The sequence below is a fragment of the Tursiops truncatus genome, chromosome 21 (genome assembly GCF_011762595.2).
Source record: "Tursiops truncatus isolate mTurTru1 chromosome 21, mTurTru1.mat.Y, whole genome shotgun sequence".
In the NCBI taxonomy this organism is placed as follows: Eukaryota; Metazoa; Chordata; class Mammalia; order Artiodactyla; family Delphinidae; genus Tursiops; species Tursiops truncatus.
Window position 1 is genome coordinate 23,710,732 of NC_047054.1, and position 288,358 is coordinate 23,999,089.

General features: G+C 38.8%; 3 protein-coding genes across 11 annotated transcripts; 2 read left to right on the forward strand and 1 right to left on the reverse strand.

The window, feature by feature from the left end:
• Nucleotides 1-17,126: 17,126 nt before the first annotated feature.
• Nucleotides 17,127-51,833, reverse strand: PURG (purine rich element binding protein G). Of its 2 annotated transcripts, XM_019921630.3 has the most exons (3): nt 51,360-51,805; nt 50,142-51,020; nt 17,127-18,030 (listed from the first exon to the last, which is right to left on the reverse strand). In XM_019921630.3, the coding sequence occupies exons 2-3, from the start codon at nt 51,012-51,014 to the stop codon at nt 17,926-17,928; spliced, it is 978 nt and encodes a 325-aa protein (XP_019777189.1). In that variant the 5' UTR covers nt 51,015-51,020; nt 51,360-51,805; the 3' UTR covers nt 17,127-17,925. The 2 variants fall into 2 exon arrangements, with proteins under 2 accessions (XP_019777189.1, XP_033704732.1); XM_033848841.2 differs by lacking the exon at nt 17,127-18,030 and having other exon boundaries at nt 38,525-51,020; nt 51,360-51,833.
• Nucleotides 51,834-52,076: 243 nt separating this feature from the next.
• WRN (WRN RecQ like helicase) lies at nt 52,077-200,456 on the forward strand. Of its 8 annotated transcripts, none has more exons than XM_019921475.3 (35): nt 52,077-52,232; nt 94,454-94,555; nt 95,212-95,324; nt 98,903-99,048; nt 99,514-99,662; nt 100,520-100,669; nt 101,878-101,947; nt 106,840-106,954; nt 108,887-109,310; nt 111,381-111,446; nt 113,379-113,520; nt 114,758-114,833; nt 116,295-116,362; nt 116,650-116,758; nt 117,333-117,401; nt 121,976-122,058; nt 126,440-126,546; nt 133,682-133,869; nt 145,687-145,861; nt 149,655-149,836; nt 153,631-153,732; nt 154,018-154,110; nt 158,970-159,111; nt 166,923-167,093; nt 167,170-167,267; nt 168,277-168,346; nt 169,173-169,249; nt 175,039-175,114; nt 175,343-175,455; nt 177,158-177,272; nt 178,210-178,341; nt 180,757-180,919; nt 184,187-184,401; nt 187,680-187,811; nt 190,414-200,456. In XM_019921475.3, exons 2-35 carry the CDS (start codon nt 94,466-94,468, stop codon nt 190,528-190,530), a joined length of 4,338 nt encoding a protein of 1,445 aa, XP_019777034.1. In that variant the 5' UTR covers nt 52,077-52,232; nt 94,454-94,465; the 3' UTR covers nt 190,531-200,456. The 8 variants fall into 8 exon arrangements, with proteins under 8 accessions (XP_019777034.1, XP_033704607.1, XP_073654682.1 ...); XM_033848716.2 differs by lacking the exon at nt 52,077-52,232 and adding an exon at nt 91,066-91,201; XM_073798581.1 differs by lacking the exon at nt 52,077-52,232 and adding an exon at nt 91,240-91,258.
• Nucleotides 85,816-89,093, forward strand: LOC117310062 (uncharacterized). Its single transcript, XM_033848943.2, is given in 2 exon segments — nt 85,816-85,819; nt 86,562-89,093. Coding segments are annotated over 2 exon segments (2,247 nt in total). The 3' UTR covers nt 88,805-89,093.
• Nucleotides 200,457-288,358: the final 87,902 nt, after the last annotated feature.

Below are 288,358 nucleotides of genomic sequence, written 5' to 3' on the forward strand. Positions count from 1 at the left end.
ACAGAATCCTGTAGCATATATCCTTAGGAATGTAACTGTAGGCTAAGAGGATTCTTGTCTATTGTTCTGCCGTGTCTGTCTAGAGTGGTAAGAGAATCTGGAAAAAAAGAAAAAGGAAGGAAGGAAGGAAGGGAGAGAGGGAAGAAGGAACGAAGGAAAGAGGGAAGGAAGGAAGGGAGAGAGGGAGGGAAGAAGGAAGGAAGGAAAGAGGGAAGGAAGGAAGGAAGGAAGGAATTTCTTTTGAGCTCAGAATGGGTTGTGTGAACAGCTTAATGCTTGCCTGTTTAGTGAATGGTTCAATAGTAAATATGTGTGTGTTGGCAGAATGTGGTCTGAGGGCTCCTTTCTTCATACCCAGGCACCAACGTTGTGGTAGATCACTAATCTTCATTCAAGGCAAAATTTTGGGCAGCTACTGTCATCTTTCCAAAAGAACCCCAGTGTTCCAAAGTGGCTTGGATCAGTTTGCAACACCTCACCACCATATGGTATAAAATAAAGCAATCCTAACATAAAATAAGTGTAAGTCAGTCCAATTATTTTAAAATTTATACCAGGATAACTATGAGATGATTTTTGAAAACATTAAGCATATGATTATTTGTATTTCTTCTTGTCTGGCATCCCTGATGTGCTGAAGCCTTAATCAAGACTGTTTGCTAAGTGTACAGCCCAGCAAAAGCTGCAGTGATGAGGCTGCCACTTTGAGCTTCAGGAGAAGAAAAAGTCACTTGGGCAGTTTGTGCCCGGTCACTTGCGTTATCTTTCTCTGTGCAAGGTGCACCTGTTGACACCGGAGCAAATCAAGGCCAGGGAGAGAAGGCAACTGAAAGTCAAAGGAAGGTTAGAGCAAAGAACCATGAAGGGACCTATGAAACCCTGAGAAGAATTAGGGTGAATTGCTGAACGATATCATTGCTGTCTGGTGCCTCAAGGGCAGCTGACAATTAGCATGATATTTTTCCTGTTTCTTTTACACAGCAGAAAACCCATGATCTTGCTTTATTTATGAGGCAACTGAATATTCTTACTCTGAAATGAGATTTCAGACCTCTGGTATTTGATTAAAGGAAAGCAAACTCTTCATCTGTTTTCAAGCACCTATTTTCTCTGACCCTTCAGCTTTTGTGTGTGTGTGTGAATGGATTAAAACTATTTACTTTCCATAATATCTATGAATTTTGAGAAATATCGAATCACCAAATTTAGGGTATAAAACATGTCTTGCTTACTTTAGTCTATTCTTTAAAAAATTTATTTATTTTGGCTGCGTTGGGTTTTCATTGCTGGGCATGGGCTTTGTCTGGTTACAGCGAGCTGGGGCCACTCCTCACCGCAGCTCGCGGGCCTCGCACCGCGGTGGCCTCCCGCCGTGGAGCACGGGCCGTAGGCACATGAGCCCCAGCAGTTGCGGCCCGCAGGCTCAGCAGTTGTGGCTCGCGGGCTCCAGAGCGCAGGTTCAACAGCCGTGGCGCACGGGCTTAGCTGCTCCGCGGCATGTGGGATCCTCCCACACCAGGGCTCGAACCCGTGTCCCCCACATTGGCAGGCGGACTTCCAACCACTGCGCCACTAGGGAAGTCCTAGTCTTCTTTTATTTTTTTTATTTTTTTTTATTTTGCGGTACGTGGGCCTCTCACTGTTTTGGCCTCTCCCGTTGCGGAGCACAGGCTCCGGACGCGCAGGCTCAGCGGCCATGGTTCATGGGCCCAGCCGCTCCGCGGCACGTGGGATCTTCCCGGACCGGGGCACGAACCCGTGTCCCCTGCATCGGCAGGCGGACTCCCAACGGCTGCGCCACTATGGAAGCCCTAGTCTTTCTTTTTAATTATCACTTTCTGAACTTAAATTATACAGCTGTCTATAAAAATGTGCAAATAAAAAAATCCACACCTTGACACAATCAAAACAAGATATTTTGGTACCTAACTAAATTACATGTTTATCTTCAATATACCTTATTCATTACCTCACAAAGAATGTTTTTAATTTTGGTATTAAAAAAGCCTTCTTTGTAAATGAAGTACTGATTCATGCTGCAACATGGATGAGCCTTGTTTCCATTTATATGAAATGTTCAGAACTGGCAAATCTATAGAGACAGAAAGGAAATTAGTAGTTGCTGGGAAGTGGGGCAGAAGGGAGGGGAGTGGGTTGTTGGGGATAGGGATTAACAGCTAATGGTATGGGGTTTCTTTCATAAGGGATGAAAATGACCTGAAATTAGATTATAGTGATTTTGTGAGCCATCTTTTATTTTCCTTTAAACCGCAACAAATTTGCACGTAGGAGCATATATCATGGTTAAGTACTGACATAGCAAAATCACATAGTTACATTTAGAGTTACTCAGTGGTGAGACACAGTTTATACCTCACCTTTCACAGAGTTGGAATATGGCCAGTGATTTCAAATCCATACACAGGGTGCAACAGTTTTCCTGTGTAATTAACAAGGGAGAGTTTCAATGAAGGATGCTATGTATCTCGTTTTGCTCATCTACAAACCATCTTTTAGAACCAGGAACTACAACATAAAGAAAGAAATTATATTTAAATAACAATGCTCCATCTGTAGGAAATCAAAGCCAATTACACTTACCCTTCATTTGCTCAGTCCTCAACGTTGAGGATAAAGGCAAGTCAAGAGGGATAAATCCCTGTTAGAATCTTTTTCTCCTGCTACCAGTTGTGCAATGAATGAATAAATACACACACAAAAAAGAGATACAGTAAAGGAAATCACTTATGTGAAAGAAAATAACATTGTGTCTAGCATATGGTGCATATGTGATAAATGATATGGTAGTTTCTTAATAAGTAGGAGGGGGTGTTTTCTGCTAAATAGAAAACAAGCTTCAGCTTGAAGCTCTTCACTAATACGTAATTGCTATCTTGCTATATGAGGGATTCAGAATTTAATTAGTGATTTTTCAGTATTTAGACCTTTGCTTATTGGGCAAGAGTGAGAGTACAGAATGTAGAAAGGAGATGATTTTGTTAGTATCTACACTTTGCAAGCATGGAGGAAAGAACATTTAATCTGTTTGGTAGGTGTGGATGTGTTTAACCTTTCACTCTCTGGTCTCCTTGGAGAACTGTCAGGAAGTTTTAAAATTCTCACACTCTGCTTTGAGACCTACAGATCAGGAAGTTATAGAAGTCCTGTTCTGAGACACGAGGACATTTTCCAACGTGGCAGACCAGCCTTCAACCTGATTTGAGAGAGGTGTTGAGGGCACAGTCATCAGGCCAAATTGCTTTGAACTGTAACAGTAATGGGTAACAGAGAGATTAGAGAATTCAGAGAAAACAGGAAGCACAGCAAGCTGTCTCTGCAACATCATAAAATATCCCTGTGTTGTCCGTCTTTGTCTGTCCCATTCCTGGCACAGAGCTCCTAAAACCCTCAAAACTTCCTAAGTGCTAAGAGAAGTGATAAAGGTGTCTTTTGTTATTCATTACAAGCCTGTTTTAACCACACCTGGGTTTATGTTAATGACCTGACTTCTGGAAAGCCCAAGTGGAAGGGGGTTGGTTGCCAGGGGAACCAACCCGGCTGAAAGGGGCTGCAGATTGAGCTCAATCACCAATGGCCAATGATTTAATCCGTCATGCCTGTGCAAGGAAGTGTCCCTAAAAATCCAAAACGACAGGGTTCAGCGAGCTTCCAGGTCGGTGGACACATGGAGGTCTGGGAGAGTGGTGGGTCCAGAGAGGGCATGGACTCTCTACACACCTTGTCGCCATACCTTGCCCTTGAGTTTGGTCCAATTTCACTAGGAGTCAGATTGGAGAATTATTTAATATTTAAAGATGTATAGGGACTTCCCTGGAGGTCCAGTGGTTGAGGCTCAGCGCTTCCACTGCAGGGGGCGTGGGTTCGATTCCTGGTCAGGGAACTAAGATCCCACATGCCCCATGGTGCAGGCAAAAAAAAAAAAGAAAAAGAAAAAAGATGTACAATGTGGATCACTAACCCCTACAACCTTTAAGTCTTTAGGGGTAGAATCAGTCTCTGCCATTCCTCCCTGGGATACGGTATTGTTTCTGATTTATTATAGTATCTTTGCTGGGGGAGGGGAGTAGTTTCAGAGACTTCCACCTGCCTTTTTCCATTAAAAAATTTTTTACCCCACAAACCAAGGAGCCAGTGTAGGATATTCTGCTAGCTACTTATCTAGTCCAATAATACATATGCATATAGATAGACAGATATAGACATTGGCAGGATACAAATTATAAAATTTCAATCATATACAATATATACAAATAACAGTTGTATTATAAACTAGGAATGGACAATAAACAAATTACAGAAACATGATTTATAATATCAAAATTATGAAATACTTAATAAATTTGAAAAAAAGATGTGCAAGACCTGTACATTTGAAACTGTAGTTCATGAAAGAAATTAAAGAAGAACTAGATAAATGGAGAGATACAAAGTATTCATGGGTTGGGACACTCAATATTGCTAAAATGTCATTTCTCCTCAAATTGATGTATAGATTGAATTCAATCCCATCAAAATCCCAGCAGGCTTTATTGAAGAAATTGAGAAACTGATTCTCAAATTCATTTAGAAATGCAAAGAACCTAGAATAGCCAAAACCACTTTATAAAGAATAAGAGAGTTGGTATACTAACACTTCCTGATTTTAAGACTTATTAATCAAGACATTATGGTAGTGGCACCTAGATAGACAAATATATCAATAGAACAGAATAGAGTCCAACAATAGAGCCACATGCATATGGACAACTGATTTTTCAACAAAGATGCAAGGGTAAGTCAATGGAAAAGAATAGCTTTTGCAACAAATGATGCTGGAACAATTGAATATTCTATTGCAACAAAAGGAAATTTGATTCATATCTTATACCATGTACAAAAATTAACTCAAAATGGATCATAGACCTAAATGTAATACATAATACTATAAAACTTGTGAAATAAAATATTGGAGAAAATCTCTGAGATCTTGGGTTCTATAATATGGCACCAAAAGTATGATTCAAAAGAAAAAATTGATATATTGGACTTCATCAAAATTAAAAGCTTCTGTTCTTTCAAAGACATTGCTAAGAAAATGAAAAGGCTAGCCCCAGAATGGGAAAATGTCTGCACTCATACAGCTGATACGGGACTTGTATAAAGACCTCTTAAAATTCAAATAAGGCAATCAAAAAATTTGCAAATCAAAAATGGGAAAAGATTTGACACTTTACTGAAGATTCTATAGATAGTAAATAAGTATATGAAAAGATACACAGAGTCACTAGTCATTAGGGAAATGCAGATTAAAACCACGTGAGATACCCCTGCACACCTATTCAAATGACAAAAATTAGAAACACTGATCATAGTAAGTATTGGTGCGGATGTGGAGGCATTGCTGGTGGGAATGTAAAATGGAACAACCACTTTGGAGAACAGTTTGACAGTTGCTTCAAAAGTTAAACATACACTTACCATATGATCCAGTCATTCCATTCCTGGATATTTAGTAAAGAGAAATGGAAACAAGTGTACATAAAATACTTGAACACAACTTTTCACAGCAGCTTTATTTTTTAATAGCTAAAGGCTGCAAACAACTCAAATGTCCATCAATAGATTAATAAATTTAAAAGTTTAGTGTATCCACACATTAAAATACTATTTAGTAATGAAAGGAATGAACTATTGATAGACACAACAATTTGGTGAATCTCAAAATAATTATGCTGTGTAAAAGAAGCCAGACAAAAAAAGTATATATTGTATGAGTCAATTTATATAAAATTCTAGAAAATGCAAACACCTATATTGATGGAAAATAGGTTGTAGTTGCTGGGGGACAGAGGAATGGATGAGGATGAGTGGGAGAGAGGAAAGGAAATTTTTGCAGATATGCTTATTATTTTGATGGTAGCGATGGTTCCATGGTTGTATACAAAATCAAAACTTATTGAATTGTACACTTGCAATATATACAGTGTGTTGTTGGTCATTTATGCTTCGATAGAATAATTAAAACACTCATCTCTTTCAAACAAGTAACTTTACTTCTTTTACATATTTATTCATAAAATATGTTTAATGCTTCATTAGTTGAAATTGTAAGAAACTGAGAACAATGCAATGTCCATTATTAGTGGATTAGTTAAATAAATTTTGATGCCTTCGTACAATGGAATATTAAACAGTTTTTAAAAATAATTTTGTTAATCTTTAGACACAGAAAGATGCCTAGGATATTTTAAATATAAAAAGTAATTTGCTTGCTGGTGTTGATGTAAAATGGTGCCACTGTGGACAACAGTTCCTCAAAAACTTAAATACAAAATTACCATACGACCCAGAAATTCCACTCCTAGACGTATATGCAAGAGAACTGACAACATATGTCTATGTAAAAATTTGTACACATATGTTCATAGCAGCATTATTCATAATAGCCAAAAAGTGGAAACAACCCAAATGTCCATCAACTGATAAATGGATAAACAAAGTATGATATATCCATACGATGGAATATTCTTCAGACATAGAAACGAATAAAGTACTGGTGCACGCTGTAACATGGACTAACCTTGATAATATTTTGCTAAGTGAAAGAGGACAGACACAAAAGGCCACATGTTGTATGATTCCATTTTTCTGAAATGTCTACAATAGGCAAATCCGTAGAGATGATAAGTAGATTAGTGGCTAACAGCCCTGGTCTGGGAAGATCCCACATGCTGCGGAGCCACTAAGCCCGTGCGCCACAACTACTGAGCCTGCATTCTAGAGCTCGCGAGCCACAACTGCTGAGCCCGCAAGCCACAACCACTGAGCCTGCGCACCTAGAGCCCGTGCTGTGCAACAAGAGAAGCCACTGCAATGAGAAGCCTGTGCACCGCAACGAAGAGTAGCCGCCGCTCGCCGCAACTAGAGAAAGCCCGCGCGGAGCAATGTAGACCCAACGCAGCCAAAAATAAACAAATAAATAAATTTTTAAAAATATCTTTTTTAAAGTCTTAAAGTAGTTGCTTTTTTGCAGTAGAAATTTGACTATTGAGCTTAAGAGTACTCATGAATATTTTAACATTATTTTTATTACTTATGGTCAGTTCAGACTCCAATTAGGCTAATCCTTCTCCCCCAAATTTGAGTATAAGGATCAAAATCACCCCTCTCTCAAAATGAGCCAAATAAGCATCAACATTTCATCAATGGCTGAGATGAGCTCTTTGTGATCCAAATCCTCTCTGCAGTGGGGTGGCAGCCAGGAGGATATGCCTCCCAGATCTCCTACAGCAGGGAGGATAACGAACAAAAAGCGCCAGCTGCTGTGCTCTGACTTCCATCACTGTGTTCACGCCAGGACCCCGTTCCCTTGGACTGTTCCCGGTGACTGCTTACGGCAGGGACACGAAGGCAGGCCCATTTCTGAAATACACAGGATTCCTCTGAAGGGCACCTTTGGCTTGAGGTCTCCCTGTTGGTCTTGCCAAACTTCCTTGGAACAGTGTTGAGTTCTAAGATGTTCCCCCTCTCATTCACAGGGGCTGTATCAGCATTGGTCTGAGGGTTCTGCCCGCCTCCTTCAGATCCCCATTTTCCTTCTCCAGCATTTGCCCCAATAAATCTCTTACGTCTTTAATCCTGTCTTAGCTTTTGCTTCTCAGATGACCTGGACTAACACAAGCAAGTACCAAGAATGATCCAATACAAGACTGACATCTGAGACTGGCCCACTAACCATGCAGCGGGCAAAGAGGATGATGACCTGGTTGATAGGTGGGGCACGGATAGCCCCTGGTGTAAGACGGTGGCTCAAAGGCTAAAGATTTCATTGATGGTGACCTGGGGAAAGGTCCTGGAGGAGGAAAATGCTGTTGCAGATGTGATGATTCAAGTATTGGAAAACTCAGGAGAGAACAGTATCCTCAAAGACAGCAGAGTTGGCTGATTAATGCTAAGCTGTATTGATGCCAGCAGAGGGATAATGCGGGACTCAGAGCCATTAACAAGCAAGTAATGGCTAAGTGTGAGAGCCAGAGGGTCTCTTTGGTAGCTTCCAAAGAGGCCCTTACCTCCTGTAGAGTGGGAGAGCAGACACAGTTGAACAGGTCAAAGATCAAATAGAATTGTAGAGATTCCTAGATATTCAACTACTCAGCTGAGAGAGATCTGTTATACCAAGGTCAGGGTGCTGGTCAGGGAAAACCTGGAACCCTGAAAACTGGGATGAGGACATGTAGATGGATGTCCCTGATTATATTTTCTCTGCGGGACTACCCCTACCCCCATCCTTTAGGCTTGCACAGGTGTCCCATCCTTCCCTGGTAAGAGCTAGCACTTCTATCACGCCAGAAGATGCTCCAGGATCCTCACCCTTAGGGAGGAACATGAGATTCCCTCAGTAGCCGCCCTCACCTCTTCCCTGTCTGATTACCAAGGTTCAGTCTCAGCATAACCTGGGTGGGTACATATTGGAAATGATTAAGAAGGAAGGACACTATACACCAGGAGAGCCGCAAGAATTAGCTAGTGTGTACCAGCAGGAGAAGAGGCGTACACCTGGGGCTCTATTTTGAGAGTGATTGGAAAGGGGCCTGAAATGTAACCTTCTTAGGACCTGAGATGCAACACCTTGGTAAGGACCCCAGGGAATGGGGCAAATTCACTGCTAGGGTGGTTCTTAGAAGTTTGGATAAAGCAATGACAACACTCAGTGAAGTGGGAATTTCTGAGTTGCCCTCAGCAGGAAAGGATTCTGCAAGAGGTCTAGGCTGCAGTGCCAGCAATACTGCTCGTTGGTCCAGGGGATCAGAGGCAGGGATAAAGAGGCTGAGGGAAGTGGGAACTCCAGAACGCACCCTGTGAACATTCAGACTCCTGCCACTTCAGTGAAGTTTTTAGGGGGTCCAATGGTCAGGAGTATGCGAGGACATCTTCTCAAAGTAAAAGACATCTTGTCGCATTTTGCATTCCTACTACATAAGGAAGGCCAGCACGCTCACGTGGCTTTTTTGGGCTCAGGAGACAACACATTCCACAGATGAAAATATTGCTCCAGCTCATATCTACTACATAGATAAATGCCAGCTTTGAGTAGAGATCAGAGCAGGAAACACTCTACAGTAGGTACAGCAGCGCTGCTGCTTGGTCCATATGATTGGGCAAACCCTATGGCTTTGGAAGGTGTCAGCGTTGGGAAAAGATGCAGTGGGAAAAGATGAGTCAACTGCCATTGGCTGCCTCAGAACTGACATGAGGGAACGGGGTGGCCATGGTAGCAGAGACAGAGGCATCCAATCAGAGGACCCACTTCACCCTGAAGGAGGTGGATGGAGTAGGCCTATGACATGAGTATCACACTACCTAGAAGAAGCCAGCTTCACAGAATGCAGAAAGTCTTCTAAGGGCACGGGTGAAGTGCTAACTTGAGGCAATACTCTGGAAGCATAGCGTACAATCCTTCAAGATGCAGTACGTGCATGAAATCAGAGGCCCCCAATCTGGGAATCAAGAGGTGGAAGCAGGTGGCCCCACTTACTGAGCTCTCTGGGAGGCATCAGTGAGTGGTGACCTGAAGGGAGTCTTAATTCCCTGCCCAGGAACTGAACCTGGGTAGCCTGGATGAAAATCAGGAATCCTGATTTTTACTGGGGGCAGTGCATTTCTCACAGAGGCAAAAACTGTAAAAACAGGTACACTGTTTATTGTTAGAGACATAGCACAGCAACAAGTGGGAGAGCACGCAGAGAAACAGTTTGTTTAGTTAAGTCTAGGGTAATTACTATTTTAAAATGTCCATCTTTTTCTTATGTGCAGGACAACTGTACTTCCAATGTCCTGATTTTTTTTTACAATATCTGCTGATGTCTGAAGGCAAAAAAGGGGGTGAGTGGACTTTGACTTGTTCTCACAGTTGGGCTTTTGTTTCTCTAAAGGTTCAAATTGCAAATCAAGGATTTTTGATTGTCTTTTTTCTCTTGCATTCCTGCAAGCTATCTTCAAAGAATTGGGTAGCTGCTTCTGTGATAATGATAGCAGTTTGACTAGCCCACCCAACCACAGTATTTTGAATTTGCTTTTTTATTATCAGGGAGAAAATTCCCTACTAAAGCAGAAATTAAAAGATTTCTATGCTCTGGAACTTCACGGTTTAGTGCAGTATGGCTTTGAAAAGTCTGTACAAAGCATTCAACAAAGGCCTTTGGATATTCCTTCTGAGCACACAATTCAAACTTCGACCAACTCACCCTAGGGGAGAAAGCTTCATTATGGCTTCCATTAGCCCCTGAACCTCGGCCTCCAGCTGATCCATTTCCTGATAATTTGTAGGAAGGAAGACCTTGGGAGAAATTCTGGTCATCTGTTTCCTCTGTGAAAGGGCTTTTGAATGGCCACTCATCTTTCTACTTCCTCTCTCTAAATTTGGTAGGATCTTCTGGAAGTGGAGGTAAAAGGGCTTTACAATTTAAAAGGTCTGTCACTGTCCAGGGTACATAAATTCTTGGTCAAAGATACATCTGTGAAGGATATTGCATAGGAAGGCCTTGCAGAGCCTCATTCAGAGCCTAGGAAAATAGGAGGAGTTGTAAAAGACAGTCAAGTGAGCCTTACTGACCTTCCCAGGTGCTTTTGCTAAATTCACTTTCTGGCTCTGAGCATTTACATGAGTAACCTGTATACCCTGGGCGTAGAGACCAGGCTGTCCGTAACTGGGTGTTTAAGGGATTTTCTGTGAAAGGTGGGGGAGTTTTGGGAATTTGCTAAGGAGACGGTACTGGATTTTAAGGAGGGGAATTTACTTTGGATGACAACTTTAATTTTTGTTCTAAGTCTATTTTCTGTTCTTTCAGCTTGTTAAGGGATTCCCTCAAGCTAGCCTTTATAGTCTTTTTTTGAAATCTTTTTCATTTGGTCTTTCCACAGATAACAATAAGACAATTGTCTGGGATGAGAGCTCGCTAAAAAAATTTTTTTCTTTCAGATGTGGCCAATTCACAGGATCCATCACCTGGCCATTGATAAATAAGATCTTACAGTAATCTCAACAGTGACTCAAACCAATAAGCCTTTTTATGGCTTAACCATGAACACAAGAGGTATCTCAAAGGACAGTGCAAAATATGCAGCCCTCACAAGATCCAGAAAGTTCATTCCCAGAGTTAGCCTAAGAAAGCAAAGACCTTCGTTGTCACAGGCAGTAAGACACCTGTAGTGCAAACAGTGTCTTGGGTCTCCCGTGAGAATGTGAGATGCCTCCAGTCACAAAGCTGCTAATCTGTGACACTGGGCTGGTGCTACTGGAATGGGATATTTCCAGCAACGAGACAATGAATGTTGAAATGACAAAGGTCCTTTATGGACTGGGACACCTTATGACAAATTCCCCTGAGACCTGGCACAGTCAGACAAAAAGAATGCTGAGACTTTGTGTCTCAGAATCCCTGTCGATTTGACTGGCCATCAAATGCAAGCCAGTACTTGCATCTTCCAGCTGGCAGAGACCAGAGAGAATATTCTCACTGGTCAAAAAGCCAAGCTCTCGGGACAAAGAACAAGATGAAAGGAAACTCTCCTCTGGTTTTTATGTACGTAGGAGAACCAGAGCAAAGTTTGCCCCAATAGATGCTGGTCTGGTGAGAACTGTGAACTCATCGCCTTGAACAACAGACTTATGGGACCTACACCTATGTTCTGCCCTATGGTTTTCTTCCTTATGACAAATGACACAAAAGACAGAGACAAAAGAAAACAATGACCATCTCTGGGAGCAAAGGGATCAATCGAAAACAAGCGTACTCGTACCAAATCTCTACCAGAGTTGCTATACCCAAGTAACCAGTTCACACAAATATTTTCTCCTGCTAATCTAAATTTAAGAAAAATTAAAGGACTCTCACACGCTCACTTCCAACAGACCCTGCAGGCAGAGATCAGGGAGACTGACATGGTAAGAATTCTTACCTTCTGCCGGCACTTGTCAGAGGCCATGGGATCTCTCAGCTGCTGCAGCCCCAGAGCAAACAACGACCAGCCTGTAGAGAGTCCCACGCCGGGCGCCAAAGCTGTAGGGGAGGAAAGCTTTTCCCTTCTTCCCTTCCAGGTTCTTTGGCTGGTCTGATAATTAAAGTGACACAAGATAGATTAACAGGAGAAAAACAAATTTAATTTCATACGTTTGGGAGTCCATAAAAATATGAGATGCCGAGAAGTGACCCAAACAGGCAATTTTTATACCTTTTTAGACAAGGGAACAATCAATTTGCGATGAATTGACAGAACAAAGGGATCTGGATTTGGGGTAGCACATTACTGAAGAAGTATCAAGATTTGTTTACATAGCCCTCTGAGCCTTGAATTCCCTACTCTGTTGATAAGGATGCCTTCTACGCTCCTCCTACAGGGAGGGTATCTTCACGTGGGAGATTTATGTCCTGCTTTCAGGAAACAAAGGAGGATCAGAATGTCCTTCTTGTGCTGGCTGTTTCTTAAGTAACTTTAATTCAAAATGATCAATATGCCAAAGTGGTGCATTTTGGGGTGACATATTCAGCTCTCCTTCATCATCACTACCAATGACCCACTGGGGGAGTTTGTCTCCCTGTTCCCACAACTCTGGTCTCCAAATGGGGCACGCTCTTGTCAAGGAACCTAGCCAGGATCCATTGAATTACAATGTAACTAACAAGTTACAGCTGCTCTCCTGGCACTGTGGATTCCTTATGCCAAGGAACCAGCAGGTTAGAAGAGGAGTCACCATGTGGGCAGGGATAATTGATGCTGATCAGAAGAAGGAGATAGTGCTGCTTTAAACAAGGGGCCACGGCGGGGGGGAATGTGTATGGAACCCACACGATCCACTCAGGCCCCCCCGTTTCTGCTCACGAACCTGGGCAGCAACCACAGCCTGAGAAAGGTATGCTGCTGCGTTTGATCTCAGGCTCACAGCTGGAACTCATCCCCTTCGTCTTCCATCATCCATTCTAAATTACCGCTCACCCCAGCCCTCACCTTGGCAGGAATCAGTGGCTTACCTGGTAGTAAGACTCATTCCCAAGGTCCCAAGACCTTCATTCCCAAGGGGTCTGATCTCTTGATAGCCATACCTTTCTGGGGTGACTGCTCTGATGACCTGGTGTGATTACTTCCGTTTCCTCGGCAGGTTTGTATCATGGAGCCCATCATAGCATGATGCTATTCATTAATATTACTCATTTCCTTCCTATCTTATTTTATACTTGTCAAGGAACATACTAGGTTTTATAAGTAGATTTTCCTACTAGAAAGAGAATTGCCAACTGGTCGACACAGGTATTCTAATCTATCTAGCATTTTTTTCCTTCCTTTAAAAAAATCATTTTTAAAATTATAAAAATAATATATGATTATCATGAAATAATTTAAAAAGTATAGAAGCAAAAATTGAAGTCCAGTTTGTTTGTTTCTTTAAATCTATTTATTTATTTATTTTTGGTTGCATTGGGTCTTCGTTGCTGTGCGTGGGCTTTCTCTAGTTGCGGCGAGCGGGGGCTACTCTGCTGTGGTGCGCGGGCTTCTCATTGCGGTGGCTTCTCTTGTTGCGGAGCACAGGCTCTAGGCACGTGGGCTCCAGTAGTTGTGGCACGCAGGCTCAGTAGATGTGGTCACAGGCTCTAGAGCGCAGGCTCAGTAGTTGTGGCACATGGGCTTAGTTGCTCTGCAGCATGTGGGATCTTCCCAGACCAGGGCTTGAACCCGTGTCCCCTGCATTGGCAGGCGGGTTCTTAATCACTGTGCCACCAGGGGAGACCCTGAAGTCCACTTCTTATGCAGTTTCCTTTTAATCCTACTCTATAGGAGCAAAATTATTTTTTGTTGTAAATTAATTGTTTTCTCCATTGGATATCTGATGCTCAAGGTGTTATTTTAATGACCTTGTTTAAAAGGAATCTCTTGTGTATTTACCCAGAATGAACTAACAAAACTGAGTTTTTATACACACAAAACTGAGGGTCAACTCTTTCATTCAGAGTCCTTTTTAATCTTCACAAGTCAATCTTTTAGTTAACTCTTTTAGGATGGCAAACATTATGCTTTGCAAAAAGGGTAAGCTTCAGTTACCACTCATAGAATGAGAGATCATTTGGGGAGAATACGTAAAGTGCTGTTCTTACTGCATTTCAAAGTTTATTCAGTCTTAGGAACTATGACTCATTTGTTTTTGTGTTAAATTACTTTTTGCTTATTTTCTAGAAGTCTTTTCACTTCCCCAAGGATAAAGTGGGGGGGTAAGAAAAGTGATTTTCTTTTTCAGTGTGAACTCAGCATGCACCTACTTCAATGGTTTTAAAAAGAATGTGTGAAGACAGGTCTGAAATAATTTAGGTTATAGATTGGCTTTTTAAAAAAAAGAAGGTCGGGCTTCCCTGGTGGCGTAGTGGTTGAGAGTCCGCCTGCCGATGCAGGGGATACAGGTTCGTGCCCCGGTCTGGGAGGTTCCCACATGCCGTGGAGCGGCTAGGCCCGTGAGCCATGGCCGCTGAGGCTGCGCGTCCGGAGCCTGTGCTCCGCAACGGGAGAGGCCACAACAGTGAGAGGCCCGCGTACGGCAAAAAAAAAAAAAAAAAGGTCAAGGGAATTCCCTGGTGGTCCAGTGATTTGGACTCGCACTCTCACTGCCGAGGGCCAGAGTTCGATCCCTGGTTGGGGAGCTAAAAATCCCACAAACCTCGTGGTGTGGCCAAAAAGAAATAAAAAGAAAAGAAAAAAGAAGGTTAATATTACTATCATTGGCCATTTTCAAACTCAAAGCAATTCCTGATGAGAAAAACTAGTTCCCTAAGATGAGTAAGGTTAGGCTGTTGGCGTACATGAAATTTAGCTCAAAAGATGTTCTTCAACGGAAAACATCTGGATCTTTATTAAAGTGTTTTCATTCAAGAAGTTACAAATGACACTTGAGCTTAAGATCTCCAAGGGAAATTATTGTTTAAGGAACAGAAAAAGCAACTTACCAAAATAAGGTTGATAAAACTGTAAAGGCAAATATAATTTTGTACCTTTAAAAAAAACCTCAATGATGGTTTCACTCAATGAGGGAGGGCCTACATTATTCTCACAAACAACCAAACTTACGAAGTGTAGTCATTGTATTACTTTTCAGTTATAAAGGGCAAATGAGTTTTTGAAAATAATTTCGTACTAAAAAGGCTGATAAAAAATTTGTGAGAACAATTTTTTAGGTGGAACAAACTGTGATGAACTGTGTGATTTATTACTATGGTTGACCATGGGGATAAAAATTAGAGATCTTTCCATGTAGATTAAAAAGTAGACATTTTTCCAAAAGAAATTTATTTATTCTCTTATCCTTTCATAAAATTAGAATTAATTTTCTTTTGATTACCAGGCAAAATATTACCACAGAAATAAAGATACCCTAAGACTTTCTTTGACCTTTCTCTCTCTTTTTGATTGAAGAAAACCTGGAATTATTTTGTAGCACATTTACTAGTTGCCAGGTTTCACGAGATGGAATCCTGTAAAGGGAGTTACAAAAATATACAGTAGAAATGTCTTTGGGGGGACTTCCCTGGTGGTTCAGTGGTAAAGAAGCCACCTTCCGATGCAGGGGACACAGGTTGATCCCTGGTCGGGGAACTAAGATCCCACATGTGTGCGGCAACTAAGCCCACACACCACAAGTACTGAGCTCGCACACCTCAACAAGAGAGCCCGCAGTGCTGCAAACTACAAAACCCATGCGCCCTGGAGCCTGCGCGTCACAACTAGAGAGAGAAAACCCGCACGACACAACTAGAGAGAAGCCCGCGTGTCACAACGAAAAATCCCGCATGCCTCAACGGAGATCCTCCGTGTGCAACTAAGATCCGACGCAGCCAAAAGAATTAAAAGTAAATAAATAAAATAAATATTAAAAAAAAAAAAAAGAAAGAATCCGCCTTCAAATGCAGTGGACGCAGGTTTGATCCCTGGCTGGGGAACTAAGATGCCACATGCTGCGGGGCAACTAAGCCTGCACGCTCTAGAGCTCGCGCGACACAACGAAAGATCCCGCATGCCTCAACTCAGACCCAAGGCAGCCAAATAAATTAATATTAAAAAAAAAAAGAAGAAAGAAATGTCCTTGGGGAGAGGTTGTGATTTAGTAAATACTGCATTTGTTCAAGATAGTCATGGAGATGCAAACCCAGTGTTCACATGGGCTCTGTTCTCTAAACTTCATTTTCTGATATTAGAAGTTAGACATGATTTAATAACTATTTGAGGCAAAATTACTGTAGCTTACGTTTTTTATGTAATAAAGAACCATAGTAGTATTGGAATATCACTTCACTCATGGACCCACTCGATTAGGTGGATAGGTTTGATCATTTTCTATTTGAGACCCATGATTGTTGCTTGAGGTGCTTTATAGATTTATCTTGATCTTTTCTTTTAAAATTTAAGGTTACCCATGGGTTAGGAAAAATACCAAGGTCAGCATGCAAATTCACACACTGCCTTAATATTGAGTTTATCTCTGGTTTAGAAGAAATAGTCCTCTGTCCTCATGAAGATACAGGATCAACTTCATTTGTTCTAATGCTGTGCTTCTTAGTACAAATGCTAAAATTAAAAATCAGTGAACCCCCTGCATGGGCTTATCTAGTATGCCATTCTGGCATGTGATATCAGCTTGTCCTGCAAAGTTCCAATTTGATTTTTTTGTCCTTATTTTCATACACCTGGAGAGGAACTTTAAATATAAGCATTTAGGAGTGGCTTTTTCAATGTCTTTGTGTTGCAGTAAAGGTTTTGAAGGCCTACTTGCTTCCATGTAAACGTTATTTCATGGACCAGATGATATCAACCTGATGATAAAACTTTATTAATGAAGTATTAAAATAGACACTCAGAACATTTGTGCTCTTCTCAATTTATTTATTTCCAGGTTTGATAGGTCTAGTTTTTATAGATCTGATCTGAACTTGATTTTAGAAGCCAGGCCAACTGGATTTAAATTCCTAAAGATACCATAAATTTTGGGCACAAATCACAAAATAAACACTACAAAAGATCTACTTTTTGTTGATATGAGGGCCCAGCAGAACTAACCTACTTTCTGAAAAATAATTGAGAATACAAACTAATCACATGTATAAACCAGTTTATTAGATTGTCAGTGATACTTTGAGACAAATTCAAGTTATTTTACTGTGTACTTTATATAAACAGAGGAAGGGAGGAAAGTTTTAAACGTCAAGCTTTGTTCAGCATGTGTGCAGTTAGCATCCACGAAAGCACCATTGGATATGGAAGAATTAGCACCACAGAATTTTAGGACCTAACTGTTAACATGCATCACTGAAAAATTTGGAACATGAAAACTGAAGTGGTACGTGGTATGGTCTATTATAAACAATACAAGGCAATTTATGAGTTGTTTTCATACAGTACAATACAATCACCAATCAATGAGAGCCTTTTAAGTACAATACAGGACAAAAAACACTTTGTACCCTGTTAACACTAAAGCAGTTACAGATTTAAAAACATGTTTCTTGTAAGAGGCGGTGGGTTGAAATGATCCCTCCTCCTCAGTTTTTAAATTCAGAGTAATATAGTTACATGATCTCTTAAGAAAGTATTTTCAAATCTATGTCCTTCTACCTCAATGCTGACAAATGGTTTTTTGAAAACGGAAAGGCTTGATGAGTTAAAACAGGACAAAACAAAACAAAAAAAACCTGATAGAGTCAAGAAGTACTCCAGTGTGGTGGAAGATATTCCACATAAGATCGGTTTGAAAATGATGCCAGTGGTGTTGACACTTGTCTTCCCTTCCGCGGAGGAATGTCAAGAACAGAAGCCTTGCATTCACGATGAACTTCGGTTCATTTCTTTCACCGAATGCCTTTATTCTGAAGTGTGACATAAGAGACTTATTCCTTATTCCTCAACTGTTTTTGTAGTGTCATAGGTCTGTTCCTTATGCTGGATTTGACAACAGTGAAAAGGGTGGATATTCCCTCTGGATTTAGGGTAATTTGTGAGCTAAAGAAAAAATATTAATTTAAATTTAGCATATATGAAATTTTAAAGGGAGTTTAACTATTTTCACAGTACAAACCTATAATGAATACCTTTCTGTTTCATTGAAAACCTTTCTGTTAGAAAACATGTAACAAACCCTCAATTTTAAGTCACGTCTAGGCCAATTTTGGCGTATTTGAAGATACTGTATAAGAAATGTGCAATAAGAATAGATATAGGTATATTCAGATCTCAGTGCATTGATGCCAAGGAAAATATATTTTTACTCCCCAAGAGAAGAATATACCTTGAAGCATCTATGCAGACACATGAATCAATCATATATCTGCCCAACTTCTAATTCTGGAATAGTGATAACAGGGTCATTTAGGAAAAAGTACTTAATTACAGTATGGCAGCAATTTTATGTTGTATATATTTAACAGCAAAAACATTTTTGAAAATAGAATCAGTACTATATGGTAAGTTTACAATTCACTATTTCTATACTTGTAACACATGCATTTATTTGTTTTCCCAGTTTTTAAAAATCCCACTAGGACCAACATCTTTCAGAACAACAATCTAACATTAAACAAAAACCTTCTAAGGAAAATAGCTAGCATCACAGAGATTTGAGAAAAGTCTGTTACTCAGCATCACAAAATACTCAATAGATCTACATTTAAGATTGTTCATGCCATGACATTAACACACCTTTGGGTTAATATATCTTATTTAAAAAAGAAAACAAAGAAACAAACCAAAGAACTGACATGGAATTTATCTTTAGTCTCTCCTTGGTAAGAGTAGACTTCTAATAAACTTGACTCCTTTCTGTACCATGTAATGATGACTACATCTATGAAGCAGCATTTACATTTAGCAAAACATTTACGAGTAATGATAGGAAAATGGCCACTAGAGAGAAAGAATTAAAAATAAGTAAAATTATAGAAAAGTGTTTTTTTCTTAAGTGAACTGCCCCCAAACAAACAAACAAAAAAAGCACAAAGTTTGTTTGCTTTGAAATATTCTTCTGTAGAAAAACATTTTTGGATACAAGTTAGCCTATCCTTATAAATGTCAGAGAGATGTAAGGTGTAATTTGAGAAAAAATTTAACTTTTGAAAAGAAATCCTATTTTTTTTTTCTGTTGAACCAAATCTATTGTTTAAATCAAGTACTAATTTTCTGAAGAGGAAACGGGCATACACAGCAGCACATCCACATTACTGATTTAAATTCGATAATTCTCCAGGCATGGCTGACTTGAGCATAGAGGAAGCAACACTAATTTCTTAATGTTTTAGGGTTACATTAAAAAAAAACCTCAACTAAAACAAAATTGAGTAACGACAGGCTGGCTTAATAGTTTTGATTGCCCTTATCTTTGATCAACGTTTCAAAACAAGGTAGTACCAATTAAAGATAAGATTTAAAAAATAAAAGCTATCTAAAAATTGTTCAATGAAAAAGCCTTCAATTTTACAACATTTTAACCTCAAATGATTGTAGACTAACTTAGACTAACAGTTTTGCCATTATCACAAACACTTTTGTTACGCTTGAGTTTTTTTTCTGTATTGTTCATTGGTTGTATTATGTAATACAATTTTCTGTTAAGTTAAAATAGTTTGAATTATTACATTTAATTATAAGAACCTTTAGAAAAACACATAAGTTGGATAAATTTATAAAAGGATAAAGAATATTTTATGGGATTTTAGACAAGTTCTATACAGACAAATAGCTTAGTTCAAGGTAATAAAGTGCCTTCATTTCTAAGTAATTAACTTTTCACTAAAATATTTTAAGGCTTTATAAGAAACTTAAAGTTATCAGAAGTTTGATATGGGGTTATGCTATTAATTAGCATTCTTTCATAGTCCTTATTTCATTTACTCTTGATCCACATTAGGTAATTTTTAATAACTAGCAGCTTAAACCGATAAAATTTGAATTACAAATTCTGAATTCATTTTGTGAGGAAAAGGAAGATGTATAATTTCTAAATGCTGTGATTTGTACATAAGACACACATATTGCTTGTGAACAATCTAAGTTTATGTCATAATATACAACAGCCAATGCCCCCCAAAATTCAACAGAATATTTAATCCCATGGCAAACAGGGCCATCATTTCATTCAAACATATATTCTGTTGTGTTTACATTTAAAATGATTGTGCAGCCTTGAATGAAAAAGGCCACAGAAAATCTAACATAAATTCTTCAAATACAGGCACAATCAATATTTTTATTGCAATACCTTATGCATAATCTACATTGATGCCAATATCTAATATTAAAGCATTTATATTTATTTTCATTTTGCTTCTAGTACCCATGGATGTATCACAGTAAAATACTGGTAACCTAATCGAAGTATATGTAATAGCCATATCATACAGAATTCTATTTCTTCTTGTGATTTCTCTTTGGAGGATACGGCGGTATTTTAAGCACAGCTGTGTCCTTAGTTCTCTTGGCAGCTCCAGATTTTAAGATAAATTATGACTGTATGGACATCAACTACGCAATTGGTTACAACCAGTGAAAACAAATTAAAATGTTTGAATATTCTTTTTTAGGAATTTAGTTAATTTTATCAGAAAATTACTAAAGTCAGGCAACAGATTAAATGCCCATGACATCTAAAATGCTTTTCTAATTACCACTGGATTAATTTAAAATGTTCCTTAAATTTAATGATTTTTGAGATTAGAATGGAGGAAAGATAAAACTCATTGCAAAAAATAGTTTATGTTCCATATAATTGGAAAAACAGGAACTACCAGTAGGAAAAAAGTGCTGATCTTAAAATTGGGTTTGGTTTTGAATCTAAAGCCTAGTAAGAGTAATTCCTGGGAATTAAAAAAAATTAAAATGGCATAAACTTTTATAATTGCACATTCCTTTACCAAAGTGCCACAAGTTACCAAAAATTTAAAAAAATGTACATGAGTCTACTTTTCAAAATCTAAGTATATATAAATTTACCTTTCTTTTTAATAGTATAGTACAAACTTAGCACAAATATAAGCAGGAAGATGAATTATAACTTTCTAAAAACAGTATAGTGTGTTTTAAAAAAATAACTATTAAGAACCTTTGTCATCACGAAGATTCAAATCCAAGTATAGCCAAAGCATTCCCATAAAATCTGAAAATATCATGAGAGATTATCTAGGCAAATTTCAGTAACACCCTGCCATGCAATGCACAGACATCATATGCTTTTTTTTAAACATAGTTATCCTGTTTTTATCTGATTACATATTATACTCAGTTTCTTCCATTGCTGAAGTGACAATATATGCAATAGCTGAGTTTTGAAGACAGTATTAAACATTAAGGTTTCTAGTCTTAAGTGTTCGTTCCTATTAAGCACAGCAAAAATGTTTGATGCATGGGTAATTAATTTTCATGCTTCTATCTCTTTATTCTAAATTGAAATGTGAAATGGAAAAGTATAGACGTAATATAATAAGGACAAAAGGACATTAGAGACAAAAGCATCAACATATGGAACAAATAATAAGCAGCTGTGGTGGAAGCTCTCCATATTATTAAATTTGGTGAATCGGGCTTCCCTGGTGGCGCAGTGGTTGAGAGTCCGCCTGCCGATGCAGGGGATGCGGGTTCGTGCCCTGGTCCGGGGGGATCCCGCATGCTGCGGAGCAGCTGGGCCCGTGGGCCGTGGCCGCTGAGCCTGCGCGTCCGGAGCCTGTGCTCCGCAACGGGAGAGGCCACAGCAGTGAGAGGCCCGCGTACCGCAAAAAAAAAAAAAAAAAAAAAAAAAAAAAAAAAAAAATTTGGTGAATCAGGGAAAGACAAACAACAAACAGAAGATCCCTTTACCATGTACTAATTATATTAATATATATTTTAAAATAGATGGTACCCACGTTAGGTTAGAATTTTAATAGTTTTGTTGCTTGAATGTGATAAAGTTAAACTAGGGAGGTGTCGCATTATAAACTGAGACCAGAAAAAATTTTATTATTCAGAGGAGAGAGAGAACATAAGATCATGATTCTCAATGACATCTCACCTGTCTTTTTTGTTATGCCACAGGCTAAACAGTGTGGTGTAGTGTCTCATTTAATTAGGGTGAAAAATGCTGGTAAAAACATACAATAGCTTATGTTAACATTACGATTAGTTCATAGTCATGGAATATTAAATGACTAGCAAAAAAGGACCCCTTCTTTTTTCTACAGTTTGAGACTCTCCCTTGGGTGTAAAAATGACCACATAAAAGCATATGAAAGAAATGCCCAATTCTATAAATTCTTCACCTTCTGAGGATATAGAATGGGATATAAAAATTGGTATCCTAGTCCTCTGAGAGAAGTAACAAACTTTAAAAACAAGTAAAATCAGAAAGGATCAGGCATGATAAATTGCTGATGACAACTCCCCCAAACCCAACATATAATAGGTTAGTCACAGAAAGGACAGTTATCCTTCCTATATAATTTAAAGAGCCTTCTTGTAGTTTTCGAATATGAGAATATATAATCTCTTATTGGTAAGCAATAGTCTTGGACAGTGGTAGCATTTAACAATAACTAGAGAAATACTTCAAATAACACTGAAATGTATAATATTCTTAATAGAAACTACAGACGTGTGGCAACTCCACACTATATATGATATTCCAACTATATATTAGCTCATGTAATACCCAAAATAATATGATTCCACAATCTTTCTTGCTAAAACACACAGATTTTTTTTTCTTGATTTTGCAAAAGCTAGGCAGTTGTATTTACCTCATTTAGCTTTTCCCTGGTAGCACTGCTATAGTGATGACATAAGTATTGAATATATCGATGAGGACCATTCCTATCATATAATTCATCTTGCTTTCTATTATTCAGCTCTTTTATAGCACTTTTCATTTCCAAATGCCTCACAATCGGTTATAACAGTCACTTCTCATTGTATCCCTATGAGGAAGGCAAAGTTAATAAATTGCTTGAGCAGTGGTAGAACTACACAGATGTATATTCTCCAATCCAAAGGCAGTTGTCCTATTCTATGTATCTATACCATACACTCTCTGAGGCCAAAGACTGGATCTTGTCTGCTGTACATCTAGACCTAGCTGACTATCTAGCTCATGCTGTATGCAAAATAAATATTTGTTGACTTAATGAACGAGAAATGAGATTGAGAAAACAGAACAAAGAACTTCAACTCCACCGCCCAATTGAAAAGCTGTGCTTGTCCACTCTTGCATCTTCTCTATTACAGGAGAGTAGGTAGTATTACTCGTCTTAAATGATAGGGTAGTATTACTCACGATGGCAAAGCCCATATTGTACATGCCCTCCAGAGTATCAATGACGAGACTGTTACTACAAATACTCCTAACACTTTGAATGATTCACCTTGCCTTTTGTCAAATATTTAAATGAGAAGTTGTACTTTTATGTACAATAGACTATTCTTAAGCTAATTCAGGCACAAAGAACCAAGGAAATAATCCTCCCAGCTGCAGTCATTATCATGACTATGGAGAATATCAGAAGGGAGTGGAAAGACAGTTACACAGATAGGGCGAAAGGAACTGGGGACGAGTGTTGTTCAATGTTTTGGAAATAAGTGCAGGAAAGTTAAGATCCTTGAGAAGATAGAGACTTTAGTGAAATAGGTGAATGGTGAGATTAAACTAGATGATATCAAAGTCTTTTCCAGCTCTAAAATTCTATGTTCTGCTAACTGGTTCCTCCTCTGATATGACGGGAATCTGTATGGTATTCAAAATATATTTTATTTTTAAGAAAAAAGAATAACCTTGTAAAGTTTAATATTCTGGAACTCTTGAACAACTGTGAGTATTAAAAGTTTTCTTTAAACCATCATTAGGCCTCCTTTTGCAGCAACACCATGTAAAGCCTTTTAAATCCTAAACACATCTACTTAACTTATGTCAATATAGTGTGGATATTACAATATGTTATGTCGTCACACAATTAGCAGCTAAGAGCTTGATCCCACTCCCACTACTTGACCTGAACATGTCCTCTAAAGAATAGGTCTTACCAGTTAAGTATAACGCATGCCCTCATTCCCAGTTTCAAAGAGAGAAAGGTGAAAGAAATGATTTCTTGTAAAAATTAGAGTTATGGTTTTAAATCACATCAGTAAAAATACTCAATGGTAACGATATTAAGTTTGAATCTCTAAACTGCTGTACATGTTAATAAAAACAGCACTATTAATTAGAACATTTTGACTGAGAAGCAAAAACATTATTCATTCCAAAATTAGGAAGCAAAAATCTAATTTTTATTAGCCAGAAGCATAAATACACAGGTGGAGGAAAGATGATTTACTATCAGCTTTAATTTCTGCTAAGTTAGGACTTTTCAAAACTCTTCAGGCTGCATGTACTCACTGGGAACTCAGGCTTATAATTCTTTATTTCACAACCTAAGACCTTTTGAACATTAAACTCACGTCATTACGCATACTCAAATGCGAACCAGGGCCATATCCTCACTTTTCCACATGGCAACAAACATTATTGGCAGTTAATTAATTACTACAACCAAAAGGATGATGAACTGCTTAGAGAATTCATGCATACTGCTTGAAAGTAGTTAATTGTCTTCATAGTTTAGAACATATATCCTTGAAGCTGAGTATGATAGCACTTCAAATCCTCCTTATGGGTTAAATTACACTGACGAGATTCTCTTGGTAATTTAAATGTAACTGCCTTTTCATGAGAAGTAAGACTTAGGCCAAATTCTACATTAAAGTAGGTCATATTAAAGGGGAGTTTCATTTCAGTATTTTTGGAATAATCAGAATGAAATATGAATGTGGTACAATAACTTAGGAACCATAAGGAGAAAAATAGCTATCAGAGAGGAGAAGGAAAGTATGTATATTCAGTGGCAGGCAGAAAGGTAAAAGAAATGAGAAAATAAGTAGATGAGAGGGATTCAGAGAATGGCAATAATCTGAAATGTTATTAACATTCTCTCAATAATCTGGCAAAACATTTCCTTTGAGTGTCTTTTTCCATAGAACTGATACAGCATTGTAGTACCATATGATTACTCTTTCTCTTGCTGAATAGTTGCATAAACATTGAAAATGACTTACCACCTTCCCATAAAGTTAAGAAAAGTCCTGTTGGGTATGCTTTTGGTATGTGACTTAGTGTTCTGGGATCTCTCGGTGGTTCTGCAGCTCCTCCTTTTAGAATCTTAAAGGTGGACATGGCATGGATTGGGATAGACTAGCCAAAGGCCAGCTCAAGCCTCTCCTTTATTTAGTTATGTCAAAACTCAGACCCCTCTTTGGTAAGAATAGGATTCTCTTGAAAAAGACAACAGCAGATAGTAAAAATTCCTCCTTTAGATCTATTGGTACACAATTTACTAAGGCTCACTAGAACAACAGTATTATCTTCCCTTAAATACATTGCCACTCCTCAGAATCTCAATGACTCTTTGCTTAAAAAGGCAAAATTTAGGTAAATTCAGTTAGAACTTTCAGAAAAACAAAAATGCAATCTGGATGTTGCTTTCATTGTATCCACTCTCTTTCCATGTATAAAACTATGGACCAACGTGAGTTTCCAATAATAACTGATTCATAAGGTCTACGTTATATAATTTTAAGAGTGCATAAAAGCTACTGAGGCATCACCATATCAATAAACAATGAAAGCATTCCTTCCGGCATGCTTTGATAATAGAGATATCACAAGAAGTATCTCCTCCCTTGGAATTATTTTTCACATTACTTTCTGAGGTCGAAGCAGAACTGTGAAGTAAAATAAATAATAACCATTCTTTGGCCATTGCAATTGCTGAACTGCACTAGCCCATTATCTCTGTTTTTTTTTTTTTTTTTTTTTTTTTTTTTTTGCGGTACGCGGGCCTCTCACCATTGTGGCCTCTCCCGTTGTGGAGCACAGGCTCCGGACGCGCAGGCCCAGCAGCCATGGCTCATGGGCCCAGCCGCTCCGTGGCATGTGGGATCTTCCCGGACCGGGGCACGAACCCGTGTCTCCTGCATCGGCAGGCAGACTCCCAACCACTGCGCCACCAGGGAAGCCCTATCTCTGTTTTTAATAGAATAATTTAGAGTCTCTCAAAAGAGTATGCACATAACTAAGGTGGGAGAGTTGTTTGAACGTTAGGAGCAGTTATTTAATATTAATATTTAAGGGTATTTTGTCCCCTCCATTCTTACTACAGGTTTGCTGCCATGATTCAACTAAGATACTCAGTGAAGATCTGCTTATTTTTTGCCTGTTTAAAAAAAACATCATTAGCAATAAAAAGTCACTATCTACTGATGAACTCAACAGCTGATCTCAAAACTACTAGGCTGAGTGAAGGAAGTCAAATACAAAAAATACATGTTAATTTGTATGAAATTCCAGAATAGACAAAAGTAGCCTATGCTAATAGAAATCAGATCAGTGACTGCTTCTGAAAGTCAGGAGGAGGGGGAGAGAGTGGGTGGTGACTGCGAAGGGGTACATGGGAATTTTCTGGGGTGAGAAAAACGTTCTATGTCTTGATATTTGCCAAAAATGACTGAATGGTATAATAAGAGCTGTATGTAAATTATACTTTTTTTTTTTTTTTTTTTTTTTGTTGTTGTACGCGGGCCTCTCGCTGTTGTGGCCTCTCCCGTTGCGGAGCACAGGCTCCAGACGCGCAGGCTTAGCGGCCATGGCTCACGGGCCTAGCCGCTCCGCGGCATGTGGGGTCTTCCCGGACCGGGGCACAAACCCGTGTCCCCTGCATCGGCAGGCGGACTCTCAACCACTGCGCCACCAGGGAAGCCCGTAAGCTATACTTTAATACAAAATGTTCAACAACATTACAACTAAGCAAAATACTCCTGCTGAAGAAGCATCATGAAGGCTGGTGTCATTCTTCTTTTTTCATTTCAAAACTTCTACCCTCACCATGTCCCATAGAGAGCAACGTATCCTAGAATGGGGTCCATGACTAATACTCTGCATAGGACAAGGATTCTATATCAGGGCACCAAACCAAAACAGGCTCTTTATAACTGGAGAAAAATTAAGACACATTCTTTTATGGACCATAGTAAATGTGTCAGCTCTAAGAAAAGATATAAAACATTTCATGTTCAAAAAATACCCTAGAGGGGGCTTCCCTGGTGGCGCAGTGGTTGAGAGTCCGCCTGCCGATGCAGGGGACACGGGTTCGTGCCCCGGTCCGGGAAGATCCCACATGCCGTGGAGCAGCTGGGCCCGTGAGCCATGGCCACTGAGCCTGCGCGTCCGGAGCCTGTGCTCCGCAACGGGAGAGGCCACAACAGTGAGAGGCCCGCGTACCGCAAAAAAAAAAAAAAAAAAAAAAAAATTCAGTATGACTGAAAAGGAAAAGTACAGGCACATACTTAGTAAAAAAAAGTAATGCTCTGAAACCCCTAAGTCCCATGTCATTATTGCTGCTACTGCTATTGTTGACAAAAAGATCGCATAAATATAAATTGACACAGTTGGAAAACAGCAATAAATTGATACATGATAATCTAATTTTTAACTACAAAAAATGTCGTTTTAAAAGCTCAAGTGACACTAAAGGACACTGTTTGCTTCTCTAGAGGCAACAATAAAAACTTACATAATTAATAGAATGGGTAGTTGTGTGATGTTGCATGTAAATAGTTTCTGAGATAGTGAGAGGTTTAAACGTTCATAAGTACCAAAGAAAAACAGAATGCCAAGTGCTAGAAGATAGAAAAAGTATAGTTTAAGGTTATACGAGGGACCTCCCTGGTGGCGCAGTGGTTACGAATCTGCCTGCCAATGCAGGGACATGGGTTCGAGCCCTGGTCCAGGAAGATACCACATACCGTGGAGCAACTAAGCCCGCGAGCCACAACTACTGAGCCTGCGTGCCACAACTACTGAAGCCCGCGTGCCTAGAGCCCATGCTCCACAACAAGAGAAGCCACTGCAATGAGAAGCCCGTGCACCGCAACAAAGAGTAGCCCCCACTAGCCGCAACTAGAGAAGCGCGCAGCAACGAAGACCCAACGCAGCCAAAATAAATAAATAAATAAAGCTCAGTATTGAGACGATGTTCTGTAGGGGCCTCTTCTTGATGGTAACTGGGGCCTCAATTATAATGGCTCCTTTACCATCCTGAAACTAAGGGTTAAAGTGTGTATCATAGTTTTCACCTTTAAAATAGGTGAGAAAATTCTTCCAGCTGAGAGAAGAAAACAAACACATTCTAAATGAATCACACATACCATCTCTGACTGATTCTGAAGCAAACTAATAGAGAAGTAGATATTAGGTAGTGGAAAGACCATTTAATAAGGTCTAGCTCAAGTTCTGAAATGATTAGTTAAATGATTTTGGACAAGTCACATGACATCTTTAATATTTTTCCTATCTGTTATAAAATGAGGGTGTTAGGTTACTCCAAAGATTCCTTCAGGCCAAAAATAAAAAAGTTGATGGCAGATTAAGACAGGAAAATCATAGGTTGTTAAGTTACTACGGATACTTACACCAATACTAGAAAACGGGTGATTAGACTCCTTTTAGCAGTGGGGCAATCGGTCCCCAAATTATGCAAACTGCCGAATGATCATCTTTTTAAAAAACGAAACAAAGCAGTTCTGTTTCCCTCCCGCAATAAAACCATGCTTTGCTATTTCCTTGTCTGTGGATAGCTTATTCATTTTCTTAATGGTGTCTTTTGATGAGCAGAAAATTTTAATTGCGGTGAAGTCTAGTTTTTTTTCTTTTATAAAAGTTAGGGCTTTTTGTTTCCTGTCCAAGAAATTTCTGCCTACACAGTTGTTTGCTTTTATATTTTACTGAAAACAGCTTCAAGGGATTATAACTAGCCCAACTCCCTTGCCACTGCTCTACCAGAGAGCTCCTCCGGTAAAAGAGGTTTCCTTCCAATTTTGCATACGTTTGTTATAGTTTCTGGGGAACCATCCATTTTATGGGTTGGGAAGAATTAATAATGATGTTATTAATATTTATTAAATGCTTATTATGTGACAGAAACTTTGCTAACAGCTTCAGGACATTTAATTTTCTTCAAGAAAATTTTGGCTGACTCTAGGTTCTGTGAAGCAAGAAACCTTATCTGTGTTGTTGTTGATACATCCCCTGGCCCCAAAAATAGAGTCATTAGTAAGTATAAACTAAAGGCTGAGTGAATAAATTCTCACAATAACTCTATAAAGTTATAAAATTTGCCCCAAATTACACAATATGTGACAGAATTTGAACCTGAACCCAGGACTGGCTGACATGAAAGTCTGTTCTGTACTCTTTACCATTCTGTAGCAGGTCACTGACACGGCCTGATAACTCTGTGCAGAACAAGTACCTAGAAATACAGCTGAAATTATTGCTATTATTTAAGGGGGAGGAGGAAATTAAGTAAAATTAAATTGTTTTAAATTAAAATTGTTGTTTTATTCCTTACAAAGCAAAAAGCAAATGTGGAATTTCTATTAAGCTCCTTCATGATAAGCCTAGACATATTGACCTTCTTATATTTATTGTTATGTGATTATTTATGCAGATTGAGCCAACATGAAACTTTTATGGCCACAGGAATATATATATAGAGAAATTAAATCTCCATGTAAGAATTTAGAATTCAGCCTGCTAATTCCTCAGTGAGGCTACAAAGCCATGGCTAACTGGGAATGCCAGGAGCGAGATCATTTATTCAATGGAATTTCCTAGTCAGTAGAGCTTTAACTACAATGCTTTTGATCCTATTGAAATTCAAATATTCCTAGTATGTATTATTTTGATTTTCTTCTTCAATAAATACAACATAGTGAACATGATTAAATTTTGTGTGTGTATGAAGGAGATTACTGCACTGTTAACTGCGATAACGTTATAAATGAAGGTGTGGGTTCTTGAGTTAATTTGATAAAAACTTGGAACATCCCTTTCAAACGGGGTTTTGAAAAAGCCTGCTTCTAACTTATTATGTGGTCATTTATCTCTTGTTCATAAGAGTGTAGGGGAAAAAAATCACTAGTTGATTTTTAATTATTAACTGAATTTATTGTACAATGAAGTAGTTTTATCTCTTAAATTCTCTAAATAACATTTTTTGAAGGCTACACTGCCATGCAGTGCCATGACAAGACTTGTGTTAACAGGACAGGAAGGGATCTGTATTCTAGTTATTAGGATCCAGTTCTGGAAGGTTCACTAAGGTGGGAAGCTCAGGAAAGAGAGGGTCAAAGTCTCAATAACTAGAGGCAAAGAGGCTGAATCCAGGCAAGTGGTTTCTATATAGACATGAACACCAATATAATGACTTGATATGCCTACTGCCAGGGCCAAAATGGATCGTAGATTCAGTGCAGAATTGAGCCTAAAAAGATACAAAAAAAACAGGAAAATATCTAGAATGCGTTAAAAAAAAAAACCTAATTTCGCTATAAAAACGTGTTTAATTCTAACAGATTTTGATTTCAAGTTTACCATTTAAATTTTCTATAGTGTTATTATGAGGCTTCAACGAGCAGTGGGCTCCTTATAAACCCTGGTATTTTATTAGATCACTAGATGATCTACAGCAAATCATTTAACCTGCCTTGGCCTGTTTTCTTCATTTGTTAAGTGAGGTTAGTGATATTGACCTAAACTAATCTAATATTTTCATCAGGATGAAATGAGACCTAATATATGAAAGAACTCTGAAAAATATGTCAAATTATATGAAAAGTATTATAATTTAAAATTCTGTAATTCTTCTAACATTGAATTTAATTAGAAAATATTTTAGAACTAATGTTCAGTTATAGAAAAACTTTCAGGATAAATGAATCTTTCGTACCAATAACTAGTTGAATGTATCCATTAATGGATTTTCACTGCAATGCATCTACAGTGAAAATTATTACAACTTGTGATTTACAAAGACACAGTAGAATCAGGCTTATTCCATTCAGCTAAGACATTGGTGAGTAATTCATAGTTGAGAACACCGATGGATATTGTCAATCCAGACATATGGAGAGAAAAGTTTATGAAGATATCGTATATGCGAAGAGAATGCAATAAAATTAAAGCGAGGGTGAATACAAAGGCCTGGAGCAGGGAGGGCAAATACGTGACATGAATGTTACTATTCCTTGCCTTCCTCATCCTTCTCCCCAACTCAATCCCCATGGACATACAGAAATCACAGCAGTCTTATGACGAACCTGAACGGGGTTTCACAATTTCCAACCTAGAGCTCAAGAAGTCATTACCATTTGAACACAGGCACATGAGATGAAAGAGAATTATTATTTTCATCCTAGGACATCAAAAGAGACTTGGAATGGAGAAGGCAGAAATATTGTTTAAAATAGTATCATTGTAGTTCTCTAAATTTGCATCGGTGAAATATACTTTGAACACTATAAGAGAATGTAGATCATTCATCACATTTAAAGAATAAATTGTTCAAGGGAAAATAACACATAGCATTTTATAATAGCTCCAAACACACTTCTCATATATACCAACACACTGCCTGGCCTTGGCAGATAATCAGATGAATATCTGTTGAATGGAAAAAATGACAGTTTGATTAGGTTCCAACAGCTGCTTTGAATCAAATAACTTTGGACATGGCACACTTAAAGCTAATGGCAGTGGAATATTTTTCTTTTGTAGTTCACTGTATCTCTAGTCCCTAGCAAAAGGGCTGGCACAGAGTAGCCACTTAATAGTCACTGCATGAATACAAGAACAGGTTCATTTATCTATTAAGCAAGGGAAAAAATATTTCTAAAGTAAAATTTAGGATGGGTAGGAAACTAAAGATCTCATATTCTACTGAACCTTAATTTGTGAGTCAATCTTTGAAATAAAATGACATAGTATTTCTTATCAGGTTTTTAAATTATCACTTTCATTTCCACTTGCCGCCATTTTGATTTGTCTGTTAAGTACCGTGATCTTGAAGCAACAAGATTTCAAAGGCAAAACAGGAATTGGAATACTTGTGATTAAGTGAAGAGGGATGATTTAAGTCATCAGCCCGGGGCTAGGTGTAGAGGGGAATAGAAAAGAGGAAGAAAAACAGTCTCTGGTTTTAAACTTCAATTCAAGTTAAAAAGATGGGATTTTTCTATGGGAAAGTAAGTTTAAATTTTTAAAATATATTTAATCAAGTTTTAGGCTGTGTCTAAAAAATTTTTTTGGAACTGGAAGAATGGCCCATTTAAAGCTTTTGGTGTATAGGGCCAAAAGATAAGTCCACACTTTACCAAAGCCACTGTAACTAAATATGAACGATGCCAAGAATGAAACGATGGTCAATTAATGTCAGATAAAATAAAGAAGATATAGAGAAAATGAGAAAAGCCCAGAGAAAGAAGTTGAAGGTAACTTTAGGAGAAGTTTCACTGACTCCATGGATATAGAAATTGAAAGGTTCTTCTGATCCAATGCCCACACTGATAAGCAAGCTGGAGTCTCCGGCAGTGAAATGACCTGTCCCAATCCTATCTAGAATGCACAGAGCCCGGGCTTCTGAATGATAACATACAACACAGTACCCCTAGCCTCTACACCACACCTCTGCACACCAGGAGGGCAAAGGAGAGACCTTAGGATTCTTTAAATTCCATGAATGCTTGAAATAATAGTCCAAATAAAAAACACCTAAAATATTTTGGCTTTATAAATTATAGCACAATTATACAGTAGTGAGTAATTTGGCATCCACATTCATTTTATAGTTATTTTTGTAACAAAATTATTAAAACAAACTTGTCATTTAGAATTGAGTTATTAAAAATCTAATTTAAGAATCAAGTTTCGTGTTTACCTAGATTAGTTTTTTCCCACATAGAACATAAAAAAATTTCCATCAAAGTGTAGATTTTCTGTAATATGTCTCACGTCAGAAGCAAATCACCTAATGGAAGGTACTGCTTGAATCCCAGCTTGGCAAGTCATTAGATGGAATATTGGGGTCTTTTTCAAAAAATGAGTTAAACAATAAGTGATTAACAAACCAAATTGCACATAGTTACATAATGACCCAAAGTATCCTTAAATAGGAGTATAGTTCAGCGATGTTTGAAGAACAATAATACAAACCAGTTTTAGTTACTACAAATCACACAGGCATCCCTAATTCTAAGTAAATTTAACATTATAATTGATAAAGTAGGTAAACAGTTGTCAGAAAAAGGCTCAGAACTTGGGGAATTTTCACACGGTGGTTTACTACATTAAAGATTCCTATTGGGACTTCCCTGGCGGTCCAATGGTTAAGACTCCGCGCTTGCACTTGCAGGGGGCACAGGTTCGAAACCTGGCCGGGGAACTAAGATCCTGCATGGTGAGTGCAGTGCAGCCAAAAAAAACCCCCCACAAGGATTCCTACTGGCAAAATATTAATGCCTAGCTTATGTCAGAGACTACAAGAGAGGAGGAGTTAAGTTCTGGGTTGTTGGCAGCATGTGGCCTGAGGACTGCATGACACTAAATGAAGTTCTGTGATTTAGGGGTGACAACAGTGGGCAGTGGAGAAAGATCTTAAAATGATGGGAGCACTGCAAAGAAAAAAATAATTGCTTAGTATGTTACTGAACCAGATGCACTTCAACTCTTCCACGAAATCTCTTCAACTCAAAAAATGTTTTTTCCCTTTGCTGAGAAAAACATTTTTGATTTTATAATGGAAATCAAAGGAATAATGAAATTCCATTCTAAAGAATTTTCTTTGAAGTAAATATTTTCAATCTGTTGCAACAGATCATTGAAGAAAAATATCTGGGTGCTACAAAAATTATGGAGTTATTTTAAATGTTCTAAGTAAACTGCATTTTTTTCTGAAAAAATCATAAGAATACATGGATATTATGAATTGTTAAATGCATAAAATGAAGAAAAGTCCAGTTATCATTATCCAAGAATCATGGTCAACTAGTTTTTGTGTTAGTTCCAAAATAATTTAAGCCAAGAAACAGTAGGCTTTTTCCTTATGTCAAGATCATAAGCATAAAACCCTAATTACAGTATTTCTGGCTATTTAGATGGATATTGCTTACAGGATTGCAAACTTTATTGAGTTCTTAAAAAATTTTAATAACAGAGTAAGAGAAACTTTTTGAGGAAAAATCTGAAAAAGAAGAGTTTTAAAAATGTTTCTTGTGTTGGGTTTTTTCTCAACTGCCAATGATTTTGAAAACAGCATTTGAAACACTTCATTTGCAGAAAATGCATTTTTATTTATGGCTAGTCCTCCCAAATTATGTTTCTAATGAAGCTACTTAAAGCTAAACAGTTTCGTACTGTACTAAGGGAAGATTCTGAAATCATTTAGTGAACATCAACACTGTCAAACACCAGAAAAATTTCCAATCTACTATACTACTATATAAGTAATGAGAAAACAATCCTAGAATGTACATAGGAAAAGTCTAGGAAATTCCAGGACTTAAGCCTAATTGACCTGGTAACTCTAACCTCAAACCTTCAACAAACAAGCACAAAGATTCCATTTGGAGTCCCCTAGGTCTCAGGAGGAATAAAGTGCTACCTTTCTCTGTAAATCAGTGGAAAGCTTCCAGGATAAAATGCCCTTCATTCAGTCACCCAAAGATTATAAAGGGCTCTTAATATAAGCACAATTGCCCTGTAATTGTAAATCTTTTTGCATGAGAATTGTAACAATACAAGCTATCAGGATTCTACTTGGAGAGCTAAGTAGCAATAATTATAAAACCATTATTGGTGGAAGAAGTGTTCAGAAAATATCTTGCTTATTGAAAAGAAAGGTTGAAAAGAAAGTAGAATGGTGTTGCCAGGGGATGGGGATGGGGGAATGAGGAGTGTTTAATGGGTATAGAGTTTCAGTTTTGCAAGATGAAAAAGTTCCGGAGATTGGTTGTATAACAAGGTGAATATACTTAACACCGATGAACTGTATACTTAGAAGTGGTTAAGATAGCAAATTTCTTGTTATGTGCTCTTTTAAACACATACAAAAAAGTTGAACAAGATCAGAAGTGAGGCATTCAGATTGATTAAGGATATATTTTCTACTCCTAATAAATTTTAACTTTTATCTGAAAAAATAAGGTTGAGAAAAGTCATTCAAGACTCTGAGGGTCAACTTGTGAGAAGGCAAAAGACAAATTACCTATGGACTTGATTCGGGCTGGGAAGACTCAGAATGTTTTGGTTGTGAAATGTGGGGAGTATGCAACCAGTGGGGTTATATGTCAAGTAGTTTGAATTTGAATTTAGGAGGTGGTGGAAAACTGGCATTCCCAGTGATCACTGCCCAGAAAGCTAGCCAATATGATAGCACACAATCTTAAATATTTGGATTTGTGTATTCAGCCTCTCTGAGTTTAGTGAGCCGTAGCTATAACTTGTTAATAGCATAATCAAAAAATCATCTTCCCATGGTGTTATGGCTGACAGGATTATAATTCAAGTAATTCCAGCTAGAAAAATGATATGGGAGAAAGGATGCAAGTCTAAGACCATGACAAGAAATGGCCTCCAGACCATCTGTATCAGAATGAGAAAGAGCCAGTTTCAAACCACACTCTGGACCAACACAATCAGAATCTCTGGGGATGAGGACCAAGCCTGCATTTTTAATTGCTATGTACACTAATGTTTGAGGATGACTGGGCTGAATTTGAAAGGGAGAAACTGTTGTCATTTTAATGGAAGTTAGAACGCATTAAAGGTACATATAGAGTTTAATGCTGAAGGGTATTTTTGATGACATCATCATGGTCATGGTTCTTTGAGTCCTTCAGAGGCACAGAAGAGATTCTCTACTGTTTTAAAGGAGGGACCATTGGATTAAAAATATCTCTTTGGGGATTTCCCTGGCGGTGCAGTGGTTAAAACTCAGCGCTTCCACTGCAGGGGGCATGGGTCCAATCCCTGGTCAGGGAACTAAGATCCCACATGCCGCGCGACGCGGCCAAGAAGGAAAAAACCCATCTCTTTGAAGTATTAGAAGAGACATATTCCTAGGTGAGTCACAAGACAGTTTGTGCTCCAAGAGCCAGCTGTCTGGCTAAGCTTGAAATTTTCAGAACTACAATGAGAACATTATAGCTCTAAAGCAGAGATGACAAATAGAAAATATTTGGCATGAATGCTGTTCTTCTCTCTTTCCCTCTAGATGCAGATTTCAAATTCTCAACGCCGCATTTTAGGGCAGGCAATCAACTGTAGTAACAAACAAGATGAAACAAATTTGTTGTTACTTCTCCAGGGTATGTAAGGGGATGCAGAAAGAACTGGTCTCTCTTCATAATTTTATAGACACACACACACACACACAGACACACACACACAGACACACAAACACACACACACACAATATTTCTGTAGAGGAGTAAAATTTACTTAGCTAAATATTTAGAAATGTATAATACAGATATAGTTTATAGGCTTTGGTGTAATATATTTCAACGTACTGAGGTCTCTTTCTTGAAGGTATTATTAGTTGTCCTTTTGAAATTTGGAAATGTTACAGAATCATAGAAAGCAGAAATAACTGAAGAAATGACAAGAAAAAAGTGGACTCTCCAAGTGAGAACTGAGTTTCATACTGATTCACGCTAGATCCCTGAATTTAGATATTATTGCCGCAGCTACCCTTCTGTCTTTTACAAAGCCTTGAAACTCTCCAGGAGAGAATCACGTATTATTTGCAACAGTAATCTATTTACTTGGAAACCTGACCTCTAATACAGATTATCTGAGATGAATTTAGTAAACTTTATGGTTTCTTTCCATCTTAAATTAGTAGTGCAAGAAAAAAATGAAGAGTGAAAATATTGTTTTTTCGCTTCAACCTTTAAACATAATTTATTCCGGATTTTTATGAAGAAAACCTTCATTGGATAATATCCAATAATTTGGTTTTCCAATTTACCATACTATCACTTACGTCTTTCCAAATAAACCTGTAGAAGGTACTTTTGAAACAGCAACATACATACTAAACTTATTCCTTCATATAATCCTTTCTGAAAAGAATGATTAAAAGTGAAACATTTCTTATAAAAATTATGTTATACTTCATTTTGTAGGGCAAATTTCATGGAACTTGTCTTAACTAATTCATTTAAGTAGTAAAGCTCATGAAAATTTGAAAACTGGTTCTTATGTTGTTTTGCAATAACAAGGGGTGTGAGGAAGTGATAAACTTTTTCTCTTTTCAGAATAATACTAGAAAAATTGAAATCACACTTATCAAACCTGGTAAATTAACAGAAGACCTGAATGCAAAAGTTCTAAGTATTATTCCTAAGAAATTCTCTCTGAGTTGAAAAGAATTTTCAAAGTAATAACAATCCAATTTTTTTTCTCATTTATTAAGTCCCTTTATACATCCTACATTAAGTGTATGTCTAGTTTCTGCCTTAAATAATTCCAATAACAAGGGTGGGAGTAACACTACTTCTTGAAGTTTGTCCTCATATTGAGGTGAAATCTTCTATAAATCTCTATTCTGTCTGAAGCCTACTCAGATTATAATTCTAAGGCAAATATTTTAAACCTAAAATTTTAATTGTTATTATAATACAAACAGGATAGAGAATATTAAAAAAAAGTTACACCACCTGTAATGATCCTTTTGAGTTGGTGAGTATCTCTGTTACGTCAGCAGTGAATCTTTTTCAAAATTAGGAATTCATTTATTGTTTTTGGAGCACTAATCACTGAAGCTGGAAATAGAAGTTAATGAACTTGCAGAACTGCCAAGTGTCTATATGTGAATTAATTTTGTGTTTATGATAGGATGTGATCCACTAAAATGATAGTTGTTAAGTGGCTATGTATAGTCATATATATTAATTATACAGATTTATATATAAAATATCATTTTGTTAATTATGATCAACACATTAATTATAGAATCTCTTCAGGTTGGCAAACATAAATTATTCTTAAATATGTTAGTTATGTTTTCAAATAATATTCTCAATGAGTAGGTGAAGTATCTCTAAATTTAAATCAATGGGTCCAATTGTTAATTTGAAAAAAGTACCATAAATATACCATAGTATATATATAATTCCTCTATCCTATGCATATAGATAGGACACAGGAAGACAGTGAAAATATTACATGCTTTTAAAAGAAATTTATGTATTTCTATCCACATATATCTTAAGAGCCAAGCAGCATTTTAAGCTTTAACCTTTATTTTCTGTTTACTTAGCCTATTTTAGTAATTATGAATCATTTGAGCTACACGGAGTATGTCACAAAACGTAAATTTAAGGGGCTAAACTAATTACAAGGTCCCTTCAAGTCCTAATACTTAATATTCACTAAAACTTGTATTAACAATTCTTGAGTATAGAAATTATTCACTTTCCTTTAGTAAGGCTTGTACACAGTTATTTAATAAATTAAAAATATGCTTCAGTCTCCATAAATTTGAAAGCTAAACTTTTCATATAAGGATTCATAATTGTTAATCCCTATCAGAATTATCTCAAGATAGCTGTAAAAATATCAGAGGGAACTAATAAGAGTTATTAAATGTAATGAAAGGGTAAAAAAGAGAGGATAATAATTCTTTACCTAACCTCTAGTCAATTTATAAAAAAAAGTTGCTTGTTTTAAGATTTGCAAATTTCTCAAAGCAGGATGAGTAGCACTGAATCTTTTTCCTACCAAGATGCTACAGTTGTTTTGACCCAAGTTTCTGCTTTACTATCTTTTGTAGCTAAGGTAAAAAATCACCTCAGCCTAGAGTATTGGTTCTTAAAGTGTGGTCCCCAGATCAGCAGCATGGGGTCACCTGGGAATGTATCAGAAACAAAAATTCTTGATCCTCGCTTCACTCCCCATAACTAAGGAACAGAAACTCTGGGGTTAGGGGCCAGCAATCTGGTTTAACAAACCCTCTAACTGATTCTTAATTCCCCTAAAGTTTGAAATCCACAGCCCTAGAGTAATGGAGAAAAATGTGGATCTGTAAACAGGGCAGTCATCACAATTTATCCCTCTGGAGGTAAGGAAAAAAAAAAAGAGGAAACGTGGTAATTAAAATATGAAAATGAATGGAATAACGCGGAAGGAGTAGGATGGCAGAAAAAGTTGCAAAAAAAAAAAATCACCCAGTAAAACTCTCACCAATATTGATAAGGTTTTTTTTAACATAACCAGTTGACTTCACTTCATGAAAAATTAACTTGTAGACCCACTGTGAACAGTAATTTGTCTCTTCTATGCCCTTAGGGTAGAATTGGGATAATCATCTATATTCTCATCATCTGATTCCTTTAAAAAATTATTCACACTTGGAGCTTCCCTGGTGGCGCAGTGGTTGAGAGTCCGCCTGCCGATGCAGGGGACACGGGTTCGTGCCCAGGTCCGGGAAGATCCCACATGCCGCGCGGAGCGGCTGGGCCCGTGAGCCATGGCCACTGAGCCTGTGCGTCCAGAGCCTGTGCTCCACAACGGGAGAGGCCACAACAGTGAGAGGCCCACGTACCGCAAAAAAAAAAAGAAAAAAAAAATTATTCACACTTACTTGAAATGGTTGGGATTAGAGGTTCAATCTGTAAGCTATACTAAAAATCAAATAAGTTGGGTTTATTAGCACCATACATCCCAGTAATCAGAGGCAGATTTATTTACAGTGGTGGCTGGGGTAGCCTGTGCTTTATTAGTTGGGAGTTAAATTTCAGAGTAAGTCTTAGAGGCAGTCTGGTCTAACTGAGCACAATCTTTGGCTTGGTGTCAGTAAGGATTCAAATATATTATATTCTGAAACACTGAACCAATTTCTGAACCTCTGGAAAAGTATATTAAAATGGGGATAATACAAAGATTAGAAATAGTAGATATAAGGGGTCCAACAAAGCCTAGAACATGGTAGGTATTCAATAAGTAATAGTTATTAGTACTGATAAATCTTGATTGACTCTTACTTTTGTTACCACCTTCTATTTAAAAATGGTCATGGTGCAATTTTCCTAGAGGCTAAATTCATTTCTGAAATGACCTGTCAATCATGCTAGTCAAAATATTTTCTGAAGACCTACTATGTACTGAAAAGTAGGAGTAACTGCCCTTTTAGGCCATATCATCCCAAGCGAAATGTTTTCTACTCATCTTAAACTGTTATACAGAAGTACAGTTAAGAGTGTTGAAATTAGTTAAGTAAAGTGAAGCAGGAGCCCTTTCTTAAGAGTCCAAAGTGTAGTTCATAGGGCAATTTATAAATTTTCAAAGATCAGCTTTAATCTTTCTTTATAGTGTTTCAATAGTCATCTGAACAAATAAATAGGATGGAGTGGGGCTACAGTAGTAGTGGGAGAAATTAGTGTTCTCAACCACTTTCAACAGGGTACAGTGTACAGAAGGGAGGAAAAAACAGGGATGGAGGTTATTCATGAGTGATGGAGTTTTAGAATTCTATTTTTACCCCTGATGATAGCATGGTTTACCCTTTTGGGGGAATTTACTCAACAGTGATAGATAAAATCCCATAATAACTCAACTGAACCTTCAGACTCTTTTACCCTATTGAAATTTCTAGACTGACAATCATTGGTATAAATCACACTGCTAGTCTGAAGGACCTAGAAATAAAATACAGTTTCTGAAGTAAATTAGCAAATGATAAGTAAAGTTATCACACTAGGTGTGATACACACTAGGTGTGTACACACTAGGTGTCTTGTATTCCTAAGTCATTATCTCATGATTCTGTTGTTTTATTTGCTGGGTAATTTTGTCACTTAGGTGTGTTCTTTTGGTAAGGTTGCTTGGAGTGTTTGAAATGGGAAACTGAGGAAAATTTCTACAAAATGGCCAGGGTAAAGAACTGCCAAACTAAATTATTCCCTCCCATCCCACTTAGATTTCAAACTACACTGAAGAAGAAGCAATGAAGAACATAAAATCGATCTGCTATTTGAGGAGAAAGAGAAGAGAGGAAAAAAACTTCTACAACAGCCAATTCACTCTACAGAATTTGTTGATCAGATGGCTAGTGTGAACCACCACCAGGCTAAAGACTGTTTTATTAAACGTTTCTGCAATCAAATTTTATGTGCACAGATATTATTATTATTTTTGAAATTGACAAAACACACACGTATACATGCACTTCAAAATATGCTTTCCTTGCCCGTAAACACTGTCTTTGATAAAGAAATAGGCATCCAAAAGACAGGTTTAGGGAGAAAGGTGTCACTCTTTTAAAGTCCCCTGTTGACAGTGGTGGTGGCACCAATGACTGGAGGACTGGGATGCCTAAATAAGTGCCTCTGAGACAAAAACCCGTGTGATGCTTTTCCTCCCCTCTAATCATCAACCTCTATAGTTTCTCAAGGCTAAAAACAAACAAATAAACAAACTCATTATGTTTTATCTTTGCATACCCTAGTAGGGTCCTCTATAGCAAAACTATATTGTTCGAAGTTCAGCGTTCTTGACATTTAACATTTGTTAAATGTCGTGATTTGTAACATAGGATCTTCAATACGACCAAGGAAATTGGGGTCAAAGGAAGGACCTGATTCTCGGGGACCAATGCAATGACAGTTGCAGTGTATTGTTTAGCAGTGTAATTTATGGTTATTTCAGGAACAATGGCATTTCAGAAAGTGATGTTAACTTTAAAAATTCTTTTGTCACGTGCAATATAGAAAATGATTACAGTATGTATAAAACAAGTGATGCTACTTCGAAAAAATGACACTTCATATAGATAATAAAAATATTTCTTAAAAAAATTAAAGCATAGGGCTTCCCTGGTGGCACAGTGGTTGAGAGTCCGCCTGCTGATGCAGGGGACGCGAGAGAGGCCACAACAGTGAGATGCTCGCGTACCGCAAAAAAAAAAAAAAAAAAAAAAAAAGTAAAAAAAAATTAAAGCATAGGATAGTTATATAGTAAGTATATAACAATTTGGTCTTAGGACTAGGAACAAAATTTTATTGTGTGGCTAGAGAGATACATATGTGTTATGAAACTGACACTTCTGCATGTTCTTTTGGGCGTCATCACAGGTTGCTGCATTATTATAGTTGTTTTTAATATAAAGAGAGAATCTCTTACTCATACTTTCTAATCCGGGTATTATTCTTCTATTTTTTCTTTCACATTCTGTTAATACAGAATTTAAGAAGTTTAGAGTAGGAGGAAACCCTAGCTTTTTGCACAATCTTGTTCTTGTTTCATATAAGGAAACCACCCAACAAAAGTGAAATGATTTGCTCAGGGTCAGGCCATACACTGGCAGAATTAGGTCTTATTATTCTTTCTCAGAGGCTCTTTTAATGGTTAAATAAACAGGGATTTAGTTTTGAGAATGACTTATTTATCTCATTTCTATTAGATTGATTTCTTTTGTTATAAGCAAGCAAAATAATCAGCCACCACCTTTCTCTTCTCTATTTCTTCTTTTATATTTGCCGCCTCTAGGCAACAACTTCATCAAATCCACAACAAATCATAAATAAAATCCTGAAGAAGAGTATTATCCTACAGAATCATTTGTTCTAAGAAAAATAAAATACTGAATATTTCCAAATACAGGCGTCTCAGATAAAGACATTTGGCCTCTAATCAGATCAAATAAAGTAATCAGATTTATACCGTTATTCTGATAAAGACTAAAACCAACAAAAGCACTTTCCCTCCAATTTTACACTTTGAGCGACTCTAGTTTTTAAATACTATGAACACTTTTCTTAGGGATTACTTTCTCTTTTCTTTACTCCTAATATTTCCTGGGAACAATGAATACTTGGAATAGAATAACACAGAAACTAAGTATAAAGGGGTAAAATGAAAGGACAATGCCTATTCAATCTTAGAAAAAAGTCAACACTAAAGGAGGAACTGTATATTCCACTTAAATGAGTATTTTCTTCATATTCACATTACAAACTAACCTCACCGTAGCAGCACTAATTCATTACCAATAAGCTTTTATTTATTGGTAGATGCCACTGGCCTCAGTAAGACTATGCAATTTCTCACAAGAGATATTCCAAAGAAGGTAAAGTTCGGAAAACAATTTACCAGAAAGCGCCAAGATGGGAAACTCCTTGATTAAGGATGGAAAATTATTAATATTTTTTAGCCTACATTTAAGCAAAACTCTTCCCGAAGGTGAATTACCTTCCTTTTGATCCCTCTCTTTAAATAAGGAACAATACCTATAAACCATTTTAAGCTTCAACAAGTAAATATCTGGTGATCTTTACCAATGTTACAGATTCTGCAAAGGATAATGAGTTATTCATCACTAAAATAAAAGAAGCAAACTCTTTTATGCTTTAAAAATAAATGTTTAAGAGAATCTTGTTTTCTAACAACACTTTTTCCATGTTACAAACAGAAAATCATTCCATCACTTATGAAGGTATTATTCTAAAGTTGAAACCAATGCTTTAATTTTTAAACCTTTTAACATTTTCATAGAGTTTACACACACCAACCCACATACTCTTTGAGAAATTCTTTCTCAACCCACATACTCTTAATTGGTTGCTTTAATTCATAACTTTATAGGATCCTTCAGGGTTCAAGTATGGGACCTTTAATTTTTCAGATAATTTTTTCTTGGTGGTTATTAGAAAAGTGACCTTAAAGTGCCTCCTTGATGTGAATAAAAAGAGAACTGTGACTTTTGAGGGGGAGGGGTTGGGGAACTATTAAAGCAACTTTGTTTATATTTTCAGTAATAGTAATTATGCTAATTTCATTTTCAAACAATTATATTTGCTATTTTATAGTCTTACAGCGGAAAATAGAGATGGTTTAGTTGTACTTGTAACCTCATAGCCCTTACGTTTTTAATCTTTTCCCAAATCATCTTGGTACCTTTTGGTCCCAAGGAAATCTCACGGACTCTGGGTCCCTCAATAGGGAATCAATGCTTTAAATAATCAGAAGTAGCATTATCCCTTTGCTTAGTCTTGGATTTGACTAAATGCTAAATGAATTATTCATTAATAACTATACTTTTTCTCATGATAAACACTCATGTTAATAAATCAAAAGATTTCAGCAGGATCATAACCTTTTGCTATGGTTCTAGTGCTGATTTACTCTTACAATGGCAAGGTCTTTGGATAAAAATAATAGTAACAGAAATAGTAAAAACTGACTAACAGTGATAATTTATTAAAGCTTTTAAACATGGGTGTTTTTCATTAGAGGACACAGTTAATCTAAAATAAACTTTGGGTAAATCACTTAACATCCTGAACTGCATTACCTCAGGAAAAAGACCAATACTTTTTTGAGGGAAGGAAGAGGGGGAGCTAGGAGGGCAAAGTGGTTTCAAATAGGGACGGGAAACTGAATATTTATACATTTAAAAATTGATATATACATATATTTGCATTTTGAGTAAATTCCAATGGGAATCATTTGAAATTTCCTTGAGGTTCCCTTGGTGTCATAAATAGTTCAAATTAAATTTAACTATCTATGCATTTAATTGATCTATGGTAACTAGATCAAGTATGGTATCTAGGTAAAAGGGGAAAAAATTCACTTATAATGACAGATCTAAAATTGATACTACTGGGTACAGGAGAGTGTATACGATATGTTTCCAACTGTATGTTTAAGAAGAATATCTGTATATATAATACATATGTTTGTATATGCAAAGTAACTCTAGAAGGAGACCCAAGAAATTGGTAACACTGGTTGCTACATTTCAGTGTCTACCCATCTGGCCCATTTAAATTTTGTACTATATGCATGTTTTCCTTATTCAAAAATATTGACTAAATAAATTTAAATTACTTAAAAAAATCATGTCAAATTAAGGAAAAAAAAGATTAATTTTTTAACATTATACAAGAAAATATACTAGCACATAAACTGTTTTTCTACATAAATTTGGGTATGACAGAGTAACTGTGATCTAAAAACTCAATTTGTGGGCTTCCCTGGTGGCGCAGTGGTTGAGAGTCCGCCTGCCGATGCAGGGGACACGGGTTCGTGCCCCGGTCTGGGAAGATCCCACATGCCGCGGAGTGGCTGGGCCCGTGAGCCATGGCCGCTGAGCCTGCGCGTCCGGAGCCTGTGCTCCGCAACGGGAGAGGCCACACAGTGAGAGGCCCGCGTATCGCAAAAAAAAAACCCAAAAAAAACCCCAAAACTCAATTTTCACAAGACGTGAAATTGGGAAAAACACATTTTCCCTGTACCTCACTGCTACAGTATTGTGGACTACAGATTGTCTCAACAGCATACCAACATCCCTACTCTCTTCCTCTAATGGGCTAGCCACAAGCCAATATTTCTCTATGAAATTCAAGAAATCTTTAAGGAAACTCCAGAAAGATTTTAAGAATCTTATTTGGCAGTGATAAATATTATACCTGCATTATTCTGTTGGCATAGAATCAACTTTAAATTCTTTGTGGTTTACTTTAGATTTTATCCTGCCAAAGATGTTTGGTGTTTTGGTAAAAGAGAAACTTCAAACTATGTGATGACTAAGCAAAGCTCTTACATAAAGCTTGGAATAAGATTTTACAAATAGTTCCAGTGAAAGACATTTGGAAATAAGCAGGAAAAAAGAAAATCTCACACTTATGAAAAAATTATTTCCAGGACACTATTTCAAATTTGCAATTAAGTCCTATTTACTTAAGTATTAAAATAAACCATAAAACAAATTCTAAAGGAAAGATAGTACATACATCAACTTTCAATGGTAGCTGCTTATTAAAACTGAGCGTCTGAGGGTGTATTCCAATTTCATCCTCTTCAAATTGTGCAGCTCAGATAAATGTTTATTTTACTGAAAATATTTGCAAAATTACAATATAAATACAAGATTATATTAAGATAGGTTCACTATATATAATGTATTCTTATCCACAAATATAAAATGAATGCAGTAAATATAGTATACTCTTGATGAATTGTTAGTACACAGTGTTGTTAGTAAAGTACATACAACCTATTATTAAGCAACAATTATCTAGTTTTCAAATGTATATCTTAGGAAGTTTTCAGGATGGAAGGATACACTAAGGCCCCTAATACCCTTTTTGGTTGGTGAAAGTTAGTTCTTCTGCAAGTTTTGAAATAATATCATATTTATTTTAGCAATTGTTCTTAGGCTCTTTGCATTTCCTTAATTTGAACTTTCTTTAGTCTGGGTGTTTTCTTAACGATGCCATATCAGCCAATCATACTTTTAATTCTAATATAGTATCATGTACTGTCTTTTCATTACTAATTTAAACACACATCAACAATGAAACAGAATTGTTAAAAATTTTTTTGTCTGCACAAATTCCCAAAATTCATTTTCAGGGTATTATGGGGAATCTCAATTAGATATAATCTCAACTGTAATACTAACCTGGGCTAGAAATAGTTTTTTATTGATTCTAGTCCTGAAGAATACAAATATGAACTCTACTTTAAAATTCTTTGTTAAATGTATTGGGATTTGCTGCAGAAACATTTTCTACCCTTCTCCATTACACTGATTTAATGGAAACTTGTTACTACGGCAGTTCCAACACAAACATATGCATGCAAGAGCTCACCCTACAGATTCTAACTACATAGTTATTGAAACACATCCCACCAGTCAAGTGGCATAAATGTACATCTTTTATATACAAAAGGTAAAGTGCATTATTAAATTAGTGAACTGACAGATTGTCTGCCTGGACCATATAGCTTTCAAATAGACAAATGTGAAATTCTCCCATTAGAACCAATTATTTCAAGAGGTTCCAGTTAGCTTTTCCACCCTGTCATTTATTTTTTGGCCATGCTCTTTAGTGCAAATAAGCTTGTGTTTGACTCAAGTTTAAGGGACATGGCAGTTTGGGGCTTTAACGAGGAAAATTATAAAATGTGGCAGAAGTTTAATACTTTTATAATACATTGCACCTTTTGCATATAAGCAACAGATTAGTGCTGCTTTCAATTGGTAGGAGCACACTGCCAACGATTATGAGGGACCCGTTTCCAAATTTCATACTATCAGCTTATATTATTACAGTTTTGAGTCTGTACCACATTATGCTTGAATTATTATGTGCAAACATCATCAGTGTTTTAGAATTATATAGTGAACTAGTAATTTTGGTTACTAACTTTTAATGCTCACTTTTTGAATTCTAACATCCAGTTGCCTTAAGAGTTTTATGTCTTCAAGGCAGGGATCCTATTATTTTGAAGAGTACCATGTACACTTGCAGCTCCATTTATGTTACAAATGACAATAAATAAAATGTATATTGCACAGATAAGAATAGTAGCGTATTTTATAAGATACATCTCAGTACATGTCCTAATACCAGAGTTTTGGATTGGATCTTATTTGATTATGGCTAATGAATGACTGGAAATTTTAAGTATCAAAAAAAATCATAGCATCATTTCATTTTTCGGTGAATATTAACTTTGAAGAAAATGAAACAAAAGGACTGGCAGAAGGCTTAATGATTCTAAAGTATATTCAACTGCCGGTACATATGCATCTATCCAGTTTGTAGCTTTGAGATGGTAAAAACTCTGAAGTATACATACAATGTAGAAAATTTGGCTGCCTAACCAATTTTTCACTTAAATTATTAATGCAAAATTAAACTAATATTTATATACAATGAGTTAAAGATATTTAAGTCTGACATTGTATCATGTGTATGTATATATATAACACATATATACACACACATAGATGTGTGTGTGTGTGTGTGTATATATACATATATATATGTATATATATATACACACACACACACACACACTCAAACCTTACCAGACTAAAAACCAAGAAGGAAATTATTTAGATTTAACAGATATAAATATTTTGGAAGGGAAGGTTTTAAGAGAGTATACAGTCACAGCAATAGTGATAGGAACACTCAAATACTGGAATATTCACAGCTCCAGTTTGCCAAAATCTGACAGGTTGATTATTATTAATAGGCACTATGATGGGCAGCAAAGCAATCAGTAGTACAGTAATTCAAGTGTACACCACTCCTTCACATACCCCAAAACTACTTTTTATCAAGCCTAGAATAGTTATTTTACAGTGAGGACTGTTTAAAGATCCTTGCTACTTTTAGAGTCTCAACACCCGCCATGAGCTATTAACTCTAGTCCTAACACCATCTTCTAACCTTCAGCTGGTCCACAGTGATCCAGATGGCCCACAATTATAATGAACTGGGGAGATTCCTTTATACTTTGAGGAAACTGGAAATACAATCAGTAAGCCAACACCAGTATGTATGTCTAGGTTACTGATTGCTTGTTCTTAAGTAACGTAAATCTGTGAAATTAATTTTCTTAATTCATATCATAAAGTTTTCTTAGTGACCTTACTTAAGTGTATTTGGGGACAAACCTCTGGAGGGAAATCAACTGTTAAAATAATTGTGAATTACTTATAGCATATAAAAGAAGAGCTACATTCTGAACTCAATCCATGCAGCCAGCTCTCATCAATGAGAGCTATATTTGGGGGCTGAAATCAGTGTCTGGCTTCTAAACATGATTATATGGACTCATTGTGTGGGAGGTGAATAAAGCCAAGATAAAAGACAGTAATTTCATTCAGATAAAATGCAGCTCAACAGATAAAATTTCAGTCAGTTAATACAGGGTGGGTTGGTACACATATACATTATATCCACTTGTTTAAAAAATTGCTTGGGTGTTGAAAAATTGCTGTGGCACTTCCTGGAAAGTAATTTTTAATACCAGTAAGTGGGTGAGTCTTGTGTAAAGTAAACCTTGTGTAAAGTATCATAAAGAGCACCTTGGAAAAATGCCTGAATTATTCTTTCAAATATGTTTATAACCAATCTTCAAATTATATTTTTCCAGGCTGAAATTGTATATTTATTCTAAATGCTTTTTAGAAAAAAACTTTTTTTTTTCCTGGAATTAAAACACCTTTAAAAGTCAGGTTTATACTGTAAGTGTTGAAATGGACTTCAGGGCAGCAACTGCAAAAGTGCTACTAAAATATATTACTACAGATTATTTTTATATCAGGTAACTGGTGCACCAACCCTTCTGAAACAGTGCTAAAGCAGCAGCATAAAATATAACACCTTGAGTCCATGATGTATTTTGGGAAAGAACCTCTCACAACCTTCAAATTAGCATGAAAAGCTAAAATATCAAGATTTCCATAGCAAAGCCTCCCACGCAACAGTGACATAAAAGTAATTCCTGAAACTTTGGAAAGTCAATAATAATATATGGTACAATAATCAGAGGTGAAGATGGGATTATAACTAGCTTAGAATAACCAATTAAAACTCTCTCATGGCATTGATATGGCAAGTATAAACTGTAGGGTCACCACAAAATTTGAAATTATAGAATACTATAGTAACTCTAAGATTCGATTCTTTAATGGTACTGTTTAATATTCAGTTATCCAATGGACATTTAATATATTTCTACTCATACTTTTGTAAATAAATATATTTATAATAGAAGTCAGTTTCTGTTTCTGTGGTAACTGTCCTACAGGTAATCCTAGCAGCTTTTAATGAAGTAGGAATGGAATACTTTTTTTGGGGAACTTGTTAAATAGAAATTCACACTTACATATTAGGTATATGTATCTTTTTTTAGGCTTATGTCATAGTGCAATGTTAATCTTAGTTATGGTATCTAGAAGGTCAGAATGTCACACTGTGCTGATTTGCATACTTCAATAGTCTGGAGCAGCTGAAGCAGCTAAACTATTTAGCTCTGGGAAGGCTGAAATTCCCATAAGAATTATAGTGTTTTATGGATAACATAACATGAGAATCAGACTCCTTGAAGTATAACTACTAGAGGTATTACTCATAACAAAGGGCCAAAAAAAGAGGAAAAATTTCTTCAAATGATTATGGATCAGTACTTTTAGCCAATTTATGATTTTAACTTTTGCCTGATGGAGTTCAATTTCATTCTAGTCGAGGCATTCTTGCTCTTCACCACTGGCCCTTCTGCCATCCATCCTCTTTTCTTTATGGCTGTTGAAAATTTTCCTCATCTCTTCTTCGTACTTGATAAAATTCTCCCCAAACCTTGTCCAAGCTTTGAATGGAACAGTAATAGTATTACGGTAAGGTGGCCTCACCTCACTTACCTTCAGGAAAATTCCATATTTATTAGAGCCCACATCAAAGTAGAACCTTTTATTGTCCACTCTGAAAGAAGTCCCCTCTGGGAGTTCGACTGGGTCATCGTCTCCACCTCTGCGTTCTTCTATGTCCCCTTCGCCATAGTCTTCAATGAGCTGAACCAAGGCGTCCCGAAACTCAATCATCCCTTGTGCTGGGAGGACGATAGTCTGCTCTTGGCCCAAAGTGTGGCCAAAATAACCTATCATGCCAGTTCCCCGGATCATGGTTTGTCTTATCCTTAGGAAGCGACCCCGTTGATTTTCCTTTAGGTCTAGATAGTATTTCCTATTGTCCCTCTCTATGTAGTCTGTTTTGAGGACACTGTGAGGGTGCTCTTCGGACCCCACAGAGACTGGTGGGGAGGGTGCTGCGTGCTTCTGTCTCCTCCTGGAGCTTTGCTCTTTGCCGTGACCATGCTCTTGTCGGTGGCCTTTCAGGCCCAGGTGGGCATAGTGCTCGATGAAGTCCCCTAGACAGTCCTTTAGCTCCGCGGCCACAGACAGGGAGAGGGTCAGTTTACTCTTTCTGATATTGTCTTGCCGGCCTCTCCCTATCCAGACTTCGGCTATCTTTAGGAACCGGCCCCGGGAGCTTTGCTTCACATCTAGGTAAAACCTCTTTTTCTGGATGTCCACCCTTTTGGAGGCCAGCTCCTGGATTTCGGCTGCGCCCCCAGCCTGGTTAGGGGTGGCTGAAGCCGCGTAGTGGGGGTAGTGGGAGTGCTGGGCCTGGGGATAGAGTCTACTCTTGCTGAGGCCAGAGCCCCCTACATTCTTGCCGCCGCGGCCACGGCCGCCGCCGCCGCCGCCGCCTCCCCTTCGCCTGGCTCTTTCCATCTTCAGCTGCAAGTGACAAACAGACACACGGGGTGGGGTGGGGGAGGAGTGTTGAGAACAATCGCAGACGCCCCTCGGCCTGCGCTGCCCCAGCCTCTGCCCGGGAACCCCACACCTGGCCGCTCTTTGCGCAGCGCCGGCCGCCGCAGCGCCAGGACGGTCCACGGCGGCGGCGGCGGCGGCGGCGGCGGCGGGCGGCGGGCGGCGGGCGGCGGGCGGCGTCTCCCGGCTCCGCACCGGGCACACAGCATCCCTGCGCCGCCCCTGGCCTCCCGCTCCCGCTCGCCGCCGGGCCGCCCGCCTCGGGCTGGACAGCCCCCGGGGCCCCAGCCAGCACACACTCACATCACCACTGGTGCCATCACCGCCTCCGCCGATGCCCTTCGAGGCCGCCGCCGCCGCCGCCGCCGCCTCCAGCTCTCGGCCCCTCTGTTGCAGCCGCCGCAGCCGCCGCCCCCTGCCTGCTCCCCCGCCGCCGCTCGCACTGCCCCACGCCGGAGCAGCCGGGCAGGGGCATCGCCTGCGGCGCCCACCGCCGCCGCCCCTCCTGCGGCTGCTGCGGGGGCCGCCGCCTCTGTTCGGGCACCGGCCCGCGGCCCGCGGGAGACAGGGGGGCGGGGAGGGGGGCGGGGAGGGGGGCGGTGGGAGGCGGGCAGTGGGCCCCGCCTCCTCCAGCACAGCCCGCTGAAGGGAAGACCGGGTATCCGCTCTCCCCTGGGGCCCGCCCTGACGGAAGCCCAGCGCGTGGGATCGGACCGTGAGCGTGAGGTGACCGGACAGGTGTGAAGGTGGGGATAAGAACCCGGGTGGCGAGAGTGTTCTGACTTCTCCAGGTTCCGCCGGGACGTAGGACTCTGGCGGCCCACGGGCACCCACAAGGAGACTACACTTCCCTGAGTGCTCAGCGGCGGCGGGAGTCCTCCGCGCATGCGTTTCGCGTAGCCCGCCGGGCTAGGGTGGGAGGGGCTGCAGCGCGGCGCTCTGGGAGTGGTGGACTGGGGGCCGACGGACCCCGGAGGGAGGGGTGGGAAGGTCCGTGTCCTAGAAGTGACGTATGCTGTGTGCGCCGTGACGCTCCGGCGTGGACTCTGACCCGCGGGAATAAGGTCGATTGAATTGGTGTCCAGCATGAGTGACTGGGTTCCAGGCAATGCCGTTGGGACGCTGCACAAGTCGTCCAGCTGAAGGAGAAGTCCCATTGAACTGACTCTTCTCACGGTAACGTGTCCTCCCCAACCCTGCTTCCACCTCCAGACCCTTGAGGTATCATTCTAGCCTTCTCCGACACTGGCGGTGCTCAGTCCGGCAGAGCAGGCCTCTGGGCTGTGTGTGGGATATTCCTTAGAGACGGACATCTTCCTTCTCCCTTTCCACCTCCCAGGCACCCAGCCCATTTTGTGTAGTGTAACAAGTTATGTTGGATTTTTTGAGTTCAAAGCATTGAATCCTTAATGGTTTGTTTTGTTTTCTCTGGTTTAATTTGAGTTGTTTTCTGGATATGTTTGAGTATGTAAAAGTTCTCCCTATGGAAGAGGATATTAGAATCCTTAGGATGTTACTTTAGTGGTCTTTAAGTCAGAGTACTAAGGATTTTGTATAGTTCGGTGCGTTAACTTTTAGGGAGCTGAAGGTCGGTGTGGGTAGGGCATTTAGATTTTCATGCCATTGAACAGTGGTCTCCCTTTGTTAATTCAACAGATATTTATTGAGCGCTGCTCTAGGTACTGGGGATACCATCAATGAACAAAACAAACACAAATCGCTCGTTTTTGGAGTTTGCATTTTGGAGAGAGATAGGCAATGAGTCAAAAGCCTGGTACATCAGAAGGTGAAGAGTGTCAGTGGGGGTAGGGAGCTGCAGTTTTACAGTAGGTGGTCAGGGAAGGCCTGGCTGAGAAGATAATTTTTGAGTAAAGACCTGAAGGAAGTGAGAGAGCTAGTCCTGTGGCTATCTGAGGGAAAGGAAAGTGCAAAGGCTCTGAGGGAGCCTGCATGGTGTGTCCGCAGAGCAGCCTAGGAGGCCAGTAAGTTAGAGCAGGGTGAGATAGAGAATTGTAGAAGATAAAGTCAGACAGATTGTGTAGGACCTTGTAGGCAATTTTGAAAATTTGGGTTTTCATTCTGAGGGAGGTGGGAAGCTACTGGAGAGGTTTGTCAGGGAAACACCATGATCTGAATGATCTTTAAAAAAAAATTGTAAAATGTGTATAACAAAGTTTGCTAATTTATCTATTTTTTAAGTGTACGATTCAGTGACATTAATTACACTCACTGTTACACAACCATCACCATTATTTCTAAAACTTCTGCATCACGCCAGGCAAACTCTGTAACTGGTTAATTAAGCAATAACTCCCCATTGCTCCCTCTGCCCAGCTCCTGGTAACCTCTGGTATACTCTCTATGAATTTGCTTATTCTAGGTAGTATATACAAGTGGAATCATAATATTGGTCCTTTTGCATCGGACTTATTTCACTCAGCATAATGCTCTCAAGGTTCATCCATGTCGTACCATGTATTAGCACTTAATTTCCTTTTATAGCTGAATACTGTTCCGTTGTGTGTATATACTATATTTTGTGTATCCATTCATCTTTTGACAGACAGTTGGGTTTTTTCCCCCTTTTGGTTATTGTGAATAATGGTGCACTGAACATTGGCTTACAAGGATCTGCTTGAGTCCCTTTCTCCAATTCTTTTTTGGTCTGTACCTAGAGTGGACTTGCTGGATCATATGATAATTCTGTGTTTAGTTCTTTTTTTTTTTTAATTTTTAAAATTTATTTTATTTATTTGTGGCTGCGTTGGGTCTTCATTGCTGCGCACAGGCTTTCTCCAGTGGCGGGGAGCGGGGGCTACTCTTCGTTGTGGTGCGCAGGCTGCTCACTGTGGTGGCTTCTCTTGTTGCAGAGCACGGGCTCTAGGCACGCAGGCTCAGTAGTTGTGGCGCACGGGCTCAGTAGTTGTGGCGCACGGGCTCAGTTGCTTCGCACTGGACCAGGGCTCAAACCCATGTCCCCTGCATTGGCAGGCGGATTCTTAACCACTGCGTCACCAGGGAAGTCCCTATGTTTAGCTTTTTGAGGAACTGCAGAACTGTTTTTCACGGTGGTGGAACCATTTTACATTCAACCAGCAATGTTATAAGGGTTCCAATTTCTCCAAATCCTCTCAAAAACTTGTTATTTTCTGTTCCTTTTTCTTTTCTTTTGTCTTTTCTTTTTTTCTGTTCCTTTTCTCTTTTGTTTTCCTTTCTTCTCATCTTTCTGCTTTCCTTTTTCTTTCTATTATAGCCATCTTAGGTGGTGATGTGATGTGGTATCTTGTTGTGGTTTTGATTTGCATTTCCTTAATGACTAAAGACGTTGAACATCTTTTCACATGCTTATTGGCCATCGGTATATCTTGTTTGGAGAAATGTCTATTCTAGTCCTTTGTGTGTTGTTAAATTGAGTTGTTTGTCTTTTTGTTGTTGAGTTGTAGGAGATTTTTGTGTATTCTTACTAAACCCTTATCATAGCTTTGTAGTACGTTTTGAAACTGGGGAGTCCGAGTCTCCAACTTTGTTCTTTTTGAAGACTGTTTTGGCTATCCAGGGCCCCTTGCAATTCCATATGATTTTTTTTTTTTTTTTTTTTTTTTTTGCAGCACCAGGTGGCTTGTGGGATCTTAGATCCCTGGCCAAGGATTGAACCCAGGCCACGGCAGTGAAAGTGCCAAGTCCTAACCACTGGACCGCCAGGGAACTCCCAATTCCATATGAATCTGAGGATTGGTTTTTCCATTTCTGAAAAAAAGCTTTTGGAATTTTGGTAGAGATTGTGTTGAATCTGTAGGTAGCTTTGGGTAGTGTGACATCTTAACAATATTAAGTATTTCTATTCATGAACATAGGTGTTCCATTTGTTGCAATGAAACTTGTCTTCTTTTTTAAAAATTAATTAATTAATTAATTTTTGGCTGTGTTGGGTCTTCACTGCTGCGCGCAGGCTTTCTCTAGTTGCGGCGAGTGGGGGCTACTCTTTGTTGCATTTTGGAGAGAGATAGGCAATGAGTCAAAAGCCTGGTATATCAGAAGGTGCAGAGTGTCAGTGGGGGTAGGGAGCTGCAGTTTTACAGTAGGTGGTCAGGGAAGGCCTGGCTGAGAAGATAATTTTTGAGTAAAGACCTGAAGGAAGTGAGAGAGCTAGTCCTGTGGCTATCTGAGGGAAAGGAAAGTGCAAAGGCTCTGAGGGAGCCTGCATGGTGTGTCCGCAGAGCAGCCTAGGAGGCCAGTAAGTTAGAGCAGGGTGAGATAGAGAATTGTAGAAGATAAAGTCAGACAGATTGTGTAGGACCTTGTAGGCAATTTTGAAAATTTGGGTTTTCATTCTGAGGGAGGTGGGAAGCTACTGGAGAGGTTTGTCAGGGAAACACCATGATCTGAATGATCTTTAAAAAAAAATTGTAAAATGTGTATAACAAAGTTTGCTAATTTATCTATTTTTTAAGTGTACGATTCAGTGACATTAATTACACTCACTGTTACACAACCATCACCATTATTTCTAAAACTTCTGCATCACGCCAGGCAAACTCTGTAACTGGTTAATTAAGCAATAACTCCCCATTGCTCCCTCTGCCCAGCCCCTGGTAACCTCTGGTATACTCTCTATGAATTTGCTTATTCTAGGTAGTATATACAAGTGGAATCATAATATTGGTCCTTTTGCATCGGACTTATTTCACTCAGCATAATGCTCTCAAGGTTCATCCATGTCGTACCATGTATTAGCACTTAATTTCCTTTTATAGCTGAATACTGTTCCGTTGTGTGTATATACTATATTTTGTGTATCCATTCATCTTTTGACAGACAGTTGGGTTTTTTCCCCCTTTTGGTTATTGTGAATAATGGTGCACTGAACATTGGCTTACAAGGATCTGCTTGAGTCCCTTTCTCCAATTCTTTTTTGGTCTGTACCTAGAGTGGACTTGCTGGATCATATGATAATTCTGTGTTTAGTTCTTTTTTTTTTTTTAATTTTTAAAATTTATTTTATTTATTTGTGGCTGCGTTGGGTCTTCATTGCTGCGCACAGGCTTTCTCCAGTGGCGGGGAGCGGGGGCTACTCTTCGTTGTGGTGCGCAGGCTGCTCACTGTGGTGGCTTCTCTTGTTGCAGAGCACGGGCTCTAGGCACGCAGGCTCAGTAGTTGTGGCGCACGGGCTCAGTAGTTGTGGCGCACGGGCTCAGTTGCTCCGCACTGGACCAGGGCTCAAACCCATGTCCCCTGCATTGGCAGGCGGATTCTTAACCACTGCGTCACCAGGGAAGTCCCTATGTTTAGCTTTTTGAGGAACTGCAGAACTGTTTTTCACGGTGGTGGAACCATTTTACATTCAACCAGCAATGTTATAAGGGTTCCAATTTCTCCAAATCCTCTCAAAAACTTGTTATTTTCTGTTCCTTTTTCTTTTCTTTTGTCTTTTCTTTTTTTCTGTTCCTTTTCTCTTTTGTTTTCCTTTCTTCTCATCTTTCTGCTTTCCTTTTTCTTTCTATTATAGCCATCTTAGGTGGTGATGTGATGTGGTATCTTGTTGTGGTTTTGATTTGCATTTCCTTAATGACTAAAGACGTTGAACATCTTTTCACATGCTTATTGGCCATCGGTATATCTTGTTTGGAGAAATGTCTATTCTAGTCCTTTGTGTGTTGTTAAATTGAGTTGTTTGTCTTTTTGTTGTTGAGTTGTAGGAGATTTTTGTGTATTCTTACTAAACCCTTATCATAGCTTTGTAGTACGTTTTGAAACTGGGGAGTCCGAGTCTCCAACTTTGTTCTTTTTGAAGACTGTTTTGGCTATCCAGGGCCCCTTGCAATTCCATATGATTTTTTTTTTTTTTTTTTTTTTTTGCAGCACCAGGTGGCTTGTGGGATCTTAGATCCCTGGCCAAGGATTGAACCCAGGCCACGGCAGTGAAAGTGCCAAGTCCTAACCACTGGACCGCCAGGGAACTCCCAATTCCATATGAATCTGAGGATTGGTTTTTCCATTTCTGAAAAAAAGCTTTTGGAATTTTGGTAGAGATTGTGTTGAATCTGTAGGTAGCTTTGGGTAGTGTGACATCTTAACAATATTAAGTATTTCTATTCATGAACATAGGTGTTCCATTTGTTGCAATGAAACTTGTCTTCTTTTTTAAAAATTAATTAATTAATTAATTTTTGGCTGTGTTGGGTCTTCACTGCTGCGCGCAGGCTTTCTCTAGTTGCGGCGAGTGGGGGCTACTCTTTGTTGCAGTGCATGGGCTTCTCATTGTGGTGGCTTCTCTTGTTGTGGAGTACAGGCTCATGTTATGGAGACAAGTGACGAACTTGTCTTCTTTATGAATGTAATATCTTCTTTAATTGGCAGCAGTGTTTTGTAGGTTTTGGTGTACAAGTTTTTCACCTCCTAGATATTTTATTTTATTCTTTTAGATGCCATTGTAAATGGGATTGCTTTCTTAATTTCCTTTCAGATTGTTTGTTGCTGTTGTCTAGAAACGCAGCTTATTTTTGTGTGTTGATCATGTACCTTGCAACTTTGCTGGATTTGCTTATTAAATCTAGTAGGTTTCTTGGAATTGGTGGGACTTCCCTGGTGGCGCAGTGGTTAAGAATCCACCTGCCAATGCAGGGGACACGGGTTCGAGCCCTGGTCCGGGAAGATCCCACATGCCGCGTAGCAACTAAGCCTGTGCACCACAACTACTGAGCCTGTGCTCTAGAGCTTGCACGCCACAACTACTGAGCCCATGTGCCACAACTACTGAAGCCCACACGCCTAGAGCCTGTGATCTGCAGCAAGAGAAGTCACTGCAATGAGAAGCCCGCGCACCACAACGGAGGGTAGCCCCCGCTCGCTACAACTAGAGAAAGCCTGTACACAGCAACAAATACCCAACACAGCACCCCCCCCCAAAAATCTAGTAGTTTCTTGTGGATTCTTTGGGTTTTTTTTTTTTTAATATACAGGATCATGTCATCTGTGAGTAGAGGTAGTCTTACTCTTCCTTTCCAATTTGAATGCCTTTTATTTCTTGTTTATATCTAATTTCTCTGGCTAGAACTTTCAATACTATGTTGAATAGCATTGGTGGAAGTGAGTATCTGTCTTGCTCTTGATCTTAGGGGGAAAGTTTTCAGTCTTTCACCACTGAGTATGATGTTAACTGTGGGTTTCTCATAAACCCCTTTATTGTGTTGAGGAAATTCTCTTCTGTCCCTAGTTTTTTGAGTTTTTATATCATGAAGGAATATTTGATTTTTATCAGATGCCTGTGTCAGTTGAAATGATCATGTGGTGTTTTTCCTTCATTCTATTAAAGTGACATATTACATTGATTTTCTTATATTGAGCCACCTTTGCATTCCTGGGATAAATCTCACTTGGTTATGGTATATAATCCTTTAAATTGACGTTTCTTTTAACAGAATCACTCTGACTACTGTTTTGAGACTAGACTATGGAGGCAAGCAGATAAGAGATAATGTGGCTTGAACCAAGGTTTTAGCTGTGGCGGTGGTGATAGGAGGTAGGATTTCAGCTTTATTTTGAAGGTAAAACTAACAGTATTTGCTGATAGATTGGATGTGAGGTGTGAAAGGAGGAGAGGAGTCAAGGATGATTCTAAGGTTTTTGGCATGAGCAATCAGAAGGATGGAGGTGTACCTACTGAAAATTGTAATTTATGGAAGGAGCAGTTCGGGGAAATTTTATACCTATTGAGTACAATATGTGCGTTAGACATTCAAGTATCTAGTAAATAATTGGGTATACAAGTTTGAAGTTCAGAGGAGTGCTCTAGGCTGTTTATATAAATTTGGAAGTCACCAGTGTGCTGTAGTTAATTTTAAAGTCATCAGGCTGGATGTGATCTCCAAGGGAGTGAATGTAGATGGAGAAGAGAACAACCAGGTCTGTGACCTGAATCTTCTGTTATGTTTGGAGATTGGGGAGGTAAGGAGGGATGGGCAAAGGGTACTGAGAAGGAATGCTGACTGATGTAGATGGAGAATCAAAAGTTGTCACAGAAGCCTAATAAGGTGTTTCAAGAAGGTGAGTGTGATTAATTGGGTCATATGCTGCTGGTGTGTTGAGCCAGATGAGCACTGACTGTAAGATTTGGCAGCATGAAGGTCATTGGTAACCTTGAAACGAGTGAGCCCTTTTGGTGGGGTGGAGTGTCTTTTCTTCTTTCTTCCCCCCCCGCCCCCTCCCCGGTACGCGGGCCTCTCACTGTTGTGGCCTCTCCCCTTGCGGAGCACAGGCTCCAGACGCGCAGGCTCAGCGGCCATGGCTCACGGGCCCAGCCGCTCCGTGGCATGTGGGATCTTTCCGGATCGGGGCACGAACCCGTGTCCCCTGCATCGGCAGGCGGACTCTCAACCACTGCGCCACCAGGGAAGCCCAAGGGTGGAGTGTCTTTTAAACGCTGGGAAGAGATAATGGAAGGAATGGAAATGGAGATGCTAGTATAGATGAGTCTTTTGAGTAGTTTTTAGGGGAGAAGAATGGAGCAGTTAGCGAAGTCAAATTTGTTTGATTTTTTTTAATGATGGGAGAAATTGCATATGCTTATATACTGATGGGACTTTGGGACTTTTCTGGTAGACTAGTAGAGAGGGAGAAATTGATGATGCAGAAGAGAGGTGAAAAATGCCCTTGACTAGATGAGAGGGTATGGAATCTAGTTCACACAAGGAGGGGCTGGATTTAGGAGCACAGATAAGTCATGGGGGATATCTATCTATCTACCTATCTACCTACCTTCATACCTCCATAATAGCATGGGCCAATTCCCAATTTTTATATCTAAACCTATACCTGTCTATATATGTAATATCTATCTATCTATCTATCTGTCTATCTAGTATAGAGATGGCAAGCTGGAGACCTGGGAGAGCCAGTGGTATAGTTCCACTCTAAGTCTGGCCTGAGAACCAGGAGAGCAGACACTATTTGTTTCAGTCCAAGTGTGAGTCTGAAGGCAGGAGACTAATGTCCTAGCTTAAAGGCAGACAGAAAGAGTGAATTCCCCCTCACTCAGCCTTTTTGTTATAGTCAGGCCGTCAACAGATTGGATGAAGCCCACCCACATTGGGGAGGGCAGTCTGCTTTACTCAGTCTGCTGATTCAAATGTTAGTCTCATCCCGAAACACCCTCACAGAAATGCCCAGAATAATGTTTAAATATTTGGGCACCCTGTGGCCCATTCAAATTGACACAGTAAAATTAACCATCACAATAGAGTATATGGGCGTAGATACAATTATGTGAATAAATTTCGGGGTAGGAGCTTGTGGACATTCTTTTTTGATTGCTTAAGTGAAGTCTGAAGCATGGTTGTCAGCTGGGAGGGATAATGGGAGGAAATATGATAGGTTTAGGTAGACAAGAGAAGGTATAAATAGTTAGCTTAGAAAGAGAGGATAGTAAATAGATTAGGGAAAAGTTGTAGAATGCTAAGAAGACTAAGAGTTCACTTGAAGTTGGTGGTCACAAATTTAAACACATCAGTCAACAAGATTGTGTTTTTCACCTGCTACATTCATTCAGCTACATAGGTATAGGCACAGAGTAGGCAGAGAATTTGTTGTGTTCAGGGTTAGAGTTTTGCCAGGAAAGAATAATGAAACCAGAGATGGGCAATGAAATTGGGGAAGTAGGCAAGGAAGTGGTTATAATTTTGCAATTAAACTGGCCAAGGAGGAAGTAAGGACTGCCTGAGGGTGAGGAGAGTGCAAAGGTAGTAGGACCATTGGATTATAGGCCCCAGGTGGATCAAAAGATTGAGTTTCCAGAGGGAATGAGCTTCAAAAATAGGAGATGTTAATTTGAGAGTGAGATGCTTGGAATTGAGATTATGGAAGGATTCAGTTATTGGTAATAACATGGTATTCTCATGTGAACAAATGGGTAGAGCAGGATGTGGGCAAAATTATTGGGGGAGAGCTAGTCAGAAAACTGAGACACACTATATTCCCCAGATATTATACATTAAAGAGTGTAAGCCACTGGGCAAGTATGGGGGAAAGAGGTAGGCTATAGATATAAACAGCTACAGTACTGATGGTGATAATGATCCGTTAATATCCATCTCAAATACCATCAACTTGATCTATATCTAACACTGGAAAATTAGGTATTGAGTTATATATGGTTGTATTGCAACTCATAGTCAACCATAAGCCTTCATGGACGTCTGTTCTTTGACCAAAGTGTTCTTGTAGGAGTGGCAGGTGATGTAAGACATCTTTTTTTAGTTTTCAGTTCAAAATCCTTCACCACACGATTTGGTGAAATCCTTCACCAAACTTCTGTAGAAGTTTTTCTTAGCTTTCTGTATAGCTTCTTTGGCTTGTCTCCCAGGGTTGTGAAAAATTTATTGTTAAGAAGACAGGCAGAGAAATAGGAGTGCTCTGTGACCTAGTAATTTCATGTCTAAGAATCTGTCCTATGGAAATAGTAATATGAATGCCTAAAGATACATACATACACACAAGGGTATTCTTTGAACATTGTTTGTGATGAAATTTGCAAGCAACCTAACTGTCATCTATAGGGAATAGTTAAATAAATTATGATAGATAAAGAAAATGGAATTCTATATAGTCTTTAAAAAATAGGATCAAGAGGTGGTGTTAGGTTTTACTTATCCCATCCCATCAACAGGGATGCTTTTAGTTGCAACTAATGGAAAATCCAAATCAAAGTGACTTCAGCTTTAAAAGGTTATTTATTAACCTATTTAGTGGACACATCCTGAGATAGAGTGGCCTTCAGGCATGTTCAGTCAGAGCACTGCCTATTTTTTCTGGCCCTATATTTGTTCCTCTTCCATGAAGAAGGCATGAAGATGCTTTACCTTCAGGGTGATGTCTTATATGGTTGTAGGATGACTGTGTGCATCAACTATGGCTATGTATTTCTTTCTTCACATCTAGAAGGTGGAAAATCATCCCTTCCCATAGCATGGAAGGAGAATCCTGATCTTTGTTACAATTGGACCACCTTGGACCTAGTAATTATGGACAGGAATGGAGACCAGAGAATTGAGACCTGGGTTATAGTTCCTGTCCCTGAATCAGTTGCGTGGCAAGGGGAGTGGGATTTCCATATTGGCTTTAAAACAATTGGATTTCATTCCTGGTACTGGTAATGAGGTCAGTCCCATTCCAGAAACTTTGCTGTTATACATGGGGGTGGGATGGGGAAGGCTGAATGTGTTTGTTACCCTCATCTTTCCTACTTGTATTAAGGTAATCAACATTTCGCTCCTCTCATTCTTGATTTTACTAAAATCATGAAACTGTGTTTATCCTCAGGATCTCATGTTAGAAAATTATAAATCACTGTTGACTTCATTATTTGCAGGGGCCCTTCATGTTACTCTCAGATTTCAAGAAAGAGGTGGATAGGAGAGAGGGACTGAGGGAGTGAGGATGGGAGAGAGATAGATATGCTTGTTGAAAAACAAACTATAGAATATTAAAACTCTCCTTTCACATACTTGACCTCAATTCCATTCTGTTCCCTGTAGAGGCCCCTATTAACTGATACTTATCCTCCTGGATTGTTCTTTGCATTTACATAAGACACGTATTATCATTTTGTATTTTCAAATTTAAATGGTAACTACTACTGACACTTAGTTTTTCCTGTTTCACTTGGCACCTATGTTACAGAACTTGTCATCTTAATACATATAGTTCTGTTTTATTCTTTTACTGAATGCTTATTATGCCATATATGGATATGTCATTGATTATCTAACTATTAATTTACCCTACTGATTGCTTTTAGTATGTTTGCTATTACAGACTGATAAAATGAACATCCTTTGCATACATCTTTGTGTTTATATGTGCATGTGGTGAAGAGTATGGAAATATAAAGTGTTGATAAGTTCTACAAAATGTCTTTGAAAATGATGAGGCCAGTTTCTGTTCTCTTGCAAATGTTGTATGTGATTAATCTTTTGAATTTTTGCTGATAATGGTATACCAGAATTTTAGACAGTTTTGTTGACCTCGTTTATTGAGTACTTTGTTCTTTCTTAAAGATTAGAAGTGCCTCCTTTAGCATATGTCAAATTTCTATATTTACATGGCTCTGTTTCTGAACGTGGTATGTTTTATTCCATTGATTTGTATCTATTTTTATACCAACTCCACACTATTTTAATTACTGCTTTTGTGTACTGCTTATGTTTAATAGAGTGAGCTTTTCCTTATTGTTCTTATTTTCCAAAAAAATATTTACTGCTCTTGACCTATTTCTTTTCTTAGTGAACTTTAAACTTGTGGTTCGATGAAAAATCCTGCCGACGTCTTTTCTTGGTATTGATTCTTGAGTGTATTGATTTAATTAATATATTTAAAGTTTTGAGACTGACTATCCAGAAACTCAGTGTGTCTTCTCTAGCCCTTTTTTGATGTCTTAGTAAACTTCTCTAGTTGTCTTTAAAATGGGTCTCATGCATTTTATATTAGGTTTATTCCTCAGTAGATTGTCATTTTTGCTGTTCTTGAATTTAGATATAAATTACATTTTTTAACTGATTCTTGCTCACATATAGAAAAGTACCTTAATTTGTATATGCTTATCTTGAATCTGGTCATCTCAGGAGTATTTGAACCTTGTAGTCCAATTGATAAAATTTGATAAAATCAAATCACCTCAAAGTGATACTGGGGGAAAAGTATTTTGGAGGCTTTAGCTCTTTGATAAGAGTTAAGCTTACCTCATGTTAAAGCTGGTTAGTCATAGCAGTCAGCCTCTTTTATTTTTTTAATTTATCATTATCACCATTTTTATTGTTATCATCAACACCATCATTATTCTGCAGTACTGTCCTTGGGGATCATAGAGGTTTATCAGTTTGTGTCCTCCCTCACGGCAGAGCAGTCAGCCTCTTTTAAAGGTGATTTTCTTTTTTGATAAATGCCTTATATGTGGGAGGATTAAGAAAGAGGATGGTTTTTGAATAATTTCTTCATTGGGAAATAAGCAATTAGAATAGTTTCACATTCTCCCTAAAATAATTGGAACCAGTGACCTTCCCTCCCTTCCCTTCTTTAAGGCTTTGCTTCTTTCTGAGTCCAGTGTTCTTGTCCCTGCATTTTATGATCTTCCACCTGTAGTCTGATAGGCTAGCTCTTCAGGGCAGGGCAGAGATTCACCCTCTCTCTAGGTCTCTCTGAGGCTGAGAAGGTAGAGATGTGGGATCTTCCTAGTGTATGGTAGGAATAATAGGAGCAGTTGGAAAAAATATCAAAGGTTTGTTGCTTCTGGAAATTTTGATGTGTAGCATGAGACATCACCTATTGGCACCTGATCTTTTTTTTTTTTTTTTGAAAATGATAATGCACAGGCCCATGGTATTTCTTTATAGAACCATTAGAACTATATGGCAAAGTCAAAAGGAATACCCATCAATCATTATTGGGCTAGAACACCGGGTTAGTAAAAGTGACTAGGACAGATGAGCAATGTTTGAACGTATGTCACCGTATTTCACAGTGGACCCTATCCATGTGATAGATCATCAGTGTCAGGGAAGTCTGCTGTTGAATAATGAATGTTTCCATGCCTGGCAGTAGGAACCTGATCTGCTCTTGCTGTTCATTCATGAAATGAAGGCACTGGAGTGTGGTGGTAAGATAATTGGACTGGAAGATAACTTTTGCCTTCTGGGAGGTGTACAATCACAAGATTGCTGATTTTTCCTTTTACTCATTTCACGTAACCTTGCCCTGTCTGAAGAGGCTAATTTGAAGTTCTTATGAAAGATTTGTGTTGGGTAAACTTATGGTTGCTTTCAGAATTGTATATTAATTTTCCAGTTTCTTTTTCACTCTGTGTCTATTTTTATCTTTTGCTGTTCCTCCCACACTTAAGTTGGTCTTATTGTAAAATACTGCATTTTTCTTTCTACCTGACAATGCTGAATTTCTGCTCAATACAGAGCTTTGCATCCTAAAGTTAAATATCACTCCCATTTATTTAAGTTATTGTTTTGCCGAAAACCTTACTTTTGGTTTCAAGGTTCGTAGGATTCGCTGGCAAAATAACCACTCTGCACTAAGTTAAGCAAAAATTTAAAGAGTTTATTGAATTAACACGAGAATACAGTATATTAATTAAGAAAAGAATAGTATAACTAATTAAGAAAGAATAGTAAAGACAGAGGTTTATATGTCACCGAATTGGGGAAGCACCTACATCCATATTCAAGCAGCGCTGGGAAGTCCCTGGTACAGCAATCTGGAGTCCCAATTGTGAAAAGGCTCCAGGCAGTGCGTCCACCCCGCGGGTGAGACTTCAGTTTGCTACACGAAGGAGTCCCACTATAAGCACTGATAATAATCAGCCTGCGTGCAAATTTGCAGCCCTGGTATTGTCATAAATGTCTTGGTCTTAACTTGAAAGTCTTGGAATGTTCTCTAATCCCCGGGGGCTGGCCAGGCCCTCAAGGTTCAAGCCCCCAGATTTACTCCCTGTCTTATCTAATGATTTACAAGGTATGCTGGTGTCACCCCTGCTGGCCTGTATGTAGCTCAGCAGTTTGGCACTTAGCCAGTTTTTAGGGTCGTTGCCTGGTCAGAGAGAAGCCTAGTGCCGCCTCTGAAGCCTGAACAAGACTACTTTACTAGCTTCCCCAACAGTTATAATTTTCTGTTACATTGCTATTTAAGGTTATTTTATTCTTATTTTGATTTAAAAAGATTTGAAACTCTATGAAGTTATGAAACTTTTGATATTGTATCCTTTGTGTGGCTAGTTTTTTATTGTTATAATTTATTTTTTTTAAGATAAGGGGTTAAAGAAAGAAAAGAATTGGCCACATACTTTTATTTTCAATTATATTTGTGTATTAGAATGCAAGCACAGAAAACTTGATTCAAACAGGCTTAACAAATAAGGAAATTTATTATTAAAATGAAACTTGAAGGCTGAGGTAGGGCTGACTTTAAGACTGGTTTAGTCCATCTACTATAGCTCCGTTTCTCATCTTTGCTGTCTTCTGTGTGTTGGCTTCGTCCTCAAGCTGGCTTCCATCATAATGGCAAACTTGTTGTAGAAGGCCCAGGCTTCCCATTCTCAAATATAGGGCATCTCTTCTGGTACTTTCTTACAAGTGCAAGACATGTTATTCTCAGAAACCCCCTAAACACCTTCTCTTGTATCTCATTGGCCTGAATTAGATCATAGGTTTTATTCTTACCCCCAATTCAAGGGAATGCCTTGAATTTAGGCCTGAGTTTCTGAATCATCATTGTGGCAAGGGGAATGGGATTACTTTCAGATCAGTTGGATTTTCCATGGGAGCTGGTACTAAGGGCCGCTGTCTTGAAGCACATTGGCTTTGTGAGTAACTGGTCATTATCTCAATTAAATTTATGGTACTGTACAAAGGGTACAGGGTGGAATGGATGCTGGGTAGGCAACCGTCAATGTCCTCTTGATAATGAGTCCTATAAAATTTCATCTCAGGCCATATGAAGTAAGAGTAAAAAATAAAAAGGAAAAATAGACAGCCTAAGCAAGTTTTAAATTGACTTACTTGAAAACTTCCTCTGCAGTTTCCCAGTTTATAGTGGTTGATTTTAGCTGACTGGCTATTGCTACTTACAGAACAGAGAAAATTCATTAAAAATAATGAATTATTCAGTTGGATAGTGAAATTCAGTTATAAAGCACTTCACTGTGCCATAGATTCAGTTCAGGTAAAGTCATGTTCCTGGTTTATGGGCAGTGCGGCTTCTCACAATGACACAGCATAGAGAGAGGCTTTTATATTTTTCCCTGTTGCTAGCATTTTAATAGCATTTTATTGTATTTATTTGTTTCTATTTGTATTGTTTCTATTTGTATTTTATTTCAGTTGACTATTAATAAAAATTTTAATTTATATTTTGTTATTATAAATTATATATTACATGATACTTGACAGTTACGAAAATTTGGTAGATGCCTATAAAGAAATAGGTCTCTCAAAAAAAAAAATATCCCACTACTTTTAAAATTGCCATGATTTACTGTAGCTGGACCAAATGCTAATGGTGGTTTTATTTAGCTTTTCTTGTTTGCTTGCTTGGGTTATTTGGAGCGAAATTAAGATTAGCCAAAATTGAGCAATAGATTAATTAAATCCTCTTTAATTAGGGAATTTAATGAGGGTTTTGTCGTGGATTCTTTGGTCCTAATTTTTTTACTCTGCCCCCTCCTATTCCTATTAGTGCATTGAAAAGTAGAAAGGAATTCTCAAAAACAATACAAGAGAATACCTTATAAGTTATATCTTCTACAATAAATTACAGATTATACATGCATGTGTTTATGTGCATGTATATGTGTCTATATAGTATATGTATATATATATATATATAAAGTAGTTGCTAGTATATTGGTTAAGTATAGATAAAATAATAGGGTAAGGTTACATTTTCAGAAACTATGTAATATAATAAAAGAACTCAAACCCAGAATTTTTAAAGTTTGTTGCATTGTTAACATTTGAAAGACTTTTTGACTGGAAACTGCCTCTTTTAGTAAAAATAACATAATTGTATAGGTGAAACCCAAAGTGTCTAACCAAATTTAGGACATTGATAACCAAAGTGAATTGCTGAATCATTTAAGCTGCTTTAGTCTTATAAGCTTTTTGTTAGGTTATTTGAAAACACTTACTAATCCAATCTTATAACTTATCAGTTTTTAAAATTTATTTTTTTTCTATATTCTCATCTACACACATGAAAAGTTAGATGAGTGTATGTATATTACTGTTGTAACTTGGATTGTAGTTGGAAACCTCCTAAATATAATTTGTGTAATATACAGAGAAATAAAATAGATGCATGTTGAAATTTAGTACTCCTTGGATCAGATCTGATGCGTAAGAATGAAATCTTTTTGGATAAATGAATCCATTTTCTTTTCTCTATTTGGATTTATCATTTAAAAGAACATTCTGCCTATGAAGCACTTCAGTGTTTAATTAACTTTTGATAAATTTATATACTTAGTCTAATTTGTATGGATTTGATATCTCTTTCTGTACCCATAGGTTCTTGATCCTTCTCAGTATACTAAAGAGAGTGAGGTATAATAGCAGTAAAAGATCTGTCACTACTCCTATCATGTATAGCTGCAGTTTAAGAGATGTCACATCAGGTTTATCACTGTTTATCTTGACATCAACCCCATGGTCAGTAGGGCAAGTAATATATAATAATAATGTACTATAATAAGGCAAGTAATATAATGGCAATTTAATCCCATTTTACAGATGAAGAAATGAAAATTTAGAGAAGTAGTGCCTTGTGCAAGATCACGTGGATACTAAGTGGCCAAGTGTCACAGCATATTTTTCTAAAAAAACTAAAGACCAATTCTCATACAGATATACAATGAGCACATCATATTTGTTTAATTCAATAATGAGGGAACCAACAGGAGATAAAATTGGTTCAAAGTGGAGCAAAGATTATATAGGTAATAGGGTTCTCCAGAAAAATAGAACCAATAGGATATATATATAGATATAGAGAAAGATATTTACTGTGAGGGACTGCCTCATGCGATTATGGAGGCTTAGAATTTCCACAATCTGCTATCAGCGAGCTGGAGGCCCAGGAAAGCCAGTGGTGTCATTCTAGACCAAATTTGAGGGCCTGAGAACCAGAGGAGCCAATGGTGTGAGACCTGCTTAGAGTCCAGAGGCCTGAGAACCAGGAGTGCTGATGTGCAAGGGCAGGAGAAAATGGACATCTCAGCCCAAGCAAAGAGCAAATTTCCCCTTCCTCTGCCTTTTTGTTCTATTGAGGTTCACACCAGATTGGATGATGCCCACCATTGGTGAGGGCAGTCTTCTTTACTCTGTTTACCTATTCAAATGCTAATCTCTGGAAATACCCTCCCAGACACACCCAGAAATAACTGTTTTACCAGCTCTGGGCTGGTAACCCTTAGTGCAGTCAAGTTGATACATTAAATTTACCATCACACAAAGACATTGGAGAAAGAACTTTGAAACAATTGCTAGCTTAGGTACAGGGCTGTCCTACAGGGCAGTAAAAACCATAGGCTTTGAGATTATCTTTTCTGCTGGACAGAATTCAGTTGCATTTTTACTAGATAAAATTTTACAAGTTAACATGTAACTTCATAGAGTCTGAGTTTTTAATCAATAGTAAATAATGAGTTAAATAAACGTATATTCCATATGAAATAATCATTGGGTGGGCTTGTGCTCCTGTATGACACTGAAAGGACACATTGCCTTCTTTTTGTCTTACTTATAACTTTTGGATAATTTTTCTTGATACAGCGCAACATTGGAGCCTAGGTTTTCTGACTCCAAGTGTAGATTTCTTTCCATTGTACTTCCCTGCTTCTTCATAGTATAATTTTTAATGCTAGAGCACTCTGCTGACCTTTGCAAAATCAGCTAGCCTTTGTTATTAGTTTTCCTTTGTGTGTAGTGATGGTGATACAGCTTTGTTCCTTAGAGAAGCTTTGTGAAACTCAATGGATATTTGTAAAATTTGCATCAATGCCCAAAGTGAGAAATTGAAATTTTAGCTTGTTTACCGTGACTTCTCTTTTGTGACATTTTGTTAGAAAATTTTAGAATAATTCTAAAATTCTTGCATTTTTGATTAAATAATCAGGTTTATAAAACAGTGTATTTCATCAGGTTAGCCTTCATATATTTTGAACAAAACAGAATCGAACCATTTTAGGTAGTAACTGAAAATTTGTCCACATTAAACAATATAATTGTCTCTCAGAGTGAGGCATTGAAATACTTACTGATATTTTTTTCCTGGACTTGAAATGGTTATCTGTATGTGCCATTTAACTTAACAGTGTAGTGTTTTTTTGTCTTTTGGGGGATGCATTTCAAAAAGGTTGGGATTCTTTATTAGCCCTCAAGCAATTAGGCAAGTCAGTTACTGTGGTAACAGTAGGCATTAATTTCCTTACTTTTAGAGGTTTTAGGAACAAAGAAATCTCTGAGCTAATCCGCTGAAACCCAACTTTCTCTTGAGACTGGTGTGAAGTCTGTCCGTTCTCTAGAAGATGACACCATTCTAAGGGAAAAATGTGCTTTTGAGATGAATTTCTACTCTGCCAGAGAGAAGTGTATAGTATGGTTTAAAAGCTAGGTGGTGAAAAAGTTATCCCTTCTTAGCTAATTTGGAACTGTGATTGGTCTTAAATTTTCTAAATCTGTTACTAATTTAAATCTTAAATCTTATTGGTGTGATTTCTGTTGACATGAACTAGAAGTGGCTTGAGTGGATAGCTTATCCTACTATCTAATTGCTGTCAAATAAAATCACCTAAGATGACTTCTTTCAAAACACAATTTGTGGGCTTCCCTGGTGGTGCAGTGGTTGAAAGTCCTCCTGTTGATGCAGGGGACATGGGTTCGTGCCCCGGTCTGGGAAGATCCCACGTGCCGCGGAGCGGCTGGGCCCGTGAGCCATGGCTGCTGAGCCTGCGTGTCCAGAGCCTGTGTTCCTCAACGGGAGAGGCCACAACAGTGAGAGGCCCGCGTACCGCAAAAAAAAAAACCAAAAACATAATTTGTAATTTTGGCAGATAATCTCTTAACATTTAATTGGCTAATATTACTAACCCTATAGTAAGCTCACTCATTCAACTATAATGAGGTTCATTTTGCAACTGATTTATCAAAAAGCTTTTCTTTTCCAAGAAGTTGCATTATTATTATTTTTTTTTTTTTTGCGGTACGCGGGCCTCTCACTGTTGTGGCCTCTCCTGTTGCGGAGCACAGGCTCCGGACGCACAGGCTCCATGGCCATGGCTCACCGGCCCAGCCGCTCTGCGGCATGTGTGATCCTCCCGGACCGGGGCACGAACCTGTGTCCCCTGCTTCGGCAGGCGGACTCTCAACCACTGCGCCACCAGGGAAGCCCCAAGAAGTTGCATTCTTATTAGGTATTTTATGAATGTATTGTGATTTTAAAAAAATAGCTATAGTGGGTTGTTAATCACAGCAGCATTGGATATTTTCTAGTCTTAGAGCATTTTGTCTGTGTTCTATAGCAGCAGTTGGCAAACTGGCTAGTAGGTCACATCTTACTTGCTGCTTGTACTGAATATGAGCCTAATGGTTTCTACGTTTTTAAGTGGCTGAAAAAAAAATAAAAAGAACAGTATTTCATGAAATTTGTGTAAATCCAGGTTTTACTGTGTATAAATAAAGTTTTATTAGAACATAACCATGCCTATTTCTTAAGTATTGTTTATAGCTTTTGTTCTATAGTGGCAAACTTGAATAGTTGGTGACAGCAACAGTCTGCCTGGAATATTTACTATCTGATCTTTTAGAGGAAAAGTTTGCTGACTCTTGTTCTATAGTATAAAAAAATGTAACCTTGATTGTTCATTAAACAAACAAAAAAATCTTTCCCACTTTTATTGGCATACGTTTCCCCCGATTGCAAAAAGGTAACACGTGTTCTTATAGAAAATTTCGAACATATAGAAAAGCATAAAGAAGAGAATTAAAAGCTATCTGCATTTGTGGGATAACCACTTATATTTTGGTATACATTGCCAAAGACCTTTAAAAATGTGTTTGTGGGGACTTCCCTGGTGGTCCTGTGGTTGAGACTTCACCTTCCAATGCAGTGTTGTGCGGGTTCGATCCCTGGTCAGGGAGCTAAGATCCCACATGCCTTGCGGCCAAAAAACCAAAACATAAAAAGAAGCAATATTGTAACAAATTCAATAAAGATTTTAAAAATAGTCCACATCAAAAAAATCTTAAAAGAAAAATGTGTTTTTTGGTGTGTGTATATATATAATATGTTAATATATACATATAGACAAATACACATACATCTTTATTTTCTGAAATTAGAGTCTAACTTGCTTTTTTCACTTGATAAATTATAAGAACATCTTTTTAATGACTGCATAATGCTCTGTTTTATGGATGTACCATTATTTATTATTTAACTATTTTTCCATTGTTGGATGTATATTCTGATTTCAACTTTTATTATTATAAATATTATATATTGCACTATATTATATATATAATATATGTATTCTAAATATTGTGTATAACAAGGATGACTATCCTTGTATATAAATCTTTCTGGGGAATGCCGGTTATTTTTGTAAGCTTAATTCTTAAAAATGTAACTATAGGTAAAATGGTGTGAAAACTAGAGAAGTATTTTGAAGGGATATCTTGGTACTGTGTGAAGAAACTCCCTTGGCCTGCCATCATGAAGATGGCTTATCTTCCATTTACCCTAGGTTCTGTTTAGACATGCTAATTTTCACACTAGACCATCAAACTAGTCCTTTTAATAACTTGACTGTTAAAGCATTTGATTGATGCTGATAGTTGATGGACTGGAAGAACCGGGCCAGTGCCCCACTCTGGGTTCATAGTTGTTTTTTTTTAATTAATTAATTAATTTATTATTTTTGGCTGTGTTGGGTCTTCATTTCTGTGAGAGGACTTTCTCTAGTTGCGGCAAGCAGGGGCCACTCTTCATCGCGGTGCGTGGGCCTCTCACTATCGTGGCCTCTCTTGTTGCGGAGCACAGGCTCCAGATGCGCAGGCTCAGTAGTTGTGGCTCACAGGCCTAGTTGCTCCGTGGCATGTGGGATCTTCCCAGACCAGGGCTCGAACCCGTGTTCCTTGCATTGGCAGGCAGATTCTCAACCACTGCGCCACCAGGGAAGCCCTGGGTTCATAGTTTTTACTCAAAATTCTACAGATGGGAAGGTAAATGATTTGCTGTGTGAGCGTTCCTAGCATCATTGTGGAGGCCATAGAGTGGAGTAATGCTCCAGGCCAGTATGAGTTGACACAGTAGACTCAGAAGTGGGGAGAAAAAGGAGATGTGCTCCAGTCTTAGGATAATTCACTTCCTACTCCACTAATTAAGTAGATGCCCCAGACTACCACCCTGTTTCCTGTGGGCCTCTTGAAGGAAAATCCATTTGTTGGCATATTCCTACTCTTTCTCAACCACTCATTCAGTAGTGCACCTACAAAAATGTACCCAAGTATTTCACTCAAAGGATGATTTATGAAGGGGTATTGACTCTTAAAATTTCTAGGGATACTCACATCAGCTGCTAGTATTGATCTGTCTAAGCAGAGGTTAGAATTAAGAGCCCTGCAGGAAACTGGGTCTTGGAAATTGATATCAGATGGAAGATTGCATAGTAACATCCAGTTCTTTTGAAAAATTGGAAGGTCTGGCAACACTGGGTCCATACTGACTGTTGGCAAGAGTTAACTGGAGCAAAGTTAGTGCCTTCCAATTTGTGCTGCAGCATAGTGATAATGGGTTATAGGTAATGCAAGATTTTGATGGTTGCATATTTTTTATAATTTTCAAGCATAAAATCACTTTATAAGGCAAACATTCAAAGATTTATACTAGGTGAAATTATATTTGAACACTTTTTTTTTTAAAAAATACATTTATTTATTTTTGGCTGCATTGGGTCTTTGTTGTGGCGCTCGAGCTTTCTCTAGTTGTGGCGAGCGGGGGCTACTCTTTGTTGTGGTGTGTGGACCTCTCATTGCCATGGCTTCCCTTGTTGCGGAGCACTGGCTCTAGGTGCGCGGGCTCAGTAGTTGTGGCGCATGGGGTTAGTTGCTCCGCGGCATGTGGGATCTTCCTGGACCAGGGATCAAACCTGTGTCCCCTGCATTGGCAGGTGGATTCTTAAACACTGTGCAACCAGGGAAGTCCTGAACATTCTTTATGTAGATCCTTTTGTTAGCTACTTGAGTTCAATAACATGTACGGTTATGCATAGTAAACATGGTCAAAAAGAGTTGTGTCGTGGATGTATCATGTAGTACTTCCTTCTGACTTTCCTGTTAAATAATTTCCTATCTATTAATCACTTTAATTGGCTACGTGTGTGTTACTTAATCATTGGGAAAGTTATGGGCGTTCTTTAAATTTTATTTGTCTTAATTTTCATTATTTTACTACTAGCATAGAAAAGAGCAGGATTATTAGCTAATTATTATTGTATGATATTTAGTGTTCTCTAATAGATTACAATTAATTTTATTAATTTTCTTACTATTTAATTTTTAATTATTTATTATGGGCTTTTGATGTGACAATATGGCAAACCCTGATTTTGGTAGAATTTCATAATGTTTGTTTTTAGAATTTAAAGAACTAGTGTTTATGTCTAAAAATGATTAATTGAACACATGCAACTCATTTGATTCAATAAGGAAATATAAGGCTTTGTAACTTCAGAAACTCATTTAAAAATATATTTGATTACCCTGAAGTATATTTTGTGTACTTTAAAATTTTTGATTATTAAATTAAATGAAAATAAGTTATTTCAGTACACTTAGTTTTTGTTTAGTCTCCTTAATTAAAAAAATTTGTTTTGGATAGGATTTGTTTAGAAATATTCATGATACAGACAGGCTAAACAATTGACAAAAAACTTTTCCCAAGGAATTAAAGACCTGTAGTATTTTAAGTACTTTATATTCAAATAGATTTAATTTCTGTAGATACCTGCTTTCCCACTATGATGTCTAAGATTGTGATTAAAGCTGGAAAATCATCCGATTCATGAGTTGAACATAACAGTTAAGTATTTAATCAATAATTAGGCAGTAAAGGATTATTTCAGAATTGGATTTGGTGTTCCCATAATTCTTTTTTTTTGTGGTATGCGGGCCTCTCACTGCCGCGGCCTCTCCCGTTGTGGAGCACAGGCTCCGGACGCGCAGGCCCAGTGGCCATGGCTCACGGGCCCAGCCGCTCCACGGCATGCGGGATCCTCCCAGACCAGGGCACGAACCCGCGTCCCCTGCAACGGCAGGTGGACTCCCAACCACTGTGCCACCAGGGAAGCTGGTGTTCCCATAATTCTTCACTTTCAGCCTAAATCAAATGAGGTAGGGATGTCAAACAAAATACTCTGGTACCTTTTCATAAAACATCTTTTTTACTAAACAAAAGATCTGAACTTTTGAAAGCGTCTTTGAGCAAAAAATAAGAACGAATTTAAGAGATTGATAAAGGAAATAATCAGATTGAGCTCAAGAAGCTAGTTACAGGATTGCACAATGAATAAAGCTCAGATTACCTCACTAGTTTGCTAACTCTGCTTTTGCTCCCCCTGCCTATGCGGAACACTATGTTTGGACCAGTGGGGAAAGGAAGTGGAAGAGTTGCCATTTTTCAATTATTCTATTAGAAGGTATGTTGGAGATTTGTCAAGGACACAAAGACAACATTAATCCAGAAGATTAATGAAAAAAGTGTTCATCACAGTTATGAATTCATAAATATTGGCAATGGACCTCAGTTAGAAGGCTGTATAGAATCCTTGAAAAGTGCCTGGAAGGACATTATTTGCTTGGTAAAGAAGTTCCAAAACCAACCGGGGATGAAAAATGAAGTGAAAAATGAATATTTTGAAACATATGATATATTATGGAAACAGTGGAAATTTGGGACTGGTAATAACAGGAAGGTATGAAGGCTTTATGTTAAGTTTCAAGGTAAAAAACCTGATATTCTAAGTAATATGTTGCCTTACTCACAGAGAAGCTCTTGTATATTAAAATTTGCCTGTAGTTCTGAATTCTACATTAAATGATGTCATAAAAATGGTGAATCTAATGAAATCCAAGCTGCTACAGTACCTTCTTTTCAGCTTTAGGTGAAGAAATCTGATTAGCTATTTCATTACTGAAGTGTGTTGACAGTCCAAAGGAAGATTTATAAGCTAAAGGGAAAATTTCAAATTATTCTATGTGAATGACTCTTACTTTGCAGATTTTTGAAGTATAATAATTGGCTTCAAAAAATGGTATCCTTAACTGACATTTTGAGCACTTGAATTAACTTAATCAAAAGTGCAGTCAGTGATCGGGTTTCCCTGGCGGCGCAGTGGTTGAGAGTCCGCCTGCCGATGCAGGGGACACGGGTTCGTGCCCTGGTCCGGGAGGATCACACATGCCGCGGAGCGGCTGGGCTGGTGAGCCATGGCCATGGAGCCTGCGCCTCCGGAGCGGGTGCTCCGCAACGGGAGAGGCCACAACAGTGAGAGGCCCGCATACCGCAAAAAAAAAAAGTGCAGTGATCATGTGGAAAATATTAATATATTCACATATACTGACAAAATTTATGGATCCAGAGTAAAAATTCAGCTTTGCCAGGGTGAAGTTAAAATAATTTTAGAAGTGATTGTTTAATTGGTGTTATTTGAATCCTAAAGAAGGATTAATAATATTTTTAGAGCAAAGCCAGTGTGTACCTGAGACAGAGCTTTTTAGCATTATATTGAAATACTTGATATAAAAACATTGATTTTTGAAGCTTATTTACATCACCAGAAGAAATTAATGTATTTCTCAGTAGAAGAAAAGGAGAAGCATTAGATTTAAAGACTTTCAGCATCCTTGAAGTGCAGTTTAAAGGATCGAATTGTTGGAATGCTGGTAAACAGTGAAAAAGGAGTCTTTAGTATATTGGAGCAAAGCCTCCTCTTTTACCATTTGCTACCACTTGTGCTAACAAAGCTTCTTTGTGATGGTTGCTCTACAAGAATATTAAGAATGTGTTGTTAAAAGGTCTTAATCAGGAATTGTGTGCAACCATTTTAAGCATAAAGCATAACATACAAAAGTTATTTCATCTAGGACTTCCCCGGTGGTGCAGTGGTTAACAATCCGCCTGCTAATGCAGGGGATATGGGTTCGAGCCCTGGTCTGGAAAGATCCCACATGCTGCGGAGCAGCTAAGCCCGTGTGCTGCAACTACTGAGGCTGCGCTCTAGAGCCACAAGCCACAACTACTGAAGCCTGTGCGCCTAGAGCCCGTGCTCCGCAACAAGAGAAGCCGCTGCAATGAGAAGCCTGAGCACCGCAACGAAGAGTAGCCCCCGCGCGCTGCAACTAGAGAAAGCCCATGAGCAGCAACGAAGACCCAATGCAGCCAAAAAAAAAAAAAAAAAAGTTATTCCATCTAAATGATTTCAAGGTTTTTTTTTTTTTTTTTTCCCAGTACGCGGGCCTCTCACTGTTGTGGCCTCTCCCGTTGCGGAGCACAGGCTCCGGACGCGCAGGCTCAGCGGCCATGGCTCACGGGCCTAGCCGCTCCACGGCATGTGGGATCTTCCCGGACTGGGGCACGAACCCGTGTCCCCTGCATCGGCAGGCGGACTCTCAACCACTACGCCACCAGGGAAGCCCTCAAGTTTGTTTTTAAAAAGTTTGAAAAATTTAATTTTATAAAGAAGATAAAATTTTCCCCAAATTTCATATTCACACTCCCAAAACCCCTTCCCAGCATGCCATAAAAATACTTTCGTTTTCTGAATGTGCCATGAACTTGAAAATGTTGTCAACTTCCATGTAAAACTTCATTTTTAAATGAAGCAGGCAATTGAGAGTCATCATGTATTTGAGTAAAATCAACAGATATCAAGCTTACTAAGCTGAATAGTTGACAACCTTGATAAAAAAGAATTTCTACACAAAAAAGAACTTAAAGTCCCTGTAAGTATTATCAATGGATTCAATAGGAAATATATTAATCAAAGAACTGAAAACGGTGGAAAAGGAAAATTGGAGGGTAAGAAAGGAACTAAAACGTTATTTCCTAAATAAAATACTCAATAGAATTACTGTGGTAGAACAAATATGGTTGAAAATTAAATCGGTATTTGTTGAATGCACTGAACAACTCATTGGTCTTAGGAAGCCTACTTGATCTTTCCTGTCTTAGAGGACTTCCAGAGGAGTTATACTGATGGGCTCAGTGTGTTGGTGGGCTAGACCTTGAGATTACAACTTGGGGGACCTGTGAATAGAGATATTGCCTCCTAGTGCTTCAGTGGAAGACTTACAGTCTCTTTGACCTCAGTTTGCAGCTTCCTGAGGGACCCTAAGAGCTGAGGCTGCTGATGGTAAATAGAGTTATACGTGTAAAGTAAAATAGCAATCCACCCAAGGAATCCAGCATCAGGGGAAAGAAGACCAACAGAACATCCAAAATAGGAAGCTGCCATTGACACAGATCTTTGAAATAGTTAGACTATAACTTTTACGAAAGAAAGAAATTATAAGCACATTTAGGGAGACTCAACTAGAGTACAAAGAGACTTTCTGAAACTAACAATTGAGATCTCAACATTATAAAAATTCAGGAGGCAAATTGAAAAAGGACTATGAAATGAAGTTGAGAATGTTGAGAATGAAATTAGCATCTTGGAAATCAAGTGGAAGAAGTCTCTTTGAAATACAGAACAAAATTAAGGAGGACGTCATCAGGTAGGAAAAAATAGACACCAGCAGAAGGAATTCGGGCAAGAAATTCACTGGAATGTGAATAAATGCTGTAGAAGGAAAAAAGGAATAGATTATGGCAATTAATAACTAAACTAGTAACAGGGGTATATTAGTTTGCTACAGCTGCCATAATTAAGTACCACAAACTAGAAGACTCAACAGAAATTTATTGTTCTACAGTTGTGGAGGCTAGAAGTCCGAAATCAGATTGTTGGCAGTAGTTTTTTTTCCGAGGGCTGTGAGGGAAGGGCCTGTTTCTGGCCTGCCTTCATGGCTTGTAGATGACTCTTTTCCACGTGTTTCTTCACATCATCCTCCCCCTACGCATGTCTTGTCTCTTGCGTTCAAATTTCTCCTTTTTATAAAGACACCGCTCATTTTGGATTAGGGACGACCCTAATGACTTCATTGAGATTTTGTTACCTCTGTAATGACTCTATCTCCAAAGATTAGGACTCCAACCTATCTTGTACTGGGGAGAGATACAATTCAGCCTATAACAAGGGGAAAATTTTCTTATCTTAAGTAAAGACTTGGAAGCAGTCTTTTCCAAGGACTCACTGATTCCAAGGAGAGTAAAGAGTGTACACTTAGGCTCTTAAAAATATGAAAATCCTTAAACATCTTTAATGCTCCCAGATGGGAAAAATATTACTCACAATTGAAGAAAGCATCAGAAAAACAATGGACTTCTTACTTGTGACATTAAAAGGCAGAACACTATAAGAGAACATCTACAAACTGCTGAGAGACTGTTATGTTCAGCCAACACGTCATTCTCTTACCTGTTTGAAAAATAGATTTTCACATATGCAGGGGATCAGTGCTTAATCACCTACATATTCTACTTGAGGAAAATAATTGACAAAAACCTCTGAACAAACAACTGAATCAGAACGGAGATTCAAGATTGACAAGATTGGGGCTTCCCTGGTGGCGCAGTGGTTGAGAGTCCACCTGCTGATGCAGGGGACACGGGTTCGTGCCCTGGTGGGAAGATCCCACATGCCGCGGAGCGGCTGGGTCCGTGAGCCATGGCCGCTGAGCCTGCGCGTCTGGAGCCTGTGCTCCACAACGGGAGAGGCCACAACAGGGAGAGGCCCGCGTATTGCAAAAAAAAAAAAAAACAGAAAAAACAAAAAAAAGATTGATAAGATTAAGGGAGGAGGAAACTATAGTAAGCAATATATACATTTACATGTATATTTAAATTTATATAAACATATTAAAATGGATGATGAAATTGGTAACATAAATGTTTAGAAAATAGTAAGGATTCTTGAAAAAGAAGAGCAATACTAGAAAACTAACAGTCTGTAGCCAAAACCGTATCAGCAAAAACACAGTAGTTAGAAGGGCGGGGAAGTCAAAACATTCTAAGAGTTTGCCTTGGTGGGTAGAGGGACAGTGCAAACGTCAGGTCTTGGTGGGGAAGGGATATAGTTTTACTATTTTGCTGAGATAGTAGAGTAATAGGATGGAAAAAAAGTGAAATTTTAACACTGGCAATGATAAAAAGAGTATCAATGGTAATTTCACACAGTTGGAAAAAGTGGACAAAGAATAAGAGGAAACTGAAGAAAGGAAGGTAAATATTAATCAAAGTAAATGAGAGGGAAAACTCAAGTTCTTTTTTTTTATTATTATTTTTTATTTTATTTATTTTTGGCTGCATTGGGTCTTCGTTGCTGCACGCGGGCTTTTCTCTAGTTGCGGCGAGTGGGGGCTACTCTTCGTTGCGGTGCGCGGGCCTCCCACTGCAGCGGCTTCTCTTGTTGCGGAGCACAGGCTCCAGGCACGCGTGCTTCAGTAGTTGTGGCGTACAGGCTCAGTAGTTGTGGCTCGCGGGCTCCAGAGCACAGGCTCAGCAGTTGTGGCGCACGGGCCCAGTTCCTCCATGGTACGTGGGATCCTCCCGGACCAGGGCTTGAACCCGTGTCCCCTGCATTGGCAGGCGGATTCCCAACCACTGCGCCACCAGGGAAGTCCTGAAAACTCAAGTTCTTACACTAACTGTGAATGAGATGAATCTCCTTATTGAAAGACAGATGTGTTCAAATTGGGCTGTTCAAAACCAAAACCAGAAAAATAAACCACAACAAAAATCCCAGGTGTATGTTATTTAAAGCCAGCCTTTAAAAAAGTGATAGAAGTTGAAAAGTAGCAGGTAGTGGTGGATAGATACATGAGATTATTTCAGGGAAGTCCAAACCAATACAAATAAAAATATATTATTTATTTCAAAGAGGAGCTTATTATCCTTTAATGACTCAAAGTGAAGCATTATGAAATGATAAGACTTGATTTTAGAAAAAGATGTGTCAACGTTGTTCATACTCAACAACGTAACAACTAAATACATAATTTAAAAATTCTATTATTCAGTGACTTGGATCCCTCCCAAGAATAACCTTTATCTGATCAATGATTAAAATCCTCATGTAGGAACTTCCCTGGTGGTCCAGTGGTTAAGACTTCGCCTTCCAATGCAGGGGGTGCAGGTTTGATCTCTGGTTGGGGAGCTAAGATCCCACATGCCTCGGGGCCAAAAAAACCAAAACATAAAACAGAAGCAATATTGTAAGAAATTCAATAAGACTTTAAAATGGTCCACATCAAAAAAAAATCGTAAAAAAAAGAAAAAGCTTAAAAAAAAATCCTCATGTATGCTGAAGAATTTCCCTACTGCAAATTATTCTACAACTATACTTTTCTGTATGCTTTTTATCTGTCCCAAGATCGAAGTAAATTTGACACAAATGTTAAGTTTGTAAGCAATTTTCTTTCAAATTCTTTGCCTGGAGGCATCTAGACAGAATTTTGTATGCAAAAAGGTATTTACATCTAAAAATTAAGACATTTTAAATTAAAATAATTTTAGTGTTATAGGTGGCTGCAGGGAAGAGTTATTGAAGTTTATTTCTGTTTTGGCAGTATGAATGAATTACTTACAGAATTCCAAGATTTTAGAGTTGTTATTATAGAATTGTTTATTATTTTCAGAAAACTCAATTTTCTGGCAGTTTTGCAAATGATCTACTCTGCATTTAGCAAAAGCTTGTTTTCCAGTTTAATAAAAATGTATTTTAAGGTTAAGAATAGACTCTCCTTTCCTGTGTGTGTGTGTCTGTGTCTGTGTGTGTATATGTATATACACATACCTTGGGATCAACTTTTGACTGTCCTGTCAAGGGTTTTGGATTTGTGGCAAGTATAAGCTTATTAATAACCACTAACATTTGTAAAATGCCTTACAATGAATAAAGCATATATAGTTTATATATTTTATCTTATTACATATAATGCAGGTGGTAGCACTAACATTTGTGTTGTCAGTTCTGGTTCACTGAATCATAGATCTTCCCCAATGCCAAACTTTGCTACTGACGCAAAGAGCACCAAGTGCAGATGGAATATTCTTTCTTTTTTTTTTTTTGGAGGAACCCCAAACTCACACACAGATTCCAAAAATGTCCTTTTCTCCTGCATTAGTACATGTTATGGTTTTGGATTAACAGAATAGTTTTGAGCAATGTGTGCAAAAAAAAAACTGCGCAAAGGAAGTTTTCATTTTGAAACTCCTCCGTTTTATGTTTTCTAAATTACACAGCTTACTGATGTTGACTTAAAAAATATGTACAACGTGAGAGTTGTGAGTTAAGTTTTATTTGGGGCAAAATGAGGACTATAGCCTGGGAGACAGCATTTCAGATAACTGAGAAACTGCTCCAAAGAGCTAAGGGGGAAGGTCAGTATGTATGTGATTTTGGTGAAGGGGAAGTACAGGCAATCAAGCACATATTTTTTGCACAAGGTTTTTGGTAGCCATGAGGAGCAGTTGTCACCATGAAGGATTTTAGTGCTTTTCCAGATATGAGGAGATACAGGAGTTGGGCTCATAAAATTGTCTCCTGAAAATATTGAACTCTCTGAAGACCTGTTCTGCCAGTTTTTCCCAGAGCGCATAGGGCCTCATTCCTGCTTTCCATGCTGAAGTCCTTTCAGGGGGTGTTGAAAGTCAGCAGTTGCAGCAGCACATGGTTTAATCCTTGTAGAGGTAGTTGGCAAGTGCCAATGGCAAGGGCCAATTGTAATTGACAGGGCCCCCTCATGGTCATAAATTGGACCATGATTTGGGAGGCATTTCATGACCATTTCGTCCTGTGGTGCTAGGAAGGCTGATTCCTAGTTCTGGCGAAAATTTCGCTGATAGTCCACTCAGTGTGCTATTACTGGACTAGGTCTTATTAACAATAGTCAAAGGACCACCTGTCCTACTAGTCTGTTACGGTCCAGAAAAAAATTCCGCCTTGTTGCATCCATCTTCACATATCTAGAGTTGCACTATTACAATTATTGATTCATATAAAACTATGTATTTTTGTTGGAGGCTCAGTCACACATTTGGTAATGCAAGAAACAACAATCTTGTAAAACAGGCAAAATACAAATAACATAGCTAGCAGTATTATTAAAGTCATAAGTAAGAATTTTTTTTTTATTAATTAATTAATTAATTTTTGCTGTGTTCGGTCTTCGTTTCTGGCGAGGGCTTTCTCTAGTTGCGGCAAGTGGGGGCCACTCTTCATCGCGGTGCGCGGGCCTCTCACTATTGCGGCCTCTCTTGTCGCGGAGCACAGGCTCCAGATGTGCAGGCTCAGTAGTTGTGGCTCACAGGCCTAGTTGCTCCGCGGCCCGTGGGATCCTCCCAGACCAGGGCTCGAACCCGTGTCCCCTGTATTAGCAGTCAGATTCTCAACCACTGTGCCACCAGGGAAGCCCCGTAAGAATTTTTTTTTAATTAATTAATTAGTTTATTTTTGGTTGCATTGGGTCTTCATTGCAGCACGCGGGCTTTCTCTAGTTGCGGTGCGCGGGGGTGGGGGGTAGCTTCTCATTGCGGTGGCTTCTCTCGATGCGGAGCACTAGCTCTAGGCGCACGGGCTTCAGTAGTTGTGCCACACGGGCTCTAGAGCGCAGGCTCAGTAGCTGCGGCTCGCAGGCTCTAGTGCACAGGCTCAGTAGTTGTGGCCCACAGGCTTAGTTGCTCTGCGGCACGTGGGATCTTCCCGGACCGGGGCTTGAACCTGTGTCCCTGCGTTGGCAGGTGGTTTCTTAACCACTGCGCCACCAGGGAAGCCCCTGGATTGATTTTTAAAATTAGGATAGGATCATGCCCATGATAGGAAAACATTTGATTCATATGCAAAGGTCCAAGAAGTCAAGAAACTGTTATAAAGGATCATACAAGCCGGGTCCAGGATCTTGGGCTAGCTGTCTACTTCTGATGTCTTCTTCCTCTCATCCTAGTGTGAGTGTAGTTTCTCCTCTGAGCATTGTTTTAAGGTGATTTTGAGTTCAGCCATAATCTCTATAGGCCAGTCCAGTGTAGGGACCCTTTGTAAGTGCAAATTAATCCGAATCAGTTCTCTTCAGTTTCAGTATGCATGGGCTAGTTAAGAGTCCCTGATAAGAGTCCTTCTGTCTAGGTTGGAGATAGTCCTTTACATTATGTCTTTTCCAGTATGCATAATCCCCTGGTTGCAGGTCGTGGGGCATCTGATCTTCATCTAAAAGATTACTGAGATAAGCTTCAAAAACAAACTCAGAGTGTCCTTTTAATAATTTAATTAAACTTTGCATTAATATAACCTAACAGCAAGGAACTATCTAGGAAGTGAGTCTTAGTAAATACAGACCTCCATTAACAAAACTGGGATTTCTGGGATTTAATATTCATTGAAACATAATCTTTTTTCTCTCTAAATTTATCCTCATTTCTTCCAAATATAACCAAATTAAGACCAATTTGTTTGCAAAATAAGTCTGGCCTCAATAAACTTGGCTTGATGATTAATATAACTATAATTGATCATATAGGCTGTTTTGCTTTGATGAAACTTTTATAAGGAGTCTCAAACTGAACTTTTAAAAGCCCTCTCAGGGCCAGGGAAGTCATGACAATGGCTTATCACAGATTTCGCTTAACAGATCTAGGTGAATTCCTCCCTTTTCAGGGTCCCCCAAATACCTTGAGATTTCTGTCACATGTTTTGCATTTTTTTAAGTCTATACTGACTACCCCCCATTTTCCAGACATAATTAATAAAGCCAGAATTCCAGGCTTATTTATGATGAGCAGCCTAGATAGGTTAGTTATATCTGGCTAACATTTTCTGGATAGATACTCTGGTATTTTTCTGCTAGTGTATACCACTGATAGATGTACAAGGCTACCATCCAGTTTGAGGTCATTAGCACATTTGGTGGTTGAGGTCTTTCATTCCTTCTTCCCCAGTGGGGCCAGTGAGTTCCCCTTTCCTGCTGTTAATCCTTTCCTTCCCAGTGCATAAGAATGATGGAGTTTGTTCTGTATGGAAAATTTGTTTGCCAAAGTAATCTTTAAAAATTTTCTTTCATACATTATTAGTGTTCTCAGTTTTGGGGGTTTATGCTTGGGAAAATGAGCACTTAAATGGATACTTGCTGGATATTGTTTAATTTTTTCAGAATTTGTATTGCTAAATATCAGTAGGGATAACAGGCTATACCATAATCATAAATAGTTGCTTTGATTATTTCATATTGACATTGTTTCATCATAAGAATCTTCAGGTGTATACTAAAAACTGCTGTGCCTGAGGGGGCTATGTTCTACTTTGGTGGGAATAGGACTGAGTTGACGCCCTGCATTCAATTTGTGCCTTTCCTGGAGTTTCTTTTCTGTTCCTCCCGGAGGAGAAGGGCCGAAAAAGGGCCATTCCAGGGCGCGGCGCTGGGCTTGCCACATTTGGGAGCGCCGCCTGAAGTTGGGTGCACAGCCTCCCGCCGCCCTGCCGTTGGGCTGGTGGAGGCCGCAGCACTGCTAGGGTTCCATCAGTCTTCCTGTTTGCACTATTTCTTTTTGTGACTATGGCCCCGTCTTAAGTATTTCCAATTGAGAAACGAAACCTCAGGAAACCGAAACTTAACTAGCCGTTCTCGCTTCTGTAATTACGCTTGCTGACCCCCCCCCTGCAACCGTCCAACCAATCAGACGGCGACTAGTGTCTTTGTTCAAAAGTCAACCTACAACCGTCCAACCAATCAGACGGCGACTAGTGTCTTTGTTCAAAAATCAACCAATCAGTACTCCCCACCCCTGGAAAGTCCCGCAGAACGTCCCGAACTTGTTTGTACCTGTGTATAAAAGAGCTGTACTAAACTCCGCCAGGACCTCTTAGCGTCACTGGCAACGAGTGCGCGGAGTTCCAGGTTCGAACCTGCAATAAATGACCCTTGCCGTTTGGCTTTGACTCTCGACTCTGGTGGTCTTGTGGAGGGACCTCGCGACCTTGGGCATTTCATTTGGGGGCTCGTCCGGGATGCCCCCAAGCCCACCAGACATCAGGTCAACGGGTCATCGCTGACAACCGATGGGTAAGTAAGCCGGCTCAGGGTACCTTCTGTTTTGGGGACTAGGACGGTCCTGGCGGACGCGCTATAGGACACCTAGTCGGGTGTGGTTGGAGACGTCCACCACGACCCATCTGGGGCTGATAGCCCATCTGAAGCGCGCACGCGATAACCTCCCCTTCCTCCTTTTACAGGCTCCGCTATTGGGACTGCTCTTAGTCACTTTTGTTTTCAGAGTACCTTTTCTAACCAATCTCTTCCAGGACCTAGACATGGGCCAAGCACAGAGTACCCCCCTCGCCCTCCTTCTCGCTAATTTCGGGGATGTAAAGTCCCGAGGACACAACTTCAGTCTGGACATCTGGAGAAGAAAACTAATTACCTTCTGCCGCTCTGAATGGCCAACTTTTGGGGTTGGCTGGCCCACCGAGGGTACCTTTTGTCTTCCTATAATCCTAAAAGTTAAATCTAGAGTTTTCTTGCCAGGAAAAGAAGGCCATCCGGACCAGATCCCCTACATCCTGGTATGGCAGGACCTGGTAGAAAACCCTCCTCCCTGGATGACCCCCTTTTTGTCATCAGGGTCATGTAAGATCCTTGCGGCCCGACCAACTAAACCCCCCAAGCCTCAGACCCCAACTGCACCCATACTCTCTGATAGCCAAGACCTCCTTCTCCTAGACCCCCCCCCCATATCAACCTCCTCCTTTGGCCCCACAACCGGTCCCCCTTCCTGCTCCTGGCCCTGCTCCTCTCCCCTTGGTAGAACCTCCTGCGGCCCCTCCCGAAGGGCCACCCAGGCTAGAACCGGAGGACCGAGAGGCAGAGGCACTACCGGTCCTCCTGCCCAATGAAAATAATTCCCATGGGCTGGCTGGGCGCACTCGTGGACATCCTGATTCCACCATAGCCCTACCCCTGCGAGAAATAGGCCCTCCCGATGAGACAGGGAACCCCCGACTCCAGTATTGGCCATTCTCTACCAGTGACTTATATAATTGGAAAACCCAGAATGCCTGCTTTTCTGATAATCCTAAAGACTTGATAGCTCTTCTAGATAGCGTTATGTTCACTCATCAGCCCACCTGGGATGACTGCCAACAGCTCCTCCGGATCCTATTCACTACCAAAGAATGAGAGCGAATCCATCTGGAGGCGAGAAAACTGGTTCCTGGAGATGATGGTCAACCCACCGCTAACCCTGACCTCATCAATGCAGCCTTTCCCTTAACTCGCCCCCCGCAGGATGAATGCGACTATAACACCGGAGAAGGTAGGGGACGACTGCTCATTTATCGCCAGACTCTAATGGCGGGTCTCCGGGCTGCCGCGCGCAAGCCCACTAATTTGGCCAAGGTATATTCAATTTTACAAGGTAAAACAGAAAGCCCCTCCTCTTACTTAGAAGGATTAATGGAAGCCTTTAGGCAGTATACCCCTATGGATCCAGAGGCCCCCGAAAATCAGGCTGCCGTTGTAATGTCCTTCGTTAACCAGGCAGCCCCTGATATTAAAAAGAAACTCCAGAAGTTAGAAGATCTGGAGGGCAAACAGATACAGGACCTACTCCGTATCGCCCAGCGCGTCTTTAATAACCGAGACGCCCCAGAGGATAAACAACTTAAAGCCACTGAGAAAATGACTAAGGTCCTGGCCGCCATTGTTCAGAAAGATCAAGAGGGCCCACCAGCCACTCGACCTCCCAGGCGACCATTGGACAGAGATCAATGTGCCTATTGCAAGGAAAAGGGCCACTGGGCTCGGGAATGCCCCAAGAAAAGGCAGCCGCGCCCCAACCAGGGGCAATGGCAACCGAAGGCCACCCCAGTCCTGTTTACACATGATGCAGAGTAGGGGGGACGGGGTTCGGACCCCCTCCCCGAACCCAGGGTAACCCTACAAGTGGAGGGGAAACCAGTCCAATTCCTGGTGGATACAGGGGCACAGCATTCGGTCTTGGTTAAGCCCCACGGGAAAGTTTCTAACAAATCCTCCTGGGTCCAGGGAGCTACGGGAGTCAAACGTTACCTTTGGACCACTCAGAGAACTGTGGACTTGGGCACGGGAAGGGTAACCCATACCTTTCTGGTCATTCCCGATAGCCCTTGCCCCTTACTGGGGAGAGACTTACTCACTAAAATGGGAGCACAAATTCATTTTCGGCCAGAGGGGCCAATCGTAACAAACCCTCACGACCAACCCATATCTGTGCTCACCCTGAACTTGGAAGATGAGTACCGACTTCACCAGGAACCACCCTCCCAAAATCAAGATATAGAGTCATGGCTTCAGCAGTTCCCCGAAGCATGGGCAGAAACAGGGGGGATGGGACTAGCCAAACATCGCCCAGCCCTATTCATAGAGATCAAACCAGGGGCAGATCCTGCACGTGTCTGACAGTATCCCATGCCCATAGAGGCCAAGACTGGTATCACTCCTCATATTCGCCGGCTTCTTGACCTGGGGATACTGCGTCCCTGCCAGTCGGCCTGGAATACACCCCTGCTGCCAGTCCGCAAACCTAACAGTAAAGACTACCGCCCAGTGCAGGACCTGAGGGAAGTTAACAGACGGGTCATAGACATCCATCCTACTGTGCCCAATCCATATACTCTTTTGAGCGCCCTTTGTCCAGAAAAACAATGGTATACTGTGCTGGACCTCAAAGATGCCTTTTTTAGTTTACCCTTGGCGCCCAAAAGTCAAGAACTCTTTGCCTTCAAATGGTCAGATCCCGAGAGAGGTATAAACGGACAACTCACCTGGACCAGACTTCCCCAAGGATTCAAAAACTCGCCTACCTTGTTTGATGAGGCCCTACACGAGGATCTCAGTGAGTACCGGAGACAAAACCCCGATGTAACCCTCCTGCAGTATGTTGATGATCTCTTAATAGCTGCTGAGACCGCTGAAGCCTGCCTGCAGGGAACCAGAAACCTCCTACGGACTCTCGGCACCCTGGGATACCGGGCCTCTGCCAAGAAAGCAAGATCTGCAGGCCTGAGGTAACTTACCTGGGGTACCTATTGAAAGGGGGGCAACGATGGCTCACAGATGCACGGAAGGAAACCGTCCTCCGCATCCCCAGACCCACCACGCCTCGAAAGGTGAGGGAATTTTTGGGGTCAGCGGGGTTCTGCCGTTTATGGATACCCAAATTTGCTGAAATGGCCAAACCGCTATACTTAGCCACCAAAGAGCAGACGCCCTTTGAATGGACAGAGGAGGCTGAGCAGTCATTTCAGCAGATCAAAACTGCCTTGCTATCCGCACCCGCCCTGGGTCTCCCTGATGTCTCCAAACCCTTCCACCTCTTTGTGGATGAAAGCAAAGGCATAGCTAAGGCCGTGTTGACCCAGCCCCTCAGTCCTTGGCCCAGGCCTGTTGCTTACCTATCAAAAAAATTGGACCCAGTGGCTGCCGGCTGGCCTCCTTGCCTCCGGATGATCGCCGCCACGGCCCTAATGGTAAAGGATGCTGGCAAACTAACTATGGGACAGGAGTTGCATGTCACCACCCCCCACGCCATCGACGGGGTTCTCAAACAGCCTCCCGACCGCTGGATGAGCAATGCTCGACTGGTCCACTACCAGGGTCTACTGTTAAATCCCCTCAGAATCAGCTACACTCCGCCGCGGGCATTAAACCCTGCCTCCCTATTACCTGACCCAGATTTGGACTCCCCACTCCATGACTGTGCAGAGGTACTGGCCCAGATCCATGGGGTACGGGAAGACCTACGTGACCAACCCCTACCGGATGCACAAGTCACATGGTTCACTGACGGCAGCAGCTTTGTCCAGCAAGGTCAGAGGTATGCGGGGGCAGCGGTAACATCAGAGACTGAAGTGATATGGGCAGAGACTCTCCCCCCAGGGACCTCAGCCCAAAAAGCTGAATTAATTGCCCTGACCCAAGCTCTCAAGATGAGCAAAGGCCAAAAAGCCACCATATACACAGACAGCCGGTATGCTTTCGCTACCGCACATATACATGGGGCAATATACCAAGAGCGGGGACTACTCACAGCAGAGGGCAAAGACATCAAGAACAAAGAGGAAATCCTGGCCTTGCTAGCGGCCATATGGGAACCCAAAAAGCTAGCCATTGTACACTGCCCGGGGCATCAAAAACCCACGAATCCAGTCGCCCGAGGCAACAATTTGGCAGACCAGACGGCTCGAAAGGCGGCACACACTCCAATACCATTACTTCCCCTGCAACTGCCGGATCCAGGGCCCCGGGAACTACCGCCCCAACCCGACTACTCGGAGGATGACATCAGATGGATGAGCAAGCTCCCTCTAACCCAGGTTAGAGACGGATGGTGGCGGGACGCTAAGAACAATATCCTCCTTCCTGAGAAACTAGGAACCCTGGTCCTTGAACGGATCCACCGTAGCACCCACTTGGGCGCCCGACAGCTACAGGATCTCATCAGGCAGACTGGACTTAAAATTAAAAATGTCTCCGAGAAGACTGAACGACTGGTTGCTGACTGTGCAGTCTGCCAACTCCATAATGCCAGCACCCACCCATCAACCACTGGCATCCGGGAGAGAGGAAACCAGCCCGGAGCCTACTGGGAAGTGGACTTCACGGAGGTAAAGCCTGGCAAATATGGGTATAAATATTTACTGGTGTTTATAGATACCTTTTCAGGTTGGACTGAGGCATTCCCAACCAAGAATGAGACTGCACAAATAGTAGCTAAGAAGCTACTAGAAGAGATCCTGCCCAGGTATGGCTTTCCAGTTATGATAGGGTCCGACAACGGGCCAGCCTTCGTTTCTAAGGTAAGTCAGGATCTGGCTTCCATACTTGGGGCTAATTGGAAATTACATTGTGCATACCGCCCCCAGAGTTCAGGACAGGTAGAAAGGATGAATAGAACTCTAAAAGAGACCTTGACTAAATTGACCATGGAGACTGGCGCTAACTGGGTAGTCCTACTCCCCTACGCTCTGTTTAGGGTGCGAAATTCCCCCTATAAGCTAGGATTTACTCCCTACGAAATAATGCATGGTAGGCCTCCTCCTATCATCCCTAACCTAAAGACTAACCTTATCCAATTGGACCCAGAAAATAATCTCCTGTCTTCCCTCCAAGCCTTACAGCGGACACACGAGACAATCTGGCCCAAACTAAAAGAGCTATATGCAACAGGACCCCCGCCTACTCCACACCAGCTCCGGCCAGGTGACTGGGTCCTTGTCAAACGCCATCGACAAGAGACCCTAGAACCCAGGTGGAAAGGACCTTACCAGATCATCCTGACAACGCCGACGGCCATCAAGGTGGACAGCATAGCTGCCTGGATCCATTACACCCACGTCAAGCCGGTGGACCCATTTTCTGACCTCATCAAGTCCACTAAAGCTGACGTCACCTGGACGGTTGACCGGAGTAAGGACAATCCCCTCAAACTGACCTTGCGCCGTACCCTCCCCCATGATGACCAAGGTACTGCTGATAGCCCTAATGATAGTCCTAACCCTCAATCCTCGGGCCACGAGGGGAGGACTCAGCCCTCCCCCCGATAAGAATACTTTAATACAACAACTATATGGTGCACCGTGCGAGTGCAGGGGAGGTACTATGGAGGCTCCTGTTGTTCCCCGAGGGTATACTCATATGCAGGACTGCGGGGGCATAACTGCATATCTTGTTCAGGCATATAGGGTTACCGGGGCCTCTCAAAGCTGGCAATGCTACCATAAGCCTAAGCCACTCCCCCCTCGAGCTACTTGCCCCTGTTCTACCTTCCAGGAATCAATGCATAGCATGTGCTATTCCTCTTACCAGCAATGTATAGGGGCCAATAACAAGACTTATTTCACAGCCATACTACAGAATAATAAAAGCCCCACCATTAGTGAGGGTAATAAATACCTTCAGGCTGGATGCACTGGCACCCCCGGGACCCCGGTATGCTGGAATACCAGGGCACCTATACACATGTCAGATGGAGGGGGGCCACAACATATGATGCGCCAGGTAAAGACCCAAAGACAAATAGAAGAGGTCTATCGGCATCTATACCCACAGCTCAGCTACCACCCCCTAATTCTCCCTAAGGTCAATCCCTCTGAACTGGACCCCCAGACCATGTCCATACTAGAAGCTACTTTTGCGCTTTTGAATAGCACCAACCCCAACTTAGCACAGGATTGCTGGCTCTGCCTTCCTCAAGGACCGCCCCGCCCTATAGCCATCCCCACCTTCGCCAATTTAGACATCAACGAACGATGTAACCCTACTTCACTCCCCGAGCCGTTCCCCATACAATTTTCAAAATTTTCAACCACCTTTAATACCTCATGCTTTGTCAAGAACGATTCCCTCTCTAACGCCAGTATTGACTTGGGAATCCTTTCATCCACTGGATGTAGTCAATATATCCCCGTGAACAACTCCCTCTGTAGTCCTAATACCACTGTCTTTGTCTGTGGAAATAACCTAGCATACACCTATTTACCCCCGAACTGGACAGAGGTCTGCACCCTAGCAACCCTCCTCCCCAATGTAGACCTGGTCTCGGGAGACACCCCATTGCCCATTCCCAGCTTTGACCTCTGGGCAGGGAGAACCAAACGAGCCATTACAGTCATACCCCTCCTGGTAGGATTAGGAATTACAGGAGCTGTGGCCACAGGGAGTACAGGTCTTGGGGTCTCCCTTCACTCCTATAATCAGCTGTCTAGGCAATTAATAGAAGATGTAGAAACTCTCTCTGGGACCATTCAGGACTTACAGGACCAATTAGATTCGCTGGCCGAGGTGGTCCTACAGAATAGGAGGGGCTTAGACTTGCTGACAGCTGAACAGGGTGGGATATGCCTCGCCCTAAAAGAAAAATGTTGTTTCTATGCAAATAAATCAGGCATTGTAAGAATCAAGATCCACCAGCTCCAGGAAGACCTAGCTCGCAGCCGGCAAGAATTAGCGGATAATCCCCTTTGGTCAGGATTTCATGGGATGCTCCCCTTCCTCCTCCCCATCCTGGGCCCTCTACTATGCCTCCTTCTCCTCCTCACTATAGGCCGCTGTATACTCAGTAAAGTCATCGATTTTGTTCGCGAAAGAATAAATACAGTCCAGCTAATGATATTAAGAACACAATATCAGCCTTGCGAGGCCTCAGAAATTGAAGAAACTGAGCCTTGAGGACCCAAGGATGGCTCCTCTGGTTCATGAGAAAGGGGGGAATGAGGGGGCTATGTTCTACTTTGGTGGGAATAGGACTGAGTTGACGCCCTGCATTCAATTTGTGCCTTTCCTGGAGTTTCTTTTCCTCCCGGAGGAGAAGGGCCGAAAAAGGGCCATTCCAGGGCGCGGCGCTGGGCTTGCCACATTTGGGAGCGCCGCCTGAAGTTGGGCGCACAGCCTCCCGCCGCCCTGCCGTTGGGCTGGTGGAGGCCGCAGCACGGCTAGGGTTGCATCAGTCTTCCAGTTTGCACTATTTCTTTTTGTGACCATGGCCCCGTCTTGAGTATTTCCAATTGAGAAACGAAACCTCAGGAAACCGAAACTTAACTAGCGGCTCTCGCTTCTGTAATTACGCTTGCTGACCCCCCCCCCCCCGCAACCGTCCAACCAATCAGACGGCGACTAGTGTCTTTGTTCCAAAGTCAACCTGCAACGTCCAACCAATCAGACGGCGACTAGTGTCTTTGTTCAAAAGTCAACCTGCAACCGTCCAACCAATCAGACGGCGACTAGTGTCTTTGTTCAAAAATCAACCAATCAGTACTCCCCACCCCTGGAAAGCCCCCGAGTGCGCGGAGGTCCAGGTTCGAACCTTGCCGTTTGGCTTTGAGTCTCGACTCTGGTGGTCTTGTGGAGGGGCCTCGCGACCTTGGGCATTTCATGCCTTTACTAGAAATTTGAGATAACAGGAACTAAGGTTGGGGTTTGAAGAATTTTATTAAGAACCTAAGGCCACTTCAGTTTAGTGTATTAAGTCACATGAGGATATGTTTTATCTTTAAAAGAAAGAGTATGTCATGGTTTTCCTATTAATTGTATTTTCTGCAACCATTCTTGAAGTGTGGTTTATATTGAGTAGAGCCCTCAAAGCTCGTAACAGATTTTTAAAAAATATTCTCAACGAAACTCTTATTCTTAGGGAGACTGGTTCACTTGTTAGGCTAAGAGTATAATTAAAAACCCTTAATATAGAAAAGCTTATCTGTCTCAAAATTCTCTTCAGGTAGACTTGTGAACAGTTTAACAGTTTGATGAGTTTACTTAAATCTTAGGAAAGATGATAAGAAAATTAAAGTTGTCAAAAATTTATAGCAGTTTATACACCCAGATATTCTCATTGTAAATAAGATAAAGATTATTTTTTAAAAGGATCAAAGTCAGAGAATAATAAAATTTTGAAACTGCTAGAACCTTAGAACTCAATTAAACTGGCTCACTTATTTTGAAAAGAGGAAATACTAAATGTATGGTCATTAGAGCTAGCATGTTGTATGTTTCTTTTTCTTTTGCGATTCCAGCTCTTATAACCTATATTTGGGCCTAGATGCCATAACTTAATTTAAACATGTATATTTGGATCTTCAATCATATTGGTAGGTCTGTCTCTGAGTTTTCTTACGAAGACTGTATTTATTCACAAAGTACTTGTTTTTTGGATTTTGCAACTAGAACCTTTTAAAGATGAATGAACAAACATTGGAAACAACACAGCAGCGGAAACTTCCTGAATGGATGTCTACGCAGAAGACATATTCTGTAGAAGAAAGAAAGGTATGCCGTTCATTGATTATTCTTTCAGATGGAAAATTTAATGTGCATTTGACTGTAAAATGAGTCAATCCTAACTTGTAAACTTCAAGCCATTGTTTACATTTAGAGTTGCTGTTGTGTGAATGAACCAGAATCTAGTCATTGAATGGATGAATGGGATTAAATTTTAACTGGGTTTACAAAAATGAGAATTCTTACTCTATACTTTCCCTTTTTATCTAGTTTACATTGTTGACCTTGCCAGTTTGTTCCAATTCATATAATAATTTAGACAGCATTTATTTTGGTGAATTTTTATGGTTAAGTGAGTTTTAAGTCTTCATAGATTTAAGCTCCATCAACCAGTCTTCAGCATTTTATGGCAACATTATTGCATGTAGAATACTAATATAATTGAAGAAAAAATCTAATAAAATAAATGCTTTTATGAAAATAGGATTAGAAGTTTGCAAATAAATTTGTTAGAAAAATAATTTTACAGTGGGTAGCTTTATCTTTGTTAAATTGTCCGTATGACTTCATTAATCTATAAAGCATTAGTTGATAAAACTTAGGACTATAATTTGAATGCTTCAGTGAACTTTATTATTTCAGTGAACATTTATTATTTAATGTGAATTTTATTTGTGCCTTTTCGGAATTTTGTTTAACTCAAGGCATCTATTCAGAAGAGTGTTTTGGAAGATGATCTCCCCTTCTTAGAATTCAGTGGATCCATTGTGTACAGTTATGAAGCTAATGATTGTTCTTTCCTATCAGAAGATATTAGGTAAAGATTTAAATTTCCTACTTTCAGTTTAATTTGGACCCTTAGAATATAACTATTATGGTAATATTTGTATGTATATTGAGTTTTATAGTTGAGGTGTGTTCAGTACGTAATTACTTATACATGTAAAATATCACTGATAAGTTCTAATTCTGCTTTTTAAATAAAAACTTAAAATCACTGAATTAAATTTGTAATGTACCTGTTTGTTCATTCATAAGCCTTTCTATTAGTCTAGCTAATTTTTTAACTTTTCAGTACTTAAGATGTTATATATAGAACACACCAGTTTAGGAAAAACATGCAAAAATTATTCAACCTCTAAAACGCCCCTTTCTATTTCATTGAAAATACCAACATAGTAATACTGAATAGTGATTGTGATTGTCTCTGTCGCATTTAGTTAGCAACAATTATAGCAAATGATCCTTAAAAAGAACATTAAAAATGACTTAGTATTTTTTAAATTGTCTAATTAAATTAGTACTCTGCAATAATGCAGTCTAAGGCTCTTGAAGCATTTTACAAGGAGAAATAGGGAATTCATTCAGATCTTTGAAGTTATTATACCTGTCCTTTTTTTTTTTTTTTTAAACTGTTATACATTGCCATAGAAGAAGCAGAGGTAAATTAAGCTATTTATTAATGGTTTCCTGGTAAATGTATTCTAGAAATAGCATTCAGGTGTCCTCACTCCCACTATAGTTATCTGGCTACATTTGGGACTCATTAAATAGAACTAAATTGTCTCACAGAGAAGGTAAAATCTGTTATTTATGATTATGTATTAACTCTACCATCTTACCTTTGACAATGCTATAGTATGTCCTGTCTGAAGGCAATAAGCGTGTTTTGAAGAGTGTAGTTCTGATGAATTGTATGTTTTATGGAAGGCAGGCAAGTTTTTTTATTTTCACCTCCTTTGGTTACTTTAAAGATTTTTGCTATTCCAGGTTTTCAGCAATTAGATTATGATGTGCCTTTGTGTAGTGTGGTTTGTGTTTATCTTGCTTGGGGGTTCAGTGAGCTTTTTGGATCTGTGGGTTTATAGTTTCATCATATTTGAATAATTTCTTCAAATGTGTTTTTTCTCACATCCTGTTATTCTCCTCTTTTCCACTCTCAATGCAGATAGGTTAGATTGCTTGATACTGTGTTGTTGGTCACGAGGCTCTTTCAGTGTTTAAACTTTCTTCTTTCATTCTTTTTTCTCTCTGTGCTTCAGTTTGAATAGTTTCTTTGGCTCTGTATGCAAGTTCACTTATTTATTTTTTTATTCTGTAGTGTCTGTTCTGCTGTTATCCCATCCTGTGAATTTTAAATTTTGTTGTATTTTTCATCTCTAGAAGTTCCATTTGTTTCTTTTAAAAAATATCTTCTATTTTGGCTCTTATCATATTCATGTTTTCTTTTAAATCTTTGAACATGTTCAGCATGTTTATAATAGCTGTTTTAATATCCTCTTCTGTTAATTCCACTATACTAGTTATTTTTTCTGTTAAATGATTTTTATCCTGCTTATGAGTCATGTTTTCCAGTTTTTTTTTCACAGCTGACAGTTTTTGATTGGATGCTGTGATTTTACCTTGTTGAATGTTAGATTTTATTGCCTTCCTTGAAGGAAAGGAGCTTTGCTCTGTCAGGCAGTTAAGTTACCTGAAGATCAGACTTAACATTTTGAGGCTTATTTTTAAGCTTTTTTAGGGCATATCTACGGTAGCCTTTATTCTGGACATGATTTAGCCCTGTAATGGGTGTGACCTTTCTGGCTGGAGTCTTTGTTGACTGCCCCAGGTGATCAAAAAGAATCTACTCCAACTTTTCAGAACTTTAATGCCTCTTACCTCTATGTAAGCCCTAGGAGCTGTCCAGCTTACAGTTCCCTGGTTTTTCTTTGTCTAGCCTCGCAGTGTCACTGCATGCTTGCACGTCTTTTCCTGCCTAGCTCCCTCCTCCCCAGGACTCTACCCACAACCTCTAGCTGCCTCCTCTTCTCTGGCTCTGAGCTCTGTCTCCCAATTCAGTGCTCTGCTTTGGACTCTCCTCCCTGTTCTGTTATCTGGAATGTTCCAGGCAGAAAGCTGGGGCAGCAGTAGGCCTTACCATTTATTTCCTTCCCTCAGAGAGCATAGTCCTGTACTGCCCATTGTCTAGTGTCTGAAAACTGTTGTTTATATATTTTGTCCAGTTTTCTGTTTGTTCATGAAGGAAAGTTATGACTGATCAGTGTTATTTCATCTTAGCCCAAAGCAGAGGTTGAGTTTAAAAAAATTTTTAAAGTACATTTTTCACTTTTAAAAATTGTGAAATAGGCATATATAAACAATAATATAACAAGCACCCATATTCCTTCCACTAGCTTTATCAAATCTTAATTTTCTTCAAATCTTTATTAAGACATGAAACGATAAAATACAACTGAAGCCCGTGTATGCCCTTTCTGATTCTCTCCTCTGCAGTCCTCTGAGAGAACTCTGTCACGAGTTCAGTGTTTAGCATTCCCTCATATTTTCTATAATTTTCATAATTTTATATCCCCAAATATCATATACTATTACTTTGCCCATTTAGAATCTTTAAAAATAATGCTATCAAACTCTGTTTATATTCTGCCACTTGTCTTTTTCACTCAACATTTTATATTCTTTTTTTTTTTTTTTTTGGCGGTACGCGGGCCTCTCACTGTTGTGGCCTCTCCCGTTGCGGAGCACAGGCTCCGGACGCGCAGGCTCAGCGGCCATGGCTCACGGGCCCAGCCACTCTGCGGCATGTGGGCTCCTCCCGGACCGGGGCACGAACCCGTGTCCCCTGCATCGGCAGGCAGACTCTCAACCACTGTGCCACCAGGGAAGCCCCAACGTTTTATATTCTTGAGAATTTTTCTTTTTGGTTTGGTATATGAAGTTCTATTTAAACTTTTATGTAGTGTTACATTGTTTCAGTATGTTACAATTTGTTCATTCTTTTGTTGATGGAAATGTAGTGTGTCCGTTTTTGCCAGATGGAACAGTATTGCAATGAACATTCTTAAACATTTCTATCTGTGCACATATGAGAGTTTCATATATTTATGAGAAAGACTTGTCAATTCATGCTGTTTACACATCTTTAGCTAGATGTTGTAAGTTTTTTCCAAGAGGATTTTATCAGTTTAAACATTCACCAGTATGTGAGTGGTCCCACTGGTAGATACCCTTCTCAGCATTTAATATTGTGAAGCTTTGTCAGTCAGGTAGATGTGAAATTGTATAGGTTCAATTTACATTCCTCTGAGTTCTATTGAGATTTTGTATCTTCATATATGCATTTGAATTTATTGGCCATTTGGGTATCCTTTGGGGAATTGCCTGTTCCTATTTCCCTCCCTTTTTTTTTTTGCCCCCACTGGATTATTTCTCTTTTTCATACTGACTTTTCAAGGAATTTTTAATATTTTCTGACTATTCATTATCAGTTATATGTATTACAGATATCGTCTACTGTCTATGGCTTGTCTTTTAACATTTTGAATGATGTCTTTAGTTATGTAGAAATTAAAATTTTAATGTAATTAATTTACACTGTTTTTCCCCATTTAGCATGAGTGTGTCTGATGGAGATGTGGTAGGATTTGACATGGAATGGCCACCAATATACAGTAAAGGGAAACTGAGCAGAGTTGCACTAATTCAGCTGTGTGTGTCAGAGAGCAAATGTTACTTGTTTCATATTTCTTCTATGTCAGGTTGGTATCTCTTTTATTTGTTTCATTTTTATATGGTTGATAATTGTATTATGTCAACTTTATCCATATAAAATTAAACTCTTGAATTAACTGGTGCTTCTCTCATCACCTTATGTTTATTTAAGTATTTATGTTCTACCTGATTCACTCATATCCCTGTTTTATTTAATTTTTACATCGTCTCTGTCAAACGTTAATATTATTCCTGTTTTAGAGACTAGAGAACTGAAGTATAGAGGGGCTAAATTTTAGTGATAACAGAGGTAGCATTTATGTTAGTTGTTTTTCTGTCATTTATCAATCAGGACTTTTTGCTTTAGGCAAGAAAAGCAACACTCAAGTTAAGTGTGTTTCTGAATTTAAACTTAAACAGAAGTTTAAGTATAAACATAGAATGTGTAAGAAGTAGAAAATAAATCTATCAAATTTGATAGAACCTATGGAAATAATAAAAAAATGTTACAGTTTTCCCTCAGGGATTAAAAATGTTGCTTGAAAATGAAGCAATTAAAAAGGTAGGTGTAGGAATTGAAGGAGATCAGTGGAAACTTCTACGTGACTTTGACATCAAATTGAAGAGTTTTGTGGAGCTGACAGATGTTGCCAATGAAAAGGTAGATATAATATGTATATTATTGTCACAAACAAGAAATTTATGTTTCACAGAATGTCCCTTCTATCTGTTTTAGATTTTTTTGAAGAAATAATGTAGGCTATATAATGTTTTTGTAAAAAAGAAGTCCCCAGTGAGTGTTCCATAATGAAAACCTTCAGTTCTAATCCATTGCCTTAGCAAACAGTTTCTTTAAGCAAGCACCCTCTCCCATATTTAGTATTATTTCACTTTGTTTCATATATATGTAAATTTAAATATTGTATTTTATCTCTTTAATCCATCTATATCAATGTCTTTTTTTTAACATCTTTATGGGGGTATAATTGCTTTACAATGGTGTGTTAGTTTCTGCTTTATAACAAAGTGAATCAGTTATACATATACATATGTTCCCATATCTCTTCCCTCTTGAATATCTTTTTTTTTTTAAAGAGCATAATGCAGCTTTTGTGGTATGATGCTCTTAGTGGAAGTTTGACCATCCCTTCCATCACCCATATTTCCCCTATTTTATTCATGTAGTCATTAAGTTAAATTCTCATATTAGCCAACTATTCATTTGGCTGAGAAGTAGAAAACCTACCAACCTATTCAACTTTTGTCTATGAATGATGCTTCGACAGTCCAAGAATTTTAATACGTACATTGGGGAAATTCCAGAATTAAATTCTTATAATGTAAACTGCAAATGAGGTTTTGAGTGACAGAAAATCTATTAAGGACTATCTCTGCCTTATATTTTGGTGTAACATTTCCAGCTTTATGTGTGACATGTTCATTTGGTATCAGATAATTAGGAATATCTGAAAATAGAAGGAAATAATTTTTGCTGAGTTGATTTTTCATTGCTTTTAGTTGAAATGTACAGAGACCTGGAGCCTCAGTGGTTTGGTTAAACACCTCTTTGGTAAACAGCTTCTGAAAGACAAGTCTATCCGCTGCAGCAACTGGAGTAAGTTTCCCCTCACTGAGGACCAGAAACTATATGCAGCCACTGATGCTTATGTATGTACCAGACATCTTTAGACTATGATCTGTTTGTTAAACTTTATAATAAATTACTTTATAAAAGTTTTATTGTGGTAGTGGCACAAACTTAACTAAAATCTTTTAAATCAGTTTGGCATTAAAAATGCTTAGGAAGAAATTTAGTGAAACTTGTAATTCTGAGTATTAATTAGCAAGTACCAATCAATAGATTGTTTAATACTAGTTATTTTTATTGTCATGAAGCCAAAATAATGTCCAATTTATATGTAAAAAATGTGAGTTCTCTGAAAACATGCAAGGCGAATAAGCTTAGACTGAGCAAGAACAAATGGTATTGATGATGTATTTTATTATAGGCCACTACAGAATAAAAAGAACTACAATACAGTTTCTATATTGAAACTGCCCTTATTTCTTATGTTTATATTTAAAATGTGGTAAAAATTTAGAAAAATTGCCTCCACAATTAGCTTTCTACTGCTGTTAGTCAGATGTATTTTCATATTTACATATTCGTACATAATGAAATCTGGCCTTATCTATATATATAGCACTATTGTTTGTTTGTTTCCAAGAAATGTATTTTATGTTCCAATGGACTTTTTTTCCCCTTATACTTTTATTTGTAGATGAATATCTTATTGTTTACTTTTTTGCCTCTGTTTTTATGAATGGAAGCTCCTTTTATTTATAAAAAGAAAAAATTCAATTTTGTGGGGAAATAGAAAGATAATGTTCTGTTTAAAAAAATCAGAAAACTTGTTGAGAACTAGTACAAGTTCTGTAGCATTTTTATTCATGAGAAATTCGTGTGACTTGATTGTTCCTATTAACAGTAGCTAGAAGGAGGACTGTATATACACTGACTAACAGCTAATAATGAGATAATGGGGAATGGATATCTGTAGTCAAACAGTTTTCTCTTACTTGATTGTATTTTGTTAGATTCCATTTATAAGTTATTTGATTTCGTTACCTGCTCATAATATTGAACGTTAAAATGTTAAAATTTTTATTTTAAGGTGTAGACAGCTACTTTCTGCATTCTCACAATTGGTGTGGTGAATAAATAAAGACATTTAGACCTTTGCATAACTTAATAGGTTGAATTCAGCTTTTTGGGTGCCTTGGGAATCATTGTTTTAGATTTTTGTAAAGATGGGACATGAAATTTTATTTGGTGATCTTTAGTATACTGTTTTCATTTTTTGGTTTTCCTGTAGGCTGGTTTCATCATTTATCAAAAATTAGAAAATTCGGGAGACGCTGTACAGATATTTGCTATACATGAAGGTATGTTATGGTCTGAAAATAAAAGGTAAGATTTGAATTTGCTCATTTGTGAGGTTTATCTCCAAAAAGTATTCATACATGTGCAAAATATTTAGTATTATTACAACTCCTTGATTGTCTGAGCAGTGTTGACATTAGGATGAGGTCTACTTGGCCAAAGCTTAGGGCTTCAGGCATGTTGGTTGTAGCAAAGCAGGACTTAACTAGTTTTCCTTTGTAGCATTGCTGTTCACTAGGCTTCTAGAGTTGGGTCTTAATAACATCAGTGATACAACCACCCACCTCTCAGTCTGGAGATTATACATCTTTGCTATAAATATTTAAAGTATATAAGATGCTTTATAGTGCCCTGGTTTAAATTTCTAAATTTTCTCCAGGATACGATAACTCTGCTGTTTTTCTCCAAACAGAATGGCCACTTCCTCGCTCCCTCCCTCCCTCCCTCCTTTCCTTCCAGCAGTGTCAACCTCACCTTTATCAAATTTTCCCCGTGTATATACAGACGATATTTTCAAATGACCACTTTTGGTTTGTATTATAAGTTTGTGTTTTTTCTTTTATTAAAGGATACAGGAAGATTAGAACATCAGAAAATAAAAAGATATTTGCACATTGTTTCTCACTTAAAATACTAGCTTATTCCCAAGATGGTAGCTAATAAACACTAAATGATACAGTAGTTAAATATATTTTTATTCATTTATTAAATATTATTCAGCCCTTTATGAATGGAGATCCAGCAGTGAACAAGACAGGCACGATCTGTTTCCTGAGAGGGAAACCTACAACTTTATGGGGGATATAGATGAACCAAAAAAAGGCAGTGTAGGAAGATGAGGCTTATGATGTGGGAAAAAAAGGTGTTACGGTTAGCATATAGGAGAGGCATCCATGCATATCTGGAGGTATTAGAGAATATTTTATGGAGAAAGTGACATTTACGGCAAGACCTGAAATATGAGCAGGAGTCAGCTAGCTGAAGAGCAGAGGAGAAGTGTCAAAGGCACAGGAAATAGCAGGGGCCAAGTTTCAGAGGTAAGAGGTATCTATAGGCAACTGAAAGCAGTAAAGCACGGTAGGCTATTGAATATGACAGGGTTGGGGGTGTAGGAGAAGCAGAAAAAGGAAAGCAGATAGGCCATGTTAGGGGTTTACATTTCCTCCTAAGAGCTCTTGAGGGTTTTAAGCACAGGAGTGACGTGAATTACATTAAAAAATACAAACTTGGACTGTAGAGCAGAAAATGGGTTCTGGAGGGCAAGGGTCACAGTGGAAAGACCTGTTAGGAGGCTGTGCCCATAATCCAAGTGAGAGGTGATGGTGACCTGGCTTGGTTGGTTGTATTGAGGATGGAGAGAAGTGGATAGATGCAAAAGACACTTAATAGGGCAGTAGAATGAAAAGAATTTAATGTGATGGTGTGAGCCACGTGCCAAGGATCAGTCCTGTGCTGCTGGCATGAGCAACAGTGGTGAGAAACGTTGAAGAGGAGGAGCAGGGTTTGGGGTCGAGGAGTCATACAGTTGATTTTAGGCATGTTAAAGGAAGGAAGCCTGCGAGCTAGCGAAATGGAGGTGGTGGCCTGCAGGCACTTAGATACCCAGCCTGAAACTCAGGGGACAGTTTGAATTCAAGGTAAAGAATGAGGAGTTTGAGATAAAGAAGTGGGGCTGAGAGTCGTGAGGAACTCTTAGTATTTAATGTTTGCGTGGAGGAGGGGGACACCAGAGGAGCTGCCATGGGCATAGAAGGAAATGAGGAGGCGGGGTGTGCAGCAGGCCAAGTAAAGAGCATGTTTTTTGTAGGAGGGTGTTATCAACTGTTTTAAATTTTCCTGAGAGTCTGAGAAGCTGAGGACTCAGAATTAGTCCTTGGATTTGGCAATGTGGCAATCATTTGTAATCTTTTACTGCAGCAGCTTTGGTGTACTGGGTGACAAAAGGGTATATCGAGGAGAGAGTGGTCATGGGGGCACAAGAAAGGGTCACAGGCTTGGGTACCATGAAGGTCCTGTAACCGAAGCAAGAGTGGAATGATGTGGGAGAAATCACGTTTGCGTGAATAGAGGACTAAGATGTAAGGAACGTGAGAAAGCTTGTGTAAGTAACTTTTTTTTTTTTTAAAGAAGCTTGGTTTGGAAAGGGAATATTTATTCATTTATTCATATACCATATTTGTTGGGTGTTTATTGTGGGTCAGGCAGTGTACCACTTGCTGACAAAATTGCACTGAACCAAAGCAGACCAAACCTCTTTACTTCATTTGTCTGAGTGAGGGAATGATGCCCAAGGGGAGAACATGGAAGGCGTGAGGGGAAGAGAGAGCAGAGTGTCTGAGGGACAGTGAGTGTGACTGAGGTGAAATGAGTAAGAGTGAGAGGAATAGGAAATGATGCCAGAAAAGTAGCTTGGGCCAGAGCATTTAGGGCCGTATAGGCTGTGAATCTGACTTCATATTTTATTATAAAATAAATACCATGATGAGTGATGCGAAATCCTTATAGGGTTTGGAGCAGCAGAATGATATGATTAAATTTTTATCTTGAAAGTATTTTTCTGGATGCTGTAGGAGGGCAAGTGTTTAGGCAGGGAAGTTGGTTTGGAGGCTATTGTAATAGTCCAGACAGGAGATGATGATTGTGTGAATTAGGCTGGTAGCAGCAGAGGGGTGAGAAGCCGTAGAGGGTGTATGTATTTGCTGATGAATTCTCTGTGGGCGGTGAGATGTAGAGAGTGAGAGAACAATCTGGGTATTTTGGTTGGATCCACTGAGTGAATGGGAGGGTCAGTCACAGTGGAAAGATTATGAGGAGAGCAGATTTGAGTGAGAAAAATCTAGATTTCAGTTTTGGCCATGCTAAGTTTCAGAGGCTTATTCATATCCAAGGAGATATCTTAGTTGGAAACATGATTCTGGAGTGCATTCAGGTGGTTGGAGATATAATTTGGCGGTCGTCAGCATACAGATGGTAGTTAAACCAGAGAAGATAAAATAGGGAACGAGTGGAATAAAGAACAGAAGAGGCCCCCAAGTATTGACGTCAAGGGCACACCAACCTCTAGCGCTCAGGAAGATGAGGCGCATGCAGCAAAGAGGCCTGTGAAGGGGCAGTGATGGAGGAGGAAGCACAGGAGGGTGGTGTTCAGAAGCCAGTGAAGAAAATCTTGTGAGTCCGAGTAAGTCATCTGTTTTCAGTGCCTCTGAGAATTTGAGTGAGATGAGCAGCTAAGATTAACCGTTATATTTGACTGTGTGGAGGCCGTCAGTAACCTTCCTAAAAGCAGCTTTTGGAAGAAGCTTAGTGGAAGTCAGTTTAGGAGAAAATTGAATTAGAAAATTTGAAGACAGTGAGTATGGACAATTCTTTCTTTCAAGGAATTTTGCTGTAAATGGGAGTAGTGATATGAATACAGACTAATCAGCAGATTGGTGGGGGAAGATATAATTCTTATTGTTGTTTCTGTTTTCTTAATGAAGTAAGAAGTGAAATTGTTCTCTGAGTAAAAGGAGGGACAGGCAGGTGTTGGGGGCTTGAAGAGAGAGAATGAGGTATGAAATAGTCATCTTGAGAGTGGGAGAGTGGGAAATGTAGAATAATTAACAGTCATTACTGAGGGTTCGTCGAGATCTGTGCATGAATTTAAAGCAAAGTATCATAATCATAACTGTGTTTTATTTTCAACTATATTCAACTGTTTCGGTATAGGCATCATCTAGGTTAAAAAAGTGGGTTTAATTAGAGTAGTGTTTTGCCATAGAAGAAGGAAGGAGCAAAAGAGTTCAGTCCACAGGAAGGAATGATTAATATGGGTAAGGAAGGACCGTAAGACATGGGTGATGCGGGGAGTGACAAGGGTAATGGGTAAGGAAAAGGCGGTAGGTCAATGGACTTGGTTCTGAAAGTGTGAAAGAATTGTTGTATTGGGGAAAGCGTGTTGCAAAGAAAGATAGCATGCAGGTGTTCAGAGGATGGAATGATTGTAATTGAAGTTTGGAAATGGTGACTTTACTGGCAATTGTAAAATCAAGGGTATGGTTATGGGAAGGAGTGGCTGAGGTCAGTTGAGGAAAAGATGGTTGGAAATGGAGGGAATGAGGAACTGAAAACACCATACTCTTAGGTGGCCAGGAATTATCAAGTTACCTGTGAATGTTGAAGTTACCAGGAATTATCACAGGAGTAGTAGGGAAGGAAGAGACAGTGAACCAGGTGCCGAAATCTTCAATGAATTATGTAATTTTGAGATCACAGGATAACTGCAGCAAGCAGGAATAGCTAATGGTGTATCCTATGTCCAGTGCTTCAGAGGAGCCGGGTGGACTTGTAAAGGACACAAGAAGTGGTGATGAAGAGTAAGAAATTCTAAGCAGGGGAAGGGTTTGGGAAAGGTGGGCAGGTTTTGTGGTGTTGATGGAGACCCATCAGAGAGAATGAAGCTGCGAGTTTGGAAGATGATCACTGATTAGAAAGGCTTGCATTTTATTTTGTGATGACTGGTAATGAGGGCAGTGAGGAATGGCTGCTGGGTAAGGTTATGTTAACCAAACTGTATTTAGTACGTAGCCTCCCATGTGGTGTTTTATTGATTTCTGATTTTGAAATAGTGCAGATGGGTTCCGATTCTCATTTCTGCCTTCACCTTCTGCCTAGGTTGATAACCACTGGGTTGTAATATGTATGAATGAAGATCACTTAGAATTTAGTCTAAAATTTTAAAGAGCAAAAATTTGGAAGGGAAATAAAGTGACTGAGGTGATTTGGAGATAGGTTAAGGAAGTCTTTTTGTTGGAATTCATTTAAAGAAACAAAATGAAAATTTAAGCCATAATACTGTTTAAATAAATATCTCTGCTTTGTAGTTTGAAAATTAGTACTGATTCTTTTTTTCCAGAGGAAGAAGTACTACCTAGTGACGTGAAGAAACAATTGACTTCAGTCTCTGAGGAGATGATAGATCTGGCTAAGCATCTTCCTGATACTTTCGAAAAACTGGAAGATCCACAGAGGTTAACTATTTCTGTTTTTATCAATTCTGTTTGTTCTTATTGCATTTTCCTATATATAGTGAAGAATTACTGTTCATTAGGGTAGACTCATGCTTGCATACATGCACGCAGACTGATGTATAAATCTGAGAAATATCTTTCCAATTGTTAAATTGTGCACAAAAAGTTGGAGGCTTTTCTGTCTGCTTTGTAGGATGTTTTATGAAGCAAAGCAAAATAAAACTCCTAAGTTCACATGGAAGAAAATATTGAAGATTCGAAGTTGTCTCTTTCTGTTTATGCTCATTTTTCATTTAATTATATTTATAGTTTGGTTACTTGAAATCTATAAATAAAAGCAACTTTTAGTAGCTTCATTTTTCTGGCTATTAAGTGATTATTATATAAAGAAGTCTACCTAATCAGCAGACAGTTAAAACAAGAGGCATTTAGATTTTAAAGACTATTTTATAGCTGAAGCATTAGATAACTTGAGATATTTGGATTAACAGACATTGGACTACTGGTGCCCAGCAGCTGATTCTTCTTGGAATCAGGCCTGGCTCTGTCCTTAATTGCTGAATGACTCCCTTGTTAAACCTCTAAAAGCAGGAGTGCTCTTGAACAGTGATTGATTATAATGTGGTAATAAAATTTTGAGGCCAAAATCCTTTGTATGAATGTGAAGCAGTTAGTTGAAATAGAATTCTGACTCTGACAAAATGCAGTGTTAATGTATTCTTTTTTGGATGAGATTTGTGGTAGATTTTGATGGATTTCAAAGTATTAGGTAGAAATTCAGCTCTTTTTCAAAGTGATTTTCCCCCTAGCAACTTGTTTCAGTAGTTTTTATGTAACTTTGAGAATTTCTGAAAGAAATAACTGTCAACTGGGGAAAGGTACTAATAACGCTATTTCGTATTCATTTTTACATTTTTCCCTCCATGGAAGAAGAAAAATCACCATTTACATGAAAAATTACTGTTCACATGCATTTCAGATTTTTTCTAGGAATTAGAATATCTATTGAATGTAAATTACATGTGCTTAATGCTTTGCTTTGTAATATCAACGCTAAGTAGTTTTCTTAAAATTTGAGAATGGGGAATACTGGATTCATTTTTTTAAAAAAAGATTTATTATTTATTTATTTATATTTGGCTGTGTCGGGTCTTAGTTGCGGCCTGTGGGCTCTTTGCTGTGGTGCACGAGCTTCTCTCTAGTTGAGGCGCAGGAGCTCAGTAGTGGTGATGCACGGGCCCAGCTGCCCCACAGCATGTGAGATCTTAGTTCCCTGACCAGGAATCGAACCTGCATCCCCCGCTTTTGGAAGGTGTATTCCTTACCACTGGACCACCAGGGAAGTCCCTGGATTCATTTTTAATAAAGGTATATCTTGTAAAGTTTTAGTGTCAAAACAAAAACTAGTTAAATCTCTTATTTCAGGTTTTTTGTAAAAGTCTCCGGTATTACTTCACTTATGTAGATTACACTTCTAAACCAGGGGAGAACAAAAAAAGCCTCTGAACAGCCAAAATACATGCCATAAACATGAATTCAAGTTCACTTAACTGCACTTCCAGTGGACTGCGTGAGGCCACATTCAGAGCATATTTGCTTTTCATTTATAAATACAGTTTGACAGGCTTGGATATCTGCTTAACATGAAAATCAGGTATGGATAAGGAATGACACCATAAACAATTAGTTTGGGACAAAACACTACTGACACTTTAGTAAGCACACAAGTCAGCCGTTGAATGTAGAAGTAGCTTGCTGTACTAAAGAGTAGCCCGGAAGCTATAAGCATATAGTGGGTATTAGGGTATGAAGAGCATCTTTAATCCAGTGTGTCCTTTAAGTGAAGATCTTCTTCTTTTAAAAAGCATTAAAACTTGTCCTTAGAGTTAACCCAATTAAAGTTGAACTCACCTTTCTTAAATTTTTTTTTAGGGTTTCTGTACTATTGAAGGATATTTCAGAAAATCTGTATTCATTGAGGAAGATGATACTTGGTTCTACTGAGAATGAACTGAGGCCCAGCAGTAATTTTCACTTATTACCGTTGGAAGAGCCCACTGCTGGTGAAGTACAACAGAAACAAATTAGAGAACATAAAATTTTTACTGAAGTTACAGATGAAGCATGGGACACAACACCTGATAATTTAATTAAACATGATGGAGAAAATGTACTTGCAAACGAAGTAAAACAAGAAGAAGATGGATTTGAAGATGAACTAGAAGATAATAAGTTGGAAGAGACTCCAGAAAGAGTTTGTATCATGTCATTAGATATTACAGAAGATGAACTCCAACGTTTGGAACAACAGGCTCAGGAAAAACATCTTGGTGATGTTACTTGCAAATCTCCTGAGGTACTAAATACAGTAAAGAGAAAACAATTTTCATTCATGGTAGTGGTTGGCTGATTTTTTCTGTAGAGGGGCAGATAGTAAATATTTTAGGCTTTGCAGACCACACAGTTTCTGTTGTTAACTGCCCAGTTCTGCCAATTCAGTGTGAAAGCAGCTATAGACAAATAGCCTGTCTGCATTTCAGTAAAACTTTATTTACAAAAGCAAAAAGTGGACTGGGTTTGCTACTCCTGACTTACTATCATAAGCAGCATTTTATAGTGGAAAGATTTTTAGTGTCAATACACATTTGTTATAATTTGCTAAGCATTTCTCCTACCTAATATATACCTCTTCTTTTTGTGGGTTCCCTACATATCTACTAGGGATTCTCTTCCAAACTTGATTTTTGAGAGTAGTTTTATTTCTTCATATGGGTTTTCTTCACTTGATAGTCTGAGAGGGTTTCTAATAAACTGATGTTTTTGCTTGACACTAACCTTTACTGTCATCTAGAGTCAGAAACCTACATTTTTTTCTTGATAGATTATTGTTAAACATTCTATATTTTCTCTCAACTTCATGTTTAGGTTTCTAATTATTATGTTCTGATTTGATTAGTTTAATTTGTGAGATTATGTTTTTCTGTTGGCTAACAAGCATATTTTTTGAAATAGTGAAGTTGTATTGGAGGAATCATTGTGTTTCTTTTATTGTAAAGACAAAAGAGACATATAGCTGTATAATTTTTACCTCATTTGTTTTTCATTAATTAAAAAATTACCTTTGTTGCTTATGTTTGGTAGAATTTTATACATTTTCTTTTATAATAACTAAGTTTTAAGTTTTTAAAATTAGATTTGAAAGTCATTTAATAGGATTATTTCCTCAGTTTTCTAATGACAGAGTCTCAGTACTTCTCTGTGTTTGGTAACTATATTAGTAATCACTTCTGTCAGTATATGAATGCACTTTATTTTAACATTGTTTTCATACCAACCATTTGTAAAGCAGATTCTTCTTTTGGGGAATATCTTTTGCTAACATCTGCATTACCTTTTGATTTTCTAGAAATTTTGTATGAGTTATTCACTTTAAAGTGATATGTTTCATACAGTGACATAGAATTGTGATCAGGAGTTCATGATCTGACTCACATCTTTTACTCCAATTATTGCCATTTTTTATTGTGTAATAATTATTAGCATTTAAAAAATTCATTAAAGACCCACACAGCAAATAAATAATGATTTAAAAAATAAAAGATTTTTTCTTTCCTTGTATAAAACTTACTTTAAAATCTTCTTTAAAGCTTAATTTTTGCAGGTTAATTAAGGCTGTACTTCCTTTTCCTACTTCCAGTTTAAAGATTAGCCTTCTTTGAGGGTCCTTCTGTATTTCTTTTGTGGGTTTCTTTTGTACAGGTTTCTATCCTTGGACACCTGCTTCGCGGGGATTGCCATGTTATTGTAGTTTCGTCATAACCAGGTATTGGCAATAGCTGAATAAATAACTTATCTGACCCTGTTTTTCAAACATCTGTAGATGGCTGTTTGCAAAATAACAATATTTAAAGGTATTATTACAATCATAGTAGCTTTTTTTTATCTTTTAAAAATCAGTGGCTGTAAGAGAACAACTGTAGTTCCTGGCTTTGTACAGAATTTTTCAAGATTGCAAACAGGTTCTTGTACTCAAAAAGTTTGGGAAACACAGTTTGAGATTTTTTTAACCATAGGTGAGCTTGTCACTCTGTACTCTCATTTAGAGAGTGTGGGCTTTATTTCATGTCTGTTTGTCTATCTTGTTTATCTTTCCAATTATATTTCTTTTTTTCTCTTTTAACTTGGTTCTTTGTTTCTTTCTTTGTTTCTATGTTTATTCCTCCCTACCATTGTCTCTCCCTTCCTTTTTATCTACCTGTCATATAAACATATAAATATATATTATAAATTTATTTATTAGAGAAGAATAGGAAGTAGTCTAAAGTTATTTAGCATATAGGAACTTTATTTTGTGGAAAAGAGAGTATGGAGTCAATTATGCTGGAAATTAATGTTTGAAATTTTTTTTTTTTTTTTGTCTTCCAAGGATAACGAAGAGGATATATCTTACGTAATTGAGAGTGATGAAGATTTAGAAATGGAGATGCTTAAGGTATGTTCAACATTATGGAAAATTACTTCCAGTTCTTTCCAAGGGACATTAATTAAGTAAAATATTGCCTAATTCTAAACTGGTCCCACCACAATGAGATTGCTATCACTTATGTAACATTAGATTATGTTTTCCATTTCATATTTCTTTATATCTTGGTATGGTCTATGAATAATGTAGTAGTAGTAGGAGTAGTATACTAATTTTTACATAGTAGAAAACAGTAGTATGTTTTCTCTTCCCTCTTAGGTCACGTACTTTTAATCTTTTCCTGGAACATGGGTAGTGATTCAGCTCTCCAGTATTGAAATAGGTTTCTCTTTCTTCCCATCCATGTATATCCACTTTTATTTGGAGGTTCTGTTTTTATACATTCCATATTCTTCTTTACTTCCTTTGATTTTATTTGCTGTTTTCTATTATATATAATTTTCTAATGTTTTAAATGGTTCAGTTTTCCCCTATTTTGTTATCAAAGTTGAAAATATCATTTAATAATTTATGTATTTTCTACTTCACCTGACCTCGGGTTTCTTTGTCAGGTCTTATGAATCAAGGATGGAAAATTAGAAAGAAAAGCCTAAATTTTGCTAAATAAAGTGAAAAATGAAGAAAAACACAGAAGTTCACCATTACGCATACTTGTTAGTCCTCATCTTTAGGTTGATGTGATTTTTCTTTTTATGAAATGAGATTAAGTTCCTGATTCTTTAATTTTGAGGCAGTGTAGTGGGTAGTGATCGGAATGTGGATTCTGAATGTAAATGTGGGTTCAAATTCTAGCTTCTCCCTTTATCAGCTGTGTGCCTTTGGGCGAGTTTCTTAGCTTTTTGATACTCAGTTAACAGTCGTATTTATTATTAAGGTGTTACTTTTGAAGAGTTTACTAAAGAGCCTGGCATTTCCTAAGTGTTTATAATAAACATTAGCTAACAATAATAAAAGAGTGTACATACTAAACCATATTCCTTTAGTGATGAGCCATTTCTCCGAGGAGTGCTGTTAAAGTAGTGCATTTATAGGATAGTTGTGGACTTTCACAACTTTATATTATATATTGAACCTCTTAGAAGGCACCCTGGGTGCCCATATGAGAGAACTTTATTTCCAAAATGCTTTTCTAAGTCTGTTTGTTGACTTGAATAAAAAATCAGGAAGAAAATCATTTGTTTTTCCCTTTGTAGGCCTGAAATGAATACAATTTTAAAAAAACCTTTAAAGTCAAACTTACTAAATGGAAGGTTTAATATAAAGAGAAAATGAGAACTGTGGTTTAATAATTCTTCCTGTTATTTCTCAGTTAGAAATTTTACAGATGAAACAATTTTGAAATATCCTTAGGTTCGTTAAATAGATAACCTTGATTTAGGGGAGGAAATCAGATATCAAGCCAAAATGAAAACAAATAAACTTCATTTCACATTTGTAATATTCCTTTCCTAAAATTATCTGTCTTTTGTTGTTGTTTTGACAACTCCAAAAACACATTTATTGTTTGCTTATAGTTTAAACCTTACGCTTACTCAAAAAGAATGTGACTGACACATGATATAGAGAAACTCATTACAAAAATAACATTAAAACCCACATTTACCACTTCAGAATTGAAAGCATTGAAATATGATAAAGAAAAAAATGTTTTAAATAATCTAAATTCAAAATTTATGGTAACTTTCCCTGGGGGCAGTTCATTATATGGTATTAATGAACCCTGTTTATGCTGGCAGTATTCCTCTTTGGCCTTGTGCCTTAGAAACCATTCTTGAGCACATATTTAAACTGGAGCACACATGTTCTTTTGTGGTATTGCTTGCACATCTGCCAGCTTTGAACTAAATTGTAGGCTCTGTTAATAATACTCCTTTTGTGTTCGCTGAAAAAGATACAACACTGTCAATGATTTTGCTTTTAAAAATTCTTTTAAACGTTCAGTCTTTAGAAAACCTAAATAGTAGCACAGTAGATCCAAATCATTCAAAATGCATAGAAATGGAAAGAAATCTGGGTCTTCCTTCTGAAGAAGATGATGAAGATGAGAATGAAGCCATTGAAGAGGAAGAAGTTGTTGATGAAGGTAAGCACTGTAATATGTTTGAAACGACTCATCTCTGATACCTACCACTGATTTTAATTTAGGGTCCAGGTTTTAAACATTTTGGAGGTCAATGATTTTGTGGCATGTAGTTAATTAGGTCCTAGAAACTTGTCATTAAATCCCTTAGTGCTTTGGTCTTCATAAAGCACAATGTTACTATTTAGAAGAGTAAAGTAATAGAAGTGTTGTGTCATTTGGTGAACATGGTGATGTGAAACTTTTCATCCTAAATTTTATATTTTGTTTGTCAAAATCATAAAAAATCATTAATAAGAAATCATAAGTTAATTAATTATATTAAACATTATTGTAAATGGCATAGGTACACAGTGTCTGTCCTTCAGGAGCTTATTACTTAAAATAAATGACACAGTGTCAAATAGCAAAATGGACTAATTTTCATCTTGTATATGCAAACTCTAGTAAAGAATCCACTAAGTGAATCTTCTGTCATTTAAGTGATATGATACTCATTATGACAAGGTGTGGGTGTCTTCTCATAGAGTAGAACTCCTTAGAGCTAGATTTCATCAGTGTTAAAATGTGGAAAATTTAAAATAATTTTGTAGATGGAAATACATGAAAATGTTAAAAAAGTTTTTTTCCTATGTTTTCTTGTATTAAATATGGACAAATATTCATTTGTTTAGAAATGAATTATCTTGACTCTTTGCTTTGCTCTTTCTTGGCCCCCATGAACCCTTCAACCTGAGGAAAAAATGAAAATCAGTGGGGTAAAATTAATGTCATTCCATTCTGCTATGCAGTTGGAATTTTGGTCAAAGATTTGGTGGAATGGTAATTAAAATGAAGATCTTGTTTTATCTATAGATTTTATTTGTGACAGTAATGTGATTTCTGCTTACTATTGATTGGAAGTTGGTTATATTATAAAATTTGGATTGGCGTTTTACTCGCCCTTGTTGGCTCTAAATGTTAGTTTTTGAAAGTATAGCAAATTCCAAAACATTGTTTTTTTACGGGGCTGGCAAACTGAATCACAACAAAGTTCTAATCCTTAGTATTAGGTAACTAATCAAAGGGTTTACCTGGAGTCATGACTGGTACCCAGAGGACAAAATTGGGTGGATTTAAAAGACAACAGTGACCTTTGGTACCTACCACTATATTCTTTAAAAGAAGTCAGTGAAATAAAACTTACTCCCTCTCACTTTGTGTACTTCTATTTTAATGTAAATGTCCGTTTTATTTTAAGACTGTTGGTTACCAGGACCTACTGCAAAGCAAATTAATTGCCTCAAGACCTACTTTGGCCATTCTAGTTTTAAGCCGTGAGTATAATCTCAGTTAATTAAGTTGCATATTTACTGTTTTCTTCACAAAGGAAAAAAGGCAAATAATCCATCCATTTAACAGTAAAAGCACAACTTCATTATAGTTTATACATGCCATACTGTATTTTTTCTAAGTGACTACAGAATTATTTTGAAGTAATATTTATGTAAAATTCGTATCTGCAGATTGTTTTTATAAGTGGGGAAAATGGTTTTCCTTACTATAGAGAGTTCTGGGTAGAGACATTAATAAATTAATTTAATGCTGACTTGTATTTTACTGTATATGTATCTGTGTGCCTGTCTGTGCATCTCATTGTCCAAAGCATGTTGTTGTAATAGAAATTCGTTAGACAATAGTTTGAAAAACAGTGATAATCATATCAGTTTTAACATATTCAAAGGTATTTACATCCAAGGGGGCACATTTATAAGTATTAAAATGAGAGGAGTACAAATGAGATGAAGAACAAGTAAAGTTGAATAAAACTAATAAGAATGTAAAACTCTAGACTGTATTTTTTCTATTTTGGGAATTTAAAATTTAATCCATGGAAGCATTTCTTTCATTTTTCCTTTTGATCTTAAAACATAAAAAAAAAATTAAACTATGTCCTACACATAGGAAAAAAAAAGAAATATGTACACTTATGCACATAAGTGTACATATCAGTGAATTTAAGATCACCTTTCCAGTTGATTTTTCCCTCAACATTTTATTAAAAGAAATTTCAAAGATAGGTTAGAGTTGGTTTTTTTTTTTACTATGAATGCCTGTATATTCACCATTAATTCACTGTTAACATTTTATTATATTTGCTTTATTATATATTGATTTTCTCTCCACTTTTTAATCCATTCAATTTTTAAAATGCATCTCAAGGTAAACTGTAGACATCCTTACACTTCCCCCTAATTACTTTAGCATGTAAATCATTAACTATGGTTAAATATTTATTTATTTATTTAATTTTTAAACTTTTGAGCTAAAATTTACATACAAAGAAATGGTTAAACCTTAGGTGTTTAACATTTGCAAATCTTAAGTGTACATGTAACCTAAACCCTTTTAAACATATGGAACATTACAATCACTCCAGAAAGTTCCCTCATTTCCCTTCTTAGTCAAGCTTTTCACCTAGAGCATTTCTCTTATTTATTTTAAATCAGTGACTCTGTTGGATATCTAGGATGAAGCTGGAATTTATGTTATACTTTAGCTATATGTAATAAAATTTAATACACATATGAACAGAAGTCCTAGTTGTTCAGTCAGCTTGAATGGGAGGTTGGTCAAATGGGGCTTTTGTTTTCCAGTTCCAGGGTTCTTATATTTTTATTGAAGCTCAAAAATGTAAACAAAATTCTGGAGGAAGTGAAAAAATTAAATGGATTTCAACTTGTCCCTTGGGTTTCTTGTTAGTAAAACAGAGCAGCTTTTTGCTTTTCATCCTCCAGGGTTCAGTGGAAAGTGATTCATTCTGTATTGGAAGAAAGAAGAGATAATGTTGTTGTCATGGCAACTGGTAAGTTGTACTTAAGCAAATAATCTAATCCTTTAAAAAATAAAACTTCAAGGTTTTGACATGCTTAGTCTTTCCACAAACTCTCAAAATACAAATATGTATACAAATGGTGTGAAATATAGAAGAGAGTGAGCTGAGGGTAGATGCTCAAATTTATGCATGAATTAACTCTTAGGAAGGTAGCACATTAGTAGTGACTGTTCATCTCATACAAGTATATCGTAAAAAGAAATCAAAGTACTAAGGATTTAGTTTTATTTGTCTGAATGTATTATTTTTATTTTAAGGGTATGGAAAGAGTTTGTGCTTCCAGTATCCACCTGTTTATGTAGGCGGGATTGGCCTTGTCATCTCTCCCCTTATTTCTTTGATGGAAGACCAGGTGCTCCAGCTTGAGTGAGTAATGCTTTCATTGCCACATTACCACCCTTTTTTTTTCTTCCTGTGAAGGAAATATTTGATTTATCATGTATGTTAAAATCTAGTTCGCAGTAACGCATTGCTAAAAGTGTTGCTTTGTCTTTATTAGTAATAAATGACACTTTAGTGGAAGAGCTTGTATACTTTCTTGAGTTCTCTGTAATCCAAGGCTGCCAGATGGCCCCGAAAAAAATTTTTAAAAAGCAAATTTTATGCCAGTTTACACTACATATCACAAAATTCTTTTCTCTTTTGGTTACCCTTCTTTAGCCTAGTGTGAAGTATATACATGGAAGTGTAGTTTTTAGTTGTGAAAAATTTTAAATTTCTTTAATCTGAGCCTGCAATCTTTTTGGGAAACCCACCTTAACAGCCTGTCTTCTAATACAGCCTTTGAAGGAATTTATTTGTCAAATTAGTGAGTTACAAAAAGAGATTGCAAAGAAGAAGGATGTACATCATTATATTTCTTTGTTCTTTCTCACTTAAAAATGAAGGTGATATTTGTAGTGTGCACATGGTTCCAGAATATTTGTTTTTCTTCTTACAGAATGTCCAACATTCCAGCTTGCTTTCTTGGATCAGCACAGTCAAAAAATGTTCTAGAGGATATTAAATTGTAAGTAATTTATATGGTTTCTGATCGTGTGGTCAAGTGTCTGTGGTATGTGGGAAAATTTTGTACACAAAAAATTTTTATTTAATGCATGGGCAAAATATCTATAATTTAAAAATATACTTCCTTTTTATAGTATATTTATGGAACTGTTAATTTTAAAATCTTTCAAACTCAAAGAAATCTGTTATGTTCAGTTCTTGGACTGGAAGGCTAGCATTATTATGATAGAATTGTAAAATTTTGTTTTGGAAGAGAACTTGGAGAGTATCTAGTATTGTCTCATTTCACATATGAGGAAACTGAGGCCCAGAGAAAAGAATTTGCCCAAAGTCACCTAATGAATTAATGGCTGAGTGGGGACTGGTTTCTAGGTCTCTTACCCCACCAATCCTGTCATGACATAATTCCTAACAAGAATAATGTCTCAGGCACACAGAAGTGTGTGTATATATGTATTAACATGTATATGCATATATATTAATACACATTCACATACACATACATTTACTGAGTTTTAATAAATGCATACAAATATGTAACCTAAACTTCTAGCCAGATGTAGAATATTACTGTTACTCCAGAGAGTTCCTTCATGTTCCATCCCAGTCTGTCCTTCTATTCACCATCCTAAAGTGAACCAGTGTTTTAAGTTTTTCTACAATGCTTTTTTTTTGTCTGTTATAGAACTTCATATAAATGAAGTCATACAATGGGAACTCTTTTAAGATTTCTTTCCTTCAGCATCATGTTTTGACAGTTCCCCATGTTCTTGCATGTATGAGTAGTTAAAAAAAAAAAATCAGTGGTATTTTATTATATGAAATTACCACAGTTGTGTTTTCATTTCCTTATTGATGGACACTTAAGCCGCTTCTAGTTTTCGAAAATTACTAATAAATCTGCTATGAACATTCCTATATATCTTTTTATTTTATTTCTTTTTTTTTTGTTTTTTTTTTTTGCGGTACGTGGGCCTCTCACTGCTCTGGCCTCTCCCATTGTGGAGCACAGGCTCCGGACGAGCAGGCTCAGCGGCCATGGCTCACGGGCCCAGCCGCTCCACGGCATGTGGGATCTTCCCAGACCGGCTCATGAACCTGCGTCCCCTGCGTCGGCAGGCGGACTCTCAACCACTGCGCCACCAGGGAAGCCCTTATTTTATTTCTTTCTTTTTATTTTTAATTTTATTTTTGGCTGCTTTGGGTCTTTGTTGCTGTGCACGGGCTTTCTCTAGTTGTGGTGAGCGGGGGCTACTCTTCGTTTTGGTGCGCGGGCTTCTCATTGTGGTGGCTTCTCTTGTTGAGCACAGGCTCTAGGTGCATGGGCTTCAGTAGTTGTGGCTCGCGGGCTCTAGAGCTCAGGCTCAGTAGTTGTGGCGCACGGACTTAGTTGCTCCGCGGCATGTGGGATCTTCTCGGACCAGGGCTCAAACCCGTGCCCCCTGCATTGGCAGACGGATTTTTAACCACTGTGCCACCAGGGAAGTCCCAGTATATACAAATTTTTGTACGGACATATATTCTCATGTCATCGGTATAAACCAAGGAGTGGAATGACTGGGTCACGTAGTGGATATATGTTTAACCTTTTTCTTCTAATTGAGGTAAATCTACATAATATAATATTCACCATTTTAATTATTTTCAAAGTGTACAGTTCAGTGGCTTTTAATACATTCACAGTGTTGTACAACCATCACCACTATCTAATTCCAGAACATTTTCAGAACCCACCCCCAAAACCTCCATGTCATGAAGGAGTCACTCCCTATTGTCCCCTCCTTCACTTCCTTTCCGTCACTAATCTTTCTGTCTCAATGATTTGCCTGTTTTGGACATTTCATATAAATGGGCTCATACAGGATGTGGCCTTAATGTGTCTGGCTTCTTTCACTTAGTGTAATGTTATCAGTACTTCATTTCTTTTTGTGGATGAATAATATTCCATTGTATAGACATTTCATATTTTATATATTCATTCATCAGTGCTGGACATTTAGGTTGTTTCTACTTTTTGGCTGTTATGAATAATGGTACTATGAATATTTATGTGTAAGTTTTTATGGGAACATATGTTTTCAGTTCTTCTGTGTACATGCCTAGGAGTAGGATTGCTGAGTCATATGATACTTCTGTGTTAACTTTTTGAGAAACTGCCAGATGTTTTTGAGAGTGGTTGTACTGTTTCACATTCCCACCAGCAGTGTCTTAGAGTTCCAATTCCTCCTCATCTCTGCCATCACTTGATATGGCCAGTCTTTAATTTTAGCCATTCCAGTAGGATGTCAGTGTGTTTTTAATTTGCATTTCCTTAATGACTAATGATGTTGAGCATCTTTTCATATACTTATTTCTTTGAGGAAGTGTTTATTTACATCTTTTGCCTATTCCTTATTTTTGTTTTTTTCTTATGAATTTTGATAGTCATTTATATCTTCTGAATATAAATCCTTCATTTGGTATATGGTTGTCAAACATCTCTTAGTTTATGATTTCTCTTTTCATTCTCTTAACAGTTCCTTTAAAGAGCATCACTTTTTCATTTTTATAACGTCCAGTTTGTCAATTTGTTGTTTTATGGATTTTGCTTTTGCTTTTTGGTGCCTCACTCATGATCACAAATATTTTCTTTTTTATTTCCTTCTAAAAATGTTATAGTTTTATTTTTTTTATTTTTATTTTTTGCGATACGCGGGCCTCTCACTGCTGTGGCCTCTCCCGTTGCGGAGCACAGGCTCCGGACGCGCAGGCTCAGCGGCCATGGCTTACGGGCCCAGCCGCTCCGTGGCATGTGGGATCTTCCCCGACCGGTGCACGAGCCCGTGTCCCCTGCATCGGCAGGCGGACTCTCAACCACTGCACCACCAGGGAAGCCCAGTTTTATGTTTTACGTTTAGATCTATGACCCATTTTGTGTACATTTTGTATATTGTACCAGGTATTGATTACAATTCTTTTTTTTTTTTGCATAGGCATATCCACTTCTTCCAGCTCCATTTGTTGAAAAGACTGTCCTTTCTGCACTGTATTTCTTTTGCACCTTTGTGAAAAATAAATTGACTAAATATATGTCGGTTTATTGCTACACTCTTTATTTTCTGTTCTATCAATCTGTTTGCCTGGATTGGTGTCTTGAGTACTATAGCTTTGTAATAAGCCTTGAAATAGGTAGTACAAGTCTTCCACGTATGTTCTTTCAGAATTTTTTTTTGTTTTTGGTGTATTCTGGGTTCTTTGTATTTCCATAAGTATTTCAATATCACCTTTTCAACTAAAATGCCAGCTGGGATTTGATTGGGTTTACCTTGAATCTAGATATCTAAGAATTAGCTGTCTTTATAATTCTTATCAATGTTTTACACTGAAGAAACTGAGGCACACTGAAGAAACTGAGGCACAGCGAAGTTAAGTACTTGTCTAAGATCACTTAGCTTGTAAGAGGTAGAACTGAGATTCAAACCTGAATAGTCTGGCGTCAGAACTAATTATTTATACGGTTTCCTGTGTTAACTAGACTGAGTTAATTTCATGAGATTAAAAGCATATCTGTTCTGTTCTTAATTGTTTTGTTCCAATTCCTAGTGAAAGCACCATGCCTAGCACACAGTAGATTAAATATTTCATAGACTTTTCATATAGAACATTGTTTCATTTTATTTAATTTGGTCTATGTCTTCATTTGGTAGAATGGAAAAGAGACTCTATACATATTTTGCCCTAGCCCTAACCTTTATTGCAGACATTGTCTTAATTAGGATTCTATCTGCCCAGAATGGAAATCAGTCACACTAGTTTAAGCAAATACTGAATTTTATATTAAGGATACAGGAATGTCTTGTGGATCCCTCTGAAAAGAAATTAGCCAGCCCTCAGGAAGAGACTGGAATCGGTATTAAAAATACAGTAGGGCTTTCTTTTTATCCATAGCCTCTGTGTGTATTCCTCATTCTTCTCTCTGAGGAGGTGAGCATTCTCTGCTTTTCTAGTTACAAAATAGATTGCTCTGCAGCTTCTTTTTGTTTCTTTTAACACGTTACAGGTCTTGACACTTGGAGACTGAGTGGTTGTTTCTTGGTTAGACCCCCAAATTCTAGGACAGAGCCTAACTGACTTGATTTTCATATGCTGTCTGTCCCTGGCCCGAGAAGATGTAGGCAAGACAGCAGAGTACACAGGAGAAACATGGGTGCTATAGATTTAATCATGGAGATGGGGGTCAAGGGTAGGATAATGGGTGGATTGCTAACACATAAAAAAGGTTTACTCTAGGCTTGATCATTTAACTCAAGCCACTGTAGTTTTGGGGCTAGACTGCTGGAAATCAGAATCTGGCTTCTAATGGCACCTTATGCTGAGTACTTCCTGGCTGGTATTGCCCACGTTTGTTTTGATGCATTGAAGTGAAATCAAAGAACCAGAAGATGTGCATCTCTACACACATATAACATTCATTTTGTTTTTAATAAGTGGCATAATATACTATTTAAAAAATTATCAGGTGTTACGGTTTTCAGTTGTATTCATTGGGTGATTGTTTTTATATTTCCTTTCCTGTTTCTTTGTTTGTTTTTACAGAGGCAAATACCGGATTGTGTACATAACTCCAGAATTCTGTTCAAGTAACTTGGACCTACTCCAGCAACTGCAGGCTAATATTGGTAAGTGGTATGATAGAATCTTTATAAGTATTTATTAAATTGAGATATTCTTTAAAGTTAAGCTTATGAATGGATACCGGATGTTACTTAAAGTTTATTTCAAACCTTATCTCCTCCAGGAAATTTCTGCCTCTTGAACGTGGTGTCTCTCCTGTCCTTTCCCAAAGTATCCTGTAATTCGCTCTGCCATAGAAGTTAGGGTCCTGCATTGTAATGACCTGTCTATATATCTGTTTTCTTCTGCTAGACTGTAAGCTTTTCAGAGAAAAATGCCATTGTTATTTCTTTATATTTCCCGAGTGCAGTGCCTGGCACATAGTAGGCATTTAAATGTATTGTTGAATAAATATTGAATCTTAGATTCTGTGAAATTATCATTTCCTCTTTTTCATATTCTGAATCTAAATTAAGTCAGTGTAGTGGTTCTCTACCCTTGTTGTTCATGAGAATTACCTTTCAAACTTTAGAAAAATGTCAGATCCTCAAATCTTGAAAATTGTGATTTAATGCACCTGGCTCGAGGCTGTGGCGTCTGTAGTTTTTTTCACAGGTTATTCTGATGTGTAGTCAGGTTAGAAACCACAGTACCTTTGATTATTTGCTATCAGTGAGTATGATTAATTTAAAAAATTAGATAGTCAGAGCCTGTGTCCTAGAAAAGGTAAATATAGAATTAGTTAAAAGCTGGTATCATTTTTTTTTTCTTTTGTGATTAAAACATTTCTGTCAGTTTTCTGCTTTTTTTTTTTTTTTTTTTGGCATTACGCGGGCCTCTCACTGTTGTGGCTTCTCCCGTTGCGGAGCACAGGCTCCGGACGTGCAGGCTCAGCGGCCATGGCTCACGGGCCCAGCCGCTCCGCGGCACGTGGAATCCTCCCGGACCGGGGCACGAACCTGCATCCCCTGCATCGGCAGGCGGACTCTCAGCCACTGCGTCACCAGGGAAGCCTGGTTTTTTGCTTCTTGATGGTTAGGCTCAGCTATCCAAGAGTTGCAGTCATGGCTTCTATTGTAATTGCGCATATTTCAAACATTCAGCTGAACCAAACAATCTTTGCTTTCTAATGTAATATGATCTCATTTTATAATTATCTATTAAAATAATTCCTAACAGGTAGTTTTTTAACACTGCAGTGTCTCATTTAATGGTTACTTGCATATAACTCTAGGAAAGCATTTAACAGTTGTTCTAACAATATAGTGAAAACAAATACCTTTTAATATGTGTTAAATATCAACAAAAGAATGAGGACAGAAATTAGCATTTGATTAAATATATTATCAAAAATTGCATCCATCAGCTGTTAAACTCCCCTGTTGCCATGTTATATTTTTGCCTTAAATGGAAAACAAATTTGATGTGTGTCCTATTAGGTTGTATGAAGTTCTTATGAATATTTCACTTTAGATTAAACCCAACAACCCTAGATATATAAATTCCATGGTTTTACTGCAAAAGTTAGGGTCTATGTCCATAGTGGTCTGAATATGTTTTGCTCCATTTTAGTATTTGTTTTGTTTCTGTGGTGGAGTTAATCCAGTATTTACTTAGATCCTTTTGACAGGTAGTTCTATTTCTCTATTTTAATTTTTTTCTAAAGGATTAAATTATGAACACTGCAGTTATTAGAGCTGCGTACTCTGCATAAAATGGATGAAAATGCTCTTTTTGGTTGACTGTCAATGTTGAACAAAATAGAATAAATTCTTTCTGAAATACTTTTATTTGCAGGAATTTGTAAAACGCTTGCAGCAGGGAATATACTCAGAATTTTATTTGTACAGTAGTTTGACATTTAGCTATTCAGATTTATAATTTTTATGATGTGTTATTATTTAAGTAATATGGGTTTATAACAGAAGCAGCAAACAGAATTTTACATAGAGACACCTTAAAAGCAAACACACCAGTAATTGTCTTGTAACTTTGGAAGTAGGCTTGAATGACAGGTGTGCCAAAATGAAATATGTCCTGGACCTGGGCAGACACTTGGACTTGCACGTTTAATGTGGAAGTTGGCAGAAGCTTGCCTCAGCTGCTTGTGAATGGCAAAGTTTAACTCGATTAAAAGCTAGTTAGTTGGACTTCCCTGGTTGCGCAGTGGTTAAGAATCCACCTGCCCATGCAGGGGACACAAGTTCGAGTCCTGGTCCGGGAAGATTCCACATGCCACAGAGCAACTAACCCCGTGTGCCACAACTACTGAGCCTGCACTCTAGAGCCCGCGAGCCACAACTCTGAGTGCATGTGCCACAACTACTGAAGCCCGCATGCCTACAGCCCGTGCTCCACAACAGGAGAAGCCACTGCAGTGAGAAGCCGGCGCACCACAACTAAGAGTAGCCCCCGCTCGCTGCAACTAGAGAAAGCCCACATGCAGCAACGAAGACCCAATGCAGCCAAAAATAAATAAATACATAAAATAATAAAAATAGATAAATAAATAAAAATTCTTCTTAAATTAGCTAGTCAAACCTATAATTATAAGGAAGGTTTTAAAATAAAGGAGGAGCTGTCATCTTAGTTTTAATTTATTTAATTTAAAATCTGGGTCATGTAGTTTCTAAACCCAAATAAGTATAGTGGTAACATTGAATTTGTCCCAGCCACTCAGGAAATAGAAATTTGATGTGATCAACCTGTATTTGTTCATATTTAGTAGGTTTCTTTTTTTTCTTTCTTTATTTCTTTTTCTTCTCCAACTCATTGTACTTGGTAATCTCAATGAATTGTAATTATTTGCTTGTCTGTCTGCCTCCTCTTTTAGAATTATGAGCTCCTCAAAATCATGGATTGCATTTTACTAATCATTTTATACCTAGAAGAGTGTTTGGAACATAGTGGGAATTTAATAACTATAATAATAATAGCTTATTTTTTTTTATTGAGCTGTCTTTTATGCCAGCCCCTATCTTAGCATTTTACATGAATGATCTAATTTAATCTTCAGAATAACTAAAAAATGTTAGGTACTTTTATTACCTACCTTATGCTTGTGGGAAACTGACACTTGAAAGCTTAAGTAACATGCTTAAGGTAATATAAATAGTAAGCCAGGTTATGCATCTAGGTAGTCTGACTCTAGAGCACATGTTTTTAATCATCTCACTAGTGGCAAAACATTATAAATTCTCAGATAAGCATCAAGTAGTGATCATCCCCATTGAAGGGAAATATTATTTTTGTCTTAAGTATTAATTTGGTGATCGAGGGCAAAAGCACTGCTGTCACTACTTTGAAATATCTGAAGACGTTTTAGTGAATGATTATAAAATAAAGCCCTTTTCTGAAATGCGTTACTACACACTGTTGATTCTGTTTCAGTGTGGGTGTGTGGTGTGAGGGCAGAGTAGAGGCGTTGCTCGGGAAGAGAACAAAGTACATTCCTTCTTACCTACTTTGTACATAATGAGATTTAGTTCTTCCCTTACCATTTTATATTAGAAAACGTGGATGTCATCCGTCTTCCAGAACTGGCATTACAGAGGAACTCTGCAGTGTAATATGTGATCAGTCACGGACAGTGATGCATTTAATCTTAGTATGAAATACGCTGAGTCTTTCTATCTCTCTTTTTTTGGTTGTTTTTACTGTATTTATTTATTTTTGGCTGCGTTGGGTCTTCGTTGCTGCGCACGGGCTTTCTCTAGTTGTGGTGAGCGGGGGCTACTCTTTGTTGCGGTTCGCGGGCTTCTCATTGCAGTGGCTTCTTGTTGCGGAGCACGGGCTCTAGGTGCGCGGGCTTCAGTAGTTGTGGCACACGGGCTCAGTAGTTGTAGTTGTGGCTCACAGGCTCTAGAGTGCAGGCTCAGTAGTTGTGGTGTACAGGCTTAGTTGCTCCACGGAATATGGGATCTTCCCAGACCAGGGCTCGAACCCGTGTCCTCTGTATTGTCAGGAGGCTTCTTAACTACTGAGCCACCAGGGAAGCCTCTCTATCTCTTTTGATAGCTAATCCATGAGATAAAATTGAAAGTATTACCAAAGAGAAAGAGAACAGCTCTTTTTTTTAGGGCATTATCATTGCAAATGAGTGATAGCTTTGAGGACAAAGTAATAGTAAGTAATTTCTCTGAGAAATAATGATGAAAGTTAAAATTCAATAAATACGTTGTTTGAAAAATATATATTTCTCTCTTTTATCCATATGCCTTTTATCCATATATCTCCCTTTGCCTATTTTCAATAATGATTTTTGGTGTTATCTGATGTTATTTATGCTTATATTTTTATATGAACCAAATACTTTGATTTGAATTATTTATACTACTTTCTGTAATATTTATATATTCTAATGAAGATGGTGGTAACGATTTAGATGCGTTTATTACTTTTTTTGAACTCTATTTTCTCCGTTTACATAGTTTTCTTTTTTTATAGGGATCACACTTATTGCTGTGGATGAGGCTCACTGTATTTCTGAGTGGGGACATGATTTTAGAAGTTCATTCAGAACTTTGGGCTCCATAAAGGAAGTACTCCCATCGGTAAGCTTTGCCAAGTGCAATGTCTTGAAATGACTTTCTTACCAAGGGAGAGTCCAGGATTGGGGAATGGCCAAAAAGCTGAAGATTCCTCTATGAAAGGGCAAATGGATGATGTAAGCAGGGGAAAGATTTTTTTAAAAAATTCTAACCTTGACTTCCTTCTAAGCTTGGCATGTAATTTATTGAGGAATACTATAGAGCAGGACTTGGCAAACTTTTTCTGGTTCTCACACTTTGTTTCCTAATTATAAAGAACAAGAAAGTTTTACATGAGTGTTCTATATGAATGGCATATTTTATACGAAGAGCTTAAAAACTTAAAATATTGGCAACCATTTTATTTTTTATTTTTAAAAATTATGGATTCACAGGCAATTGTAAAAAAAAATGTACAGGGATGTCCTATGTACTGTTTCCCCAGTGGTAATATCTTGAATAACTGTAGTATAGTATCAAGTAGGTATATGACATTGCTACAGTTTATTCTTAGTTCACTAGTTTTATAAGTGTGTATGGGTATGTATGTATATTTTCCTATACAGTTTTATCTCATATGTATGTTTGTATAACTTCCATTGCAATAAAGATACAGAACTACTCCATTACCATAGGCTCCCTGGAGCTGTCCTTTTACAGGCATACCCACCATTCCCATCACCCCTAACCCTAACCCCTGGTGACCACTAATCTGGTCTCCATTTGTATAATTTTGTTATTTCAACAATGTTAAATAAATTGAATTGTATGGTTCGTCACCTATTGGAGCTGGCTTATGTGAGGAAACCGAAAAAGAAAAGTGTTAGAAATTATTTGTTGTTCTTTTGATAGATTATCTAGTTCAACCTCATTTCTTATTAAGCGTACTTATTGAGAGCTATCTTAAATATAGTTTCTTTTTTCTTAGCTCTTCTCATAAATATTTGATTGGAGCAGACATTACAATAAAACAAAACAAAAGAACAAAAAACTTGAATGTAACACTTAGCAAGGATATATTGGAAGAGAATCAAAGTAATGTGAATTGAGCTCCAACTATGGGACTGGCCTTGGGTCAGTGTTTTGTTTTGTTTTTTTCTGCGGTACGTGGGCCTCTCACTGTTGTGGCCTCTCCCGTTGCGGAGCACAGACTCCGGATGCGCCGGCTCAGCGGCCATGGCTCACGGGCCCAGCCACTCCACGGTATGTGGGATCTTCCTGGACCGGGGCATGAACCCGTGTCCCCTGCATCGGCAGGCGGACTCTTAACCACTGCGCCACCAGGGAAGCCCGGGTCAGTGTTTTTATCTTGGTTAACCCTCATAACAATCCAGCAACATAAATATCTTCATTACTTTCTTCTTTTAAAAAAAATTTTTTAATATAATTTTTAAAGGTTACATTCTATTTACAGTTATTACAAAATGTTGGCTCTATTCCCTGTGTTGTACAATACATCCTTGAGCCTGTCTTAACACCCAGTAGTTTGTACCTCCCACTCCCCTACCCCTGTGTCGCCCCTCCCCACTGCCCACTAGTTTCATTACCTTCCTCTTGAAACAGTTCTTCTCATACCAGTAGGATAGCACACTCCCTGGTTCTCTTCTTCCTTATTATCTCTTCTTTCTCAGTTTCCTCTGCTTATTTCTTTTCATCTCCCTGCCCTTTTAACGTTGGCATGCCTAAAACCTTAGTCTTTGGACCTGTTCTCTTTCCTCTCTGTACTTACTTCCTTGGTCATTTCAACCAACATATGGTTTTAACTAAAATCTATATGCTGACAACTCCCAAATTTATATCCTCACCCTGAATTGATACCAGCAATGTATGAGTGGTTCAGTTTCTCTCCCTCCTTTTTAGCATTTGCTGTTATTATTACGATTTTTTATTTTAATCGTTTTATGGATTAATATATGTATACACACACACACACACACACACACACACACACACACACACACTTACATAAACGTTAGCTGCCTATTCAACATCTCTCTACTTCGATGCCTGACAGGCATCTGGAACGTAACCTATTCTTAACTTCCTAATATTCTCTCCACCCCAGAACAGCTCTTCCCTCAATCTCCCCCATCTCATTTAGTAGCAGCTGCATCCTTCTGGTGCTCAGGCCAAGATTTTTGGAATTTTCTTCCACCCTTCTTTTTCTCTTACAGTCTACCCCACATTTAAACAGTAAAGAAATCTCATGAGGTCTTCAGAATATGTACAGAATCTGATCACTTCTCTCTTGATCTCTGCTACCACCCTGGTACAAGCCACCGTCTCCTTTCACCTGGCTATTACAGCAGTCTCCTGGTTGGTGTGTTTTCACTCTTACCCTCCTTAGTCTATTTCAATACAGCATCCAGAGTGATATTTCAAAAATGTTAAGTCAGACAGATCATGTCTCCTGCTCAGAACCCTCCGGTTGCAGACCATTTCACTCTAAATAAAGACAGACACTACATATCTTAAATGATCTGGCCTTTATTTTCTCTTTGACCTCATCCTTTGCTACTTGTCTCCTCATTCACTGGCTTCTAGCCGTACTGTTTGTTTTCATTGATATTCTTCAAAGGTGCCAACCGTGCTCCTACTTTAGGGCTTTGTTCCCACTCTTCGCTCTCCCTGAATAATTTTCCCCTGGGTAGTTCACATGGTGTATCCCTCACTTTTCTCAAGTCTGCTGAAATATTAGCTTTTTTTTTAGGCCTCCTGGGCCACCATATTCAAAATTTCAAATTAACCTCTCTCCCCCAGCTCTCAGCTTTCCTCATATTCCTTTCCTGTTTTTAAAATAGCACTTATCACTGTTTAACTTAACGTATTAAGAATACACTTTGTCTATTGCCTGTGGGTCCCCACTAGAATATTCTTTGCTGATTTGGTTTATAAAATCTACAACAGTACCTGGCATATAGTGAGTGTTCCATAAGTAATGGGGTAAATGAATAAATGAATTTCGATGAGAAAGCTGAGAATGTGAGAAGTAACTTTCCCACACAGGCAGTGAGTGGTAGGGCCGGGCAGTGCTCCACAGTAGGACACTATGCTGGTTTCTAAAGCAAATGACTTAAAAGAAGTTTAAAATAGTTTCTGCCCTAAAGTAGCACATAGTCCAGTAAAGGAGTTTAGATTCATATTTACCTATAAAAGTAGAAGCAATAGTACCAAACAATAAATCGTGTATGGAGCAGTATGAATAATATAGAAAGATTAATAGTACCTGTATAGAGAAAGAAGATATTTGCATGGCGAAAGTCACTAGGCTCAGGTTCCTTGAGGACTGCTTTCTATTAATTTAGAACGGTTTAAAGTAAGCTTTTAGAAACTAGGAAGATTGCTTTCTTGAATCCTTTCCTGGGCGTTTGATTCTAGAAGGATTGTGTTAGAGGAGTTTTACATGTTTTATGCAGTTCTGAAACACTTTTCAGTGTTGAATTAAGTCTTTTATTATGTCAGGCTGTGGACTCCATTCGATTCTTTTCATTTCTTGGGATGATTCACTGTAGCACAGGTTGTTCGTCAAGCAACGGCTGAGAAAACCTTTTTCCCCTAGTGTTTCCATGAATTCTCTTTATTAGCTAAGTGATGAGAAATGCCACCTGGTGGTTGTAGGACTCTCATTTTCCTCACTGTTCTCCGTGCTTTTTTTCTTCTAATCACAATCACCCTGGGACAACTGGCATAAACCCACAGTGCTTCACACCATATTATTTCAGTAAGTTCAAAAATAGCAAAAAATCATTAACTCATTGTGCATAAAGATTCCCATTTGGAGAGAATCTGACAAAATGAGTCCCAAGAAAGAGCAGCCAGGTAGAAAGCTTTACATCAGCCTCAAAATTCTGAAATTCAAATAAGAGGAACTGTGAGAAACGTGAGACATGTTGGATCTTCCCATTACTTTCTCCTCAGCCCTTTCACAAAGATCAGCACATAGTAGACACTCAGGAACTATCTGGAGTTAGTGAATGAATGAATGAAGCATGATATTATAGAGTACATAGATTAACTATACATAGATTAGAGTACATAGATTAACTTCTAACTATATTAGAAGCAGATATAGTTCTTGGAATTCGTAGATGTGACACCATTGAAGTGTATGTCTAAGGCATTCCTAAATTTATAGTCACAAGATTAATTTACATTTTGTTGCTTGTTTTAACAAAACTTGGTACTTATTACCAAAGAAACCAAGATTTGCCAACTGAAAGATCAAGTTTCATGAGTTAAGAACTTGATATAACTGAGTGACAGGGTAATTTATCACCCACACCAGTTTGCTTTTGAAAATGAAAAGGTGCAAGCTATTAATAACTATGCTGTGATGACAGGATAAACTGAGAGTATCCCAGCAAGCCAGGCTGTATGGACACCTTTCTCCTAACCAGCCTGTGTGTTATTTTTACACTTCACTGTAGTTTATAACTTTTTTTTTTGCGGTACGCGGGCCTCTCACCGCTGTGGCCTCTCCCGCTGTGGAGCACAGGCTCTGGACGCGCAGACCCAGCGGCCATGGCTCATGGGCCCAGCCGCTCCGCGGCACGTGGGATCCTCCCAGACCGGGGCACAAACCTGCATCCCCCGCATCGGCAGACGGACTCTCAACCACTGTGCCACCAGGGAAGCCCTGTAGTTTATAACTTTTAAGCACCAAAGATTCTAAGGGAGAATATTCTGTTCATTTCTGAAGTGAAAGTAAATATTGTTCCATTAAGTTTAATACATTCCATTACTTTATTCTATTTTTCTAAGTCGTGGAAGCAACATTCTTAACTGTGACTTTCTAGAACGTTGGCAAAGGAGGGAATTTATATTGATTTTTCCTGTTAGTAGGTCACTAGAATAAGGAGTTTCTAGTGGCAAAGTGAGAATTTTTAAGTTAGAAGAGAGGTTAACATCTCCATCTCATATGTTGATGAAAAAACTGAGGCCAAGAGAAGTTAGCCCTTTCCAAAGTCAGTGGCAAGTCTGGGAGTAGTGGCCATGTCTCTGCAGTTCTTTTGTAGAGTTCTTTTCAGTTGTTGCAGTAATATCAGTGATAGCTGACACATCTTGAGTGCTTACTAGACACTAGACCTTTGTGTTCAGCGCACTAGACCTTTTATCCCATTTGGTCTTCACAGTGACTTTATGAGGTTGCTGCTGTTATTACAACCATCTTATAGATGAGGATACCAAAGTTCAGAGAGTGAAATAAACAGCTCAAGGGACTTCCCTGGCAGTCCGCTGGTTAGGACTCTGCGCTTCCACCGAAGGGGGCACGGGTTCGATTCCTGGTCAGGGAACTAAGATCCTGCAAGCCGTGCGGTGTGGCCAAAAAAATATATATGTGTAAAAAAAATAAACAGCTCAAAATCTCACATCTAGTTAATGGCAAAGGCAGGCTTTGAACTCAGACAATTGATTCTAAACGAGATTTTTACACCACTGTGCTGCTTTTTTCTACTAGTTCAAACTGTGTTATGGTTTGTGCTTATTTCCTTCTTTTCACAAAAGCATTGCTCATCCACTCATACATTATATTGCTTAGAAACAAACCAGGCCCTCTTTTCTTATAGTCTCTATCCTGAAAACTTCTTTCTTTATGTGTATATGCAGTTAAACAACAAGCATTTTTTAGTGCATTTGTAAATTGTTTGAGTAACGCACTTACATTGATGGAAGTCTTTGTTGTTATGAGGGTGAGAATATGCATGTCCTAAGAACTTCAGTGTTTAAACTTTCCTTATTCTCAGCCATATATTTGCTATAGATATTTTTATTTGCCATAAAGACATAAAGCAGCTATATACATATATATTAAGCCTCGATTAGAGAAACTAACTTCTTTATAAATTGGCATATTCATATATAAGTTGTTAGGCAGACACTCTCTAAATTCAGAGAACAGTCTGATTGTAAGCCAAAAATCAATTAAGTTAATTTGGGTTATTTTTAAAATAATTTCACAGAATTTAAGGATAGAGAATACAAAAATGCCAATTACCTGGTCACATTGATTTTGATATAATTTTTTCCCATTTAAAAATTACTCCCAAACTTAATTGATTTTTTTTACATGAGCTTTGAGATAATTTTTAATTCAGCAAAGCTATATTGATTGTAAAAATAGTTTTTAATAAATTGTATCTTGTTTTTCAAATTCTGTAATTGCTTTTTTACAAATTGCACTTAAATTTTCATGTATGTACGATAATTGCTTAAACTGATTCGTGAGGTAGATGTACCTGAAGAGCTATGTTATGAGGATATTATTTACTGCATTTGTAATAAGCTAAAAAGAGTATTAAGAAAGTTGTAATCTTGGAAATCGAGCAGCTAATGATATAGGAACAATTTTTCTGATTATGAAATAATAGCATAGTTGATTAGAACTCCCTATGATAATAGTGACAGAAATATTAAATCTAGTTTCATGGGAGGTGTGTTGTTACCCCACTTTAGAATTTCTGAAAGTTCACACACTCATGTTTTTCCTGGTACCTGCTGTGCCTCCTGCTTTGGCTGCTAAGGCAGTCAAGAAGTCTTCGCTAGATTGAAAATAGAACATGACTCGGTTGCTCAAGGAATCAGTTAATAATAGATGTTTCATTCTCTCCTTTTTTCTTTTACATATTATGCCATGGTTAACCCACTAAAACTGGTGAGAGGTTATCCAGATCACTGAGAGCTTTTCTTTTACAATGGATCTGAAAAGCCATCGACCAATATATTTAATATAGGAGACAAAAAAGACTTGGGCTTTGTATAGGTAGATTTTCAGTGAATGAAGGGTTTATAACTTGTGAATGATAGATTAATGAAAAATAAGACATAACATACCCCTCATTTGTACCAGCACTAATATAAATGTAAAAATAATAAATGGAGAGGTAGATAGTTAATCAATGGACTTAATTTAATAAGGTAGATTGCATTTAGAAATCTTATGAATTTAGTGTTTTATTTGAATGATTTCTCAGAAGGCTGAGAAACAAGTATGAAAGAAGTGTTCTTCTCTTCTTTGAAAGAGAATAATTTTAAAGTTGCATTTTTAACCCTGTTCCTCTGTTCCTCCTGTAATTGTCTTCCAGTCTCTTTCTAAGAGGCAGTAGATGTTGGGAATTATTGAGCTCCTCCCTTGGTTAAAAATCACTTTTACTTATTTCAGGTTCCAATTGTTGCACTGACTGCTACTGCAAGTTCTTCAATCCGAGAAGACATTGTACGTTGCTTAAAACTGACGGATCCTCACATTACCTGTACTGGTTTTGATCGACCAAACTTGTATTTAGAAGTTGGACGAAAAACAGGAAACATCCTTCAGGATCTGAAGCAGTTTCTTGTCCAGAAGACAAGGTGAGAATTTCATGGTTGATATATTTTAGTAACTATTTTCTTCTTTCTAAAAAATGTTTTTTATTTTTTATAGTTATTTCCTTCTAATGTATATTTAACATATTTCAAATTCTGCTTAGCTTTGGTTCAAGTCAAGTGTGATGTTATATAATCAGTGACTGAGGAAGGTAGAAACTAATTCTTCTAATATTTTTATACTCCATACTGTTACTTGAAGGGGACATACACTTAATAATTGACAAACAACAAAAACAAATGAGTCTTTTATCTGAATTCTGTCTAGTTCACTAGTTATATGACTAACTTGAGTATTAAGGAATTAAAAAAGTCATCTTAATAATAAATACTTTTTGAGCCCATAGCATGTGCCAAGGACTATCGTAGGTGCTTCATATAAGTGATCTAGTTTGATCCTTATAACTGCTCAGTAAGCTACATATTATTTTCATTTCACTGATGAAGAAACTGTCACTAGCTCCTCCTCCTATTTATTTTGCTTGGAGGCATTTTATATGTATGCTAAGAAAGCTTCCCTGAGCCTTATTTTCTCATTTGTTTTCTCAGTGAAAAGCTTATAACTTTCATGTTATGAAATGTGTTTTTAAGTCAGAGTAGATGGAAATAATGTTTGTCCTACCAATATAAACAGAAAACAAATGTAGGAGGATAGGGTTTAAAGAATATCATTAGTGTTTTTCTTTTCAGAAAGGGGTAAAAAGAAGATTGACCCTAGGTAAGGAAACCCTATGGTAACGCTTGGGGTCCTTTAGGATGAAGTTAAATGTAGAGTTCACTCTTGGCTTGGCTGTCCTGTATTCAGATTAAAGCAAGAATGTAATGAATATACTCTGGGTGTTCTGCCTGCTCTAGGGATCTCTCCAAAGTGAATACACATCATACTTCACTTTCTTTCTGTCCTAAAGGTAAAACTTCCTCTTGAAGAAGGCTGTTTATTTTAGGTTAGAGTATCCACAGTCAGATCCTTATTTACTTACCTAATGTTTGGTCCTTTTCAGTCCATAGTATTCTCAATCTCTATGGCGTTTCCCCCTAACCCTCTCCTTTTTTTTTTTTCCCTGACATTGTGATTATATTGTCTTCTTATGATATCTTATGTAAATAATTTCTTCTCACTATCTTTCATGTTAATTCTGCTAACTGAGGTTTTTATTACTTTTTAGCTCAGACTGTTACACTCTCCTAACAGACATCCTTGTTCCTCAGGACTCCCTGATTTTCAGATTTATCATCTGAAAGCACATCCCTGGGTCATGGTGTTCCTTTCCTGCGGGCTAAAGGCCAGACCCCTTAGGCTAACATCCAAGACCATCCAAAGATTTTGATATTGAATGTGACAGTGGTTTTTCTAAAAGCAAATCTGGAAAGATTTTGTACCCATTTTCAATCCTCCAAGAAGAGTTGTGGTAGCAGGGAACCATTCAGAGTCAGAATGCTCTCTGCAGATCTTGGGCAAATAGAAATTTACCTCTTACTGAGCACTGAGATGGAGGGTAAATTAAGACTTCAAAGTATTACCTTTTATTTTCATTTTCTTCCTTTCATTTAATTCTGCCATTTGTTTATCAGTATTCACATTTTTTCTCTTCACTGAGCTAACATGTTTCTTAAACTCTGATCCTATTTGTTTTCTATATGCATGGTGCATTTAAATTAGGTCAGCCCCTCTCACCTATCTAATTTAATGGTTAAATGATGATAGATTTTTTTTCCCCCTCAGGAAATTGTTATGAGGAAATAACTGTCTTTAGTAAACCTCTTGGCAAAGTAATGAATCCTTCTGTAATAGTGAGGTAGGAGATAGATGGGCTCCAGGCTGAGCAGCTGCAGCCAGTCTCCTGCTGACACTTTGAGACAAGATGGCAGGAGGAGCATTGGGCCCTGAGACCACAATTTCCTCATTCTGTGGTCAAGGGGATTTCTCAGCCTGACACATGTGCAGAGAAAGTCCTCAGTCATCCCCTAAGGAATTCGGGACGACATAACTCTAGGGGAGGGGCCAAAGGAAGGAGGAGATGCCAGCCCATGATATGTCCTGCCAACCTCCCAGAAACCTTTGCACTGGAATCTGTCTAGGCTGAGAGATGCGTGTGATGCCCCAAGAAGGACCCTGAGTCAGGACAGATATGGGCAAAAGCAAGATGATTGACCAGAGACAACCTGGAAGACTGCCCCCATGCAAATGATCTAAGCCACCCCTATTGGGTGCAGCTCACTCTGGGAGTTTGCCCATGTGCTCTTCCACACCAGCCTTTTGGGCTGTTTGAGTCCATGCAGCCATGTTCTGAATCTTTTAGACTCCTGTTCCCGGGGGATACACCCCAGTGTAAGAAAAATAATCTCTTATATAGTCATAGGACAATGACTATATAATCAAAATATCCTCCCCAAGGAATCCCTGGCAACTGCAACATTTTTCTCTGCGCAAGGAACTAAGTTCAACCAGAGACGTCTGATTCAGGGTCGATGGGGATCTAGGGGACACTCGGAACCCCTTCCAAATTAAAGCCTCCTGGTAAATGTTTCCAGGACACCGGATTCCATTCCTAGGTGAGCCTCTTCGTCCTTGGTTGCAGGTTGCTCAACATGGGAGGATCCCCTTCTAAGCCAGAAGAAACACCTCTGGGATGTGTCCTTAAGAACTGGAAACTTTTAAAATTAGACGGGCTAAGAAAAAAAAAGCTTAAGTTTTACTATAAGACTGCCTGGCCTTTATATGTTGGGGGATGGAGAAACATGGCCCCAAAATGGGTCTCTAAATTATAAAACCATCTTGCAACTGCATCTTTATTGCCGTAGGTTGGGAAAATGGACTGAGTTTCCCTATGTCCAGGCCTTCATGTCCCTTTACCAGAATCCTGCTCTATGCGGCTCTGGTAATCAGAGGCCTGGAGAATCAGAGAATTCTCTTGACATTCTAGACGGTCCTCATTTAACTCCCCCAAACTCTCAGGAGAGAAGCCGAGCCTCTCCGACTCCTACAAGTACCCCTGCTTCTCGGGATCCCCCTGGCCAATCCCAAACCTCGCCTTCCTATGCATACCCTCTATATACACTGGTACCCCAGGATGAAAAAGCTAGTCCCACAGGGGTAACCCGTAGTGGGACTTCCTATCACCGAGGATCAGGGAGAATATGCCCTCTTGGGCAAGTGGCAAATGGCGAAGGCACAATCAGAGTACACGTGCCCTTCTTCCTAACCGATTTAGCCCAGTGCAAACAAAGCCTGGACCAATTTTCTAAAGACCCTAGTAGATTTATTGAAGGATTTCAGGCCCTAACCCTGGCCTTTGATTTAACCTGGAAGGATGTCCAAATAGTACTATCTACCTGCTGTACCCATGAGGAGAAAGAAGCAAAGGATTTGGACAGCAGCCCAGGGGCATGCTGACCAGCTCTCCAGGGACCAACCCAACATTTATGATATGGGTGGGGATGCAGTCCCAAATCAGGATCCCCCTTGGGATTATAAGTCCCTGGCGGGAACGAGGGCCAGGAACCACGTGGTTCAATGCCTGTTAGAAGGAATGAGAAAATGCATTAGAAAACCAGTCAACTATGATAAGGTCATGGAAGTGAACCAAGAGAAAGAAGAAAACCCAGCCTTCTTTCAGGGACGGCTTGTGGAGGGTTTTAGAAAATTTACTAACATAGACCCCTCCATTCCCGAGGGTCAGTCCCTGCTAGGACAACATTTTATCACACAGTCTGCCCCTGATATTAGGTGAAAACTCCAAAACTCCACAAACCCTTATGCCCAAACTCCTAGAGGTAGCCTTTGGGGTATTTAATAATCGAGATCAAACTGAGGAGGAGGAAAGAACTTGGCGTGAGTTGAGGCAGGCCAAGGCTCAAGCAAGGTAAACTGATAGCCCTTGCTGTCAGACACACCGCTGAAGCTGAAATTACCTTGCAGCTTCAGGGCAACCCAAAGGGGCCAAGAAGAAGGTTCAACCATCAGTCTGGAGGTAAGACCAACAAGGGGGACTGCTTCAAATGCAAGTCAACCGGCCCCTGGGCCCGTGAATGCCAGAGGAGCCCCCCAGGCCATGCCCAGTCTGCAAGCAGACTGGTCATTGGAGATGGGACTGCCTTTGGTCCCGACAGGGAAGAGGGTCCCCCACTCCTGAGATGGCCGTGCTGGGCAACTGAGGTGGCCCTGGGATTCTAGCAGCTCTCCCCCATGAGATGTCTGTCTCCATCAAGGAGCCCTGGGTCGTTCTTGATGTGGCAGGTAAGAAGATCAATTTTTAAATTGATGTCAGAGCCACATACTCTGGCCTGATTCTCACGCTGGACCCCTTTCCTCTAAAAGCTGCACAGTGAATGGTGTCGACGGAAAGCCTCGCACCCATTACTTCACTAGGGCTCTCACTTGGCAATTTGAACAGTGTTTGATCTCACATGTCTTTTTGGTTTTCCCTAAGTGTCCTATGCCACTACTGGAGAGAGACCTTCTGGGCTCCCTTGGGGCCATATGACGGTTAGGAGGCCCCAAGCAGCCCCTTATCTTGACCCTGACTAAGGCAGATCAACAAGAAGAGCAAGGGCCTGTTCCCAGCCATATTCTCCAACCAGTGAACCAGTTTGGGACAAAGGAGTCCCCGGGAGGGCCAGAAACACCCAACCTGTAAAAATAAGCTTTAAGCCAGAAGCCACTTACCCTAACAAGAGACAGTACCCCATAAGATTGGAAGCAAAAAAAGGGTTACAAGTCCTCATAGATAACTTCTTAAAACATGGCCTCTTGGTACCCTGCCAGTCTCCATGTAACACCCCTATTCTGCCAGTTGTTAAGCCAAATGGAGAACATAGGATAGTGCATGACCTCAGAGCAGTAAATGATGCTGTGGTTCGTGTACAACCCCTTATGGCCAATCCTTGTAACGTATTAGTCCAGGTCCCTGAGGATGCTAAATGGTTTACTGTGCTCAACCTCAAGGATGCCTTCTTTTGCATCCTAGTTCATCCCTCATCACAATATCTGTTTGCCTTCTAGTGGACTAACTCCCACTTGGGCCAGATGCAACACACCTGGACAGTACTGCCTCAGGGGCTTCGGGACAGCCCACACTTGTTCGCCAGGCCCTAGGAAAGGAACTAAGGGAGATGACACCTAAAAGAAGGGGCTATTCTACAGTATGTAGATGGTGATATATTAACATGTAGTCCCTCCGTGGAGGCCTCAGATCAGAACACCACTGAAATTCTTCATTTCCCTGGGACCCGGGGTTACAAGGTCCCCAGAAAAAGGCACAAATCTCAAAGCAAGAAGTTAAATACCTGGGATACATTATAAACCTTGGAAGTAGACAACTATCTCCAGACAGAAAACGAGCTATATTAGGCCTAAGTGCTCCAAAGACAAAAAAAAAATCTCTGTACCTTTTTAGGCATGGCAGGATTTTACAGAATCTGGATCCCAGGATTTGGGCTAATGGCTAAGCCCCTGTGTGAAGCTACTAAAGGCCCAGATACAGAACCATTACTTTGGACTGGGGAACAGGAAAAAACTTTTAATAGTATCAAACAGGCCCTCACGAAAGCTCCTGCTCTGGGTCTTCCCAGTTGAAAAAAGCCATTCATCTTGAATGTGGCTGAAAAGCAGGGTTCAGCCCTGGGGGTCCTAATAACAGAAGTTGGAGAAGTTCCTCAGCTTATAGGCCATTTTTTCAACAACTAGAAGTTGGCCTGGCTGCCTTCGGGTAGTAGCTGCCTCTGCTCTATAGGAAGAAGCTAACAAGCTTACCTTTGGACAGCCACTGGAAGTCCAGACCTCCCATCAAGTACAAGGGATCCTGGAGATCAAAGGCCACCACTGGCTAACTGGAGGCCGCTTTACTAAGTACCAGGCTTTGTTCCTCGACTCCCCAGAGGTAACCCTCAAAACTTGCTGCACCCTCAACCCAGCTCCACGGATGCCTGCTGACAGCCCAGAGCTAATATATTCCTGCCTCGAAACCCTTGACCAGGTCTATGCCTCTAGGCCTAATCTAACAGATCAAGCCATAGAAAACCCGAGGAAGAATGGTTTACTGACAGCAGTAGCTTTATTAAGGACGGGGTCAGGAGGGCAGGGTATGCTATCATGAGCGCTCACAGTGTCACAGAAGTGAAACCTTTGCCACCCAACACTTCAGCACAGAAGGCTGGACTGATAGCTCTAACCCGAGCCTTAACCCTAGGGGAAGGAAAAATTGTAAATATATACACAGACTCAAAATATGCCTTCCCTGTTCTGCATGCCCACATAGCTATCTGGAAAAAAAAAGAGAGGATTTTTAAATACAAGAAATTCCCCTAAAAACTGAGGCTGAGATTTTACATCTCATAGAAGTGGTTCAAAACCCAAAACAGGTAGCACTCATTCACTGCTGCGGGCACCAAAAGGGAACTTCTCAAATTACCCAAGGGAACAACAGGGCAGATCGGGAAGCCAAGAAAGCAGCCCTGATACCCACAACAGAAATGGCATTGATCCCATCCCTTGCCCCTTCTAACATTGTACCCAGATATTCAACTTCCGAAGAGACCTGGTCACGAGACCAAGGGGGAACTAAGGGAATAGATGGCTGGTGGCACATAGATCAAAAATTGCTCGTACCTCTGTCTGACCAATGGAAAATTATTAAAGGGCCACATGATTCCTCCATGTGAGGGAGAGAGAATGAGAGAGAAAGCCACTCCATGTCTGCAGTGGTTTTCCAGATTTTTACAGGAAAGGGCTCCCATGGACAATCAGAAGGGTTACTGGAGCCTGCGCCCTCTGTACCACCCATAATCTGGAGGCAGCCTCAAGCCGCACCCCTCCCCCTCTTGTTAGCCCAGCCCAGTGACGTGGAACTTACCCAGGAGAGGACTGCAAATGGGTTTCAGTCAGGTGCCCTCTTTCCAAGGCTTCAAATACTTATTAGTATTTAAAGACACTTTCACCGGATGGGCAGAGGCCTTCCCCAGTAGGACAGAAAAGGCAACCAAAGTGGCTAGAACACTTCTATCAATAAAAGAAATCACTCCTAGGTTCAGGTTACCCCGCCACCTCCAAAGTGACAGTGGATCCTCATTCAAAGCCAGGGTTACCCAACAGCTCTCACAGGCCTTAGGAATCAGATACCACCTGCATTCATCCTGGAGACCTCCATCCTCAGGGAAGGCAGAGCAGGCCAGTCATACCCTAAAGAAAACCGTGGGCAAACTCTGTCAGGAAACTCTGCCTGCTGCCAATAGCTCTCCTAAGGGTCAGGGCAGCCCCTAAAACAGCTATTAAGTTGAGTCCCTTTGAAAGGACACATGGAAGGCCACTCCTCACCCTGGACATGCTAACTGACCCAGAAACCAAGCCCATCTTAAATACATTATAAACCTGGGCCAGGTCCAAATGGCCATAAAAGAACATGGAAACAGAACCCAGCCCTCCCAGATAACAGCCCCAGTCACTCCATTGTAAATCTGGGGACTGGGTGCTTTTAAAGACCTGAAAGAATGAGTCCCCCGGCGCCCAGCTACTCCCAAAGTGGAAGGGTCCTTAACAAGTCCTGCTGAGCACCCCTACAGCAGTTAAGCTCCAGGGAGTCACGAGTTGGGTCCGTCTGTCCAGGATTAAACCTGCCTCCACTTATATGTTACAGGAACCGGAAGACGTATATCCCAGCTATCCCTGTGAACCTACCCAAAACCCTCAAATACCCCTTCTAGGAGGTGATCCCTGAGCCAATGACAACCGCATTGATAAGTAAACTCTCGCTTTGACATTGATTCCTTTGGGACTCTCCGGGTGACAGAAACAAGATAAGTGATGGTAGGCTGGGACTCCATAATTGCTAGTGGGCTTTCGTTTACTATATGATTTCTTTTGATGTTTCTTTGCTACTTGCTATCTGGTTACTTCCGAAATTAAAACGCTGATTGATGCCATTATGAAGTTATCAATCACCCTAACTTTTCTCTCCCTCTTTTGGGGATCCACATCAGGGGAATGGGAATCCAAAGCAGTAGTAAATCTCTCAAGAATTATAGCTCAGGGATAAAATCTACCCCAGTGCTGGATCTGTCATCTCCATCCTCAGAGTGATGCCTATGGGTTAAAAACAAGCTAATCTTTACACCTAGCAGTGACGACCTTACCTTACTGAGAGTCCTTCTAACCTTACTCTTAAAGTTCGTATTCTGTCCCTAGCGCAGCTTCCATGCTTAGACCTTAACCCCTCGCGTCAATATATCTGATGAGAACCACACACTTATTTTAAATTGCAATAAGACTAGCTTGTCTTGCTGCCACTGCCCCTATGCAACCAGCATGAAAACCTGCAGTGGAGAACCTTCAGAATCTGATCAAAGCTTCTGTTACTCCACAATTTAATTGTTCTCACCTGCCCTGACAAATATACAGGTGGAAATCTCACCCATTGGTGCCCTCACCACAAATACAATCAAAGACTAAAAAACAAGGACAAAGCCCAGATGGGATATGTACTTACTGGGCAGGAAAAACACCAATTGTCTGGAGCGTAATGTAGGCCCCCCCCAACCCAAGGCCTACGGAAGGGTCCCCACCCCTCATGCCCCCTCATATAATGGTGGACCTCCCTCCCCAAGCTGTAACGGGATCCCCTCTTGGGCAGGCTCTCTAGAGAATTGGTTTAATTCTACAACAGTGCGTCAGGCATGTGCCCCTTCTGGATATCTGTTCCTTTGTGGTCTAGACATAAACCCATTGCCTCATCAGAACAACCCCAATCCCTCTTTCCCTTTCCCGGGATTAGCTGTAGCCTTTCCTTGTATGGACAGTGCTCTGTTTACGGGACAGTGTATGTTAGGCCAACTGAGTAATCAAAGGAACCTAGGTATTATCTTCCATAATATCACCCACCCCTGGGGCAAAAGGGCAATTGGCCTCATTTTGGCAGGGACTGGAGCTGCTATTGGGTTGGCGTCCCCTTGGGAAGGCTTTGCTTACCATGAAGCAGTGCTCCGCAGACTTTTGGATAACCTTGTCAGCTCTGAGTAAGTCCACAGGGAATGCACTTTCCAAACTTTCGTTGTCTGTTAGTTCCTCAGCTGATGTAGTGATGGATAACAGACTGGTTTTGGACTTTGTTCTGGCTGAACAGAGAGGGGTATTTGCAGTTATTAGTAAGACATGATGTACCCACATCAACACCACTGAGCTAGTAGAAGAGGACATCAAGAAAATACATGACCATGCCAGATGGCTTCATTCCTTCGGACAGGGATACCCAAGCACTGACTCTATCTGGACTGCAGTCAGAGGAGTGTTACCAAGTGTAACCTTGTTCTTACCCCTGTTTGGGCCTCTAGTTGCAATAGTCCTTTTACTGATCTTTGGCCCCTGCCTTTTTAAACTGCTTGTTAAGTTTGTTTCTTCCAGCTTGCAGCAATTCCATGTCAAGATGATGGTGATGCAGGGATTCCAGCCACTCCCTGAAAGAGATCCTGCTGGGATAACAGCAGAAGCCTTTCTGGGGTCCCTTGACAAGGCAGGGTGAGAGTTCCACGGCACCAGTTAGGTAGGGTCCATGAGCCCAATGGCAACCTGAAGAAGCTACAGAAGGACCATCCCCCTTCATCTTCCCAGTAAAGATTCCTTGGGGTCCACACCTCTCAGACGGGATTTGAGGTAGGCGATAGATGGGCCCCAGGCTGAGCAGCTGCAGCCAGTCTTCTGCTGTCACTTTGAGATAAGATGCCAGGAGGAGCATTGGGCCCTGAGACCACAGTTTCCTCATTCTTGTGGTCAAGGGGATTTCTCAGCCCATCACATGTGTAGAGAAGGTCCTCAGTTGTCCCCTAAGGAATTCCAGATAACACAACTCTAGGGGAGGGGCCAAAGGAGGGAAGAGACACCAGCCCCATAATATGTCCTGCCAACCTCCCAGAAACCTTCGAGCTGACCAGGAAGGAACCTGAGTCAGGCCAAATATGGGCACAAGCAAGATGATTGGCTAGGGAAAACCTGGAAGACTGCCCCATATACGCGATCTAAGCCACCCCTATTGGGTGCAGCTAACTGTGCGAGTTTGCCCATGTGCTCTTCTGCATATACTTTGCTTCTCATAAATGCTGTATCTGCTTCACAATCTTGGTCTCTTTGCTGAATTCTTTCTTCAAAGAAGACAAGGAGCGAAGTCCTTTTACCAGCCATTTCACTGCTGTAATCAATAGGAATTTTTACTGCTTTGATTTTTCTGCTCTATAAGTTCAGATTTTTGTATTTTCTGCTTTTTTTAATGTAAAAAGTGATCCATATTGTTTGTATCAATTTGAACAATACAGATGCATGTAAATTGAAGAGTACGTAGATTTTTTTTCCAGTCCCATTCCTCAGTTGTTATTACTGTTGGTATTTTTGCATTTAGCGTTTTAGGTGTCTGTTCTTTGTACTGAGCAAATATGTGTTCCCAGTTGTTGTTGTTATTGTTGTTAGTTTGCTATAGTATGTCAGTCTTTTCTGCAATTTTCTCCTGTTATATAAAGTATTGCTGCTATCTTTCTATATATTACGTTTAATGTTTAGGATGTTATACAGTATTCACATTTTGGTGCACAATTTTTCCTTCTTTGAAAAATGTTTTTTAACTGAGATTCTTATACATTAAAAAGATAATTTGCATTTTTTTTCACTCTATGGAGATATCTACTATGAATTTTTGACATGGAAGTCCATTTGGTCACTCTCAAAAATTGCTTTGAGTAGATTATTCAGTAAGACTCGTAGAGTAAAATTACTGTCTCATTTTTCCCCTCTAAGTTTTCAGTGGCTTTTACCATAGTCCTTCTTAAAGGTTTTATATACATTTAATTTTTAAATATTTACTTCACATTTTGTAGTATGAATGTATATGATCATGAACATTTAGATTATTTTTCACTATTATAGTTTTGTTGTGAATATTTGTGTATATGTATCTTTTAGCAGATGTGTGTGTTTGTAAAATAGATTCCTAAAATTGTATCACAGGTTATGCACATTAAAAATTAAATAAAATAACTTCTCCTAAATCTAAATAGTATATTCTTTTTATATTGGTTAGGTCAGCATAAATGAATGTATTAGCATAAATGAATGTATTTACATAAATGAATATGTTGAGGAATTAAATAAATGTTCTATGGAAATCATTATTTATACTTTTAATAAGTAAACGCAAATTTCTAAAACAGGCTTTATAACAGATGTTATTTTCTGTTATGGTCATATAGTGTCAAGTTACTAGTAAATACTTCCTTGAACTATAAAAATGATCTTTTACTATTGCATGAAAGTTCTTGCTTTTTTAGTAAACAGATTTAGAAATTCAATTTTACGATCATAAGAGGGCATAAGAATAATATAAATTTTATTCCTTCTCCTATGTAAACATTACATTTCTTATATAAATGAAGACTAATTGTTAATCTAGTGCTTTACAATTCCAAAGGACAGTAATTGCGTTCCCATTAGTTTACACGTTTTTAGCAAGACTTCTGCTTCAATAAATAAACTTGTCTCTGGTTTTAATTTGAACAAAAAAGTGAAGTCAGAGGTGTTTGGGTTTAATATAATTTATTTCCACGTTTGAGTGTCTAAAATGTTTCAGGTATTTGTTAAATATGTCATTGTTTTTTATATGCTTTCTCCTTTTAGTTTTTTACTGAAAGGAAAATTAAAGTTTAAAAACTAAATTAAAATGAAATTATATTAAAATTTTAAAAAGAAAGGGAAAATTAAATTAGGTAAAACTCAAACTGGTCTGAAGCCTATATGTATATGTTTGTCCTTTTGCTCTTCTTTTTCTTTAGTTCTGCTTGGGAATTTGAAGGTCCAGCTATCATCTACTGTCCTTCTAGAAGAATGACAGAACGAGTTACAGCTGAACTTAAGAAACTGAAGTTAGCCTGTGGAACATACCATGCAGGACTGAGTATTAAGTTAAGGAGACAAGTTCATCATAGGTTCATGAGAGATGAAATTCAGGTGTGAAGATTGATCATCATTACTGTCTGTTCCCCATAGTGGAAACAGATATTTCTCTAATATTTATTTACAAGATCTTTATTGAATACCTTCTTCTTCTCCTTTTCTTTCCAGGAGGGACAATCAACTTTTTTTTTTTAATTTTTTTTTTTAGTTAAAAATGTTTTAATTTTTTTTAATTTAAATTTTATTTTATATTAGAGTATAGTTGATTTACAGTGTTGTTAATTTCATACTATATATAAAATAGATAACTAATAAGAACCTACTGTGTAGCACAGGGAACTCTATTCAATACTCTGTAATGACCTATATGGGAATAGAATCTAAAAAAGAGTGGATATACATATATGTATAACTGACTCACTTCGCTGTACAGCAGAAACTAACACAAAATTGTAAGTCAACTATACTCCAATAAAAAAATTAATTAAAAAATTTCTTTAAAGTTGGAATTGAATTTCATAATTTAAGTCTAATCGTGAAAAATATTCATTTTTCGTTTAAAAAAATCGAAAAACAAAATGGTATATAAAAACATTTCAGGTGTACAGCCAAGTGATTTATTCATACATATACATTTGAATACCTTCTTTCTGATGAGCATAAAGCAGTCACTCTGATAGAATCAGTATATAATGTGGGAGATAGATATGTAAGAAAACTATTGCAGGCTAGTATAAATGGCAGCCTGTACATAGAATAGTGTTTAGGTGCACAGGGGAGGGAATGCTGGCTGTTAAGTTAGGTCGTGTAATGGGGTTGGTTCACCCAGGAAGAAGCAATCCGAATAGAATCTGAACAAGTGAATAACAGTTTGTCAAGTATGCAAGGCCAGGAGGTGATGAGGGAAAAGGAATAGGTTATAGAATTCCAGGAAGAAGGACTGGCATGTGCAAAGGCACTGTGATATGAGAGAGCGTACTGGGTTCAGGAAATGGTGAGTAGTTTGCAATGGTTGGAGAAGAAGGGAGTATGGAGTAGGAAGGGCACAAAGTATAGGTAAGAAGGCAGGGAGGAATGGTGGAGACTCGTAGGAAAAGAGTTGAATGGGTTGTTTGGCCAGGTTGTAGAGGCTCTTAAAACTTGCAAAGAGGCAAGCTGGGATTGGTGTGAAGTTTCTCTAGTTTTTCCAGACTACTTTAGCCGTAGAATTCTTTATTTAAATGAAATTTTATCTAATAGGTAAAACAGATTAAAGTAGAATCATTCTTGTTGAAGTTGATGTGACGGATGAAGGGGTCCAAGAGCTTCCCTATCTCCAAGTCAGTCCCTGGGGGTATTTTAGAATCCTCAAAGTTCTGCAGAACAGAATTTGGAAACCACTGTGACAGACTACTCTATATTTTTGAGCAAGATAATAGTATTATAGAAACATGAGACTGGGAGCACCAAGTAGGACTGATCTGAAGGAGAAAAACTGAAGAAAGGAAGGGTATTGATGAAATTATTGTAAAGTGTTACGGCTGAGATTCATAAAATGACTGGAATCCTGTTTCAGTGGGTGTCATACAGATTATTTGGGAAGATTTAAATTCAAGCCATGTGAGCAGGTTTAAATCAACACCATCAACATCATTTCCACACCCTGTCGCTATAAGCCTGGACTAGTCATCTCAAATTGAAAAGAACTTAACTTCTGCTTTGCATTTTCTGTCAAATAGGTCATCAGTTTCCTCTGTATCTAGATCTCTGTCTATGCAGTTCACTGTGCATTGTCATGATGCAATGCATACCTGCCTGAAGGCATCTGTTCTCTTTCTTCCTCTTCTTTCCAAAGTTAGGAACAGCTATCACAACTGCCTGGAGTAGAGATTTTATCCAAATTCTTAAATGCTTACATGTTTATTCTGTTATCTCTGGAGCTTGAAAAGTATCAGATAAAATTTATTAGCTGCTGCTTATTGAATCTTAACAATCGAGAGCCAATAATTGACCAGTTGTTTCTTCTATCTTGGTGTATTACTAATTATTCATTTAGATAGAAACATCCCAAAGATATGAGGGAGACAAGATTTTTTTTCTTTCCTATTATTCATAACCAAATCTAACCACATTTGGATGTAGATTTGCATTTTGAGTTTGTGACCATTCATTCTTTTAATCCTGACTTTTAGTTTTATGTCCTTTTGTATTTTATTTGCCTTTTCAAGATGGCCTGAATTCCTTTCCTGTCTGGAATGAGGTTATGAATAAATTATTGGATAAAATATCTTCATTTACACCTGAGCGTCTATGAGGATATTTTGAAAATCATGTCTGCAGAATAGGTTGATCTCATCTAAAAGCAGTATCATATGATGAAAATTAGATCTTAAAAGTTCTCATCATACAAATACACATATACACACAGACACAGATACATACACACACAGTAATCATGTGAGGTGATGGAGGTGTTAAGTAACTTTACTGAGGTAATCATGTCGCAGTATATACGTACATCAAATCATCATGTTATATATTTTAAACTTACATAGTGTTATATTTCAGTTATATCTCAATAAAGCTGGAAAAAATTGAATAAGAAATAACATTTTAAAAAAGAAAAGTTGGAATTATTATATTGCTTATTTACTCTTAAATACAGCAAAACTGTCTAGTTTTATTCACTCAGAGCTTTTTTTTTAATATTATTTCCATCCCTAGATTTATTTTTCTTTCATCTTTCTCATACTTCCCTTTATTTGTCCTCCCTCCCTCCCTTCCTCTTTTTTCTACTCTTGGTGCATCTTAACACATTTTTAAAAATGGCACTTTAATATTTATCAGTTATACACACACATAGTTTAACAAACCAAATCGTTCTCCAGTGCTTACAATGAAAAGCGTCAGCCCCTCATTCTTTCCCTGCTTCTTTTTCCTACTCTCATCTCTTTTAGCTTAGTCTTTTGGTGTTTGCCACTGTATCTTACAATAATTTGCTTATACTGCTGCTACTTAGTTTATTTATTTATTTGCTTATGAGATTTAGGCATTATCTCTGTTTCCCTGCTATGAAAGATGAAGGTGTAGCTCTTTCACATCCCTTCCTGCCCTTCTCACCCCATCCAGAAGTTTCTACCCCCTTCACTTCCAATATTAATACCATAATTTTGGTTAGATCAGTATATATATTCAAATATTATATATTTATGTATTCTCTATAAATGCTTTTTATCTGTAAGACATGTAGTATATTTACAGTTACTTGTACATATTTTGTATTCTTATTATTAATACTTTAAAAAAAATTTGTGTAGTTTTTTTTGGTGCTTACCACTAATTTTTCCCTAAGATTTCCCCTAGTCATGTAAATCCGATCTTGGTATACTCATTCATATTAGATATTCTGCCAATTTTATCCTTTTAAATATGCAGAGATAAATTCATGATTCATTCTGCCATCTTTAATGAGAAGCTTCCTTCTACCTTAGAATAATGCTAGAAAATATTAAGATACTATGCAGTCTTGAAACTTCATAATATTATCCCAAAGGCTCATTGAATATAATAAATAGTTTAAGAGCCTCTTTTCTGTCTTGTACTCATGTGCATTCAGAGAAACCACTTTATTTGCTTCTTTTAATAGAGAGGGAACAAATCCTATTTTATGGTCACCATTCCTTAACCTGTAAATTGGGCAGATAATCTTTTAATCTATAAGCAATTGGTTGAAATTATATTAAATTCAGTTTCGTGCCATGACTTTAGTTAATTAGTTAATGAACTAATTATTCTTACCAAAAGGTAAACATGTAAGGTTTTAGTTCTGCTAAATGATTGTCAAACTATGTTGTTATTTTATTCTCAGTGTGTAATAGCTACCATAGCTTTTGGAATGGGCATTAATAAAGCTGACATTCGCCAAGTCATTCATTACGGTGCTCCTAAGGAAATGGAATCATATTACCAGGAGATCGGTAGAGCTGGCCGTGATGGACTTCAAAGTTCTTGTCATGTACTTTGGGCTCCAGGAGACTTTAACACAAATAGGTAAAAACATTTATTGCTTTCACCCTTGCAGATTTCTTTCTTTCCACATAAGCTTCGAAAGTATTTGAGACAACATTCAAAATTTAAAGTAATATGTATAAGTGCCTTTAAAACCAAAAGAAAACAGAAGACGTCTAAGAAGAACTTTGTGGTGTGTTGCTACCCAGAGGAGATGACCTAATTTCTTCTATACCTCATTTAGTGTGAAGAGTTAACTAAAACAGCACTATACTGGGAATGTAACGTAGATCTTATGGAACACTTTTTTTCTTCTTTTTTTCGCGGTACGTGGGCCTCTCACTGCTGTGGCCACTCCCGTTGCGGAGCACAGGCTCCGGACGCACAGGCTCGGCGGCCATGGCTCACGGGCCCAGCTGCTCCGCGGCATGTGGGATCTTCCCGGACCGGGGCACGAACCCGTGTCCCCTGCATCGGCAGGCGGACTCTCAACCACTGCGCCACCAGGGAAGCCCTATGGAACACTTTTTAATATTGTTCATCGATGAGCTGTTTTTCTCCTCAGGTTCTCTCAAGTTTTGATATGTCTTCAGCCATAGTTACTTTAGATACCATTTATTTTGTTTTTATTTTTTTCTTCTCATGCTGCCATGGTGCTTATTCTAAATGACTTCTACCAATCCCAGTTTGTCTCTAATTACCATTTTTATTTCCTTTGTTAGTTCTAGGAGAGCATGCCAGCTCTCCTTGGCAGTGTGTGAATGATCATGTTGCCCTGTACTGACTGACTGCCATGGAAAAAAATATTGTACTTAGTTTCTAGATACAGGAAAACCATTCCACTTAAGTACTAAACAGGTATCTTGTTGGCACTTATGTTCTGTGAGATTGATATTGAAAGGAAAACTTCATCTTGCAAAGTTTTAGGGGCAGGTTTACCAACTTCTTTCTTCATCCATAAGAAAAAAAAATTGAAGAAAAAAAAACCTATACGTGGTAACTGATGGGCCTGCCGAGATGAGGTGTTTTCAGAATGCACCTCCATATAGCTACATAAGTTGAGCTCTTGGATGGACCTATTAGCCCATCTTATTAAAATGATGAAAGTGGCTATCTAATACAGTTTTTGTTTTTATTTATTACTCAACAATTTTTTTTGGAGTACTCACTATGTTCCAAGCATTATGCTTTGTGCCGGGGATCCAATGGTAAATAAAAGCAGATATAGTACCTGTTTTTATAGAGTTTACTGTATAATGGGAATAGCAGGTCTTAGTCACAGAATCATACAACCGCGGATACATAGTGTTCATTTTACTGCTCTTTTGTGTTTGAAAATTTGAATAACCAAACGATTTTTTGAAAAGGATCATGCAAATTTGTATAAAATTAAAACTGTGTTAAGTGCTATGAAGGAAATGCATTGAGTAGTGAGTATATTATGGGTGTGTGTTTACCAAGTTATAAAGGTCAGATAAGGCTTCCTTGAGGAAGTAATGGGTTAACTTGAGATATGAAAGAAGAATAGGGATTAATTAGGTAAGAATGTTTGCTATAAATTTTAAGCTTCTTTTAAGAGTAGTCACTAACTTTTGTTTCTTAACATACAGTCAATAAACCATCTTCTTAAGCAGAACAATTATTATTTTCCTTTTGACACTGGTGTCTATGTGAAGCTTTTTATAAACTAATTTTAAATAATTGGGATAGAACACAGCTCTGCATGCCACAATTAAATTTGGGATTGCATCAAACATAAGTTGATTCCTACCAGTTCTGATTTTATTTGTGCATTGTGTTAAAGATGCTGAAGACTTAACAGCCCAAGTTTTATATTGTGGCTTGGCAGGTTCATCAATAGATACAGTTCCTGTGTATCTGAGTCTCAAAAGATATTTTAAATGGTTATCTCATTAAGATTTAACAGGGAGTAACAGTGATTAGTAATCAAATAGTGGTGCCAGGAAATCCACTCTTGAATCTTTAGTACAGACACGTTGTTCTTTGCATCCATATTAAAGGAAATAAAACTATAGGGCTAATCAGCATTAAAAAAAATTTCAGCAAGGATCGAGGCCCAGATCTCTGCCATCCTTGTGACAAACCTCTTCTATTAGAAAAAACAAAGTTTTAGAATAAATGGAATAGCTGGTTTTCAAATGAAAAGATCACTGTAATTCACAAAATTTTTAGTCTGTCTTATGCTAGAATCCTGTGACTGAGAGAAGAAACTTGTCCAATCATCAGCGTAAATATGCAATTTTATATTTTTTATTGGCAAAGTCTCAATGTCTGCACCTGCCATTATTTAAAACAGTCAAACCCAATAGTTACTGTAATCTTTGTTTAAAGGGAATAATTTGCAAATTAATCTCAGTTTAACAAATCTTCCACTGGCTCCACCTGATTTCTATTTATGGTATTGTTTTTAGAATATTTCTTCTTTTTCAACTTGTTTTTATTCTGTGGAATATTATACTGTAACGATTTTGATGGTCCTAAAAGAAGAATAAATATTCATTTGATTTGTTGTTAGAGACTTGTTACTTTATTTTCTTCAATTTGTTACTGAAACTGATGAGATTAGTTAAATGTAGATCGTGGGAAACAAACATAAGGGAAGCTCTAGCTCTCAGAGTGTGGGCATTGTTTCCTTTGTTCTTTCTATCTGAGGAGAAAGAGGTGAGCTAAACAAACAAAACAGCAAAAAAGGGAACTAATATTTAGCCCATGAGCTAGGAATAATGAGGTTAGATGGTTGACCTAGGAACTAGAGTCAATCGTTGGAAGAGACTTTTTAGGGAAATTACATGGAAAGGCATGGTGGTTGGTGGTGTCAAATGATAAGAATGTTTTTGAATAAGAGATCATTTGTGTGTCCAGACTTTCCAGAGCTCACTTAACTGGATTCCCTGTGGGTGTCATCCTTGAGAATTGTACAGAGGTATTTTTATCAGTTAGAAAGCTGTACAGTCAAAACATGAGTGATGAGGATCAGTATTATCACTTAGATCTTGTGGATAAATTATTTTCTTTTGAAATATTTGAAACCTATTCAACTCAGATTTTTCTTTATTCTCAGAAAGATATGCAAAGACTATTTGGAAGATTATCATCATCTGATGTACGATAGTCATGGAATTTCTTCACAGGAGAGTAGAATTAACAGTCAGGATGAGGTATAGCAGCATTAACTTAAAAAAAAAACCATGTATTTAGTGTTATTTAAAAAGTTTATATAAATTCAGTATTATGGGGGAAAAAATGGTTAGAATTGTTTGAGGAAGGAACTTAATTCTGGTATTTTATTAGTGTCCTATAATGCCCCATAATACAAAGAGGTAGTTTTTAGAGGGCTGAGAAGTTCTCTGAAGAGCTAAAGTGATGAAGGTTCATATTTAGATCATGAGTCTTTTTCAGTATTCCTTATATAGATTAGATGCCTTTAGTTTCTCATATAAAATAACTTAAAGAATAACCTTTTACTGGGAAAAGGTAAAAATTCACGTATAGTAGAAATATTGCCAAAAAAACAAGTAGCATATAAGTCAAAATGAAGAACTTTAGGGTTTTAACAGTTTTTCATAGGCAGCTAAAAAATTGATGCTTGGACATGGGTAGAATTCTTTCAAAAGTAATTTTCATAAAAATCAGAAAAATGCTTGCCTCTTATGGGGGCATTGACTGGGAAGGGACACAATAACTTGCTGAGATGATAGAAATGTTCTTTATCTTGTTAGCACTGTGGATGTTATAGACTATGAAATAAACAGGAATAAATAAATGAAATAAAACTAATACAATTTTAATAGTACTGTGGTATTTTTAATTGACAGGCGCCTCCTTAGTGAAATATGCAATGAAAAGTTTCGATTATACAAATTAAAGATGATGGCAAAGATGGATAAATATCTTAATTCCAGAATGTGTAGGCGACAGTAAGTATTATTTACTTTATATCAGTTAATAACAAGGATTTATAGATAATATTCTTAAGGAAAAAGTTTTGCAAAGTAATTAGAAGTATTTAAAAGATATTTGATGGTGTTAACATATGTGCTGAATTTTTAAGGCAACTTGCTTTGTGCCTCAGTAAACTGAAGCCAAATAATGAGGTCTCAGCTGAATCAATTAATGTTGATTTCACCTCATTATTTTCAACAATGAATTTAACATGTATGTTTTTGTTCTTTTATTTAATTTTAAAATTTTCTCTTGGGTAGACTCATCTTGTCTCATTTTGAAGACAAACAGCTACGAAAGGCCTCCGTGGGAATTATGGGAACTGAAAATTGCTGTGATAATTGCAGGTCCAGGTAACATTTCCTTCTTCTAGATGGACATTCTAAAAGTCTTTGTTTCTCTTCCTTTGCAAATAATTTTTAATTGAATTTTTGTTGAGTGATATGTATTGCAGTTTTTTAAAAACAAAATAATGAATTTATTTATTAAAAAAGAGGACAAAGCAAACAGTATTACAATCTTTTACTTTTATAAATAGATAAACCAATTAATGGTAGACCTAAATCTAAACATATCAATAGTTATATTAAATGTAAATGATCTAAAAATACCATTTAGGACTTCCCTGGTGGCGCAGTGGTTGAGGACCCTGCCGATGCAGGGGACACGGGTTCGTGCCCTGGTTCGGGAAGATCCCACATGCCGTGGAGCGGCTGGGCCGGTGAGCCATGGCCGCTGAGCCTGTGTGTCCGGAGCCTGTGCTCCACAATGGGAGAGGCCACAACAGTGAGAAGCCCGCGTACCGCAAAAAAAAAAAAAAAACAAAACAACATTTAAAGGCAAAAGTTGTTAGAATTGGTTTAAAAATATGACCCAACCAAATGCTGTCCACAAGAAATCCACTATAGGTATAATTATATAGGTAGATTAAAAATAAAAAGATAAAAACTGTATACCATGAAAACATTAATCAAAAGAAAGCTGGAGTTGTTACTTTTAATGTCAGATAATGGAGACTTTGGAGGAAGAATATTAGCAGGGATAAAGAAGGACATTACATGATGATAAAAGAGTCAGTTTACCAATGTATCAGTCAGGGTTCTCCAGAGCAATACATGCACATATGTGTACACACACACACACGCACACGCACACACACAGACAGAGAGATAATGAGAGAGGGAGAGAGAGGTTAATTTTAAGGTATTGGCTCATGCAGTTGTAGGGGTTGGCAAGTCTGAAATCTGTAGGCAGCCTAGCAGGCTGGAAAGTTGGGCAGGGTTTCTACATTACAGTTTTGAGTCACAATTCCTTGTTCTCCAGCCAACCTCAGTCTTTGCTCTTTAAAGCCTTCATCTGATTGAATGAGACCTACTCACATTATCAAGGGTCAGCTCCTTTACCTAAAGTCAACTGATTGTAAATGTTAATCCCATCTACAAAATACCTTTATAGCAACATCTAGGTTAGTGTTTGACCAAATGACTGGGTACCATAAGCTGACACACAAAGATAACCATTATATCCAAGAACACCTAATCCTAAATGTGTATATACTTTGAAAAGAACTGACCGAATTGAAAGGAGAAATAGAGAAATCTGTAAGTAGAGTTGGTGACTTCAGCATCTCTCAGTAATTAATAGAGCTGGTAGACAGAAAATCAGTAAGAAAATAGAAGAAATGGAACAGGACTGTCAGCAGACTGTCTAATTGACTTTTATAGAACATTCCACCTAACAACAGCAGATACACGTTCTTTTCAGGTGCAGATGGAATGTTCATGAAAATAGACTGTATTCTGGATCATAAAACAAACCTTAACACATTTAAAAGATTTGTATTTATACAGAATACATTTTCTAAATAAAATGGAATGAAACTAGAAATCAGCAGCAGAAAGATAACAGGAAAGTCTCAAACACTTGGAAATTAAGTAACACACTACTAAATAATCCATTAGTCAAAGAGGAAGTCTCAAGGTAAATCAGAAAATATTTTGAACTGAGTGAAATGAAAATACAAAATGTATGGGGTACAGCTAAAGTGATACTGACAGGGAAGATTAGAGCATTAAATACTTACAGTAGAAGGGTTTCAAATTAGTAATTAAGCTTCCACCTTAAACTAGCAAATAGGGGTAAAGAAAACTAAAAGGAAGCAGAAGGAAGGAAAGAATAAAGATAAGAGCATAAATCAATAGAAAACAAAAACAATTGGAGAAAACCAATGAACTCAAAAGCTCATTCTTTGAAAAGGTCAATAAAACTGATAGAAAGTTCTAAAAAGAAAAAAAAAAAAGAAGACGAGGAGACACAGATTACCAATATCAGAACTGAGAGAGGGAATTTCACTCTAGCCACAACAGACATTAAAAGGATAATGAGGAAATACTATGAATAACTCAGTGCACATACATTCAGTAATTTAGGTGAAATGGACCAATTCCTTGAAAACCTCAGACTAATAAAACTCACTCACACACACACACACACACACACACACAAAAAAACCCCTCACTCACAATGAAGTACATAACCTGAATAATCCTACCACTGTTGAAGAAATTGGATCCTTGTTAAAAACTTCCAAAAATAAAATTCCCTAGCCCAAGTGATTTCAGTGGCAAATTCTGCCCCCCCCCAAAAGAAGAAATAATGCCAGTTCTACTATTTATGTGATATTCTCTCAAACATAAAACTGCACTGTAGAGATGAAGAAAAGATTAGTGGTTGCCAGAGATTAGAGGGATGGGGTCAAGGTTGTGATTACAAAGGAATAGCATAAGGGAGTATTTTGCAGTGATGAATTTGTTGCATGTTCTGATTGTGGTGATGGTTAGAAGAATCTATGAATGTGTTTAAATTTGTAGACCTTAACACACACACACAGACATACAATCAATTTAACTGTATATTAATTGAAAAAATAAAATACAAATGGTGTATGTAGTTGAGCTAACCATATACTAGGTGTGGTAGCTGTATACTGTTAGACAGAAGGAGTTTTATTAGGGATGGAGATGGTCTCTATGCAGTGATAAATGGTTCCTCCACCAAGAGGACAGAATTGTTCTATGCACCTTAAAAAAAACCCCTACAACTATGTAAAGCACAGACTGACAGAAAAGCTGGAAGAAATCAACAATTCCACCATCAAAGTAGGAGAGGTTGATTATAATTTTTAGTTATTGGTAGGTTAAGCAATCAAAAAATTAGGAAGCAGTAGAAAATCTGGTCAATATGGTAACAAGTCTGATTTATTGGACATGCAGTATGTAGAAGCCTTTACCAAGCAATTAGAGTAATGTGTCTCAAACATTTTTACTTCGTGACCCACATAGTTAATGGCTAATTGAGTCTAGGTTCTGTTCAGAACCCTAAGGTCTCAAGGGATTAACCTTCAGCACACCTATAATCCATTTGTAGCACACGGGCTGGGAAGCGCGGAATTAGAGACTATACTTCTCAAACATAGATGGCATATTTATAAAAATGAACTATAGGGACTTCCCTCGTGGCGCAGTGGTTAAGAATCCTCCTGCCAATGCAGGGGACACGGGTTCGAGTCCTGGTCCGGGAAGATCCCACATGCCACAGAGCAACTAAGTCCGTGCGCCACAACTACTGAGCCTGCGCTCAAGAGCCCGTGAGCTACCACTACTGAGCCCGTGAGCCACGACTACTGAAGCCCGTGCGCCTAGAGCCCGTGCTCCACAACAAGAGAAGCCACTGCAATGAGAAGCCTGCGCACCGCAACGAAGAGTAGCCCCTGCTCGCCACAACTGGAGAAAGCCCGTGCACAGCAATGAAGACCCAACACAGCCAAAAATAAATAAATAAAAATTTTAAAATGTACTATATATTAAAGCAGTGGGTGGCAAACTATGGCCCATGGACCAAATCCACTCACTGCCTATTTTTGTAAATAAAGTTTTTTTGTAATACAGCCATGCCCTTTTGTTTATATATTATCTATGGCTGTTTTTGCAGAGTTGAGCTAAGTAGTTGTGACACAGAGCTTGTCTGGCCCACAAAGCCTAAGCTGTTTACTGTCTGGCCCTTTATAGGAAGAGTTTTCTGACCTCTGTACTAGACTGTAACCTGTCTCAAGTTTTCAGTGTATTGGTTTCAAACACACCACATTATCTGGCCAGAATGCAACAGAATTAGAAGTAAACAAGAGAATAAAAAGGGAAATTCTCATTCATTTGGAAATTTAAAATAATGCTCTAAAGTAACTCGTCAATCAAGGAAAAAACTCAAACTGGAAATTAACACATTTTTAGAACTTAGTGATAATTACAGTAATATACATTAAAACTTGTATGCTGCAGCATAGGTGATACTTGGTGGGAATTTGATAGCTTTAAATACTCGTATTAGAAAAGAAAATTAATGAACTAAGTATCCTATTAAAGAAGTTAAAATAGAGAATAAACCTAAACATAGCCTTTTTTTCCCTAAAAATATATCTAGAATACTGACTATATTCTTATTGCTATTTCAAAAATATTTATTATAAAGAAAGCAACTGAATTAGGTAGTTGAACTATATTAGTTGATTTTTTCTGAGTCCTTTTGTTCTCAACATGCCATAAAGAATTCTCATTTGTATTAATGAGAATTAATACAAATGAGAATTTCATTAATTTGTGTTAATGATAATTTATACCTGAAGGATGGCTTAGGAATTTAACTTCTAAATGGACTTACATGAAAAGCTTATAATCTTTGGTCATATTTTAAAGTATGACTTTAACAACTTCTTGCAAAGGAGATGTGTTTTTTCAGTTCAGAAGTTTTGCGACAGGGGTGGGGGTAGGCAATAAACCTTTTCTTCCATCAAAACCTAACACAAAAGTCCAGTATTTATACAGTAGATCAAGTGGAGCTATTTGAGCTGTAATCCTGCGTTCTGCTTGCTTGAACCTGTTTCTTTCTATGGCCCAAGATACCTCCTGTGAAACTTGGATCCTAGGGCACTAGTGTCGAGAACCATTAATATAACATACCTGTGATGCTATATTATCGTTTATATTTCATGTTTTACATACTTTACATGCTCTCAGCTGTATTGAACTTTATTTTTAGCTTCTGAAGCAGTTGGCACATTTGAGATATTTTTTTACTGGGCTAACTGTTACACTAAATCTTTTTATTTCTAAAGGTACATGCCTTGGCTAAGCTTTCTTTACATATTGTTTTTATTTAGATTGGATCGCTGCTTTTCCATTGATGACTCAGATGACATGTCACAGGACTTTGGTCCACAAGCATTCCAGCTCTTATCTGCCGTGACCATCTTAGGCGAAAAGTTTGGAATTGGGGTTCCAATTCTATTTCTCCGAGGATCTGTAAGTATGTCTGTGAGTCACCTTCAGAGTTCTTCTTTTACTCCTATTACACTTTTCTTCAGAGGTTTGCTGTTTTACAATTATAGCTTTGACTTTAGTTATCAGAACTCAGAGAGTCATATTAAGTTCCATTTAAGCACTGCATTCATTACCTTTGACAAAACCTGTGTGTATCATTAAGGCAATGCTTCCAGGCTGTCTGTTTCAGTTTATTACATTGCAGTTAGATGAATCCCTAGACTGGTCTTTTATAGGATAATTAAGAAAAGTTTACTTTCATTGTGTCAAGGGACAGGTAGAACAAATTTGTATCTTGGTGCCCTGTGAAGTAGTAAATTTTTTGAGCAAAATTTAAGTTTCAGTGATTATTTGTAAATGTCTAAGTTCAATAATAATATTTGGTACTATATTTTTTCTTTCCTTCTATTTTATTTCTAATCAGAAGTATTTAAAATTCTAAGAAAGTTCTTTTTCTTCACGAATGAATAGTTAATTCTGTTATTTATTTATTTATTTTTTGAGTGATTAGTGTGCCAGCATTATGCTAACAGTTGCAGGTACAAATATGAGTAGGTCATGACCCTTATAGCCAAAGAGCTTTTTCTGTAGTCCTTTTGTTTATATGATTTTATTCCTGATTTAGAAGTCTGTAAAGTTAAGTAGTATATATTGACGTTAGTTGAATAAACCAAAAATGGGAGATAGAATCCTTTGCAACTACATATATTTATTAAAAATATAATAAAAGTGGAGATTAAAATTCTCACTTTGTAGAATTTTTTTTTAAGTTTTGTTTTCTTTCTTTCTTTATCTATTTTACTTATTTATTTTTGGCTGTGTTGGGTCTTTGTTGCTGTGTGTGGGCTTTTCTCTAGTTGCGGTGAGCGGGGGCTACTCTTTGTTGTGGTGTGCAGGTTTCTCATTGCGGTGGTTTCTCTTGTTGCGGAGCACGGGCTCCAGGTGCCCTGGCTTCAGTAGCTGTGGCTCGTGGGCTCTAGATGCAGGCTCAGCAGTTGTGGCTCAGAGGCTTAGTTGCTCCACAGCAACTAATGTGGGATCCTCCCGGACCAGGACTTGAACCCGTGTCCCCTGTATTGGCAGGCGGATTCTTAACCACTGCGCCACCAAGGAAGCCCTGGATGTAGAATTTTAAAAATAATTTAGGTCAGCATTCATTTCTTAACTTCTCAAATACTTTGTGTAAATATTTACTTTCTGAGTTTTTGTTTTGTTTTGAAAGGGACTTATTAAGTTAGCCAGTTGTGAAATACTAATGAAATGCTAAAAATATGTTAACTTCAGGTACTGATGTTTTTAGATTATGGAGTTTAAAATTTTGTTCTTAAATCTCAAGTTTGGTTAGAAATTTAACGGTAGAAGTGTTGCCTAAGGAACTTGATTTAGCTGATATGAGTGCTATTTTTTTTTAAAAAAGAATTTAAGTTGCAAGGGATAGATTTAATGTAATTGAGATCTATGAAAATTTCTTGTCTCTGTCATCTTTAAAACCTGTGTATCCCAGCTGAATGTATAATTTATAAAAATTATCCTTGTTTTAATTTGGTGTAATCCAGCAGTATCCAGTATCAACAGATAAGTGGAAGTGGGCTCCTAGACAAACTTGAACTGGTCACAACACGGATCAGATTTCACCTATTATTTGAAAACCAAGTCAGACTGCTTATACCAACAGTCTCTTCTGGGAGTCTGCAAATTAAGAAGTTTATTCTTTGTGAAATTTTATATTACCCTTGCTAGATAAAGGTGTAAAACTTTTTAAAAAAGCCACTTAACGGGCTTCCCTGGTGGCGCAGTGGTTGAGAGTCCGCCTGCCGGTGCAGGGGACACAGGTTTGTGCCCCGGTCGGGGAAGATCGCACATGCTGCGGAGAAGCCTGTGAGCCATGGCCGCTGAGCCTGCACGTTCGGAGCCTGTGCTCCGCAGCGGGAGAGGCCACAACAGTGAGCGGCCCGCGTACTGCAAAAAAAAAAAAAAAAAAAAAAGCCACTTAACGAAAATTTGTAGACATTAAATACAGTGAAAATAAGGCAAGTTTTTTTCCCCCAATTTCAGTGATCTTGGTATCTACTGGGATATCATTTTTTAAATTATAATTGTATTTCCTTTGAGAATTTAGTGAATCGTCTACCTTAACTAATTTAGGAAAAATTAATATCTTTACAGATAATTTTCATTTGTAAGATGATTAAGTATCTTAAACTTGAAACTCTTGGAGTTCATTTAAAGAGATAATATTTGTACATATGAAACAAATATTTCAGCAGCACATGATTCTCCTCTCTTACATAGGATGTTTAAAAATAGTATAAAAATAGTATAAATGATTATTCAGGCCATTCAGGTGTTTGTGAATGGAGTTTAAAATTTTGTTTTTAAAGCATAAGTTTTGCTGGAAATTAAATAGTAGAAATATTGCCTCAGGAACTTTGTTTTAGGGGTCTAAATAGCTCACCACATAGAAATCTTTTTTTATTTTTTTGCAGTACGCGGGCCTCTCACTGTTGTGGCCTCTCCCGGGATCTTCCCGGACCGGGGCATGAACCCGTGTCCCCTGCATCGGCAGGCGAACTCTCAACCACTGCACCACCAGGGAAGCCCCACATAAAAATCTTTAAACACCTTTGTGAATTAAGTATTAAGATATGCAGTTATCTTAATTTTACAGATTAGAAAACAGACACAGTCATTAATTTGCATAATCAGGAGATTAAGTGAAACCTCTTTCCTGATCATATTATCAAAGTGCTCCAGAATTAGAGAACACTTTTGATAAAAGATGCTTTGACTATAGGCAGCCATTGGGAAACTATTGTTAGTTTTAATTACCCTTTATAATTTTCAAACTTTCTAACAGGAGAGGGTTATCTGTTTAATTTTTCGGACAAGCTATTTCATCAGGTTGAAATATATTCCTAGAGATAATTATTGTAACTTTATATTTTGGCTTTATTGTTCACATAGAATAACAGTCCCAGAAATGACCTTTTTAAGCCCTGAAGCGGCAGCTGTGAACTTCCTTGGCCTGTAGGAACTGGGAAAGAGGCAAAAGAAAAAAAAATTAGTTAAAATGTAGACAGAAACTATGGACTTATTTTGTACTTTAAGAACACAGGAATCTAAAACTTCTTAAGAGTTTATAACTACTTTTTTCTGCTAGTTGTTAAACTTTTTTTTTTTTTTTTTTTGCGCTGCGCTGCATGGCATGCGGGATCTTAGTTCCCCAACCAGGGATCAAACCCGTGCCCCTTGCAGTGGAAGCATGGACTCCTGACCACTGGACTGCCAGGGAATTCCCAAAACATCTATTTTTGTGTGAGCTACTGTACTCTGTTTTGTGGGGAATTCAAAGTGGAATTAGATGAGACATCATCTAATATGGAAGGTGTGTTACTTGAGAATAAATAAGTATATCGCAGCATAAAAAGAGATCGGGGACATATGAATAGATATAAAGTATTATTTAAGTTCTGAAGAGAGAGTGCTTGTTAATGGCTGTGAAACTAGAGAAGTCTTTGTTATGGTATCACTGGCGCTTTTCTGTTCTGTGGATGATAAGAGTAGATTTGGGCATTGAGAGCCAACCCGAGGGAAGAAGGTGGAGAGGAATGTGGCATTCCCAGCGGAAAGAACTACCACAACAAGCAATCGTCATTTTTAAAGAAGCTAATTTAGAGAAGTGGCAAGTTTGTTTGTTTTCTCTATCAGATAATGGTGCGGAAGATTTGGCTTTTATTAGAAAGTGATCCTTTGGGACTTGTGCTCTGGCCAGTCGGCCCCCTTTATGCTAACACACATCGATCTGTTCATAGGTTTCCAAATTCCCTGATGCATCTGTTTGGTACCCTAATTTTTCCAGCCTGCTTTTTAAAGGAGAAGAGTGGGTTGATAACTTCCATTTTTGAGACTTTGTCCCATAGAAGTAGAGACTCTTAGAGCAAAAAGATTATTTAACTCTACCACCTTATTATACAGTGGTGAATACTAAGTCCCAGAAAGTTAAATGACCTGTGTCATGTCAGGTCATTACTTTGTGCCAGAAGCAGGATGAGCGACAGCTTTCCTAACTAACGTTCTGTTGCTGTGTCTGTTTTATTATGCTGTTCACATGCAGTTTTAAATTTGTATTTTTAGGTTGAATGATCTAGAGATACTAGAGTGAAGATTTATGATTGGTAAGGGATATGTGCATGTATAATTGTGCACTCCTTGAAATCAGTGCCCAAATCCCTATATCCGCTATGGCAGCTTCCTCATCCTTAGCAGTTTTACTTCGTCAGTGGGTTAACCTGGAAAATTAAGTTAACTAGAACATATAAGTAATTAATGGAAGATGCCTCGCTCAGAGTAAGAAATTGTTAGACATCTGTGGTTTTTGTTTTTTTTTTTAAGACATTTGTTGTTGAAAATCCTTATTCTGTTTTTTCAGAAATGTTACTTGGGTAAATTTGGATTTCTCGTTGAAAAGGGAATATGATTTCTTTAAAACAAAATGATCTGTGTCGAAGAGCAGAAATATTTCGTTTTATGTATGGTGATTGCCATGGAAACATGACAGTGTAAATTTATTCACACAGTACACAGTATTCACAATGATTATTGATCATGAGGGGAAGGGACAGTTACCCCTACCAATTAGAAGAACATCTCATTTCTTCATATCAGCAAATGTGTTCATTCACTTCAGGTTGTTTTCTGCTTACGAAAGGGAAGGCTAGAGGAATAATTTCTAGTGTCCAGATTGCTAATAAGTACTAGTTAGGCAACTTAATATCTTTGGTGTTATTAGTTTGCAAGCAATAGATTCTCCTACTATAAAGGTAAGCCCCCAGCAGGTGTAGAATGCCATTACAAATGTTCTGGGAAAACTGACTTAATACTGAGTCAGGGCTTTTGCTTTTATGTTAAGGAAGGCAGGCTAAGTTAAAGGATAAGAAGTATTATTATACTTGTATAGCAGCTGAGGAAATAGAAACACAGGTAAGTTAAGTAACTGACTTGCCCAAAATTCAAAAGCTAGTAAGTACTGGAGCTGTGACTTGAACCCAGGTGGTCTAGTTGCACTAACTACAATCAGTATATATGTATATGTATGTATATTGGTGTCTGTGTGTCTGTGTGTATATATATCCCTGGTGTAGTGGTCTGGAGGACTGTGTCCTAGTCTTACCTCTGTGACCTTAGGCTACCACTTAACATCTTTGAGCCTCTGATTGTATCTGAGTAAAAATGACTAGATAGATCAATGAGCTCCAATGTTCCTTCCAGATCTGAAATTCTGTGATGTTTGATTTTAAACATTCTACACAAATCAAACCAAAGTCAGTTAGTATAGGTAGTAGAGGTTGTTGTGGAAAAAGGTGCTACGTTGTACGTGGGTGTTTCTGTTTCTCTGAATCTTGTTCTAGTACAATTTTTGTAAATATAATCACCATGATACTAAAGCTTTATTAGTTAGCTATTTTAATACAAAATTCAATTTCAATTTCAATTTTTAGAATGCACGTTACAGACCCTGTTAATTAAACCTATAAGAAGCCTGTGTTTTAAAAAAGCTCAGTGTATCTGGGCACTGATGTGTCTCTGATGGGAACTTTCCTAATCTAATCTAATTTCAGCCTAGATTTCTTTATGTGAGGGATCAGTCTTCTTAGGTTATTTCACTTGTATTCACATTTTTAACATTCCAAAATGATAAACTTGTAACCGTAACGTTTTCATCAGTTGAACAAAACCAATACATTTGTAATATAGTGAGGCTTCTAGTGCTTGAGTTATGTCTGCTGGAACTCATTCTGTATATTCTTTCCATTTTGATCCCTGGATTTGAATATGCACTGATTGTTAAACCATCATTAGAGTATAGATGAAATATAAAAATGTTGAGTGACAGGATGTACCTATTTCTCAAATTTTAGATTGCATTTCATATTGAAAATTTTAGAATACAGGAACTTCTTGACATACTCAAGGAGTGAATGTTTTTGAAACATGAATATAACCTAAAATACAGTATTTGTTATGAAGCACATGATCAGTCTAGCGAATTTAAACAGAAAGGTATTTATTACTGGGTGTTAAGTGGCTTAGAGTATTGTTGATAAGATTATACTGCAAAATAATCTTCCATGGAAGCAGTTGCCTCTTCTGTGGTTAAGAAGTTATCTGTCAGTGCCTGACCCCAAGCTATGCTGAATAGGGAGCTGTAACAATCAGGAAGGTTCTACTTCTGCTTGATCTGGGAGCTGCCTTCTATAATCTGTATCAACAAAATGAATGTCTCCTGTTACTTAGGAAGCTAGAAGCTGTATGATAGGTTCTTTGCTAACACTTTCTCATAAAAAGCAAACCCCTCCACAGTCATGCATACCTGCAAATACAGCGAAGTAGACCCCTTTGCCTCACTTCCTGCGTGTAGATGTCATGCAAAAATACCTTTGTTTAGTGGAACTTAAATCACATCCAGAAGCCTAGTTGAAAGAAAGTTTGAGAAATAGTGTTTGCAACTTCCCAGATTCTGTGGTAGAAGTCACAGTGGAGGAAGGGCAGAATGACCCTCGAATTACAATCTGCTGTATTCACCGCAAATACATTAGATCGAAGCAATTCTCCAGAGAGCCCTATGTTTATATAGTACCATACACATTTAAAAGTAGTATTTAGATGTGTAGGATGGATGAAGAAGGTAATCAGGGACTTCCCTGGTGACACAGTGGTTAAGAATCTGCCTGCCAATGCAGGGGACATGGGTTCGAGCCCTGGTCTGGGAAGATCCCACATGCCTCAGAGCAGCTAAGCCCGTGCGCCACAACTACCGAGCCTACGCTCTAGAGACCACGAGCCACAACTACTGAGCCCGCGTGCCACAGCTACTGAAGCCCGTGTGCCTAGAGCCTGTGCTCCACAACAAGAGAAGCCACCGCAATGAGAAGCCCGTGCACCGCAACGAAGAGCAGCCCCCGCTCGCCGCAACTAGTGAAAGCCTGTGGGCAGCAACGAAGACCCAATGCATCCAAAAATAAATAAATAAATAAAATTTTATAAAAGGGGTAATCAGAGGGCCAAGTGAATAGAAAAAGTTCTCTGTGGAGAGTGAAGGTGGAGGGAGTCATTTCCATTAGAGGACAAGAGAATTGCATATGATGGGCTAGCTTCCCCAATATTTCTAGACCTTGATGGCTATGAAGAGTCTCCGATCGGAATCCTCTGGTCACTTAGGGAAGAATATCTCAAAAGCAGCAACTGTCTAGCATGCACCTGCTTTTTCTGATGTATCTCAGTGAAGCAGCTAAATCAGAAATGATTAAGTAAACTTTGCTGAAACATCACGGACAAAAAGCACAGTAATGACAACAACGCAGTGGAAACCTGAGTCTTGGCACTGCACTCACTGGTTACCAGCTATGGGTCACACTGCCTTTAACACCCATGCTTCAAGTCTTGAGCTGTAGATTTATGATCACCGTTTTCAAACAATGTGAGTATGTTAATAAAAGGTCTAAATAGCAAAGGTTAAATATTCCAAATATATCCAAACCTATGCATTGGGAAATGCATGTGATTTATATATGAAATTTCCTGCCATTATTTAAAACAGAAAAGGAACACTATTTTGAGTGTATTTATTTGTGACTTAAGTAATCAGAGCAAGCAGGAGGGGTATAAAAATTCCGTAGGTTTTTAAAGCTGAAATTTAGTGTTAAAGCCAAAGAATCAGTAGACGATTTCGTGTTTTACATCTCCTGTTTAATTAAATAAACATTTTAAGAAATTGATTTTATGCCTAATTTCAGAATTCCCAGCGTCTTGAAGATAAATATCGCAGTCACAATTTCTTTGGCACTGGCAAGGATCACACAGAGAATTGGTGGAAGGTTTTTTCCCATCAGCTCATAACTGAGGGATTCTTGGTAGAAGTTCCTGGGCAAAGCAAATTTGTAAAGATTTGCATCCTTACAGAAAAGGTAAACAATGTAGAAGTCTGCCTGTTTGATTGAATTTTCTCACTGTGCATTAAACGATTCTTCTTGTGTTCAATAGGGTAGAAATTGGCTTGCTAAAGCCAAAACAGAATCTCCTCAGAGCCTTATCCTTCAAGCTAATGAAGAATTGTGTCCAAAGGAGTTTTTTCTACCAAGGTTCATTTTTCAGTTTTTTTTTAACTTCTGGGTTTTCTGTTATTTAAATGATTCATTTTGTACCAATTTACAGGTACCACACAAAGTAAAATGAGTAAAGATAATCATTTTTGCATACCTCTTTGAGTCAATTTGGTGTGGGAGTCAGTAGGGAGAATGATAAATCATAGAACACTGTCTTGGTGAATAGGAAGTAGATGACTATAGTACTTAGAAAGCTGCTCCTGTTGATTAAAGAAGTGTATAGCACAGGGAACTATATTCAGTATCTTGTAATAAACTATACTGGAAAAGAATCAGGAAAAAAAAGAATGTAGATACGTATATGTATAACCAAGTAACTTTGCTGTACACCTGAAACTAATACAATATTGTAAATCGACTATGCTTCAATTAAAATAAATAAATAAATAAAATAAGCAACATTGAGGTAAATGTTGAAGAATCTATATACCATATTTCCTTCTTATGTATAGAGGACAGGGAGGGAATACACATGTTGCCTACTTTTTAGTACCTTTACATGTTATCAATCATTTTTCAATTTTTTTTTTTAAATTGAAATATAATTGACATTTAACATTGTGTAAGTTTGAAGTGTACAAGTGTTGGTTTGATACATTTATATATTGCATTGTGATTATGGCAATAGCGTTAGATAACACTTTTATCACATCACTTGAATAGCACTTCTTTTTTGTGTAGAGAACAAATAAGATCTAGTCTCTGAGCAACTTTGAAGTTTATAATACAGTATTATTGACTATAACCATTATGTTGTACTTTAGATTATCAGTTTTACTTTTAAACTTAAAAAACTTTGAAGAGTTTTAAATCTAGACTTTGAAGAGCTTAAGCTCTTTGGAGGGGAAAAATCAATTTAAAAAAGCATCAGTTCTAAAAGAGTAATATAACCTTATCTGCCTTTCTAAGAGTGGAGGTGTGATGATTCATGTATTAGAAAATTACATTTTAACATTTGAGATAATTTAATTTTATTATTTTTCAGTGCTAAAGCTGTATCTTCCGGCACTGAGCAACATTCCTCTAATCAAGTACCAATTGAATTAACTTCAGAGGTTTGTTTTTATTAAAGAGATGGTTCTTATTTCATTCTTTATTGATGCAACTCCTGTTTAAAATTTTTCTGTTTTATTTCCACTCAAAGAGGAAAATGCCATATATAACAAGATATAAAATGTGGAAAGAGAAATGATATGAACAGAATAAAATATGCAATATATGATTTCTGGGGTTAATAGAACAGAAGTAGCTGAGAAAGTAATGCTTATTTTTTTTCTTTTAAGCCTCTTTTATAACTCATTTGGCTTGGATATTATAACACTTCTTATAATATCTTTTTTTGGATATTATAATACTTTTAGTTGATGGAAAAATAAGCCTGATTCCTAAATGTTCTCATTACAATTACATAGACACATACACATACACACCTTTTCTTGCTTTGTTTTGGATCTTAGGTAATTACAGATTAAATACTTATCCACAGGCTGACTTCCACTAATGAGGATACTAGGGTGATGGGGTGATGGATAAATGTGCTGAATTAAATTTTCTGGTGAACTTTCTCTGCTTTATTAAAGTATACACAATGTAATTGAATCATTTTTGTGACTTTGGCTCTTGCTATGTCTCTAAGAATTCTTTTGATCATATATTCTCTATAGATTTGGGAGGAATGGGATATTACATTGCATTTCTAACTGCCTTTAGAGCCCTAGAAGTTGATAATTCATGAGCTTATTTTCAGATGATTTATTTGATGAGTTGGTTAGTAAAAGGAAAAATCATTGTAATATTTTGTATCTTATTTTCTTCATTTTAAAAAGTTTTTTGAAACTTCTCTCTTTTTTCTTTTTGAATGGACCTTTATATGTTTAAAAGCAGCCCAGCTTGTATAAGATGTATTCTTACAAAGCACGTGATAAAATTTCTTCTGGGAGTAACATTCCTGAAAAAAGGTACAGAATTCACATTTTTATTTTCTATGCTCACTTTATTTGCACTTTTTCTCATTCTTTCCTAGAGAGAAAGGTCTGTCAGATGTTGGGCTATTTCATTGGCAGAAGGAAGTTAAAACATAAGCCTCTAGTATTATAATTATTAAAGCAGACTTATAAAATGATAGTTTTAATATTAATTTAATAGCTGACACTTCTGGACATTATTATTTGCCAGACTGTGCTAAATGCTAAGCATTTTATAAGTAATATCTCATTTAATTCTTACAGTAACCTATGAGTTAGCTACTATTATTTATCCCCATTTTACAGTTGAAGAGACTAAAGGTTAAGAAATTAACTAACTTGTTAGGAGCATCCATCTAATAACAGAGCTGACTTTCAGAACAATATTTGTCAACCTCTAGCATCTAAACACTATTATTATATAATATTTGTATGAAATATATATATTCCCACTCCATTTAAAAAAAAAGATCTTATGGGAACATAAAATGGTAGATATTGGGGTTGGTAGAGAATAAAGGTAATGCACCTATTGTGCTTTCAAGCTTAATGACTTTCTGACTTAAAAGTGTAGAGAATGTACAGAATTACAGAAGGTCTGAAAATGGAGAACTTAAAGAACTTGTTAGGACATATGCACAGATTAAGTGGACTACACTTACATACATAGCAGGTGAAAGAAAATGGTTTGTTCTTTAACGGTTTGCTCACTTAGATAGGTAATACTACTTTGGATCTGATAGAAACATTTACCATAATACCAGTCTTCCACCCCAAATAATTTCTTTTTGTTTGGATATATATACTGTGTTTAATGTAAACAAAAGGTTTAAGGAGTGTGCAAAACAATATACCTGTTCAATACGCTGAAGCATTTCTTCATTTAAACATTCCCTGTGGCATCTTCTTTGTGCCATGTACTATTCTAGGCACTGGAATAATAGAGACATAGTCACTGGCCCTCCCAGAGTTTATATTCTAGTGGGATATACACGTAAGGGAATAGAAAATTACAATCCAGGGTTGTAACACTTTGGAAAAACTTTGGAAGTGACACTTGAGGCTTAAGTAGCAGTTGGGTGAAGTGAAGGGATGTTTTCTAAGCAGAGGAATGGTCCACGTACTAAAACCTGAAAGCAAGAGAGGGTATGACATGATTGAGGGGTTCAGCAGTTTGCTAGCAATTCCCTGATAGAGGGAAGCAAGGGAGTGGGAAAATTTAAGACTGGAGAGTTGAACAGGGTCTCAAATATCCAGTTCCTTTCAAGCACTCGATTTGATCATAAAAGCAGTTGGGCACTAAGGAAAGGTTTTAGGCAGAACAGTGACATGATCAAATTTATGGTTGAGAACAGGGGTTGACAAACATGAAGGATCAGATAGGAAATAATTTAGGCTTTGAGGGCCATGTGGTCTCCGTCTCAACTACACAGCTTTGCCGTTGTGGCCTCAAAGCAGCCATGGATGATATGTAAATGAATGAGTATGGCTGTGTTCCAATAAAACTTTATTTAGGGACACTGAAATTTGATTTTCATATAATTTTCACATGCCACAAAATGTTTTCCTCTTGATTTTTTTAACTATTAAAAAATGTAGAAGAAGCCATTCTTAACTACAAGCCTTACCAGAACAGACAGGTTTGGCCTGTGCATCCCTAGCATGCCGACCCGTGGTAGATGACTCTGTCTGTGGAGGGAATGGACTGCAGGGGGATCATAGTTGTAGAGACACAAATAGGGAGGCTGTTGTTGTGTTGTTTGCAAGAGGCTATGGTAGATTAGTCAAGGGAAGTGGCAGTGGGTGGGGAGAGAGAGATTTGTAAGATATTTAGGAGATGGAATTGCTAGGACTCGGTGATTGAAAAGATAGGCAGGTTAAGGAAGATGGAGAACTTGACTGTGAAGCTTGGGTTTTTGTCTTTGATGGTGGGTGAGTGCTGCCATTTCCTTCACTGGGCTATGTAAGAGGAAGACAGGTTTGAAGGGCTGCATGTTTAGGGATGAGGTTAAATTAGTTTAGTGATAGACATACTAAGTTTGAGACAACTGTCGAGTGGTCCAGAAGTTAATTTTAATATATGGGCTTAGTGTACAGAAGTGAAAAGGATGCTTACATATCCATAACTATTATTTTAAATTTCATTTGAATTTTCATCAAAATAATACATGTGAATGTTTTTAAAAGTCAGTTGAGACTTAAAGGCATATAACAAAGCACACCAGTTCACACCCTTCTCAAACCCATTTTGTTGTGTTCTATAGAAGCAATCACCCTCAGATCTTCTGACCAGTTTCTATGGTATTGGCCTCCACATTTCTTTTTTTAAAAACACCTTTTTGGGACTTCCCTGGCAGTCCAGTGGTTAAGACTCTGCGCTTCCAATGCAGCAGGCGTGGGTTCGATCCCTGGTCTGGGGGGAGCTAAGATCCCACCTGCTGTGCAGTGCGGCCAAAAAAACAAACACCTTTTCGGCATATATTTTATTAATATTTATTGTACATTTCTCCTTGAAAGGCTGAAAAAAAGTGGGGAAAAGGCTAAGAAAGAGGGCTATTGTTGACAATACCTCATCTTTCCTTTTTTTTAAAATTGAAGTATAGTTGATTTACAATATAGTTTCAGGTGATTCAGTATTCTTACAGATTATACTCCGTTAAAAGTTATTACAAGATAATGGCTGCAATTCCTTGTACTATAAAATACACCCTTGTTGCTTATATATTTTATATATAGTAGTTTGTATCTTTCAATCCCATACCCCTAATTAGCCCCTCCCCTCTTCCCTCTTCCCTTTGGTGCAAAACCTGTGAGTTTTGCATATACATTCATTTGTATTATTTTTTAGATTCCATATACAAGTGATATCATACAGTATTTACCTTTCTCTTCCTGACTTATTTCACTACGCATAGTATTCTGTAGGTCCATCCATGTTGTTGTAAATAGCAGAATTTCATTCTTTTTTATGGCTGAGTAATATTCCATGGTATGTATCTACACCATATCTTTTTTATCCATTTGTCTGTTGATGGGCATTTGGGTTGCTTCCATATCTTGACTGTTGTAAATAGTGAACATTGAGGTGCATGTATCTTTTTGTATTAGTGTTTTTGTTTTTTCTGGCTGTGTACCTAGGAGTGGATTGCTGGATCGTATGGTAGCTCTATTTTTAGTTTTTTGAGGAACCTCCATACTGTTGTCCATGGTGGTTGCCTCAATTTACATTCCCACCAACAGTGTAGGAGGCTTCCCTTTTCTCCACACCCTCTCCAGCATTTGTTATTTGTAGACTCTTTGATGGTAGCCATTCTGACAGGTATGAGGTTGCCTCCGTATTTCTAAGTGACATGCTTAGATTACTATTTTTTTGACTTACCGGTTTTAGAAATTTTCTGTTGATATCCTATAATGGTAAATTAGGGCTTGTCTCCCATATCCCCTTCCCTTCATTTCTTCTCCATCAATGTCACCCCCGCCTTCCTTAGAACAAAATTATATTTCAGTTTTTGGTCAAATTAATAATTTGTTTTTACATTATTGTATCTACTCAAATATTATATAACACTAAGGCAATCTGTGTTATTATGGTCACCACTCTTAATTTTCCTTGATGTTAATAATTCTCTTTTTTATTTTCTTTACTTATTTAGTGTTCCAATTACTAATTTTTTTTTATAGTAGGTCCTCGTTGGTTATCTTTTTAAAATATAGCAGTGTGTACATGTCAGTCCCAAATTCTGAATCTACCCCTCTCCCCAACCCTTCCTCCCTGGTAACCATAAATTCATTCTCTAAGTCTGTGAGTCTGTTTCTGTTTTGTAAACATGTTCATTTGTATCACTTTTTTTTTTTAGATTCCACTTATAAGCGATATCATAATGCTATTGGTCTTTCTCTGTCTGACTTACTTCACTTAGTGTGAAAATTTCCAGGTCCATCCATGTTGCTGCAAATGGCATTATTTTGTTGTTTTTAATGGCTGAGTAAGCTATTATTAATTTTTATTTTCTCCTATTTTCCATCTGTTTTTATTTGTTTACTCTCTTGGAGAGTTCCTTGACTTTATATCCCCTCCCATCTGTTGACATTTTAATTTTAGATATCAAATTTTTAATTTCTAAGAACTATTTGTTCTTATTCTCTTTCTTTAATCATGTATAGCAATCTTTTCTTGATTCATGGTTACAAGATTTCCACTTATCTCTTCAATGATATTCATTATATATTTTGGGGTTTTTTTAAAGATTTTCATGATTTTTCTATCATAATTTATTCCAGACTTACTGAGATTCCTTTTTATTAAAATAAATTTATTTATTCTTATTTATTTTTGGCTGCATTGGGTCTTCATTGCTGCACATGGGCTTTCTCTAGTTGCGGCGAGCAGGGGCTACCCTTCATTGCGGTGCATGGGCTTCTCATTGCGGTGGCTTCTCTTGTTGCAGAGCACGGGCTCTAGGCGAGTGGGCTTCAGTAGTTGTGGCACGTGGGCTCAGTAGTTGTGGCTCATGGGCTCTAGAGCACAGGCTCAGTAGTTGTGGCGCAGGGGCTTAGTTGCTTCGCGGCATGTGGGATCTTCCCGAACCAGGGCTCGAACCCGTGTCCCCTGCATTGGCAGGCAGATTCTTAACCACTGCACCACCAGGAAGTCCCTTATTATATATTTTGTACTTTTCTTCTGTGCACTTGTAATAGCATTCATAGGCAAAACATTTTCTAGCAAACATTTTCCACATATTTTTCTGCTTCAGGGATATGTTACACAGAATTTTGCCAGTATATATGATAATAAAATTTTTTGTGAAATAATTTAACATACCAATTTGCAAATAGTCCATTAGTATAAAGATTTCCATAAATACTAAGATAAAGGTAAATATCTTATTATTTAAAACAAATTTATAGTTGTCTTGAGTCACCTGCTATGACTAATTCTTTGAACTGGAGTTTTCTTTCCTCATGTTCAAATCTCTTTATTCTAGTGATAAAATCTGATAATTGTAAAAATGAAGTCTTACTTTACACTGTAAATTTTTAATTCTTGAAACAGGGAAATTTATAAACATTTCTTAAATATCAAACATGTTCTTCTCTTTCCCCCCCAAAAGCAGAAATTTATTTAAATTTGACACCTTTTACATAGGCTATTCTATACAATTTCATTTTTGTAACTTTTCCTCTTTATAATTAATTTATCCGTGAAGTTGCCTCTTGTAAAACCTGGTTTTCTGTCTAGTTTGCTGTCTTGCGCCTTTCATACCATGTTAATTACTAATTGGGTGTTTTAAATTCTTCTTTCGAGGCGTCAAAGGCAAAATTACTCCTTTTGGCTTATTTTTTTTTAGTTTGATTCTGAAGAAAAATGTGAATAATTTGATTAATTCCATGCTAATGTTCTTCAACAGCCAAAAAATAGTGCTATCACGAGAAGAATTATAGATTGTATCATTCTTGGTTAGAAAAAATTTTACTTTGGTATAGATAAGGAGTATTTTCTTTCAAAGTATTTGATTGAGGAGGAGGAGGCAAATGCTGTTCTTAATTGCACCAATTTTGTGATTGACTCAAATCATAGTTTTAACTTTACCTCTATAATGAATGTATTTGATACAAAATGTTTAAAATCTAGGCTGTCATTTAAGTAATAGTTGCCTTACTGGTATTGTGACAAATAAATGTTAATATTGATTTGGAAAGATATTCTCATTCTGGAGGCAAAATAAAAAGTGAACTTGGAGAAAGAAAAGCTTTTATTATTTCTTTTCTTTTAAATGTTTTAGCATCATGGTGCCATCACCAGGAAAATATTACAAGTCCTCAGAACCTGTTATTTCAGCCAAAAAGCAGGAGACTCAGGTATGGCTTTTGTAAAACGGCAGTTCGTTTTTGAGAAGATAGTTATGAGTCTATGCATGCTTAAAATTCTCTTGCTAGTATTTAAAAAATTGTTCTTTAGCTAAGAGTCTAAGATACAGTTCATTTTTCATCCTAAGGGGGAAATGTAATATCTGAAGCTCTAAAAATAAAGGGCTGGATTTTTCTAAGTACATTTAAACAAATGTTGTTTCTTTGCTTTTCGTTCAGACTACATTATATGGCAAATTGGTGGAAGCTAGGCAGAAACATGCCAATAAAATGAATGTTCCTCCAGCTATTCTGGCAACAAATAAGATACTGGTGGATATGGCCCAAATGAGGTAAACTATTTGCATATTTCTAACTTATTTTCTTCTAACATAATAGATTTGTAAAATACATCATTTAGCAATAATACGACTATGGCTCCAGCAGTCACATCCAAGAGGTGGTTCCTAAATCTCCCATGTTGCTGCCAATGGTCTGTTTCTTCACTGAGCTTTAGTCCCACATGAAACCAACTGTTTTCAGCAATCAGATCCAGTGTATATAAAATCTAACTCACTACCCACCAACCCTCCGTACATGCATTTCATGCAAATGCCAAAACTCTTCCTTCTGCATTCCTTATTTTTGTTAGTCATACTATCATGTTCCTAGTCACGCCTGTTTAATACCTCTGATGTTACTGTTACTCTTCTAACATATATTCCCATCTTTCTCTTATTATATAGTTTTTAGACTTTTTCATTTCAGTGTTTCTTCTTTGTCTGTCTATGCTTTTCTTTTTTTAGTGACACCATGGTAGTTCAGACCATTATCCTTTTACTGTTGCAAAAGCCTCTAACTAGTTACTCTTTCTTCAGCCTCTCTCTCTCTCTGATATATGAATATGATATATGAATACCAAATACCTCTGATATATGAATACCAAATTAATCTTTATCATGTTGTACTTCTGCTTAACTAGTTTCCCACTGTCTTAACTTATTTAGCCCACAATTCAAGGCCTTCCATTTATGGACTTAAACCTTCTTTTCTATCTGAGTCACAGAATTTTAATGCTTAATCTTACCTAGATTGTTTACCATTTGTTTGTCTCCTTTTCAACTTCGATATACTTATTTACAATGTTGCTTCTGACTTGTAGTTTCCTTGATTTCCCAAAACTCCTATTAGGAAATCCTTTAAGATCTGGCTTTATTGTTATTTGCTCCATGAAGCCTTCCATGTTCTTATCAGCAAAGTGATTCCTCTGTGGAATTCATAAAGGACTTTTAAATGTAAATTTAAAAGATGATTCTATGGCACTTATTACATAATGCTTTATTTTTTTGTTATTATTGGTATTCATGTATATGTGTCTTCTAGATTTTAAACTCTGTGATGAAGATGTTATATTCCTCATCTTTTTGTGTTTTCCAAAGTACCTAGCACAATGCCTAATAATCACTAGGTGGTCAATAAATATTTAGAGGAAATTATTTCCAAAGAATTTTTGCTTGGTAATTGTACTCATCTTGTATACTTCCTTTTCAAAAATTGTTTCTGTTGCTAAATTTCATTCAAGAGATGTTACTTTAGAGAAGAATTTTCTAATAATGTTACATAGTGCCTATACCTTATAATAATTATTTCATTAAAAATAAATATCCAAAGACCACATTTTAATATTCAGTGAAGATATTTAAAGGAAAAGGAGTAATCATTAGATTGGCAGATTTTTAGAAAGAAGACATCAGACATTCTCTTCATATTGGATACAATAAGAACTATTAAAAGCCTGAAGTAGTTAGTTAGCTAGTTTATTGTTACAGGTAAAAACTTTGTAAATAATGAAAGATTTTCTTCTGAGTTTCTTAGCCTCTTAGTTGTCCTCTAAGAATCATAAAACACAATTACTTGTTTTATACATTGTTTTTGGTTGCTGGAAAAAAATCCATGTTTATTGAGTGTCAGTATTGAAGCTAAATATCTATTAGCTGTGTTGCTGGAGTGGTAACGTTTCAGTGGTTTCTTGACTTTAATTTTTTTAAACGACAGACCTACTACAGTTGAAAATGTGAAAAGGATCGATGGTGTTTCTGAAGGCAAAGCTACAATGTTGGCCCCTCTGTTGGAAGTCATCAAACATTTCTGTCAAATAAATAGTCTTCAGGTAAAATACTATGGTTTGCAGGAGCTCTGAGAGAATAAACTTTTTTTGACAATTACAAAACACCCTTCAAAAGCAGCATTTTTCATTTCTATGCTGGACACTTAGAAAATGAATCAGATAGTTTCTGTAGTAAATCAGTTATAAAAACATGTTAGTTACCTATTTTTTTTAATTGAAGTATAGTTGACTTACAATATTATATTAGTTTCAGATGTACAACATAGTGATTCAATATTTTTATATATTATACTCTAAAGTTATTATAAAATATTGGCTATATGCCCTGTGCTGTACATTACATCCTTGTAACTTATTTGTTTTATACCCAGTAGTTTGTACCTCTTAACTCCCTTCCCCTATCTTGCCCCTTCCTCCACCTCTCTCCCCACTGATAACCACTAGTTACCTAATTTTTAAGATGATTCTGAAGTAATAGTTGTCAAAGCTGCTTATGTCGGTTTATTTTGTTGAGAGGTTTCGTTTTTAAATCTGAATAAGTACTGTATTTTAGACTAAGAAATTATTTTACTTTCAAATGTAGATAGAAATTAAAGCTTCATTCATTCATTCACTATTCACTTCTGGGGGATTAGGGGACTAATTTAGAGGCAGAGTGGTCCACATTATAGTTCATTTTTAGTCCCTCTTATTGGCTTAAAGGGAAGACTAGGAATTTCTAGTTTTAAAACCATGTTTGTAATTACAAATATTTTATTCAAAACTTATTCCCTCTAGCCTTATTTTACCTTTTAAAATCAATATGTAAAAAATAAAAAAAACTTTTTGAGCTCCTCATAAAAAGGGAATTTGGAGCTGTTCCTTAGAGGTTTTATTTGTGTTATTTTTTTCGCTAATAGCTAATGATCATGTTGATATTCTGTCAATCATTATATTGATATTATTTTTGATCATTTGTGCTACATTTAAAATTTTGTAGACAGACCTCTTTTCAAGTACAAAACCACAAGAAGAACAGAAGAAAAGTCTGGTGGTGAAAAATAAAGCAAGCTCACTTTCACAGTCTGCAGCCATCACATATTCTTTATTCCAAGAAAAGAAAATGTGTTTGGTAAGTGTTACTTTCAAGTTAGAGGGAATTTTTAAGTTTATCTAAACGTGTTTTATCAGCTTTTCAATATCAAAGTTGAGACTTGGGATAAATTTCTTCTAATCCTACAATATTTTATGTGGTTTCATTTTATAATTAATTTTAGAACAGAATGTCATTTGCTTTTTCTGCTAAGCCCTTTTCTGTTAATTAAGTAAAAACAGCAAGTATAGTTTGACCATGATTATCTTATAGAGGTTGTATCAGAGGTACTGATAAACGCATTTATAGCTTAGGGATATTGGAGCAGCCATATTTTAAGACTCCATTTTTTTTAATGGGATTAATAGTTAAAAAACTATTACTGTATGTACTGATAAGAGATAATCTCCAAGATACATTGTTAAGTAAAAAAAGGAAGATGCATAGCACTGTGAAAAACATACATAAATGTTTATGTATATGTATTTGCATGCTTATATATTCACATATCCTTGGGTATGTATACAAAAATGCATAGAATATCTCTGAAGGATGTCGAAGAAGCTAGAAATAAGTTAAAAAAAAATAACAAACTTGCTTTTCACTCTATCTCCTCTAGTGTAATGTTCTGTTTCTTTTTTAACCATGTCTGCTTGATGCTCTTTGAAAAAAATCTGATTACTGTGAAAAATGGCCATGCTTAATGTTTCTTCATTGTTTTGGCATAAGTCCTTAAGGCTGTTGAGAGTTTTTAAATATACAAAATGAAGAGGATATCTTAGTGGAATAGGGACAGAATGAGGCTTCCAGCTAAGTTTCACTAATTTGCATTCCTGTCCTCTCTGATGTTAAATTGGTTTAGATTAGGCTGTATGGTCCAGGGCCTGCTTTTCCTGTTCTCTGTGTCTCCATCCACTAGGCTGTGTTACACACTTTCTATTCTGGTTAATATCCAATATAAATAAGAATAAACAGTCCATAGCTTATTGTAGTCACTTAATATATGTTCTACTTACATAGCCAAACTCCTTAATTAAAAGTACAAAAGCCATTACACAAAGAACCAGATAATTCCATTGAACTATTTTTGAAACATATTACATGATAAATAGGAATTTTAAGTTCATTCTCTTATTTAAACAGTAACTTACATGTACATGTAAAACATGCTTGTATAAACACAATTTGACCAAATATGTATGGTATAACTGTATATAATTACTAAGAAAATATGGAATAGCCTCCAAATTTTTAAAATAAATTATATTCTCATACTTAGCCAGGATATGAAGTTTCATATATTATATTACATATTCATGGTTAAAAATGTGAGGAGTGGTATATCTTCATTTGTGTCTTTTGCTATTATTTGGTTGTATATTATTGTGAAATATTGTGGTGTAATTATCTGTACATCCCAGGAGTCTGAGGGGGTCTTGCCAGTTACCCGCAAAATTAAACATGCCTAAGGACTAATTAATCAGGAGGAATAATACAATTAGTTTTAGGTAATACGATGCCTGGTATCAAATAACCCTGATATTATGCACACATGGTACACATCTTGTAGTAGAAAAAGTGTAGACATTTAGTGAAAGTAACTTAAAACCTTCCTTTGAAGGATGAAAATATTGCTTTAAATGCTCTATTTTGTGAAGATATCAGCATTCATACAAATACAGTCCAAATTCAGACTTTCAAGGTGTGTTAAAAAAGAGTGTCATGAAATAATTTTGAGCTGAGTGACTAAACTTTCTGAATGTTTAAAAGAATGTTTTATCTAACAGACATCTTAAATGGATTTGGAGTTACATTTGTTTAAAAGCTACATAAATATGTAACAGTGTCCTTAATTTAGCACAATTCATGTTAAATTCAATGCTAGGCAAATGATGACAGCCACTTGTAAATTGTGGTTATTATTATTTTATGAATAGAGCCAATTTAAAGCACTTTTTAAACTCTTCTTGAGAACCTTTTCTAGAGTACATTTGGAGCCTTATGTTATTGCTAAGCATTTTATGATTTGTCTTCCTGGAAATTTATGTAACTGAAGTACCGTGTGTTATTTCAAGTATATACATTATTGGGTTTCAGTTTACTGTATTTTTAAAAGGTTGTGGCAGCTATTAGACTTATGTAGAATGACTACTCTCTGTCACTAATAGGTTTTTAAGGTGAATAATTACAGAGGGATGAGGATTGATCTCTTAGCTAAACCTGGGTGATTTTGCTTTATTCAATGTAATAAGTATAAAAAGTAGCAACTGTGGAGTTCTAGCATGTGAGTCATTTTAAAGAATTAGTTAAAATGAGAAATTTAAATGAAGGTTTAGTCCACTGTTTATTTCTCAGTGAACATTTACTACCTGAAGGTTTTGAACCTTGTATTTCTATACAGTACAGTGGAAACTTAAAAAAAACTCACTGGTTGTTTTGCTGCTATTTCTCTAGAAGAGTGTAGCTGAGAACAGGATTCTGCCTCTCGCAGCAGTTGGCATGCACTTGTCCCAAGCGGTGCAAGCTGGCTACCCACTCGATATGGAGCGAGCAGGTCTGACTCCAGAGATTCAGAAGATTATTGCTGATGTTATCCGAAACCCTCCCATCAACTCAGGTGATAACCATGACCTTGGTCTGCAGCCTTAATGACTTGAGTCATTGAACCCAGATGAAGTAAACAAGCAATCCACTAATATTTTTCACTCTGATCGCATTAACCCTTTATGCTACTATGAAAACTTTAATTTTGTAATGCTTTTTATTGTTTTAGAAAAACAACCTTTCTTCCCATTATCACTCAGAGAGAAGTCTGAGTCTGAGAAATTCTGGCTTTTTTTTCAGCTTCAGGTTACAACTTCCACACCCATCCCCCAAACAGTGCTCTTTCATCCTTTTCTAATTTCTACTTCATCACTTGAAAAAAACACATTCATTCCCCATAGCTCACTGACTTAGTTTTTTTCTAAATCTTTCTGATTCCCTGTCACTGGTTTTACCTAAGTAGTCTTTCTTATCAATACAGTCAATAGTGTCAGGCACTGTGGCATTGAAGGGATGGACTGAGTTCTCTTGGGCCCCTTGTAGAAGGGTTTTCTCCTGTCACTTTGCTACAGAACCTCAACTGTGCTCAAGGAGATCAAGCCCCTTTGTTTGCCTTGCAGAAAATTTAAAAATATGCCTATTTTAAAGTTATGATCCCTTTTTTACAGAAGTAAAGATGAGGTGGATTAGAAGGATTTTCACACCCTAAATGTACAAATGTAAACTAGGTGTGTTATAATTCAGTAAATCTGATTTTTTTTGACTGTTAGGACAGAGGAGTGGACATACAAAAAGCCTTATCTCCAAAGCTGCAGTGCAAATAGTTAAACTTATTACCTCAAATTCTTTCCCACTCAGAAACGAGTATACAGTTCTCCCCCCAGATTTAGAAGTAAGGGAAAACAGATCACAGTTAATACTATACTTAACTGATCAGAACAAAGGTATTTAAGTCACCTTCGAAGGCAGCATTTGTTCTAGGCTTGAGCAAGACTTGACTGAAGGATACCTCCATCTCTCCTTCCATTGCTCAACCTTGGAGGCAAGGAGAGAGACAGAGGCAAATTTGGGCAGTGGTCCTCTAAGTTAGTTCCAGGAAACCGAAGTTTCTCTTTTTACTGTACCATGTTAAAGTTGTACTGCCAACTATTTAAAGGAGAGAAATATGCAATTTCTAATCCTGGTCAATGAGACTTCCAAGTGTTTTCAGGGCCTGTTGATAGCTTATGTCAAGATCTTATTTGAGGGAGATACCTTAACAACTAATTCTGCTTCTGTATCACAGCTTTCTGGTTATGATTTGATTTCCCGTGTAGGTCTGTCTATAGGGAAAATATGCTCTAGTCTTGCTAATCTGGGTACTTATCTATATGATAGTTGTGAATTCATAATTGGAAATTAATGAATTGGCATTTTGTGAGCTTGGTTAATGTGGCTCTATTAAGGTTCAAGTAGGTTTGTAAATCTGAAAACGTGAGGGCCAAATCCTGTACTGCGATAAAATATCCAGGGTCACTTAGCTGTGAGTCATCTTGTGAGGAAGCCAGCCAGCCCCCCTGGTCATTCTCCAGTCTTTCTAACTTCAGCAACCATTTTGCTAGAAATTAAGGAAGAGGAAGGACAACAGTAATTAATTGCAGGGTTAGAATTGGGATTGTATAAAACCTCTCTTTCTCCAATGCAGAATGAAATAGTATTTTAGAGAAAGTCAAAGACTCAGATGCCTTCTTGATTTTAATACCCTAGAATTATTTTTTCCTTTATGTATGTATTGTCTCTCAGGATTTAGAGAAAGATATATCTTTGATGAGCTGTTTGATAGTATGCAGTATTCTCTGAGTTTGTGCACTTTTTTTCCCTTTTCCCTATTGTCTTTACTATTATACACTGAGTACAGCAAATAAATTTTCATTCAGTTAAATATTAAATTGAAATTCCAAAGAACAATGGAATTTAAATTATACTTATTAAACACTTATTTCATCTTTCTGTCAATACACTGTATATAGGTTGTACAAATAATACGAAAAAATATATTATTGTAATTTACTTCCAAAGCCAAAATTGAGAAAGATAAGTATCATGAGCTCTAAACTTTATTTCTTTTGATTGTATGGTTATAGTCTGTAATATATCATTTATTGATGTGAAATTGTATTTTTGAATTCGTATTTTTCCTTAATAAAAAACTGTTTGTTCTCTTACTGGAGGAAACATTGTTGAGTTATAAATTATAATAAGAAATGAAGATATCTATGCCATACTAATGATTCAGATATGATATTTCACCTTTTACTTAACTGTAGCCATATCACGTAATTTGGTGTTTTAATGAACAAGTTTGTTGGCATTTAAATTTTGCACAATCTTGAATTGAGAATTTTCTATATTTTATTATGGCATAATCTTAATCTTAAAAATAGAGTATTTGTGAATTGAGAAATTATATCTATTATTTTCATGCTATCTTATTTGCTAAGTAGGTTTTGTCCTTGTAACAATATTTTAAGGAATTCTGTACCTTTTTATTCTTTTAGTTTTTTCCATGTTTACATGACTTTAAGCTGCTTTTTTTATGGAGTTGAGATTCTAACTATGCTTAATAATAAACGAAGCAAAGTATTTAATGAGGTACCTGGAAAGTATTTTTAATAATTTTGTTCTTTCATTATTTATGTGCATGTAACTAGAAAATTAAGGGTGGCTTCCAAGGGACCTGCCACAAAAGCAGGGGTAATATGATCTCTTCTAAGCACTGAAAGAATGCAGGCAGTGCTCATTATTTCACTCTCCAGTAGATATTTTCAGCACTTACTTGTGTGGAAAGTTAGGGCAAATAAGATCTGAAAATAAAATATCTTTCCCAGAAAACTTATTTAAATAATAGGCATTTTAAATAGTTGACGTGTTTTGTTATGCTTCGATAGCCATTGAAAGAATCCTTTTTATTAGCATCTTATTTACAAGTATGATTAGCTTCTATTTTAAGGCTAAATTATTTTCAAAAAATTAACTTATAATTGATATTTGGAATTTCTGTGGATGGTGGTTTTGATTCTCAGGGCAGCCCTCAAAAGATGGTTTGAAACAAAAGTTAAGCAGAGTCGATAGCCTGACCTGACTCTGGGTCTTGGAAGCAGGGGTGCAGGTGGTGCAGGAGTGAGGGGACATGTTTTACTCCATTTCTGTTCTGTAAGGGGATAGGCATTTGAAAGAGGAACATTTTCTTTGGCCACCTTCCTCCTTCCTTTCTACAAAACATGTCACTATTTCCAGCTCATAGGTTTTCTGCAGTGTTCTGTGTAATTTATTTTTAAATCTTTTTTTTCATCCTTTACAGATACAAATAAAATTAAACTAATTAGAATGTATGTTCCTGAAAACATTGACACCTACCTTATCTACATGGCAACTGAGATCCTGGAAAAAGGCTGCGAAAACAGGATGCTATGCCAATCTTCATGTGATTCCAGCAAAAAGAGATGTTTCCCCAACTCTGAAGAGAGCTGTTCAAATTCTAAGAGAAAGAAGGAAGAAGTGGGCACTAATACCAAGGTGTTAATTATATGTAGAATTTTCATGTAGTGTCAGATCGTTCAATTTGCATATCTTAATACCAGAATGCTGTATTTTTTGAACTGTTATAAATTCTGATAGAAGGTTACTTTTTAGAAAATCTCGGTGCTGTATTTCCGTTGCTTTTCATAAATCCGATCTGAGAAAAGAGATTTTTTAAACAGCGGGAAAAGAGGAATGTAGTCCATCTATTTAGCTTATTGTATGGGAATGTCAGCTTAAATTTTACCTCTACCTTATATTGACTATATAGTCTGGAAATTCTCTTTCTTTCATAGCTATCTATTTAATATTGGCTGTAAGCATATGGTAGTTTATGTGGTTAATGAAAATAAGACCAAATTCTATGATATATACCTCCCCAGATATTGGAATTTGTCTATCATTCTGTTACTCCTCAGGCTCTGTTCTTGTTATAGTGAATCTCTCAGGTACAAGGATAATTGTTGCTCATGGTCCTGGCCATATCCCAGTGCACTTTTGCATGATCAGAGAAAGACCATGAGTTTAGTATTATTTTTACACGGTATATTTTATTAAAATCAAATGCTTTGAATATTATTGCTCTGTGTGTTATATGAGATAAATAAATAGTCATCAGAGAATAACTATTCTTTGACATTGTGACTCTACTAAATGATTGCAAAGACTTGAAAATTTGACCTTTAATATCTTCCAGGTCTAAAGTTCCATGATAAAAGTTTGTGAAAACTATAATTAACTCAAAAATTACTTTAGTTCCTAGATGATAAATTCAGCATGGTGGCAGGTGGTTGCTACTATTTATATTAGAGAATTAGGGACTTTATTTCAGTTCTAAGTAATCTTTATAGGATTTCCAACAGTTAAACTCCTTTTCTCAATAGCTTAAAGAGTAAGAGGAACTGATCTTTTAAAATTCTGTCCTTCGGTTAGATTTGTATATAGTCATGTACTAGATAACCTAATGAAATTTTATTAACTGGAATTCTTTACATTATTTTGGCAATTGAATTAGCTCTAAGAAGGGCATTACTAACACACCACTGTAAAGCAATTATACTTCAATAAAGATGTTAAAAAAAAAAGGGCATTAAAGGAGGTACACGTTGGGCAGGTGGTAGTGAAATTTGGCTGCTATTCCCAGCCTTTTATTTCTGAAATCTATACCAGGTGCCTAAGACCTTATTTTTTTCCCAGCTGTATATGTCAATAGGAAAAGGTGTAACTTGTTATTTTTCCTGAATATTGAAGCACATTTATAGTGAAATACTGTTATAACCACACATTAATATTATTGCTTTCCTCCTATTGAAATAACATCATATTCTGAAAAAAGAGTGGGGGCATTTTGTGGGGGGTGGGTGGAAATTAAGCCTACCGGATTCAGCCTTTTCTTTTTCCCCATTTAGGGGAACAAGAATATGGGGGCTAGGAAGTAGATTAAGGGGTGAGTGAGCCAGCCAAAGTGTTTTTCTTTCGTCTGCCTTGCAGTATAGAAAGCTACTCTGAACACTGTAGAGTCTGTTGGAGGCCTGGTTTCAGGATCCTTCATGTGTTAACCTTCATCTTCTCTACTGACCTGGATTGTATCCCTTAGTCTATTTCATCTTATGATTATGAGGTTTCTAATAAAAAATAATGTCAAAACAAATTCTTCTTATTAGTTGATGCATTGTTAGGTTTACATCTATTGTGACTGAGGTTAAGATAGAAGCTCAGTCATGCCTATGTTTACTGGAGGAACATTATGTCTTGATAATGGTAGTTCTGATTCAATATACGAAGGTACACAGTGGAGTCTTTAAATGTGTAGTTTTTTTTTTATTTCTGGAAAGTTTTCTTAAATTGTAGATTTTAAATTTTTGTTTATTTCAGGAAGTTTTTTAAAATTTTACTTTTCAGTATTTTTGTCCCATTGCTTTGTAGTTCTTCTTAACGGATTTCTGCTCTCTATATGTTGGATCTTCTTTCTTTACTGAGCTACAATATCTGTCACTTCTCATGAATTCTTTTTGGCTTTTCATTTCTCTTTAAATTAAACTTTTCTTCTTTTTCACCTTCTATTTCTGTTTGGACACAATCTGTTGTATTTATTGCTATGTTCTTTATAGTTTAATATTCACTTGTATAATTTTTTCTTTTATTTCTAATTCTTTCCAGAGCTTTTCCCCTCACTTTTGAATTTTTCTGATTTTAATTTATGATGTTTGTTTTGAATTATTTCCTTAATGTTTTTCAGCTCATTTTAGGAGGTTACAGTTTTCTGTATCTTAGCAAGTCGGTGTCAGATTTGACCTCATAACTTTCTGTTGCTCCTTTTTGTGTGACATTAGTTTTCCTGCACTTTCAAAAGACGGCATGCTTCAGGATAGTTTTTCCAAGTTCCCAGAGCTCTCCTGTTGTTTTTGTGTAGCATTCAAAATAGGGAAACTTGGTTTATGACATACCCTGTTCTGCTACTTTTACTTGGGCTTTCTCTTCCCTTTGCCTCTATTATACCCGTCCTGCTTGATTTTGATTTAACCCCAGCAGTTCTCAGTGTCAGGCCTTCACCTGGAAGTTCATAGGTGCCAGCTGCTCTAGTCACTTAAGACACTGCTGTGGACCCTTTTCCATCGCCTGCTGTTGGGTTGGGCAAAGGCACTCCCACTTTTCAGATGCTGTTCTCAAAGAAACCTTTCCAGTGTATACCTGTGGGCTGTTTGGTTCTCCTGTTCTCAGGCACCTCACTGCCTGCCTCTGCTTTCTCCTACACAGATGCTGTACCATGCAGGTCTTAGGGCTGTTGGTGGTTTTTCCTCACATGCTTGTAGTTTCGGTTTCCTGAGGATACCTTTAATAAACTTAGTTTCTTTGTAAATGTAGATGATGAATTTTTGGTTTTGCTCCCTAATTCTATCTGTTTTAATGCTGGGATTCAGAGAGATTAAAAAACTATGCTGCTGCTGCCACCGTCTTCCCAGAACCCTCTCCTCATATGTCACTTTTTTCCATCTTATTTTTCTTGACTGCCTGAGAGAGACAGAGAGAGAGAGAGGTCTCATGCCCTGCCACTGAGTTTCATTATAAATTAAAACATACAACATTTTTATAAACTACTTTAAGATACTCAGGAAAAATGTTGGGGGGGTAATATTATTATAATCATTGTTAAAATTGAGTACCTCAGAATAATATGAATTTTCTTAAGCTTTGCTTTTTTAGGCATAGTTTGTTTTTTTCCTAAGGAAGTAGTGCATGTAGTAACTATTTCGTATTCCCCCCAAATTTTAAAGGTTGATGGAAAACATTCTTGTGATTTTTCACAGGAAGATGAGAGTCACAGAAATTCACTAAAACTAACTTCCTGGAATCAGCCATGCAGCGATCCCAAAATTGAAGATTTCTTTGTAGATTCTCATTTACAGGTAAAATTGATGTAATAAAATAGTTTTCATGACAAATATATTATGCTTGATAACTAATATACCTAGATTTATCTTAGTTTTTAGATGAAATTAAATGCAAATATAATGTACGTATTTGCTTACATATATATGGGTACATATAATCAGCAAATGAGTTAACGTTTTATATTCTCAACTTAATGATAGTGGCTTATTAATAGAACTTGGAGTACCAAGTAAGTACTTACTTAAATTTAAGGAAATACTTACTTAAATTTCTATTATGATTGCTGGGAATTTTAGCCTTCTACTAATGAAGGAAATAGTCACTGAAAAGCGTTGTTTCTATTATTAGACCTCATAATTAAAGTCCTCCAGATACTTATTGTTGAGACTCAAAAGATACATTCAGTGTAAGCAAGTGTTTTACCCCTTTCTCAATGAAATAAGCTCATTTTTATAATGATAGGGTAAATGCTGAATATCATATTCTATCAATATAAAAATGTTATAGGAGATAAAAGACCTGAAATGATATTAGCTACCAATTAATGAATACCAAGAATAAATCAGGATGTGTTTTGATATTTTGTAACTCTCCAAATAATCCAGTGATACAGTATTATATACTATTATTCTCTTTTTCTGTGTGAAGAAATCAAGGCTTTAATAACATTCATAAGGTCATACATGTAGCAAGTGGCTCAGTTAGAACTCAAACCTAGTTCTGTTTTTTTTTTAAGTTACTTAGGCTTATTTTATTTATTTATATTTATTTTTAATTGGAGTATAGTTGCTTCACAATGTTGTGTTACTTTCTGCTGTACAACAAAGTCAATCAGCTATATGTGTACATATATCCCCTCCCTCTTGGACCTCCCTCCCACCCCTTCTTCCCCATTCCACCCATCTAGGTCATCACAGAGCCTGTCTGGTTTTAAAGTCCCTGCTTATTCCATAGTATTCGGCTACGGCTACAACAGGACTTCAGGTTTTTTCCTTGGCTCTGTTATTGTTCGGATCTTGTACTCTGTTTTACTTTTTGGCTTTGTTATAATTTTAACTGGTTTCCTTCCTCCAGTTGCCCTTAAACTCTAATTGCAAGCAAAGATAGTTGTCTGTGGCTGCAAGGAATTTTGATAATAAAATTCTGGGGGGAAGAGTATTTCTGGGCCAATTTCATCTCTACCCAAATGCCTTTTATCCGTGCCACTTTATATCCCTAATACTTATTATTTCTAAGTCAAACATTGTAGTATCATACAGTGTGTATAAATCTCATCTGTTCTCTTGGTCTTCTCTTCCCTGTGAGGAAATAGGTGCCTGGGAGAAAAGTTGCTATCTTGGCTGGTTTTTTTCTTTAGCTTTTGCTAAAGTGTGAATAGCCCTTTCTTTGGCACTGGATTTATTTAAGTTGGAATAGCTAACAGCTTTTACCTTTTAAAAATATAAGGTCACACAGTTTTTTGTCAAGGAGTTTTTACTTTTTTTCCCACCTTTAAATATTTTGAAGCCACTGTTAAACACAGAAAACATAATAAAACATAGCAAGCAGTTAACGAACAATTCATAGATGTAGTCTTCATTCTTGAAATGGAATAAATTGTACTGGTATACCTTAGGCTAACAGACACATTGTAACTTAGATGAGACCACCTTACCTTAAAGCCCTCAAATAGTTCCAATAAATAAATTAACTCTCCCAGATTCCAAAGTATAGTCATGTTAGAATGATTTCTCCATCATGTTGGTTTAAGGAGCTAGAGTTCAAGCTGAGATGACACAAATTAATACCATTTTGAGCTTATAGAACTTACCTATTAAAAGTTTTAATAGGTATTAAATTACCTATTAAAATTTAATGTACAGATAATATAAGTACACAACCACTGCCTTTGGGTTTAATTTTGTTTTCAGGGACCTTTAACTAGGGTTCTGAAGCTTCATTTGGTGCACAGGTCCCCTAAAATTAGGCAAAATATCGTGCATGTGTATGTTTGTCTTTTTTTCTCATAAGTGGACCTCTAGTTTTTAGCTGATTCTCAAAAGAGTCTATGAAACAGAACCCTTTTTTTTTTTCATTTATTCAGCAAATGTTTTTTGAGTACCTGTTATGTCTCAGCAACTCTGCAAGGTCCTGATGATGCTTGAACCACTCTCCTAGTCTGTCTACCACTGTAGATGTACAAGTTGTATGCTTTTTTAAATGCCTAATATAACTCTGTGTGTGTGTGTGTGTACACATGCTTAGGCAGATGCCTTTCTTGGAACATTAAATTCACCATTTTGGCCAAGCTAAAGCAAATACACCGTGGGACATAGATCTGAAATAATATCCACTTCTTTCCTTTCCAAATGAGAGTCTACACTTGAGTGTCTAAAAATAGGTTAACAGGATGGCAGGTAATTGCCTAAAAAAATGATATAGTTGATTTTGTCTCTCATGTGTTTATTTTTGGATCCAGAAATAAATTCTGTAGATCTCATTATTTTGTTTTATTTGGAAAAGGAAGGCTTGTGGGTGTATATTCAATAACCTATGTTACTTTGCAACTAAGACACATTTTCAGCAGTACAAATATATATATATATATATTTTTTTTTTTCTGTTTCTTTCCTATAGACTTCGTCTGAAACCTCAAAGAGAAAATTACCTGAGTGGTTTGCCAAAAATGAGACCTTACCTGATGCCAGCAAGAAATCAACAGCCAAAACTAAAAAGAAGGGTCTTTTTAGTTAAACTGGCAACTGCCAGAGGAATTATGTGTGTCTTGCTGTGTTATAAGAGGGAAGCTGTATTTCGTTTCTGAAAACAGTGGGGAGTAATATTTTTGTTTAAAAATTATTCTAATCTCAAAGTAAAACTCATCTATTTATTGAACAGCTGGTGTCTTAAAACAGCCTTTTGCAATTCACATAAAGTTGAGTCTTCTGAGAGCCTGAGTGAGTACCTCATAGAACAGAATCTTAGTTTCCTACGAGATTGCTTTAAGAAATCATGTTACTGCCCTGTTTTCTAATCTCTTTACTTACTTCAGCAGTATGTTTGGAATATGTAATGTGCGGTGATTTAATATAGATAACAGATTATCAGTTGTAAGTGATTACGTGTGTGATATGTAATATTCCTGTATTACCAAAATTCTGTCTTATAAATGAAGAACGCATAGTTATTTTACAAATTGTTTTTCCTATTGTTAGAAGAAACTCTTATACACATTTTAAAATGATATTAGTGGACCAGACCAGTGAAAATGAAACATGTCGGGTTCTGTGTAGAGGAAAGAATAAAACAAAGGAGACCAATTACGCTAGACAACTATGCACTTTGTATGTTATATACGATTTCTATTATTTTTCAAATAATAATAAAAAGTCCTTAGTACTGAATATTATAAAGATATGTATTTTAAACTTTCATATACTGAATTACCTTGAGCACCTTTAATTTTTGATGATGTCAGAATTTGATTCTAATACCTTTTTATGTAGCACATGTAACTGAAATATACAAAACACATACTGACACTGAATTGGGTAAATCATAGTTGATATAACTTTAAGCAGTTCACCATATGGCATTTAGTTGACTTTTTTATAAATAAAAATAATTGTCATTAATAAAGAAGAAATATATGTTTGCTGTAGAAGAATTAGAAAATCCAGAAAAGTGAAAAAAAAAAAAATCACAAAAGTTCCACTGGTAGGTAATCAGTTAACCCCTTTCATGTATCCTGCCAAGCCTTTTATTTATTGATTGATTGATTTTGGCCGCACTGTGCGGCATGGAGGATCTTAGTTCCCTGACCAGGGATCAAACCCATGCCCCCTGCAGTGGAAGTGCGGAGTCTTAACCACTGGACCGTCAGGGAAGTCCCCTGCCAAGCCTTTTTATATTTACTTCTTTTCTTAGTTTGTTATGAATAATACGTGAATGAATATTCTTTGTAAAGCATTCAAGCTATACTTAAAACATTAAAGTCCCCCATATTCCCGTTTCCCCACATCCCATTACCAGCGCCTTTCCAGAAGGTAACTCCTATTGAATATGTGACGTATCGTTCTCTAGTCATTTCTTCTGCATTTACGTGCCTCTGCATGTGTAGCTACACATACATTCTTGGTGTTTTTAATTTTAATTTTTATATTGAAGTATAGTTGATTTAAAATACTATAATCATTTCAGGTATACAACATAGTGATTCAATATTTTTGTAGATTATACTCCATTTAAAATTATAACATATTGGCTATATTCGTTGTACTGTACAATATGTTCTTGTAGCTTATTTATTTTATATACAGTAGTTTGTACCTTTTAATTCCCTACCCCCATATCTCCCCTCCCCATTATCTTCTCTCTGGTAACCACTAGCTTCTGTATATGTGTGAGTCTCTTTCTGTTTTTTATATTCATTCTTTTTTATTGTTGTTTTTTCTACATATAAGTGATAACATACAATGTTTGTCTTTCTCTGCGTGTCTTATTTCACTGAACATATTACCCTCCAGGTCCGTCCATATTGTTGCAAATGGCAGAATATCATTCTTTTTTATGGCTGAGTAATATTCCAGTGTCACTCTCTGCAGATGACATGATATTTATATATAGAAAATGCCAAAGCCTCCACCAAAAAACTGTTGAAACTGATAAATGAATTCAGTAAAGTTGCCGGATACAAGATTAATATGTAGAAATCTGCTGCTTTTCTATACACTAATCGTGAGCTATCAGAAAGAGAAAGTAAGAAAACAAAAGTTTTAAAGTTGCCCAGAATAAAATAACTAGGAATAAACTTAACCAAGGAGGTGAAACACCTATACTCTGAAACCTAGAAAACATTGATGAAGGAAATTGAAGATGTTACCAAAAATGGAAAGATATCTTATGTTCCTGGATTAGAATGTTAAAATGTCCATACTACCCAAAGCAATCTACAGATTTAATGTAATCCCTATCAAAATACCCATGACATTTTTCTCAGAACTAGGACAAATAATCCTAAAATTTACATGGAAGCACAAAAGATTCTGAATAACCAAAGCAATCCTGAGAAAAAAGAACAAAGCTGGAGGTATCATACTCCCTGACTTCAGACTATACTACAAAGCTACAGTCATCAAAACAGTGCTGTACTAGCACAAAAACAGACACATAGATCAATGGAACAGAATAGAGAGCCCAGAAATAAACCCATGCTCTATGGTCAATTACTCTGCAACAAAGGAGGCAAGAATATACAATGAGGAAAATATAGTCTCTTCAATAAGTAGTGCTGGGAAAACTGGACAGCTACATATAAAAGAGTGAAATTAAAACATTTTCTCACAGCATACATAAAAATAAACTCAAAATGGAATAAAGGCCTAATTGTAAGACCAGGATCCATGAAACTCCTAGAAGAAAACACAGGCAGAACACTCTTTGACATAAATCTTTTTTTTTTTTTTTTGCACAAATGAGATCATGCTGTATTTAATTTTCTGCAACAACCTTTTTCTATTTAATCTATGATGAAGATCTTTGCATGTCAGTATATATATATCGGTCTAGTTTTTTTTTTTTTTTTTGTGGTATGCAGGCCTCTCACCGCCGTGGCCTCTCCCGTTGCAGAGCACAGGCTCTGGACACGTAGGCTCAGCAGCCATGGCTCACGGGCCCAGCCGCTCCGCGGCATGTGGGATCTTCCCGGACCGGGGCACAAACCCGTGTCCCCTGCATCAGCAGGTGGACTCTCAACCACTGCACCACCAGGGAAGCCCTCTAGTTGTTTTTTATAGCTATTTACTATGCTATTTGGTGAATATACTATAATTTATATAATCACTTCCTATTGGTGGTTTTGTCATTTTTCTGTATTTCAGATTGTTTCTAGAAGTACAGTTAGAAGAATTAAGCACAAACATATTATTTGTTACTTACATTTCACTTGAATATATTATGAACATGTTTTTCCATGTCATTAAATAGACTTTCACAGAATCTTTTGGGGGGCTTTTCTATAGTGCAGTGATTCTCCAAGTGTGGTCTGCAGTCCATTAGGAGTCCCTGAGACCCTTCAGGGGATCTGCAGAGGCAAAACTATTTTTATAATACCAAGATGATATAACATTTGCCTTTTGTACTATGTTGAGATTTGCATTGAGGGTGCATAGATGCGGTGAGTAAAACCACTAGCAATTTAGTGCAAATCAAGGCAGTGGCAGCAAATTATTGATTTTATTAATTCTCATTTCTTAAACACATTTTTTCAATATTCATTGCGATAAAATGGCAAATACACATAAAGCATCTGTGCTATATACCGAAGTATGATGGTTGTCTTCTAGAAAAGCACTTGTTTTATTGTTTGAGTTGTGAATTGAACTAGTTGCTTTTTTCCTGTGGAATATCGTTTTTACTGACAAGAATGACTGATAGAAAATATGATTGGTTATTGCTCCTAGGCGGAGGCATAGGCTTCCTAGACCCCCAACTTCTCCATTTTCCATGAGCTCCTTCTGGGTTTTTTTTTTTTTTATCCTCCCTGCCTCCCTCCTCCCCTTGCCTGACACCCTCCCACCAGAGTGTGTTTTGGAAGCTGTGTCATATATATCTGCCTCATCACCAGGTGCAAATAACTGGTACAGAATGACCTCAGAACATTACAGAGTATTTACCATAAGAATATATGGACTAAACTTTAATTTCGTGGATGAAGCATCTTTCTTCAGCAGCCTCAGGCCTCAAGTTTGCCTCAGGTTCATTCTTAAAAACAAGGAATTTCTTTTATTGATTGATTGATTGGCCGGGTTCATTCTTAAAAACAAGGAATTTTCTTCCTTCCTCCCTTCCTTCCTTCCTTCTTTCCCGGGTTCTTTCTTAAAAACGAGGAATTTTATTTATTTATTTATTGGCCGGGTTCATTCTTAAAAACAAGGAATTTTACTTATTTATTTATTGGCCGGGTCGCGACTTACGGGGTCTTAGTTCCCTAACCAGGGATTGAACCCGGGCCAAGGCAGTGTAAGCCCTGAGTCCCAACCACTGGACCGCCAGGGAAATCCCCAAGGAATTTCTTTTAGAGTACTATTCTTAAGCTGTCTCCTCCAAAAATATTAATTACTTTCTCTTCTGTGTTATTTGTCATTGGACCATAGGACCATGATAACAGAGTCAGACAAATCCCTGACATTTATTTAGAATTCAGAAAACTGTGGTCTAGATAGTTAGAAGGAGAAAAGAATAGAGGATTCTTCCTATTCAAAGAGGTTGCTTTAGAATTAACTGAGAGCATGAAAGATCCAGTGGAATGACCTTAAAATCATTTTAGAGCTAACTAGACATTCATCTATCTTATGGGGAGCAAGCAAATGCAAAACCAACAAAAACACTGTAAGAAAGTTAGCTATAGTCTTGATGGGAGCTGCAAACTGAAGTCGTCTCAGCTATCTGAGATGTCCCCATCATTTTGCTTGGGAAGGCAATCCAAAAATCATTGGGATAACATAGTTAACTTCCTTACTGGCTAATAAGCATGTTTAAACCTCAGAAAAGATGAGAAGTAGAATACAGAGTAAACTAAACCTTTGGTTGTAATATTTTAGGGTTAAGGAGTGATAAATACATATTTGATATTGTAAGCATTTGTAATGCTTGAGATATTTTAGCTTATTAGAATAACAGATTATTCTTGTGACTCATTTAAAACGTAGCATTGAAAAATTAGTAATATATGCTTGTTATTTTTAAGTTGAAATCCTACCGTTTGAAACATTATTGGGATATTTAATAACAGTTTTTAAATTTGTTATTGCATAGAAATAGTATCGTCAACAAATTTCCCTTATAAGAGAAAGAAAAAAAATCTAATATTATACTTACTAGTAATACTAAGTTTGATATTAATATCTATTCATTAAACCCAGAGCTTTCATTGTTTTTCAGAAAAATTAATAAAACTTCAGCCTCATGTCCAGCTTCATTTTCTAACTCAATTTAAAAAGGTTATTGAGAAGTATGTACTCATTATGTTTCAGTCAATAAATATTTGCATTTATAGTTTTCAAGACAATATGCTGACTTCATAAAAGATGGAACAAATAGGAGAAGCAGCAGCAATATGGTTCCCATGCTTCAGAGAAGGGAAGGTTTACTCTGTGAAGAATTAATAGAAGAGCATCTCACAAAAGTATTTTCTTACAGGAACCAACATGTTTGTTTTTGTTTTTGTTTTTAATTTTTGGCTGTGCAGTATGGCATGCAGGATCTTAGTTCCCCAACCAGGGATCGAACCCATGCCCCCTGCAGTCCACTTAACCACTGGACCGCCAGGGAAACTTTCCTGGAAACACAACCTTTTTAAAGAAAATATTTATTTCACATACTCAGTAAGATAATAAGAAGAAATGTGTGAAAGACATTTTTCTCTGTAAAGGAAAAAAAAAAAGATCATAGGAAGGGATCATAATGATAGCAATCATAACTAATAATTTATTTAGCATTTGCTGTGTGTCACAACCTGTGCAGTTGACCTTCAGGATAACATGTAGAGTTGGAGTCATGTACTGGCCTGTTTGTGTACACATAATATACATGTCAGGAAGGAGATCACAGTTCATGGATATATAACCAGGTGGGGTTAGAGCTCAAGTGGGACTTTGCCTTTTTTCAAGCGGAACTTTCATTTTTTTTTTTTTCTGACTTTTGACTAAACCTAGAATTGATAACAAAAGATACTAAATGCTACAAATTCTAAATTCAGAGCCCTTCTAGCTATTCGAATTATAGTGTCTTTTTAGCAAAACTGGCACCATCACTTCTCCCTCATTCGCACTTTGCAAAAGAACAGTATTGGGTGAGAGAGAGAACTTGCTTTGCAAGGGAACAGAGGGCAACAAACCTTTCATCCGTTCTTTACTGTGAGGAAGGAGGCTTTTCACTTGGGCCTCCCATCCTTATTTCTAGAAGACTGAAGGTGTTGGAACCAGACACTAGATGAAGGAGTGTGACGATCTCTTTCTGGAAGCTCTGACCTGCTGGTCCAGTGGAGTACCTGATGCTCCTGGGGCCCCGAAATACGGTGGGGCTGAGAATGCAAGGGCCAGCGGGACAGCCTGCCCTCCACCACATGACACAGCAAGAATGTGTGTTTCCCGAGGGAAACTTGGAAGGAGCTGGGTTTAAAGGCCATCCTTATGGTCCCCTCAGAAGAAGGCGACCTGAGGGGTGCATGCATCCCAGCAGCAAGAACACACTTGGCAGGGGTTTGGAGAGGGGTGAACCCCCTTGAACCCTTGGGAGGACCAACGAATAAACCCCAAAGAGAGCCGACATTTGGATAACCTGCCAACAGACTGAGCAACCTCTAGTCAATTAGCCAGAGAAGGAACCACAACCAAAAGAAAGGGAATAAGCAATCCTGCTGGTCAGTGACATGCTTTTGTTTTTCTTCCCTTTCTCCCCACTTTAACTCCAAAAGGTAAGTGCATGGAAGAGGGAGGGGGTGTGAAAGAGACAACTGGAACCACCTGTCTAGTTGGAGGCGGATGTGACGAGAACTTGGAAGCAGACAAGCGATTGAAGACTCAAAAACTGAACTGACACTTTTCTAATGTCCCCAAATGTTAGAAAATTCTGAGATTGGGCTGAGATATAAAGGGGGCCACCACCCAAGGGGAAAAGCGATTTGATACTTGGTAGAAGTTAGAAGAAGTAAAAGTTGATGTTTATACCCCAACATATCCATTCGATATATGTTTGTAGGAGTCTGAAGTTGTAGACAAACACTCCTCATTACTCAGTTAGTGGCTGGGTGTCCAGAGGAAGGCAGTTACCTCCCTATATAGTAGTTGGTGGACACTACTTGCAGAAATCACTGTGGTCTAGCATGTGCCCCTTACTGTGTTTGCTCAGAAATCTGGGGTGTCAACGCCCCAAAGTGGCTCCTTCTTTCAATGGCAGATTCAGCCTCTCATCCAAGTTGACAGAGATGGAAGTAAATATTCCGCAAATACTTATCGAGTACCTCCTATGTTCCTGGCACAGTTCTAGGTGCTGGGGATATAACAGTGACAAAGGAAACAAGTAAAACGTTGTGTCTTGGATGGTGATACGTGATAGGAGAGCAAAGCAGCTTGGAACGGGTAGATGGTGTTTCAGACGGGGTCAGGGAAGGCCTTGCTGAACTTTGGAATTAGCCTGGGTTGACAACTTGTAACTGTGACCTTGAGCAGATCAATCCTCTCTAAGCCTCATTTATCAACGTTATTTTACAGAAGAGGAAGAGTGATTGGAGAATTAAATGAAGTACAGCCTTTATCATAGTTCTAAGCATGCTGTAGGAATAATAAACATTAGCTGTTCTCATTCTTTGCCTATAGGAAGGCTACAGGGGAAGCCACATTACATATAATCAGAAGCTACCTAGTGGTTTGGTCAAAGAAAGGGGAGTTAGGTAATTTTAATATTTAAGGGCACTGGATAGATTGTACCAGAGTAAGTATTTTCATTTAACAAAAGATACAAAAGGGTGGGTATACCAGAAACTTTTAAGAAAATAATTGGAATAATAAAATATTTGGAAGTTGATGAAATACCCTGGTTCATGAATCGGTTATCCAAGGCACGGTCTTAACATTTCTGAATATAAACTTTTAAATTTCCTCAGAGGTTTATTGCAGCTGATTAAGGGTAGGGATATTTAAGCTGGGGAGTGCAGTGTACCCAGAAGAATGAGGAACAAAGAGAAAAGGGGGCTGCTGGAACCCTAAGCCTTAGAGATGTGGGACTTGGCAAGGCCCCTAAACCCCCTTTGTCTTAGTCCCTAATAGGGTCAGTTCATTATTTTTATAGACTCCTTTGAATTATACAGTTTTAAGCACCAAGAACCCCATCCGTTCCTTTCTTTTTGAACCTCTGTCTCATCATTTTCGCACGGGGAGTAACTAAAGGAACATTGACCTCAGTGGTTCAAGAGCACCACCTAGTGCTCACGTTTGGAAATGTCAGGTGATACGGTACACAGGAAAACCAGATATAATTTGCTTCGGTTTTCTCTTCACGTGGTGCTCGGCTAATGTGTCAAGATTCGGAGGGAAAGGAAGAGTTGTTTACTCTGAGCCAGTTTTTATAAGCCAGAGAAAAACTGGGATCTGTTTAGTCACTTATAGAGCAGCCAGAATTTGAATCTAAGTCTGTTCATTAGTTCCTACCTGCAGGGCATGAGATTTACTTACCTGATCTCAAGTGGAAATCTTCCTTTGACCTGTATTGAAAAAAGTGTGTGGCTCCTCACAGTCTAGAAAGGAGCTTCTTAAACTTTCTTTTCTCATCTACCCCGGCCCTCCCCACCACAGAGAACTCAACCCACAGCCTCCTATACAGAATGAGAGCAATGCTTAGTCATCACTTCATGAATCTCATGATTATGTCTAGTTTCCACGCAGATTCTAGGTCTTGAAGGTAGAATTGCACTGTCATAGAGAGCATCTTTGAAGCCTAGGGTACGTATCATTTCCGTCTCCTCTCTCCTACCAACACCAGGAACTGCATCACCCAGCCATTCTCTTTCAAGAACTCTAGATTAATTTCAAATGGCAAGGTGATGGTGGTCGTGGTGGTGGAAGGGCTGGAGGACGACTGCGGAAGTGATTCCAACAGTACAGTAAGATCAGCAACATGGAATTCCAGAGGGATTAGTGAGCGGCTGGGCATAATGGGGGTGAACAAAGTCCGAAATTCCCAGATGACCATCAATTCCCAGAAATGCTCTGGGTTTCCACTGTAACTTTGTAATTAATCAGATGAACTCTGCCCTTCAAAAATGTTACAACCAGATTGTTATATCCTTACTACCTAATCTTGCTATGTACCTTGGCGGGTCTCCTCCATAATTCATATGCCAGGATCCCTGCCTGCTGATCATTCAGTAAGTCTGCTCAGAGTTCTGTCAAGTGAACTGAGGTATTGAATTATAAATAAAATAATGTGTTGCCTGGCTTTAACGATATGAAAAAGGTAACTAATTTTTCAAGTGTGCTAATTCAATATAACATAATAAAGAAAATTGCCTTGCATTTAGAGATATGTGATTTCAGAACCTACCAGTTAGCCTGCTTCCAAAATTTCAATTTCCCTAATGGGGAAGAACATATTTAATTCAGATAGCTCTAACCCTGATTTTGGTGATGAAATGCCCTATTCAGAAGCTACTAGTTTTTTTTTTTAATTGGGGTATAGTTGTTTTACAATGTTGAGTTAGTTTCACCTGTACAGTGAAGAAGAGTTCCCTGTGCTATACAGCAGGTTCTCATTAGTTATCTATTTTATACATATTAGTGTATATATGTCAATCCCAATCTCCCAATTCATCCCACCCCTCCTGTTTCCCCCTCTTGGTGTCCATACGTTTGTTCTCTACATCAGTGGCTCTATTTCTGCCTTGCAAACTGGTTCATCTGTACCATTTTTCTAGATTCCACATATATGCGTTAATATACGATATTTGTTTTTCTCTTTCTTACTTTACTCTGTAATGACAGTCTCTAGGTCCATCGACATCTCTACAAATGACCCTATTTCATACCTTTTTATGGCTGAGTAATATTCCATTGTATATATGTACCACATCAGAAGCCACCAGTTTTATGGGCATTAAAAAAAAATAAACTTATTTATTTATGTATTTTGGGCTGTATCGGGTCTTCGTTGCTGTGCGTGGGCTTTCTCTAGTTGCATCAAATGGGGGCTACTCTTCGTTGTGGTGCGTGGGCTTCTCATTGCGGTGGCTTGCTGCGGAGCACGGGATCTAGGTGTGCAGGTTTCAGTAGTTGTGGCATGCAGGCTCAGTAGTTGTGGTTTGTGGGCTCTAGAGTGCAAGCTCAGTAGTTGTGGCACATGGGCTTAGTTGCTCCATGGCACATGGGATCTTCTCAGACCAGGAATTGAACCCATGTCCCCTGCATTGGCAGGTGGATTCCTAACCACTGTGCCACCAGGGAATTCCTTTATGGGCATTTTTTAAGTCAGGTAAATGATTTGCGATGAGAAACAGAAGTCAAGTCATCTTTATCATTTTTGCTGGGATCCAGTGTTTACTGGGTGTGTGTGTATGTGTGTCTGTGTGTGTTTTCATGCACATGACTATACAATTTCCTATAAATCAAAATCTTGAGACACAGTGAACCAACCATGAATGCCAAACTTGAACCAGTCAGGTTAATTTCCAGAATAATGAATTGAATTGCACCTTCATAACAATTTCTTAAACCCTAAGCCAAACCAACTTTAAACAAACAAAAAAGGTCCTAGTTTGATTTTAAATGTATTTCTTTTTCATTTTCTTTCTCTTCTCCTTTTACCTCCCCCACCTCCCCAATATTTAGTGCCAGAAGACCATGGAATAATATCCATAAAATTCTGAAGGGACGAAATTTTGACCAAAGAATATTATAGCCAATGAAGATGCCCTTCAAATAAAGACTTCTGGCAGGCATTGCCTAACATAAAGCATTCAAGACATGCAATACTCAAGAAAATTTCTTTATCAATGAATCTAGAAAAATAAGTGTTCAATCAAAATAAAGGACATAAGAATAGAGACCTTGTGATAAAATCACTGGTGGGTATCTTGAATCCATTTAAATATAGATCTCACACTAAAACCCATAAGAATCATGGTTACAGAATACCAAGTAAATGATATAAATCTGAACAATGTAAAACAATAATATAACTAAGAAAAATCAAGCAGTTGGAAGAAGGGATATGTGAAAACTTCTTCTTTCATAGCAGAGAGTTAGTCAATTATGTCTAAAATTTTAAAATACAAGAAAAAAGAAAGAATGACTGAAAACTAAGTTTTCCTCAATCTTTTTTCTTATCCTTAGAAGGATATTTTAAGAAACAGTATCTCTTGAGAAGAAAGAACACTGACCTGATTTCACAATTTTCTGTCCGTTAAATTCAAGTGAAATTAAATTCAATACATTTTTAAAAAGTGGTGTGATCCCATTTAAATAAATGTCATTTATTCCATTTTTCCAGTGATGGATACGTATGCACAGACAATTGTCCCCTTTGGGAAAGAGGTGACAGTCTTCTTTTCTAACTCTTTATTTGCAAGGGTTTCCATGGAGCCAACTGGACAGCTTTGAAATGTGTTCCCCACACCTGGGAGACACAGAGGACTGGGGTCTGACAGCTGCATGGGAATTCCAGAGGGTGGGAGAAGGACTCAAAGCTGCTCTGGTGTCAGAGCTGGGAGAGGTGCTTGCTGTACTGGGAGCAGCCTTCTCCCCTAGAGTTTGACTAAAGGATGTGTGATTGTTTCCTGTGGATACATGTGGACCAAGCGGGAGAGATGCCTGGTGTGGGGTCTTTTGGGGGCCTGTGGTGTAGGGTGGACTGACAGAGTGAGGAAAACTCAGCACGAGGAGGCTGGTAGTGCACCTCTGGATGCCCAAGGGTTGAAGGTGTTGCCAGGGAGCTTTCTGGGGTCATGGGAAATTCAGGGACCTTCTGATGAGCCCATGGAAAGTACCACCACAATCCATGTGTAATTAACAGCCAGACCCCTCTGGAAATATGAGTCAAGCAAGAACCTCGCTTGACTGCCACCCACTTTTGGCCCCGGAGGGGTTAGACTGTAGCTTCCCCATAGGAGAGGAAGTAGTTAGGAGACAGTAAAGGGCACAAGAAACACACACCCGCTTCCCCACTTCTGATCTGAAGGCAGCAAAATGTGAGGGAGGGAGAAAATGTATGGCTAAGTCAAGTTCTGGGACTTTTACTGTTAATATGCGACTAGGTATTTTAACTTTTGAATTGAAGCTATTTTTATGACTAAAAGTAACTGAAGGATATTTTATTATCTGTCAGGAGTTCAGAAAAGTTGATAGCTTCAAGATGGCGGAGGAATAAGATGTGGAGATCACCTTCCTCCCCACAAATACATCAAAAATACATCTACATGTGGAACTCCTACACAACACCTACTGAATGCTGGCAGAAGACCTCAGACTTCTCAAAAGGCAAGAAACTTGCCACATACCTGGCTGGGTGGCTGACAGAGTCTTGGTGCTCCAGCCGGGTGTCAGCCCTGAGCTTCTGAGGTGGGAGAGCCGAGTTGAGGACATTGGTCCACCAGAGACCTCCCGGCCCCAGGTAATATCAAATGGCGAAAGCTCTCTCAGAGATCTCCATCTCTACTCTAAGACCCAACTCCACTCAATGACCAGCAAGCTACAGTGCTGGACACCCTATGCCAAACAACTAGCAAGACAGGAACACAACCCCACCCATTAGCAGAGAGGCTGCCTAAAATCATAATAAGTTCACAGACACCCCAAACACACTACCGGACACAGTCCTGCCCACCAGAAAGATAAGATCCAGCCTCATCCACCAGAACACAGGCACCAGTCCCATCCACCAGGAAGCCTACACAACCCACTGAACCAACCTTAGCCACCTGGGGCAGACATTAAAAGCAACAGGAAGTATGAACCTGCAGCCTGCTGAAAGGAGACCCCAAACACAGTAAGTTAGGCAAAATGAGAAGACAGAGAAATACACAGCAGATGAAGGAGCAAGGTAAAAACCCACCAGACCAAACAAATGAAGAGGAAATAGGCAGTCTACCTAAAAAAGAATTCAGAGTAATGATAGTAAAGATGACCGCAAATCCTGGAAATAGAATGGAGAAAATACAAGAAACGTTTAACAAGGACCTTGAAGAACTAAAGAGCAAACAAACAATAATGAACAACACAATAAATGAAATTAAAAATTCTCTAGAAGAAATCAATAGCAGAATAACTGAGGCAGAAGAGCGGATAAGTGACCTGGAAGATAAAATATTGGAAATAACTATCAAAGAGAAGAATAAAGAAAAAATAATGAAAAGAATTGAGGACAGTCTCAGAGTCCTCTGGGACAATATTAAATGCACAAACATTCGAATTATAGGGGTCCCAGAAGAAGAAGAGAAAAAGAAAGGGACTGAGAAAATATTTGAAGAGACTATAGTTGAAAACTTCCCTAATATGGAAAAGGAAATAGTCAATCAAGTCCAGGAAGTACAGCGAGTCCCATACAGGATAAATCCAAGGAGAAACATGCCCAGACACATGTAACTCAAACTATCAAAAATTAAATACAAAGAAAAAATATTAAAAACAGCAAGGGAAAAGCAACAAATAACATACAAGGGAATCCCCATAAGGTTAACAGCTGATCTCTCAGCAGACACTCTGCAAGCCAGAAGGGAGTGGCAGGGCATATTTAAAGTGATGAAAGAGAAAAACCTACAACCAAGCTTACTCTACCCAGCAAGGATCTCATTCAGATTTGATGGAGAAATTAAAACCTTTACAGACAAGCAAAAGCTAAAAGAATTCAGCACCACCAAACCAGCTTTACAACAAATCCTAAAGAAACTTCTCTAGGCAGGAAACACAAGAGAAGGAAAAGACCTACAATAACAAACCCAAAACAATTAAGAAAACGGTAATAGGAACACACATATCGATAACTACCTTAAATGTAAATGGATTAAATGCTCCAACCAAAAGATATACGCTGGCTGAATGGATACAAAAACAAGACCTGTATATATGCTGTCTACGAGAGACCCACTTCAGACCTAAGGACACATACAGACTGAAAGTGAGGGGATGGAAAAAGATATTCCATGCAAATGGAAATCAAAAGAAAGCTGGAGTAGCAATTCTCATATCAGACAAAATAGACTTTAAAATAAAGACTATTACAAAAGACAAAGAAGGACACTACATAATGAATAAGGGATCAATCCAAGAAGAAGATATAACAATTGTAAATATTTATGCACCCAACATAGGAGCAACTCAATACTTAAGGCAAATGCTAACAGCCATAAAAGGGGAAATCGACAGTAACACAATCATAGTAGGGGACTTTAACACCCCACTTTCACCAATGGATAGATCATCCAAAATGAAAATAAATAAGGAAACACAAGCTTTAAATGATACATTAAACAATATGGACTTAATTGACATTTGTAGGACATTCCATGCAAAAACAACAGAATACACTTTCTTCTCAAGTGCTCATGGAACATTCTCCAGGATAGATCATATCTTGGGTCACAAATCAAGCCTTGGTAAATTTAAGAAAATTGAAATCGTATCAAGTATCTTTTCTGACCATAATTCTATAAGACTAGATATCAATTACGGGAAAAAATCTGTAAAAAATACAAACACATGGAGGCTAAACAATACACTACTAAATAACCAAGAGATCACTGAAGAAATCAAAGAGGAAATCAAAAAATACCTAGAAACAAATGACAACGAAAACACGATGACCCAAAACCTATGGGATGCAGCAAAAGCAGTTCTAAGAGGGAAGTTTATAGCAATACAAACCTACCTCAAGAAACAAGAAACATCTCAAATAAACAACTAACTTTACACCTAAAGCAATTAGAGAAAGAAGAACAAAAAAACCCCCAAAGTTAGCAGAAGGAAAGAAATCATAAAGATCAGATCAGAAAGAAATGAAAAAGAAATGAAGGAAACAATAGTTAAGATCAATAAAACTAAAAGCTGTTTTTTTGAGAAGATAAACAAAATTGATAAACCACTAGCCAGACTCATCAAGAAAAAAAGGGAGGGCTTCCCTGGTGGCGCAGTGGTTGAGAGTCCGCCTGCCGATGCAGGGGACACGGGTTCGTGCCCCGGTCCGGGAAGATCCCACATGCCGCAGAGCGGCTGGGCCCGTGAGCCATGGCCGCTGAGCCTGCGCGTCTGGAGCCTGTGCTCCGCAATGGGAGAGGCCACAACAGTGAGAGGCCCATGTACCGAAAAAAAAAAAAAAAAAAAAAAAAAGATAAAAGGGAGAAGACTCAAATCAATAGAATTAGAAATGAAAAAGGAGAAGTAACAACTGACACTGTAGAGATACAAAAGATCATGCGAGATTACTACAAGCAACTATATGCCAATAAAATGGACAGTCTGGAAGAAATGGACAAATTATTATAAAAGCACAACTTCCCGAGACTGAACCAGGAAGAAATAGAAAATATAAAAAGACCAATCACAAGCACTGAAATTGACACTGTGATCAAAAATCTTCCAACAAACAAAAGCCCAGGGCCAGATGGCTTCAAAGGCGAATTCTATCAACCACTTAGAGAAGAGCTAATACCTATCCTTCTCAAAATCTTCCAGAGGGAGGAACACTTCCCAACTCATTATATGAAGCCACCATCACCCTGATACCAAAACCAGAAAAAGATGTCACAAAGAAAGAAAACTACAGGCCAATATCACTGATGAACATAGATGCAAAAATCCTCAACAAAATACTAGCAAACAGAATCCTACAGCACACTGAAAGGATCATCCACCATGATCAAGTGGGGTTTATCCCAGGAATGCAAGGATTCTTCAATATACGCAAATCAATCAATGTGATAAACTACAGTAACAAATTGAAGGAGAAAAACCATATGATCATCTCAATGGATGCAGAATGCTTTCAACAAAATTCAACACCCATTTATGATAAAACTCTCCAGAAAGTAGGCATAGAGGGAACTTACCTAAACATAATAAAGGCCATATATGACAAACCCACAGCTAACATCATTCTCAATGGTGAAAAACTGAAACCATTTCCACTAAGATCAGGAACAAGACAAGGTTGTCCACTCTCACCACTATTATTCAACATAGTTTTGGAAGTTTTAGCCACAGCAGTCAAAGAAGAAAAATAAATAAAAGGAATCCAAATCAGAAAAGAAGAAGTAAAACTGTCACTGTTTGCAGATGACATGATACTATACATAGAGATTCCCAAAGATGCTACCAGAAAACTACTAGAGCTAATCAGTGAATTTGGTAAAGTAGCAGGATATAAAATTAATGCACAGAAATCTCTAGCATTCCTATACACTAATGATGAAAAATCTGAAAGAGAAATTAAGGAAACACTCCCATTTACCATTGCAACAAAAAGAATAAAATACCTAGGAATAAACCTGCATAAGGAGACAAAAGACTTGTATGCAGAAAACTATAAGACACTGATGAAAGAAGTTAAAGATAATACAGACAGAGAGATATACCATGTTCTTGGACTGGAAGAATCAACATTGTGAAAATGACTCTACTACCCAATGCAATCTACAGATTCAATGCAATCCCTATCAAACTACCACTGGTATTTTTCACAGAACTAGAAGAAAAAATTTCACAATTTGTATGGAAACACAAAAGACCTCGAATAGCCAAATCAATCTTGAGAAAGAAAAATGGAGCAGGAGGAATCAGGCTCTGTGCCTTCAGACTATACTACAAATCTACAGTAATCAAGACAGTATGGGACTGGCACAAAAACAGAAATATAGATCAATGTAACAGGATAGAAAGCCCAGAGGTAAACCCATACACATATGGTCACCTTATCTTTGATAAAGGAGGCAAGAATATACAATAGAGAAAAGACAGCCTCTTCAATAAGTGGTGCTGGGAAAACTGGACAGCTACATGTAAAAGAATGAAATTAGAACACTCCTTAACACCATACACAAAAATAAACTCAAAATGGATTAAAGACCTAAATGTAAGGCCAGACATTCTAAAACTCTTAGAGGAAAACATAGGCAGAACACTCTTTGACATAAATCACAGCAAGATCCTTTTTGACCCACCTCCTAGAGAAATGGAAATAAAAACAAAAATAAACAAATGGGACCTAATGAAACTTAAAAGCTTTTGCACAGCAAAGGAAACCGTAAACAAGACAAAAAGACAACCCTCAGAATGGGAGAAAATGTTTGCAAACGACAAAGGATTAATCTCCAAAATATACAAGCAGCTCATGCAGCTCAATATCAAAAAAAACAAACAACCTAATGCAAAAATGGGTAGAAGATCTAAATAGTCATTTCTCCCAAGAAGGTATACAGATTGCCAACAAACACATGAAAGGATGCTCAAAATCACTAATCATTAGAGAAATGCAAATCAAAATTACAATGAGGTATCACCTCACACTGGTCAAAATGACCATCGTCCAAAAGTCTACAAACAATAAATGCTGGAGAGGGTGTGGAGAAAGGGGAACGCTCCTGCACTGTTGGTGGGAATGTAGATTGATACAGCCACTATGGAGAACAGTATGGAGGTTCCTTAAAAAACTAAAAATAGAACTACCATATGACCCAGCAATCCCACTACTGGGCATATAGCCTGAGAAAACCATAATTCAAAAGAGTCATGTACCACAGTGTTCAGTGCAGCTCTGTTTACAATAGCCAGGACTTGGAAGCAACCTAAGTGTCCATCAACAGATGAATGGATAAAGAAGATGTGGCACATATATACAATGGAATATTACTCAACCATAAAAAGAAAGGAAATTGAGTTTTTTGTAGTGAAGTAGTTGGACCTAGAGACTGTTATACAGAGTGAAGTAAGTTAGAAAGAGAAAAACAAATACCATATGCTAACACATATATATGGAATCTAAAAAAAAAAAAAAAGGTTCTGAAGAACCTAGGGGCAGGACAGGAATAAAGATGCAGATGTAGAGAATGGACTTGAGGACACAGAGGGGGAAGGGTAAGTTGAGACAAAGTGAGAGAGTGGCATGGACATATATACACTACCAAATGTAAAATAGATAGCTAGTGGGAAGCAGCTGCATGGCACAGGGAGATCAGCTCGGTGCTCTGTGACCACCTAGAGGGGTGGGATAGGGAGGGTGGGAGGGAGACACAAGAGGGAGGGGTATAGGGATATATGTATACGTATAGCTGATTCACTTTGTTATAGAACAGAAACTAACACACCATTGTAAAGCAATTATACTCCAGTAAAGATGTTTAAAAAAAAAAAGAAAAGTCTGTGCACCTGTACCCAACCACGTTTGCCATGGTGCCCAGCACTTTTATGCTGCTCTGTCTTTCTAGAATGCTCTCTGTCGATTGAAACCCTGCTCTCCCTTCAAAGCCCAGTTCCAGTGTCACCTCCCTTGTGAAACCTTGAGGGATCTACTGAAATGAAAACTTCTGACTCCTCTAAACTCTCAGAGCACCTTAGTTATTTTCTTGGCTTAGTACAAAACAGACCATAGAATTTCACCAAAATCTATACTAAGCACAACTGGGGCGATTTGCTAACACTGAAACAAACCAATTCTCTCTTTTGCATTGATGTCGGTCTCTCTGTGCTCATGGGAAAAGGAGAGCAGTATCACTTCAAAACCTGAAGGAAAAGCAAATTAAATTCTTAGCCCTGAGGCCGATGAAATCGTGAACTGTCACCTTCACCAGCCCAGCAAGGGTCCGCACTTTACAAGACTAGCGTTTAGGAAACAGGAGCACAGCTGAAGTGATCAGTTTTTATTTACCCTCCCCGCCTGGGACAGACTGCATACATCAATGTATCCCTGCATTTTCTGTGGGCATTTTGCCTTCTTTGTGATATGGTACTTTGCTCTCTGCCGAGAGTCCCTTCCTTCCAAGTGATGTCTGCCAGGGGATACATAATACTGCACAAAATGGAACGAGTTATAGAAATAGGTCATATAAAATTTCAGGACCTTGTTGAGGTGGAGAAGTCGCTAAATTAGAGACACCGTGACTGTGAAATCCCAGGGTCCCAGAATGTCAATGAAACTGGGGTTTTACTTTGTATAATATTTTATGGTCACTGGGGAATGTCTGCCTACATGAACCCATTTTTTTTATATCTGTGAAAATAGTAACAGTACTGCCACCTAACACTAAATAAAGAAGTAAGATGTGCCACATTTAGAGATGACACCGTCATCGCCAGGGGAGGCAGACTTGGTGATGGTGTTAGAAGCAGAGTTTGGTAAGAAGGAAAGGGAATTAGAAACTGTCTCCCTGCCCCCACCCCCTACCGTGAAAATTTACAGCAAATTCTTGGCTAAATGGTTCAACCTTATGAATTGCTTCAATAAAATTTCCAGTTTAAGTATGTAAAAAAAAAAAAAGAAAAAAAACTTTGATGGCTTAATACAAAAGTGAAAGTTTCCCTACACCAAGGAAGGAGGCTCTTCTAATATCAAAATAAAGAGAAACAAAATGAAACAAAAACCTCTTCAGAAGTGACCACAAAGAACAACTTTGTGCAAATAACCAATATTTAATTGGCTCCCAAATACCTATGACCTGTCTTAGTAACCTTTAATCATTATAAGGATCCCTCATATATTCTAAGCTTTTATAAGTTGAACTCCAAACAATAAAACTAAGAGGAAGAAATAATCCTGTTACATAGCACAAGGGTTATACTTTCTAACATCCTTCCAATATGAGTGTGCTTCAGATTACCTGAGTTTTAGCTAAGTCTGTGTAAGAATGACTTTTTAGAAAACGATACGAGAAGTAGTTGTAAGTCAAAAAAGCAAGTTTCCGGGCTTCCCTGGTGGCACAGTGGTTGAGAGTCCGCCTGCCGATGCAGGGGACACGGGTTCGTGCCCCGGTCCCGGAGGATCCCACATGCCGCGGAGCGGCTAGGCCCGTGAGCCATGGCCGCTGAGCCTGCGCGTCCGGAGCCTGTGCTCCGCAACGGGAGAGGCCACAACAGTGAGAGGCCCGAGTACCGCAAAAAAAAAAAAAAAAAAAGCAAGTTTCCAAAACCTGCCTGAAACTATAAAGACTTCAGCTGTCTGAGCAGGAGGCCAGGAGAACCTAAATATTTTGCTAAGAGACCTGTGAAAAAGTAGAAAAATCCAAATCGCAAACTACTGCACTTTTGGAAGAAATGTATGCTTAATATTCTGAAGGGATCTTTCAGTGTCATAAAGAGAATGATTTTCTATTAAGATATTTAGAAAATCTAAAAGATGCATTTACTGGGCTCTTCAACATTTGACAAACTCCATTTTCTCCCACAGATGGTATAGGTTTTTTGGTAGGTGAAGCATTTTGAGAAAATGCTCTCGTATATGAACTTTCAAAGTTATTTTCTGAACTGTTAAGCGTTTTTTCCCCTGCATTGAACACTTTGTTATAAAGAGCAAATCACTTGAAAAATAGATGATTCCTTTTCATAGCCTTACTTTTAGTGTGAATTGAAAAGATTGCTTTTAGCTTTCCCTACTGAGTTATTATGGGGTGTTACTCTTCCTGGCTTTGTCTCTCACCCATTTTCTTTATTATAAGTGGGGAGGGTTTGGTTGCATGATTTGTGTCTTTCTGTAGATTATTTGCTAAAAGTGATGGGTAGGAAATGTTATAAAGGTTTCCTGCTTTCTCCCCTAGGAAAATGCTGGTCGGTAGAATAATGTTTTATTCTCCCCAAATAAAACCAGCCTTGGTAGGTGGGGAGAGGGGCATATGATCTCTACCAGGAAATTACTTGCAAAGCCAACTTAATCTTAGAGCCATGAGGAAGAAAGAATCGTGGAATGTTTTCTAATCTGTCCCTGGTGTTCAGGTAGGACGCTGTAAGCAGCCTCCCTCTTTTTAGTCTTATTTTACTTCTTTTTTCTCCCTTCTCCCTTTCTCTTCCCTGTAACCCTGCCCCACTCCATTTTCTTCTTCCATTCTGTTGCCCCGCCCCCTCCTCAAGGAGCTTTCTGTCTCTTTCCAGATCGCAGCTGAGTTACCCAGAGTTCGAAGGAGACGTCCCTGGCTCAGGGATCACAAAACTTACACCTCGAGTAGGTAGAGAAGCCACTCTTAAATCCAAAGGACTCACTGACCTACCCATGCTCTCGTCTAACTCCAGTTCAGGAACCAAATCTCATGCACTTATACTGGTGTCCTAAGGAAACCGTAAAGTTTGCGGCGTGAATGAGGATCAAGCTGGGACCCAAGATATCTTCAGAACAAACTAGGGCAATAAACCACCACCCCTGACATTTCAGGGTACATATTTCTCTTAGTTCACTTACCCAGACGGCTGTCACATCTGCATTCAGGGGTTGTTCCTTTTGGGCTCCACTGCTTGCATCTTAAGTGCAGCCAACTATGACACCACCAGCAATTAGCACTCTAAAGACCTTTCGAAAATCGTTAGACGTTTCTGAGGAATAATTTCTTAGAGTTTCTGCTTTCTTAAAGATATTTTCTGCTTCACACAGATTTTCTGTCATTGATACTATGACACTGATTCCCCTATATTCTCCCAGCTTCTGGGAGCGCAGCCAGAAAAGCCTGTAGCCTTCGGCTCCCTCTGGAAATTGCCCACAGCTGTTGTTGGGGGGGGGCAGCCTGATCTATTGACCAGTTTCTGGAGGAATAGAAGGCCAGACGCCCTTGCTGTAGTGCAGGCCAACTCGGAAGGGCCATCGCAGCTTCCTTGTGCCCCAGGGGGCTGGTGGGGGGGCCCGAGGCCTTTGTCAAGGCCGCATTGTAGCTCAGTTTCTCTCCCATTCCCTCCTCATTCTGCTTCCCCCCTCTGCCTCACACAGGGGTTGTGTCCAAGACCTTTCTGTAATACACTTACTGCATACTAATCTCTGTTTCAGGGTCTGCTTCCAGGGAACCTGATCATAAAAATTCTCCTTTCTTAGTCTTATCAGGGAAGACAATCACAAACAAAACTAAAAAACAAAAAAAAATGATTTCATTAGTTACTAATGTAACAATACACTACATGGCCTCGTGCTTTAGCATGCCAAAGTCAAGCTCTCGTCTTCTTTGGTTGAGCTGCAAAAATGCGCCTGGCAGTCCAGTGGTTAGGACTCTGCTCTCTCACTGCCGAGGGCCCGGGTTCAATCCCTGGTCTTGGGAACTAAGATCCCACAAGCTGTGCAGTGCGGCCAGAAAAAAAAAAAAAAAGGTGGGTAGCACTCCAAACAACTGGGGAGAAGAACAGAGATTTAAACTTTTTTGCAGGAAAGAAATTTCTAGAATGGACCCACCACCAAGACGGGAACACTGGAGGCAGCTGCCTGTGGGGCTGAGGGCACAGACTGTAGACAGAGTGCCTTAGTTTGAATTCTTGCTCTACCATGAACTGCGGCACTGTGTCACACTCTCCTCATTTGCAAAAATGAGAATAATAGTACCTCCCCTATAAGGTTGGGAGATACTGAACACACAAACAGTGGCCAAACCATATGTAAAAACAGAACTCTGACCCACAATCCACAGCAGCTGGCCCAGGAAACCAACCCATTACCTACCGGAAGCCAGCGTACAATCTGCAAGTCAGGCTTGTGGGTATCAGACTGCTGTTTTCTAGCCAACAATCCAGGAAGCCAAACAATAAACCCTGTAACGGTTGGCCCCAAACAACCAGGACTTGATTGCTAACCTAATTTTTGTCCCTGCTTCCAACTTAGGACCAATTAGAGAAAACCAAACACGCCCCCTCGCCAATCACCTAGGATGCCCCCCTCCGACTTAGTCTTTCTGCAGATTCCGCCTGCCAGCAGCCTCCAGTCAGGGCGTACTTGAATTCATTCCTTTGTCCGCTGTAAAGCTTTCCCCCTCCTCTGCCTGCCTTCGAGTCTCTGCCAAACGCAAGTGAAGGTGGCTGCCTGCCTTGCTCCAGCAGGCTCCGGATAAATAACCGCTGCTTGCTCTCATTTTGGTGGTCTTGGTTTATTTCACAGTTATCCTGAGGTCCCGCAGAAACCTGATTTGTACTGTCACTGCAGACCCCAGCCTTCACCCAGGGTCAGTAGCACCCACAGAGACCCCCGTCCCTTCTGCTGGAGGCTTGTCGAGTCCGAGAGGACATGGTCAGTCAGGACTGGGTCTGAACTCTGCTCTCCACGCGTTGTTTCTTGACTATTTATTCTCAGGTTGGTACCGGGTTTCATTATCGGTTCCCATTTGTTTAGCATCCTTGGCGGTGTCAGGCCGTTCCTTTTCATCACACCTAGCTGTCTTTCGTGTTGCTGTTTTGTGTTGTGGTGTCTCAAAGTGTTTGTCCTAAGGAGAATCACCGTAGAACACACAGAACACATAAACCTGCTGTTTGAACCTACCACACAGACTTTGCAGATCTCACTGGACTGGCATCTCTTTGGACAAACTTTGTTGTGAATCACCAATAAAACCAGCTGAGGTTTTGCTTTCCACGTCCATTTTGGGTCCAGAGAGCTTGGCTTTCATGCAGAGAGAGCATGCTCTGGTTTATCCGTCTGCGGTCGGGGGTTAGGGGTACAAATTGTCAGGTCTACGTTTTCACTTTGCTGTGGTTTCAGTTACTTGGGGTCAACCGTGGTCTGAAAATATTTTTTTTTTTTTTTTTGCGGTACGCGGGCCTCTCACTGTTGCGGCCTCTCCCGTTGCGGAGCACAGGCTCCGGACGCGCAGGCTCAGCGGCCATGGCTCACGGGCCCAGCCGCTCCGCGGCATGTGGGATCCTCCCGGACCGGGGCACGAACCCGCGTCTCCTGCGTCGGTAGGCGGACTCCCAACCACTGCGCCACCGGGCAACCCCCCACCAGTTTTAAATCGAGCGCGGTTCTGAGAAGCGTGATGAAATCTCGCGGGATCCCACTTGGTCCCGCCCAGACGGAAGTCATCCCTTTGCCCAGCTCGTCCTGCCGTTTGTCCCTGAGCGCCTCACGGTATTGCAGTGCGTGTGTTCAAGTGACCCTGATTTTACTTAATAATGGCCTCAAAGCGCCAGAGTCATGACACTGGCAATTCAGATATGCCAAAGAGAAGCTGTAAAGTGCTTCCTTGAAGTGAAAAGATGAAAGTTCTCTGCCAAAGAAGGAAAGAAAATCATATGCTGAGGTTGCTGAGATCTACGGTAAGAACGAATCTTCTCTCTGTGACATTGTGAAAGGAAAAAGAAATTCATGTTAGATTTACTGTTGCACCTCAGAGTACAAAAGTTATGGTCGCAGTTAAAGACCAGTTAAAATTATCTTAAAGATGGAAAAGGCATAAATTTGTACAATATTTTGAGAGAGACCATATTTACATAACTTTTTATTACAGTATATCGTTATAATTGTCCTATTTTATTATTATTGTTATTAGTCTTATTGTGCCTAATCTATAAATTAAACTTGATCATAGGTATGTACGTTCAGGGAAAAACGTAGTATGTGTAGGGTTTAGTACTATCCATGGTTTCGGGCATCCACGGGAGTCTTGTACTTGCAGATAAGAGGGGACTATCGTATGTTCATGCCGACCGTTGCCACATTTCATGGGGTTGTCTAAGTCTAAATCCTCTGCTTTGCCAGGAAAAACTCCTACATCTTCTATGTGCTCTTATCAAAATAATAATTCTTATGCTTCTCTTTCTAAATGGCATAACTTTACCGGGGTTTATTTGGGCCTTTGGTGGCCACTCAGGGAACGTTTGATTTGAACAAAATTGTTCATTGAAGAGGTGCTTTAGAAAAGAAAAGGGAAAAGGTTTCAAAGGCCCAGTGGGCTGCGTTGTTTGGATTGGTACGCAGAGGCCTCCCCAGAAATATTCTGAGTAAAAAACTGCTTCATTAAAAGATTCTTTGGCCAAGGCTATAGAGCAATTGGACAAACGTAAGCAAAACAACTAGACTCACTCCCCTGGTAACCCACCCACTCTTGTTTTCCTCCCTGTATCCTCCAGCCCTCTTGCCCCTTAACCTTCTGATCTCTCTCCTTTTGCCCATGTCCAGACTCTACCTTTTTCCAGCAGTGCTCCTAAAAACCCCAAATGTCGGTTGCTTCTGAAGATCCATCCTTCCCATGAGCCAGGTACGAAAGCAACTGTAGAATGTCAGCTTTGGATCTGAGTTACATTAAGAGCTACACTGAAAGATTTCCCTAAACCCAAACATGACTAGAAAATATTCACAGAAGAATTTAGAATTCTTTTGGGTGCATAGGACCCAGGGTTATCTGACTTGCGTCAGCTTGTACACATGTTAGGTGGAGGCTCAGATGCTAAATTCTGAATGGCTAAAGCTGATTGGACTAACTCAGAACCCCGGGTCCTGTTGGGATCTGTAGGATCCCTCTTTTCACAATAAACCTCAAGGTCCAAAAAGGGCTAGAAAATTAGGTCAAAGTCTCTTAAACCCATACTTGAAACATTTCCAATAAAAACTGATTGAACCGCAAGTCAGTCAGGCAAACAGAAAGATGAAACTGTAGAAGAGTTTTGGGATAGACTAGAAAATACCTTCCAACAACATTTGAACGTTAAAGAAGGTGCTGATGGAACAGCATCCTTGCATCTCATTTTGTTAGGAGATGAACCTAGAATTGGAGACTTAACTTAAAAGCAGAAATTAGAAAATGTGATGGTTGATTTTACGTGTCAGCATGACTGGGCCGTGGGGTGCTCAGATGTCGGTCATTGTTCTGGGTGTGTCTGTAAGGGTGTTTCCAGATGAGACGAACATTGGAATCGATAGACTAAGTAAAGCAGGCGGTCCTCCTAGTGTGAGTGGGCCTCATCCAGTTAAGAGCCTGAATAGAACAAAAAGACTCCCTCCTGTAGGAGGGAATGGCTCCTGCCTGACTGCCTTCGAGGTGGGACAGCCATTTCTTTCCTGTCTTTGAACTTGAACTGAAACACTGTTTCTTTTGGGGTTTTGAGCTTGCTGGCATTTGAACTGGAACTATGTCATCAGCTCTCCTGGGTCTTCAGCGTACTGACAGCAGGTCTGGGGACTTGTCAGCCTCCATAATCACATGTGCCAATTCATTACAATCTTTCTCTCTCTCTCTCTCTCTTCATATATATGATCTAGATATGTAGATGTATAGATAAAGATATTGATAAATCCTATTGGTTCTGTTTCTCTGGAGAACCCTGTCTAATACAGAATGGGAAATATCTCCTTTAGCTGAACAACACCACCTGACAGAATATTCCAAAAGGGCTTTAGAACAAAAAGTTTGTGAGACACAAACTTGTGGCACTGCAGATTAAACAGCTTGGTGGTCCCACTCCCCAGCCAATCACCTACTGACAAAAACATTTGTAGATAGTGTGAACAGAAAGGACACTGGGAAAAAAATTGTTCCATCCTATGAAAGAAAAACCAAGACAAAGAAAAATCCCTCAATTCGCATCAATGAAGGTGCTCTATGAATGGAAAAAGCACCCTATTGATTCCTGGTAGACGTAGATTGATTTCTCATCTATTCCTGGTAGTATGGGTGCTACTCTTTCTGGATTAAGACCTGTAACCCTTTGCTAACGCTTTTTTTAAAATTTTATTTTTTAAATTTATTTCTACTGGTGTAAAATTGCTTTACAATGGTGTGTTAGTTTCTGCTATACAATGAAGTGAATCAGCTATATGTATACCTATATCCCCTCCCTCTTGGACCTCCCTCCCAACCCCCCCCATCCCACCCATCTAGGTTGTCACAGAGCACCAAGCTCCCTGTGCTATACAGCAGGTTCACACTCGCTATCTGTTTTACACATGGTACTGCATTTATGTCAAACCTAATCTCCCAATTTGTTCCACCCTCCCCTTCTCCTCCGTGCCCACATGTCCATTCTCTATGCCTACGTCTTTATTCCTGCCCTACAAACAGGTTCATCTGTACCATTTTTCTAGATTCCACATATATGCATTAATATACAATATTTGTTTTTCTCTTCCTGGCTTACTTCACTCTGTATGACAGTCTCTATGTCCATCCACATCTGTACAAATGACCCAATTTTGTTCCTTTTTATGGCTAATATTCCATTGTATATATGTACCACATCTTCTTTATCCATTCATCTGTTGTTGGACATTTAGGTTGTTTCCATGTCCTAGCTATTGTAAATAGTGCTACAGTGAACATTGGGGTATATGTGTCCTTTTGAATTATTGTTTTCTCAGGGTATATGCCCAGTAGTGGGATTGCTGGGTCATATGGTAGTTCTATTTTTAGTTTTTTAAGGAACCTCCATACTGTTCTCCATAGTGGCTGTATCAATTTACATTCCCACCAACAGTGCAAAAGGGTTCCCTTTTCTCCACACCGTCTGCAGCATTTATTGTTTGTAGATTTTTTGATGATGGCCATTCTGACCGGTGTGAGGTGATACCTCATTGTAGTTTTGATTTGCATGTCTCTAATAATTAGTGATGTTGAGCATCTTTTTATGTGCCTCTTGGTGTCTTCTTTGGTGAAATGTCTGTTTAGGTCTTCTGCCCATTTTTTAATTGGGTTGTTTGTTTTTTTAATATTGAGCTCCATGAGCTGTTTGTGTATTTTGGAGATTAATCCTTTGTCCGTTGCTTCATTTGCAAATATTTTCTCCCATTCTGAGGGTTGTCTTTTTGTCTTGTTTATGGTTTCCTTTGCTGTGCAAAAGCTTTTAAGTTTCATTAGGTCCCATTTGTTTATTTTGTTTTTATTTCCATTACTTTAGGAGGTGGGTCAAAAAAGATCTTGCTGTGGTTTATGTCAAAGAGTGTTTTTCCTACATCTTCCTCTAAGAGTTTTATAGTGTCCAGTCTTACATTTAGGTCTTTTTTTTTTTTTTTTTTTTTTTTGCGGTACGCGGACTTCTCACAGCTGTGGCCCCTCCCGTTGCGGAGCACAGGCTCCGGATGCGCAGGCTCAGCAGCCATGGCTCACGGGCCCAACCGCTCCGCGGCATGCGGGATCCTCCTGGACCAGGGCACGAACTGGTGTCCCCTGCATCGGCAGGTGGACTCTCAACCACTGCGCCACCAGGGAAGCCCACATTTAGGTCTTTAATCCATTTGGAGTATATTTTTGTGTATGGTGTTAGGGAGTGTTCTAATTTCATTCTTTTACATGTAGCTAGCTGTCCAGTTTTCCCAGCAACACTTATTGAAGAGGCTTTCTTTTCTCCATTGTATGTTCTTGCCTCCTTTGTCATAAATTAGGTGACCATAGGTGCGTGGGTGTATCTCTGGGCTTTCTATCCTGTACCATTGATCTATATTTCTGTTATTGTGCCAGTACCATACTGTCTTGTTTACTGTAGCTTTGTAGTATAGTTTGAAGTCTGGGAGCCTGATTCCTCCAGCTCCGTTTTTCTTTCTCAAGGTTGCTTTGGCTATTTGGGGTCTTTTGTGTTTCCATACAAATTGTAAAATTTTTTGTTCTAATTCTGTGAAGAATGCCATTGGTAGTTTGATAGGGATTGCATTGAATCTGTAGATTGCTTCAGGTAGTATAGTCATTTTCACAATATTGATTCTTCCAATCCAAGAACATGGTATATTTCTCCATCTGTTTATGTCATCTTTGATTTCTTTCATCAGGGTTTTATAGTTTTCTGAGTACAAGTCTTTTGCTTCCTTAGGTAGGTTTATTCCTAGGTATTTTATTCTTTTTGTTGCAGTGGTAAATGGGAGTGTTTCCTTAATTTCTCTTTCTGATTTTTCATTGTTAGTGTATAGGAATGCCAGAGATTTCTGTGCATTAATTTTGTATCCTTCAACCTTACCAAATTCATTACTTAGTTCTAGTAGATTTTGGGTGGCATCTTTAGGATTGTCTATGTATAGTATCATGTATATATAGTATCATACAAACAGTGACAGTTTTACTTCTTCTTTTCCAATTTGTATTCCTTTTATTTCTTTTTCTTCTCTGATTGTTGTGGCTAGAACTTCCAAAACTGTGTTGTATAAGAGTGGCGAGAGTGGACATTCTTGTCTTCTTCCTAATCTTAGTGGAAACGCTTTCAGTTTTTTACCATTGAGTATGATGTTTGCTGTGGATTTGTCGTATACGGACTTTATTGTGTTGAGATAGGTTCCCTCTATGCCCATTTTCTGGAGAGTTTTTAATCATAAATCGATGTTGAGTTTTGTCAAAAGCTTTTTCTGCATCTATTGAGATGATCATATGGTTTTTATTCCTTAATTTGTTATTGTGGTGTATCACACTGATTGATTTGCATATATTGAAGAATCCTTGCATCCCTGGGATAAATCCCACTTGATCATGGTGTATGATCCTTTTAATGTGTTGTTGGATTCTGTTAGCTGGTATTTTGTTGAGGATTTTTGCATCTGTGTTCATCAGTGATATTGGTCTGTAATTTTCTTTTTTTCAGATATCTTTGTCTGGTTTTGGTGTCAGGTGGCTTCGTAGAATGAGTTTGGAAGTGTTGCTCCCTCTGCTATATTTTGGAAGAGTTTGAGAAGGATGGGTGTCTGTTTTTCTGTAAATGTTCGATAGAATTTGCCTGTGAAGCCATCTGGTCCTGGGCTTTTGTTTGTTGGAAGATTTTTAATCACAGTTTCAATTTCAGTGCTTGTGATTGGTCTGTTCATATTTTCTATTTCTTCCTGGTTCAGTCTCGGAAGGTTGTGCATTTCTAAGAATTTGTCCATTTCTTCCAGGTTGTCCATTTTATTGGCATAGAGTTGCTTGTAGTAATCTCTCATGAGCCTTTGTATTTCTGCAGTGTCCTGGACTTCTGTTTTTTGGAAGACTTTTAATTACAGTTTCAATTTCATTACTTGTGATAGGTTTGTTTATATTTTCTAATTCTTTCTGGTTCAATCTTGCAAAATTGTACCTTTCCAAGAGTTTGTCCATTTCTTTGTGGTTTTACATTTTAGCTAAACCTTTTCTTCAGAGTGAACATAGCATACAGTGGTGGATATTTCACATCCCTCACAGATTTTCCCTCTCTCCCATCCCTCAACTGTAACACTTGGGCCTTTGATTGAAAAACATCTTTTCCTGCTCTGTGATACCACCTCTGAAAATTTAATAAGGGGAGATTTACCCAGAAAATAAAATAATATTAAGTGCACACCAAAGGGACTATTTCTTGAAGTTCCAGAGGTTCTTCTATTCACAATCCAGTTGGGACTGCTCCGGATATACCTTTGCGTCCTCCATTATATTTAACCTACGCCCCAGATAAGGAACTCACTGCTGTACCTGATGCTCTATGGGCTAAATATTACACTGACATTGGCAAAATAATAGGATCAGGACCTCTAAAAGTTCAGATAGATGCTACCAAACTGTTACCTAAAACCTCCTCAATATCCCTTGAAACCAGAAGCAAAGGACAGAGCAAACATCCAAAGGTCTTCTCATGCTCTGCACTAGCCCTTGTAACATTCCTGACCATAATGCTCTGTAAGACACCAAAAGCATGAGGATATTGATTTGTACAAGGTCTCGGTTCTGTCAGAATTGTTTTCTGTAACTTCTTGGTGGTACCTAACCCAAACACCATCCTGTGCTCAACTCCTCCTGAAGCCACGTGCTTCCCTGTGGGGGATATTTGCTCGGCCTTTCTCAGTGTGCCTCTACCCAGGAGAGTCAACTCCTTTTTGCCCTCACCTGGAGAGGACAATATAGCTGGACAGTCATGCCCCAAGGGTTCACTCCCACTTTTCCCAGACCCTCAATCAAAATGTAAAAGATCTAATTTCTCTTGTGATTCTGTTTTGATATAATATGTAGATGATTTTCTACTTTGTTCAGAGAACAAGGAAGCCTATGAAAAGGATTCCATTTACTTGTTGTCAGCCTTAGCAGAAAGGGACAAAAAGTTTCAAAAGATAAATTACAATTTTGTCAGAATACATTTCATTATTTAGGGCATTAACCTCTCTAAAGAGGGAAAAATACTCTCTCCTCATAGACTAAAGGCTATCCAAGCTTATCCTAGATCCCTCCAAAATGACAATTGAGAAGATTTTTGGGTTTAACTGAATATTGCAGATCTATTGATATATTTAATTTAGTCCCAAACTGCATCTGTCAGATATATAAATTTCATCACAATACATTCAAATACATAGGGTCTTCTTTTCTTTTCTTTCCTCTTTTCTTTTTTCTCTTTTCTCCTCCCTCCCTCCCTCCCTCTCTCCCTCCCTCCCTCCCTTCCTTCCTCCTCCCCCCCTTGTGTTCTCTCTCTCTTTCTCTTTCCCTTTGGTGACTTACTTTCTGTAGCCCTGAGTTCTCCTGCCCCAATCTGGATAGATTCTCTCCAAAATGGTTTCCGAATGCTGGTTTTCCTTTTATTATCATCCTCGAAGTTCTTTTTGCCTCTTTCCTGTGTTGGATTCCATGCCTTCTTCTTTCTCAGTTTACTCCCATACTTGGTCAAGTGCATCCTCCAGAAACTTCTAGAAGAAGGATACATGTCAGTTAATTTTTTTAGATTTTGTGTGTTTGAGCATGTTTCATTCTACCGTTTTACTTGAATGGTTTCAACTATATATTAGTCTGCTCAGGAGGCGGTAACAGGACACTGCAGACTGGGTGGCTCAAACAACAGATGTGTATTTCCTCTGATTCTGGAGGCTAGAAGTCTGAGATCAAGGTTCCAGTTGCTTCTGCTTCTGTTGAGAAGTCTTCCTGGCTTGCAGACAGCTGCCTCCTTGATGTGTCCTCATATGGACTTTTCTTGGTGCAGAAAGAGAGCCAGCGAGCTCTCTAGGTCTCTTCTTAGAAGGACACTGATCCTATGGGATCAGGTCCGACCCTTATGACCACATTTACCCTTACTTCCTTAGAGGCTCTGTCTCTAAATATAGTCACAGTAGGGAATAGAGCTTCAGCATATGAATTTTGGGGGGACAAAAACATTCAGCTCATAACATATGTACATGTGTTTTCCTACGTTAGAAATATTTTTCCTTGGAATTTTGAAGGCAATTCTCCATTATCTTCTAGTTTTCAGTGCTGTTGAGATGTCTGAAATCGTCCCCATTACTGAACCTTTGTATTGAAGTGTTTTGTCTTTCTGGATGCTTTCAAGATCTCATCCCCAGGCTTCTGAAATTTCATGATGATGTGCTTTAGTGTGTTTTCTCATTCACTTCTGTTGGGTAGTTTATGGACATTTTCATTTGAGAAATTCATATTCTTCAGTTTAATATCTTCAGGGATATTAACATTTTTTCTCTTAGATAATTCCCTCTCTCTTTCTTCTTTTTTAAAGAGGTCCTGTTTTTCTGATATAAATATCCTGATCTGAGATGTTAGTTTTTTTACTAAGCTTTATTTCCCATATCATTTCTTTGTCTTCCCAATCTGTCTGTTGTATTTTGGTTTTTGTAGGTACAGCTCTGAGGCAAAGCATGATAGCTGTACTGTTCTTCCTACTACATGAAGGCAACTACCTCTGACTATACTTGGAATAAGAACGAAAAACAATTGCTGTGTGCTCACTCATCGCCGGGGGCTGTGCTAGGTTACTCCAGTGATATGACGCCACATCGGAATTGCAGCAGTGATCGCCATCACTAACTGCTGCTGTGTGTGATAGTCTAGAGTCCTCTTTGCGCCCTCTCTGGCTTTTCCACTGGGCAAAAACTGCAAGTGTTAAATTGTGTTGTGTTACGAATACCATCCCTGGTTTCGAAAGTAGTCAAATTCATAAAAACAAAGTAGAATAGTGGTTGCAAGGGTTGGGGGGGGATGGGGAGTTGTTTAGTGGGTGCCACTTCAGTTTTGCAAGATGAAAAAGCTCTGCAGATTTGTTATACAATAATGTGAATATACTTAACACTACTGAACTGTACACTTAAAAGTGGGTAAGATGGGGGCTTCCCTGGTGGCGCAGTGGTTGGGAGTCCGCCTGCCGATGCAGGGGACGCGGGTTCATGCCCGGGTCCGGGAGGATCCCGCATGCCGCGGAGTGGCTGGGCCCGTGAGCCATGGCCGCTGGGCCTGCGCGTCCGGAGCCTGTGCTCCGCAATGGGGGAGGCCGCAGCAGTGAGAGGTCCGCGTACCGCAAAAACAAACAAAAATATCTTTTAAAAAAAGTGGGTAAGATGGTTAATTATATGTTATGTGGTTTTTACCATAATTTTTTAAACAATTAAAAAAAAAAGAATACCATCTCTTACATTTCTCACATGCTTGATTTTGGAACAAATTGCTGCAGTTACACCAGGGACGTGATATGGTGTTTGGTTTACTATCTTGGAAAAGCTTAAATTCTGCCCTTCCTATCCAAATAACCTGTACTTCACAGGCCAGGGAACCCAAGTGGAGATTCTGCTGGTTACTACATATATCTATTCCCACTCTGCATTCTGGGATTAGGGAAATAACCATAGATAGAATGGGTCTCTGGTCGCATTGGACAGTCCATTTGGGCCAAGACTCCATTTACCCCAGGATCTCTTTAAGCCTGTACTCTGCCTGGTGGACCACAGTGGAATCTTGGATCTCTGGAGAATAGGGTCACTTCAGAGCCCATATCTAGTAACTCCAGAAGATTTGGTATTTTACCTTTCCCAATGTCCAGTTATTCTCTTAAATGGCTGTAGGCACCTCTAGGGAATCCTTCGATGATTTATGGTGCATATCTGTGACTGCATTACAGGATCCTTCCCCAAAGTTCTTGCTTATTAGCCAAGGAATTCTGGGTCTTTGAACTTATTTAGGTGTGGGAACTATTTAAGAGGCTGTTAACTCCTCATTACAACAACTTGAGTTAGGTGTCTTCCCAGCAGACCTAGACTTTTTCTACCTATAAATGCAGAGCAGCATCCTTTATATTCTGGGGATTTCATGATCAATTAGATGATCCTCCAGAGTCCTGTGAATCTAAACCCTCTGATAACACTTGGCCTTTGTGGCTTATTGTGGTAATTGTGCTCACCTTGTCTGTGCTGGCAAAGGCTGCCATCTGTCTTCTACTGTTCAGGGATCCCATCATTTCCACTGAAACCAGCGAGCACAGTTCCATTGTGGCATCTCCCCCGATTTCCAGTGGCGTATAGAGGATAGCTACCACAGAGCTTCTCAGATACGCTGGGTACCCGCTTCCCCCCCAATAAATATCTTCCCATCTCATCAATGACTGTCTTAATTTCCTAATGTCTTGGTGAAGAGTGTGTCCTCTGGTCCTTTTAGAGGCTAAGATTAGGATAGGGGTGGCTGAGTAGGTTGGTCCTAATAGATCCGGTCCCACGTTTCCATCTCATTGAGGCTTTGGATTCCTTCTGCAGTAAACCAGAGAATTTTTGGCATTTTAACCTCATTGACTACTTGTCACTGTTGAGTCCAGGCTTCAGTTAACCAGTCCAGTAGATTGTTAACACTATTCCCGGGCGCTGAAGCCAATTCATGAAATTCTAATTCCTGGGGAAGTGTACCCTTGTCAGTAAATGCAGTCCAGTCAAGCTTTATATTTCAGTTCTCCTGGTGTCACACTCTTCAGATCACTTGCATTTGTGCTATTCAGAATCCTGGAGCAGACACTGTGCTTTGTCTGGGTTCTGTTAGTGGTGAACGCCCGTTATGAATGTGAAGGCAAGAAATGTTTGTAGGGCTGGGTCCTGAGGAGAAGAAGCATTTATTTATTTATTTATTTTTGCGGTACGCGGGCCTCTCACTGTTGTGGCCTCTCCCGTTGCGGAGCACAGGCTATGGACGCGCAGGCTCAGCAGCCATGGCTCACGGGCCCAGCCGCTCCGCGGCATGTGGGATCTTCCCGGACCGGGGCACGAACCCGTGTCCCCTGCATTGGCAGGCAGACTCCCAACCACTGCGCCACCAGGGAAGCCCCAGAAGCATTTATTTTTAAAGCAGGTGCAGGAACAGTCACTGAATTTATTTTCTCCCTCGGAAGGGGTTGACTCCACTCTTAAGGAAGGTTCAACATTCTCAGCCTCATTTCTGACTGCTCAGGTGACCCCCTCCCGTACCTCAGGTTCCCACTCCTTCTCCACCAGCTGATAACTGTATCTTGGTGCAGAGACATGGTGGGACTGAGACTTCTAGGTTTTATAACTGACATCTCCTAAGATCAGGCTTGCGGTACCCAGCCGTATCTTCTCTGTGACTGCGTAGGATAAGACACTCTATAAATCCTGCCATAGAATCTCTCTGTTTTTCCACTTGTGTTTGGAGTTGGATTATCACAAACTCCAGTTTCTTCTTTTCTCTGTGTGCGCGCTCTAGGGCCATCAGAAGCCAGCTGACCCCACTTTATCTTTATCATCAATCCCATTAATTTTATTAGCATGATTGTTACCATAGCAGTGATAAGTCCCAGACAGTTTCCTTCTCAACAACTTGCCAACCTGTAGGGCATCCCATGCCCTGTGATAATTTCAGTAACTGTGATGCCAACACTTGCCATGCGTGACTTGAATCCCATTTTCTCTTAACAAGCTATCTGTGAACTTTTCAAATCCCAGAATTGTACTTTACAGTCTTTTTCCTAGGACCGCTCCAGGCAACAATTACTTTATCAGTCAGGATCCTGTGAGAAGACAAATGGTACCTCAAACTAGTCATTTTCAGGAGGGTTTAATAATGGATTGTTTGCCCAGGTGTCGATGAGGTTTAAGGGAACCGAGAGAGGATAATGTAGTACTGTGGGTTAGTAATTGTGGGGAGCTGATGCCATCGTGGCCTGAAGAGGCACGGGGAAGAGGTGGTTACTGGAACCCAGAGAGGGAGGCTCTGGGGAGAAGGCTGCCAGGTAGAGCTCCCCCTTTGGGAGAGGATGAGGCAGCCCGTCAGAGCGACTGGGAAGGGAGGGAGTTGAGGGGGACGGGAGAGACTTCACTTCTTCTCTCCTCTGATTTCAGCCCGATGCTTCTGTTGGCTAAATCCTACCAGGAGCCAGAAGGCAATCACTAATGCAGTCTCTTCCAGCCGAACACCTGGGGCCCACATTGGGGTGGAGAAAGGTTGAGAGTCAATATAAGAGCGCACATAGAAGATAGCCAGCATCACATGGTCTTAAATACTGGCCTGCCTGGCAGAAATCATTGTCAGAGTTCTCCTGGGTTTATGATATATATGTGCCATTCTGTGCTGTCTGGTTTAGTGAATGTACATAAACTTATGAGTCATTTTCTGTTTCAGTTGATATATGTCCCTTGAAGAAAGTTCTGTAAGAAAGTAGTGGTCTTATTTCTCAGGAGTTCCAGATAAAGCCTCACTTATTCCACTTTTATTAGAGAAATAATTAACTTCCAAAATAAAAATAATTACTCTTTGATTCTTCCAAATAGCAAAAACCAAAAATGATAATAGTAATAATCACAACTAAAAGGAATTACTTCAATTTTGTAACCTGGAAGGTTCTCAGTAATGAGGTGATGGGGTTAGAGAGAAGAGATGCTTTTTTTAAAAAATATAAATTTATTCATTTATTTTTGGCTGCACTGGGTCTTCGTTGCTGCGTGTGGACTTTTCTCTAATTGCGGCGAGCGGGGCTACTCTTCACTGTGGTGTGCGGGCTTCTCATTGTGGTGGCTTCTCTTTGTTGCAGAGCACGGGCTCTGAGCGTGTGGCCTTCAGTAGTTGCAGCACGCAGGCTCAGTAGTTGTGGCTCGTGGGCTCTAGAGCACAGGCTCAGTAGTTGTGGTGTACAGGCTTAGTTGCTCCACGGCATATGGGATCGTCCTGGACCAGGGATTGAACCCATGTCCCCTGCATTGGAAGGCAGATTCTTAACCACTGCACCACCAGGGAAGTCTGAGACACATTTTAAAGATAAGAAGATTGTTAGGCTTTGGAGACTGGATTGAGGGGAGTGTTGGGGAAGGAAACAATTTCCCTCTACCCTTTCTGGGTTCTTCTGGCTGGTGTATGAATTAAATTGACTTGAGACAAGTTAACAGGAGAAAATCAGATTTAATTATGTATGTATGGAGAATCTGCGCAAACGTGGGAGATTCCAAAAACAGTCAGGCAAAATGAGGTATATATAGTAAGTCCCCTACATACGAATGAGTTCCGTTCTGAGAGCATGTTCATAAGTCCCATTTGTTTGTAAGTCCAACAAAGGTACCCAACTAATATAATTGGCTATATAGTATTGTACTATAACAGGTTTATAATACTTTTCACACAAATAATACATAAAAAACAAGCACAAAAAATAAAACATTTTTAATCTTACAATACCTTGAAAAGTACAGTAGTACAGTACAACAGCTGGCATTCAGGGGCACCTTTGCATCTTTGAAAGTTCACAACTTGAAGGTTCATATGTAGGGGACTTAGTGTATGTCATTCTGGACTAAGGAGAAGGGGACAGGGGTATGGGACTTCAAAAGGAAGGAAGGCAAGTCACAGGAAGATGAAAAAAGAGGAAATGTTTGGTAAACACACGTTTGCTGGGCCATGTAGAAACAATGGGACACAGAGAAAAATTGTAACACACGCAGTTTGCTAGGTTCTTCTGTGTCTACCACAGCTATTTCCTATTATACTACAGATGGCTCTCTGCCTGGGATGGGTCCCCTATCTAAATTCTTTTAGGCAGTTAAGAGGCAAGAGGTAAAAGTTATTCCTGAACCTTTTTTTTTTTTTTTAAACAACAAGCCTACAATAATCCTCATGCCAAAGAGACAGATTTTGGGGTGGCAAATTTTGCTTCCCTACAGGAGGAACTCTCCCTTCGGTGAATTGTTGGATGGTGGTGGTTTTTTTTGGCCGAGCTGCTTGTGAGATCCTAGTTCCCTGACCAGGGATCGAACCCAGGGCCCCTGCAGTGGAAGCAAGTCCTAACCTCTGGACCAGCAGGGAATTCTCTGGATGGTGGTGTTTTAACCAAGGCAGGGAATCCTGGAGGTGTTGTAGGATTGGATTGGGGAGCTACTCAGTTGTGTCTAGGCTGAGTTCGGAGGTACTTCTGAGACATGCAGGTAAAAATACAAAGGAGACAGGCTATGGGAATTAAGGAGAGAGTTCCAACCTGGGGATGCAGATTTGCGTCCTGGGCTTGGAGGTGTTTCTGTGACTTGGATAGAGGTGGTCCTGATGCTAATTCTCTTTGAAACATCCTAGCGATATGACAAACCAGAAAAATCATGTATCTCAGGGGAGAGGAGATAACATTCCACTTGTGCTCAGGAGCCAACGGGGGCTGGGAGGATACCTGGCCACCCTCACCTGGTTCACGGTTTTGTCTTGGGCTGGCCCACACAGTGGTTCCTGAATAAATGTAGTTTCACGGGGCTCAGAACTAGGTTCACTGTGACTCATTTTCTGTGACAGGGTGTGGAGACCAGAAAGTGCTGGCCACCTGCCTCCCTCCTGGGAATGTGAGTAGCTGAGGCTTTTCTGACTTTTGTCATGTTAAACGGTGCCTGCCAGTGCCTGGAATCCAGGAGGCTTGTACTTAATTTGTGAGAGAAAAGGGCAACTCACTCCCCTTTTCCGGGCTGCTCTTAAAGAACTCAAGCTTTCCTAAATGGTTCCCAAGGGAACCCCTTCAGGCTCCATCTGAAATTCATCGTTATTTCTGAATTACTCCTTTCAAACTAGTTCCCACTTCCTGGGGAGAAGCAGCCCTTTGCCTATTTGATGCTTGTTTTTTGGGGGTCCTGCATGGATTTCTTCTATTTGTTAGGGCTCTGACGGCAGCATAAGCTAAGGTTCTCTCAGATCTTGGTAAGTAGCCAGAATCCACATCTTTCAAACCCACCAATTGTTTAGTAGCCTGTTTATATCAACCCAACCTCCAAACGTTCCCAGGGTAATGGCCACAGGGAATGGAATTGAAACAGGAGGGAAGGGGGCAGGGCACAGCCTTTAAAAGAATGGCATAGCCATAGTACATGACAAAGACTAGTGAGAAACAACTAGGTCCAAGATGGCGGAAGACTTGACTTCCAGTAGACCTTGAGCCTCATTATATGCTCATTGTAATACATTAGCATCTAAGTGACACACCCACCAGCACCATGACAGTTCTGAGGCTAACCATAAAAGGCCAGAAAGTGGGTGGTGGCCCAATTCCTGGAAATCCCTGCCTCTTCCCCCAAATAGTTGGAATAATACTCCCACTCCTTAGCCTATGAAATTACCCAGCCCATAAAAACTGACCACACCGTATTTTGAAGCATCTTGCCTCTTGCCTTCCGAGATGGCCCACACTCTGTCTGTGGAGTGTGTTCCTCTCTAAATAAATCTGATTCTTACCTGTCACTTCGCCTGTGCATTCTTTCGCGATGAAGAATGAACCTTAAATTCGCCGGGAACAGAATGAGAAGAGAATCCATCTGCAGAACAAGCATCCATTTCACTTTCCACTCAGGGTCACCAGAAGGGCTTTGGGACTTATCTCTCCTGGGATGCATGCTTCGGTCTGTGAGCTGATTTCCGAGAAGAGCCTTTACCGGCTGTGATGCTGCTCAGGCCATCTGCTTTAAGGTTTCATGTGCTCTACCCTTACAGAACCGGAATTTGTGATCTCTCACAGTACAGGGCTTGAGGTCACCTTGTTGTTTGAGAGCAGCAAGCAGAGAAAACAATAGCTTTGTTCCTTAGGGCCGTGATCGATAATAGCTTTCAATAACATTGACAATGAAAAAGGCTTTTGTTGGACAGACTTCCTAAGGAGCTTCCTTTTTAAAAATTTTATTTTTTTAATTAATTGTTTTATTGGAGTATAGTTGATTTACAATGTTGTTAGTTTCTGCTCTACAGCAAAGTGAATCAGCCATACATATACATATATACACTTCTAAGGAGCTTCTTTCAAAGAGGCCACAGAAAGAAATGAGGGAGTGGGGAATCCAGAACCTTCCTTATTTTAGCTTGTTGTAGCAAGGAGATGGTGATCTATCCTTCAGGCCTTTCCCTGTGGCTAAGAAAGGCTGCTAGTGGAGTGTTACTATGATGGGCTTTCCAGGGGAGCTCCTGTTGTATCTTTAGTTACAAGAAGTAGAGTTTCCTATATTTTCTTATACCCCAAATCCATCAACATTTTCTCTGAGGCGACAGCAAGCACTGGAGGATGATAGAGGTCGATTTTCCTTTGTTGTCAGAAGCTCTGGTTCATGATTAGTCACTACCTTTTTAGGTAATACAAGAAGGCTTGACTTTAATAAAATATCTTAACAAGTAAACATGGAAATTTACCAATGGTGTAAATTAGGGGCATGACTATATCACAATTTATAGGTCTTTGTTTAAAAAAAAAGTTTCTCTTGTGAGATCCCCTAAAATGGCTTAATTATTTGAATACAGACAAGGAGTTATTTCGATTTTGATACTCATCTTGTAAAAGAATAAAGTATATACTTTTAAGCCAAAAAACAAAAACGTTGTCTAACTATTCGTTGATTGTAAGGGCATCAGTGTTGAAATAGTAACTTCATTATTTTATGCCCAGTCCTCTGATGTCTAAAACGTAAGTTTTATGTTAACTAGCTAACAGGTTGTAAATAAAATTACTTTTCCTAGGTTCCTTCAACAGTCATAGTTCAAACGGTGGTGTTTTCTTCATTGGCAGGCTTAAAGGTCCTATTTCCAGTGTATGACTGACTTACTAGGAAGTAGCTGAAGCCAAATACTGAATGTATTTGCACTGATCTGCGGTAGGTGAGAGGGTTGCCTGTAAGTAACTGTATGTCTGTGTGTCCATTCATGGAACAGGTGGGAAGAACCCAGCTATGTGAAGACACTCAGCAGAACAAAGATCATGATCGTCTTATGACAGATACTTCTTTGCAACTAAATGGGAAATAAGGAAAGTGTTGAATTTGTGGATGTACCTGCTAGTTGATAAGAGTTGGTAGAGGATTATTCCTGTGTCTGTTTAGGCTATGTTCACATGGTCATGTGACTTGATGCGCAGAAGGTTTGTTGTTCGGAGAGGCTGTCAGAGTATCTTTTTTCCTGTCTCACAGGACAGGCTCCCACGAGAAGACTCCCTTCTAATATATGTCCCTTAGAAATGACTTCATCTGCCCCATGAAGGGAGACTTTTTATATTTGCCTTGGAGTTTCCATTAGAGTCCTAGAAAAACTCTGAAAGGGGTCTAAAGCTAATGCAAATCTCTTCTCTTGAGAAGTTTTGGTTACGATAAGTTATCTAGGACAATGAGTTGAAGAGACATTGCTTACATGGAAAAAAAAGTCTGATTTATTGATGAAGAAGAGAGAACTATAATGAGTATTGAGTGAGATAAAAAATAATACTCATTGCACTCAGTATTGGAAGAAGAAATAGAATAAATAACATCCGAAAATATTTTGCATTTGTCAGAAGCTAAAATGTTGATAGGCACAGTGTAACGATATAACTGAAGTTGGTGGTGGGGTTTAAATATTTTGCAGCAGTGTGCGCGTACGTGAGTGTGTGTGCGTGTGTGCATGCATGTCTGTGTGTGTGATTGTACATGGTGAGTCGGGTGGGTAGAGTTTGAGGCTACAGGTTAAGAAAAAAATAAAACGCCACTGAATTTTCTCCCCAGGAAGCTTTGCCGATGTGATTGAAGAATTGATTTATTTTTCACTTTTCAGTGGTGATACCCACTTTTCTTTAAACGTGATCCAGTTTCTACTTGCTATTCTTATAGAGAATTAAGGTTTAATTCCTGATCTTAGCTGTTGGATAAATGTGCTGTTAACCCTCCTGTTTTATAGAGTCAGGCCCACCAGCAGCCCCTAACAGCTTTTCTCCCTAACTCTCCTTTGATGTCCTGAACTCACAGTGTGCTGTGTGTGTTCAGGACTCACATTCTGAAATGTAGTGATATCGGGTCAGTTATTGAAGCAGAGAGTTGTTATCTATCCCCAATGGGTCAGTGACCCCTCAGTGGGTCCTTTCCCTGGAATTGCAAATGCCAATCAAAGGAAACCAGGTTCGATAAAGCTGAGTAGAAACTTTATTCATTGATCAATGAATGGAGAAGGGAGAGCTCCTGCTCTAAACGCACCTTCCCTCTGAAGGGAGGGGAGGAGGGTAATTTTAAGGTTTAGGAGGCAGGCATGTCGTCAAGGCTCTAGGAAAGGGGCGAAGATTTCCAGGGGTGGGGCTGTGGGCAGCTGGGACATGTGCAGTCTTCCAGGTTTCTTTGCACAGGGCACTAATTGTGCCTCTCAGAGTACAAATCCTCACCTGGGGCGGAGAACTTAGCATGGTAAGGAAGCAGAGGTAACTGTGGATGCCTCCAGGTCTCGTCTGCAAAGGAACGTTCCTGTGGTCAAGTCCAAGCCAGTGCAGGGTGGTTGGCCATTGCATATCTCTCAAAGCACAGATGCAAAACATCTCTGTCAAATACCAGGTACTTTTGAAACAAACGCAGAGGTAAATCAAGGCAAGGATCCTTGAGGTCTCAGGGACCGGTAGGGGTGTCAGAGCATTCTCACCAAGGTCAGGGTGTTTGAAAGTCAAAGGAAGCCGAGTACAGTCTGAGGAGCCCCATAGAATTAGTGTGTTCATTTATGGTGTTACCCGCAAGGAGAGGACCAGATACCACGGGACGCAATGGTCCTTTGCAGAGAGAAGAGCCTTTATTGCAGGATGGCCAAGAAAGGAGACAGGAGGCAAAGCTCAGATGTGTCTCCCCAGTCTGGGCTTCTGTCAAACTTCGATGAGTTAGGGGAGGAGGATTGGATGCGGAAGTGCTGGGGGGGTAGGTTTCTATGGGAGGGCTTTGGAGCTTGGTGTTTATGCTAAGACGCGGTAAAGCGGCTTCGTACTGCATCTTCACGGACAACGGACCCTTCGTGCCCCAAAGGGCTCTGGCATTCAGGTTCTGGTCATGTCTGTGTCCTTTCATTCTGTGAGAGGTGAGGTGCGGGGCTGGGGAGCTTTGATTCCGGCTGTTGTTTGAGATCAGAGTTTTTTCCTCTGCACATGCTTCAGCTGCATGACTTGCGTTTTGTTCTTTCGTCTCGAAAGATGACCCAGTACAGTATCTTGCTAGAAACAGGAGGGGCCAGTTTGGCCTGGTTCTGCGCTTAGCATAGTCCACGTGGAAGAAATCCAGCCGCACCAGGGCACCAACTGTGGGCTGACGTGTTGACAGTAGTGATGGGACCAAAGCCAGCAGTCGGACCCAATATGTGCAGGAACCTAAGAGAGAAAAGCACAGTTTCAAAAGAATTATTGACCTACCTAGACAAAAAAGGAAAAGAATCTGCAATCGGTGGTTCCCTGGGTCATGCTGGACATAACTGTCAGTTCAGCTCTATACTTCCTGCAGGACCAAGGTTGTCCCGTGGCAGACTTGTGATGGGGAGGATGATGGGCCAGGTCCCCATGTCCCTGTCCTCTGAGAGCCTCCCGTGTCTTTGGAGAGCTCTTCTCAAGCACCAAGGCCTCAGTCTGCCTGCTGGATACCCGGGGTTCCATTGATGTGGACCAGTGTCGGGACAAGACTCATGCTCCCATATTTCCTACTTCAGACTCAAAATTCACCCATCTAATAACATATGTATTTTGAAGTTCTGCTAACTGCTCTGTGATGGGACAATCAGTAAGTTAATTTTTCTTATATTTTAATTACCTAGTTATTTACATTCTTTCCATAAGTACAATATCTTAACACAGTCAAAATGCACACTTCATCCGAAAAAGACTTGTGAGTAACCTTTTTTTAAATATCTTTATTGGATTATAATTGCTTTACAATGTTGTGTTAGTTTCTGCTGTATAACAGAGTGAATCAGCTATACACATTCATATATCCCCATATTTCTTCCCTCTTGAGCCTCCGTCCCACCCTCCCTATCCCACCCCTCTAGGTGGTCACAAAGCACCGAGTTGATCTCCCTGTGCTATGTGGCTGCTTCCCACTAGCTATCTATTTTACATTTGGTAGTGTATATATGTCCATGCCACTCTCTCACTTCGTCCCAGCTTACCCTTCCCCGCCGCGTCCTCAAGTCTGTTCTCTACGTCTACTTGTGAGTAATCTTGATGGCAGTGTGGAGCTGGAAGGGATGTTGGAGATGGCTTAAAGTCCAGTCCTCTCGTTTTGTAACGGAGGCGGGAGAGGCTGCCCTGAAGTGAAGCCACCCTGCAGAGTCACACAACTTACTGGTGTCGGGGCAGAAATTAGACCCTGGCCTCTTGACTCTGTGTCATGTGTGGTGAGAATCAGAGTCACAGTATACAATGGTGGGATTTTTGTGTTTGTTGTTCAAAGGCATATAGGAGCTTCCTAAATCATCAAGCCCTTTCCACATGCAGGATGCTGTGGTCAAAGCTGGAGGAAGATATACTGACTTAGGGGAGAGACAGTACAAATGTGCCTAAGAGATAAATCACAGTCCTAAGGGATATACCTGTTCTGACGTGTGGAGCAAAGAACTACCTCCGAAAAACATACAAACCATATTAATTTCTGTTACCTCTGCATTTTACCACTATTTAGTGTTGAATCTTATAAATTCAAGGGTCATCAAAGTATGCTTGTTATCTCATCTTTTTTTTTTTGCTGAGGTTGAGAATTAATTCATTTGAATTACTCTAAACTCTGAAACGTAGAAGAAAATTGAAGAGCCTGTGTCTGGAATACAAATACCCCTACGAATCAGGTTTGTCCCGAAACTCAAGGAAGAATAGAATTGGTAAAATCAGATATAGGCCTGACTTCAGAATAGGAATACTTGGGAAGTAAAAGGAGAGTGAAGAAAAGGTTGTTAATTGAGATGAAGGAAGAAAAGAATTTCCTTAGGAGAAAGACTGAGATCTTAGAGGTCAGGTCAGACAAATATGAAATATGTCAGATCTGTGTTCCTTTTGGAATTGGGCTTGGGAAGCGGGGATCTTACGATTGTTAATAGATTGTTGAGTGTTTTGAGGAGCATCAGTTTATAATATCATTCTTTCCTGTCTGGATTCTGAACCAGTTAAGTCTGAAGATGCCAGGAACACAAGGCTCAAAGAGAAACTGGACATTAAAAGGCTTGAAAATATGTGGAATGCATGCTGGGGCTAGAGAAGGGAATCTCAGGTAAATCCTGGAGACTTGGAGGGACCACCTTGCAAATTTCTCCATTTCGCTACGTGAGGGGAGATTGTGGAGAAGAGGTGACTGAGGATGACCCACAAGCTGAACCCAGGCAGTTGGAGGCTCCTTGTCCCTCCCCTGCCCTTGGAAGGTATGCTCTGCCCACTGTGCCCACAGTGGGACCCATTTTCAAGGATGCAGCCTTGAGAGAGCAATGTGTTGTTGAGACCACCTGGATGGTGTACGTGACTGAACCCCCTTTAAGCCTCTACATAAACTTAACATTCTGGCAGTGGGTGCAGAGATCTAGTCGACTTTGGGCTGCCAAGACAAACCTTGTACGTAAGTTCTCTTGCTTATTAAACCTGCCACCCACCAATCTGGAGTGGTCTGCCTCTTTCTTCCATCTCTCCTTGCCTTCTGTGTTCGGGGGCCAATTTCAGATTTCACCCAGGAAGCTCCTGAGGTTGTGACCCAGGATGCTGGAAGACAGAAATGTCTTATGTGCCATTCTGGGGAGTGTGCAGTATGTTTAGGGGAATTCTTTTTCCTAGGAAAGGGGATGCATAATATCCCAATTTCTTCTTGATGGTACATTTCTCCTAACGTGAGTCTGGATTTTTAAAATACTGCATTTTGAGAAGATTATTTTGTTTGGAGCACGCATGGTAGGAGCTGGTTTTGTGTCTTCTACATTTTGCGCCTGGGGTGCTGATGGTTGGTGTCTCATTTTTCCTATTTACTCTGACTCTTTGGACAAGAGATTTAAGGGAGAGATTTGAGTTTGGTTAATTCAACTTGGAGGTTATGAAGGAATCGATTCTGTGAAAGTTAGGCTGTGGCTAGTGAAGCTGGGGCCTGACTCCACCCAGGCATGGAGGTGAGATTCTCTAAGGCAACGCAGAATAGAATTTGGGAGGGGGACAAATTTGGGGACAGATTTTTCTCAGCTATAATATATGAAAGGATTTTATTTCTGGAGTCCAGTTTCTTTCTCGACACTTACTGTTCGAGGGGATTCATACTGGCTAAATCTGGTGCGTATTTGTATCGCTGCTGAAAAAGCATGTCCTTTTTGCTTCTTGCACACGTCTTGGGCAGCTGTGTTACAGTGCAGCTGGGCATCATTGGAGATGGGAAATAGGTAGGAAGTGAATTTAGGCTTGGGGATACAGTTTGGCCTTGAAATTAATTCAATAAATGCTCCCTTTTGGCCATTTCAGAGCCTTTAGGTACAAAAATCCTCTCCATGTGAACCCAAGGAAGATAAAGAGCGGCAATAGGTGTAGACAGAGAGGTCTTGTGGAAGTGGAAGAAGCAAAACTGCTCTGATACGCTGCAGACTTTCTTCCTGAGAAAGAGAGTGTGAGCCATGTTCCCAGTTCATTGTGGACCCGGTTGTTCCAGCACTGAGCTAAGAGAGTAAAGGCTGTGTGTGTGTGTGTGTGTGTGTGTGTGTGTGTGTGTGTGTGTGTGTGTGTGTGTGTGTGTGTGTGTGTGTGTGTGTGTGAGTGGGGAGGTGTTAGTGGTGGTGGTGATGAAGAAAAGGCTTTTCTGTTACTATTTTTGCCTCTTGTGAGGGGACTTTCTCCCCCACGATTCCGGCTTCCAGGGAGGGGCGAATCTGTCGGTTGGATCCTGCGCTTCTGTCAGGACTGAGTTAAATCTGCCAGAGGTCACTGCTCCTGCACCACCTGGTTCCTTGTCTTGCTTCCTGTAAGATTTTCCCATCAGGCATTGTGCTCCTCGCCTTCATCTAGTAGGTTTCCTTGCTCTGGGCTTCCCCAGTTTTCTGACTTCTCCATGTTAAGTCAATAAGTAGCTGCGTCAGGTCAGACCCGTGCTGGGGCCATCAGGCATTGTGGGGAGGAGTCCATGTTAAGTCAGTAGGTAGCTGCGTCAGGTCAGACCCGTGCTGGGGCCATCAGGCATTGTGGGGAGGAGTCCATGTTAAGTCAGTAGGTAGCTGCATCAGGGCAGACCCGTGCTGGGGCCATCAGGCATTGTGGGGAGGAGATTATTAAAGCTGATATTTTGGTACCTGTGTCAGCAGACTTTTCTGGAAAAATCCTGCATGTCCAGATGAAGACTCTTGCTCTACCTTTTAGGTCTGACACTCTTTCTTTCACCTGGAGAGACAGGGGCTTGATGGGCTGCCACTTTTGTTTTCAGAGCAAGGCCTGAGGAGTTTCATTACAAAAAGTGAATTAATACAAGTTGCAAGAAGAGAAAGGAACAGAAGAATGAAACATACTCTAAATTCCTTATGTCTTTTGCTCTTTGAGAAAGTGACTCAAATAAGAAAAATTATAATTTCATCTCATCACTCTCATCAACTTGGATGTGAAAGGGAGTCAGGCAGCTTCACTCCTGGGTAAGAGGAAGCAATTCTCATAATTGGGGCTTGATGGTGGACAGACCTCTCAGCTGGTCGTTCCTAAAATGGGTGAAAGGAGGTCTACACCATTTAGACATTTGAATGAAAAGAAAGAACCCCTACCAGCAGTGGTTTGAGAAGGCAGCTCTTGTGATACTTGATGATTACTTAATAATTTGAGTAGATATTAATCATTTGAGCAGTAGATTCTGACTGATAGCTGTCTTTTTGAATTCTGAATTTTTTCATTACCGGTTATATTTGTATTTATTTAAAATATACCAAAGGAAAGGGCATGTTCCCTGACCTTTGGTCAAGAAAGCCCCCAAACATTTATTACATTATTTTTCTTTATCAAAATTTTAAACTTGTCTGTAGTCAAATTAATCTTTTCCTTATGGCTTCTGGATTTTGTATTATTTTTAGAAAGGCTTTTTCCTCTTTGATATATCTATGTGTGTCTCTGTATGTATTTATGCATTGTACATGTATATACCTACATATGTATCATTCATACTCACATTTATCATCTCCATTCATTTTGTTCTTTGGTTTAGCTTATATTTATTGTAAGGAGTATTCTTCTCAAATTATGCCTAGCTGCATTATCTAATATACTGCTCCAAAAAAGTATGCAAGGAGTACAGTTTTTTTTTTTTAATAAATTTATTTATTTTTTGGCTGCATTGGGTCTTTTTTGCCTCATGCGGGCTTTCTCTAGCTGTGGAGCAGGGGCTACTCTTCGTTGCGGTGCACGGGCTTCCCACTGTGGTTGTTTCTTTTGTTGTGGAGCACAGGCTCTAGGCGTGTGGGCTTCAGTAGTTGTGGCATGTGGGCTCGGTAGTTGTGGCTCACGGGCTCTAGAGCGCAGGCTCAGTAGTTGTGGCGCATGGGCTTCCTGGACCAGGACTCGAACCCGTGTCCCCTGCATTGGCAGGCGGATTCTTAACCACTGTGCCACCAGGGAAGTCCAAGGAGTACAATTTTGTATAGAGTTTTTTTTGCAGCTATATGGAGAATGGGTTGCAGGGATGCAGATGGAATATGAATGGGACAGAAAAGTCAGTTCGGGCTATAGTGATAGTCACAACAGAGAGGAAAGGAGAGGCTGCAAACACAGTCAAGTGGTAGCCTGGGCCTGACTCAGAGACCGTGGGATGTGAGCGTGTGGGATGGGAGGGCCCAGGTGCCTGGACCATGGGGATGACCAGATGGTGGTGGTATCACTGAGAACGCAAATACCAGTGAAGGAGCAAGTTTTGGAGGAAAGAAAATGAGACTGAGAGATTTTAGTTATGTCTGCTTAAAAGGAATGGGAAATGCCTGGAGGGAGTAAAAAAGACTGGGCAGGCCTGGCAGCGGCAGTGGTGGGTGGAGGTTGGCAAAGATGGGAGGCTTTGGATGGGCAGGCGTCTGCTGAAACCCTTGGTGGTGGGACATCAGGAGAGGGGTGAGGGGTACAGCAGGGAGGGAAGTTAAAGCTGAGTGCTGACCCTCTCTCCACCTATAATTCTACCCACAAACCCCACTATCCACCTGTTTTCTATCCTCATCTCAATCTAGAAAGGCCAAGACAAACCCATTTTAGGATTAAACTGTTTACAGAAGGGGTTTCTTGTCTTGGAGGTGGAAGCTGTAATTAGCAGTGACTATGTTACGCTGTTCAATGAAAGACCATCCTTTGCCCAAAGTACTGTATGCGGCGCATGTCTCTGCAATTTCCATGTTAGCCACTGGGTGGCGGGCTCAGTTCACAGAAACAAAACAATCAGCTCCGCAGAAGTTTCTTTTGCTAACACTGTCGACAAAAGGAAGACCGTTAATAGAAGCCAAGATTGGCTGCTTTGTAGAAAGGTGAGGATATAAACTTAAAAAAAAAAATTACCCTTTTATTGAATAATCCATTTGAGCATTTACTGCTTGATTATGTGCCTTACAAAAGTGTATTGCTTTTAGGGGCTTCCGTGGTGGCACAGTGGTTAAGAATCTGCCTGCCAAGGCAGGGGGCTAAGGGTTCGAGCCCTGGTCTGGGATGATCCCACATGCCATGGAGCAACTAAGCCCATGTGCCACAACTACTGAAGCCCGTGTGCCACAACCACTGAAGCCCACGTGCCTAGAGCCCGTGCTCCACAACAAGAGAAGCCACCTCAATGAGAAAGCCCACACACCACAACCAAGAGTAGCCCCTGCTCACTACAACTAGAGAAAGCCCACGCGCAGCAACAAAGACCCAACGCAGCCAAAAAAATAAAATAAAATAAATAAAAATTAAAAAAAAAAGTGTATTGCTTTTTTTAACTTTTTTTTTAAACTTTTCTTTTTTTTTTTTAACATTTTTAACGTATTGCTTTTTTTTACTTTTTTTTTTTTTTTACGGTACGCGGGCCTCTCACTGTTGTTGCCTCTCTCATTGCGGAGCACAGGCTCTGGACGCGCAGGCCCAGCGGCCATGGCTCATGGGCCCAGCCGCTCCACGGCATGTGGGATCTTCCCGGACCGGGGCACGAACCCGTGTCCCCTGCATCGGCAGGCGGACTCTCAACCACTGCGCCACCGGGGAAGCCCTAACGTATTGCTTTTTTATTCCCTGTTCCTCCAGGATGCTGAATTTGAGAAAGCAATCAATAAAGATTAGTTCAGACAGCCAGGTGCCACAATTGCATAGTGATCAAATTCTGTTCCTTAACCAGACAAGCTGCTTTTTATCCCCAGACCTCACCTCTCTAATGCACCCCTTAGTCCTTCCTGTGGACTGAATTGTTCTCCACCCCACCCCCCCGCCATGTGACTGTATTTGGAGATATGACTTTTAGGTGGTAATTATGGTTAGATGAGGTCGTAAGGGTAGGGCTCCTAATCCTGTTTGATTGGTGGCCTTAAGACGATTTAACATTTCAGGATTATCTTAATGATAAGTACTGGGGAGTTGAAGAAACCCTAAGACAGAAGAACAGTAGAATATTTTTCTCATTATCCCCAACTGTCTTAAACAAAACGAAAATCCCTAAAACTTGTCATATATGTATATTTTATATAGTATATATAAATTTTTTGTTTAGGAAATTATCAGATACCCAATTGCACAGAGCCAGAAGAAAGCTGATAGTCTGTGGCAAAACTTCTAGAATCTCTCCTGCCAATTTTCCCGTTTGCTAAAAATAAAAATTCTTTAACTGGGGACAAGGCCCTTGATTCTGCAATTTGTAATGAGACTTAAAAGTGCATGTCCCCGGAAGGTTAAAGTATTGTCTTATATTCATCCCAAGGTGTAAAACATGGATTCCTTTACATGTAGTTGCTTCGAGGAAGTAGAGTAGAGAAGTGGTAATAAAAGAAGGGGGAAGGTGAGGAAAGGTATAGAGAACCAGGGGAGATAAGACAAGCTATCTCGTTCAGAATTAGCAAGGCCCAGATCTGCTCAGTATCCTCGAGATTTTGTTGTTTTTTGCTCACTTACAAAAGGCATACACTTAAACATTGAAATAATCCAGACTTTTAACTTTAGATCAGAATCTGAAGTCCAGTGCTGACATTTATGCCTTTGGGCAAGGTGCTTTCTGATGCCTTTTCCTGATCTGTAAAACAGAGCTAATGCCTACTCCTGGAGTTGTCTGGAGGCGAAAATGAGATGACGCCTACAAAGCCTCTAGCCTTGTGTGGCACAGCATTGGTGCTTGGGATTGTTTGGTGAGGGGTTAGCATCATAGTTAAGAGTATAGCCTTTGGGGTCAGACTTTTTGGCTTAAATCCAGCTTGGCCACTTATTAGCTAGGCTGTTAGAACAATTTGCTTTACAAGTTTCCTCATCTGCAAGCTGAAGGTCATATTTACCTCCTTTTGTGAGGATAAGACAACATGCCTCAAGCTCTGTGTATAGTGAGGGCTACTTTATAGAAGCTCGATAACCGGCAGCTGATCCTGTCCACTCATTAGGCTTGGTCACCTCATTTGGCCCTGCGGGAGGAAACTGTAGATGGAGGCTGCAGTAGCTCTCTTCTGCTCAGGCCTCTCGCTTTCACTCTTGCTGTCTCTCTCTTATTCTCTTTTTTAGGTCTCCTGGTGATAAATGCTTCCAGTTTTAGTTTGACAATGAGCTTATTGAATTTTCACTTTTGAAAAGTATTTTTACTGTGTATAGAATTTTAGGTTAAGACACTTTGAAGATATTATTTCATCATCTTCTGGCGTTCATTATTTCTTTTGAAAAGTTGTCCTATATCTTATTGTTTTTCCTTTGAAGGTAATCTTTTTTTTAAAAAAATTTCTCTTTACCTTTGTTTTTCAGCAGTTTTAGCTCTGTAAATAAACTAGGTACATCTTACTCTGATGTACTTAGGTATGATTTTCTTTGTATTTATCTTGCTTGGGGTGTGTAGTGCTTTTTGAATCTGTGGATTTATGTCTTTCGTTATTTGTAGCATTATTACTCCAGATATGTCTTTATCCCCATTCTCTATCTCTTCTTCTGGGAGCCTGATTACATGTGTTATATATTTTTATTATATTCCTTTGGTCTCAAATTTTTATATTTTCAAATTTTTTCTCTCTCTGATTCACTCTGGATATTTTCTTTTTTAAAAAGACTTTTTTGGGGAGCAATTTTAGGCTCATAGCAAAATTGAGTGGAAGGTACAGAGATTTCCTGTATACTCCTTACCTCTATGCATGCTTAGCCTCCATCATTATCAGTATCCCCTGCCACAGTGGTACATTTGTTACAATTGACAAGCCTACATTGACTCAGCTTAATCATCCAAAGTCCATAGTTTACGGTAGGGTTCACCCTTGGTGTTGTACATTCTGTGGGTTTGGACAAATGTATGATGACATGTATCCATCATTACACCATCACACAGAGTATTTTCACTGCTCCCCCATATCCTCTGTGTTCCATTTATTCATCCTTTCCCCTCACCCCCACCCCATCCTCTGGCAACCACTGATCTTTTTTACTGTCTCCATGCTTTTGCCTTTTCTAGAATGTCATATGGTTGGAATCATACAGTATGTAGGCCTTTTCATATTGGCTTTATTCACTTAGTAATATACATTTAAGTTTTCTCCGTGTCTTTTCATGGCTTGATAACTCATTTCTTTTTAGCACTGAACAATATTTCACAGTTTTTCTATTTTCTCACATAGTGGAGATCATTGGTTGCTTCCAAATTTTGGCAATTATGAGGAGAGCTGCTATAAACATCCATGTGTAGGTTTTTATCTGGGCATAAGTTTTCAGCTCCTTTGGGTAAATACCAAGTAATGCAATTGCTGGATTGTACGGTATGAGTATGTTTAGTTCTTTAAGAAGCTGCCAAACCGTCTTCCACAGTGGCTGCACCATTTTGCATTCCCACCATCAATAATGACTGTTCCGGTTTCTCTACATCCTCACTAGCATTTGAAGTTGTCGGTGTTCCAGATTTTGGCCATTCTTAATAGGTATGTAGTGATATTTCATTGTTGTTTTAATTTATATTTCCCTGATGTCATATGTTGTGGAGTATCTTTACATATGCTTATTTGCCATCTGTATATCTTGTTTGGTGAAGTACCTTTTAAGACTTTTGGTCCACTTTTTAATCAAGTTGTTTGTTTTTTTATTGTTGACTTTTAAGAATTCTTTGCTTATTTTGGATACAGTCCTTTCTCAGATGTGTCTTTTGCACATATTTTCTCCCAGCTCATCTGTTATTTCTTCTTAGATCATACCTTTGATGTTATATGTAAAAAGTCATCCTCACACTTAAGGTCATCTAGGCTTTATCCTATGTTATCTTCTAGGAGTTTTATAGTTTTGAATTTTACATTTAGGTCTCTGATCCATTTTGAGTTTTTTTTTGTGAAGGGTATAAAGTTTGTATCTAGGTTTATTTATTTGCCTGTGGATGTCTAGTTGTTCTTTTACCATTTGTCGAAAAGACAGTCTTTTCTCTTTTGCATTGCCTCTACTACTTTGTCAAAGATCAGTTGATTATATTTATGTGGGTCTACTTCTGGGCTCTGTACTCTTCCACTGATCTGTTAGTCTGTTTTTTTGCCAGTGCCACACTTCCTTGATTACTGTAGCTAAAAGTAAGTCTTGACATTTGGTAATATCAGTCTTCCAGCTTTGTTCTTCTCCTTCAATATTGTGTTGACTTTTCTGGGTCTTTTGCCTCTCCATGTAAACTTCAGAATGAGTTTGTTGGTATCCACAAAATAACTTGCCGGGATATTGATTGGGATCACATTGAATCTCTAGTTCCAGTTGGGAAGAACAGACATCCTAATAATATTGAGTCTTCCTATCCACTTGATACTTCCTTCTGAATTACAGTCAGTCCACCATACTGTGGGTTCTGCATGTATGCACTCAACCAATGGCAGATTGAAAATATTCAGAAAAAAAATTTCAGAAAGTTCCAGAAAGCAAAACTTGAATTTACTGTACACCAGCAACTATTTACATAGCATTTATGTTGTATTTATAACTATTTGCATAGAGTTTACATTGTATTAGATATAATAAGTAATCCAGAGATGATTTAAAGTATACAGGAGGATGTTTCTAGGTTGTATGCAAATACTACGCCATTTTATATAAGGGACTTGAACATCTTTTTTTTTTTTTTTGGCTGCACCACGCAGCTTCTGGGATCTTATCTTAGTTCCCCAACCTGGGATCGAACCTGGGCCCTGGCAGAGAAAGCACCAAGTCCTAACCACTGGACTGCCAGGGAATTCCCAAAAGTTTACAGTTTTGAAGTTTTCCATCTTGCTTGTTTAAGTTAAGTATGTCACTCAAGGTTATTTTAAATTTCGTGTCTGACAAATTCAATATCTGGATTTCCTATGGGTCTGTTTCTGTCTTATGTTTTTTTCTTAATTTTCAGACAATTCTTATCTTTTTGGTCCTGATACTTTTAGATTGTATCCTCTACATAGTGCATGAAAAATTATAATGAGAAGTTGAGGCTCTGGACACTGTTATTTTTCTCCAGTGATGATACACTTTTGCTTCTGGAAGGCAGTCAGGTCAGGGACTGATTACCTCAGTTCAATCAGATGCTGAGATGTTTCAAAGCTTAGCATCAATCTTTGTGAAGATGGGCTCTCAGAAGACTGAGGGAACTTCATTTGTAGTAATGTTCCCCCCAAAGCTAAATGGCCTGAATTGGGTCAGATGCTGGTTTCTGAATCAATCGCTTTGACCTGAGGAATGCGATTTACACAGTGGCTAAGGTCTGGTTCACCTTAACCACCCCGATTAGGTTAAAACAATCAGGTCCCAACCCTGGAAGTGGCTTAATCCAGTTCTTCAACTACTGCAGGATAGTCACATAATGCTGGGTGGGTAGAAAAGGTTCAGGGAGAGAACTACATTTTACTACACATGCTGACTGCAAAAAGCATTAAACTGAGGCTTGACTTTACCACCAATTTGACTTTACCACCAATTTGAATATTACAGGCCAGGTAGTGCACATTATGTCTTTAAACTTGAGAGTTTCAGTAAAGTGAGGGAGTAGGATTATGTGTCTAGACCTCTTTCCACTCTGGTTTTTACTTCTTGACCTCCTGCCGATGCAGCCAATGAGGTTTTATTCTGAAAAAAAAAAAAAAAAAGAACATTTTTGTCTCAAAATCCCAGAGCTATTGCACAGGTCACTAGGAAAGCAGGATCCCTGTTCTACTTCTTTAGGAATTCCCACCATCTTACTCCAGAGATTTAATTTCCAACTTCTAGGAAGTTCTTCCTTCTGGTTCACTTATGCACGTGGTTTATGTAAATGTGGTCCATTGGCCTCCTCTATGTGAGTCACCTGTGGTGCTGGCTAAGAATGCAAATTCTTCCCTCCCCTTGAGAGGTCCTGACTCGGTAGGTGATGCTGATACACATTAAAGTTGCAGAAACACTGTTACATACTTTATGCTGCAGTGTGTTTCCTTTCCTACTTGCTGGCTCCTCAGAGGAGATGGAAGACATCCGTTCATCATTCTATGCATAAGCCATAGCATAATTTTGATTACCTCAGTCCCACAGACTCCGGTGATATGGGTTTATCTTATCACATTGGAAAGTACCCAATGTCAGGAACCTCATATTCTTACCTCAGCACTTCGCCTCTTTTTCCCAGGCTGCCGCCCTCTCATCTTTCCCTTTGTTCTGCTTGCTCCAGCCAAACCCGTTATGACCAAAGAAGAATGGCTATTAGGAAACACCTACATGTCCCCCAGTGATTAAGACTCTTCTGTTGAACATTTAGGGTTTATATAGAGACCTTGATGGTTTGTTTTGTTTTGTTTTGTTTTTTTACGGTGTGCAGGCCTCTCACTGTTGTGGCCTCTCCCGTTGTGGAGCACAGGCTCCAGACGCTCAGGCTCAGTGGCCATGGCGCACGGGCCAAGCCGCTCCGTGGCATGTGGGATCTTCCTGGACCGGGGCACGAACCCTTGTCCCCTGCATCGGCAGGCGGACTCTCAACCACTGCGCCACCAGGGAAGCCCTGATGGTTTGTTTTTTGAGTGTTGTTGATATCGAGAGATTTGTGTTTCAGACCAAAATACTTTTAAACATCACTTAGAGGAATAAACAGGTGCCTATGACACACTAAAAAATGCTGAGATCATGTTAATTAAACATAATGAGAAATAAATAGCAAATATATGGATGACACATGAGTTCCAGAGTGGAGATAAACCCTGTCCTCCACTGGAGAATGAAGCACTAAAAACAGCACTGAAAAAATGCTGAAAAAGAAATATAATGCGACAGAACCCATCGTACTGGATTCCTTTTTTTTTTTCCCTTTGGTAAGATGTTTATTCACATATTTTGCCCATTTTTAATTGGATTGTCTGTTTTCCTATTCTTTTTTTAACATCTTTATAGGCGTATAAGTACTTTACAATGGTGAGTTGGTTTCTGCTTTATAACAAAGTGAATCAGCTATACATATACATATATCCCCATATCTCCTCCCTCTTGCGTCTCCCTCCCATCCTCCCCATCCCACCCCTCTAGGTGGACACAAAGCACCAAGCTGATCTCCCTGTGCTATGCGGCTGCTGGATTCTATTTAAAATGTTCATTATCACTTATTATAAAGCTATAACATTTATATCTGCACAGTACTGGTAGATAAGTGAATAAATTGATAATTCAGAAAAGTAACAATATAAGTAAGATTTAATACCTAATAAAGGAGGCAAAATAGATCAGTGAGAAGTACACCTAGGGGAGAAGTGGAGGGGATGGAAGGAGGAGGGGTAAGGTCTTCGGCCCACCTGTGCTGTGCTGGCCCTCAGCACCTTAGAGATGAAGGATCCCAGGGGAAGGAGGTGGACATAAAAGGGAAGCTGTCATATATGGGAACCATACAGTAAGAAGGTACTATAACTCATGGGTGGAATATTATGCTGGGGAATAGAGGTGGACTCAAATGTTTTTAGGCTGGGGCCATCCCAGAGTTCATGGCAGTGATGCTTGTTGGTAATAAGGGCGCTCTTCTGACTTTGTGTTCTTATAATTATTGCAGATCCTTTAGAGTGGGTCATGGCTGCCATAGAGTGGGCTCCTGGAGGGAGAAGACTGGTGGGCAGTGGGGTGGTGGTGGGTGGAAAGGCTGGGCCACTTAAGTAGGGGAAACAGCGTCATTGCAAGTATCTGTCTTATTGTTAAAAATCATTTATTATTTTTAGTGTACAGAATTACAACACCAAAACAAAATGTAATATAATTATAAAATATAGTACAGTTTACTATATGACATAATGCAGATAATTCAAAGAATATATTAACGCATGAAAGAGGAACAAAACGTCCCTTCCCACTTTACCCTCCATCTCTCTCTTTCTCCTTCTCTTAAGGTTATCACTTAGGCTTTTCTTCTGTATGTTCTCGGAAAGAATCTATACATATACTAGCATGCATTCATGCATTCGCTCCATAGGTATTTATTGAATGACTTCTCTATGCCTAGCATTGTTCTAGAATGGATGCTAGGAATAGAGCAGTGGACAAAATAATCATGTAGCTCTTCTATTCGGATGGGGGGAGATACACAGTAAGCATGTAGCATATTAGATGGTGATAGATGTTACAGAGAAAAATTAGGCAAGGGGTGTGTGTGTGTGTGTGTGTCTGTGCCCTGGCAGAGAATTGGGGAATGTTTGCTAAATTATATAAATTGGCTTACTAATAATGCATACTAATAAGAAAAAACTAGAACAGAAATTTCAAGGACAAAGTTATCCTTGTGACTGTCTGGAGGAAGAGCATTCCGGGTAGAGGGTTTAACAAGTGCAAAGACCCTGAGGCTCGTTAAGCACTTGGTGTGCTTAACAAATGGCAGAAGGCCCGGCTGGGGGGGAATAGGCAGCCAGGAGGGTGGTAGGATACGGGATCCAGGGTACCTGTGGCTTGTAGGCTTTTACTCCGAGTAAGATGGGGATCCAGTGGAAGGTTTTGAGCAGGTGACTGACATGATCTGACTTAAATCTTGGAAGGATTGTTCTGGCTTCTCTGTTGAGACTAGACTACATGAAGGGAGGGATGGAAGGCTAGGGGATCAGTTAGGAGGCTTTCAACCTATTTCAGGGGAGAGATGATGGTGACTTGGGATAGAATGATAGGGTGGAAGGGGGCAGAAGTGGATATATTTGAGATAGAACCAACAGAATTTGCTAGTATATTAATTATGGTGTGTGGGAGAAAGAGAGGAATACAGATTGACTCCAAGATATTTTTAAAAATTTATTTTTTCCCAGTTTTATTGAGATAACAATTGACATATAATGTATAAGTTGAAGGTGTAAAACATATGATTTGATATATTTATGTATTGTGAAATGATTACCATGATAAGTTCAGTTAACATCCATCACCTCACATAATTACACTTTTTTTTTTCCCTTTGCGCTGGGAACTTTTAAGGTCTACTCTCTTAGCAACTTTCAAATATACAATGCAGTGCAGTTAACCACAGTCATCATGCTGTACATTACGTCTCCAGAACTTATTTATCTTATAACTGGAGGTTTGTACCTTTTGACCACCTTCGTACAATTCCCCCTCCTCTGCAACCACCAATCTGATCTCTGTTTCTGTGAGTTTGGTTTTTAAAAATTCCATATGTAAGTGAGATCATACAGTATTTGTCTTTCTCAATCTGGTTTATTTCACATAGCATAATGCCCTTAAATTTCCATCTGTGTTGTCACAACTGGCAGGATTTCCTTCTTTTTTTATGGCTGAATAGTATTCCATTATGTATATCTGTCAATGTGTGTGTGTGTGTATATGTGTGTGTGTGTATATATATATATATATATATATATTTTTACACACAAACATTTTCTTTATCCATTTGACTCCAAGATATTTAGTTGGCTTGGGCAACTGGAAAGATGGAGTTGCCATTTACTTAGATGGGATGATTACGAGAGGAACAGGTTGGAGGAAGTGTGTTGGAATTGAGGGCTTGGTTTTGGCTGGATTAGACAACCAAGTAGCTATGTGTAGTAGACAGTTGTATACACGTCTTGAGGCCAGAACTTTAAATGTGTGAGCCAGCAGCACAGAGATGGTATTTAAAGCCGTAAACTAGATGAGAGCACCTGGGACGAGAGTGTAGCTAGAGAAGGTATGTGTATATGTAGGTACTAGGTAGTGTGCACGTCCAAAGAACCTTTCAGGAATTCAGGTTTGAGATATGATGGGATTAGTATAATGTCCTAAAGCAGAAAGAAATTTCAGAGAGAATTACAGAAAAGTTTGCAGGCTTCCATACGCTTATTAAAAATGGAAAAACTGAGAATCCATGGAAATAGTTACCATGGAGACCTCAACATTCCAGGAATGATAAACTGACTGGACCTAACTGTGACCTGGGAAACCTGCATGAGGGATGGGCTGGCCCCCAGAGCAGACTTGCTCCCTAGGACTTTGAAGGCAGCCTCTCCTCAAGGAAGGAGTCAGATGGCTTCTCAGAAAAAACCCACCAAATTCAAAGTATGCTTAATGTTTCTTTGTCTAGTCTATTCTTAATCTGAATCCGATGTCCAGGACTTTCTCCACAGAAAGAGGTTAACAGGAGATCAAGATGGGCAGGATGAGGGAAGAATGGGGAGTTGACCACATGGGCTAAAAGGGAACACGTAGGAATATGGGCAGCTGGGAAAATAAGTACCTTTGTAGAAGGAGATGTGGATATGTGGACATGGAGTGGGGGAAAGAGGGTGGGATGAATTGGGAGATTGGGACTGGCATAAATACACTACCATATGTAAAATAGATAGCTTGGGGGAACCTGCTGTACAGCACAGGGAGCTCAGCTTGGTGCTCTGTGATGACCTAGATGGGTTGGATCGGGGGTGGAGGGAGGGAGGGAGATCCAAGAGGGAGGGGAATATATGTATACAGACAGCTGATTCCCTTCATCGTACAGCAGAAACTAACAACATTGTAAAGCAACTATACCCCAATAAAAAAAAGAAATTATTCAAAAAAAAAAGGTAAGGATAAAAGTGCTGTTGAATGATGGATTGAAGACATTGTCTGTCTGCCCCTCCCGATTCCCACTAAATTGATAGTAAAATAAGTGAAACCGTAGGATTTTAGAGAATGGGAGAAGAGCCAGCAATGGACAGGAGAGATGTCAACACATTTTTGATAGATTGAAAGCAGAACAGAGGAAGATGGAAACCAAATGCTGCTGATGAGAATTTAGACCTGCTCAGGATTTGCCAGAGACAGGTACCACGAGGATGAGATTGAGTCAAGGGGCTAAACACAGGGAGGGAGGGTTACCTGAAGGTTTCTGTGGTATACAGTTTGACCACATCCCTTCCCCAACCGGAAGAGCCAGGCCTGATAAACTCCAGAGAATTTAAAATGGAGAGGGTCTGCTTTAAGGGACATACATTGTGTGTGACCCTGGAATAACACGGGTTTGAACTGTGAGGGTCCACTTATACGCATATTTTTTTCAATAGTAAATACTGTAGTAGTACATGACCACGGTTGGTTGAATTCGTGGTTGTGGATCCCTGTATATGGGTACTTGGATACGGAGGGCTGACTGTAAGTTATATGTGGACTTCTGACTGCCCCGTCAGTGTCCCTAACCTTCCAGTTCAAGGGTCATGGTAGTGATTTCTTTTATCTGTCTTTATCATATACTCCCCAGACTATTTTTATAATCTGGGAAGAGGGAGTCTAGGAGAGATTTCTTTTTTTAAAATTTTTTCCTTTCATGGATTGTGCTTTTGGTGTTATGTTTTTTTGAATTTTATTTAATTTATTTTTTTATACAGCAGGTTCTTATTAGTCATCCATTTTATACATATTAGTGTATACATGTCAATCCCAATCTCCCAATTCATCATACCACCATCCCCACCTGCCGCCAGCTTCCCCCCTTGGTGTCCATACGTTTGTTCTCTACATCGGTGTCTCTATTTCTGCCTTGCAAACCGGTTCATCTGTACCATTTTTCTAGGTTCCACATATATGCGTTAATATACGATATTTGTTTTTCTCTTTCTGACTTACTTCTCTCTGTATTACAGTCTCTAGATCCATCGAGGACAGGTTTCTTAATGGTATACAAAATACTACACAAAAGGGCCAGTCGTAAATGAAACATTGTATATAAATTGGACCATATTAAAATTAAAAATGTGTTCAAAAATGATTGATAGTGAAAGGGCAAGCCTCACTTGAGACTTGTATCCATAAAATATAATAATGCCTTCAGATTAATAAGAAAAAGGCAGAATGACCAGTAGAAAACAGGTGAAATATGCAAACCTAAAAAAGCATATCCAAATGGTAAGAAACGTATGAAATAGTAGTCAAATTCACTAGCCATCAGGGAAATCCAAATTTGTTTCCTTATTTATTTTTCTAGGGAAATCCAAATTTAAATCACAAGGCGATACATACATATACACGTACAGAATAGCTAAATTGAAAACGGCTGTAAAGGTCAAGTGGACGGGGCGGGGTGGGCGCGGGCAGGCCAGCAGTTGGAATTCTCACACACTGCTGATGCGAGTGTAAACTGGCATGACCACTTTGGAAATTATTTGACAGTATCTACTAACGTTGAATATGCACATATCCTAGGACCCAGTGGTTGGTGTATACTCCCAGAATGCATACATGTTTTCATCAGAAGACAGGAAAGCAATAGTAATAAAAATAAACAATAAAAATTAAGAAAGCTGGTGAGCAGGTAATTAATATCCCAGCGAATGCTCAGAGTGGGATCCTGCACCCCCGCTGATCCCTCTTCCCCATCTCGTCCCATTACATTTTCATCACATTTTTTCCTCTCTAGTTTTTTCTTAACTTAATTTTTATTTTATATTGGAGTAGAGTTGATTTACAATGTTGTGTTAGTTTCAGATGTACTGCAAAGTGATCCAGTTATACATATATCCATTCTTTTAAATTTCTTATTTAAACCTGTTCTCTCCATATAGCAGTACTCTCATGGTTTATATTTTATTGAGAGTGCCAAGTAGTTATCCGAAGTCTCCTGCTGGATCCTGGAGTGAATAACTTCTGGATATTTATTCTTCATTTGACCTTCATGACAGTTTCTTTCACTGCCTTGCTCTATTTTTCCCCATAGCCTCCATGCTACTTTTTCTTTTTGTTGACTGTCATATGTGCTGAGTCCTTTCCATTTCACTGTATGTCAACATACAGTTTGTAGAGATTGCATTTGCCCCTACTCCCTGCACTTGATTTACGGTTAATTTCCCTCTGGGATCTGACATATTCACATATATGTTCTTCTCTACCACGGAGGCATCTGTAGCCCGCTGCCCAATTCTTTGATATGTTGAACCAGTGTATACATGATACCCTTCAAGTCCCAGAATGCACAGGACCATAACTAGGTTTCTTCTGTCTTTATACGCATCCTGTCCTGCTCCGTCTCTGGGCATGAGCATGGAGTAGACCCAGTAGAGCTTTAGAAAGCTCACATTCATGACTATCACTATACAGCACGTATTCATAGAAGCCTTCTATTTTTGTGGCTTTAGAACCATCATTTCCTGAGCCTTCTTTACTTTTTTCTCTTCTTTTATGAGCACTAGCAGGTAGTTTTCCTTGGGGGCACCATCTTTATAATCACTTCAGCAGTGTTGCTTTATCTGGAAGGTGAATGGAGAACTATAAAGCTATTGTGAGATGTGGGAGCTGGGCTGTCAGTTGTGCTCACTCATTACTTCAATGACTTATTCCGTTCAGCAGCTTTACAAAGCGTGCGATACCAGTTTGTGCTTCAGGAAACTTTTAAGTTTTAGAATTTCAAGAGTCTACTGTTTCAAAGTTAAAATATCAATTAGGTTTTTCCTTAGTGGTCTATCACTCTTAATTTATGTTGGTACTTTCTCAGTGGAATCCCAACATCATTCAGGAATAAAACAGATAGTTACTTTGGAGGAGTCCAAAGAAAGACGAGAGCCTCAGTAGAAAATTGTAACCATCATTTCTCACAGGACCTGGTTTGCTTATGCTAAGTGCTATTTCTTTGACTCATTTTTGTTAAGTGCTATTTCTTTGAATCCATCTTCCATCTCTACTTGGACCAAAGGATCAGTAGTCATGTTTTCTGTTCTTCACTTTTAAGACCTGATCTCAGGCCCTGGATTAGCCTTGGTTTACATGGTCTCCTATATTTTGACATACTTCATTAGGGGACAGTAAGGCCAAACCTAGGAACAGCTGTGAAACAAATGATGTCTTCCATGCCCTCAAATGTGTTATCCATTGTGCCTGGCATCCTTCCTATCTTTCCCTTCCCATCTTATTTTAATAAGTACTACTTAGTATAATGAGATACCTCTACCAGGAGGACTGAACCATTTTGATGGTAGAGTACGAAGTTACAGGAACAGCACAGTAACCATCTGCTAATGGCACTGATGTCAGAGGAGCTGATTCTAAATTGCTAGGTTCATTTCTTAAGTGAGATCAAATAGGTAACCTGACCTGAGCACTTCTGCTTTTTCATTTACAAATGTATTCTTATAAGAAACTCCAAAGAAGTGTGTACATTAAGATTTCCAGTTCATCATGGAAGCCAGTGGTCAGCAAACTTTTTCTATAAAAAGCCAGATAATAAATATTTTAGGCTTTACATGTCATCCAGTCTCTGCTGCAACTACTCAGCTCTGCTGCGGTAGTGTGAAAGCAGCCATAGACAATATGTCAACACATGGGTGGGACTGAGTTCCAATAAAACTTTATTTACAAAAACAGATGGCAGGCAGATTGGCTAATAGCCTGTAGTTTGCCACCCTTTGCCTTAAGCCCAAGATTACTTATTCTCTTGGGTTTTTCCAGTTTCATCTCTTCCATGTCCTCCAGTTCCCTTAAAGAGAAACAATGTTTATAAATTAAAATAAAACATAATGAGTGTTCCACCATGTAGGAATGTAATGAAACATAACTGTGAAATTTCAGGCCTCTTAGGAAGTTATTCTGCTGCTGAGTCTAAATCTTAACTTTTGAATGAAAGTTATTTCTAGGGCTGCATTTCAAGTATCTGCATATGACTTCTGGAATTGAATATAGTACATTCTTGGGGGAGGACAGATGCCCACACATTGAATTCACCATCTGTTCAAACAGAGTGGGAACCAATTGTCTTTGAGGATAAGGTGTGAACACCTGTTTTTTTTCCTAGAAGATTGAGGATTTACTGTTTCAGGTGTATGAAGGTGTATTTGTCCACAGCTATGCAATTAAGCCTATTTTTAAAGCAAATACATCCTCAAGTTGAGCCATCGTAGGTTGATTTATGACTCAGGAATGCTAAATTCTCATGTTGGAATCTGAGGAACAGTTACATTGTTCTGTACACTGTCTGCTGCTTCCTACACAGATAATTACCAGATGCTAATTTACAGATGCCAGCAGGAACGGAAATGGAGTGAATGGTTGCCCACAGAGATAGGAATTGGATTTTATCAGGAGTCATGGACAAGCATGTTTGTTCTCAGAAGAAAAAAAAGTCCAGAAGAGTGACTAGTTAAGAAATATGATAGCAAAATGAATTCTCCAAAGGGCAGTGCAGTATTGAAAGGCATTGCTTTAGAGTTAGACAATCTAGGTTTAAATTTTTTCTGCTCCATTTAATAGGTGGAAACCTTGGCTGAGTTACTTAACCTAAGTCTCAATTTCTCACCTGCAACATCAATGATTTCTGTTTCAAAGTTGTGAGGATTAAATAAAATAAACACATGTAGAACATTTAGCTCAGTGTCTAGAACATAGTCAATAATCAATAAATGTTAGCTATTATATTCTAATTAAAATGCCTCCAATCTAGTGTTTAAGTTTTCTTCTGTATTCAACAATCGCAAATAAACATTTTTGCCTTCTTCATTTGCTCAAGGGTATCAGAGATTTCAAGAGTAATTGATTGCTACCTTATGGAATAGAAAACTGAGAGCCATGAATTTATTCGAACTGCCGAAGTTTAGGGAAATATGGAGCTAGAATTAAAACCCACCCACTGATCCTCTAATTAATACAGAATTTCCCAAATTTGAGCCTCTCCAGAAGGTGCACTGATTGTTTTTCAACTCAGCTTAGTTCTCATGTGATTCTACAAAACTCAGCATCAAAGTCAAATTTATAAAAGGAGTGACCTTTGGCAAATTATATCCCCCATTCTCAGTTTTTCATTTATAAAATGAGCAGGTTGGTATATAGAGAGGTGATCCCAATTCTGGAGTCCTAAACCTAAAGGTCTTGTAGAGAAAGTCATCACTAAGGTGAACAGCTAGTTATGGAAGTACCTAGGCCGTGGTTGACCAGTGTCATCATTTTCATGAGAGTGTTGGTAATTAGAATTAAAGATGGACCCAAGATTGCAGCTGTCATGAAGACCAGGGTTACCTGCACCTGCAAAATGTCCTTGCTATTATATTTGATGCTATGTATTGATGATGATACCAGACTATCCCTGGAATTTGCATCATGCTGTCACAAGGGATGGACCAGGGATTTTAGAATTTGAGGAAAACTTAAAAGTATATGATGGGGCTTCCCTGGTGGCGCAGTGGTTGAGAGTCTGCCTGCCGATGCAGGGGACGCGGGTTCGTGCCCCGGTCCGGGAAGATCCCACATGCCGCGGAGCAGCTGGGCCCGTGAGCCATGGCCACTGAGCCTGTGCGTCCAGAGCCTGTGCTCCGTGACGGGAGAGGCCACAACGGTGAAAGGCCCCCGTACCGCAAAAAAAAAAAAAAAAGTATATGATGAATAGCTATGCAAATAGTGAATATGTAAATAAGTACCTTTTTTTCATTGAACAATTACTTAGGCAAATTTATTTTTATGTCAGAAATGATTAGCCATATAGGTTCTTAAATTTATAATGAAAAGGGTGTTATTTACAATTCACTTTAAACACACACACACACACACACACACACACACACACACGGTCCATTTATTCTGCCAATTACATTTCTCAATGTGCAGAGCACTTAAACTGAAATAATGTTTTAGGAAAAATTTAGTAATGGAGCTGGAGAGGTCTACCTCTTTAGTTTCCTAAATTCCAGTATGCTACTTAAATCACTACATTCGGATAATCTTTTTAAAAATAGCATGGGGAAAACAGCACAAATAAGACTCTTACACAGTTCCTTAGAGTCGTTAATTAGAACTGGATATTGTTCGTGAATTTAAATGATCACTGAATGATTTAATACATAAGCAATGATACTACTGCTTATAAGAGTAATCAAAGCTTATACTTGGAATAAACGTTATCCTTGACACACACTTCAAAATCAACAGAGATTCTCAGAGATTTATACTTTTGAGTAATTATCTCAAAAGATAGGTAATTCTCTATCATGTGAGATACATTATTCTATAAAATAAGATGCATAAGTTACCTGAATCAGGCAGCCAATACCCGATTTATAATTTTCTCTATTGGAGCCTGTCATATATAGGCAATTCGGTGTTGAGGTTAAGAAAGTGGGCTCTGGAATGGGACAGACTTAGATTTGATTTTATTCTTTGCCCTTTACTGTGTGACCTTCAGGAAGGTACTTGACCCATCGAAGCCTCAGTTTCCTCACTGATACAGAGAGTAACTGTTTCATAGGTGGCCTTGAAAGAATTGGGATAATTATCTGTAACCTGCTAAGCACAGTGTTTACCATGTGCATTGTGCCTTTTTAAAGTGATCACTTAGCTTTTGGAGAAAGATATACAGCTCTCTGTTTACAGCAGCCTTTGGGCTGGGAGGGGAGGGCAGGGGGCTGAGGCAGGTTCCCACCCACCCCATCGACTGTGATAGTCAGAAGCCAGGTGAGCAGTGAGCAGGGGATAGGTCACAAGCATGCAGGTGTGTCAAGTCCTTAAATGCACTGATGGCAATTTTCAAGTTTGCATCTTGAAATTATTTGCTTTTCATTAGGTACAGAATTTATTTCCTGGCTTTGGTGGCTATTTCAAACCATCTACATTTGCCCACCCCTTTTTAATTTCTCTGAATCTCTGACTAATCTCAGTAGAGATATGTATTACAAAATTAAATCTGATGGAAATTATCTTTTTTGGAATTTAAGGTATAGAGAATTCCTTACAGATTCTTAAATTTCTGGAAGAAAACTATAACTAATATGTTCTATTAATGAGAAGTAGAATATATTTTTGTCATTTATATAAAGAAAGATACCCACTTTTTATCATTTCTACTTCAGAAATTTGGATTCAGTAATTATATAGTAATTTTAGCTCCACTGACTTGCATACTGTGGTGAGGATAAATTATTCTTTTTATTTTTATATAAAACTTGAGATAAAGTTATAGTCTTTTGGAGTCCGTTTAAATATATGTCATTTCATTGTACTGGGGTGGGAACCCCCTTTTGATAGTAGATGAGAACATCTTTCACTCAACCTCAGAATTGGCAAAAATGTGGATAAAACAAAATATAAGGTGATAAAGAGAAGATCTTTCCAAGTTAATTAAAATAGAGTGAAAACTGTTTATAGTTAATATATACAATACAAATGAGTTAATATGTGTGGAAAACTTAGAATAATGTCTGATACATAGTATGTGCATAACATATGCCAGGTCATATTATTATTATTATGTCAGAGGAGAATGCAATTGCAAATAGTAGAATAAGAAAAGAGTGGGTTTTCCTAGTTACTGGATAACATGACTTCGACTTGGTCTTTGATAACATTTAGCAACAGGTGCTGTTAGAATAAAAAACATTAAGGTCCTAATTTATTGTTGAGTGCAAGTGTTGGCATACTTACAGGGTTTGATATTTTTTCATCTGCTTAAGGAAATTAGGTATATATCTTTTATCTTTCAGAGAATTAACGATCTATGGGGACCCCAAAAGGAAAGCAAGCACATACTGCTTACCAATATGATAGGTTATTTTATTTAAGTGTAATTGTAGTTGACAAATTTATTGAATCCATACACCAGAAATGTCCTGCACGTTTAAGAATTTCGATTGCTAGACTTGTAGGGATTTGACTTTCTACCTAGTACATGGTCAGTACAAAATAGTCTCTTTTTCTAACACAACTTTATGATAGCCATTAATATTCAGGGGTGCAACAAACCTTGTAGTAACAGCTCTTAACATTTAGATAGTATTTTAGAGTCATCACAAAGTGCCGTCATGTCCACTACCCCATTTCCAGGTGAGATGGGCCGCACGATTTCCGTTTTAGCTGTGAATCAGAGAGGTTGCTCACCACAGCTCTCTCTAGTGGCAAGACCCTGGGGTTACTACTCTTTCTATCACATCACAGCTTCTCGCAAGCTTATATGGTTACATGCATCACAGCAACACCTAAAAGTAAGTAACAGCTTTAAATAGCCTCATGTCATTCATGTATTTTTTCTGCGCTTACTTTCCACTTGAAAGCACAGGGCAGATACTTGAACTTCCCCTTCTTCCAGCATTACCTGAGGATGGAAGCATGAAGGCATAGGGGAGGCAAGAGCAATGCCCCCACCCCCTCTTTTTTTTTCTTTTAAGAACTTGGTTGCTCTCCTATAACCATAATGCATTGGCATCCAGGTAGGTCATGGGAAAATTAAGTCAGGGACAGGTAGACTGTGACATCAGTAGGACCCAAGAAGCTGGCAATGGTAAGGAAGATACTACATTTTTAAATAGGAAGGTCAATTAATGGAGAGCCTTTTTGGGAGTCTTTTGCACTGTTTTTATTTCCTTTTTAAACTTCTCAGTCACACACTATAACTCAGTGAGGCAAGTCAGGAAAGCTGTTTTTGGTTGCTTAACAGTGAATTTGGCCACTAGTTCATTTGCTCTAACAGAGTCTGATGCTCGGGGTGTCACCTGTTTTGAAGAAAGACATTCAGTCAGTTGAGTGCACTGAAAAGCCTGCTTTCCCCCATACTCCACAAGCTACTTTCTCAGTTTTGCAGAAAATTAAACCAAAGTACAGAAACTTTGGCAGATTTACCAAAGATGAGTGGAAGAGTCAGGAAAAACTTAGTGATCATATTACTTTTCTCTCGTTGAGGCTACAGCTCAGGAAAGCAGGGTCTCTAACTCAAGGGGTTATGGAAATGTTCTTTGTTTTCCATAGCTGCTTAGACCTATTTCATGATAGGTGGGTCCTTCTAAAAGCTCTATTTTTTCTCTTTCTTTGACACTGGTTTCTAACTTCTTTACTCTTAAAAAAATCTTTTTTCCACCTTTTCCCATTGACTTGTTACAAAATCTAGATCAGTTTTATTGTAGAATTTACCCCATTTTGGTTTTTTCTTCTCTTTGTGATGTTATTTAACTTGTTCTGTTCTTCCTTGTATTTTCTGTAATGGGAGTTTTTCTAGAGGTTTGATTAGATTCTAGTTCAACTTTTGGGACAATAATATCACATAGGTGGTTCTGTGTGCTTCCGAGTGCATACATCAGCAGACGCACGATGTCTGGCTGTTACTGCTTGAACCTTTAAGAACCCAGTCTGTATCCGTAAGTAGCTAATAACTCAAACTCTGGCCTTCACCATTTGCTTTCTGCTTGCCAGTTGAAGTGATGCGTGAGCCCCGTTAACCAGCGATTTCAAATGAAATAAATCTCTACTGCCAAGTGTTCTTTGAAAAAGGATTTGAGGTACCTTATATGAAAGAGTACCAATATAATTAGAATGCTAGAATACTGTAATGAGGATGGAAGTGGTGAGGAGATGATGGAATGTCAGAGTGGGATGTGAAGATCGATGAAGGGACTGAAGCAGAGGAGCCCAGCACAAGACAGGGAAGCTATTAGTGCTCTTCAGCAAATGACTGTGCCTGTCAGTCCCTGGTTGAGATGGTCCCAGAGGCTTCCCTGCTTCTTCAGAGGTTGAGTTTACTTCGACAAACATCTATAGAGGGCCTGTCTATCCAGAGAATTTTCTTGGTTTCATGGGACACTTATGAAGATGAACGAGTGAACAAGTCAGTCTCCACCCCTTAAGATGCTCGTAATTTACTGGGATGACACACACAATGTAGCCTTAATTTAGGTCAGATGGTGTAAGACCCTGTGATAGAAGTGCCCATGTCAGGGCTCTAGGAGCACAGGGGAAGGAATTAACTTCTGACAGATAGGATAAGGGAATTCCACAGAGGCTATGGAGTTTGAATTGGATTTGAAAAAGATAAATGGATTTCACGGTGTGAAAAGGAGAAGGGGAATCCCAGTCCATAGAAATAGCTTGAACAAATACATAGCTATTTTAAAGCGTATGATGTTTTCAAGGAATGGCAGAAGGTTCAGTCTAAAGAAGCACACAGTGCATGTCAGTCCATAGAAATGAAGCTGAAAAACTAGATAGAAACACAGCTGCAAAAGAAGGTAATGGACCAGATTGGGAATAGTTTCAGAAGCCATATTACGGAATTTAAAAGTTTTTTTCCTGTGGGTAAGTGGAACCTTTTTAAAGAAGAAACAAGATCCATATTTTATGAAAGGTAACTTTGTTGAGTAGCTTAGAGACTCAGTAATGGCAGGTAGAGAATGACCCATTAGGAAGCCACTTTAAATGTTTTGGACCTTGAGAAGGGAAGGGGAGGGGTAGACTTCAGATGTTTTAGGGGTAGAATGGAAAGGCCTTGAGAAATAATTGAGTATGAATTGAGAGAAAGGAGTAAAGACGACTCTCATATTTTTAGCCACAAAGTAGATGGTTATGCCATTTAACTAAAACCGACCTTAGGGGGATGAACGATTTTGATGAAAGAAAAAAATGAGACGAGTTTGAAATGGTTGAGTCTGGCTGTCTGTGGCATACTGATTTGTTTAATGAGTAAATGAGTGTCTTACCTTATTCAAGGTGCTGGGAATACAGAGGTTAAAAAAAGACAGATGAAGCCCTAGCTCTCATGGAGCCTGCTTTCTGGTAGGGGAACACTGACAAACACCAAGCAGGAAAATATTCAGATTCTAATAAGCACCAAATGGAAAATAAAAGAAGGCAATGGAAAGAGAGTGACTGGGGTAAGGGAGCTGTTAGAATGGTCAAGGAAACAGACCTGAGTGATGGGAAGAAGCCAGTCATAAGAGCACCCAGAGTAAGAGAACTCCAGGCAGAGGGAAAAGCGGGCGGAAAGGCTGCGGGGCAGGAATGAGCAATGCCTGTTCAAGTCAGTGTCTCTGAGGGATGGGAAGGTAGAGGATGCGTGCCATTTGGGGTAGCAGGGGTTTTGTAACATAAGGACTTTGCTTTCATTCTGAGCACACAGGAGGAGCGATCAGCGAGGAAAAGCTATGCTCTGATTTGCCTTTAGAACACATCCCTCTGATTGCTGGGAGGAGAGTGGCCTCAGTGGAGGTGGGAGTGGAAGTGGTGAGGCCAGCGAGGAAGCTCCTGTAGGTGGTGATGGTGGCTTGGGTTCGGGAGGTGGTGATGACCGTGGTCAAAAGTGGTCAAAATCTAGATAATGTTTTGAACGTGGAGCCAGCTGGACTTGCTAATGGAGGGGTTGGGTGAGATGGGGTGGGTGAGTGAACCGTGGACCGTTCGGGGCCAAAGCAGCTGAGTTAAGTGATGCCATTTGTTGCGAGGATGGAAACTAAGGGGGTGGGGAGAAGTCTGGTGGTGTGAGGCTCAGGCACGTGTCCAGCATTCGAAAGTTTAGGGCTGGGATGCAGGACAGAGGTGAAGCCTAGACATACGGATTTCAGAGTAATCTCCCGTGTGACGAGACAATAATTTAGGATTGTCTTGTAAAAGAGAATTGGAAGACTGGTCATTGGGAATGAGAACTGCCCACCCAACACATAGATAGAAGCAATGGTGAAAAGAATAAAAAAGACAGAAAGATTGTTTTCCCACTCTTCACAGTAGCTCCTGCAGCATGGATGCTGTCTGTGGAAGGCAGACTAGAAAAATCATAGTTCTGCCTGTTCAGGGGCTTTCTGAAAAACTGAGTGAGGAGATCACAGCAGGTAGGAGGATGGAGCCAGCACTGATAGAGAGGAGAGATTCCAGTTTGAATGAAGTAGAGATGAAAAGGAGTTTCTGGCCAGTTATGAGATTCATTGCACGCACCGGTGTTTAAGAAAATGCTTGAAAGTTGAACGTAGAAGCAAGGGCCCGCAAGAGCCTTTTGTTTTGCTGTGGGAAAGGAATAAAAGATTGTCATAAATTACGTAATTGGGTTTTGCAGAACAGGTGTCTAAATGGAGTCTATTCACATAATATGACTAAATTTTTTATAATTTTAAAGAAAAATATTCTGTATTTTATGTTTCTAGGTGTGCTGAGAAGGGTGTGTGTGTGTGTGCATGCCGCCTGTAAAACTAGTTACTTGAGGGAATTCATAAAAAATCGCGTCACATCGTAAATGATATTTGAAGTCTAAAGCTGGATGATAGTACCTAGAGAAAAGAGCTGAAAATAAAACTGTCAGTGACGCCCACAGTTACGAGGTTGATAGAGAAGGAGAACTAGACGTAGGATCTGAGTAAGAGCAAATATTCTATGAATTATGCCAGTAAAATTCAACATTGAAATGATAATCCCAGATGTTAAGTAGACATATTGTGGTGGTCATTTCACGACATATACAAATATCAAATGATTATGTTGTACATCTGAAGCTAGTATGTCAATTATGCCTCAATAAAAATTTTTAAAAATAAAAATGAGTAAAATCTAAATATTTAAGAAACTTTATTTCCCTTTCTTTTTTTACACTCCACTGGTTTCTCTTTCCCTTAAAATTCCTAGAATGAGGAACAGCATATAAAAGTAACTAAGAAGAGGGGGCTTCCCTGGTGGCGCAGTGGTTGAGAGTCCGCCTGCCGATGCAGGGGACACGGGTTCGTGCCCCGGTCCGGGAAGCTCCCACATGCTGCGGAGCGGCTGGGCCCGTGAGCCATGGCCGCTGAGCCTGCGCGTCCGGAGCCTGTGCTCCGCAATGGGAGAGGCCACAACAGTGAGAGGGGCCCGCGTACCGCAAAAACAAACAAACAAAAAAATTAAGAATAATAAAATGATCATCCTAAATTTTTTGTTTTTAACAAAATTCTTTATTTTGATGCATCTTTGGCACCTCCAAAATATTAAATTCATGATTTCCTCCTCAGCGCCCCCCTCAGTCCTAGTTTAGCTCCATAGAGGGCGCCACACAGTTGATCACTGTACAAGCATGAACGTCAACCTTACTTCCTTTCTGCTCTAATATCTCCCATAACTTGTCTGTCACCAATCCGGATGCTTTTCCCTCCCAAATACGTCTGCTCAGCCTCTTCTACTCCATTCCTGCTGTCACCTCTCAGTCCAGGCCACCTAATGCAGCTGCTCAGTTGGTCCCCTAATGGGTTCAGGGCAGTGTTCTCAGGAAGCAGGGGCATTTGGTAATCTGAAGACAATTGTGATTGTCACAGATGGGCACAGGGTGCTACTGGCATTGAGTAGGTAGAGACTTGGGGTGATCCAAACATCTTACAATGCACAGGACAACCCTCACAACAAAGAACGATCTGGTTTAACTTCTCAGTTCTGTTGCTGTTGACAAATGTTGGCAAAGGGATAGCTACTCTTTTTTTTTTTTGTCTTTTGTATATATTTAAAAATTTTTTTATTGGAGTATAGTTGATTTACAATGTTGTGCCAGAATGGACATCTACTCTTACCATCTGCCTTTTCCCCTGATAAAATTTCTCCAAAGCAGTCTGTGTATTCTTCAAAATAAAGATATAATTATCATTATTTAAAAATGAAAGGCATTTCCATGCATCACTGCAACCCCAAATGGGCATCCGTTTTAAACTAAAATGACAAATCCTATTAAATAAACTCAGTTATTTCAATAATTAATGATTGCTCCAATAGTTAACATTAGGAAAACATTCGTTATCTTAACATCCAGTAGTAGGCAATTTTCTCTGCATTAATTGCTCTATAATGAAGCTGTGTACCTGCTCTTGTTAATTTCTCTTATAACTATTATGGGTTTTTTTTTTTTACATTTAAGAATATGCTCACTACTGGAACTTGCATATATGATATTCAGTGTTTAGTAATTCAACTTAATTAAAAATCCCAGTAAAACAGTAAACACCAAGGAAATAAAAACAATGCAAACATATCACATCCACTAAACAAATTGACATCACGGAGGGAACAATAAATGAAATGATCACTGTCATAAACTGCTGCTGAAACTAGCTAAACAAAAATACTCCAAAAGGTAAAGCAACTGTACTCCAATAAAAATTAATTAAAACAAAACAAAACAAAACCAAATGCTCCAAAAGGAACGTTGAAAATAACACAGCACGTTGTGTAAATAAAGTTAACTGCATCATGGCTTGCCTCTCCTGGTTGGACAGTGTGAACTTCGATACCCAGGAGATGAGGAAAAAATGCCTCTTAATTTGAGGTTGGATTTCAAATGGAACTCCGGATAAAGTTCGTCTCTTGTAACTAAAATGGATATAGCAGGGTATGACTATGTTAAATTTATGCTGTCTTTATATTAAGCAACAGCATAACCACGAACATAATCATGCCATGTGTCTGCTTAACATCCTTCAGAGGTTTTTCTTTGCCCTTTGAGTTAAGTCTAAATTCTTGACAAGAGCTTAAAAAGCTGTGCAAGGTCTAGTCTCAACACTGCCTCTCTCCTACTTCTCCAGAATTTCACCTCCCTAAACGTCTTTCAGACGCTTGCACATGTAATGCTCACTCATCCTTTTATCTCTGCTGCTTTGCAGGTGCTATTTGCTCTGTTGGGACATTCTTCTTCACCCCAACTCCCACCTTTCCTGGCAGGCTTCTCTATTGCCCTTACCCTACTTGCTTTCTGATTTAGAGTGAATTTATTGTTTTGTCTGCAGTGCTGAAAATTCCCAGATGTTTCCGAGTCTCATTTAAAATTTCCCGAAAGTACAACCTGCCTCCCCCGAAAAAAAAAAAAAAGTCCTGAACTTTATAAGCAAAGTAATAAATATTTTATCAGTGTTTGTAAATGTGCTCCATCAATACTAAGTTTTGGTCAGGATGCAGTATTCCTCTGTTGTCCATTGCCCTTCATTTACAGTTTGGGTTTTCCACAGCAAGGTTATGCCTTGCTAGTGTATACCTGAAGGAAGCCTCCATAAAATACCGTTAATAGTAAAAGAAATGGAATCAATAAGAAATGAAAATAGAAGAGTGCATCACTAGGAAGGTTGAATCCAGAATAGACTTCAGACTCCTTCAAACATTCCATGTGATATTCTTGATCATTCAATACTTCCATAAAAGTACCTAGGGAGGATCACTTTCTTCATATGATCCTAGACCCCATGGTTTGATTCGAGTTATGCTGTTATCATCTACAAGTTAATTATTTCTGTATCATTTTAAAAACAAACTTTTCCAAGGTGGAATTTAATTTTCATCCTGAGGATAATGCTTTGACCTTCTCTTTAGGAGAGAAAATGTAAAAATCATCCTAATGCTTAGTGATTGGTAGGCTGTGTTGCAGACTCACCCCGTGATATCAGGAAGTCCATTTTGGCTCAGTTTGAATTCTGGTTTCCAACAGGGCTATGCCCTTGCTCTACAAGTCCTTTGAATTTTTAGCTGGTACTATTAGGGAGTAAAATATAATTATCTGTCAAACTGTCAATGAATGCTTTTCTTAAATATAATAGGAGCTTTATGACCAAATGGAAACACTGTTGGAATTTTATTTTATTCGAACAGCAAGTCTGTATTTATGTGTAAGACATTATGCTGCACATATAAATTATGGTGTCTGAATAGGCACAGAGTCATTCTAGAGGTTAGCAGTTTAGGAATTAAATCCTTCATATGTTAGAGAGGAGCATCTTAACTTAATGTTCTGAAAGATGTCAATATTTGAAAGTAAAAAAGAACCAGTATCAGAGGTAGTGTACATTACTTTATATGGAAGCTAATTTTAACTGGAAAATGACTTTTGTATCCTAATCATTAAGGATATTCATCAATAATTCTTCTCTCCTTCCAAGCACATTCCAGGCACTTAAGTTGCACATAGATACATGATTTGATTTGGCCAAGAAGTGATGAGGGTCTTTTCTAGGCAGAAGCCTGTTAGAACCAAGATGGGATTTTCCAAGTGCCTTTCTCCATGCTCCACTGACTGGCGATGTCCCAGATGGTGGAAGCACCACCAGCCTGCGTCCCTCAGTGAGGACGATGGGGCTGTGTCAAAATAAACATCTGTCATGCTGAGCCATGTGATTTGGGGGTTATTTTTTTACAATAACATAAACTAGCCTATCCTGACCAACAGACTGGGCTATTGTTACCTTACCTAGATTGAAAAAAATTCAGAATGTCAGAGTACATTTGATTCTTGGAATTTCACCATTTTATTATGAGGCCATGGGGAGAGTGTATGAGGGAACAAGTAATCAAATATCAGAGCTATGATTTTTTTTAGAGCTATGATTTTTATATGTGATACCTTTAAATGATTAAGTTGAATAAAAACAGAGCTAAAATTATTTCTTGCAATTTATTCTACTAGATAATTATATTAGTTTAATTTAGTAATTGCTTAACATAATTATACCTTTATTATTTGCTTATAAACTTTAAGTATTATATCTCTCCATGTGTTTGACTCATAAGTCTTGAAACTCCCAGGCTATTTGGTTACATATATTCAGAGTACTGGAATATGTTAGCCCTTGGAGCTAGAGTACAAAATGACTATGGTGGAGATCTTTAGAAACTAGTTAAATATGAACAAATTCTCTCTAATCTTAAAATATGTTGCTTAAGGATTTTTTACAGTCTGATTTATATTATCAATTAAAATTTTTTCATTTAGGTATTCAACTAGATGGTCAGTTTTGTTTTGTTTTGTTTATTAGGGCAAAGACTTCTCTTGGTTGGTACTGAAAACAGTTTCTGGCCCATAGAGTGTACTCGGAAATGTATTGAATATTTGGATGCTTAGAACTACATAAATTGGCAAGTGATAACAGTCATGCTATGTGAATGGTGACCCACAAATCTGTATTAACATGACAGTGCCAAGGAACTAATGATTTTTCTTTCTGAAATAGAGGCATAGCATAAATCCACATTTGTGGAGATAGCTAGTTTTGGGGAGCTCATTTGGAGTAAGCTCTCATTTTGACCACAGAGAGCACATTTCTGGTTAATACTGTGATTTCTTAAGTTCGGAGAAACATAATGGTAGCTAAGAGGTTTGGAAGGGTGTCACAGTGAAACCTACCAGGATGTCTTTTTATCTAATTGTCAAAAAAAAAAAAAAAACAAAAAACGGAAAAGAAAAAAGAAAAAGAGTACGCAGTCTGGAGCATGGACCTTCAGGTCCAAAGGAATTAACATTAGGAAGATGGTGAACTAGAGAGAACTGCCCAGCAGTTAGTAGTTTTGCCGTGTGAATTCAATGCTAATATATTCACTCATGCATAGCAGTAGTTTAGTTGAGGAGTTCAACACAGAGTTGGGTGCTTTAAAAAAGAACATCTTGTCTTCAGTACTGCAGCCTTTATTTAGGGAGATCTGATGTTTATGTCATCCAGATTCTACAGCTTCATGGGCTTGGATTAGTTCTTTAAAGCATCTAGAATGGTGCCCTGTGGATAATAGGAGTAGCTGATTTGGGGGCAAGTCTACGTTCTAAGCACTGTACTAGATATTTTACTTACATCATCTAATTTAATCCTCCCAATAACCTCATAATGTACATATTTATTCTTCCATTTAATGAGTTTATGAAATTTCTGTTATTTGCCAGGGACTATTCGACACTGGTATAATCACTCCCATTTTACAGATGAGAAAATTGAGACCCAGAAAAGTTTATTTAACTTTGCTATGGTTACTGTGGTAGGCCACACCCCCCACCCCACCCTGCCAAGATGTCCATGTTCTAATTCCCAGAACCTGTGAATACGTTACCTTACATGGCAAAAGGCACTTTGCAGAAGTGGTTAAGGTTAAGGACTTTAAATTGAGAGATGAACTTGGATTGTCCAGGTGGTCTCAGTCAAATCATATGGGTCTTTATGTGCAAAGAACTTTTCTGGCTGTGGTTAGGAAGAGATGTGATGACAGAAGAAGGGTCAGAGATGTGACATTGCTGGCTTTGAAAATGGAGAAAGGGGGCCAGGAGCCAATGGATGTGGTGGCATCTAGAGGCTGGAAATGGCAGGAAGCCATTCTCCTCTGTGGCCTCCAGAAATGAATGCAGCCCCGCAGACACTTTGATTTTAGCCCAGTGAGATCTGTGTTAGATCTCTGACTTACAGAACTATAAGGTAACAAATTTGTATTGTTTTAAGCGACTATGTTTGTGACAATTTGTTATGGCAGCAATAGAAAACTAATGCAGTTCCACAGACAGTGTTAGAACCAGGATTTTATACTAGGTCTGTCTGACTCAAAAATGTGTTCTTTTTGTTAAGTAATAGTGATGAACATAAATTGTAGACAAGAAAGTGCCTTTCGTCTAGTTTTTGACTAAACAGCCTCCAGTTCCCTTTTCCCTCTTCCCAGCTGACAATCATTTTGAATATTTACTCCTTCCTTATTGGATATGGTGGATTTGTTAATTAAAAAACCTCACATTGTGCTTCCCTGGTGGCGCAGTGGTTGAGAGTCCGCCTGCCGATGCAGGGGACACGGGTTCGTGCCCCGGTCCGGGAAGAGCCCACGTGCCACGGAGCGGCTAGGCCCGTGAGCCATGGCCGCTGAGCCTGCGCGTCCGGAGCCTGTGCTCCGCAGCGGGAGAGGCCACAACAGTGAGAGGCCTGTGTACCGCAAAAAAAAAAAAAAAAAACAAACCTCACATTGCTCTGATGGGTGGGTGTGCCACACAAAACAGGTCCCAGGTTGCAGACTTTCTCCTGGGAATTTGAATCTTTGCTGGTATATCAGTTAACAGTATTTATGGGAGCAAACCAGACATTCATAGTATACTTCACTGATACAAATTTATGATAGATAAAAGTGAAAAAAAATTATCTCATGTTTGTGCTTTCAGGAAAGTAAAGGAATTAATCTGAGGCAAGAAATTGGGAAAAGGACAGACTCAAAGGGCTAAGCCAGCATTGAAGCCTGCATTTGTCCTAGATTATCTGTTCATTCTTGGGGATCTAGAATGGGTATTTCATGGTCATATTTGTGGGAAACAAAAGATAAAGCTTAGGACCAGGGGATGAGGTCTGATTGCATATCCTCTCCTCCCACCTGCTGCAACTCACATACAATAAAGTTGAGTTTCCAAAAGCGATCGCTTTAGTTGGTAAAGCTTGAAAAACAACACTCACCCCACAGAAGGAGATAGTGGGTATGTCTGTCTGTTTTAGCTTTGGCTCTAAGCAAGTGAGCAAAAGACAAATATCTCATGGGAGCTTGGGGCGAGCATTTACATTATCTGTATGGTCCCCAGAGCTCCAGGTTGGAAATCTAGTTTAACGTGGTCTTAGCTTGTTAGCGTGTCATGTATTTATTAGAAGTAAACGGAAGTCCTCTTGAAGGAGTACAATACCAGCGTATGCCTCCAAGAAATTCCACAGAGGGAAACCTTCCAGTTTACCAATTCTTTCTGTACTGTACAGTCTAGTATTTGAGTTTCTAATTTCAATTATTACATTTTTCATGTCTCTAAGTTTTGCTTTTTTCTAATCTACCTGGGCAAGTTTGATGGCATTGTTCCCCATATCATACGTTCATACAGTCTTTTATTTCCGTGAACGTACTAAGCACAGTGATTTTATAATTCTAATATCTATAGTCATTGCAGGTCTGTTTCAGTGGTTTTCTGCTTCTCCTGACAAAGGGGCTTATTTCCTATTCTATTTAGTGATTTTTTTAATCATGAGAGTCAGGTTGAAGGTCAAAGATAGAAAAAGATAAAGTCACTCAAATACTTTTTTCCCCCTCTCCACCCCCCAGCACTGGCATAACTATATTAATGTTTGACAAAGTAGATTTCTAGGGTATAAATCATTTCTAGAGACAAAGAGGATCACAATGAATGGAAGTTTCAAATCATCAGGGAGATGCAACATTCTAAGCCTGAATGCTCCTAATAACATAGTCTTGAAATATATAAAACAAAAATTTGCACATTATAAACATAAATTGAAAAGTCTACAATCATAGTGAAATTTTAACACTCCTCTCTCTCTGTAAGTGTTAAGATAAGCAGATGATTTGGACAACATAATTGTTACAAACTTTGATATTTCAGTGGCTCAAAATAAGTTTATTTTTTCTTTCAGTAGCCTAATACAGGTGTTCCTAGTTGGTAAGAAGGTGTGTATGGCACATGGGGGCTTTTTACAGTGTGGTCATTCAGGGACCCAGGACAACAGATAGTCTCAGCACCTAATTTCCAAGATCACCCTGAGTATCAAAATCTAGCCAGTGGATAGGGGAAGGAAGCACGAACAGTCACATGGGAAGTTTATATGGGGTAGCCTAAAAGTGGCTTGTTTCCCTTCCATCCTTATTTCATTTTCCAGAGTTCAAACATATGGCTACAGTAACTGCAAGGAAGGCTGAGAAATATAAGCTCATCTAAGTCAAAGATCAATATTTTAAAAAGTGGGCTGCATTTTTACACAAAGTACTAAAAGTTAGAAAAGTCAAAGTTAATGATACCATTTACAATAGCAGCAAGAATGTGTCGTATCAGACTTCTACCAAAAAATACGCGAGTTGTTGGAAGACTTACAGAAGATCTGAATAAATGGAAAGATATATTATGTTCATGGATAGGAAGAGTCAATATCATAAAGATGTCAGTTCTTCCAAAACTGATCTATGGATTCAAATCAATTAAATCAAAATAGGGATTTCTGTGGAATTTCAGAAGCTCACTCTAAAGTGTGTATGAAGATGCAGAGAGTGAAGAATAGTCAAAATGCCCCTCATGAAGATAAATCAGGTGGTGGTGGTGGGATTTGTCTAGCAGAGAGTAGGAATTAATATAAAGCTATACTGATTAAAATCGTGTGGTATTTTCACAGGGTATACAACAGACTGATGGAGTTTAATACAAGGTCCAGAAACAGATTTAAGTGTGTTTGGAAACCCGATTTATAGCAGAGCTGACACTGCATATCATTTAGCAAAGATGAACTGTTTAGTAAATGGTGCTGGGAGAGTTACCCATGAGGGAAAATCATTGTGGCTCTATACATACCACCAAACATACACAAAGATCAATCCTAGATAGATCAAAGATATAATGTGAAAGACAGATCTTTAAAATGTTTAGAAGAAAATACAGGAGAATATCCTATGATCTCAAAGTCGGAAAGGATTTTTTAAAAGCAACAGAGAAAAGTGCTAAACATTAAGGCTAACTTACATAAAAGTAACAATGTTAAAACAGGGAATCTCTGTGCATCAAGATACCTAATAGAGGTTATAATACAAGTAATAACTTGTAAGATGATATTTCCCGCACACGTAACTATTTGTTAAAATCCATAATACATAGACATTATGGCTCAGGAAGAAAAGATAAATGGTCTGATAGAAAAATGGACAAAAGACCTATCTATTAAAGACCTACCTATTTAACAGAACAGAAAATACAGACATATGAAAAATGCTAATCTCATGAGATATTTTATACCTATAGTTAGAACTCAGGAAAAAGCAAAAATGGGAGACTTCAGCTTTCTCTTCATAAATAAGTTAATTTTTTTTCACTCTTGCACACCATCCTCCTCCCCGTCTTCTTCATCAGCCATCTTCCTCTTTCTCATCCACTGCTTAGCACGACAGGCTGGTAAGTAAAATGCAATTTTTTGTTAATACAATTAGTTTTTATTTATTTATTATTTATTTAATTTTTGGTGTGTTGGGTCTTTGTTGCTGCACGCGGGCTTTTCTCTAGTTGCGGCGAGCAGGGGTTACTCCTCGTTGCCGTGCACAGGCTTCTCATTGCGGTGGCTTCTCTTGCTGTGGAGCACGGGCTCTAGGTGCACAGGCTTCAGTAGTTGCGGCTTGCGGGCTCAGTAGTTGTGGCGCACAGGCTTAGTTGCTCCACTGCATGTGGGCTCTTCCCGGAATAGGGCTAGAACTCGTGTCCCCTGTATTGGCAGGCGGATTCTTAACCACTGCGCCACCAGGGAAGCCCCTAAAATGCAATTTTGAAAGTCTCAAGTGGGTTTGCTTCCTTTCTGAGAGTAAGTGCTGCTTCAGACACGATTTGGGTCAATTTCCAAATTTTTGCCCTTATCTCAACTGAATGAGTCATGCTTGTCCATTCAGTGGAGACAAAAAGAGGAAATTGATCCGTTCCCATTGTTTAAAAGTCACCAAGTTTATAATTGCACATCTCAAACTATCTGAATTTTAACAATAGAGAGAGACTCAGGTTAAGAGGATTATTTGGCTTAGTGTATTGATTTCATGCCTGTGGCCTTTCATGCACCCCGTTATATTATTATTCCAGGAAACTAGTTTCCTGTGCTACCATTTGTCATTTTCTATATGTGAATAATCAGTTCACTGTTCCCCCAACACTTGAAGTTTTGACACAAAATCTGACACCATGGCAGCCACTTAAATTTTATTGTCAAGGGCAAAAAAACAGTTCTGACTTAGCTATGAGAAGAAATAATCTTTCTGTATTTGCTTACTCAGAGAGTTCAGGTTCACTGGAGGGCCTCATCTTCTTTGCTCTAAGGGTCTGGAATAGAGGAAATCCTCTCCCTCCCAGAGAGATTCATTAGTTCCAGAGAGTAAAGGTGTATGTTGTCACCTACCTGCTCAAGAGAAACACTGTTAACGTTTAGTTATTTTGAAGGGGACAGTGCAAGGAGGTCACTGTGATGTTTGGAAAAGGAGAAAAACGTCGTAATGCATGATCTATAGTCAGATTTGGACATAGGCTGGTTTTTCTTTTTCTTTTATACTATGTGATTTCTGCCATTCACAAATTCTGTATTCTGGCTCTTCTTCCAATTCATCATTCATTCAGTTTTCAACACATCTATTGAGCACCAATTATATGCCAAGTCTCCTCTGGGTGTTTGTGATACCTGAGTGAACAAAAATAACAAAGATCCTTGTCTTCACGGAGCTTGCATTCTGATGGGGGAAGTCTGGCAATGAACAATAAACATAATGAATAAGTGAATTTAATGGAATATTGGACATTGATGTGTATTGTAGAGAAAAGAACTAGAGCAAGATAAGGGACACTGGATTGTTGACAGGAGGTGGTTGTAATCTTCAAGACGGTTTTCAGGATAGGCCTCCATAGAAAGGAGACGTCTGACTTAACTTATGTTTACTGGGGGGCGGGGGGAGGGTAAGGGTCGGGGAGAGGGATAGTTATGGAGTTTGGGATTGACATGGACACACTGCTATATTTAAAATGGTTAACCAACAAAGACCTACTGTACAGCACAGGGAACTCTGCTCAATATTCTGTAATAACCTAAATAGGAAAAGAATTTGAGAAAGAATAGATACATGCATATGTATAACCGAATCACTTTGCTGTGCACCTGAAAGTAACCCAACATTGTTAATCAATAAAGGAAAAAGAAAAAAAGAAAGGGGACATCTGAGCAGAAATGAAAGGCGGCAAGGAAGTGTGCCAGGCTGATAATCTGGAAAGAGAGTTCTAGACAGAGGGAATGGTCTGTGCAAAGGCCCTGGAGCAGAGTGTGCTTGGAGCACTGAGGGACAGCAAAGAGGCCAGAGTGTCTGGAGTGGAGTGAGCGCAGGCGGAAGTGATAGGAGATGAATCTTGAGAGTGAAGGGCAGGGAGTGGAGGGAGGGTTGAGAGTGGGTGCAAGGCAGGTTATTAGAGCTTTCCTGGCCATCAACCATAACATGCGCTTTTGCTCTAAGTTAAATGGGTGCCTATGGTAAGAACAGACTAGGGAGCAAGAGAGCAAGGAGACCAGTTAGGATGCTGTTGTGTCGCCAAGGAGATGCTACTGACGGGGGCTAACAGTGGAAGGAGTGAAGGTGGACAGTGTTTTCTGACAGCCTGGATGTAGGATTTAAGAGAAAGATCCAAGTCAAGCACGACTTCAAGGTTTTGGGTCTGACCAGCGCCAGAATGTTGCCTTTGACGGGAACGGTGGACAGCAGGCAGAGCAAGTTTGGAGGATGGGGGAAGATCAAGACTTTGATTCTGGATATTTTAAACTTGTGCTGCCCATTGGAAATTTACATGGTACTGAAGAGAGAAGTGTGGGCTGGAGAGATCCATGTGAGACTTGATATAGTGGTTGCATTTAAAGTTGGGAGTCTGGGCCCAGGGAATGATTAAGGATAGAAGATAGGTGATGGAGTTCCTGGGGCACTCCAGGATTGGGAGGTCAGGGTGACAAAGGGCCACTAGCAAAAGATGGAGATGGAGGAGCCAAGGTGGTGGGACAGAACCCAGGGGACTGTGGGATCTGGTAGCCAAGTGAAGAGAGTGCACTAAGGTGGTGGGACAGAACCCAAGGGAATGTGGGGTCTGGTAGCCAAGTGAAGGGAGTGCGCCAAGGTGGTGGGACAGAACCCAAGGGAATGTGGGGTCTGGTAGCCAAGTGAAGGGAGTGCACCAAGGTGGTGGGACAGAACCCAAGGGAATGTGGGGTCTGGTAGCCAAGTGAAGGGAGTGCGCCAAGGTGGTGGGACAGAACCCAAGGGAATGTGGGGTCTGGTAGCCAAGTGAAGGGAGTGCACCAAGGTGGTGGGACAGAACCCAAGGGAATGTGGGGTCTGGTAGCCAAGTGAAGGGAGTGCGCCAAGGTGGTGGGACAGAACCCAAGGGAATGTGGGGTCTGGTAGCCAAGTGAAGGGAGTGCGCCAAGGTGGTGGGAGAACTCAGTTGTGTTAAAAACTGGTGAGAAGTCAAGTACCTAGAGGACCGAGAACTGGCCTTTGGATTGAACAGTGGGGGGTTCTGGTAACCTTCATAAATAAGGGCACTTCCATTGGTGTGATGGGTGATGAAAGCCCATAAGATGTAGGTTGAAGAGAAATGGGAGCAAGGAATTAGAGGCAGTGAAATAACAAGGAGAGACAACTCTTGAAGATTTTTGCAAAGAAATATGGCTGTAGTTGGCAGGGGGAGACTTTTTTTGCTCTGTTTTTATTTGATTGTTACAAGAGAGAGAAATGATGCAGGACAAAGAGAGGAGTTTTCAATGCTTGTTTCCTTTTCTACCATGACTATCACTGTCTTCTTTCCTCAGGCCATTTTTCCTTAAAATGCATTTGTTTCTTGTATATCTGGCCAACACAATCTTTGGAACTTTACCAGTCAGCACCTCTCTTCACAATAGGGCAAAAATGATTCAAAATGTAAAAAGAAGAATCTGTGGACAGCCTGCAGCAAGTAATGGATGAAGCACCTCAGATATTAATAAACTTTGATTAAACATGAAAGCCCAATTTTTAAAGATTTAAAGAGTGTGTAGTTTACAATTCTAGGAAGAAAGCTTGGAAATAATGAGGATGTCTTCTCATCTGACGATCTAGAGCCATTTAGAAGGGCCCAGAGGAGTTTACCTTCTCTGGTCAAATGTAGAAGAAGAGCGATTTGCTGTGGTGTAGAATTCACCTTCAGTGCTGGTGGCTGCTGGGGTCATTAGTTACCAGAAGCTGGAGATAGAATTGACGCTTTGTAGAAAGTGCCAGAGAGTGAAGACAAGTGCCTAGAATAGTCTCATAAGGTTGCTGCTTTGAATCCTCTTCTGTGACCTTCAACAAGTCATTTAACCTTCATGCTGAACAATCCGTCAAGTTCACTGTGAGATCTGAGTGTCCATGCTTTCATGTCTCTGATTTCCCAAGTTAACGATGCTCGACTCTTTGCACTCCTTAGGACACCACTGTCTTGTAATCATGGCAGGATTTTAGGTGCAGGATGTCTAGTGTTTGGGTCATTTGGTAAAATGTAACAAGGCACACAGCTATTTTAAGAGCATTTTTGCATGGCTGTGGAGGGATTTCTTGTCTTTTCTGTTCCCCTCCTCTTTTTTTTATTATTTATTTTTATTTATTTTTGGCTGTCTTGGGTCTTCGTTGCTGCGTGTGGGCTTTCTCTAGTTGCAGTGAGCAGGGGCTACTCTTCGTTGCGGTGCATGGGCTTCTCATTGCGGTGGCTTCTCTTGTGTGCAGCACGGGCTCTAGGCACATGAGCTTCAGTAGTTGTGACATGTGGGCTCAGTAGTTGTGGCACTCGGGCTCTAGAGCGCAGGCTCAGTAGTTGTGGCGCATGGGCTTAGTTGCTCTGCGGCATGTGAGATCTTCCCGCACCAAGGATCAAACCCGTGTCCCCTGCATTGGCAGGTGGATTCTTAACCACTGCGCCAACAGGGAAGTCCCTTCCCTCCTCCTAAGGAAAATAAAAAATATTTTCAAGTTGAGATCTTAACAATGGAAGGGTGACTGTTCGGTGACAATGTGTTTCGGAGATGCCTTGGAAAGAGGTATTTTGGAACTTTCAAAAAAGTCCTAATTTCCATTCTGCTTTCAGCTTAAGCATCTCAAAGTGTCAGAGCATCAGCCGTTTTCCTACACCTTGGGAGTACGTCTTGCATTCTGAAGCTTGAAGTTCGGAAGTGCCAATTAAAGAGTAAAGACATAAAGAATATGAAAAAATAAGAATAACTTGTGCTAATAACTATCATCAACATTGCTTTTGTGAAAATAAATTTCACAAAGCAACATCTATCCCCAAGTGATTACTTCAGATATGCTAGGAACTGTGAGGACCTTTTAATAACCTTCAACACTTAACTGATTCGGTGCTTATAATTTGATACCGGCCAAGTGCATCACAAGAGAACCCAGCAGCAGAGCCATAAAACCTTTGATTTATGTCTTGGGGCCATCTGAAGTGAAATTGCTTTCTCTTTGTGGGCTGGAGAGAGAAAGAGACCTTATCATTGGTAGGAAAGAGATTTGAGCTTTGTAGTTTCCAAGGAAGATCAATTTTCATTTATTAATAATATCTCATTATGTGGTCCTTAAGTGGAGGATAAATAATTCTTCCTGTATCATGGGATTCCATGGCACTTTTAAGTGCTTTTGTTGAGTGCTTTCTCATTTAGTTAGAGAAGAGTAAAGTAGCTGCTGAAGATTCTTCATTTTAAGACCTGGTGACAAATTATTGCTCCCCTGTAGCTTTTCTGGGCATAGGCTTAGGGAAGGGAGGGTGGCTAAGGGAAAATGCAATTATATTCTCTTTTCATGGCTAGGAAGCACCAGTGTGAAAACTTTCTTGTAAGCCTGATTCTTAAAAAACAAAAAAGCTTTGTGGCAAGGCAGTTGATTAAGAGGAAGAGTATTGAGCATGATGACCTTTCTACAATGACAGAGAAAGATGAAATTGGTTTGAAGTTAAAAAAAAAAGAGCAAATATAAATAGAGAGATTCATTAGACAGTCTAAGGTTGCTATGGAAGGTGACTTTTTCCTTCCCTAATGATTGGAAAAATTCTTAGCCATTCTTGGAAATGGCTCAGTATGGTTAGCAAGTTCTAGGGAATCTCAAAGACAGAAGGGGAAAACTAAATGATCCCTTGTGATTTCTACCGGCCCAGTGATCTAGTTTATAAACCCAGACATATGTAGATAGTATATCTAACTTTACAGAAATCTAGAAAGAATGGACTGTTAGAGAACAACCTGAATTTAATTTGCAGGTTATGTAGTTTATGAGGAATGAGATTTCCTTTCTGTTGCCCTGCATGATCCTAAGAGATTATTTATTCCAAGCCAACGGTGGCAACTTGGAGTGAATATTGGTGTCTGCCTATATTGAGAAGGATTTCTGAGGTCACATCAATTTCAGTGGGAAAAAACGCCTTGGTTGATTAGTGATGTCAGGAGGGAGGGGTATGGGCAGTGTGTGGTGTGCCCACTGTCCAGATTCTAGATCAGAGGTTGGCAAACTTTTTCTATCAAAGGCCAGATACTAAATATTTAAGACTTTGCAGGGCTGGTCACTTTGCAGTATGGTCACTTCTCATCGCTGCCATTGTAGTTGCAAAAGCAGCCATCGACAGCCTGAAAATGAAAACAAATGAGAGTAACTGTGTTCCAATAAAACTTTATTTACAAAAACAGGCAGCAGACCAAATTTAGCCCACGGACGGTAGTTTGCTGATTCTTGTTCTGTAGACTTAGCCAAGGCTAGCCTGAGTCAGAGTTTCTAGCTTTCTGCTAACGCCTTCATATATTCTCAAGACACTCTCATCTTTGTTTAGATGCTTCACAGCCTAAAGTATCTATCTTGCTTTCTCCGAGATTGTTTCACACAAATTTTCCCAGGGGTAAATGCTACAAAAAGGAAGAAACTTGTGTTAGAATAAAAGCTGATGCTTTGTCAAGGGAAGTATTTAGGCAGCACAACTTGAAATGCATGTGTACGTTTCTGGGGGAATTGTCAGAGCATAAAATTAGGTCTAGTTGAGAAGGAATGCAAGCCCCAAGGTAGGACTAAACTGAGACAGCAGAATGAAGAAAATTAACAGTGGGATAGCTTATGAGCTTCAAACGTACAATATTTTTCATAGGAATTAGGGCCTCCTGAGACTATTTTATGCAGTTTATTCAATCTTTATTGCTTGAGTAGATTAGAAACTCATCCTGTACAATCTGAATGAAATGACTCCAATTATAACAATATCTTCTATTATTATGCCTCCCAAATCCTGCCAGGTCACACCTGCACTGGCCTGACTCTGAACAGAGTGCCATTGTGAGCATGCTTCCTAGAAAGGAAACTTTAATCCATTCCTTGTCAAAAGGAAATTCTAGTTTCCTGCCAAGGCAGTTGTACATTGTGGCCTAAGGTTAAGCCAGTTGATAAGTTTCTATGTTACAAGCTTTGAGCAATGTGGGCTGAGCTGTTGAAAATCTTCTTCCTCTAAAATTTATTAAAATGCTTGAGATTTCCAAAATTATAATCAGTCTTTAAACCACTGCATCTAAAACATGTAAAACAAGGGCACAGAGTAAGAAGGAAAGTAAGAAAAGATGCTTCAGGAAAACTTTTCCTAGTTTTAGCAGAGAAAAATGGGAATAATAACATGGCTTTGAATTAGGCATGTCAGTTACAAGAAAGATGCCAAAATTCTTTTTGAGAGGGGGAAGACTTCCAATTTTATGATGAATCTGATATTCAAGGTCTTCGTTGTTACTAGTTTTATGGCCTCATCTTTCCAATCTCAATAATTCACAGTTGTGAAATAGAAATCACTCCTGATTGGAAGTGAAGGATATATTTGGAGCTAATACAGAGAACAATAAACAGTACAGGAGGTAGAGAGAATTGGACGCCATGGATATATGGCAGAGTTCAATTTTTTACATTGTATCTCAGATGTTCACTAAAGCTAGTATCCCTCATTTGTCTACAATTGGGGATGGTGGGAAAAAGTCACCAGAACCCTTATTTTTACTACTAGTAGAAAAAAAACCAAACTTAGCCTTAAAGGTCTTCAGCCAGTTTAATAGTCAAATTTCTTATCAGGGCTGTTTGTTTCTTTACTACAAAAAAGTCTCCCTTTATCTTTTTTCCGTTGCAGTTTGGCATCACACACATAGAGAAGCCTCACAGTCTGTAGGGAGAGAGTTCCTTGGTACAAGTGCTGTGCCTCTCTGCCAGACCCTGCTGATATCTGCTTTATCCCTGGTCTCTGGGTTTTGGCATCTGTCTTTATTTCATGCCCTATTGAAGTGACTGTTGTTACTTGAGGTCTCTACTCTCTGTATGATCAGAGACAGCCTTCTCTGCCCCACCCAACTGTGATATGAGCCCACCTTGGTTCTGGTTAGCATACAGCTTCTGAGTCCTAACCAAGACCTCTCTCCAGCCCCTGCCTGGGGCTACTGACACAGGATATGATCAGAAGCTATAAGGACTAGGGTGCAAAGTAGGTAGACCAGTATATTTGATACCATGTTCAAATTTGGTTTCTCCAGACCCTGGGGGTGGATGAGCCTTCAGCTGAGGAGAACTTGGAGGGGCAGGGAAGTTGCAGGCAGGTAAACAGGATCAGGGACATAGCTGCCCAAGTGTTATTTTATTAAATTGCCTCAGAGGCTGCCTGCAGCCCCCAGAAACTTTGTTATACCGTAGTATTTGATTGACATGTGAATATAAGAGCTGGAAGGGATCCATTCATTTACATGTTCGTTTCTAATGAATGAATATTTATTGACTCTCTATTATTTGCCTGCATTGGGTGCTGAGGATACATTGGTGAAAAAAATAGAGCAAGTTGAAGGAAGAGTTGTGTTCTTGAAAGAAGAGTTAGACAAATACAGATACTCATGGAGCTGTGATAGGGGTTTGTGTGTAGAAGCACATAGGAGGGGCACCCAGTTAATCTAGTCTGGGGGGCCATGGAAAGCTTCTAGCTGGTGTAACCTTCTCATTTTACAGTGGAAGAGCAGAAAGGTAAAGTGAATTATTCCACATCACCTAAAACATGGTCTTACGTCTTCTGCAGCGAGAACATTATCCTCTAGGTGGTGCTAGGGACTTGGTTAGGCAAAGCCTGGCAAAGCTCTAGACGGCACCAACGACCCCACCTCCTACCTTCATGCGGGTGTGGCTGCACAAAATCTCATCTCCTCTCAAGGCCTCCAGGTGACCTGAGCACAGACATGCAATTTCCACGAATGACTGGCATGTGAGCTCAGATGACTTCTACATTTGCAAGGCTGCCTTCTTGCTTGTCTTATAAAAGATGGTGGGGTTTTAGGGGGGACAGGGCACCCCTCCTGTAGCCCAACCCATGTCATGTCCTGCCCTCCACATAACCTCTCCTCGGGATGCTGACGGTTTGGAGGACTGTATGCCTAGCCTTATACACCCCGTGCTTGTAAGGTTCCCTGATAAAGTCACGCCTGACTTGTGCTTTTCTCTATCCTTCCATGCTTACATCTGCATCTTCCATAGCATTCAGCACATAGGCAAATGTTCAGGATCAACCTCTGAACAGGTGTGTAAGCAAACCAGCACAGACCCCGAATTAGATAAACACTGCTCAGGGTTATCCACAGATGGGAAAGTTGAGGATCGTGGCACTCCTTCCATCTGGTAACCTCTGTTAGGAAATTAAATAACCCACAAGTATGCGCTAAGTGTTCTGGTCAGCTTAGGTGAGAAGGAAAAGTAAAAGATGTAACACATATTCTCTTGTACTGCAAAAGCTGTTTAGTGGAACAACCATGTAGTGCTGGAAACAGGAGACCCATGATTAAATTTCAGTTCTGCCACTCTGAGTTTGTCACTTAACGTTTTGACATCTTTAGAAATTGGCTAATATTAAGAATATTTAACGTTGTTGTGCTACCTAAATAAAAAACAAACTAACATAGCAGCACAACACAGAGCCTGGAACAGAACTAGTGCTTTGTAAATGTTTACCAAATTCAGAACACTAACACATACGCATTAATAGTAAAGAACCCCAAACAGCACAAAAGACAGCATACAATCAAGTGCTAAATTGTGTGGAACACAGTGGAGGAAGTCGTGAAGGCTTATTCACAAGTGGGCTTGATGAAAAATTAGCTGTCACGTTGGGGTAATGAATTTCACATGGGTGCAGTCAGGCTGCAGCCATTTGGATGCTGAATCCATAATTTTAGTTTTACATCACGTAAAAAGTATTTACATTTTTCCCGATTTTAAAAGCAATATGGACACATTGTAGAACATATGAGCAATACAGAAATGTTTAAAATCAAATCAACTATAAACTTCATTTCTAGAGATAACCATTATAATATTTTTAAAATGTATACATATTTTGTATGTATCCTGCTTTTTATATCCTGCTTGTTTTTTACTTACATCGTATGGTGAGAAATTCCTCATTTCTTTTTAAATTATTGAAAAACTACATTTTTAATAGATGTGAAACACAGTATTTCATTTATGGATGTGCTGTATTGTATTAATTATTCTCTTGTTCTGTTAGAAATGTTTCTTTTCTTTTTTCTCTTTTTTGTTTGGGATTTACATCTCTGAGAGTCAGTCTTTGTCAGTATTTGAGATCATTTCCGTGGAATAGAATCCTAGAGGTAGAATTGAATTATCAGTCAAAGTGTATGAACATTTTAAGATTCTTAATATGAATTTCCAAATTGCTTTCCAGAAAAGTTGTACCAGTGCATATCTATTAGATACAATTTATGAGCAAGCCACACCCTCACATGGAAGGGTAATTACTATTTTTAAATTGGCGATTTGATAAATGAAAAGTAGTATTTAAAAATGTATGTTTCCTTGGTTTAGAATGAGACTGAATTTTTTTTCTTAATTTTCTTTACCCCTTTAAATATTAAGGTAGTACTTCTTTATTTTTGATTTGTGACTTGTATTTACATAACAACCCATTTAAATTTTAAAAAGGATTCTCTGCTGTGTATTTTTAAATTTGTCAATAAACTATAAAATTTTATCTTTTGAGACTCAAGACAAGATTATACTACTTTTATTTTCTCGAGGCAAAGGTAGAATTTATTTTTATAACGTAAGATTTGGTCTAGTTTATTTTTATCACTATTTTCTTTACATTTTTGATATAATAAATAAAATGTATAAATACATATAATATATAGGGTGTTTATATAAAATATAAATAAATATATATATTTATGCTGTATATATAAACAAATATATACATTATTGACAAAGTTCACTTCCAAACAAGATTTATAACCATTAATTATTTAAACTTATTTTAAAACAGTAACATAGGCAGTTTATTTTATGTCTTTTCCTTTTCTTTACCCATGAATAATAAATGTAGGGAAAAATTTCTTAGATTAAAACATTTTCCTGCCAAAATTATGTTGACATGGCTCTGGTGAAATCTGGTATTTATTTCATAAAAGTCTGAGGCCAATTTGATTTTTATTTCTTTTCAGATAACCTTTTTTCTAAAAATCTGGATCCTTGACCTATTTCTTCCTGTTAACCAATAATTATGAAATATCTGTATGTGGGTCTTTTTCTCATTAATTTTTCTTAATATGTGATGAGCCCTTTGCATCTATATACTTTGTATTTTTTTTCTCAGATGTTTTTCCCTCAGAGTTTTTAATACCCATTATTGGCTTATGGGGTTCTAGAGGTCCACTTTTTTTTTTTTTTGCTGCACCACGCAGCATGTGGGATCTCAGTTCCCCAACCAGGGATCGAATCTGTGCCCCCTGCAGTGGAAGCACAGAGTCTTAACCATTGAGGATGTCCCCCTCTAATTTTCACTCTTAATAGCAAGTTTCTGGGAGCTTCTGCTCTAGGATTGCATTCTTCCGGTGTGGATGGGAAACTCCACCTCAAAGTTTTAAGGACGTGTTTCTTGACAGTACAGGGGCAGGTACTTGGGCAGAGCAGGCCACTGAGGCAGGATCCAGTGGAAGTCTCAAACTCCAAGTCCTCTATGAACTGTTGTCTAACCATCCTCCAGGCAGGAGGTAATGGGCAGATGGCGGTGGCAGGGACATTCTGGGCTCTGTGTGGGAATGGGCAGGACATGAACACAGGGAAATCGGAGCCAGTTTCCTACAAAGGGCTAGGTCAAGGAATGGGGGGGAAGATCTGACGTGTCTGGTTCCAGGGAATCGGTGGAGACCAAGAATGAGATCCAAGAAAAAATTTTGCCTAGTGAGTTGATAAAAGGGAGTGATCACGTTAAAGAGGCAGAGCCCAGCCAGATTATGGATTAAAAGTATACCTGGCCAATACACCTTAGGTGATGATGGGGATGCTCTATAGCTGAGCTGTTCAGTATGGCAGCCACCAGCCACCGTGGCTATCGAGTACTAAGGAATTTGATTTTAAATTTCATTTAATTTTAGTAACTTTAAATTTAAATATCACATGTAACTAACGGCTACAGTGTTGGACAATGCAGCTCTTAGAGTGGCTTCCGCTGACCAGGAAGGGAGCCATGGAGGCTGCAGGGTCAGCTTTAACACCATCACCTTCCTGGACAGTGAAAATCCTCCCGTAGTTGGCAGTAGATTGATTGTCAGCCTCATTATTTTATATTCAGAAGTTTTATCATTTTCTGTGTCTTCATAGGTATTTTGGTGGAAATTTGGGAATTATTGCATGGAGGAATATTAAATACCATTTTAGAGCATAAGTCTCCCATATTTTCCCTCCCTCCCTCCTTCCTTCTTCTCTGCTATCATTTTGCAAAAAATGGTAAGAATCCTTCGGCCAAAATTTTATAATCACCTTTTGTTCCACTTCCTTCCACTTTGGGCCCTTGGGGAATAAACTTTTTATTAGGTATAGGAAAATAGTTCTAAGGTTTTTTTTTTTTTTATGGCAGGTGGATAGGATGGCACATAAATTCTTTCAAGTTCTCAATTCAGAGCTTTTCTTCTTGGCTCTGATAATTTTTACTGTGTTATCTTGAGTAGTCTTCACAGTATTATCTTCCTTAAAGATATTTTAAAATGAAAGAAAATTTGAATTTCTATGTTTCCCATGACAGGAAAGGGTTTTTAGGGAAGTCACTTTATTACAAACTCATCCACTAATTGGTTAAGTGATTAATTAAGTAATCAGTAAACAACATAGTGAACTTCTTTTTTATGCAGGTCTCTGTGCTAGTTACTCTGGAAGAGAAAAAGGGTATAAAGGGATAGATGAACAATCTGAAGGATACTTCAAAATTTTTTCTCGGTTAAACTAAAAGTGCAGGAAAGATAAAAATTAAATAACACTTGGTTATGTATTAAGTATATTGACTTTACAGAAAAAGAAATGTGGTTATATGAAATTTGGACAACCCTAGAGAATCTGGGACCTATGGTTTTTATGTGCTTTGAAACAGTTCTTGCCTTAGAGAAGTTGATGTTCTAGCTGAGGAAATAGGGTATCTGCAAAAATGTAGCCTGCTCAAGGAGCAATGCTGATTAATTTTTTTAATTAAAAATTAATAGTTTTGGGCTTCCCTGGTGGCTCAGTGGTTGAGAGTCTGCCTGCCGATGCAGGGGACGCGGGTTTGTGCCCCGGTCCGGGAAGATCCCACATGCTGCGGAGCGGCTGGGCCCGTGAGCCATGGCCGCTGAGCCTGTGCGTCCGGAGCCTGTGCTCCGCAACGGGGGAGGCCACAACGGTGAGAGGCCCGTGTACCGCCAAAAAAAAAAAAAAAAAAACAATAGTTTTATGTCATTTTTGAGACTGGTTTACACAAACACACACACACAAAACTTCCTGAGTAAGCCTTCACCTTCTCTTCTTTATAATTTTGTCTCACTTGCAGCTTCAATGTTTCTTTTATGAAAGTGAGATCTGGGTTAATCAGAATGAGTGATACATTGAATCCTTAACTTCTACACACAGGCATTGTGTCTACCACATGCCAGGCAGTGGGCTACGTGCTGATCAGGGGACAAGATGCCCTTCACCTGGGCAATTCTGCAGAAGTTGAGGACGGATGTACACTTGACACAGAGGAGTATGCTACAGAGAGAGAAGGAAGAACGAGGGACTTGTTGCAACAGGGTTAACGGGTTACTCTGAAGTGCAGTTGGAAAGCTTTGGTGTCATTTTTTTAAGTCCTCAAAAGACCTTTATTTTATTTTTTCTGCTTGTGCCTTGGTAAGCCTTAGCATCAAATTGAAACAATTTTATGTCCAGAAAGGAGTGAATGAAAGGGAAGTGGACCCTTAAAGGTCAAAGACTCCAGTACTCTCTTCCCTACCACTGTGACATGTCAGTTACAGAACGGTTGAAAAGTTTTGCTTTGACTGTAGCTTTCTCTGTGCCGACAGTCAATTGTGCCTCTAAAGCTCTTGGAAACAATAAGATTTTTTTTCCAGAAAAAGGGAAACAGTCTTGCTAACCAACACATTTTTTTTTTTGCCAATATTGATTTTTGTTTTTTAAAACATCTTTATTGGAGTATAATTGCTTTACAATGGTGTGTTAGTTTCTGCTGTACAACAAAGCCAGTATTGATTTATCAGTAGATCCATGTGTCTTCTCTTCAACATCCCTGATGGAAAGTCCAGGTTATTTGTAAGAAGACAGCAGAGAAGGAGGGAGAAGTAGAGTGCAGATCAAAAGGCTTCCGAAAGAAAGGAGCTGCAAGGAAGATTCTATACAACCTCAGCATCTTCCAGTTTTGGTGAATTGAGATTCCCTGTATTTCTTTATTCTCCTCCTAGTTATGGCAGAGAGAGGATGCAAATGACTGGCTTATTTCTACAGAACTATGAGGAGTAGTGTAATTCAAAGCAGAGGAAGGTGATTGGTTTAGGGTCAGCATATGGCGGGGCTGGTGGATGCTGGGGTGGGAAGTCGTCGTAGAGGGATGACCTCTCACGCATCAAACACTGAGAAAGATGCCAAAACGTGAGTTAACTGCAAGGGTTCTGGAATGCAAGTGGAGACTCAGATTCTATTCTCGGTCCTAGGATTAATTCTGTGAGGCTGGTCGATGTCACAATAACTTGTCATGTCTCTGGTGCGTTAGGCTGTGGAATAGAGTTATTGGACATGTCACTCCATTTTCCTGTTACACTTGCTGTTTCTTTCTGGCTTTAACTGGCCTCACTCAAAGTTCTCTGCTCTCCAAAGCAGTGTCAGGAGGCTCGCTCTTCTAGAGTGGTCACTGATTGAACCACTCTGGGTATCCATAGGCTGACTAGTGACCCATGTCAGGATTTTAGATGGAGGAATCTTCACAGAGACGATAATTGTCAGCTGAGACAAATGGTCTTGATCTCTCAGATATTTGGACCAGTGAATCCACAGGGATGTTTTTAGTTGATGATGGTTGTTGGAACTGAAATGGCTGGTAGTCATGCTGATGTGGTCTTTCCTTGAGATGGTTGTTTGAAACCGAAAGAACCTAATCTAGATTAAGTATTATAGAGATATACTAAAAATTGATTTGATTTCTGTCTTTTAGTTTCTGCATTGGTCAATGAAATTGCTCACTTTTTTTTTTCTTTTATGGAGTTTTCCCTGGGAACTCAGTATTTTTGATCAGGACTTTTTGCTCTTAAAAATGATTGAGGGGGCTTCCCTAGTGACACAGTGGTTAAGAATCTGCCCACCAATGCAGGGGACACAGGTTAGATCCCTGGTCCGGGAAGATCCCACATGCCGTGGAGCAACGAAGCCCACGTGCCACAACTACTGAGCCTGCGCTCTAGACCCCGCGAGCTACAACTACTGAGCCTGTGTGCCACAACTACTGAGCCCACGTGCCACAACTACTGAAGCCCGCATGCCTAGAGCCCATGCTCTGCAATAAGAGAAGCCACTGCAATGAGAAGCTCGTGCACTGCAACAAAGAGTAGCCCCTGCTCGCTGCAACTAGAGAAAGCCTGCGTGCAGCAACAAAGACCCAACACAGCAAAAAATAAAAACAAATAAATTTATTTAAAAAAAAAGATTGAGGAGTTTCTGTTTACATGGGTTATGTCTATCAATATTTACTGTATTAAATTAAAACTGATAATTGAAGAATATTTTCTTATTACTGTATTTAAAAATAATAAGTGCACTATCTGCTAATATAAATAACATTTACTTTATGGTAAAAAAACCTATACTTTCCAGGAAAATAAACTAGCGAGTAGAGCCCCATCATTTTATTTTTGCAAATCTTCTAGATGTTTGACTTAATAGGAGACAACTGGATTGTCGCATATATATTCAATCTGTTGCCATATGTTCTTTTGATTGAAGTATATGGAGAGAATCCAGCTGTACACAACCTGGAGGCAGAAAGAAAGGAGACTTTTAACAGTCGTTTCAGACAGCTGTGGATATTCTGCCTTGACACTGTTTCAAAATTCGACAAGTGAGAATTTCTTAAAGATTAATTGCAAAATGGACTCTAAAACCATATCAATGGACTTTTAATACTCTGTTATATTAAAATCCATTAGTCTATATTACACTTTGAATAGACCTTTTACCCATACATGATTTTGTAACATTATGTCTTGGTCATTTGTTGAAAATATTGATTTACTGAGTTATTTGGATCTTCAAAATGTACGTTTCATTATAAAATATGAAAAAGTCACATTCATGAATATCAACACTGACCTCATCAGAAAAGTCTTTAAGGTCAAGGTCATTATGATGGACACATTTTCCACAATTCCAGTTTTTGCTGGAAAGCT

Coding starts and splice junctions, on each gene's coding strand:
- PURG (XM_033848841.2), bottom strand. CDS start 51,014: ATGGAAAGAGCCAGGCGAAGGGGAGGCGGCGGCGGCGGCGGCGGCCGT.
- WRN (XM_073798581.1), top strand. Junction 159,112..166,922: donor TTCTATTTCTCCGAGGATCT/GTAAGTATGTCT, acceptor GCCTAATTTCAG/AATTCCCAGCGTCTTGAAGA. Junction 169,250..175,038: donor AGTAACATTCCTGAAAAAAG/GTACAGAATTCA, acceptor TAAATGTTTTAG/CATCATGGTGCCATCACCAG.